This window comes from Puma concolor, chromosome C1, assembly GCF_028749965.1.
Source record: "Puma concolor isolate L17-30 chromosome C1, mPumCon1.1.hap2, whole genome shotgun sequence".
NCBI lineage: Eukaryota > Metazoa > Chordata > Mammalia > Carnivora > Felidae > Puma > Puma concolor.
Genome location: NC_141674.1, coordinates 95,240,196 through 95,482,232, shown reverse-complemented (window position 1 = coordinate 95,482,232; position 242,037 = coordinate 95,240,196). Strand labels below are relative to the sequence as shown.

General features: G+C 40.2%; 5 protein-coding genes, 1 long non-coding RNA gene and 1 other non-coding gene across 19 annotated transcripts; 5 read left to right on the top strand and 2 right to left on the bottom strand.

The window, feature by feature from the left end:
* The first annotated feature begins 30,154 nt into the window (after nt 1-30,154).
* On the top strand, nt 30,155-36,757 carry LOC147578239 (uncharacterized). Its single transcript, XR_015254233.1, has 3 exons — nt 30,155-30,449; nt 30,782-30,843; nt 36,560-36,757. It is a non-coding gene; the product is annotated as an uncharacterized LOC147578239 (long non-coding RNA).
* Nucleotides 36,758-39,330: 2,573 nt separating this feature from the next.
* Nucleotides 39,331-58,915, top strand: DENND2D (DENN domain containing 2D). 6 transcript variants are annotated; one of them, XM_086717810.1, is made up of 12 exons: nt 39,331-39,660; nt 44,277-44,452; nt 45,287-45,399; nt 46,104-46,173; nt 46,895-46,972; nt 48,008-48,148; nt 49,207-49,355; nt 53,253-53,430; nt 56,920-56,961; nt 57,351-57,435; nt 57,741-57,980; nt 58,404-58,915. In XM_086717810.1, exons 1-12 carry the CDS (start codon nt 39,603-39,605, stop codon nt 58,478-58,480), a joined length of 1,407 nt encoding a protein of 468 aa, XP_086573936.1. In that variant the 5' UTR covers nt 39,331-39,602; the 3' UTR covers nt 58,481-58,915. The 6 variants fall into 6 exon arrangements, with proteins under 6 accessions (XP_086573936.1, XP_086573935.1, XP_086573934.1 ...); XM_086717809.1 differs by having other exon boundaries at nt 39,332-39,660; nt 57,738-57,980; XM_086717808.1 differs by lacking the exon at nt 39,331-39,660 and adding an exon at nt 42,780-43,674.
* Nucleotides 58,916-61,362: 2,447 nt separating this feature from the next.
* Nucleotides 61,363-98,008, bottom strand: CEPT1 (choline/ethanolamine phosphotransferase 1). 3 transcript variants are annotated; one of them, XM_086717814.1, is made up of 9 exons: nt 97,887-98,008; nt 91,148-91,557; nt 86,072-86,219; nt 83,668-83,809; nt 70,669-70,753; nt 64,042-64,173; nt 63,413-63,571; nt 62,738-62,863; nt 61,363-62,142 (listed from the first exon to the last, which is right to left on the bottom strand). In XM_086717814.1, the coding sequence occupies exons 2-9, from the start codon at nt 91,484-91,486 to the stop codon at nt 62,023-62,025; spliced, it is 1,251 nt and encodes a 416-aa protein (XP_086573940.1). In that variant the 5' UTR covers nt 91,487-91,557; nt 97,887-98,008; the 3' UTR covers nt 61,363-62,022. The 3 variants fall into 3 exon arrangements, with proteins under 3 accessions (XP_086573940.1, XP_086573939.1, XP_025787158.1); XM_086717813.1 differs by lacking the exon at nt 70,669-70,753 and adding an exon at nt 77,563-77,647 and having other exon boundaries at nt 97,852-97,988; XM_025931373.2 differs by having other exon boundaries at nt 97,852-97,988.
* Nucleotides 97,991-124,906, top strand: DRAM2 (DNA damage regulated autophagy modulator 2). 5 transcript variants are annotated; one of them, XR_015254980.1, is made up of 11 exons: nt 97,991-98,128; nt 99,195-99,322; nt 100,461-100,528; nt 104,838-104,979; nt 108,551-108,618; nt 110,099-110,238; nt 117,533-117,710; nt 118,212-118,294; nt 119,991-120,083; nt 120,615-121,264; nt 121,770-124,906. XR_015254980.1 is itself a non-coding variant. In XM_086717815.1 (10 exons), exons 4-10 carry the CDS (start codon nt 104,849-104,851, stop codon nt 120,720-120,722), a joined length of 801 nt encoding a protein of 266 aa, XP_086573941.1. In that variant the 5' UTR covers nt 97,991-98,128; nt 99,195-99,322; nt 100,461-100,528; nt 104,838-104,848; the 3' UTR covers nt 120,723-124,906. The 5 variants fall into 5 exon arrangements, 2 of the variants coding, with proteins under 2 accessions (XP_086573941.1, XP_086573943.1); XR_015254979.1 differs by having other exon boundaries at nt 120,615-121,442; XR_015254981.1 differs by having other exon boundaries at nt 120,615-122,338; nt 122,820-124,906.
* On the top strand, nt 122,777-208,451 carry LOC147578237 (uncharacterized). 2 transcript variants are annotated; one of them, XM_086717819.1, is made up of 7 exons: nt 122,777-122,887; nt 161,844-162,105; nt 162,586-162,760; nt 185,850-185,886; nt 186,494-186,551; nt 206,896-206,964; nt 207,193-208,451. In XM_086717819.1, exons 3-6 carry the CDS (start codon nt 162,660-162,662, stop codon nt 206,937-206,939), a joined length of 240 nt encoding a protein of 79 aa, XP_086573945.1. In that variant the 5' UTR covers nt 122,777-122,887; nt 161,844-162,105; nt 162,586-162,659; the 3' UTR covers nt 206,940-206,964; nt 207,193-208,451. The 2 variants fall into 2 exon arrangements, with proteins under 2 accessions (XP_086573945.1, XP_086573944.1); XM_086717818.1 differs by having other exon boundaries at nt 161,844-162,760.
* On the bottom strand, nt 142,431-144,461 carry LOC112864860 (beta-1,3-galactosyltransferase 6). The gene is given in 6 exon segments (XM_086715179.1): nt 142,431-142,726; nt 142,729-142,986; nt 142,989-143,130; nt 143,132-143,304; nt 143,307-143,382; nt 144,345-144,461. Coding segments are annotated over 6 exon segments (1,062 nt in total).
* Nucleotides 204,191-204,275, top strand: TRNAQ-UUG (transfer RNA glutamine (anticodon UUG)). Its single transcript has one exon. It is a non-coding gene; the product is annotated as a tRNA-Gln (tRNA).
* Nucleotides 208,452-242,037: the final 33,586 nt, after the last annotated feature.

Sequence of the window (242,037 nt, the reverse complement as noted above, 5' to 3'; positions counted from 1 at the left end):
TTGATCCTTGGTCCTTTCATTACTTACTTATTTTTTTAGGTCATTGAAAGCTTGGTAGAGCCACATCTCTGCATTCACAGATAGTGATCTCATTTCACATCACAGCAAAGGCTTAGATCAGTGAGTACAGAGGCAGGGGTTGATACCCCTAGACTTGAAGCCCCCCCCCCCCCAGTCTTGGCAGGTCCTGGGCCCAGTTGATGAAGTGTCAGCTGATAGGCAGAACCCATTACTCAAAAGGTGAGAAACTATTGCAGAAAAAGCTCCCTAGAGAGTCAAACATAGCTTCAGAAACCACAGATTTCCAGATAACTTTCCTGTTTAAGTGTCAAAGGGAGAGAGAAGATCTGTATGAGAACCTTGTGTATTGCAGCAAACCCATAATTAGCAGGCAATTCAGGAAGATAGCTCTTAGAGGTAGCTCTGTCCCTCCAAGAGAATTAATGAACCTTAAAAATCAGAGCCTTAAGCCGGAAATGAAAGCTTATAGCTAGTAAACTTTGATTTAAATGTATTCTAGCTTCTTCCACATCCTAATAATAGCAATTTCTAATGCTTACTCAGCACCTGTTATATACCAAGTGCTACTCTGAGTAATTTACTTAAATTCACTCATTAATCCTCACCAAAACCCTATCAGGTAAGTCCTATTATTACTTCCATTTTATTCATTTGGAAACTGAAACACAGGATAGTGGTAGAAGTCTGTTTAGCAATTAAAGCTGTTGCCCTGAGTAATAATTTCACCCAGGGAGAAATGAACCATCCACTAGCAGTCGGGAGTCCTGGTTTCTGGTTTAGATTCTGCCATGAACTCTCTGTATCTCTAGGACAAGTCATATGACTAATCTCTGTCTTAGTTTACTGGTCTGTGTGATGGGGTATTAATGCCTTTCCTGTCCACTTCTCAGAAAAAAGTTGTTTCAAAGACTCAGTAAGATGGCAGGCTTGAAAACCTGGCAGGCTTCAACAGAGCCAAAGACACCATGTGCATCGCTTCACCATACTATTTTTTATTGTTAACATTCATTTTTAAGGCCACCACCAGTTGGTTTCAGCTTTTGGATTTTCGGGTCAATGATCCCAGTCCTGAAAATGTGATTAGGTAATTTCAAACTCTCTAAAAAATGAATTGCTATTCTTTGTTTGAAGTAGAAAGACAAATGCTGAATTTCCAAATTATGAAGACAAAAAGGAACAATATGGTGGCCCATCCCAAGGATGCATACCTATCTCAGCTGTAAGCACAAGAAGCAGATCTTAAAGAAACATAATAATGAACTAGAGGAAGAGCAGCCTTTGTAAACTAGTGCTTTACTTGTAGTAGGAAACTTTTCCTGTTTTACTCTTTGAGCCTTTTTTTTTTTTTTTTTAATTTTTTTTTTTTTCAACGTTTTTATTTATTTATGGGACAGACAGAGACAGAGCATGAACGGGGGAGGGGCAGAGAGAGAGGGAGACACAGAATCGGAAACAGGCTCCAGGCTCTGAGCCATCAGCCCAGAGCCTGACGCGGGGCTTGAACTCACGGACCGTGAGATCGTGACCTGGCTGAAGTCGGACGCTTAACCGACTGCGCCACCCAGGCGCCCCTCTTTGAGCCTTTTTAATACTGTCTGTAGTCTCCCAACCTACTGAGGCTGATAAAACCTCAAGGTTTCTCCTGGAAACTCACTCCCCTTTGCTTTTACTCACAAGACCATTAAGGTGCCATAACCTTGAGACTTGTGAAGGGGAGTGGGGGTGGGGAGGAGAGAGCGGGGCAGTGGGAAGCCTATCACTTGGGAAGGGACTCTGTCCCTGTACTTTTGCCAAAGGCTATCATCTCAGGCAATTTGTTTAAAAGTTTTTAAAGGGGTAAAAAAAACAAGAGGGAGAGAGTGGCTCATAGGCACAGGGCTGTGGTGGTTCTTGCCAGGGAGGAGGGTGAAGTTGGCCATCTTGCCTCAGTGGTAGAGACTACCTCATCTAACTTGCCTTTTAGACTCTCCTTCTCCTCTCCCAAGACTTAACAGATTCTTCTTTACTGTGATTGCCCCTAAAGTAAATGTTTATCTTGGTAGTGTTCACAAAGCTCAAACCCATTTAAGAACCCATTATTGGCTGGGAAACCACTACTATCTTGATTTCGCTTTATGAGAAAAGATTGGGCTCAAACCCAGGAACCATACCAGTAAGCTCCATAATGGGGTGGCTTACATAATTCAAAATGGTTTATTTACAGTGGACTATAGTCTGTTTGGATAGTGAAGCAACTAATTGACTATTTCACACTTTCTTTGACAGGCAGAAGCATTGGCTAAATTTACATTCATTCATTGTTTGCAGTCATCCATTCATTCATTGTAAGAAGAAAGGTTCCTCTTTAAGCGAAGGGATAGAGGGAAGTAGCCTACTCTGTCTTTTTGCCCCCAAATCTCCTTTCCTCCTATTTATTTGCCTGTTCCTGTTCTTCCTACTTCATCCTAGACTTCTATTGCTGAAGTGGCCCTAGCTTGGTTCCTCTTTGCTCAGGCTCCATCCCACAGACTTGGCTGCCCCCAGCATAACATACCTGGCCACCAGACCCTGAGTTTAAGAGGTGACACTTCCCAGGTGGTTATTTTCCCCTAGGCCAACACTCTTCCTGCTGCCCACATTTTGTAAATGGTTCCAAATTTCTCCTGGTCACTGAAGCTCTCCCCATAGGAGTCTTTTTGACTTATCCCTTTCCTCTCCTCTCCACAACCCATTGGTCACTGAGATATAGTGCTCTTCTCCTTGGTGCCAGAGTGCCTCCTTCTCAGGATGCTCTTCTATTCCACTCTCTACCACCACTGCTCTTAGAGCTTATCATCTGTGGCAGTGTAGTGTGGACTCCCATTTCCTCATTTCCTTTCAAATCTAGTCTGTATATGGCCCCAAGTCCCTAGAGGTGGTGGTGATGGTGGTGGTAGGGACTTTAATGGCTCCCCATTGCCACATAGGGTGAGTCCTTTCTGCTTTATCGGACTCTCCACAATCTAGCCTCAAAGTACCTTTCTTGCCTTGCCTCCTGCTATCTTTTCAGGATAAATCTTGCATATTAAATTATACCATTCTACATGACCCAAACCAGTCTCGTCTCCATGCTCTTGCTGGAGCCATTCCCTCTGTCTAGAAAATAGTATATATTCCTTCTGTACCCAAGTCCCACCACCATCTCCCAAATGCTTTCCACCATGACACCTTTCCCAATCATCACCTCTGGAAGTGATTGTCTTCTTCATCTCTGAATCTCTGGCATTTTGTTTTACCACTCAGATAACTCAGTGCTTATTCTAATGGACCATTTGTAGGGAAGAAGTGTGGAATGAGTGGAAGGGCCATACACGTTGAGGTTCAAAGCCTATTTACTACTACTTGGGTGTGAGAAATTGGGGAAGTTTCTTAATCTCAGCTTCTTAATTTGTAAAAGGGGTATACAAATGTCTACTTTTCAAGGCAGTTCTTAAGCCTTGAACTAAATATATATAAAGAAATAAAGTACATAATAAGCAACCTAAAATGATAACTATAATTATAGAATAGTGCATATGTGCGTTATCTCCCCTCTGCTTATGAACACTAATCAAACCAATGTTGACTCTCATATCACACCTAAGTTCTATTTCCTGTGCAAAATCGGCCCCCAAATAAACATTGAACACCAAATGAATTAATTTTAGTAGGAGTAACCATTGTGAGTATTTTATCTACAAGAGCAGGCTGGTACAAGGGCATCTTTTGGAGCAGGAATATTCTGCCCCAAGTCATACCTTGTAGAAAACTGTCTAGACACGATCTTAGTGCAAGCATTAGGAATTGCTGGATGAATTTCAGTTGAGTTTTGTAGTCTGAGAAGGGCTGCTATAAAACTTGTAGCCATAAAAGTGAGGCACTGATGGGGCACCTGGGTGGCTCAGTCAGTTAAGCGTCCGACTTCAGCTCAGGTCATGATCTCACGGTTTGTGAGTTCGAGCCCCGCATCGAGCTCTGTGCTGACAGCTCAGAGCCTGGAGCCTGCTTTGGATTCTGTGTCTCCCTCTCTCTCTCTGCCCCTCCCCTGCTCATGCTCTGTCTCCCTCTGTCTCAAAAATAAATAAAAACATTAAAAAAAAAAAGTGAGGCACTGAGGCAGTGTGCACATCAGGTACACCCGGAGGAAAGGTAAGTGTGGTTTTTCTTACATTGTGCTCCAGCCCTCCCAGCTCCCCATTGTTCTGTCCTGTGTTTCTCTAGCTGTGTTTCAGAATGTTCCAAGTGTTCCTGTCCCTTACAAATAAAATGAGTGAGCTAGGGAGCACTAGCAGTATAGCATATGCAGAGCTCTGCTGGTGCCTGTGGATGTGGACTCAGCCCTACCTCTGATTTGTTTTTAGTTTCCAATCTGTCAAATGGCATTGAGGTCCTGACCCTCCCAGATCTTAGGGTTCTCAGAGGAGTTCAAGGAAATTCACAATCGTGAACTTTGTGATAGTTTAGTAGTAGAGCTGCTTTCTTTGAAAGTTTTCTCCTCCTGTGTGGGCTCCTGGAAAGCCCTAGGGGGCTATTAGTATTCCTTTGTTCTGGGCTGTCTTTCAATGGTAAAGGCAGAACCCAGCCTATAATTGCAGGGCAGTACTGTTCATACCCCTCAAAGGACTTTAAGAACCAAAATCACAGCAGTAGTAAGGGCAGGGCGAGGGAGGGGGGCAAGAGGCAGATATACCCTTTAACCCAAGTACAGTGTTCAATGGATGAGAAAGTGTCCTCGACTTGGCAGTCAGGACATGTCTAGTGTGATCTCTGCCATTAACATGCTGAAGGCTTTAGGTAAAGTCACTTAATCTCTTTGGCCTCCTATCTCATGTATTTGTAACAAATGATTTCAATGGTACCTTCTAGAAACAGATTAACATACTCTCACTCTGTCTCTCTCCTTCCCATGTGCTGTTATATCAGATGCTAGAATACCTAAACCTTTTAAGGAGAATACAGGGGCGCCTGGGTGGTTCAGTCAGTTAGGCATCCGACATCAGCTCAGGTCATGATCTCACGGTTCATGGGTTCGAGCCCCACGTCAGGCTCTGTGATGACAGCTCAGGGCCTGGAGCCTGCTTCAGATTCTGTGTCTCCCCCTCTCTCTGCTCCTCCCCCATTCATGCTCTGTCTCTCAAATGTAAATAAACGTTAAAAAAAATTAAAAAATAGAATACATGGGGAGATTCTCAAATTCCCTATGTATTCTTTACTAGAATTTATTTGCCTCCAAACTAGTTTGCAATCTGAAGATTTTCCTTCCTTGCTTTCCTTTTCACAATTGCTATTCTTTCCAAAGAGGAGAAAAAACAGAATGTAAAATGTGGGTCAAAAAGGATTGTAGATTTAGTTCTTTCTCTTCAGTGAGGCAGTCAGTCAGCAGAGGTAGAGATGTAGATCTTTGTAAGACCCTGATGGGCAAGACCACACCCTTGAGGTTGAGGAGTGTCATCATCAAGAATGTCAAAGCCAAAATTCAAGACAGGGAAGGCTTCCCACTTAACCAGTGGCATCTGGTTTTTGTGAGTAAACAGTTGGAGAGTGGCCACACTCAGACTGCAACATCCAGAAAAAAATCCACCCTGAACTCAGTGTTTCTCCTGTCAAGTGGCATTATTGAACCTTCCCTCTACCAGCTTTCCCAGAAATACAACTTCAACAAGATGAAATGTCCCAAGTACTTTCCTTGCCTGTACCCCCACACGGTCAAATATTATAAGCCACACCAACAACTTGTACCCACAAGGGTGACCTCCCGCACGAGCTCCATGGCCCTGGGGCCAAAAAAAAAGGCGGGGGGGGGGTGGATTGTAGATTTAAGCCTAAACATACCAGTAATTACAACGAATGTAAATAAACTAAATACTCTACGTATAAATCAAAGATTGATCATCTATTTTCTTATTTTAAAAATGCTTAAGTAATGCTGCTTTTAAGAAGCATACCACAAAGATACGGCAAGGTTAAAGTAGAAGGGTGGAAAAAATATACCATGCAAACATTAACCAAACAAAGTTGATATAGCATACTGCTGTCAGACAAAGCAGACTTTAAGATAAGAAGCATCCTAGAAATAAAGAAGGACATATCATAATAAGTTGATCCAACAAGAATATATAGAAATTTGTAATCTTTATGATATATAAATTGACAGAACTGAAAGTTCACTGTGATAGTGGGAGATTTTAAAGAACCTTTCATAGTAATAGAACAAAGCAGAAAGTTAAGTGTCTCGATCTGAGCACATGATTAATTTTAATTGACATCCATAAAACACTGTATCCAAAGTTGCACAATCACATTCTTTTCAAGTGCACATGAGGGCATGAAGGGGGTCAGAGAGAGCTCTCATCACAGAAAGCACATGCGAAGAAGAAATAGCCTAATGAAGACACAAATTCTGGCAGGTGGGACACATAGGTGTGTGCAGACAGAATGCTGAGAGTGTTACCAAAGGAATGCACATATGGGGAACCATGTAGGAGGTATTAAAAAAAAAGGCATTCTTCCAGTAAAGGTGAGTCACAAATTGGAAGGAAGAAATGAAGGAGGAGCAGTTCCCATCTTCTGTAACCTGGTGGTTACATACTCTACTCACAATAAATGCCATGGGAATACACCTGTATCAAACCTGTCATTCAATAATGTTCATTCACGTATTTAATAATGATTTAATGGTTGCTTACCTTGTATCAGGTACCATGTGGGTGCTGAGCTATATGAATAAACAAGACACAGGGCTCACTGTCATCAGTGCAGACAGAAACATAAGTGGAAAACTATGACCTGGTGAATTAAGTGCTAACAGACAAATTAGTCCAGAGTAACTATTAGAGCCAAATAAAAAGGAGTCCAGCTTGAGAAGTGGGAAGCTATGCATCTGGATATAAGGATCCCCCCCACCTCAAAAATGATCAGAGGTAGGTGAAGAGTCAAAAAAACATTTTTAGAGAACACCGTCTTTAGAATATCCATCATTTGGTATAGAGATACAGTAAAGACAGGGAGAGACGGGGGCAAGGGAAGCCCAACAGAAGTGATAATGCAAAAATTCACCACTGGAAAGAATAAAACGGCTTTGAGATGCTGATGAGATGGAGAGGTGTCTGGGAAAGAAGATGCTTCTCTACATATATAGCACAAGTGACAGATAATAATGGATTATTCTGGAAAATGGGACTATGGGCAAGTGTGGAGCATTGTAAAAATGGCCACAGTGCTTTTGAGCTCTTTGCACCAGGAAGTAGAGATGCTCACCCCACCCTTTGAATGGGAGCTGGCCTTGTTACTCGCTTGCATTAACCGAATGCGGCTGGAGTGACACTGGTGCATTCTGGGCCCAGTCCTGAACAGGCCATGAAACTTTGGCTCTCACAGTCTCAGAATGCCGAGACTGCTACGTGAGTGGGGCCAGCCTGAGGGAAGATGAGGAACATATGGCCAGTCATGCTAACGGCCCTAGCTGACAGCTGGGCAACTCCCGGAAGCCCATCTAGTTGACTGCCAGCCGACCACAGATGTGTGAGTGAGGCCAGCCAAGACCAGTAGAAAAAGTACGCAGCTCAACCTAGCCCAAACTGCTGACCCACAGAGTTGTGAACGAAATTAATGATTGCTGGGCTTTTAAAATTTAAATTTTATTTTTTTTAAGTTGTGGTAGAAAACATAAAATTTACCCTCTTAATCATTTTTAAGTGTTTGGTTTGGTAGCATTTACTATAATCACATTGTCATGTAACAGATCTCTAGAACTTTTTCATCTTGCCCAACTGAAACTCTATACTACCCACTGAACAATTTCCCATCCCCCCTTCCCACAGCCCTTGGCAACTACCATTCCACTCTCTGGTCCATGCTTTTGACCACTCTAGATATTTCATGTAAGTGGAATCATACAGTATTCATATTGCTGTAACCAGCTTATTTCACCCAGCATAATGTCCCCAAGGTTCACCCATGTTGTAGCATGTGAAATTGTGTCTGTCTTAAGGCACTATATTTTGGGGTGGTTAATGATGCAGCCAGAGTTAACCAATATAAAAAGGGTGGTCTCAAAGCTGAGTCATTAAGTCTGGGGTAAGGACTTCCAATCAGGTGAAAATACTGGTTTAGATATTCTCTGGAATAGCAAGAGGAAAGACTTCAGAGCCAAACCACAAGCCATACCGGGAGGCTTAGAGGCCAGGGTAAAGCCCATGAGCTCAATCCTCCTGGCCAGTGTTCCCTAAACTGCCTTTCAGAATGACATCAACAGGTGTTGTGTTCATGATAAAAAGGGTTCTTTGGTTGGTTATGTTGAAGAAATGCTACTTATGAGAAGCACTCTTAGAAAATCACTTATCATTAAGAGTCCTAAGAAACCCTCTATGCTTAATCTGGCATTGCCCAAACATGTCAATTCGTGGAATTTTTCTCCCAGGTTTGTTACATTACCATCCTTCAGAACACACCCAGAAGGGGCTAACTATAGACAGTGTTTCCCAAGTCGTTAAACTTACGGCATCTTTTCATCATGTATATTTATTGATATCTTAGAGTACATAGTTTAATAAACATTGCATCTCTCTTCAGTAGAAATATACTGGGAGCCACATATGTACCATTGAATTTTTAAAAAAAAATTTTTTTGGGAATGTTTATTTATTTTTGAGAGAGACAGAGACAGAGCATGAGCGGGGAGGGGCAGAGAGAGGGGGAGACACAGAATCCGAAGCAGGCTCCAGGCTCTGAACTGTCAGCACAGAGCCCGATGCGGGACTTGAACCCAGGAGCTGTAAGATCATGACCTGAGCCGAAGTCGGACGCTCAACTAACTGAGCCACCCAGGCGCCCCATAACTCTGAATTTTTTAATAGCCACCTTTAGAAAAGTAAAAAGAAACTGGTAAAATTAATTCAATATGTTTTATTGAATCTAATTTATCTGTAATATTATTTCATCATGGACTGCTCTACTCATTTACATAATTTATATATAAGTTATTGAGATGTTTTACTTGTTTTTTTTTCCCTTAGTTTTCAAAATCCGGGGTGTATTTCACACTTAAACACACATCTCAGTTTGGAGTAGCCATGTTTCAAGTGTTGGGACTATCGGCTACCGTATTGGACAGCCCAGCTCTGAAGAGACCAGCAGAGAGCTCAGATCTGTTTTTTCCAGGCTTCCTGTAGGTTTGCTTGGATTAGTTGTAGTTTGGACTTAGGCCCACCCTTTCTTCTGAGGGATGCTATAGAGAGCATCCATATATAAAAGAGGCCTGGTGTTTATTGTAAGGATGTTCATCCTAACATTATACGGTGTTCTCTTTGTAAATATCCTGGGGGAAGTAGATTTCTGCTCCTGGAATCTAACATAGTGGTGTTTTTTTTTTTTTTTAATTGTCTTGTTGGTTTTTTTTTTCTTTATGATTTTCTGGACATTATAAATTGTGTAACTCATTTCCTATTTTTCATTGGCTACCATAAATACAGAATGGCCACATATAGCATTTCCCAAAATGTGTTTAGTCTATTACTAGCTTGCAAAACGCTAGTGTTACTTAGAACACATTTTGCGAAATGCTTCAGCTGATGGAGCAGCCACCTGTCAGATCCAAATGATAACTCTGTTAGGGATGTAAAAAGAAAAAACAGAGTGAAGGAGTGAGGAAATAGAGACAGCGGAACAAGAAGGGAGCAAGTGGCAGTGGGGTGGGCACCCGGTCCCACAGACTTGCCTGCCTCGCATCTGGGCACTTGGAACTTTTGGCCAGGAGATTTTAAAAACCCAGGGCCCCACTTGCCCTTTGTTGCTGGGGATGGTGGTAACTGCCCCTGGTTGCACCGTGGTGGCCCACATGGGCTGGCAGGAAGGGAACCCCAAGAGCTAGGCCAAGTGGCCTTGAGCGTCTTCAGACACCTGGACATCCGGCACCCCAAAGAGGGTATGGGCACTTCACTCGTTTTCCAAGCAGGACCTGACGCTCCCTCCAGCTTACTGGAGGTGCAGTATTTCCCTTGGATTCTGGCCAGCATTTGTCTTGCTTGACAGCTCAATCCACCTTAGGGTTGTTGGATACGCCTACAGAGGATTTGAGACACTCTTCACAACCTGTAGCAATAGATGACCCACCAGTGGGTGGATGAAGGGCGCAGGTAGCTGCGAGAATTGTGAAGTGCAAGAGGTGTTGGTCACGGACACCTCCAGAGCACCGAGTGTCACTTTACCTTTAATTTCCTCTTTCCGGGGACAGAGATGGGGATTTCATCACTGTGCCCTCGCCACCCTGTCGCGCGTTCTGTCCCATTCCGCCTTGCCGGCAGGCCAGCTTCCTGTCGCCACGTCAGCTCTGTAAGCGGAGATTTCGACGCCAAGGCCATCCCCTCAGCCCAGCGCTCCTCCACTCGGACATCCCTCGAGCGTGTGTGGGGTGGCGGGACCCCATCACCTGCGGGAGAAAAGGGGTGGTGGGGGCCGGGACGGGAGGGTGAGGGAGCGCAGAGTGCCAGCAAGTGCGCTCTCCCGGCGCGCCGCTAGGGGCGCTCTGGCTGGGCTCCGGTCCTGCGGGGGACAGAGGGTAGGGGTCGGGGAAGATCGCTGTCGCGGCCCCGCTCAGGGCGGAACATTCTGCGCAGGCGGGAAGGGTGCGGTGGGCTGGCTGCGCGCGGGATGGCACCGAGCGGAGTCGCCACTCGAGGGCGACACTCGATTCTCCCCGCGCCGCCTGCGAGGTCCGTGCCACGCAGAGAGGGCGACCGGTCTGGAGCAGCATGATGGCTCCAGGTTCTGGGTGGGGTGTACTGAAGTCGGAGGAGGGGGTCCTAAATCACAGGGTGGTTCCACCGGACCTACTCCACTCGGCTTTCCCCTCAGTTCTGAGTAAGATCCAGAGACCGGAGCCTGGGCTGGGAATGAGGGGTGGTCTGGGGTATAGTCGGGCCAAAGGAAGGCACAGAGTGTGGGGCAAGGTCGGGCACTCCCTGGCCACACTGCCAGCTTTGAAATGCCTTTTCCTGCTGAATGACTTTAGGCAAGGCTCTCGGCCTCTCTGCGCCACTTTCCTCTCTGTAAAATGCGGATAATCACCATGACTACTTCAGCGGGTCCTTACGAAGATTCAAGGAGTTGATGTTTATTGAGTGCTGTGAGCACAGGGCCTACTTATAGTGTGCCGTGTACGTGTTGGTTAAATAAATAAAGCAGAAGGAAGGGACTTGGAGCTGAGGACTGGGGAATACCAGGGTGATTTCCTTCCTGGCCTAGCCAGGGCAATGAGATAAGGGGTGTGTGGACTCTCAAGATGAAAAGAGTAATCCAAACACATGGACAGATGGCTAAAGTGCAAGCCGCAGGGATCGCAGGAGAATCTGGGGAAACCCTGGGCCAGAGATGCTGGGCTGTGCAATATTTTCAAGTTTTCTTTTTATAACTCACTTACAAAATAGCTGGGTCAGCACTTGGTACAAGTCTGGGGTCTTCTATTTTGCCGACCTAAGAGAACATTCAGTGTATAATGGAATGTCTGGCCAACAATTCTGAATCCCTTCACATAATTCATCATCCACACCCAGACACATCCAAACCCGGACACTTCCAAATCCAGAAATATTTAGTTTTGATGGTTTTGCTATACGAATAAACTTATCAACTATTTCCATTAACACTATTTTCAAAAATATGTTTTTCTAAAAAATAATATATATCTGCACAGTAAATCAAAATTTAAAGACCTGAGTAATTATTCTAGCTATATATTGCAGCCACTGTGGAAAACAGTATGGGGTTTCCTCAAAAAACTAAAAATAGAACTACCCTATGAACCAGTAATCACACTACTAGGCATCTACCCCCAAAATACTAAAACACTAATTCAAAGGGATATATGCACCCCTATTTTATTGCAGCATTATTTGCAATAGCCAAATTATGGAAGGAACCCAAGTGTCCATCAATCCATAGATGAATGGATAAAGAAGATATGGGGTGTGTGTTTGTGTGTGTGTGTGTGTGTGTGTGTGTGTGTGTGTGTGTATTATTTGGAATGGAATCCATTATTGGATTATTGTATGGAATATTACTTGGCAATCAATAAGAATGAAATCTTGCCATTTGCAACAACGTGGATGGAACTAGAGTGTATTATACTAAGTGAAATAAGTCAGAGAAAGACAAATATATGATTTCACACATATGTGCAATTTAAAAAACAAAACAAAATAGCAAAGGTAAAGAAAAGAGGGAGAGAGAGACAAACCAAGAAATAGACTCTGAACTATGGAGAACAAACTGATGGTTACCAGAGGGGAGGTTGATGGGGGGTTGGGTGAAATAGGGGTGAAATAGGGTTGGGTGGCTCAGTTGGTTGAGCGTCCAACTTCGGCTCAGGGCATGATCTCGCAGTTTGTGAGTTCAAGCCCCGCGTCGGGCTCTGTGCGGACAGCTCAGAACCTGGAGCCTGCTTCAGATTCTATGTCTCCCCCTCTCCCTCTGCCCCTCCCCCACTCACACTCTGTCTCTCTCTCCTTCAAAAATAAATAAATGTTAAAAAAGTTATTTTTAATTAAAAAAAAACAACAAAAACAAAAATCTGAGTAATTATTCTTGTGACACATTGACAAACTTCATTCAGTTTCTTATCCATATTTTTAGCATGGCATCACAGGCATTTTTCTGAAGAATGGCGTTTTCAATATTGTGTTATTGTTTTTAATTTTTTTTCATAATATTTCCTGAAATCTTTTTTGAAGTTGCTCTTCATAGTTCATTATTTTAAGATGCCGATACCATTTGTGTTAGTTTGGTAGGGCTGCCATAACGATATATCACAGATATGGCTTAAACAACAGAATTTTATCGTCTCACAGTTCTGGAGGCTAAAAGTCCAAGGTCAAGGTGACCGCCGGATTGGTTTCTTCTGAGGCCTCACCGTGCCTTGTAGACAGCTGCCTTTTCCCTGTGTCTTCACATGGTCTTCCCTGTTTGTGTGTCTCAGTCCTGATCTTCTCCTCTTATAAGGACACCAGTCATGCTGGACTGGGGTGCACCCCAGTTATCTCATGCCACCAGTCACCTCTTTAAAGGCCCCATCTCCACATAGTCACATCCTGAGGCACTTCAACATATGAATTTTAGAGGGACACAATTCAGCCCACAACACAGCTTCTACTGATTTTTGTTTGTAGGCCAGAAAATTTTTAATTGGGAACAACTCTCTCCAGATGTTCAGAGGAAAGTCTGCTCAATGGGGGGTATCTTCAATTGTAATTTTTTTTCTATTCAAGTGTTTAAATATTTCAACTCAAATATTTTCACAGGTGCTATTTTCTTTTTACCTCCATCCAGGGAAACTTTTTTGAAACAAATATATATCGTTTCAAGTTTATTTATTTATTTTGAGAGAGAGAATGCATGCGCTTAGCCGAGGAGGGACAGAGAGAGAGAGAGAGAGAGAGAGAGAGAGAGAGAGAAGCCCAAGCAGGCTCTGCATCATCAGTGCATCAGTACATTAGTACATAGCCGAATGTGAGGTTCAAATGCAAGAACGACGAGATCGTGACATGAGCCAAAATCAAGAGTTCGACACTTTACTGACTGAGCCACCAGGTGCCCCTAAGCAAATATGTTTTTAAGACAAAACTCTTAAGTTATCTCTATGACTCTTTTGAACAATTCCCCAAATTTAGATGCTGCAAGATCATAGGCCTTTTCATTCAGTTCCTTAATAATCTAATATAGTAATAAATGTATCTAATTAAAAATAGTGGCTAAAAAAATAGGAGCTCCATCAAAAGATTGAAATATTTCAATTTTTAGAATTTCACAATTGTATGTTGTGAAGCATTTGAGTATCTATTTGAATTGTTCAATGCCTTTTTCAGGGGGAAAAATCTTTTTTTTTCAAATCACCTTACTAAAACCTCAGAAGCTCAAGTGTTTTGGAGCCTCACCCATTGAATACTCTGACAAAATATTTATAACTGATTTGGAATAAAACGCAACCAAAATTTAGAGGGTTTGTGTTTTTTTTTTTTTAAGTTCAGCATCACTGTGGAACACTTCAAAGCCACTGAGAAGTAATTCTTCAATGGTCCAAACATTTCTAAAATCCAAGAGACAAAAGGCAGCAAAGAGAGAAAGCAAGTATTGCCACCCTGATGGACATTTTTCTTGTATTTCAACATCAGTGTTGTAAAAAAAACAAACAAACAAAACAGCCATAGATCAAATAAAAATGTTTGAAAATTTGACAACTTTTATTTTGCATGATAGGATATCATGGGTTTTTTTGGACACATCAATGAGTGATTTGTGGCCTACGCCCAATCCCCAGGGTGTTTCTGTTTTGTATGTTTTTTTTTTTAATTTAGAAAGAATATTGTTTTTACATCATGCTGTGCTCCATTAATACTTGACTTTATTATTATCACAAAAAAATTTTATTTTCTTTCTTTTTTTTTTAACATTTATCTATTTTTGAGAGACAGAGTGTGAGCAGGGGAGGGGCAGAGAGAGAAGGAGACACAGAATTAGAAGCAGGCTCCAGGTTCTGAGCTGTCAGCACAGAGCCTGACGCAGGGCTGGAACCCACGAACCGTGAGATCATGACCTGAGCCGAAGTCAGATGCTCAATCGACTGAGCCACCCAGCTGCCCCAAAAAACATTCATTTTCAATGTTGAGCTTTAAACTGAATTTACAATAGCCTTTACAATAACGTCAGATGATTTATCTTTGACAAAATGAACCCTCAAAAGCTTTACTTTTATTTCATGAACTGGGTGAAAAAAATTCAACCATTATTACAAGTAACTTACGTGATTTTTTATTTGAAGCATCTGATGATTTTGATATGAATTTGACATTATTTAATAACTTGTGGGTTTGTTCTGCAAATAGAGCTCCTCTTTTACACATGTATAAACAAAAAACATGGAGTAGAACAAAAGAAATTAATTTGGCACATCTATCATTAGACCTACCTAAATGAAAATTTATGCTTTATGGGGTAATACAAAAAAACACCTTTGACAATTACCTTTATTAAGTCATGGTCTTGAGGTCAAATCCTCTTAGAGTAACTAGTACTTCTGGGGGCTCCTGGGTGGCTGGTTGGTTAAGCGTCTAACTTTGGCTCAGGTCATGATCTCGCGATTCACAAGTTCGAGCAGGGCATCGGGCTCTGTGCTAACAGCTCAGAGCCTGGAGCCTGCTTCAGATTCTGTATCTCCCTCTCTGCTCCTCCCCCACTTGCGCTCACGCTCTTTCTTTTTCTCTCTCTCTCACTCTCTCTCTCTAAAAATAAACATTGAAAAAAATTTTTTTAAAAATTAGTACTTGTCAGGTAGATGCCGATCCTCGTTCAGCAGATTGGTGTCTTTTGGGTCTTATGCAATATCAAACAGCACCAGGGGGGAGAGCAAATGTCAGCTAACATCTTACGCAAGTTATACATTTGTCTGGACTTTCTTGGAAAATGGAAATCAAGTACTCAGTTTGTCCTTATATAGGCACTTTAAATTTATTTTTCTTAGATCATTGCGGACAAAAGCATTTACTTACAAAATAAAAAAGTATTATCCAATGATAAAATAACTAAGTGGCTATGGATTTATGCCACACCATAACTGACAAAGCCCGTAGCAAGAGCTTTCAGACTACTTGACAAGCTCAGTGGTAAGACTGCTTGGCTTCTGTCTCCCTATTCATATCCCACACACTCTTAACCTACAATTTCCCACATTTGCCACTGATCCCTCCACTGGCGGGGCCACCGAGGACCGTGTACATCTCTCGGGCTATGTTTGGTTCAGGCCATCGCACAAGTGGCTGGTCACCAGGACCTCCGCAACCAATCCTGGAGACCAGACAGCTGTCTCTAGCCACTTCCACCTAAGCAACTGCCAATTTACCAGCAAACATCCTGCCAGTGGTCATGGCAAGAAGCTATCATTAAGCTTTGTCAGAAAGGGCCAGGAAAGGAAAACTTGCTTATCGCTAGTGAGCATTTATTTATTTATTTTTATTTATTTATTTTTTTATTTATATATGAAATTTATTGTCAGATTGGTTTCCATACAACACCCAGTGCTCATCCCAAAAGGTGCCCTCCTCAATACCCATCACCCACCCTCTCCTCCCTCCCACCCACTAGTGAGCATTTAGATGTAACCATGTGTTCAAGTGCCTGCCGTCTGTCCGGGTTTTGTCAAAAGAGCATAACAGCAGAACCCTCCACCCCATGTCCATGGGAGCTGGTTAGTGGGGAAGCACTTCCTCTCTAGTGAGCTGCATTCTTCCTCAGCTTCTTCAGCTTGGTAACCAGCTTGAGGACAGGTAGTGGCCATGCTGTCCCCAGGACGCTGGGAGCAAGACCTCGCACCCTTGCTGTAATGTGCCTTTTCTTTGAACCTTCTTGGTGCCTTCCCCAAGGGAACTGCAGGCTACATTTGGGTGTGGTGTGACAATAAAGACAGTAATGAGGTAATTTTTTTTTAAGTGAGCTAATTTTGGAATCAGTGCTGACGGTCTTTGTTCCCGTGGAGTGCTCAGACTATCCTGATATTGCGCTCGGTCCTCAAATAACCAGTATGGCTCGTGTGGGGTTGTTGAGCCCTGGAGTTGAGACATGAGTAAACTTGCTGATGGAAGAGTTCCTGAAGGAACCTCCTGGGGGGCTGTTCCACACCTTGGTGGTTCCTTCCAGGAAGGAGCAGACCCGGGGGAGGCACAGGAGGGACAGTCCTGACTCAGATGTTCCCTGCTCTGCTTGGGCACCTTTCCCTCGTCCCTCCCCTTTTTTTCTCCGCACCCCACCAATCCTGCTGGAAGTAAGAGTTCATGGTTCCAGTTTCACCCCCAGCTCCCCTGCTTTACTCCAGTCTGGTTGCACAGTGAAGAGGTCACTGGCAGGACACTGTAATTTCATTTGACCTTTACGTGATATTCAGAGAAGTTAAGTCATTTGTCTAAGATCACCTAGCTGGTAAGGTGAAAGAGCCAGGATTCAAACCAAACTTCTCTTTCCCATGATGTCTTCCAGCAGGCACCCAGGTCCTGAGAGCTTGACCTTAAAATCTGCCCATTGGATTCCCAACTGGGCCAAAGGGTCAATTAACCCATCCAATAAGCTGATCAGGCATTCCTGGGTTCTGCCGCTTACTAGTCTGTGGGCTAGGGAAGGCATTTAGCTTCTCTCTGGTTCAGTTTCCTCCACTTTAAAATGTTTTTTTTTTTTAACTGCAGTGTTCTTAACTTCATAGTGTTTGTTGTGAGGGTTACATAAATAACAAGTGAAAAGTATCCGGCATAATGCTTGACACACAGTTGTCACCCAGTAAATATGCTAAGCATTTAACTGGCACAAGATCCATTTTAGGTTAAATTGGTGGCTAGCTCATAGGATGGTGTGAGGCAAACTCCTGGGGACAGTGTCCACGATGAATCCCTCGTGGATGGCACCTCCCGGGACACATAGAATACAGTGCTGAGGATCCGGTAAGAAAATGATGCAGAAAAAAATGACAGCAACTGCCTGTCCTGGGAAGAATGAGGCTAATAGCTCATCAGAATCAGCTGATAGCTGATAAATACTCTTATTATCCCCATTTTGCTGATGAGAAAAGTGGGGCACAGAGAAGGTAGATAGCTTGCCCCAGGTTGCGCAGCCAGGAAGTCAGTGGCAAAGCCAAGAGGTGAACCCAGGCCGTCTGATTCCAGATTGTGCTCTTCTGCTTCTGGAGAACGTGATGATGACCAGAAGAATGAAAACACTGAACCAGTTAGAAAATCAGAGAGGTGCCCCGGTAACGTCTACCTTGTGGTAAGAAAATCTGAGCACTGGGGCAGTGTTTAGGGGTGTCTGGGCACTAAGTTCCCCCACCCCAGCAATGCTTGTCACCCTGTTCCTCAGTATGCACATCTGGTGTTTTCTCAGTCATAAGGGAATATTCAAAGTCCCTTAGAAAGAAATCCCCTAGCATCCAGCTCTCACTCCCCTTTGGATCACATGGCCGTCACCAAGCCTCTCCTCCACAGAAATTCTGCTGCTGCCACCACTTAGAAACATGACCTTAGGTTCCCTGGGTCCCCGTTAGCTCCTTCTGCAAATTAGGCCTGTATGACCGCCTTCGGGCTCTGCGAGGATTAAATCGGTTTGTGGAAGTGTTGTTCAGAGTTTAGGTTAAAAATCATTTTCCTCAAAAACAGAACAAAAGCAAATCATTTTTCTAGAAAGAAAGGATTAGAAGTGAGGGAATCAGGGGGAAATTTATGGTGATATTAAGGTGTCTGAACCCAGAAGGAGCCTTAGACCCAAACAGCCTTAGTCCCTGCTTTGGGCACCGTGCTTTAGAGGAAGAATTGCAAACTTTTCTATAAAGGGCCAGATATTTTAGGCTTTGCGGGCCATACCCTCTGTCTGTGGTAACTTCCCAACCCCCAAGTTCCCCACCACTAAGGAAGGAAAGCAGCCATAGGCAATATGTAAACAAATTGGGAGTAGCTGTGTTCCAAAAAAATTGTAATTACAAAAACAGGCAGTGGGCTGGATTTGACCTGGGGGGCCATAGCTGCCTATCCCTCTGCTTTTGGTGGGTCCACTCTGGTCCTCCAGCAGCTGTACCCCCACCATGAAACAAAGACTCCTCTAAGGGCAGGCACATCCACCTGGAATTCACATCTCTCCTCTTCTACACCGTGACCCAGATACTCAGGATTCCTGCCCAAATAGCCTGGTTCCCACTTTCAGGGTCTGAATAGGCCTTTTCCTTGGTCCCATCATCCTGAGTGTGGACTCCAAAGCTGGCATACACATGTCTGGCCCAGAGGATCTTGTGTGTGTGTGTGTGTGTGTGTGTGTGTGTGTTGGGGGGTGGGCGTGGGGTACAGACGAAGCATGGGTGCAAAGACTGAGGTGCCCCCAAGTATGTGTGTGAAGCCTCTGCTCTGTGGGAGGCTGAAAGGGAGAAGTGGGGCGTGGCCTGTGGGCTGAGAGCCGAGGACACATGCTGCCCCAAGCTGGTGCAGAATTCTCAGGAGCCTGAGAATCCTGAATTCAAGCCTGATCTTCTAGGTTGTTGTGAAATCCTGTTTGTTAATGTAGGAGTATAAATCAGCTTTTTAACAGTTAGCACTTTTAAATATTTAAACACACGATACACAAGCCTCCATTTGTACCCCAGCTCTGGGCCCCACAAATAGTAGGGACAGGATAGCCTTACACCACAGGGTCAAGATTGCACAAATGAGGCCACACTTGCTGGAACAAAATGATTTTTTTCTTCCTCGTGCCTCAGGGAACGAGCCAGCAGCTACAGGAGAGCAAAGCCAGGCCCAGTCCAAGGTCTGAGAGGAAGTGAAGGGAAGGCCTAGAGAGGGAGATTTGGAGGGCCCCGTGTAGCCTCCAAGAATCCTACACAAGAATTCCTGGAGAAGAAGCATGTGGTAAGGTCACCCTGCCTACTGTGGTATAAGTTAAGTCTGGAAACAAAAAGATATTTCAAAGCCCAAGTTAGTAACGTAAGGCCTGAATGGAGTCACTAAACCGTAGATGCTCAGAGCTGGAAGGCAGCTGCCCAGCGGTCTAGTCTAGGAGATCTCAAACTACTACTCTGGGTTTCAGTCCTCTCCAGCCCTCTGCTTCTCTGCTCTGACCATTGCGGCTTGGCTGGCAGGTCAGCAACAGCTCCTACCTACACAAGAGGCCATAGGACCCCCGGAACCCAGGGGTGACAAGGGCATCCAAACCACCTGCCTCTAGGGCAATAGGTAGACTTGATATGCAGGAGCATATCAGCAATGACCATGGGAACTCCTGAATGTCTGGACTAAAGTAAGATCAGCTGTGGGTGGAGGGACAGAGCATTAGTAATGATGGAGATTGCATTTCTCATCAGTCCAGCAAGTTAAGGGCATAGGATCAGATTTATTCTGATTCAGAAAATTAAAACAGACTGATGTATTTTTAAGGAAATATTGTAGTGGAGTCAGTGTTTGCTACACATGTAAAGAAAGCCCTTGACGGGGCGCCTGGGTGGCTCAGTCGGTTAAGCAGCCGACTTTGGCTCAGGTCATGATTTCATGGTCCGTGAGTTCAAGCCCCACATCGGGTTCTGTGCTGACAGCTCAGAGCCTGGAGCCTGTTTCAGATTCTGTGTCTCCCTCTCTCTGAACCTCCCTTGTTCATGCTCTGTCTCCCCCTGTCTCAAAAATAAATAAAATGTTAAAAAAAAATTAAAAAAAAAAAAAAAGAAAGCCCTTGACTCAGACTGTGCTCAACAAATGGTAATCAAAATGACTACAGTTATTATTTCAAAAGTCTGTGGGAAACCCATCAAAAGGACAGAACCAGCGTAATCGATAAGAAAACAAGGCAGCAGGTGGCAAAGGAACATACGAATGGGAAAGTCCAAATATGTGAAGACAGTCAGTCTCCCTCAGTCTCCTGTGTCCTGCTCTTCCTAGCTCACTGCCTATTTCCAGCCCATCCTGGATTCTGTTACCTTCAGGGTCATGATAATTGTTTGCAGAACTTCTTCTTTTTTATTTTTTAAGTTATTTATCTTGAGAGAGAGGAGAGCACAAGCAGGAGAGGGCAGAGAGAAAGAAAGAGAGAGAATCCCAAACAGGCTGTGTACCATCGACCGTGAGCCCAGTCCCATGAACCCTGAGATCATAGCCTGAGCCGAAATCAAGTGTCAGATGCCCAACTGACAGAGCCACCCAGGCACCCCTGCAGACTTCCTTCTGAAACAAGTCTCATTCTGGTTCCGAGGTGTGGATTCTATCCCAAGTCAGGTCTTCCACTCCGTTGTTACATTGTCTATTCTGACTCAAACCTGAATTGGAGACATTCCTTACTAGACTTTTGCTCTTTCCCAATCACACAGATATTAGTATGTTCTAAACTCAAAGCCCCACCAAGGAAGAGGAAGAGAATATGGGTGGAGGGGTTGGGGTCTAGAAAGGAAGTGAGACTTTCAATGACTCAGTACCCAACAAGTACTGCAAACTTCATGGAAAATCTACACTTTGCAGCGAACTGCTAGGAGCTTATAAAGGATGCCTCTGATCTGCCTCGAGGAACTTGCACTCTACTTAGGGAGGCAAATATATAAATACAACAAAATATAATACTATAGGGAATGAAAGGCTAAATAGAGCATCAACCTTTAAAATGTGTAAAAGAAACTCAATTCAAAATATATGGAGTATTTGTGCCAGCCACTTCATAAATATAAATATGATTTGGTTCCAGCTTTCTAATACCTTATGTCCTCAGACATACCTTACGTCCTTATGTCCTCAGAACAATAAACAAATTGTTCCTTTTTGCCCCGTACTGGAAATATGGAAAAAAAATATAATTGTAGCAAACGTGCATTGCCACCAAACCCTAAAGGATATGAAAGTATAGAAAGCAAAAAATGAAAGTGACTACTCATTCTCTAAAGAAACCACTGTTAATGGTTTAGCATATAGCATTCCTAGTTTTCTTCCTTCATTCTTCCTCTGTATACACATGCACACGCACACACACACACACACACACACACACACACACAATTTAAGATAAACCATCGTATGTGTCATCAGTTTAGATAGATTGGTTTATATGCCCTTTTAAGTGGCTACACTCTCCCACTGCTTTTAGTTGGCTCTACATTTCACAGTAACAGACAATAATGCCACGAGATGAGCTGGTATAAAAGAACAGACACTTACTATTTCTATACAACTCTTCAAAATGAGCTTCAGTTTTATATTCCCTCCCACAGTGTATGGAGTATGCCTGTTTCCCTCATTCTGACAAAAGTGGGTGTTATCAGTGCTTTATATCTTTTATATTAAACAACAGTGCCTTCTTATTTGAACTTCTATTAAAAGGAAAGGTTGAGGGGCGCCTGGGTGGCGCAGTCGGTTAAGCGTCCGACTTCAGCCAGGTCACGATCTCGCGGTCCGTGAGTTCGAGCCCCGCGTCGGGCTCTGGGCTGATGGCTCAGAGCCTGGAGCCTGTTTCCGATTCTGTGTCTCCCTCTCTCTCTGCCCCTCCCCCGTTCATGCTCTGTCTCTCTCTGTCCCAAAAATAAATGAATGTTGAAAAAAAAAAAAAAAAAAGGAAAGGTTGAGCAATTATTTGTTCATATATTTATTGACCAAAGTATTGCTTCTCCCAGTTCCCCGCCCATCCCTATGGGGTTGTCCTTCTCTCTGCATTATGTAAATTGATCTTTCCTCTCTCATATTTATTTTAAAATTTACTCATTTTTTCTTCATGTTGGGTTTATATTGTCTTTGTGCAATTACAAATGTTTTCATGGAGTTCGATCTGTCAATCTTTGTTTTGTGATTTTTTTTTTTTTGGAGAGGGAGCAAGGGGGCGAGCAAGGGAGGGGCAGAGAGAGAGGGAGAGAGAGAATCTCAAGCAGGCTTCACGCTCAGCGTGGAGCCCAAAGCAGGGATTGATCCCACAGACCATGAGATCATGACCTGAGCCAAAATCGAGTCAGGCACTTAACCGACTGAACCACCCAGGTACCCCTCTGTCAATCTTCATTTATAGCTTCCGATGTAACCCCAGGAAGGAGGACATGGGCAGGAGCTATGGAAGATGTAAGAGGAGGGAGCAAAGGATTGAATCCGAGCAGCACAGCAGTATTAATGGTGAATGGAATGGGGCGGGGTGGGGTTCTGGCAGGGATCAGGCCGGCTTCCTCTGGGCAGTGAGTTTTGACAAGCGAAATATGTCAGTCAAAGACAAATACCACATGATTTCACTTATATGTGGAATTTAAGAAACAAAACAAAAGAGCAAGGGGAAAGAGAGAGAGAGAGAGAGAAACCAAAACACAGACTTAACTATGAGAAACAAACTGATGGTTACCAGAAGGGAGGGGGTGGGTTACTTACGAGGTGGGGATTAAGGAGGGCACTTGTGAGGAGCACAGGGTGATGCATGGAAGTGTTGAATCACTATATTGCACACCTGCAACCAATATTACACTGTTAACTAAGCGGAATTTAAATTAAAACTTTCAAAAAAGAGAGAAAGTGAGTTTTGAGATAGGCTTAGAAAGAGGGTCTGGGCATTGACAAGGTGCAGAAGGAAAGTCAGAAACGTACACTGTAGCCAGTCCTCAGTGAAGTTTCGAGGGCAGAAATGGTCACCCTGGGTACTCATGGGGAACAAGAGTGACTGATGGGCCTTTAGGGGCATCATAGCAACTAAGAATCGCCACATGGGTGGAGATGTGAGGACACCCATTTTTGGTTAATAAGGGAGGATTTAAATGCCAGTCCTGGGTCACCTTGATTTACAGGGGCCTGAGAAGGCAAGATCTAGCTCTGTTTTAAACCCAAGGGGAGACCTGAATCCCTAAAGGTGGGGAAAACTATACTTATTAACCCAAGATTTGGTCAGAAACCATATGCTTTAGTGATTTGTCTGAGGTCAAAATTCAGAAGACCATTCTGCTAAAGGAGGAAATAAAAATGAAATATGTAACGGAGGCACTGCCACTGTCCAGACAGAAACCTGGGTCGAGGCCTGTGCCTCAGAAGCACCCCCTGCCTGGACTGGGGGAGAGCCTGCACCGCAGGAGGCCAGGGGGAGCAGCGCCCTCTGGTGGTGGTTGGCGGGAGGCTCAAGACCTGGTAGACTCCTGGGAGGGTGCTGTCTTCCCCTTCCTCAGTCTTTTCTTGGGATAAGGATTGTCTCAGGAAAGTTGGGTGGATGGGTAGGGAGAGAGGAATGAATCTATAACCTAGCTCAGTGTGGAAATAGGTATGGACCCCAAAGCAGGAGAACACCAGGGAAAGTCAAATGGAAACATGCAGAATATGGTGGAAGAAACACTCTAAGTATGGCCAGATAGATTTTCCTTGCTTGTCCCCACACGCATGCATTCCTAAGGCCTGGCACCTCCCCAGCTTGCTTTGTGGGACCCGGTTCAGGCCTTAACTTGGTTTAAGAGAAAGGGGCTCTTTGTTCACGTGCCTCTAGGCAGAGGAAGGGATGGGCTTTTTCAGCCTATGTCAGCCTGGGAACACATAGGAGGCCTGCGAAGAAAGGCCCATCTACAAGGGAAGAGAGGCCCATCTACAAGGAAAGAGAGGAGACAGCAGGTTCACAGAGACATATTTGCTCCTTGGTGGGAAGAGTACACCAGCAAGGCACCCAAAGAGCTTAAATGGAAAGACCCAGCCCAAAACGAACTAGGGAGGAACCAACAGAAAGAGATGCCCAGATGCACACCTCGTCCAAGAACCCCTTCTGCATGAGAAGTCACTCTCCAACCTGAACTAAAAGTCTCTTGTACATCCTTCTGGACTTTGTGTGTGAGACTGGACTCTTTAGTAAAGTAGTTGCATAATGGACTCTAACCCTCCCCCCCCCCTTCCTTTGGAATGCAAGGTCTAGACTGCTTCTGGCTCCCACCATGTCATCAGGACGTGTGCTTCAGACAAAATAGGATCTCACTAAGTGATCGTTAAGTAAGCAAGTGCATGAATAAATGAATAGGTGGTCCATCTGTGTTCTTCCAGCCAGCCCCTGTACCCAGTAGGTCCATCGCTGGTAGTTCATTGTTGATAAATGGATGAATGAATGAGTGACCTCTTGGGAACCCAGATTTGGTGGTTACTAGACTGGTGGTAGGCTGCAAGATGTTGCATAAAGGCTTGCCGGGGCTGAACCACCTGTGAGAAATTTGCTCAGATACAGGATGTGGGCTGAGAGTTCTTATGTTCCTACTTTCAAGGGTGGGTTTTGGGCACTGAAAGTGCCTCTGCTTTGCTAGTGGGGCCAGTGCGGGGGCTGCCAGAGCTGCAGAACTGAGAGCTGGGGGAGGAAGGAGGAAAGGGAGGATGTAAGCACCAGCCAGAGATGAGAAGGAAGCCACGGTCAGGGGCTCATGCCATAGAAAATGGGGCCAGGACCCTGGAGAGAGCCTGAGATAGTCATTCATCACCTACCCATGGACCTGCCCCAACTCTTTGCAGACAGAGGCTAGAAAAGGTCTTTAAAGAGTGGGAATAATAGGGTTACCTTTCCTATGGGATCGTTTGTGGAGATTAAATGTGACTGTGTGTGTGAAGCATAGTGTCTGGCTCAGAATGTACACTCGATAAATGTCCAGTATTATTTCCCAATACATTCTGGATGCTCACTTCAATTTTCTATCACGCCGATAAAGAAGGGAGGTGGAAAGTTGTGAGGAGCCCAAACCTGTCACATCGGGGTGACCATCCTATGGAATGAGCAGCCACTGCCTAACTTTGAGGCCCTGGCTGCAGGGAACCTGGGCTGGATGGCCCCAGTGGTGGTTCCCTGAGTCACAAGTTGGCTTCGGAACAGAGGTGGAGCCAGAACGTGGGTGCAGATCATTCACCAGGAATCGTCACCTGCAAAAGGCCGGGGAGGAGGCAGGACCGGGCAGGGGGGAAGCAGAGTCCTGAGGCAACCCTGACAAAGCTTTGGCCAGCCTGGCCGGGAGCTCCAGAACAAGTGCTGTCTGCCAGAGCTGGTCTGCCTCATTCAGACTAAAATGCCTGGGCCTTTATACTCCCACCTCGTTCAGTCACCTCGTAAGGGCATGACCTTGGGAAAAAGCACTATCTGCATGGGAACAGACTCTGGGAACCCCAGCAGCAGGAACCTGTCTGCCGAGGCCCCCCTGCAAGTCCCTGGAATGAGTACTTGTGGAGCAAAGAGGCCTTTTGTGACCCTCGGCCCCTTGTCGCCTGACACACTCAGAAGCAGATGTTTTCTACCTCAGTTATTCTTGGATGAATCCCATTTGCCTAAGTGTTGCTGTTCACAACACAGTTTCGCCAGACGTGGTCTCATCCTGTTGCAGGCTGGCGAGAGGGGCCTTGGGGGAAATCTGAGGCAGAAATCAAAGTGGGTGGTGGGGAGAACCAGAAAGCTCATCCCTCTGGCTTGTGATGGAGTGGGTCTCAGTCCTTCTAAATGGTCTGAACCACTGGGGCGTGAAAGACATTTCCCAGCTAGTCTGAGGAAGGGTATTGGAGAGGGTGCTGGCTGAAGAAGTCTGTATTCTAAGGAACTGAGGGGGAGGGAGTGTTCAGAGGCGCTAAGCTGGGGAAAGGTGATACAGCTTGAGCGTGAAGATCAGCCTAAGAGCCCCAAACTCCTGGGCATTATCTTAGCTCCAGCCACAGCTTTGTTTTAGGCAAGTTATTCCCCCACTCTGAGGTTCAATTCCTCGGCCACATGTCAATGAACTCACACTCAACTTGGTGTCCTAGGAACTGACACGGAGGCCGAAATGCACTACACATTGAAGAAGTGTTTACGGCCACTTCCAGGTACGACTGAGTAACCCTCATGCCATAAACTAGAAATCTAGCTTAAATATATGGAACCACGTTTTCAGGCAGTGGGCAACACAGAGTGCGGGACGGTGAACCCTGAGGGAAGGAAAACAAGTGAGGGGAGGCCCCCTGCTACCCTGGACTTCTGCCTTGGGGCAACTCCAGACCACAACGCGAAGCAGGGGAACCTGTAAAGAGGGTGGATCATCTCACTGAGCTGAGAAGGCGAAGACAGGAGTTGGAAGAGGCTGTTTGAAATTGTGCCAGAGAATACCAGAGCTAAGGGAGTGATACAGGAACAGAGCTTCGGAAACCTGTATGGGGTTCCCTTGGATCTTCTGCTGAATGCAAAGCTGTCCCTACACAGCGTGAAACTCCAGAAGAATAGACAAAGAGCAGTTACAAAAACAGACAGACGGACAAACAAGACCACCACCAGAGAGCTGGATACTGAACAAACACCAGAGCTCGCAAAGGGCTGGGAGGTACTTGATATAAGACTGGCCAGGGTGGAAAGTGTTTGTTGAGCAGCTAGGAAATTAAATTGGGATCTCAGAAGGTTCAATGCTCAGTAAAGGGCACATTGGGACTCAAAGACATCTCTAGACCTTCCCGGACAAAGCTTAAACACAAACTGCAAAATGCTCAAGTCAATGTGTAAGTAAATGCGCTGCCCACAAAATCTAGACATTCAACAACATAACAGTTACAATGTTCCGTGTCCAGTGATAATTATTAGATATGCCCCAAAACAAGCAGAAAATGTGACACAGGAGGGGCGGGGGAGGGGGGTGGGGGGGGAATCTGTCAATGGAAACAGTCTCCAAAATGACAGAGATTAACAAACAAGGGCCTTGGGGCAGCTATTGTAACTGTGCTCAAGGATGTAAAGGGAAACATGAATACAATGAAGAGAGAAACCAAGAACAAAAGGAAACTCAAGAGCCACAAAGTGAAATGTTCAAAATGAAAAAGGCACTGGGTGGGCATAAAAGTAGATTCGATTTTGAGGAGGAAAATACCAGTAAACTTCAAAGCAGAGTGATGGAAACCATACAAAATAACAACAAAACAGGAGCTGAGTCACGCAGGCGCCCTGTAGGTCACTTTAAGGATTTTGGCTTCTACTCTGGGTACCTTAGACACCACTGGAGAGTTTTGATGGCAGAGGGATACCATCTGGTATACCTGTCAGTGGAAGCTCTCTGGTCGCTATATTAAGAATAAGCCACAGAGGGAAAAGGCTAGACACAGGTGGTCTGTTCAGTGAATGCTGCTATATTCTGAGTGAGAGATGATGGTGCTTAATCCAGGTTAATATCAGGACAATGAGAAATGGTTGAAATCTGAGATATCGATATCTATATCTATATATAGATATATATAGGTATATAGATACATAGATATAGATATATAGATATATATTTTTTTTAATGTAAGCTTTAAGCCCCATATGGAGCTTGAGCTCATGACCCCAAGATTGAGTGTAGCCTGCTTTCCCAACTGAGCCAGTCAGGTACCCCTGAGATATATTTTGATCATAGAGCAGACAGGGTTTTTTCATGCACTAGATTTAGAATGAAGAGTGATATCAAGTTGTATACACTGAGCCATTACCCATTTCTTGAGAGCAAGAACTATGTATCAGTTAGGATTGCATTTAGGTATGTGTAACCAAAGGCCCAACGACCTAAACAAATGGAGGCTTATTTGTTTCACATGACTGGTGGGACCAAGGTCGGTCAGCTACTTGAGGTTACCATCAGTATCCCAGGCTCTTGCTATCTTTCTGTTAAGCTATACTTTAACAGATTTTATCTTTGCCCTCTTCTTCTGCCTCCTGGTCCCAAGGTGGCTGCTGTACTTCCAGGCATATTATCAGTATTCCAGGAAAGAAAAAATAACAAAGGTACAAAAAGGACCCTGCCAGCTGAGTTTGTCCTTTTTTAACCCAAGAAAGCAAAAGCTTTCCTGGAAGCCACATCCAGCAAACTTCCCCTAATATTTCATTGGGTCATGTCGCCAACCTTAGGAGAATGAGATTACTATGTGTGGTCTAGGCAAATTGCAGTTCATTCTTTATGGCCAGAGTAGGAGGCCTTCTCTCCCTACAGTCAAAAGATTTCTGCTATTAGCTGAACAAATGAGGTTCTACTAGCAGAGTGGATGGGGCATACTTCAGGAAGAATGTTAGAAGAGTGATGGCCGATTTCTACCATCGATTGATTGGTTTTTGTAATTTTGTTTAAAAAAACAACCCTCCCCCAACCCCGTGTTTGGCAGGTATATGTAATAAACACTCCCTGCTACCATGTTGGCATGATGGCGTAGTGGTTTTGAAAGACTTCATAAATAAGCTCCTGAAAGAAAGACTGGAGAGACGTGGAGGGGGAAAGGGTGGGCATGATCGGTCTTAGATTGTTTAAAAAATGGCCTGTGAGGGGAGCAGTGCACTGGAGATTCGTGAAGTCTGCGAAGCAGGTAGGCCAGTCCGGCTGTGGGTTTGGCCATCTCATTCATTGTAGGTTGTGTTGAGATAAAAGGGAAGTGCAGAGGGAAGAACCGGTGGAGCCATGAAGGGAAAGAAATGCATGTTATATTAAAGCTGGGGGCAGGGGCGCCTGGGTGGCGCAGTCGGTTAAGCGTCCGGCTTCAGCCAGGTCACGATCTCGCGGTCCGTGAGTTCGAGCCCCGCGTCAGGCTCTGGGCTGATGGCTCGGAGCCTGGAGCCTGTTTCCGATTCTGTGTCTCCCTCTCTCTCTGCCCCTCCCCCGTTCATGCTCTGTCTCTCTCTGTCCCAAAAATAAATAAAAACGTTGAAAAAAAAAATTAAAAAAAAAAAAAAAAAAAGCTGGGGGCAGAATTCCTTTTAGAGGACTTTTGTTGTTATTGTCAGCAAAAGCACTCGCCTGGCACTCAATTCTGAAAAGCTGGGTCCCAGGATCTGGTTCAGAGAGCAAACCATGACACAAAGAAAGCAAAATTCCTTTTTGAGTTTGGGCTGGTTGCACAAGAGGGGGGGTAAAGGGATCCCGGGGATCTGAAAGGAAAGGGGAAAATTAAGATGGATGGGAGAGAAAGTTCCATAACTGTCAGCCAATGGACATTATACCGTGTCCTTGTTTTACAGGGAAGGCGTCCCATAGCTTTCAAATGAAAGAGCCAGGGTTTAAACACAGAAATTCAAAAGCCTGAAAACAACAACAACAACAACAACAACAACAAAAAACCCCAGAACCAAACAAAAGCCTGGTGCTCCCTCTCTCCACCTGCAGCCCCACCCCAGGCAGCATGGAGGCAGTTAGTTGGTCATTCACAAACCCTCTGATCTCCATCTATGGAAAGACTTTGCGGTGAAGGCCACCTCAGTCGTGAACTCAGATGCTGGGTGCTCTGGCAGGAAGCTCTACTAACTATGACCTTGGGGAACAGGCAGTTTCCTCTGGTTAGTGCTGTGGGTGATGGTTCCACCTCCTTCCCCAAGCAAGCTGGTAAACAGCCTTAGCCCCACCTTCCACCCCCAGGTCTCCAGCAGCCCGGCTTCTGTTACTCGGGCAACTGATAAGCAGGGGGCTGGTGTCTGGGCCCCTATAGAATAAGTACCAATCTGAATATGGTTTCCTTTGGGTTTTGTTCTTCCTTGAATATTACCAAAAGAAAAAATAATGAGGAAGGCAAAAGCAAAACAAAGCGGTTTTTAATTTCACGGCCCCATTCGCCCTGGGAACCTGATGCTCATGATTTCCCATGTCTTCACACCTTGGTTGCTGCTCAGACCTCCCACCTCTCATGTGGTCCATCGGGTGCTGAGTATTATACCTTCGGCTTCCTCTCAGCAGCAAGCACACTAGGGAGTTCTGTTGCGTGCACCACTGTATATGTGATGTAATATTAGTTCACACACTCCACTTATTCAGAGCATTTTCACAACTGGTCTCCCCTGGTCTTCGCAAGAAGCCTCCAGGTTACGTTGGGTGTGGAAAGTCCTCTGAGAGCTGAGATGGCGCCTCTTTCGATCGGAGTTCAGGTTTGCATGGCTTAACCTGCAGCACCCAGCAGCATGTCTGGGACTCAGGAGACGCTCAGCAAAGGACAGCTGCAGAAGAGCGGTTAGAGTGACAGGTAAAGCAAGCTGAGAAGAGAAAAAGTAATGAAGTAGGCTGTGGCCCTTCTCAGCTCTTCATCAGGTCCGGAGAGGGCACCCGCTGAGGCTGAGGCTAACCCTTACCCTTGAGACGGTATCTGATTTCAAGGGTGCAGGCTCCCTCAGGGCACCCACTTTGAATGGCTCTGTTCGGTAGAGTCCGGTTTTGGAACAGGTGTCAATTTGTTACATATAGTTAAACAGACCCATGAGCACCTGTATGAGTGTTTGTGTGCATCCATACACACATCTATGTACATCATCTCTTTAAGTATGATCAAGACTTAAGATGGAATGATTTTCTCTGCAGGAGCCAAAGGGAAGAGAAGAGAGCCATCTCTGAGACCCAGATGGGAGCCCGTGGTTGTGAGGGTAATGCTAGTCCTACCCCCCAGGCTCTCTACCCAACCACCTTTCTCTCTTCCTTCCAGGTCCCTGCCCACTGTGACCTTCCCCCACTCTTCCTCCCTTTCTTCACATGCTTGTCTTTCAAAGCCTTTCATCATTTCCTCACGATGGCCACGACCACAGTTGTTCAACTCCTTCCTGGGCTGGGCAGGGACAGAGGGGGTTGAAACACGGGGTCATGGAAGCCATACCTTGCTGGGCTTTGTTATTTGGGTGAATGTGGTCAGGACAGCTGGGTGTTGGTGTCATTAATCAGTCAGTGAACAAATATTTATCATTTCCATGTTCTAGGGCTATGCTAAGTACTCACTGTTCTTTGTTGTCTCTGCTCATTAAGTGAATAAAGGGGAAACAATAGAAGATGGTTCTTCATCAGATCCCTTCATTGGGCTGAAGACAGGGGTTTGGACAGAACCATCTAGGGCTCTGATCCTGACAGCCACTAACTAGTTGCGACAAGACTTCACCACCACCCCTACACCCCACCCCTGCCCCTGCCAGGGAGGCCAGGGACTGGAAGGCTCTCGTTCTCAAGGTGGGGATTTTCCACTGTGCCAGCAAAGGTGCCAGAGCCTGACAGGGACAGCCTGGGGCATAGGAATGCCTCGGATACAGTCTTTTCCAACTTGACCTTCTATAATTCTAAGTAATTTCTGTCAATAAGTGGCCAGAATATGGTGGTTAATAAGACAAATGGAATTCAAGCAGGCAATAAAAATATTTCACTGCAATTCAGGCAAGGAGAAGAGAGTTTTGATTCAAATTAGTCAATTAAAATTCATGTGGGAGAGGCTTGGCTGGCTCAGTTGGTGGAGCATCTGATTCTTGATCTTAGGGTTGTGAGTTCAAGCCCCACGCTGGGTGTAGAGATTACTTACAAATAAAAAAATCTTTAAAAAAATAAAATTCATGTGGACGGTACCTTGGTAAACGATAGAGGTTACCATTCGAAAAATCAAAACAGTGATAGAAGATGCACAATATTCTGAGAAAGGTATAGGACTAAGACTTTATTACCGTAAGAAGGATTCAACTTATTAATGAAGGGTTCATCTAGAATGTTCTTGGAATTATTGTGCAAGCCTTGTTTCCCCATCCAGAGTCTCAGACCAAGCCCTGATTCTGAAATGTCAGTTACTGCAGTCATGGGACTGAGATGGTTTATAAGTTTCCCTTGGTCGGATGAGAAACACATGTAGTTCAAATTGTACAAAGAAATTGTACAAAGACACAGGGTGACAATAAAGGCATGAATACAGGATCAATACCTTGATAAACTGTGTTCATTCAGGTAGAGTAATTTGTCTTTGTGATGCTGCTTTGGTTGTACTGTGTCACCTTACCACATTTAGCAGGCTGGAATGTTTGATTTACAAGACTTGTCTACCTGTTTGAAATATTTTGCTTATTAGATTTGTAAGTCTTCCCTGCCAGAAGTTGGAAGCATTGGAGAAAATCAGGTATTTAACATTTCTAATTGTAGGTAGAGATGTCTAATAATCTTTGATGATTGACAAAGCCCTCCCTGATCTTTGAGTCCCCTTCTTTCCTCCTACAATGGTGAATGGTGGGTTCATTTCCCTAGCGTGACAGAACTATATGTCTGCCTTATCTCTGGAGGTATCACTTACATCTCCATACTTCCAAGACCTGTGACACTTACTATGATGAGGCTTTGTCCCATATAGGAAACAACAAATGACAAAAACCCTCATACATAGTTGGAATTCCTCAGCAAGGAAGGTAGGGAATTTGGGGAACAATGAGAAGATTGGCCTACTCTAATCACACAGGCTATCTGTCTGAGAGCACTATGGAAGTAGGAACCTGGAGTAGTGTAATCAAGGGGTTAGGACTGTAGTTCAGTTCAACAAATACGTGTTGACCACATGTTAATGTTGTAGTCATACTGCTGGGAATTTATTCATATTTGATTTTTTAAATTTTTTTTAACATTTATTTACTATTATTGGGAGACAGAGAGACAGAGCGTGAGCATGGGAGGGCCAGAGAGAGGAGGAGATACAGAATCTGAAGCAGGCTCCAGACTCTGAGCTGTCAGCACAGAGCCCAACGCAGGGCTTGAACTCACAAACTGTGAGATCATGACCTGAACCAGAGTGGGATGCTCAACCGATTGAGCCACCCAGGCGCCCCTAGAAAGGTTTTGTAAAAAGTAAGTAGACATTGTTAGGTGAAAGAAGTCAATCTTAAAAGTCTACCTACTGCATGATTTCCATTCTATGGAATTCTGGAAAAGGCAAAACTGTGAACACAATAAAAGGATCAGGGGTTTCCAGGGGTTTCACGGGAGGGAAGGAGGGTTGAGTAAGTCGGTGGAGCATAGGCTTGGGAGCGGGGTTTAGGGCAGTGAAACCATTGCATATGATACTGTAATGATGAATACGTGTTACTGTACATTTGCCCAAACCCACAGAAAGTATGGGACAGAGAGTGAACACTGATGCAAACTATAGACCTCACTTAATAATAGTGTATCAATATTGCCTTATCAATTCTAACAAATGTACCACACAAATACAAGGTGTTAATAATAGGGAAAACTGTGAGGGTGAAAGCGAGGGAATATTCTCTGCACTGTACTTTCCTTTCGATTTTCGTGTACCTGACATTGCTCTAAAACTTAGTGTATTACATTTTTTAAGCAAATAGAATTTTCCAAATTCATTTTATCTCCCAGTCCTAGTTCCTGGAGATTATGAGACTGTATTTTACCAGCCAAAATGCAAGTTTCTCCTTCATGTTTCTAGACTGCTATGTGTTTCTTTTTTTTTTTTTTTAATTTTTTTTTTCAACGTTTATTTATTTTTGGGACAGAGAGAGACAGAGCATGAACGGGGGAGGGGCAGAGAGAGAGGGAGACACAGAATCGGAAACAGGCTCCAGGCCCTGAGCCATCAGCCCAGAGCCCGACGCGGGGCTCGAACTCACAGACCGCGAGATCGTGACCTGGCTGAAGTCGGACGCTTAACCGACTGCGCCACCCAGGCGCCCCAAGACTGCTATGTGTTTCTATTCATCCCAGTACCTCTGCATTATATTTTCCCCAGAGGAATGTAAACTCTGTGAGGGCAGGGACCATGCCTAAGTCAGCTTTGGGAGATCCTGTCAGTTTTCTGCTCAGACCTCCCAATGGCTCCCCATTCCAACTGCTTTACATATATTAACTCATTTAATCCTTAGAACAGCAATCCTTAGGAAGTAGGTGCCCTTCTTAATCCCACCAGATAATAAGAAAACAGAATCAGAGAGGTTAAGAAGCTTGGGCAACTGAACAAAGCTGGTAACTGGCAGAGCTGGGATACCAACCCAAGGTAGTCGGACTTCAGAGTTTGCAGAAAAAGTACCAGAAAACTCCCAATTTTTTTATGCTGTAGGTCACACACATTTTTGGGTTTGTGTAATGATTTTAGGGTGCCTCAATTATGTCTTTTTAAAAATGTTTACTTTTTTTTGAGAGAGAGAGAGAGAGCACAAGGAGGGGAGGGGTAGAGAGAGAGGGGGACAGAGGATCTGAAGTGGGCTTTGCCCTGACAGAAGAGAGCCCGATGTGGGGCTCGAACCCACACACTATGATATCATGATCTGAGCTGAAGTCGGACGCTTAACTGAGTCACCCAGGCGCCCCTCAGTTATGTCTTTTTAAAAATGCAGCAATAGAATGGAAGAAAAAAGGAGAACTATCTTGCAAAGAGTAGGAGTGGTATTGTCCTGTGAAACTTCTGTAGTTTTTGTATATTACATGCGTGTGTATTTGTGTTGGAAGCCATGTAAAATGTATTTAGAAAGCTCACTGCCTTAATCTGTCAAGAGAGCCATTACCTCAGGTAGCAAGAGGTGCTCCCGGCTCCTGCCAGCCACACCGGGCTCCTGCCTCCTTACTCTGAGAGCACGTTGGCTTTGTTCTGTGCATGTGCTGGCTTTGCCTCCGCAGCTCTTGCCCTCCTCAAACCCAGTGATGGCCAGAGGCAGAAAAACACCATCCCTTCTAGGGAAACCCATACCAGACATCCCCAGCAGATCACTCCTCAACTAGAACAGATAATGTCCTTACCAGCCAGAGCTGGGTCACATGCCCACTATAAACGAGGCTCAAGAAAGGAGACTGGGGCTACGATGCTCAGGTTCCACCCATGTGATACAACTCTGGCCAAAGGCTGCCAGCAAAGTAAAAGGCAGAATGGGTGTTAAGCAACCTCAGTAGAACCCAGGGGAACAAAACGTTTCAAGTGATTTTCTGTCTCCGTAGAGATGGAAGTTTAGGGCAGACTACCCTTCGACTCATTCATTCATTTATTCACTCAAGTATTTACTGATTACCTAGTGTGTGCCTACACTGTTACCAGGCCCTGGGGACACAGAGTTAGGCAAAAGAGACACAGCTGATGCCTCTTGGGGAAAACTCTAGAAAAGGAAAGTGTAGTTGAGTAGTCTCAAGGTTAATCCAAATATAGAGCACAAACTCCTGTCTCAAAGGGAGAGATTTGAGACCTTCGGCTCCAGAAGCTCTTTGTTGTAATATAAAAGGTCATCTTTGTTTCCATTATTCAGATGTTCTTTACTAATCCTGGTCATTATTGCTTTTTCCTGGCGGATCTATGGGTTACTGTCCTAATCATGTGTCACAGGCGATCAGAAGCCAAGACTCCAAGATGGTTTGAAGGCTAGATAGTTGAGCTTCTGTTCACCTCAAGCCTTGAAGAGGAATTGTACGGGACTACTGATAATGTTATTCTGTACTGGAGAGCCCATCCTTTGGAGATGATTTTGATTTTGTTGTTGTTCTGGTGTCTTGGCACCAAAGGACAAGATCACATCCTGTGTGGGGGTCAGCATTCTCCCCTGTGTGTAATAGACATTGTCATCGTCAATCATTCTAGATATGTGAGTTTGGAGGCAGGGATGGACCCCAGGGTATTTCTATCGCAGCTAGGTCAACTGGCCCCTGCAACAGGGAAGGCAGGCAAGGAAGTGTCCAGGAGAGGACCCGTCTGCAGACCCAAGAGCAGTGATACTTCGCTTTTAAATTCCCTCTTTGGTAATATCCTTCTCGTGTCACTGAGCCTTCAGCATAGTCTTAACAAACCTTATTTCCTGATCTTAGCAATCACCTTATGGAACCAGAGATAGGGTCAATATCAGGTTGGACAGAACGGCACAGGGGAGAGCAGGAGCAGTCTGTCTTGAGGCAAATGGGCATAACTGGGGAAGGAGAAAGTAGTAGTTGGATCCCAATGACAAACTCTAATGACAAGCAACTACCCAGAATTGGTCTGCAGACCTTGTAAACACTCTTTAAGCATTTCTCAGAAATACCTGGAAACAGGAGCCTGGGAAAAGACAGTATTTGTGCCATGAAAAGAGACGGAGTTGAGGCCACAGTGATTTGGGCAATACAGGGATGTGTGAAGTTTGGACATTCGGATTACCAATCTATTCTTTCCAGCGCTCACAACCACCTGCAAGATGATTGTACCATCTTAGAGGAGAGCAAGGCTCAGGGGAATGCCACCCTTAGGCTACAGGGCAAGTAAGCAGGTGGGGTTGGGTCCAACGTCAGTCTATTCCGCCATGCTACCTCCCTGGATAAAACTCACTTGGGAGCTTCCTTCCGAGACCTCCGAGAAAGAAAAGCTCATGTCATTTTCTTCCACTCCAGGGCCAGACTTTGGGAGAATAACCTGAGGAATAGGTGGGGAATGGCAACTACAGGAAGAAAAGAAGAAAAAGAAAACAAACAAACACCTTTCACTTAGAAACTGAGGTCTCTTGTTGTATCGTGTAACTTCCCACTTCCTCATACAAATCAGCATCTCTTTTTTTCTCCTTCAAATAAAGTTCTCTTTTCCCTTTTGAAGCCAGTCTCATACCTAAGCCTTCTCCCTTCCTCTCAGACCTTGATCCACCTGTCACTCTCTCTCTCTCTCTCTCTCTCTCTCTCTCGTACATTATATCTTGTCCCTGCTTCCCATCCCTATGCATATAAATATCTTCTCATCTTTCCCAGTTTAACCCACTGCTTCAAACCCATATGTCCCTCTAACTATGCCACAATTAACTTTCCTACAGTTATCTGTACCTTCTCATTCTCAACTGGCTTATACCTCCATTTATGTCACCCTACTGTCCTGATGAGTATTTTTTTTTTCAACGTTTATTTATTTTTGGGACAGAGAGAGACAGAGCATGAACGGGGGAGGGGCAGAGAGAGAGGGAGACACAGAATCGGAAACAGGCTCCAGGCTCTGAGCCATCAGCCCAGAGCCCGACGCGGGGCTTGAACTCACGGACCGCGAAATCGTGACCTGGCTGAAGTCGGACGCTTAACCGACTGCGCCACCCAGGCACCCCCTGATGAGTATTTTTTAAAGTCTCTTAAAATTGAACTCCGGGCACATGGGTGGCTCAGTCATTGAGCATCTGACTTCAGCTCAGGTCATGATCTCAGAGTTCGTGAGTTCGAGCCCCATGTCGGGTGAGCTTGAGCCCCGAATCAGGTGAACACGAGCCCCCTTTCAGGTAAAAACACGAGTCCCACTTCGGGTGAGCCCCAAATTCTATCTATCTCTTTCTGCCCTTCACTCCCTTGTGCCCTCTCTCTCTCTCTCTCTCTAAGAAAAATGAAACATATAGAAACATATAGAAAAATGCATAGAACTGGACAATACAAAGAATGATCACACGGTGAACACATTTATGTATCTGCCACTATGTTAAGAATGAGGACATTCCAGCACCCAGAAGCCCTATGGTATCCTTCCAGTCATTATTTCCTCCTTCCTCCATAAATCTGCCATCATCCTGGCTTTTCATACTATATATATTAGTTTTGCTTGTTTTTAACTTTATATATTGATGGAACCTTACATTATGTGCTCTTTCATGTCTGGTTCTTTGGCCCAACGTCACATTTGTGTGACTAGCCATGTTGTGTGCCACAGTGGTTTATTGATGTTTTTCACTGCTGCATAGTACTCCATTATAAGAATATGCCACAGTCCATCCATTTCACTTTTTATGGACACTTGAGATTATTTCCAGTGTGAGGCTATTTCAGGTAGGCTTTCCATGAATATTTGTGTATGCCTTTTTAGTTGTACACGTGCACATATTTCTTTGCCTGTTTTTAAAGGGAGGAAATGATTTGGTCTGGACCGCCATAAAATAGGTTGAGAAAATTAAGGCACGACAATATTCAACCGACTGGACACATTGATCATGAACAACTGTTGTACTTACACAGAGATGCATAAGACACCAGCCAAGAGGAGATACTTGGGGAGGAGGTGTCCTTGCGTGTGGGAACACACAGAGAATAGGGAACAGAAACAGACTGTGTAATTAAGTACAAAATTGCATATGCCCAGAGTAGAGGCCAACTTTTAGAACCTCCTGGCAAAGACTAGACAGTTTAATACCAGGGCTGGATTCTCCACTCCTGCTCACCCACCCTGTCTGTGACAGGAGAGGTACCTGGAGGCCATGTGTGGGTGACAGAAAGGAGGTGTAGGTCTGAGGGTCCTTTCTATAGAGCCCAGACATATTTCTGCCAGTGTCTTCTGCCTTGTGCCTCTCACACGTGAAACTGAGGCTAAAACCTCTGTGAATGCAGAAACTTCAGATAGACTCTGCACACGCCCCACCCTTCCCACCCTACAGGTGCAGGTCTGGGAGGAAGAGGAGAGCCAGGCAGGTGGCCCAGAAGCAAGTGGGGCTTATCAGATGCAAATTTTCATGTCTGACAACTAAAGCTTGAAGTCTCTGCATGTTCGTTGGGAATTCAATGAGTACGAGAAGGGCGGAGGAGGAGCTGAAAGGCTCTATGGGGATTTCGGATTAGACCAGGAGTGTGGATAGCTGCAGCTGACATCACCATCACCACCCTCATCATCACCATCACCATCACCATCCCTTACATTTGTATCACATGATAGTCTACAAAGAGCTTTCTGTTCCTTAGCGTTCACATGTCTGTGGGCTGGCGGGGCAGGGTTTACTCCCACTTTGCTGAGCTGCCCAAGCACACTCTGGACGCAAGTCAGGGTCAGATCCCTAAGGGTTCCTCCAGTCCCTCCTCGGGAGCCCGAAGGGCTGTCGTTGGCTCGTTGGTTCTTAGGGAAGTGAAATAGGGAAAAGAGCGAGGGACACGTGCCCTATGGGTGCAAGGACACAGAAAGCATAGGACACAGAAGGAAATGGCCAGAGGCTACAGCAGTTGCGGGGTGGGGAGAGATGGAAGGGTGGAAGGTGTGCCGACTCTGAGATAAGTGGAGCCACCTGGAAAGGGCCCCGGTGCCCACAGGGCACTCCCAGCCGGTGCCGACAAGGTAGGGCGTGACCGCGTCGCACCCGCGCGTTTGGGGACTGCGGGCTCAGGCAAGTCGAGCTTCCCGGGGCGCCCCACGGAGGGTGGGAGCGCGGTGGCACCGCCCCCTCCCGGACGCGCGTCGAGCGCCCTCTGTCACCCCACGCCGCTCCGCCGGGGGCGGTGGGGGGGGGGGTGCCCAGGGCAGAGGCGGCCCGCCCAGGTGCGCCGGGGTTTGGCCCGCCGTCCGGAAGGTGCGCCGCCCGGTCCCGGGCCTGTGCCCTCGACCTCCCCCCGCACCCCCCCGCGTGAAAGCGAAAGTGCCGGGTCCGCGAAGGGCGAGCTCCGGGGGCGGGGCCGGCGCGGACCCGGACGGGCGCCGGGCACTCGCCGGGCCATGGATGGGCTCGGCCACCGCCTCCGAGCCAGCCTGAGACTGAAGCGCCGCCGCGGGGGTTAGTGCGGGGCCGGGGCGCGGGGGCGGGGAAGCCGGGGGCCGGGCCTCGAGGCTGGCGGGGCGGGGGCCGGGGGAGAGGGTAGGGGGGGAGGCTCGAGGGGGGGGCGACTGAGGGCCACTAGGAGCGCAGGCCCGGCGCCAGGTGAGCCGGAGAGGGGGCGCAGGTGGAGGGGACGTGGCGAGGTGGCGCAGGGGTCGGAGATCGGAGGGGCGCCCAGGCCCGCGGGGGCGAGGGGGAGGCGGCGGGCCGAAGGAAGCCGTTGTGGGGCCCCGGGGCCACGTGTCCTCCCAGCCAGGAAGCTTGTGGTGCAACCGCAGTGTGCTTGAGGCGCCCTCCTGGAACCCCAGCCCCGCCCCGCCCCGCCCGCTGCGCTCCTCGGAAACTCCGCTCCCCCGACGTGACCGCCCCCACCTGCGGGCGGCGGGGCCCGGGAGAGTGTGGCCCCCGGCAGACCTGGGAGAGCGCCTGCTCTGCGGGGCCTTAGAGCCTGCGAACCAGACAGGGCACGCCTGCCCTGGCCGCTGACACCCCCACCCCCAGGTGAGGGGGAAAGAATTCCTCCCGTCCAGGGTTGTGGGGACTCCAGTAGAAGTCACTTCCTTTCTTCCTAGCAGGGGCGCTGGGCTTTGCAAGAACACAATTGGGAATTCATTCATGTTTTCATTCATTCAACAAACATTTATTTCGGCTTGCCGGTAGCCAGTCCTGAAGTGTCCTTTAGATACTTTGCCCAGAGGTCGCACCTTCTGAGCAGAAAGGAGTCGGTTGGAAGGTAAATCGGGTCACTCCCAGACAGCCTTCTAACATGGGCAGTTGAAAAGTCCCCTTCCTACGCCAGGCCCCCGAATTGGGCAGATCTGGGGTGAGACACAGGTGCTCCTTCTGCCCTCCCTCCTGCCAACCCCCCCCACCCCCCCTCACTCCCAGACTATTTCAGAGACAGGAATGGGGGCAGGGCTCTGGACGGCAAGGGTTGGCACAGAGTTCGGCCATTCTGACCTCGCTGGTGTCCTCCTTTCTCTGGAGATACTGGCCTGGGCTTTCCTGGACTCCCTCAACCCTCAGAAGGCTGTGTGAATGGCAGAGCTCTGCTTTTGGCAGCCCAGAGGAGACATCCCAATTGTTCCCACCCCAGCCCCCAAAGTGGGCTGATCATGGTGTCTGGGCATCAGGGAGGAGCTGTGAGGTGAGCAGCCGGTGTTCGCTGTCCTGAGCTTGGCCACCTGTCGGGCCAGGAGAGTGTGCTCTCTTCGTCTTCCATACCATCCTTCACCTTTCTGGGGAGTTCCCGCATCTTCTTTTCCCTTTTGCCCTCAGGGCAGTTGTGTGGTAAGAGGTGTGTGTGTGCGTGTGTTTATGTGTGTGCACGTACACGCATGTGTAAATCATCCTGATGGGAAGAAGTGGCGGTGGTGGTGGTCCTGAGTGGAGAGCAGCTGAGCTAGAAAAGGAAGAGCCAGCCTTCTACATCAAAGTTCTAAAAAGTCCCCTTACCTATAGTCCAGCTGGTTTTGTGACTTTAGTCAGGTGGCCGTGGGAGGGGCTTCCTGGTGGAGGAACAAGTGTAACCAGACTCTCGACTTCCCTAGAAGGGGTGGCTCCCTCCTCAACTAAAAAACTCAGGACTGTGATTGCACTCCAGGGCACCAGGGATTAAATGAGATGACCTATATTAATAGGATGAATGTTTTCCTTCTTTTTTTTTTTTTTAATTTTTTTACATTTATTTATTTATTTTTGAGAGACAGAGAGAGACAGGGTGCAAGCGGGGGAGGGGCAGAGAGAGAGGGAGACACAGAATCCGAAGCAGGCTCCAGGCCCTGAGCTGTCAGCACAGAGCCCGACGCGGGGCTCAAACTCACAGACCTCGAGATCATGACCCGAACCAAAGTCGGACACTCAACCGACTGAGCCACCCAGGCGCCCCTAGGATGAATGTTTTCTGTTCAGCTTTTCTCTTCTGTTGATAAACCTCTTTGAAAGGGAGAAGAAAGCAATCCTTTTCTGGATTTCTTGGGCTTCAGCCCAAAAGTCTGGTAATCTCTTTTGTTTGATTTTGTGAGTTTTGCTGTTCTCCTGGCTCTGCTGATAAAGCAGGAGGAAATGGGCTGAAAATGCAACCCAAAGGGTTCAGGGAAAGGCATAATTTCCTGAGGTTCTGGAATGGTCAGTGAAAAGATTTGGGTTCTCAAAGACCTTTGCAAACGGGAGGCAGCCCGCATTTGTGGAATGTTTGGTGTGTACTATATCTAAAAGGCAGGAGCATAGACATGGGACTCTCATAATTCCTACCCACCCCCCCCCATTCTGTTAATAGTCCCTGAATAGCCCCTGACTTGTTCTGTGACTCAGTTTCCCCATCTGTATGAGGAAGATGCTTGTTCCTCAGGTGGTGAGGGTTGTGCAACAAGTCTGTGCAGGTTGTAAGGCGTGGTGACAGTTCTGAGTATTCTGGGTCATTGTCCTCACCATGACAGAATCTGTCACATCCTTCCTTGTGGGTTCTCCCCACGAGTCGTGTCTGGGGCCCCTGAGTCCTGGCTTTTACTAGTCCCACGAAAGCCAATCTGGAGCTCTTAAGAAGAAGGCAGCCATCTCCCCCTTTCAAGCAACCCACTTTCCTCCAGTGGGCTGCTAATTCTTTGCTGGAGTGGCAAACACTGATACCAAACCCTTTTGCTTCCTGGCCCCTTTTAGAGTCAGCTTTCTGACAAAGTCCTCTCTGACCCTGGGCATTTACTCATTCGTAGGTGACTTATTGTTATTTTTCTCTCTTCCCCAGCCTCCTAGCTCTAGATACCACTAGAGCCCAAGGGGCCACCTGCTCTGCTTTTAGCTTGGGCAGAACTATTGACCTGGCTCAATGGGGAAAAAAGCCTGAGCAGGAGTGGGGGTAGGGCAGAGATCACCCAGTTGCTTTCTATTGTCACCGAATGCCCCTCAAGCTGCTGAGGCTACCGGTCCGTCCCCTACTGTAGGCCAGGGAGACTGTCCTGAGTCAGTGCTTCCTATTTGGGAAGTGGGATCCTTTGCTGGAGCCCTGGAACAGTTCCTGTGAGAGAAGTCAGACTTCAGATATGTTGCAGGGGTGGAGCGGGGGTAGGGGGGGTGGGGGGAGGGTGCGGTGAGAGATGCATCGCTGTAGATCATCCTGAAGTATCAGGAACTCTCCAGCTCAGAGATGGATTTGTTCTCTATTTTACCTCCAGGAGAGGAGGCTTTTACGTTCGTATCAATTTCCAGAACTCTCTCATGCTAGAACGGTTTTTTTCCATTTAGAGAATTAATGGACTGGGTCTATTTATCTTAATCAAGGGAGGCAGTGGTATGCTGGCTGTGGGGAATATTTGGTCCTATCCTCTTGCTTGCAGTCCTGAAGTCCTGGAAACTCCTGAATGCAGCATGGGGCCTTGCAGGGGTTTGGGGCGGTAGCGGACCAAGTTGAGATGTGAAAGGTCAGGAGTCAGTGTTACGGGGATATAAGATCCCTGTCCTGGGGCTGGTGAAGTTCCAGTGCCCACAGTCTGATGCTCTTAGGCATTCTTCACTGTCCCGAAGTTGTAAATAAACCCGTTGCACAATCCGCAGCCCAGAATTCACAGCCCTTAGCCCAGAAAGCAGCTGGGCCTTGGAGGTGTTTGCTCACGACCTTTTCTCTCGCCACACCCTGGGGCTCTTGGGAGGAGCTGAGGTCTGAGCTGCAGTGCCAGGATGCTGCCTCTGTTGGTGCGGGCCTTCTGCTGCCTTCCTGGGTCCCGTCACATCCTTCTTGCTCAGCCATTGGGTGCTCAGCATGGAAACTGCCGTCCCCTGTTTGGAAGGCAGCACATGGCTTGGCTTCACGGAGTTGTGGTTGGAGACTGAAGCGGCCCCTCTCTCAGACTCTCTGTAGCCGGTCTGTAGGAGGAAAGGGAAGCACTCCAATGCCCTGCAGGTTCGAGAAGATGGAAGGACAAGTGGTAGGCACGATGCTCAGGCTGTTCCGCAACCGGCTGCCCCGACTCCGAGCAGGTCTGGACTGGATTACCCACTTCCTGTTTTCTAGGGTGACCCTCTTGGATGGGGCTGTTTCTTCCTTGAAATGCTTCTTCCTTTTCTTACATGTGGAATCTTTATAGTTTGACCTCCATCTGGTCCCCCGTGTGACTAGACCAGAATACTTCCCCTACTGGATTTTAGAGCTGGTCATGCCCCCCCATGGGGGGGTTTGTGTGGTCACAGGCACGTGGCTCTGGGACCTGTTCTGCTTTGGATACATGTCCGCTCAGGGCTTACTCTTTCAGGTACTGCCCTGGGCACCTGTGGGTGGGCACAGTCTCTGCCTCTGGGGCATAGGGCCTCCCAAGCGGCTCCCCAGTCCCTTTCTTTGGCGTCCAAATCAGTGGCTTCTGTCCCCCTCTTGGCTCCCTGGGTTTTCAAATCTCCCAGGGCAGTCACGGAAACTGCCCAGTTGGTTCTGACCCTGTTGCAGGCCCTGAGGAGCGGGGAAGGCTCCGGGGACCTTAGCGTTGGCCTGGCGGCCCCGAGGTGCACAACTTGCCGGGAGCCACACAGGCTCCACCTGGGGCATGGGCTGCGGAGATACCAAGTGGGGTCTGGTGTCTTGGTTTCAGGAAGTCGCCAGGACAACCTGAGGGAAGCTGTGAAGGAACCAGAAAGGGCCGCGGAGCACTGTCTGTCCACCTTTGCTGGAGGGCAGCACTTCTTTGAATACCTCTTCGTGGTTTCCCTCAAAAAAAAGAGTTCAGGGCATGACTATGAGCCCACCATCACCTACCAGTTTCCCAAGGTAAGGACTGAAGGAGGGGGCAGGGGGAGCCCGGGTTTGGGTGTTTGAGAGGGGGGCGGTGCCAGGGCTCAGGTCTAGAGCCGCCTTGCGCTCCTCCTCTCCTGTTTCCTTCAGGCCCAGCCCTGTTTCCTGTTATCACCCACAGAATCTAGGTCTGGCTTCTTTGTGAGGACCTGACCTGGGCTCCCTGGCCGGGAGACCAGGCTGGTTCTTCTGCCCCTTTTGGGGCCTCCTAGTTCTTCCAAATTCCATCCTTAGTCATCCTTCTCTGTAGAGAAGCTTACCTTCTGCCAGACCTCCTTGCGGGCATCCCCTCCCTGGGGTGGGTGGGAAGGAGAGGGTGGGGCGGGCACACAGCTGGTGGGCAGGCTCAGCCTGTGGCCACAGCCCAAACACCAGGCTCCTTCATGTCTGCTCCCGCACTGCGGTCAGGGGCGGGCGTAGGGCATCCTCATTGACCCTGCCGGCCCGGCAGCTGAGCTGGCCACCTGTCCTCTCTAATGTGGTGGCTTTCTCACGTGGCCCCTCCAGGAGGCCAGGCAGCCTCTGGGCCTTTCTATACTAAGTGAGGCCCTGGCCCCCTTCCTGCCTATGTGGGTCCTTAGGATACTGATGTCTAACTCAGGCTCGTGTAGACTCAGCCGTGGGGCCGGTCGGACCCTGAATGAAATCCCTGTGCAGAGTGACAGGCAGAGGCACGTTGAGCCCCCATGCCAGCAGGGAAGCTTATTCTCAAACTGCTTTAGAGCCTCAAGAGCAGCCCGCCAGCCCTCAAGCCCTCTCCTCCTGCCCCTGCCCCCACAATTCACTGGGCTCTTCCCCTGTTTCCTATAGCGAGAGAACCTGCTCCGGGGCCAGCAGGAGGAGGAGGAACGGCTGCTCAGTGCCATCCCCTTGTTCTGCTTCCCAGATGGGAATGAGTGGGCACCACTCACTGAGTACCCCAGGTAATTGCCCGGGCCTGGGACAGAGGAACCTGGGACTGGGGGAGAAGGGACAAGTGTGAGCCATGTGGGTCCTGTGGCTCCCTCACTTGGTGTGGATGCCAGTTCTCACCAGCTTCTCTCCTGATGGGGAGGGGCTGTAGTCAATCCATTTATAAACATCTCTCCTGGAGTCCCCCAAGGCCAGGGATCTTAGCCAACTCGGTCAACCGGCCTGTCACCTCTGTCCAGAGAAGGGCGAGGTTCTCTCACCTGTCCTGGGAATGACAGTCGCCATGTTTTGGCTGCTTCTGGAAGAAGCTGGACTCAGCAGAAGGCCTTTGGCTTCAATGAAGGCAATGTGGCAGAGTCCCTTTCAGCTTCAGCCCTGGTTTTTGGCTGCCCGAGTTTGCATTTTGGCTTTACCACCTTTGAGTCGAATGACCTTGGATAAGATCCACCTTTGCGGCCTCAGTTCCTTTGTCTTTCAAGTGGGGATCGTAATTGAACCTACCTCAAAGGGTTGTTTCGACAATTAAACGAGGTGGTGCGTTTAGAGCTGGGAGCCAATAAGCACGTAATAAATTACTGGTGTTATTATTACTTTCAGGATTAATCAGCAGCTCCCCTCTGCCCCCCTGACCCTGCTCAGCATCTCTCTGAGGCTGCCGCCTTCCTGTTTTAGGGTCTAGTGGGCAAATGCAAACTATGTGTGTGCTCTTCTTCAGGGAGACCTTTTCCTTCGTTCTGACCAACGTGGATGGGAGCAGGAAGATTGGATACTGCAGGCGCCTCTTGGTCTGTGCTGCTCAGAACTGCCCCCTCCTCTCTGCAGCCCGCTCGGCTCCACAGCTGGGCTTGCTCAAGCTTCAGCTGCAAAAGCCAAGGCTCCTTGGCAGTGGTGGTTGCGGGGAGCGCACGGCCCAGCACCTGCTGCCATGTTAGTGCCCTCTGCAACCCTGCAGGAACGGGGACACTTGCCCCTCCTTGCCCACCCAGGGGACCTTTGCTGGCCATGCTTTGGTCTCTTCTCTCCCCAAGCTTCTGACATCTCCCTGTGTGGGAGGCTCCTGACTAATCCCCTCTCCACCTTCTGTACCCAGGCCTGGCCGCCTTGGCCCCCAGAGCCTCCCAGAGCATAGACTGGGGCTGGACGATGATTCTTGGGTCTCAAGAGGATTCTCCAAGTCACTTTTACAGTGCTGTCCTCCCTCGCCATTCCCTCATCTCTACAGCACACTTGCTCCCTTTCTCTGCGGGCCCCACATGGTGCTGGTGCTGACGGTGGCAGGGCTTGGCCCCCTCAAGGCCGTCTTCTTTTGACCGTGGTGGCTGTTCTGGCCTCCCTGCTGCCTGTGCCACGAACAGAAGCTCTGCACAGCCAGGGGCTTCTCCGTCTGGCCCGCCTTTCCCCATGAGTCCCCTAGTCCCAGCCACCAGCCGTGTGCCCCGTCAGCCCCAGTTGGGAGAAGCCCTGGGGAGGCTGCGGCACTGAAGGAGCCTGTCTGTCCCTCCCCAGCCCGCCGGCCGTGGCCCTCGCCTTCCCAAGGTTTACTGCATCATCAGCTGCATCGGCTGCTTCGGCCTGTTCTCCAAGGTAGAGGTGGAGCGGGATTCCTTGGGGCCTGTTTGGCCTGTTCAGCCTCCAGGTCGGCCTGGCCGCCTGACCTGTCTGTGCTCCCTGGGCCCTCAGTGGACTTCTTTTCTCACAGCCGGGGTCAATCCTAGGCACACGTGGGGAAATTGAGGCAGAGAGGAGCTTGGGCTCGAGAAAACTGGGACTTTCTCCCCCACAGAGAGCCCACGCTCCCCCTCTGGTCAGGTAAGAAAGCAGCTGGAGCAGGACAGCAGGGAAAGCCCCAGGTTAGGGGGCGGGAGTTTCCCGTTTCCTCATCTGTCAAGGGCGTGCAGTGATGGCTCACCTCCCTGGCTTAGGGCCTGGCACGAGGCTCGAATGAAGCGACATGAGAAACGCAGAACATTGAACAAGTGTGAAGACGGCTGCTCTACAGGGGGGCCCCGAGACTCCCCGTGAGCCCTCTGAGGGGGGAGGTCCCTAGGACTTCTGGAGCTAACTGCAGGGCCTGTGCACCCGAGTCAGGCCTCAGAATGGACAGGCATGTCTTGGTGGCCACGAAAGAGCTTCAATGTGCTCTGCCCCCAGCAGGATCTTCAGAGGGTGAGGGCAGGACGCTGTGAGCCTTTGCTTGGTGGAGTGTTCATCTGGGCTGGGTTCTCGGGGATGCAGTCTGGCCCTGGCCCTGGCGAGTCTCCGGTGGAAGTCGGAGGGCAGAGTAACACCCAAGAGGCCCAGGGTTCTAGGCTCCCACTGCACCCAGCATCCCAGCGTGACGAGACATGGTACCACTGTGTGCGGTGGTTGGCTCTGGGATGACTGCCGGTGGGGGGAAGGCGGTCATGTGGTGCCAGGAAAAGGGAGGAACGGACTGGTAGGGAGAGGGTGAAAGGAAGAAGGCTACGGGCCTCCTGCAGGAGAGAAACAGCAGACCCGGCTCTGCCGGGACCCTAGAAGGTCCACGGGGATTGGCTGGATCAGTGCAGGGCGGGAAGACGCACGCACCGGGGTCTCTGCCACTTCCTGGTGGCATCCCTCTGAGCCGTTTCCTTGCAGATCCTGGATGAGGTGGAGAAGAGGCACCAGATCTCCGTGGCCGTCATTTACCCGTTCATGCAGGGCCTCCGAGAGGCGGCCTTCCCTGCCCCCGGGAAGACTGTCACCCTCAAGAGCTTCATCCCCGACTCGGGCACTGAGGTGGGTTACGGAGTGCGTGAGCCCCAGCTTCGGTGGTACCGCTGTCACAGTCATGCCATTCCCCCCCCCCCCCCCCCCCCCCCCGGTTAACACACCCCCCGGTTAACACACCCAGACTGAGCCAGGCCGGGACTGGGGCCTGACTAGAAGGATTGACAGAGCTGAAAATCAAACCCACGTTTTCTGACCCTCCCAACCTGATGCTCCCAGGGACCTACTTAGTGTTCGGGCCACCAAGACTTGTATTTATAATAAATAAAACATGCAAGCTAAGGTTCCTGGTGCTAGAATGGACTGTGCCCCCAGCCCCAAACGGCCATTTCTCCCCATTACCACCCTTATCTTCCCATGTGTGTGTCCAGTATCACTCCCTCATGGCCTCCCATCTGTCTACTTGTTACCATCCCTCCCCACCCCTGTGTCCCCACCCATGCCACACAGGGATGCTGTCACTGCAGGCACAAGGCTGTCTCTTCCAGTTCTGCCCCCTGGGACTGTGGAAGGTCGGCCTGCCTCTCTGAACCTTGGCTTCCCTATGTAAAAATGAGGGGAGGAGCTAGGCCTTTTCACAGTCTCCATAGAATGCTTGCCCTACACCAGGCCATGCAATTTTCTGGATACAACTTGGTGAATACAATGAATAGGATTCCTGACCTCCTGGAGCTTAAAATCTAGTGGAGGAGACAGACGCTAAATAAGGAAAGACACAAATAAGTATGTAATTTAAAGTGACGAAAGGGGAGAAACCAGATGCTCCATGAGAAAATGATGGAAACACACGTCCGATTAGGCGGGCCTCTGAGCCGGAGGGAGGAGGAGACAAGCAGAAGGGTGACCTGACCTGTGAGGACCCTCAGGCAGGAAGAGCAGAGTGGAAAGGGGGACGGGGTCGGCATGACCCTCAGAGCTAAGGGAAACCACCGAAGTGCTTCCAGCAGGGGAGAGGCGGGATCAGATGTAGCCAGGAGAGTGGAGGGGAGGCAGGTGGAGACCCAGCGTTCCAGGATCTGCGAGTTTTCAATGTGGTGACACCTTCTCTCTCCTTGGTTCCCCTGCAGTTCATCTCCCTGACACGGCCCCTGGACTCCCACCTAGAACACGTGGATTTTAGATCTCTGTTGCGCTGTCTCCGTTTTGAGCAGATCCTTCAGATATTTGCCTCTGCAGTGCTGGAGAGAAGAATCATCTTCCTGGCAGAAGATCTCAGGTGGGTCCAGCCGCTGGGCCGCATCCCCGGGCCGTCTGGCTCCCCTGGGTTGAGGGGACGGACCGGAGGGTTCTCTAAGGGAATCAGGCTGTAGGACCTTGACGCCCACCCTCCTGCCTCCAGGTCTGATTTTGCACTAAGCCTCCTAGAGAAACAGCTGTTGCAATTCCCCTGCTTCTGCCTCCAAACTTGATTGCTGCCTAAGGGTGAAGAAAGATCCAGATTTGGCTCCAGGCAGAGACCAGTCAGGGTGGGTGCAGATGTGATTCTGCTCCTGATGGCTTAGGGAGGGGAAGAAGGCATATATAGGTTTGGAGGTCAAGAGCCCATCATCCCCCCCCCCTTTTTTTTTTAAGTTTATTTATTTATTTGAGGGGGGTGGGGGGGAGTGTGCAAGCAGGGGAGGGGCAGAGAGACGGAGAGAGAGAATCCCAAGCAGGCTCCATGCTGTCAGTACTTAGCCCAACGCGACGCTCAATCCCACAAACTGAGATCATGATGTGAGCCAAAATCGAGAGTCGGACACTCAACCGACTGAGCCACCCAGGCGCCCCAAGCCCATCATCCTTAATGGCAGACACATCTCATCTATCCATTTTTTCACTCATTCAACAAACATTTATTGTGTGTCAGCTGTCTGCCAGATGCCAAACGTCAGGAAGATACAGACAAACAAGACATGGTCTTTGACCCTAGGGGATGTAGGAATCCGTAGTGGTTGAATGCACAGGTGTTGAAATCAGCAGGGCAAGGTTCAAGTCCAAACCATTCTTCTACCTTTAACTGTGTGCTTTCCCTTAGGGTAGTTTCTTGACTTCCTGAAGTCATAGTCTCCTTATCTGTAAAATCACAATAAGGATCGTGCCTACCTCATAAGCTTCTGCCGAGGATCAAATGACACAGTGCACACCTCCCTGCCGGGCATACACGTAGCCTGGAGTGTTATATTAATTTCAGGTGTACAACATATTGATTCGACAGTTCCATACGTTCCTCGGTGCTCCCCAAGATAGGTGTAGTCACGGCCAGTCACCCTGCAACATTATTACAATGTTGTGGACTCTCTTCCCTACACTGTACTTTTCATCTCCGTGACTTGCTTATTTTTATAACCAGAAGTTTGTACCTCTTAACCCCCTTCACTTATTTTGCCCATCCTCCCTCCCACCTCCTCTCTGGCAACCACCAGTTTGTTCCCTGTATTTATGGGTCTGTGTCTGCTTCTGTTTGTTGTATTGTTTTTTAGATTCACGTAGAAGTGAACTCATGCGGTATTCGTCTTTCTCTGTCTGACTTCTGAATTTTTTTTTAATGTTTATTTATTTCTGAGACAGAGAGAGACAGAGCATGAGTGGGGGAGGGGCAGAGAGAGAGGGAGACACAGAATCCAAAGCAGGCTCCAGGCTCTGAGCTGTCAGCACAGAGCCTGACGCGGGGCTCGAACTCACGAACTGTGAGATCATGACCTGAGCCGAAGTCGGTCGCTCAACCGACTGAGCCATCCAGGCGCCCCTGTCTGACTTCTTTCATTTAGCATAGTACAAGGTCTAGGTCCATCCATGTTGGTATGAAATTGCAAGATTTCATTGTTTTCGTATGGCTAATATTCCTTTGTGTATGTGTATATATCAACTCTTTTTTATCCATTCACCGATCGGTGGACACTTAGGTTGTTTTTGTATCTTGGCTCTTATAAAGGAGTGCTGCAGTAAACCTAAGGGTGCATACAGCTTTTCAAATTAGTGTTTTTGTTTTCTTTGGATATACACACAGCAGAATTATTGGGTTCTGTGGTATTTTGGTTTTTAACTTTTGGAGGGACCTCCATACTGTTTTCCACAGTAGCTGCATCACTTTCCATTCCCACCAACAGTGAATGAGGGTTCCCTTTTCTCCACATCCTCTCCACCACTTGCTATCTCTTGTGTTCTTGATACAAGCCGTTCTGATTAGTGTGAGGTTATATCTCATTGTGGTTTCCATTTGCATTTCCCTGACGATTAGTGGTGCCGAGGATCTTCTCTGTGTGTCTTCTTTAGAAAAATGGCTATTCAGGTCATCTGCCCATTTTTTAATCACATGACTGTGATGATTTTTGGTGTTGACTTGTGTGAGTTCGTTATATATTTTAGATATTAACCTTTTATTGGTTATGTCATCCTCAAATCTTCTCCCATTCAGTAGGTTGCCTTTTCATTTCGTTGACGGTTTCCTTTGCTGTGCAAAAGCTAGCTGTTATCCTTCATGATAAGTTCACGGTTGCATATATCCCTGTACATAGTCAAAGAAGGGGACTGTCATGTCTTGGTCTGTGCCTCTTACGGGCCTCAAGTCTGAGAAAGACATGGGGAGACATATGATAGAAGAGGAGGAAAATATCATAAAACAGTAGGAGGCTGACCTTTTATTCATGTCTGGGGAGGGAGAAAGCCAAGGATATTGGACTGACAACCCTGGTTCTATCTTTTAGGGAAGAAGAAAAGGAGGTTAGGTTAGGGGCTCAAATGTTAGGCCAGAGGGTCAGGGGAATGTCATGGGTATTAGGGGAAAGGAAGCGTGTAGGGTTTGAGGTCTCTGGGCTGAACATTCTATAAAACTCAGTGACCGCCAAAAAGGCACTCGTTGTAGGCTAAATCCTTGAGGGAAGTGGTGGCATCTTCTGCTCTGGAAATAGTGTTCCCACTTTCAACCCTGTAGAAAAATACGAAGTTTCTCTTGTGGCTGGAGCTGGGCTTCCTCCTTTTCCCCTGAGATCAGTGTTTGGGAAGTGAAGGTGATTCCAGGTGCCTGCTGGCCTGGGCACGGGCCAGGGCAGGCAGGACTCACCTCTCAGGTGCTCACTTTCTCCAGGGAGGTTGCCCCCCTCCACCACCCCCCCCCACTTCCTTCCCACACTGAGCTTGTCAGACCCCTGAAGCACAGGCAGGGAGGAGACTTCCAGTCAGCCTAAGCCCAGCTAGACCCTCAGGGACTCAATCTTTGTGACTCAGGAAGTGCAAGCTCCATTCCAAGAACTGAAACACGGTTTCTGTATCTGTGTTTTGATTGGCCTCGGGTTGGGTGTTGTTTGGAGAAATGGGGAGCCACGGAGAAGCTGTGGAGAGGAGTGGAGAGGACAGAGAACAGGCCGTGTGTGTGTGTGTGTGTGTGTGTGTGTGTGTGTGTGTGTGTGTGTTGGGGGGTGTGGTGAGGCGTCTGCCTGAGCTGTGACCGAGGCAGGAATCATCCGGGGGAATGCTTCATTGGAAGGGTGGAGGGGCCACCTCTATGGGACTTTCCGGGTAGGAATTGCCGGGCAAAGGTTCCTGGAATCTAGGAATTTCCCAAGCTCGCTCTGGCACCAACCTGTTAACTTTAAATAACCTCCGGTGGCCAGAGGGAGCCGTGAGAGGTAAAGACTACGTATGGGTGAGGGTGGATAGCCACAAGGAGGAAACACGGCTTCGCCTCTCTGCTGTGCCTCACTGTTTACGTTTGTCTCCTTAACTACACTGTGAGTTTGTTCAGCGGGGTCAGCGCCTTGTACTTCCTGGTGTCCACATCCTTAGTGCAGTGGTGAGCGTGTAGAAGGGCTCACTCAGTAAGCTGCTGGAGTGAAGGCATTTCCTCTTCCCCCCTCTCTGGAGCCACTAGTGTTTTTGTGCAGCGGGGAGAGGGGGCACCAACTGGGCGGGAAAAGAAGGGTCAGACAGAGGCCCCATCCTGGATGAGAGAGCCTTGGCCGCTCCTGGCTTCTGTCCCCTGTGCTCCCTCCCCACAGCCATCGGTAGTCCCAAGCTCTGCGACCGGCACGGCTCTAGACTTGCTCCTGCCGTCGGGGGGGGCCATGGGGGGGTGTGTCGTGGCAGAGGCGCAGGGAGACCCCTCTGACTCGTGTTCTCTGTGCCCTGTCCCCAGCACCCTGTCTCAGTGCATCCACGCTGCCGCCGCGCTGCTCTACCCCTTCAGCTGGGCGCACACCTACATCCCCGTTGTCCCCGAGAGCCTTTTGGACACTGTCTGCTGCCCCACTCCCTTCATGGTCGGAGTACAAATGCGCTTTCAGCAGCAGGTTATGGATAGCCCCATGGAAGAGGTATGGTGCAGCAGGAAGAGGGCGTCGCGTGGAGCCGGGCACAACTGGCTTCGCACCTGGGCTCCGCCACTAACAGCTGTGTGACGCGGAGCAAGTTGCTTACCCTCTTTCAGCCTGAGCTTCTTCTCTGCAAAACGGGGACGGCAGTGTTCAAGTGCTAGGGGTTCTGGGGGAAAGAGCCTGCAGGAAAGCTCATAGCCTGGTGCCTAACGCATGGTTGATGCTCAGCACGTGGCTACTTCCTCCTCCCGGAAGATTTCCTTCTGGGCTTAAGGGGCGGCTTATTCAGGGGTCGTCCAGCTGTCCTAGGTCGGTTGGCTCCAAAGGGCAGGCCCTGGAGTGTCCCATCACTCATCTGAATGGACAAGCGCAGCTGGTCTATACCCCACCACACCCCACTAGAATTCATTTGCGTTCCTTGCAAGGGAGCTAATGTAGCCCTCCTGCAAACGATGAGCCTTGATAAATGCAGATTTTTGCGGCAAGAGTTACCTTCTTTTTTTTTTAAGGTTTGTTTATTTATTTATTTATTTAGAGAGAGCGAGCGCATGTGTACATGAGCAGGGGCGGGGCAGGGAGAGCGGATCCCAAGCACCCTCCACACTGTCAGTGCAGAGCCTGACGTGGGGCTTGAACTCAAACTGCAAGATCATGACCAGAACCGAAATCAAGAGGCCGACACTTGACCCACTGAGCCACCCCGATGCCCCACAAGAGTTCTCTCTCTGATTACCTCAGAGCTCACTCGGCTAATGAGGATATAGGTCCAGATCCCCCTTGGTTTTGTCAGCTTCTGGTTTCTTGGCGGTGGCCCGGACATGCCCAGAGGGCTGCGTGGTGAAAACGGGCATTGGTAGCATAAAGCTATCTCCAGTGTTGGAAGAACAACTCAAAACATGCACTCTGCCTGTTCCCAAGATCGCCCGTTACTATAATCTCAGTTATGAGAGTTACTTAGGGATGTCTATACTGGCTAACCATTGACTTCTGTGCAAAGGGCTGACCAAGGGAAGAGGTGAGGTCTAGTAGGAAGCTACTGAAGAGGCGGGAACCAGCCTGAGGGGGAGGATTTCCCCCATTTGTGTAAGAAACAATGGAGGTCCCAAGAACTGAGTTGACTTATTCGAGGCCACACAGGCAATGATGGAACCTAGCACAGATAGAACCAAAGCCCCTCTTATACAATGTGTTGCTGGGAAGTAAAGAAGTCAGCTACTTCCCTTCCTAACTTCCCTGGCCTTCCCAGCCCTCCTCGTAAGTGCTGAGTAGACAGGACTTTTGAAGGAGCCTTTGCCATGTGACTAACTGGGTCAGAGTATTAGCCCCACGTTTAGCAAGGACTTAAAATATCCCAACCCTAGGAGTTATGAAACTTGCTGACACCGCAGTTCCGACTCCTCCCCAACAGCCAGGCAGGACGACACCCCAAGGCCTGCTGTGCAAGAGCCTTGGCCTGTTTTCGTCCTCAGCAGCTGCTCTGCGAAATGGGCGGGGGCCGAGGAAGGGGGAAGGCCAGGGGCCGCTGGGGCTGTGGGGGGGATTCTCTGGCGGCCCACATAAGCTCTCTGGAAGGGATTACTCAACAGACTGTAATATAGCGATTACTAGAAAGATTCTGGGGAACAACTTCACAAAAAAAATTCTTCATGCGTACTCTTAGCTCCCTGAAATGAACCGCCTTCCTTGAATGAAGGCATGTGAGCCTATGTAGTCAAGTGATTTCAGGCCTGGACTAGTTCAACGTTTTCTCCCCTGATAATGGATATTTACAGTGCCTACTCTGTCTTTTGGCACACTTTCCGGTCCCTCTTTCCTTTTATTTGGAAGAACGGAGCATAGAAGGGATCATTCACCATATTGGCAAGATCAAGAGTCCAAACTGCAAAGGGGGGCCCAGCAGGCTTTTAAATGACCAAGCCAGGCTTGTGGATCATGGTAAACTGTTGAGCACGTGCCCTACCTAAAGGGGGCAGCTGCACTCAGTTCCATCTGAACATGGTCCTTTAGAAATATGGACCAACCAGGGGTGCCTGGGTGTCTCTGTCGGTTAAGCGTCTGACTCCAGCTCAGGTCATGATCTCGTGATCTGTGAGTTCAAGCCCCGTGTCAGGCTCTGTGCTGACAGCTCAAGCCTGGAAGCTACTTTGGATTCTGTGTCTCCTTCTCTCTGCCCCTTCCCTGCTCATGCCTCTGTCTCTCTCTCTCTCAAAAGTAAATAAACGTAAAATAAGTTTTAAAAAAAATAAGGAAATGTGGACCAACCAGTGTTAGAGTTCCTGACTTTTCAGGAGTCCTAAAGCCAAGTTTAAGTGATTTTTCCCATTTTGAATATTGGAAACCAACTCAATTGTTTATTAATTTTTTTTTTCAACGTTTATTTATTTTTGGGAGAGAGACAGAGCATGAACAGGGGAGGGGCAGAGAGAGAGGGAGACACAGAATCGGAAACAGGCTCCAGGCTCTGAGCCATCAGCCCAGAGCCCGACGCGGGGCTCGAACTCACGGACCGCGAGATCGTGACCTGGCTGAAGTCGGACGCTTAACCGACTGCGCCACCCAGGCGCCCCCCAACTCAATTGTTGAAACGTACTCTGAGGATCAAAGAAACAGATCAGCAGGTTGGAATCCCACCAGCAGGATGCCAATTTGTAATCTCTAGTCTGGACTGAGGGCCCCTTGGACAGTGAGGGAGCTGGTAGCAGAACTCAAGTGCCAGCCCTGTGAGTGCCTTCCCTGCAGCCTGCAGACACACACACGGTTTCCTCACCACTTCTCCTTCCCTATTCCTGTTGCCCTGGGCTCATTTCCTTCTCTTCCCATTTCCCGTGGGAAGGTCCAGAGCTCCCAGAGAGTTTTTAAACTAGGACGCCAGGAGATCATACAGAAAGTTGTTGCAAGCATCAAAAGATCAAAAGCCATCCACTGCTGTCCTAAATCTGACCAGAGGGCAGGGAGTTGAAGGAGGGTGGTGGAGAAAGGGATGCAGAATGTAGGACCCATCTAGGCTTGGAAATGGGCTCTACTAGTTGTAAGACCTTGGACAACTTTCTTGTTTGTTCCCTCACCTGCAAAATGGGGATAGTGCCTGCCTCTCCAGGACCGTGGGGGAGAATTAACTGAGAGAAAATGTGCAAAGCCCGATCGTGTGTGCTGTGTGCTAAATGTTCCAGATCTAGAAGCCATTCCTGTGATCCGTGTTTCATTAAGAGTGACTGGCTGTGATTTCTCCCATGTTGTATTCCTTCCTACCTTAGCGCTCCTCCCCACCCCCTTCCTACACCCTCATTCCTTTTCCCCAGGAAGGGAACTGGGGTTTCCAAGGAGGGGAAGGGTGAGAAAGGAGGGTGTCACGCAGGAAAGGAGAATTGCAGTTGCCGATCTTGTTGCCATTTGGGCTGACAGGTACGGCCACAGGCACAAATGCAGGCGGTAAGTGCCCCTGTGGTCTCTGATGGGAAGAGGGAAAACCATTCGCTCTCTTTATTTCAGGTCCTATTGGTGAATCTTTGTGAAGGAACCTTCTTAATGTCAGTAAGTATCTGGGCTCTGACGCCCCTGCAGGCCCACCACCTGGTCTATCACACTTGTCTCTCCCGTGCTCCACCTCCTTCCACGTAGCTGAAGTGCATTTGCTGGGGGAGAACCCACGCTAAGACCATTCTATGAGGCGATCGGTGTTGATGCTTCTAAAGCAGGGATGTAAACCCAGTACCCCAGGGATGTAGAGAAGACTTGCTAAGGTTTACACTCAGACTCAAGACCCAGAGGCAGTGTCTGTTGTTTCTCTCTTACATGGCCAATTATTTGGGGGTAGAGTTGGGGTGTAGAATTCACACCCTCCTCACGCTATCTGCCAATACACCTCCTGTGAAGACACCGCCTCCCTGACAGCTTGACATCTGAGCTCTGTTCTGTCCCAGGTTGGTGATGAAAAAGATATCCTACCACCCAAGCTTCAGGATGACATCTTAGAGTCTCTTGGCCAGGGGATCAATGAGTTCGAGAGTAAGTCCTTGGTCCTCCTTATTTGGGTTTCTCCACAGAGCCTGAGGGCAGGATTCCCGACCACCCCTGCCCAGACTAAAATGGACTCACTCAGCAGTCCTGGGCCAGTCCCAGGTGCCTAGATTCTAGGGCCAGTCTGAGTGCAAGATGTCATTCTTCCTAAGCAGGGGTGGAGAACCCGTACCCAATCTCCTATTTTGATCGGTAATTATGAGGCCTACCCTGGCCGCTTCCCTGCGGTGAAAGCCACCTGGAGGCAAGAGTGGGTGGTTCTTCTGAGACGGCCTCTTGTATATCTCCAGCAGCTTCCGAACAGCTCAACGAGCATGTTTCGGGCCCATTTGTGCAGTTCTTTGTCAAGACTGTGGGCCACTATGCTTCCTACATCAAGCGGGAGGCAAACGGGCAAGGCCGCTTCCAAGAACGGGCCTTCTATAAGGCTCTGACCTCCAAGACCAACCGCCGATTTGTGAAGAAGTTTGTGAAGACACAGCTCTTCTCCCTTTTCATCCAGGAAGCTGAGAAGAGCAAGCACCCTCCTGCAGGTATGTAGTGACGGCCCCTATCATTCCAAGCCCAGAGAGGGTCACTGCCTCCAAGTCAGGTGTGGCCCGAGGATGAACGGCATGGTGTCTAGAGGCCCACAAAATAAGATGTAGTCTTGTCAGTGGGGTTGGAACAAAGTAACTTGAAGCCTCAGAAAATGCCTCTGGGCTGCCATTTGGTAGAACTTGCTCTTTGTTTTAATCTGGAGTTAATTTCTACTAACTATTCTATTTGTAGCCCCAGATTGGGGCCAAATTGAATACCTGGATCTCCAGAGGCCTGTGAGAACATGGGAGTCCTGGCGGGAATGTGGGTGTGGTGGCGGAGGAGACAGAGAGGGTATATCTGATCCCCGTCCCTGACCTCATCGTCGTCCACCTGGCCGGATTATTTGCCTCTAACACCAGCTTCTGAACCCACAGGCTACTTCCAACAGAAGATACTTGAATACGAGGAACAGAAGAAACAGAAGAAATCAAGGGAAAAGACTGTGAAATAAGAGCTGTGGTCAAAAGCGGGGGACTGGACTCACGGGTCAGTTTTGGACTTTGGTCCCTGCCAGCACGGTGGGATTGGCAAAGCTCGCGGCCCCCAGAACCCACGGCCTTCTTCTGAGTCCTGGTAACCAGGTCTGGCGTCAAGCTGGTGTCTTGGGTTTGGGATCCCTGGAATCAGCTTTCCCAGGACCGTGGAAGGCTCGGACCTCCGTGCTCACGGAGCTGGGCTCAAAGCTACATTTTCTGTGCAGGTGACACAGCACAGTAGCACAGGTGCTGTGGAGCCTTAGAAGTTGCTGTGAATGCCCTCTTCCAGGAACCACTATGATGAAGTCCTCAACAGGGAAAGTACTTGTGGCCCAAAGGCTCAGTCTCTCCACGTAAAAAAGAGGTCTGTGGACATAGGAAGATAAGAATAAAGATGAAAGTCTTGTTTATGTGTTATCTTTGGCCTCCAGAACTTTGGGGCTGTGTTTGGACTGGGGGTCAGCTGCTCCGTTTCTAACAGGAAGGGTGGGGATACCGGGAGAAGCGGCAACGGCACTGGGACAGGGCGGCAGTTCTTGGGTCTAGTCGGGTGTGCCTTCCAGAATCCGGGAGGAAAGGCTGCTAGCCACGGAAGTATCTGCATTCCAGGGAAACTTGAGGTAGGAAATTTCAGTTCCCAGAAGCCGGTGAAGAGCTCTACATTGCTTCCATAGGCAGGTCTGTCTGCCCATCACAACTGAAGGTTTGGAACCTTCAGTTGTAGACATCCAACTTCCTACTTGGTTATTTTGAGAAACCCAGTTCAACTCTTTTAAAAATTAAAAAAAAAAAATTTTTTTTAACATTTATCTTTGAGAGAGAGACAGAGTGTGAGCTGGGGAGGGGAAGAGAGAGGAGACACAAAATCTGAAGCAGCTTCCAGGCTCTGAGCACAGAGCCTGACGTGGGGCTCGAACCCACGAACTGTGAAATCGTGAGCTGAGCTGAAGTTGGATGCTTGAACAACTGAGCCACCCGGGCATCCCTACACTTTTTTTCTGAGTTTGTTTATTTTTTGAGAGAGACAGCAGGGGAGGGACAGAGAGAATCCCCAGCAGGTTCCATACTGTCAGTGCAGAGCATGATGCAGGGCTCAAACCCATGAACCATGAGATCATGAGCTGAGACGAAATCAAGAGTTGGACGCGTCACTGACTGAGCCCCCCAGGTGCCCCCTTAGACACCAATTTCAACTCTGTAGCTAACGGTGGAGGGATTGCTGCATTGCCGTTTCCCCCTTTCAGAAAAGAGTATTATAATCTTAAGGGTCCAAAGGAGTTGAGTGGTCACCTGGTCCACCTTCCCTCTGTACTTCCAATGACAGCTTCTGTTTCAACACTGAAAGGGATGGGAAACTTTTAGAAGCCTCTTACCTTTCAAAACTCTCATCTTTTGAATGTGTGTGTGTGTGAGCGTGGCCCTCGGAGGCCCCTGAATTCTATACGAAGAACACAAATGTTTTTGGGGGGTGCAGCACAGACACACGCTGCGAGCGGCAGATGTTCCACTGTCCACCCACCGCCTGTAGCGATGCTGCTACTCTTCACGGGTTCTAAGAGTCAGCGCCGTTCCTAAACCTCGCTGTACCTCAGAAGGTTTTAGAACATGGACTGGAGTCCTGGGAAGCTTTTGAAAATACTTTCTGAGGCCTCACCCCAAACTGACTAAAGCATCTCTAGAGATAGGACCTGGGGACCTGTAATTTCTAAAGCTCCTTCAGGTGATTCCGACACCCAACTAGGTATAGGATCAAAGAGGAGGCGGGCCAGCTGAGGTTGACTATAAATGTACCCTTGATCTGATGACGATGTACCTGGAGCTAAGAAAGCACACACGGAGTATCTGAGCATTTTTCAGATTCCCTTTATGGCTGAAAAAGATTTGAGCATCTGGGTTTATAGCTTTAGCCCACAAAAACCTACTATGGTGTGAGGACAGAACACTGGACCAGGATTCAGAAGATACGGAGTCTAGTCCCTATTTGGAAAAGGAACGACTGTGTGACACTGATACACCACTTAGCCTCTCGGCAGACCTCAATTTCCACTGCAGGTAATTACCATCTGCTGTGTCTATTGTACTACTCAAGGAGGGCAGTAGGTGCAACTGTTCCAAATAAGTAGAATTATCCTTCTTCATCCTAACCTTCAAAACTACCCCAGATGCTGGAGGAGTTGCTAGCCAGCAAAAACAATGAGAGATTTCTGTCTACTGCTACAGTCTAGCAAGGAACTTGAAGGTTTCACTGTTGCTCCTACTCAAGATTACATGGGATTAACGGAAGCATTAGAAGTGCAAGAGAGCAGAGTTCCGACTCCCAGCTGAGGCAGAACGGCTATTGTTTACCCATGATTACAAAAACAGGGTATAAATACAAATCAACAGAAATCTATACAAATCAATAAAAAGATACCACTAGTTTCTTTTCTGCTGTCCCCCTCCATTCAAGCATCTGGACTATACATACTGCGGAAACAGATCCGGCTTATAGTCACTGAAGACAGCTGGTTCTCATTTCAAACTGTAGCATACCGAGGAGGCAGAACAGGAGCACAACTTTTCGGTAACTGCCTAGGGAGGCCGAAGCCTCTCTCATTGAAAATTCTGGGGAAGGGTTTGAGATTCCTAAAAGATTTATAATCTGAAGGATGACAAATGCAACGAAAAAAACCTATCAAGAAGGAAAACGAACACAGTTCCATATTTTAAGTTAAACAGAATAGATCGCAGGACACATAACGACAAAGCAGATGACCGAATTTCCTCATTTATTAAAGAACAGAAATAAATTTTGCTTAAAAAAAAATGACATTAAAACTTAGTCTATCTTTCTACTGAATAAAATTGAGAAAAAGGCTGGCTTTCAGGTCATATATTTATTTAAAAAAATAAAATGGATCAACAAAGTTACCACATTATTCTGCATGCTAACAGGAAATCCCAAGCCCATGAGAGATACCATTTCTTGAGCAATAAAAAAAAATTACCTCCTCAACAATGTAAAGATAGGAAACCTTTCAATTCAAATTCAAGGTCTTTATCACTAACTCCATTGCACAAGCTAGTAGGATATATCTGTGCCACAAGCTGAGCTCCTTAGTAAAGAAAGCTTGAGAAGAGACTAAACAAGGATGTCACTAAAAGATGATGATTTGTTAAAATTATAAAGCAACCATGTTTGGGCCTGCAAATATTCTACATGAGAAATCTCCACCACTGGGAATCTGCTCCCCAGGACAATTTTATTCTGAATCCAAGATAATTACAAACACATGGCAATTTTTCCTGCATGCTTCCTTGGGCCAAACCCTGTATGACAACATGTACAATTACAGGATGGGATTGAAATTCCCATTCTCACACAGGATAGTTAAGGAGTGTTACCAGTAACAAAGAAAAGTTATACAACATTGATTATTATAAATTATATTTGTTCTTATCCACCCCATTCTCCTTAATATGTTCTGATTCTTTCCTGCAGAAAACGTGAGTTTCCTATATGACACCAAGTATGTCATTAGTGATGATTAGAATGAGCTGTCGAGACCTTGATTCTGAAGACATGTATGTGCAGGTGAGACGCAATCTGATTGCAAACACTGACACAGTAGCGGATCAAATCAAAGAAGGAGAAGACCTGGAAAGAAAAGAGAGTGTCAGATTCTCAGGACCTGCTTAGGTGATTCCTAAGCTTCCTACATAAGGAGTGGCTTCCTTCTTCCCTTCTTTCCAGACATGTCTTCAATTCCATACAATCTAATACTTCAATTTCCTCATGGATTTTTCCTTTACGCTAAGGATCAACAAACTCTTTCTCAGAGACACAGTAAATATTTTAGGCTTTGTGGACCATACCGTCTTTATCTTAGCTGCTCAACTTTTGCCATTATAGCATGAAAGCAGACACAGACAATACCTTCATGAACGGCCACGGCTGTGTTCCAATAGAACTTTATAAAAACAGGCCTTTGGCCCACAGGATGTAATTTATCAGTTCCTGCTTTACAGTCAGAAATCTGGAATTTTTGAGCCCAGATGTAGGACTAATAAGAATAATGCAAAAAATGGCTCAAAGATGAAGCCACGAAGAACTCTTTACAAAGTCCCATAAATATGGTTTTCTGACATTCCAAATCATTACAATTATAGTATCTATCTTCCAGGACTGACCCACAGGAACAAGAAAACAAGTGGCTTCCAAATCATGAAACAGGACACAGAACGATACTTACCAGGGCAATCCAAAGTACAATATATTCATCGATAAAGCTGTTAAAATATTGGTCCAGAAACAAAAGTGCTGGGCCTATGAATGCTGTGTCATGCAAATGCATTTCACTCTTAGTCATGTGTGCCACCTGAAAACAAAAGAGAACCCGTGATGCAGGCACTCTCATACTAGAGCAACCGTGAGTCATAGTAAATCAGTTTTGCGCTCAAGTTTCAAGTTGTGTTCACAAGTTTCGAGAATTATTTGGCGATACTGAATAAAAAGCTCAACTTCCAAAAACAAAAACCCAGAAAACTGACAAGAATTATGTGTGAGAGCTATACACCACAGGGACAGACCATGTCAACCAAGCACCCCCCCCCCACCCCAGAAGATGCTTTTCATAAACACCCTTAATTCGAGTGTACGGATGGAGACTGAAGAAGGCAGATAAACTAAAGCACCAAATGAAACTGTAGCAGAAAGAAGGGCTGTGGAGGTCCAAGAAGCTTCTGGTAACCTCCAGTTGTAACTTCACAGAAGAGTGAGAACAGTTCCCATGTTGATGTCCAGGGATCTTGACTGGAGGAGAGCAAACTCTAGAGCTGCTCAGGAAGCTGTGGGATGAAAGCTATGGCCATAAACCCAAAATAAGAGGAATTTTAAACACAAAACAAAGAAAAACTTTAGTGCTTACCACAAGCTTATTAGTGATTTTAGCAGATACAAAACCAAACGTCAGTATATAAAGACAGGGATGCTTTTCAAAAAGCTGAACTGCCGATTTCTTATAGATCATTGCAGCTAATGTAATCACTGATCCAATATGGAGAAAAGGAGAAAGGACACTTGTTCCCTGTGCAGAATAAAGAGAAGAGAGGTACGAACTGTCAGATACAACATGGATCTGTTGTAAGGCGGATCAACTCACACTTTTAAGAACCTCACGGTGCCTGACAGCCAGCAGTTTCTGTAACCAAATACTGAACAGCTAGTGAAGAAAGCAGCAGTATGGGTTGGTCAGGCACAATCTGAGGATTTTACTTACGCTGTCAGGCTTATTTTACAAAGCAGATCATACTTCTAAAAATACATTTGTGTATAAAGGCATGCATGTGTGTCTGTGTGTACACGCACAAAAAAAAAATGCACAGAAGCATATACAAGTATGCATGTATAGATAAAAGTGAGTTTGGGATATTACTTTTGTTTAAGACTGAGCAGAAAGTCGAAATTAGCAAATGTTTTATACAATTCAAATGGAAAGGCAACTACAAGACCAAGTCCTAGTATAAACAATTGTGGGGAATGTTAAGATGTACTCACTGCTATCGTTGATCCATTTTTTCCAACACCACCTGTGAAGATTACACGGAAGTAATTTGTACAGGAAAATATGGTCCCTGCTACAGTACAAAGTGCAGGAAAAATTTTCATTTGGATATTCAGCACTGGAATCTTTAATGGGTGGAGAGAAAGAGAACAATTAAAATATATACAAATTGAAATAAGAAAATACAACACGTTTGGTTCATATTCCTATATATCCTCCATATTCCCTCCAGTTTAGCAAATACTTAAATTCATGAACATTTCCCTCTTTCTATTAGAAGCAATATAACAAAGAGACGAGGCTATGTAGAAATTAATCTCATTTCTCACGCCAACCTTTAAAAAAATTACTGATTCAACTTTATTAAATTGTGTCACAAGCTAAGTAAAGTTCACCTAATGTATCCCAGAAGTCTGGCAACAGTGGAACAGGCTGTCTTCTGGACTTTTTATAAATGAAGTGTACTTTGCTTGTTTCTTTGTACATTTTTGGACCTCTGCCTTTAAATCTGTACTTTGTTACTAATTGTTATGAGAGACAAAGTGTGGAGCATAAAAGACTAGAAATATCTGCAGCTAGATTAAAAAAGCATGCAAACTAGAGAATGGAAGACAAAAGCTGTACTCAGAGGAGTTCTCAACTCCAAACTGTTAGGATACAAGCAAACTAGAAAAAGCAGAGGGCAGCCAAGACGACATTCATATGCAGGGCAAAAAGACGTCAAGCACCATCCAAGCAGGTACAATTGTGTATCCAAAATTTTAACAAGAAGCAAATAATTTTCAGAAGAAGCAAATAATATATTTTTATAGCATACTGAAAATACAAAAGCATACTGAAAATGCAGATTAATTTACCTAAAGTGGGGCGGGGGAGAGCGGCTGAGGGCACTGGGATCAAGTATTCAATCTTGCAAGTACAATATCCATCATTTAAAATGAAATACACTTGTGCTAACTTTTTAAAATCATTTAAGATTTTCTGTTTGCACCTCTCATTTAGCTTTTCTGAAGGCTCATATTTTGTCCAATATGGGTTGAAAATAAAGCAACATAAAATGATATATTCTATTAACAGAAACAAATGGGTATAAGTACAAAATTCCAGAAGCCCACAGGGTTTAATAGGCAATGAGTTCTTATAATGAAAACATTTTAACTAGGGCTATTTATACTTTTTAGGGCTACCATTTAAAAACCAAATAGGACATGTCACATTTCCTAATTTTTTTTTTTGTATACATAAAACCCAAGTAAAATTGGTAGAGACAACAATCCTAATGTTTAGATACTGTATTTCTTCAAAACTCTGAAGAACTCAGTTTGTTTATACAACTCTATGACCTCTTGCAAAACTGCAGCTCTGAAAAAAAATTGTAATCAACTGTTCAAATTTCAAGTTGTACTGTGGCAGTGTTTAGTTTTCTAAAATGAAATAGGTCAACTTAAAAGTTAAGCCCAGAACTTTACAGAGCATCCTAAATGGTCTTCTTCCTTCCCTGATTCATTTCTAAACCCTACAGCCCAAATTCAACACTTGTTTACAGTGAAGGAGAAAATCAACACCATGGTTGCTTTGAGCTCTAAGATTTTCCTGCTCTGGTTCAGAAAACTAGGGATATTACAATCTTAATCTGATGCACCTGAATTAAATTTAATACCCTGGCTAGTTTTCTTTTTTCCTCCAGAGACAAAGGCCCTGTATGGCAATGGGGGAAATACTATACTCCCTCAGATTTCAAAGGAGACAAAGCATTCATCCATTACAGCGGCATGCCTGTATTAGGGCCAGGGTATCGAGTAAGTGCCAACTCTGACATAGCAGTCATCTGTGCCACAACTGAACTGAGTATTACCACAACTATAATTAAAATTTGGTGAAAATGCGGTAGGTTCATGGAAACTATTGGCTATTGAAAGAAGAAAGAATAAACTGAAATATTAAAGAAGCCAGGCAATTTAGTAAATGCCTTGAACCACAAAATAAGTAAGCAAGCTACAGACTTAGGAGCAAAGTATCACAAACATTCCTAAGACCCTCTCGGCTTCCATCATATAGGATAGCTATATACACCAAACCCTAAGTTTCTGAGTATAGGATTTTGTTTGCATTGATTTTTTATATTCTCTCTGGAGCCATGCATATTGTAAGTGCTCTATATACACTTGTTGAAGATTAAGATCTTCTCCCTTTCTCTTACCCTCTATGTAGAATTATGTGCATGGGAGAATAAGAAGACATATCTTGCTCCCACATTAAGAAGGAAAAAGAATGTTAGCTACAAGAAAATCTGAGGCAAAGTGAAGGGAGCTGGAAGGAAAGGAATCACAAGCCTTATCAGGCAATCCCTTAAAAATCAGCACCAAATGAAACCACTTATAAAAAGCACCAAAAGCGTTGCCATTTTCACCTCCCACCCAAGATCAAGGAAGGTGGACACAATCTGTCTTTTCCCAATCTTTCCCTTTCTGGCCTTCTCATCTTGGAACTCGCCCAAGGTAGCTAACATGCATTCACTCTACAGAAATACAAGAAAGCTATACTGAAAACATACCTTTATCAGAGCTCTGGGTCATGGTGTCTGCTCTATAGCCAGGGGCAAACCCTCTGCATTTATGCTATCAAATTATGCATCTAAATATCAATCTAATGTAATTCATTTTATTTTAGGTTCGAGATGGAAAAGCAGGTATTAAATCTCAGATTTACCAGATTACAATGGACACGTTCTGATTCAACAGTTTGTATTAATATAGAATATCAGTTACTAAACCGTTAAGACTAGTTTTCTTAGGGGCATAATAAAATGTTCTTATGGGCTTTGTAAATTTCAGCTGAAACACAGTGTCATTTTGAGGTTAGATACTAACCTTCTTCCAAACAATGTGGCAATGCCTATTTAGAAGTACTTTGAAAAGAAGTGATTTCCATCAAACTTTAATATAACAATAATTACAGCATCTACCAAGTATTTAAAGAAAATCACCATGTCTAAATTATTTAAGTCTAAGTACACTTCTTCAGTCTAAGGAATGAGACACAAATAAATTACACTGCATAGTAAGTCTTTATTTAGTTCCGCCTAAGGAATTCTGAAACTTCACCTGTGGTCTCACCACTTGACTTAAATGGATTCCAGAAGGTATCTATCTCATGGTTTCCTACACATTTAATCAACTATTACATTTAAAAGAATCAAACATCAGGGGGTGCCTGGGTGGCTCAGTCTGTTAAACTCTTGATCTTGGCTCAGGTCATGATCTCACGGTTCCTGAGTTCGAGCCTGCATGGGGCTCTGCACTGACAGCATGGAGCCTGCTTGGAATTCTCTCTCCCTCTCTCTCTGCCCATACCCCACTCGTGCTCTCTCTCTTTTCTCCCTCAAAATAAATAAAAACAAACTTAAAAAAGAAAAAAAAAAATGAAACAGCAGTGAAAGTAACCATGAGGGGATTGCATGTGGGTCCCTTTCAAGTGAGGATAATTCTCCTTAAAACAAAAACAAAGAAAAAAACAGTGATAGGATAAAAGATAGTTTCAAGACATTCCAAAAGAATATATTCTTCTGGGAAAAGCAATACAGAAAAATTAACAATATGGATTTTTGTTTTGTTCCTTGCAATGTGTAAACCCATGCACAGACTTTTGTGCATGAAAACAATTTTTCCTTAAAAAAAAAGAAAAAAACCACAAACAACCCAAACCAACAGAACTAATTACAAACTTTGGTAAAAACCCACCTCTCTGAAGGAAAAAAAAAAAAAAAAAAGCAAAAAAGCAGCAAGAAATGGGTAATCCATAAGCTGCAGATATAAATCACTTATCTTTGCAAAACAGCTGATATTCTGAAATCAGCTTTATAAAAACAATTGTATATATTTTTTAAAGCCATAGATTTGCTTCCTAACTATCAATGAAAGCCTTTTAATGAGGATTTGGAAAGCAGTGTCCATTTCGTGCCTTCAACTTCAAGAGAGATGAAAATTTGACGCTCCAAACGGGTACATTTTCTCCATTTTGGCACACAAATTATTAAATGTAATCTTTCCTAAACTAACATAATGCAATTTGAAACAGTATATTCAGCATTGAACCCATAGGGCCAAATAAAAAGAAAAAAAGAAATATAGTGGTCTGAGGTCAATTATGGGACTCTCTACTGGGAATTGCTCAAAGAACACAGAATATTTCTTTTAGCCTCCAAATATCACCAGAGAGGTCAGGCCCTTCCCTTTTACTTTAATGATGGTAACAGCAGGGCCACTAACAAAGGCCTGGGATCTGCATCTCTCCCGCAACCTGGCCTCACTCCTACTGGAGTTAGATTGTTGGGCCTGGGGATTTTACTTCAGTGTCGGATCTGAGAGTTCCTACAGTTACTTTTTAAAACATATAATAAAAGAGGATGATTATATTATCTTAATTATCTATAAAGATAGGGCAAACTATTCGATCCTTTTAAAAGAAAAAAAAAAAAAAACAACAACCATCACTTCTGTTAAGTTCATGTATATAAATCCTAGTGAAAAAGGTAACAAGGATACCTGAAGCAAATTCACCACCAGGCACCACTTAAAAAATATACGCATACAGCCTATAACTTCATTTGCAATAATGCCTTATGTATTTCCATACTGATAAGGATAATATGGTTTATATACCTGACGCTGACTTGTTTTGCAACGATCAAGCCAGAAATCACAATTTTTGGTAACTGGTATGATGAAACTGTATAGGTAATTTATATACATTTAAGATATTCAAAATAATTTTGGAGAAGGGGAAGACTTTGGTATAAAACACAAAGTCTATGAACATAACATAGTCAAGAGACACAAAAAATTTAAGTCAACATACAATTGACCCTTGAACACCACGAGGGTTAGGAGTGCCTACCCACCCAGCCCCGTGCAGTTGAAACTCTGCCTATAATTTCTGATTCCCCCAAAACTGAGCTATTGTTGACCAGAAGGCTTACTGATAAGACAGTTGATTATCACATATTTTGTATATGTATTACATACTATACACTTACAGGAAAGGATGCTAGACAAAACAAAATGATATTAAGAAAATCATAAGGAACAGAAAACACATTTATGGCACTGCACTGTATTTATAAAAAAAAGTGTACAGTTAAGGGACCCTTGCTTTAACAAACCTGTGTAGTCCAGGGGTCAACTGTATATATAACATATATTTATTTTATTTATTATATTTATTTATATATTTTATATATATTTATATATGCTTAACTTGCTGGAAAACAAAAATAATAAAATTCTCTCCCTATATCTATGTATCTCCCTGTATACCTATATCTGAATCTATGGAGCTCAGATTTCACTAAAATATATCTTAGATTTCACTAAAGACCCTATCAGCTTTTGAGACTCGTGTGTAGGAAAGATGTGAATTTGAATGATATTACATACATGACTAGATAGCTTCAGAATTTTCCTGGCAGACTATGGATTATTTTTATTCCTTTATCTCCTCCCTCCTCACAACCCTATCCTCCTGACAAAAGGTATTGAACAGTTTCTGGTAATGAATACTCAGGGAAGTATGTCAATTACACCTCCTCAAATATCTGATTGACCCTCATAAAGTGAATTAGGTATGCGAAAGATCTCGTTCCATAAATTTCCCATATACCTTAAAATTAATCTGATTTTTAAGAATTATGTTTAGGAGTAGTAAATCCTTTGGTGAGATCACACCAAATGAATGGCAAATTCTGAAAGCGTGGTGGTAGTGATCAGCAGTAAACTGGACCAGACAGCACAAACAACTGTGACTCAGATCTGGAAGAAGATCTGGCAATTATAAGAGCAGCTTTCACTGAGGGCTTATTACTTGATACACACGGTTCTAAGTGCTTTATACGTACTACTCATTTAACAAAAAAGAATAACCCTATGAAATAGGTATTATTACTGTTCTCATTTTACAGAGGAGGCAATTAAGCCACAGAGAGCTGAGTAACAGATGACGTTCACACAATACGCAGAGGAGCCCGACTGAACTCAGGCAGTCTGGTTCCTAAGCCTGTGCTCTTGGCTTGCATATTATACCTTTCATGTACCCTGTTTTGACGTTTTGTGAAAAAAAAGAATGTGTGTTTATAGGTCAGGTTGAAAATCAAGGTCCTGGCTTGTTAAAACCATTCTATGGCACCGATTTCAATAAGCATTTATTCTGTTTTAGGGCTAGTTTATTTGCTACCCCAAATTTGTTATTCAGCTTTAAGCATATGACAGAAAACTAGTAGACTCCTATAGCTCAGAAAGAAAAAAAGTCTGATTTGATCTAGTCATTGGTTAACCGGCTATAGTATCCGCTGTCTCCTCAGATGTAAAATGGGATGACGAATAATAATTCAGATGGCCTTCCAAAACAATAGTCCTGGAATGGACCTCAAGTTCCACGTGACTCCAAACAGTAAAATTCACCACGACCCAAAGAGAAGTTTGTGTCCTACCATTGCTGTGGCTTTTCATTTTCAGAAAGAGTAAAATAGTTTTACATATCACTCTTTAACTGGATTATCCTATATTAGAAAACACAAGCAAAAGACAACATGCATTACATGGGATACACAATGTGAACAAAGTTACCATAGATTGCCAAAAAGGTGGTCCTCCAATCACTGCCAGCAAATGCATGATTATTATGAAGATTTGCACTTCAGTCACATCAATTCTGATTAGGTACAAAAAGCCAAAAAAGCAGAATTACTCAAAACAATTTCAAGTTAATTACTTGCGAGCTTAGCAGCATTCCTCTATCATGCACAATAGAAAAAAATCTCAAATATTGAGGAAAGGGGAGAAGGAGGTGTCAAAAATTTGTTATGAGCAAAATCAAATAAAATCCAGAGGCTTTTAATTTAATTTGATGAATTTCACAGAGCAATAAAAACCCCTCCTTTCCATAGGAAATTTCTGACTCACTGAAGTTGGGCTGAAACTATAGCTTAACCTTTCCCACCAAAAAAAGGAAAAAAGAAAAAAGGAGCAGGGGCAGGGCATGTGTGTATTAAATTTCGAGTGTCAAGCAGAGGGGACTGCATTACACTGCTATAGAATATGAAATCTTGAAACCAGGGCTTTGTAGTACCAAATAGAGGAAATGGTGAGTTTTTACTAAAGTAACGTAAATCACTCAGATCTTATAAAACTTACTGCCCTTTAGTTATATTCACATAATGCCTTCCATAGTAGGGGTGTGAAAAAAAAATTTCACCCAGCTCTCAAATTCTTACACTTATTAGGTGAACTACCCTAAGATTTCTGGAAAGAAGAACTGAAAAGCAGCCAAGAATTAGTTTGAGGTTGCTGAAAATGATCTTACAGTCAAGAAAAGACAAACCTGGTACAAAAACAGGGCAGTAGAAATTAGAAGTCTGAAAGTCTGAAAAAAAGAATATGGACAAAAAGATTGAGGAGCAAAGCACAAACTGACATTCTTTTCCTTCTACAGACCAGCACTTTACATAATCTTGAGATTATCATTCCAGATTATTGGATCCAAAATTAAAATTCTCACAATTTATCCTACAGATATACTTGCACAAAGTGTTTGTACAAGGTTATTTATTACAGCATTCTTTATAACAGCAAAGCCCTCAATGAGGGAACAGTTAGAGAAATTAGAGTACTTCCACACAATGGAGTATCTGGTAGCTTTGAAAAAAGAGTGGGTTGCTCCCTACAAAGTGATATGGAAAAATATCATAGATATATTAGGTGAAAAGAAATGTTGCAGAATGTATAAGTGCTATTGTGTGTGTGTGTGTGTGTGTGTGTGTGTGTGTGTAAAAAAGAAGAAAAATAATATTCTCTATTTTTGTCAGTAATTACATAACAAATTTCTGGAAGGATACATTGTAAACTAAGAACAGTGGTACCTGCTGGAGAGGACAGTGTGGGGATGGACCGCTGGGAGAGGAGGATGGGAAGGAGACCATACACTGCATACGTTTTTTTATAATGTTAGTTTTAAACAAAGTGAATAACTTATATTAAGGTAAATTTTTAAAAAAATTAGTCTAAGAAAAACAGATACAAACAACAGCAAGGGGATTCAATTCCCAGAGCAGAATGGAGCCCCCATTTCTGAAACTGACACTTAAAACATATAATGTGAGCTAGATATGCAAGTTTCCATGCCCAACATAAATAACTAAGTTGATACCAGTCTCTCACAACTAAAAAAAACTAAGCTTTGTTTGCTCCAGATTTTTTTTTGAACAGAAGCTTATTGAAGTTGTAAACATATAGTGATGTAGTCATCTTTACATACACATTTATTGGGGAAAAAATGGACCGAATTAGGCTAAAAAGAATCTGTAGAGCTGACCTGATGAATGGTGTTGCCAATAAGGGGAATTACACTCAGTAGCAGATTCAGGAGACTAAGCAGGTGTCAAAGATGATCGAGTCTGTCTTGGGTGGAGGAGGGTAGACATCTTACAACATTTTGCTGGATATATGAAGTAGCCTTTTGGGAGGGGAAGGGCCAGAAGTATAGAATTACAAAATAAAAATGGAGGGAACCTCATGCAATTAATCTTTGTACCCTGGATGAATGTAAAAGAGAATGGGGAACATGAAAGATCTTTATAAAGCTCAGACTGGGATTCCTAGGGAAAGTTTTATGGATTTGCCTGTTTAAAAATTTTAGAAGACAGAATTTCCTAAACCATGCAGATACTGTCATTGTATTTAGATCCACGATGCCTTAATGTTAGAAGGGAAAGCCAGGGAAAACTTACCAGTTATAGGTAGTTAAGAGTTTTTTTTCCTGTTTGCTTATTTGATTTAGAGGAATACTCAGTACTCCCGGATGAGACCCTCCTGCACTGAATCATGGCCTATCCCCACTCCTGGAGGTGTGGCTCTAAGCTTGACTGTCAATGAAGAAGGGTGCAGTAAGAGGCCATCCCTAGAGATAGGAACTAAGGGAACTAAGCGGGACAGGTGGCAGAAGTGATTAACAATGAACAAAAGAGTCAATGAATCTACTTAGACAAGAGTTGCTTATATGGCAGTCCATTTTCCTACCTTTCCACTAAGAAGTCTCCTAGTGGATGAATTTATGGTAATATAAATTCATCATTTACTACTTTTGGCTGAGGAGGAAAGACAGTTATCCAGAAAGGAGAATGTTATAGGAAGGCAGGAATGTAGCATTTCTGTAGTCACTTTCTTATTATTCATTTCAAAATAATAATATGGGTGGGAAATTCCCAAATGTTGGGACTACTACTCAAAAACCAAAAAAGAATCCTCCAGAACTACACTAAAAATAAGCCCTTCAAGATACAAAGAATATGTGGCAAAGGAGCATCCAAAACACCAGAGTGATTTTTTTTTTTTTAAAGACATATGGGAAAACAAATCTCTTATCTACAGCATTAGATTTCCACAGCCTAAAAGTTTCAGAGGGGGGAAATTAGATGAGAATGCACTTAATTTTCTGTAACCATGAAGGTATTTAAATATTCTGACTTGTTTGGCTTTAAATAATTTCCTGTTTCTATTTTAGTATAGGTTGTCAAAGTACAGAAAGAACTTGCCCAATTGCTATGTATAATCTCTTCAAATGACAACAACAAGCCAGCCATAAACAACATTCTAATGGCTGTCACGGAAGAAAAATGCAAAGAAGCAAACCAGCTGTGGAGACTAAGCTCCCCCATTCTTTTGATGGGGAGGCTGTAAGTGTGGCAGTCAAAATAACTGAATATTTGAAATAAATCCCCTGGGCCCATCACTCCTAGCAACATCTTAATGGTCTACTGACTAAGAGGTAAAAAGATCATGGTGTCTTAAATGAATAGGAGTAATTTTAACTTCTAAACAGGGAACAGAAAATCTCTCTAGCTGGGAGTGAGGAACTCCGAGGGTCTCTATCACAACAGAAAGGCAGCCTAGGTCAGTTATTACATCAGAATTAGAGGTTTAAAAAGTGATTAAGGGGTGTAATAATCTCAAACTTCCTAAGTTAACTGACTATGAATAAAATTTCTATTTTAAGTTTCATTTTCATTGTTCAGTTTTGAGAGAGATACTTAACAAATGCATCTGATTTGAATTCCAACAAGACTCAGGAGTAATGGGAATGTGAAGGGATTTAAATGACATTCTGTGAAAGGTGGTAAGCATGTTAATCATCTTTTCCCTAAAATTTTTATGTCTTTCCACTCACTCTAATACGAGTCAATCTATTTTTCTTATATGTGTCACATATGCATTCAAAGATATATATGCAGTTAATGTATAAAAGCAATGTTGTTGTTAAACTCTACACAGCAAATGTAATTGTATTATAATTTGGGTTGGCTGTTGGCTTGGTTAAGAGAATATGCACTAGGGCTAAATTCAAGTGTCAAAGAAACCCAGATTTGTACAATTTGACTTGTGAGCTATTTATTATTTAAAAAGAAGAATTTTGTTTAAAAAGACATCCACTGAGGGTGTCTGGAATCCTATTCAAAGATTAGATTGTTATTAATTACAGATTTGCACTCACTTGTCAATGGATCTGAAGTTGTAGGGAACTTCTGCATGACCAGAACATTTATTATACCAGAAAAATCATGGGTGGGGTGAAGTCTTGGTAGACTGCAACCATGACTGGCCTAGAAACTGACCATACTGCCTTCCAATATTTTACTTTCTACCCTTGATAATGGACAATCTGGGCATGGCAAGCTTAACGTTAGGTAATATTAACCAGACAGCTGAATGGTAACTATGATATTTTAAAACCAAGTGGTACAGGGCACCTGGGTGTTTCAGTCAGTTAAGCATCTGACTCTTAATTTCAGCTCAGGTCATAATCTCACAGTCGTGGGATTGATCCCTGATTTGGGCTCTGTGCGGACAGCATGGAGCCTGCTTGGGATTCTCTCTTTCCCCTCTTCCTTTGCCCCTTCCTGTTCGCACATACACACACACTCTCAAAAAGTGTTACATACAGAGAAAGTCTAAGCATCTATTTTTGAGATAAGCTGAATTATTTAAAACCATATTTATTATCTACCACATGAATGACTAAATGGATCTTTAGATTATCTGAGAAGACTAAAAAACACCACCCGCAACAACAACCCATCCAGTGATTTTCGAGTAAGAAGAAAAATAGCCAAAGGCTAGAATGTAAGTCCTCTGAAAGGAGCTAAAGCTTAGGTCTCACAATTCAGGGGACAGCCTACCCTTATCACCCTTGGAAACAGAAGAATTAGGAGAGTCCTCTCACCTCATTTAGTAATAATCGTGATGAAGTTAAATGAAGGGATCATGGACCTATTCTTCCTCTCAAACTAGCACAATCAATTCTGGAAGAAATCTAGCAACTTCTGGGAGTTACTAACACAGGTCTTAAAATCAATAAAAACAATAGTAGTAACAAACACTTATATGCCAGTCACTAAAGCTAGCACATTACATTTTGATACTCTTAATCTTCACAACTATCTAGGAGGTAGGAACTATTGCCACCATTTTATAGATGTGGAAAGTCAGATAGGTTAATGGACTTTTCCAAGGTTACCGAGATAATAGGTGGCAGAGCCTTGAAAGAAAATGGAAGTGTTGTACCTACATGGTGCTAAAACTCTGATTTTTAGTTTACTAATCAACTGGAGTAAACATCTGTGCTAAGTTTTTACCTTGTTATCACTAAGGTGTCCATGTATGAGGTTTCTTGTATTCTAACACAACTTTCTGTAAAATGGTAATAGCATTCCAAGTTTAGATGCTAATAAATTAAATTGGAAACAAATTATAATGAACTCTTTCTTAAGCTTATTTTCCCCCTGAACTCTGAAAAAATGGAAAAAGAAAAACCCACAAACATCTGACAGTCTCATTGCAATGATCAAACCAGTTAAAGCAACAAATATTAAAAGCAAAAAAAGTCTCTGCAAGTTAGCAACTGGTAAAAGAACAGATTTGCATTAGTTTCTAGAATCATTTTAATAGGAAAGGTTCTATAAATACAGGTACTTTTTTATCATACACAAACAAGGTGAAAGTAAGTAATATAGTCAATATCCTGACTATTAATTTCACTAAGAACACTGGGAGAAAAGACCTTTGGTGAGTACAATTAAAAATAGTAAATGAGCTATCAAAAATTGTCTACCTAGACAACTGCAGTGAGCATAAAGTTTTAGGTCTTTGGAGAAAGAACCAGAAGACAGGTTATGGGTAGAGGGGGACTAAAAATGACACATTCTGAACTATGCACATTATTCTACCCCAGGAAAATAGACCCCACAAATAATTCTGCAAGTACATTGTAAATTCAAATGAAAAAATGGCTTTTGTTTTGATTCTAAATCATGTCTATAGTACTTTTCAGTATTCTCCAAAGTCTAAGCTTCTTTTGAAAAAAAGATGTAAACTATCCCTCACTATTAATCTGTCCCCAAAGATGTCTCTACTGCCACTGAATAAATGGGTTTACAATGCTGCAAGATACCTTTCAGAAAGAACTCTGCTACCAGACTTACTCTATCACATTATTGAAACATTTTGGAGCATGAGGATTCAATATAGGAAACCTAATGCAGCCCCGTATTGCTAGAACAATATGTTAGGTGTCCATATGAACAGTCCCCAAACACTCCATGAACTGCAAAATAAATGGAATTTAAGCTCTACTTTGCTTGTGAATAAACCTTTCATACTAAAGTGTGAAAGATTCTGGACTATTCTACTGGGAAACTATTTCCCAATAAATATTTTTGAACTTTTAAAAGTCATAAAGTCTAAATTATAATTTTAACATGAGAGAAAAAAAAGATGTATTATTTACTCAGCATTAATTAAGGAAATATGTATTTACTAAAAAGAAACCAAACCTGAAAAAGGATATTATTCAACAGATGGCTATAGTAACATGAAAAGCAAAGGATACTTAGTTTTAAAAGCACAATAAGAGAAGAAAACAGTAAACAATACAAATAGGAATAGCTTCTAGCATTAATTTTTTTAAAAACTAAGATTGTTGAAAACAGAAGAATCGGTACTAGATTGCTTAAAGAATATTCTAAAGGAGTTAAGGGAATAAACAGAATCTTTCCTACATTACTATTAAGCATCTTCTCAACTTGCTTATCTAAAGGGAAACTCTGCTTGCTTTATTGTTTTCAAAATATAAATTAAAAAAAAATCTAGTTAATGGTGGAAAGGTATTTGTTTTAAAAATATTACAAAGAGCAAAAATGATATTAGGTACAGTAGGGTAAGTGAGAGAGATAATTGTTTCTAGCATCAAATCACCAGGAATATTATTTTCAAAAAATTTTAATAGGGTGGATTTTTATTGCCCTATATATATTAAAATTATTTGTTTTCTAATAACCTGTTTGTCTGTGAAATACCACCAGAAGACTTTTTATTTTTTTGTATTTTAATTACTCTGTGCATGACAAAGGTGCTGTCTTTATTGAGTTCACGCCACTGTTCATTGGACAGCATGAATATTCTAGCAGTTACCGTGAAGTTCCAGAACCAAGGTCCCAGGGTTCCTGTGAGAAGCTGGCATATTATAATTATGATCTGGGACTCTGTAACATCGAATCTATGCATAAGGAAACAAACATTTCAAAATAACTTTACTCAGAGCTTTTGCCAAAGAGCCCTACAGGTAGCAAAAACATTTAAAAAGTAGCATTACCCTTATAAAGACATCTAAAGATTCAATAACAATTTATACAGTACTATTACTAACCTTATGCAAACATGTATATTTCTTACCCAAACCAAAATAGTAGAAAAGTGTAAAAATTCAAACTATAACACACTGAATACATGACTTGTAAATAGGCAGCTGGAAACACTAGAACTAAAAATGCAGTTAATTCTCAGTTACCCAAGTAGTGAACACTACTTGCCAAATAATCACATTAGCTGTGACATAGGTCCTTTCTCTGCGAGAACCTATCCAGACTTCTCTGTCGAGAGGAGTGCTTCCAGAAGCCCCAGTGTACAGTTATCCAGGTGTTTGAAAAACCACTAATCATCTCATACCCCTTCACTGCCCCACATCTCATCATGCTCCTGCTTCTGCTATTCAGTAAAAAAATGCACGCGCATGTGAAAAGGGCAAGGGGGAAACTATGACTTCTTTGGATATGGTCAGAACAAAATAAAACCGGTCAGCTCCTTGTCCCGTTTCCTGATAATTTCTAGTCTAAAATCTTATCCTTCTTCCTCTTTCTCTTCCCTTAATTCCATACCAGCATTATAACTCTCTACTATATTGGATTAGTTTATTAGTGGTAAAAATAAGTAACATGTCTAATGTGATCACTAAAGGATGTTGGCAAAAGGAGTGGCAGTATAGAACAGACTTCAAATCAAAGCCATGTAATCAAAATTAAGAACCTAGGAATGCTAAATGTGATGGAAACAGGTCTACGATTTTACCCGATGATCTTTAAGTCCAAACTGCAATCTAGGCTTTACATTAATATAAACAGTTGTTTTAAGATCTTATCTCTAACAATTTGATAAAATTAAAATAGGCACAGTCCAAATGAATGACTTACTAACAAAAAATACACAGGGAAACTAGAAACTGAAAGGAAAATCTTTGACAGTTATTAGTTCACCTGGTAAGTCTTAAACTTCTAAAGGTATGAATATCCTATATGGGCATTTAACAGGGAGCTTCCTAATTCTTAATCCATAAAAAGTGGATTATACATTAGCAGTTTATAACATTAACAGTTTTTAGTTACTATGATATCTGCAAATACTTATACTTTAGAGATTTCTTGGGTAAGAATTGAACTGGATTTGCCAGACTACCAGAATACATAGCCTATTAACTTTTTTCATTTAACTAGAAAAGAAAAAGTCAGAAGTTATGTATTTACATAGTTTTAGCTAATGTAAGTGTGAAAAAATGAATTGAAAAATGTACTAAATACTCTACGTGCTATAATTATAAATAGTAAGTACACTGAAAATAGCATCTGTAAAATTAATAGGCTCATAGAAGGAACCTTAGATACCATCAAATCCAAAACTCTGACTTACAAATTAGGAAATGAAAGTTCTGGGCCTTGCTCAAGCTGATACACAGACAATAGTCTGGAGGTAACACTTGAGGCAAGATATACTGATCTAGTTCAATTTATTATAATTTCTTTCTTTTTTTGACTTGTGAAAAGTTTTGTTGTTTTTTTTTTCTGAAATGATAATTTAAGAGTTCTACCTTTCACAGTGTGGAGGATTTCTTTAAGGCCAGTATTTTGCATAAATAGTTTTATTAGAGATTGTCTAGAATTTCTAAGCATTTGATTTATAAAAAATGATTCTACATATACATCTACAAATTATATATTTTAAAATATCTAGATATACACGGTTTAAGCCTTAAGAGAGGAAATGTGAACTCTTCCATTTAGTATAACCCATAAACATTTTAAAGTATATTTTACAAATGTTTACAAATGAACTTCGATTCATAATTCTTATCTTCTTTGGCCGACCCAATTCTTCTGTGAAGTTCTAGCCTCTGAGCCCACTTCCCTCCCCAGTCTTTCAAATCCAAGTTAGTAAAAATCCTAACAGGCTAAGTTGGGTCTAGAAGGGTCCCAGTGAGCAGTACTCATCTCTATCAGACCTCTACTTGCTTGGTCCAGAAACACTGTCAGAACAGGGGTCTGTCTAGATGTGACAGGTACTACTAATATTCTCTGTACAAGGCAGCTTTCAGTTGTGATCAGAGCAAAATGCTGGAAGATTTAGTCATAATATCAGAGATGATGTATCCAAAACACATTGACTTTCTCATAATATCTGACTTTGAATGGAAATTACTTAGTTAAAAATGAATTAACTATGGTGCCTATTTTTGGTCAAGATATGAGCAAATTTAATAGCCACTAAAATTAGTGACACTAGGCGATTAAGAAAAACAAATCAATATCTCTTATTTGACAAATATGCTATATGGTTATTAAACACACAACAACCTAAATTGATTATATATAAAAAAGAAATCCTTATGATTTTTTTTTCATTTGTGCGTAACCACCAAAATAAAACAATTAAAATAAAAATATTTTAAAACAAAATTCCTAAGGTGCCTAAGGGCCGCTTTCATGTTTCTCCAAAAAGGAGTAAGAAAAGTAAGGGATTTAAAAAAATTTCTTTAGTCAGGGATGCCTGGGTGACTCAGTAGGCTAAGCGTCAACTTTGGCTCAGGTCATGATCTCATGGTTCCTAAGTTCAAGCCCTGCATCAGGCTCTGTGCTGACAGCTCAGAGCCTGGAGCCTACTTTAATATCTGTGTCTCCCTCTCTATCTGCCCCTCTCTCTCCCCTCAAGCTCTGTCGGTCTCTCTTTCAAAAAAATAAATAGTAAAAAAAAGTCTTTTTAGTCAAATTACACTTGAAAGGTTATCTTATTCTTTTCTAATTAAACAAAATTTAGACTTTCTCCTCCACACATATAAACTTTACTTCAATATTCAACCTATTATACATCAGCCTATTCTACCTGCTCTTGAAAAGAATGTGAAATCTTAAATGGCATTTTTAAAACTTCTTTAGGAATATCTCTATTATTCCATATGCCCCCATTACATTGGAAAAATATCTCCTTAAATGTGAGTACTCGCAGCACATTTCTTTGAATGTTGAGATCTGCTTTTACTTAAAAAAAAAAAAAAACAAATAGCGTTGCCTTAATATGAATGCAGGATTTCAGAAAATTGTATTTAATTTTCCAAATCAAAACCAATCCCTTGTAATACTAATATGTAATTTAAATTGAGATATTAAATTTAAACTGGCTCCAATATTTGTGTATCTAGTTTCACACCATTACAAAGAAGCACTATAGTCTCAGTGGGACAGTGTCTTCCCACCTAGTCCCTCTGCCTGTTACCCTAAACATTGTTCCTGCATTTTCATCAGTCTAGCTCCGTAGATCCATCTCTCTCTTTTCTCCCCCAAGTATCTTCAATCTCTTCTCTAGCCAATTTCTTCTGTGTAAATTCAAAACCCTCCTTCCTTTGCACCGATGTTCTTTCTTCTAACAGATGCCTTGCTTCTTCCCATCGCAGCCACACATTCTGTACATCACCTGTACCACATGCTTATTTAGTCCCTTCACTTCCCATCCCCTACAATCTGGCTTCTACCCTTCCACTATAGAAAACTACTCCGGATGGCCTCAGATCGCCAAATTTAGTGTACAATTTTCTGTCCTCATTTTGAGTCTTGGCAGCATTCAGCGTTGTTCTCTTTTGAAATCTCTGGCTTTTCATTCTGGTATGCCTCCTTCTCTGGCTGTTCAATAATTTTCATAGGCTTCTTTCTAAGCTTGCTTTCTAAGTTTTCTAAGCTATTTTCATTCTATCTGGATGCCTAAAATCCCTCACATACATGTGCTGATAGAACTCGCCCTTTCACATAGGTTCTTCTGCGTGTAGGGCCTTTCTCTACCCCCCATCCAGCCACCTAAGGAGGGGAACTGGGAGTTACTCCAGTCTCTGCTCGCTCATTCATTCCCCATGTGCAGATAGAGATTAGGTCCTACAGTTTCTACCTCTTCAGCCTCTCTCCAGACTATGACTCTCTCTCTGATAGCACTGTCATCACACTAGTTCAGGTGTGAGCATTCCTCATGTTAATTATGTTGATGACTCCGACAGGACCTCCTTACCTCTGTACTAGCCCGTGCCAATTCACCCTCCGAATGCTGCCAGACTGCTCTTTCCAATTGTCCTTTTGTCATTTTCCTGGTTTCGGTTTTGCAAAGGCTCCCCACAGATTCAGGAAAAAAGCTCCTATTTCTTGGCAGGACATAGAAATCCCCTGATTTTCTGGATCTTCTCCAGCCTTATCTCCTGCCACTCCCCTACAGGCATCTTTGGTCTAACAATATGGAAGTGCTCACAGTTCTCTAAGTGCATATTTTATCAAAGGAATACACCACAAGGGACATTCTAAGACTGGCAAATTGAGAGCTGTGCTAACAAATCGCTCCTAAAAACACTGTTTACTCTTCCCCTACTTCCATGGTTCACTCCCTCTCCTTCCTTCAGTTCCCATACTACATGGTTGGTGCTGCTTTACTTGAAAGGGAAAGAGAATTTATTAGGGCTGATGATAAATAAACTTTCAAAATAAGGGCTTGCAAGTTAACTATGAGATAATAACCACTGAAACAAACTATGTCAAATCCAGATATTACAAGTTCTGCTATTTTTGAAAACAGTCACATCACTAAAAATTAAAACTGAATTAGGGCAAACCAAGTGATCTTGGAAGTCCATTATATTTTGTGGTTTTACCAATGCAGAGTAATACTATGAAAACTTGAGATATAGGCTATAAAAACAATTTGAAAAAAACATCTGCACACAGTATTTTCAATTACTGCTTTTTTTTTTTTGTATCAGAAATCTACAATATTTCCTGAGCACTGATCATTTTTAAACTGATGAACGCACAAGCATACGAGTTTCAATTGGACATGCATGTCTACTATTGTCACCTTAAGATGGGCCTTAAACATGTCTTCTAACCCCTTTATTATAAAATTCTTCCAGGACATGTCTTTTAGTTAACATCCAAAATAATAATTATTGTTACTGTCATAAGTTAAGAACATCTTAAGTTCTGTTTAAATAAGTTTAGCAAAAACAATTTGAACTGAATTTGTAAGGAACAGGTGGATTTCTGTGCATTTGGCTTTTATAAGAGCTAGAAAACTAAGTTTATTAGGGATCTAAAATTTAAATATCCATTAATGATTCACCTTAAAGAGACTAGGTTAAGATGTTCTCCTATCGTTTGCAATCAGAGATTTTATTTGGATATTTCATGAAGTATTCAGAGTCTTTTCTCAAGTTCTTTCTCTTTTACTTCGACACCATGAAAAAAATAAGACTAACTCGAGTCGTGTAAATCGGATCTGTGGCAATTAAACACCAGTTGGTGAATTTCACCCTTTACCTTGTTCCAAGATGAGTTTACTCATTAATATTTATGAAAAAGTACTGATCAACAGGTAGGAACTATATGTTTTGGAGTCTGAAAGGAGCTTGTATTTCACTTTTTAAATTCTTGGGCATTTGTTGGTGGTAGTAACCTATATGGTGTGTTTATGTCAACTGAATTATTAAGAGCTTAGATTTTTATAGACCCACAAATAATATGAAAAGAATAAAATCTAATTAAGCTATGATATTGAGAGATGAGAGTTGCTCTCTGCTCTCATAAACTATCTAATCTTTCCTGAAAATGCATTTTCGTATGTCAAAATAAAACATGGAGTTAAGGTAAATACAGGAAAAATACAGTGAATTTATCTGAGGGAAAGACAAGTGGGTATGAGTGAGGAGGGGCCACTGCTTTTCATATTATTTTAAAAATATTGGTTGGGAGGTCCTAATATTTCCTTCTAAACAGTGTGATGGACGGACAGAGACCATTAGGCAGCTACAATAATGAGAGTTTTAAACTTCTATTTGCTAAACTAATTTAGTGCTTTGATCAATTCCTAATACTGAGATATGTAAAAGCAACATTCTCCATATCTGAAAGAGAAAACAAAAAATCACTGTTAAGTGTTACTTACATTCCAAATCGCAATGTTCCAGAAACATATGTTTGCCAGTGTGCACAATAGAACATGAATGTTCCAGCAAAACAACAAAAAAACATCCAATCAGGGTTTGTCCCCAGCTGCACTGCAATACAAGTTCCAAGAACCACAAAAACTGCAAAAGAAAGATCACGATAATAACTGAACAATCTCAATAACCAACATTAACTGAGCTGGAAATGCTTTTAGATGAAGCAAAAAAAAGAAAAAAAAAAAAAAAAAGACGTGCTATGAATGTACAATCTTGTCTCAGGTACCTATGGTTCCAGGAAAGCAGGATATAATCTTTTACATTATCTTTCACCCCATAATTTCACTTCCATTTTTCACTATACCACTCAGTGGAACCAAAGGTCTTGAAAGCAACTAAAATACTTGAGCATTTTTTGGAGTATCCTCCCAGTTTAGTGATAGTGATGAACAGTAAAAAATTACAGGACAGAGTAAAAAGAAAGACTTCCCCTGTGCCTCAGTTACCTCATTTGTAACATGATAATAAAAACCAGACAAAATAAATCAATATTGTAAAGGATTTCAAACAGTGCCTGAAACATATTAGACATTGCATTAAGTGATTATTGGCGGAGGAAGAAACACTAAAGACCTACATAATTCACAAAAGGACCGATTGTTTTTTACATCCATAGCTATCTTTTCATATGTAGCAGATATAATTAAGGGGGACTTATACAGAAAAACATGTCCTATAAAAGTTTGGAACTCAAAGTACACCACAAAAAAGATTACCACTTAAAAGAAAAAATAGGGGGGTGCCTGGGTGGCTCAATTGGTTGAGTGTCCTACTCTCATTTTTGGCTCAGGTCATGATCTCTCAGTTACGAGATTGAGCCCCACATGGGGCTTCATGCTGAGTGTAGAGCCTGCTTGTGATTCTCTTTCCCTCTCTCTCTGCCCCTTCCCCTGTGGTGTACACACACACACACACACACACACACACACACACACACGCAAGCTCTCCCTCAAAATAAATAAATAAACAGGTAAAAAAAATAGGATACACTTGATTAAATTAAATGCCCGTTAAACCTTTGTATTCAGTAGAAGTCTTGAGTGCTTCTTGAGTCCTTTGAATTATGAGTGCTTAGCTATTCATTCTCCTCTACTTAGGAAGCTGTTGTCAGGACACGCTGAAACAATGACTTTCACAGGAACCTACATCTGCATATCTGAGTTCAGGAGGTAAAGCTACCATGGGTTTTTGTTTCTTTAAAAAATATTTTAAATGCTATGCCAAATGACAAGAAACCAACAGAAAAAACTAAGTAAAAATATGTGTTGTGAGGGCATGGGGTGTTCCTACCAGGAAGACTAGTTAGAAACTGTCATTTAGTTTCTAAATCTCTTTTTTTCCCTCCAAATACTAAAATAGTATTCTTAAAACAGTACAAGATGTATTGCCTATAACCTAATATATAACTCATCTATTGCCAGCACTTTAGTAAATATTTTTCTTTCCAGTCTTTAAAAAAAAATTTTTTTAAAATATTTGAGAGAGAGCAGGTCTATTATGAGTGAGGGAGGAACAGACAGAGGCGGGGAGGGGGAGAGGGAGAGGGAGAGGGAGAGGGGGAGGGGGAGAGGGGGAGGGGGAGAGAGGGAGGGAGAGGGAGGGAGAGGGAGGGAGAGGGAGGGAGAGGGAGGGAGAGGGAGGGAGAGGGAGGGAGGGAGAGGGAGGGAGAGGGAGGGAGAGGGAGGGAGAGGGAGGGAGAGGGAGGGAGAGGGAGGGAGAGGGAGGGAGAGGGAGGGAGAGGGAGGGAGGGAGGGAGGGAGGGAGGGAGAGAGAGAGAGAGAGAGAGAGAGAGAATCCCAAGTGCTGACAGAGTGGAGCCTGATACCGGGCTCGATCCCATGACCCACACGGTCATGATCTGAGCCGAAATCAAGAGTCAGATGCTTAACCGACTGAGCCACCCAGGCACCACTCTTTCCAATCTTTTTATCCAAGCCCATTCACTGCCAGTTATACTGCAAGTCTACAACATAATTTTAAATGTCTACAGAATATCCACATAAATATAAAGACCACAGATTTCCTGGTCTCCCACTATTGTACTCTTGTCTACAATTTATGAGATTTTTGATGATAATTATGCCCTAAGATTTTAAATATCACAGGTGCCAAAAGAATAATATTTAGGCTAAAAGTAATTTAAGTAGAAATTAACTTAATTTCTAAATCTCCCAATACAGCCAATAACGAACAAATATTAATCATATTTATAGTCTTTTGAAAACATTTAAATTTGATATAAATCACTTATTCTGATACCATAACACCATAAACCTTTTATTCTAACATTGTTTATCATATTAATTTTATCACTATTAATCATTAACACTAAAAAATCAACAATACCTGTTGATAGTGAATCACAACCATGATCAAAAAGTTCTCCCAAAGGAGAACTACTATTGGTTCTTCTTGCCTGTTTCCCATCTATAGCGTCCAAAGACTGGTAAATGAAAAGGCCACATGCACACGCAATATATGCCCACAGAGGTGCCTGTGAAACAAAAGACACAAGAATTACTAAAACATATTCATTACTATGTTTCACTGATAATGGTTTACTTGCAGATAGTTTGTCTTCATTCTCCAGAGAAGTGCAACTAGTTGGAAGCTAAGGGAGAGAATGCAAGGGTTACATAATGAAAAACTTTCTGAAACAATCAGAATTGTAAAAGAATCACATTCTTTGCTTTGGAGGGCTGCTCACCGCAGATGCTGGATAACAGCTTTGTAAGGTTATCTAAGAGATTACAGTAGGTAACGTCCATAAGATTCCTCCAAACATTTAGTTAGAATAACTAACATTTAGATGCTGAGTCAATTAATGAATAATCTAGTACAGTTTCTCCCAAATTGGATTTCGAGGATGTTTATAGGTATTGCATGAAGAAAATGAATTCCATGCTTAACACATGTGGGAAACACTGAGTTAAACAATGTTAAACATTTCTTTACTGCAGGACTCCTTCCAGCCCTTAATGTTGCTAATGCACACTGTGAATGTTCGAGAAGGGAGACACAACATACTGCCATTTTCTAAACTCTTTTGAGCACGTAACCTATTTTTCAACACACCTCATCAGTGTTCAATGGAACAACATTAGGGAAATGATGACCTAGCACACGGAGTGCTTAGAACATTATTTTTCAAATATTTATGGTCACATTTTCAAGGAATAATTTCTCTTTTCCCAGGCAGAACCTGAACCACTAATACTGAATTTAAATGCTATGTGTTAAAAAAGGAGAGCTTCTATTCGGTGTGTTCTCTTTAAGAAAGTAGAAGAGTGTTTTATATCACTTTTCACTATTTTCCCATGCCATGAAAAAATTTCTATGATCACAAGGTACTTTCTCAGATATTGGTTATCAAGTTAAACTGAGTATTAAGTGCTCAGAGCAGCAAATTAAAACTATGCAGAGCTGCAAATAATACTCATATTCTTCACTGCAAAGAGGCTGCTCTCAGACATCTATTTAGTTACGAATATTAAAGGTAAGGATCTTTTCTTAAACATTTTCTTAGAGTCTCATATTTTAGAACACTGAAGCTATCAAAAGGACTAGAGTGTAAGCTTCCCCTAGGACAGAGTTACAAACCCTGAAAGCAATCACTGTGGTTACATAACCATACTTGATGCGCAAGTTCACTGAGATTGGTTAACCTCGTGTGACTAAGAAGCCCCACCTTCTAGACTTTGAAGCTACTGCTTTTTGCCCCAACAGGAATCCAGTAACTCTAGAGCTGCACTGTCCTACATCGTAGCCATTAGCCATGTGTGGCTATTTTAGTTTAGATTCATTACAATTAAATAAAACTAAAAACTCAGTTCCCCAGCTACACTAGGCACATTTCAAGTGCTCAACAGCCAGACGTGGCTATGGTTACCATCCTGGACCACGCATTTAGTAAGTCAGATCAAAAGAATTTCATTTAGCAATATAAAACAAAAACAAATGAATATTAAAACTAAAAACTCTTATGGTCATATTTCAAAAAGTTTTAATTAAACCTGATAGAGCTCTTATTGGTAACAACATACAGCTCAGTTCGTTCTAGTTTTCCTGTGTATGAAATAGCTAATACCAATTTCCTTGATCTGTCTTAGGCTGCAAGGGTAACTCAAGCATATGTAACATATATCAAGCTGCAAGATAAATTCCAAATTAACTTATGATAGTAAAATCAAAGCTACTAGCTAAGGAGATTTAAGTACATAGTATCAGAAATAAATCACAAGTATATTTTGGTATACATATAAAAAGGGATGGGGCACCTGGGGGTCTCAGTCGGTTAAACATCTGGCTCTTGATTTTGGCTCGGGTCATGGTCTTGGGGTTGCTGGGTTTGAGTGCGGTGTCGGACTCCACACTGACAGCTTGGAGCCTGCTTGGGATTCTGTCTTTCTCTCTCTCTGCTTCTTGTGTGCACGCATTTGCAAGCTCTCTAAATAAATAGATGAGCTTTTTTCTTTTCTTTTTTTTAAAGGGTTAAGCCTATAGTTCTACCTTAGTAATTTGAAAAATAAGGACTGATTTTCCTTTCCCATCTACTGGAAAGTTTTTTTTTCTAACAAAAAAGGCAAACTCTGCTGAAACCATTACAATAGTGACATTCTTTTTTATTAGAAAGACTAGTATCTGAAACTCTAATGTATTAAAAGAAATCAGTAAAATAAATATATGGAAAGTTCACAATATCTGGAGACACGAAATTTAATGCTCACCCACTGGAATAAGGCCCAAAGGAATTAGAATCATAATGAATGAGAATGTCCCTGGGTAATAAGTTTATGGAACTCTCTGACTCCAAAACAGTGATAAAGAAAAAAATATCCATGCTTTCTATATAGAAGTATTTTATTAGAAGAAATCAGGAATGGGAGGGAAATTGTGGGGAAGAACATATTACATACTTAATCTTTTTGACCAATGAAATAATAATTACTTATGGAGCATTATATGTTATGTACTATAAATGGATAATCTTACTTCTTTCAGTACCACAAAATAAAATTTCAAAGAATAAACTGTGACTTAGAGAATTTATGTAATTTACTGAAGATCACAGAGATAATAAGAGCATATCATGGAAGACAGCCATGACCTATTTTAATGCACTGTGATCTAAAGCTTAACAAGGATTTCTACTGTGCAGCTATAAATGTATCCATGCCTAGCCTTTGTGGGACACTACCTTCCCTTGCAGAGCACCAAACAAACAGCAGCTCAGTCATGTTCTACCTTCATTCCTCCTAGTAGCCATTCTGAAAAGTTCTATTTGATTCAACTAGTTCTCATTCTGGAAGTTTCCTCAAAGATTTAAACTAATTCTAAGATTATTCCAATAATTCCAAATCACTTAAGCACAGAGGCTGAGGAAAAGTATTATAGGGAACATGGTACCTGGTACACGCTGGGGTGTTTAATAAATATTAGTAGCTGAGCTCTACCTTTAAACTTGCTCTCATTCCCTGACCCCTATTGTGGAACTAGCTTAGGATTGTTGGAGGGCTTCCATTAGAATTAACACACACCCCTGTTGTTCTGCTGTAACTCTAAGGATGTGTGAGACCTGAACCAAGTTCCTCTGGAAGTGGCTATCAGGTCCTCAAATAAGTCACAGGTAAAATAGTTCAAAGGACATGTGATAAAGAATCCCAGGACACATTTAAACAATCATACTGGTTTTTAAGTTTCCTGATTGATATGAAGCAAGATAGTTAAGGAAATGATAGAAAATCAGAAATATATTCATACAATCTGTTTGGAACTGTATTTGTACAGGAGAAGAGGAATTAAAATAAAAGTATTCAAGGGTGATTAAGAAATGAACTGGAAGAAGGAAAAAAATGTGTTTTGTAAGTAACTGTGACATTCAGTAGCCATTTACTTTAAGAGAGGTATGTAGGGGCACCTGGGTGGCTCAGTCGGTTAAGCATCTAACTTTGGCTCAGGTCATGATCTCACAGTTCATGAGTTTGAGCCCTGTGTTGGGCTCTGTGCTGACAGCTCAGAGCCTGGAGCTTGCTTCGGATTCTGGTTCTCCCTCTCTCTCTGCCCCTCCCCTGCTCACAGTCTGTCTCTCTCTCTGAAAAATAGGTAAATATTAAAAAAAAAGAGAGAGAAACAAATGAATTGATAAAAAAAAGAAAGGGACAAGGGGTTGGATGGTGATAATTTTATCACAAAGAACGAATAATCTGAAAAGACTACTTAAAAATGATTACTTCAAGCTTAAAAGAAGAGAAGGAATCCTTGTGACCACTATGATTTCATATGGTTCAGAGTCACGTTTGACACCTTTCATTGAGAATCACCTTGTATCTTCTTGGTGTGACTGATCATTCGGAGGGGCACAACAAATGTTGTGCCATCTACTTAACTACTTTAGTTCCCTTTTTATCAAGGAAGTTTCAAAACCAAAGAGATAAACATCAATTTACCTATTCTGATGAAGAGCTTTAGTTTCAGTTTTGGTTTTAAGTAACGGGTACAGAGGGTAAAAAGCGGGACCAGCAGTAGAGAGACTTGTACTGAAGGGCCCAAGCAGAGAGTCCTTGTCAGCAATAACTGCTTCTCTTCTTCAAGGCAGCCATTGCAGGGTACAGGACAGAACAGAACTTCTTTCGCCTTGTTAGAATAATAGAGATATATCTGAGGTCTATCTGTCACATGTATTTATAGGAAGAGAAAAGGGATATTCAAACAATTCTCACTGGAATGGAGACGAAACCACTTTTTAATTTTTTTTTAATGTTTATTTATTTTTGAGAGAGAGAGAAAGAGAGAGAGAGAAACAGAGTTGTGAGTGGAGGAGGGGCAGAGAGAGAGAGAGAGAGGGAGACACAGAATCCAAAGCAGGTTCCAGGCTTTGAGCTGTCAGCATAGAGCCCGATGCAGGGCTCAAACTCATGAACCATGAGATCATGACCCGAGCCGAAGTCGGACGCTTAACAGACTGAGCCCCCCAGGCGCCCCGAGAGGAAACCACTTTTGATAAGACTGATTTACAGCTGTGCCATCTCACTATCAGAACCTTTTTTCTCTGATCATTTTCAACTTTGCTAGGATTTCATTCAGCAATTAAAAAATTAAAAAAAAAACAACCAGCCATTAAAAAAACTTTTTTGTATTGAGATTTACTGATTTTAAAAGGATTACCTTACATGTTAATCTCTGATGACATTAATATACCTACCAGAATCAGACTCCACCCTTTGCTTCTGGTTTTCATAAGCGGAGTATACAAAATAAACTGTAGTTATAAGCTTTATTAATAGTATGTGTGATACAATCTTTTAGAACAGTTGATAAATAATTGTCAAATCATCTTATCTTTAGCAAAAATGACCTAAAATCCCAATTACATTGTTTTGGGTATATAACAAATGCTCAAATCTGTTAAGAAATTCACCTTACCTGCTCTGTGGCTGTGGGACAGTAGAAGACTAATAAAACAGTTGTACAGATGTTTATTGACAATCCAATGATGGTGATGAGATTTGGGGCAATCCAGGAGGGAACTCTTCCAACTAGCCATTCCCAATAGCCCTGCATCAAGGGCTCAAGCAGGGACCGTCCAGCACTCTGATATCTGTGTTCCTCTAGCCGCTTTAGTTGATGTCTTGACAATGGTGGCGTAGGTAACTGAAACAATTTATTTAATACACACCCTGGAGTACTCATATGCCCGAAGCCCATAGGGGACTCCGGGTGAGAATCTCCGCATCGTTTCCTTGTTGACCGATGCCCACTCATGGATCTTGGCTGTCTTTTATTTGAAGAGAATAATTTCTTTTGTTTCACAGCTTTTTGTGGCTGGTCTTTACCTGAAAAAAGAGAAAAAGATGTATCTATCAGCCACTATTTATGTCAATGTCAGTAAAGTTTAAACTGGTAACAGACTAATGCATATCAAACAGGGATCAGAACACCAGGGACCTGTTTTTAGTTCTAATTCTTACCAAATGTGTGAGCCAAAAGAAGTCATATAACTTCACTCTCAGGTGAAAAATATTAAGGGAATTAATAGTAATATAGCTCCCGAAACCTTATAGTTTGTCTGACTGAATTCAATGCTCTCACTTTTTTTTTTTTTCTCACTCTGATTTCAGTAATATAATGGAATAAACCTTAGATATGATCTAGTCATTTCACATGTATGGACACTGAGGTCCAAAGGCATACCCAAAGATAGCTAGCAAATTAGTATTAATATCAGAGGAATGACTTGAATAAAATGGGTTTTAAATCAGATTATTTATTTAATGCTAATAGCTAACATTGAGCACTTACTGCGTACTAATGCTTCAAGCACGTTTCACATATTAACTCATTTAATCCTCACAATAACTCTAGGTCAGGATTATTAATTTTCCCCATTTTTACAGAAAATGAAACTAAGGCACAGGGGCTAATTAACTTGTCCAAGCTCATAGAGCTGGTAAGTGGGGTTCACACAAACACAGGGCTTCTGTCTAAGCTAAACTGAAAGATAAAAAAACTTATTAGTGGAATGGGATATTGAGAGTATTTTAGGCAGGGGTGAAGAGCAGTAACAAACCTAACTTTAAGAGGACAGAATACATGTATTAGCAGAGTGACCTGATGAACTGAGGTAGTAAGAAAAAAAGTATAAGTGTATTAAGTGATGACTGTTCATAAAGGACCTTAAGTTTAATCCCAAAAGTACTTGCACTTGACTTAGAAAAGATTAAAGATAACATAATTATTGTAAATCACTAAGCAACATAAGAAAATGACAAGAATATATTCAAGACTAAAGGGGAGTCATGTATATATGTGTGTATATGCGTATGTATGTGTATATACATACATATATGTGTGTATATATATATATGTATATTTATCAGAACACAGAAAGTGAGAACACTCAAAAGTTAGTATGGTGACCTCAAACATTTGACGAGGGTAGTAAAAATGGAAGTGTGAAAGTCGAATCTGTATGTAACTTCTATTTAGAAGGAAGAATCCTGGGAAGGCACTTAGGAATTAGATATGAAGGCTGGAGGAACAGAAGAAAACATGAATCAACAGTTAGAGACTAGTGGTACTACTGTCAAAAAGGGAAGTGAGGAAAGTAAACCAGTTATTGTGGCTTGAAGGGTGATGGAAGGGGATTTAGGGATGGAGGTAAGAAATACACAGAAGTAACTTTTAAGCAGACATGCTTCAGACAAGATCAAATACCTGGAGTTTGAGCAAGAGATGAAAATTTCAAGTTATCAACTTAAAAGTTAAAGTCTAGTTCTTTTAGAAAGTAGAAAATTTCTCGAATGGATTAAGTGTGAAGAAAAAAGGAAAAGAGTAAGGGACTTTGCAGGAAATTCATGGTTACAAAGCAGAAGAGAGGGAAGCCATAAGAGGATTAAGGGGGGGAAAAGAAAGGAACAATTTCAATAGAACTAAAAGGGTAGTGGCAATGAACCAAGAGAGGTATACTTCAATCTTCTGGTAGAAAGCTATCCAAAATGCAATATGAAATTCCCAGAAATGTTGCACTATGGGAATAAAGAATGTGATACAGGGACTAGGACATCTCAGCAATGGACCCGGTATTAAACATGTGCAAGACTTCTTCCTCCTATTCCCATACATATCAAATTCTACAGTTTCAATGTCACTAATGATCTATAGTGACATCCAAAATCTCAATCATGTATCTCAATAACTGGTTCAGAAAAGTTACTGTAATCATCAACTACTTTAAATAAATTTTCAAAAATCTTAAAAAGAATCGCCAGTGCTAACTAAAGTGCTCTGAAGTATAAAAATACTGAAATAATTTTTTAAACTAAGGCAAACCAAAGATAATATCTTATTATTTCAAAGAATTCTTCCATACACCCAACTGTGTCACAAAGCAATTGATTAATGCCAAACAACTGGTTTGTAATCATTTTAGAGAAAGTGACAGGCCACCAAATACTTAGCCTTATAGTAGTCATATTTTCTGTGGTCAAATGATTCATCTTCACATTTGGAAGCTATAATAAATCAGTTCTTATAGAATTCAACTTAAAATGGGAAGAAAAAGTCTAGTCAACTCAATTTACATTTTATTATTGTGGTGTTCCATTTTCCTATTGTAAAAAAACACACACACACAAACCAAAACAAACAAACAAACAAAAAACAGGTGACATGCTGAAGGCACTAAACAACTACAAGTAACTGATCCTAATGGTTTTAAGTTTGAGCATTTGGCAGGATTATATGATACACTGATACCTCCCTTCTGAGTGTTTTCCCTCTGTGCCCTACATTTTTTTTTTTACCTTTTATTTCTCTCTTTAAAAAAATCTACATTTTGACAAACCTTTCTAGATTTTTACATAGATCTAGCCTTTGCATAATTCATACAAGAAAAAAGGCCAAGGAGTTTTTAAACACTGCGATTTGGCAACATTGTCTCTCTGTGAAGCTATTAGCAACAAGATTGCAAATATAAATTGGATACATGTAGCCCCTGACATACAGACACCTACTTTCACTACATTCAGATAGACACAGAGGTTGTCCTAGCTGACACAAGCCCATCTCTACTCTCCCTTCATCCCATAACATCTGGGACCTAGACGCTACTGCAATTCAAACCATCTCAGGAAAAAAAACAGGAGCTTTTGCATTTCAGCTCATGAAAAGCAAGCATATCTCAAGGGAGTGCAACAGGGTAGGTGACTGTAATAGGAAGATCGAACTTTATATGGAGAGAAAGGGAAAGAGGATGTGGGATGGGAATACGGAAAGGAGAAACAAATACTACTAAATTATTCTAGCCACTTGAAATTTTTACATAGAGTCAGGCCTATGCCACACTAAAGGAACTAAAACAATTAATGTAAGGAGTTAAAAATCACTGCTGGCTAGCCTACCAACCACCAGTCATAAGTTTTTATGAGAAAATGAACTCCAAGTTCCAAATGCATTCAGCCTATATTGGTGCAGTAAACAGGACAGACAACGGGAGTCCCGGTTCCCATGTCCAAATGGAAAATAACTAAAAACAGGTAAATGAGCAAACAGCATTACATACTATGATGAGGGCTATGAGGAAAAGAGTGTGCAGCCAGAAAATAGTTAGGGGTGCACATTTTAGATAAGGTAATTGAAATCTATGAAGAGGTAGCATTTGTATCAAATTCAGAGGAAGAAAAGGAGGTAGCCATTCCAAAAGCAGGAGAAAGAACTGTCCAAAGGAATAAGCCCTGAGTCAAGTCTTGTTCAGGTATCTTTGGGATCACTGTGACAGCAGTAAATCAGATGGAAGAGTGACATACAATAAAGTCTGAAAAGCCAGACAATGCAGAGGTTTGTAGGAAGGAACTGAGGAAGGTTTATAGGTAAGGAACTGAGAATTTATTCTGATGTTTTGAAAGGCCATCAATGAGCTTATAAATTTGTAATTTTGTAGCACAGCTTATTAACTGAGGATATGTTTCATAAATCATAATAGTAAAAGTGAATATTTTAAACTGAAAAACTTCCCATTATCTGGAATCTAGTTTACTATAAATATTGATCACAGGCCTACAGCTATTGTAACCTTTCTACTTGTAATCAGCAAATTCCCCTTCCTGGCCCCAGTGCAATATTCCTTTCATAGCACTTACCACATTTTGAATTTTTTTGTTTGTTGTACTGTTTTTGGTCTTTTCCCCACACTGGTCTATAAGCTCCACGAATGCAGAGACCACACCTGTCGCAACATTCTTTTCCAAGAATCTCATACCATACCTAATACTAAGTGGGTAATTAGGACTTATTTATGGAACAAGGAACAAAAATGATTTATGTAGTATTTAATGAGCACCTAGTTATTCTTGACCCTGAGGAAACAGAAAAACTGAAGTGTGTCATCCATTCCCCCAAGAAGCTCAGGGCATGTGTGCGTGTGTGTGTGTGTGTCTTATAAACAGCTAGGTTACAATGTGCTCTGAACAAACTGTTGTGGGAGTCCAGAGGAGGGGGCACATATGGTCTAACAAAAGATTTTCTCTGTGCAGACATGAATATTTATATGAAAAGCCCAATGAAGGTACAAAAATATAATCAGAGATGTTTAACGAATACCTTTACTAAAATTACACACATTTTGTGGACATACATCTACGGCATAGAACATCTGTGCTTATAGCAGCTGAGGATAATGGCATGCTGCCTACATTATTCCTGGGTTCAGCTTTGGGGAACATCTGACAAGCATCCCACTAAAAAAGGAATCTCCAACTGCTCTGCAGAGCATAAGGTAAGCTTACACAATATCCAACCTGAAGTGTGAAATTCCAGATTTCCCACCCCCCACATCTCAGGGTGCCAAGTTTTGAGCTGCACTGATTCAGCAGTATGTTTATAGTCTTTTCACAGAAATTGGTGACAACACAGCTCTTTCCGACCTTTATGGCACTACTAAAGGAAAACTGTAATGGCCAACACTATTTGGGCGGAAGAGCAAATCATAAAAGGTTAAAAAAAAATAAAAGGAAAACTAATAGGATCACAGGATTACATTCAGCATTATTTAACAAGTGATAACAGAACAAGTTAGCAAAAACAAAAGCCTTTTCAGCAGACTTGGAAGCAAAAACAGTACTGTGTAACACAATTTAGATCTACTGTTTTGCTGAAGCGAAATCTTGCATTCCTTAAAAAAAGGAAATTACTTCCTCCAGAAAAAAAAAAAAAGCAAAGCAAAAGCGTGGCATTTTATAGATTATTTTCATATTCCATCAAAAAAGACAGCACAGCATGACCCTCAAAAGAACATTTAGCCAGCTTTAGCCAAGCACTTTTAGCCAGCTTAAAGAACAGGTCTGTCTACTGCCTCCTAGAAAACAGACTATGCAATAAAATGTAATTTGGGTTATAACAAAGTTTAGAGCTACACATCTCAAACGAATAAATGTTGATAATGTAAATTTCAGGAGAGACTGGGTGTGGGAAAGAGAATAAATTTATGAAACCACAGTGGTAAATATTCAGTAATAATCTATCAACTGGACAAGAAATAAAGGTGCCTTTGTCGGAACAGGTTAATACAAAAGGCAGATTCGTCGAACTTATTTCTCAATTGGAAGCATCGTAGGGACAAGTTGTACAAGGGGCTTTGACTGGTTTTTCCCAGCACAGAATAAGCGGCAAAATAAATGCTTTTAGAACTTGGATAGCTGGAACTTTATGTGAACGCCAATGGTTCTAAAGTAGTAATGCTAAATGTCCTTACGACAGTCTAACTTGTGTTGTGAGTCAATTAAACACAAGCATTGAACACATTCCTACTAGTTCGAGAGTCGAAACGGAATCTTTACTCTCTGGCTACATACAAGACACTAAATTTGACTATCATAATATGGATTCATTAATGAACTAAGAGACTTCAAGAAAAATTACATATCCGATACCAAGGATGCTAAATAGCAAAACGACACAGAAACGCCAAGCACCGAATTGGAGAAAACAGGTTAAACGCGGCTAACTGTAATCCCATTCATCCCAGTGATCCTGGGAACACCGGCAAACACTACCAACCCTCCCGTCCTTCCTCCTTCCAAGAACGCTGCTGAAAGAAACCCTAGCTGGCGATCTCGGAGCTTGTCAATATACGCTGAAATTTCTAGAAAAGTTGCTGATGAAGAAGCGTGGCCCAGCCCGCATTCCAAAAAGAAGGCCACCCCGGCACCGGATGCAACACGCTGGTGGACTTGGCAGCACCTGGGCAGGAGGGTGTGGACCTGACTAGGCAAGGTCGGTTCCACTCGGGCAGCGCCTCCACCCCTCGGCCCGCCCAGCCCCGGCCCGCCGAGGTTCTCCGCATCCCGACTCCCCCTCAGCAGCCCCCGGGCTCCCGCGCTGGCACTTGGCCACCTCAATCTCTCCACCTGCGGCCAAAGGAGCAGGCGCCCCTCGCCTTCCCCACAACCCCGCGCGCGAGGGCAGCCGGCGCGAGGAAGCACTGCGTTCGCCTCGCTCGGGTCCCTACACACCAATATTCCAACGCCCCACCCCAGAGCATGCAGCTCTCTCTCCACCCCGCTCGAGAGTCGTGCCCCCAACACGTCCGTCACACCCGGCCACCTTCCCCAGGCCGAGCCCGGCAGCCTTACCCCGACCCCCGAAAGCACACGGCTAGAAATAAGACCTCCTACTCCAGGCGACTGAGTGACTCTGATCCGCGGCGGCCCGTTCGCGACACTTTCGCGATTGCCGTAAAGGGAGACAGGGTCGGAACGAGCGGCGGCGCGGGCGCGCTCCTCGGGGCGGTAAGCGCGCCCCAGGCCTGGCCTGGCTGCTCGGGAGCGCGCCCCGGAGGCCCGCCCTGTCTTCGTCCGGCGGGACCGCTCCCGACGCGGCGGCCAGCACTAGCCGGCCCAGGCAAGCAAGGTAAGCCGAAAAGGGGATGAGGGCCGGCCCCAGACCGCTGTCGGAGGGTGTGTCAAAGGATGGGATAGGGCGGGTCGGAGAAGTGGAAGCCGCCCAGAGCCCGCCCGCCACCCCCCCCCCCCCCGACCAAGGTGGCCCGCGCACGAGTCGCGTGCCAGCTGGCCCTACGCTGTGCGAAGCGCGGGAGAGGGACCTGGTGGTGGTCGGGGCGCGGACGGGCTCCGGGGGACCGGGGCGGGTGTGTGCACTGGGCTTAGGTCTCCGCGCTTCACCTTTGCTCCCCCATCCTTGGGCGGTCCCCCTCCCACTTCCCTCTCCCTTGCCCCCTATCCGCGAGCCGGGCCAGGCTCCACCTTCCGCATTTTTCCTGGCCCCAGGTGCTAGTCCGAGGGCTTTGCACCTCTGAAGGAGGCAACGGTGTAAATAGTGCCTTGGTTTTGTTTTAAGCGGCTACTGAGAACCTTCGCCCCAGTCCCACAAAAACTGCAGTTTTCACTCCCAGGCTCAGAGTTCTTGGTAGGGTGCTTGGGGGCAGGTTTGAAATTGAGATCTGTGTTGACCTTGTGTTTACCCGAAGCTTGTCCACCACGCGCAGTTCTGTCGCGGGGCGGAGTGAACGGTGTGTGAGCCCGATACGGAAAGGTAAATGGCTGGTCCTTTGTATCCTCACACCGTGCTTTCTTTGCATTAGGATACATTTGAAAAACAGAAAACACACCAGGGAAATTTTTCCAGTTCTTCCAAATTTTAATTTATAAATCAGTACCCAAATGCCTTTCTGTAATTCTTGTGGCATCATCAGATTCTCCCCCCTTTCTCTCCCTATAACATTTGACCCAACGTATAACAAAGTTACTTAATCTTTTAGACTCTATAGGATTTAGCAATTACAAGAATATCACATTTGCTAGAAGGCCAAGTTAGAGTTTAGACAAATAACCGTTTTCTGTTTTGCTTTGGGCCTGATGGTTCCATAGAATTTTTTTTTTTAAGCTTTCTCTCTTTTTTAGGCTTTCTCTCTTCAGTTGGAATATCTAGAATTTACTTTCTTGTTGTTTCTTATCAGTCACCACTTAGAGGACTCAGCAGATGAATAAGGAATTCATCTTATTACCAGCGGCGTTCAAACATTTGTGAAATTTAAGAATTGTAACTGCAGTTCTGATTCGTGGATCTTCAAAGTAGAGAAGGTAGGTGAGAGATGCAACAACATTTTGTTAATCACTCTTACTACTCTATGAAGATTATTCCTGCTTATTTTCAAAGGTTTCCTTAAATCATTAACCATTAAAATTTTAACTTTATTTGCTTGGCACTTAGCCAGCCATACTTCCAGCTTTCCACTGTGAAAATACATGAGCAAAAGTAGTCTTCCTTACCAAGTCAGTGCACTTAAAGTTTTCAGTTGTGATTAGCAAATTGGTAAATCATTTCAAGCCCTGCTTCTCATCTAAACTGTCAGTTTAAACAATGAGAACCCTCAAAGCCTAAGGAGATACAACTCCAAGATGATTCACACGTGCAAAGAATTGAGTGTTGTTCCCCATCCCTGTGGCTAGTTGTACAGAATTGATAAATCAACTCTCATTGTTAAATTGTGTGCTTACTCTGTTCTACTCTAAGGAACAACCCTTTGATATAGCTGCTTTCCAAATCAGAATACTGTAACTCAGAGAAGCTTAGTAACTTTCCTAAATCACACAGCTGGGACTTGATAAAGCTAGGATTTGCACTTGGCTAAATGTCACAACTGATTTCACAACTGTGTTCTTTCCATTGCATCACACAGATTAGTGATTTTTTTTTTTCCTCCTCTCACAACTGTGTGTGTTCTTTCCATTGCATCACACAGACTAATGTTTTATTTTGCTTAATAATAAACTATTGTTCTTTCCTCATTTTTGTCTTTCCTTTTGTAGGAGGAAACTCAGTGTTTTTCCTTTCATTTTATCTTTTTTGAGGTCAGTGAAAGTTGTCTAATGGGAGAAAGGATAGGAAAATTGACATCCTGGATTTAAAATATTACTTAATTTCTGATGGTACAACATCATTATAAAACACACTAGTACACTTATCTTGAGCACTGAGTAATGTATAGAATGGTTGAATCACTGTATCGTATGCCTGAAACTAATATAACACCATATGTTAACTATACTAGATTTAAAATAAAAAAATTAAACATACAATTATCAACTCTTTAAAGAAAAATAAGTTATTAATTCTATAACATAGTGTTCTACCCATGAACAAATATTGATACCTTGACTTGAAATTGTACATGTTTAAAAGAAAGCAGTTTGAAATACCCCTTTACTCTCTTTGTATGTAGATTTCAAGATTTACAAAGGTGCAGGTTTGTGCAGATTTGAAGACGTATCTTATGAACTTGTAAAACAGGTAATTCATCTTTTGCATTCTACAAGAGGAACAACCATTTATGGACCATCTATGACAGTATTTCACTTACATTAATTCATTTAGTTCTTGACTAAACCTCTGTGCAGTGGGCATTATTTTAAACAGTTAATTGTAAAAGATAGCCCTTATTATGTACCAGTAATGTGTTAGTTTCTTGTGCTATGTCAGTGCAATCCCTGTGATAGCTATGTAGCATGGTACAATAGAACTCTCCTATTGATAATGGAAAATGTTCTATGTGTTCACCATCTTCCATGGTAGCCACTAGACACATGTGGCTTTTGAGCACTTGAAATGTGGCTAGTGTGACTGAAAGACTGAATTTTAAGTTTTATTTTAGTCATTTGTAATTTTAATTTAAATAGCCACATTTGGCTGGAGGATTCTGTATTGGAACATAGGGTTACTCTGAGGTTTTAGAATCTGGATAACCTAGAAAAATGGTAATACTGTTTGCTGAAGTAGAAAAGTCGTGAATCCTTTTGGGGTTTAAGATAATTTGGATTTGGCTGTTTGTTCATTCAGAAAATATTTAGTGAGGGGTGCCTGGGTGGCTCAGTCATGAAACTCTTGATTTTGGCTCAGGTCATGATCTCATGGTCCGTGAGATCGAGCCCTGGATTGGGCTCTGCGCTGACAGCTCAGAGTCTGCTTGGGATTCTCTGCCTGTCTCTTTCAAATAAATAAATAAACTTAAAAAAAAAAAAGAAAAGAAAATAGTGAGTGAATGATTACTATGGGCAAGGCCCTCTGCTATGCTTAGGTAGTAGAGTCTCTTATCAAGGATTTTATCCACTTAAAGACACTCTCCTTATCTGTCCTACTGCAGAAGATAATAGCCATGAGAGATGTGCAAATCTAGCGTTCTCTGAAGAAGGAGTGCTTATTTCCAGATGCAAAGAGATAAGGGAAGGTTGTGTGTGGAAGATGGTATTTGAGCTCCATTGTAAAGAATAGGAAGGATGTGGGTGTTCAAAAATGATTAAAGGGAGAGGAGGTTATGCTTCTAGAAATGAGATGGACATGATGTTGTGAAAATTACTTTTGCTAAAACACCTAAATGTTGGATAAATTATATTAGCCTTTAAATGCATAGCAGGCGTGTAGATCAGAAAGGAAAATGCCCAGGGCTAAAAGTCAAAGAGAGAGAGCAGAAACCATAGTAGTAAACTAGCAATGTGTCTTTTGTGGGGAGAGGGCATTTGGCTGATAGCAGAAATGAAGCACAATTAGAGTCAGCTCATAGGCTCCTCTTCTCCCCACCCCCCCCCCACACACTCCCCCCAAAGTAGAGAGGTATAATTCATACCCCTTTAACTTCTCAGGTATACAAATCCAAGAGGCATCATTCACAGGGTAGTTTGTGTAAATGTGTTTCAGGGGATGACCTTTCTCATAAAAAATAAAATGTAAAGATTTCTACTTGCAACTGTACAACTCACGGCCTTGGAGAATCACCTTCCCCCTCATTCAGCCAGGATCCTCAAAAATCCACACTCAATGAAAGGTGGGCTAGGAAATGTATCTCCTTTCTGGCAAAGGAAGATCACAAAGAAATTTTCACCCAGGTCCAGGTGAGGGAGTAAAGCTCCCCCTTGAGAACCTGAAGCTACAGGGTCTGCCATCACTCAGATTCAGGGCTCAATTTACATATCTACATGGTCTGAAAAACCTGGAAGTCAAGAAATTAAAGTTGGCCTAGGTTGGTAATGTGCCAGAGTGTCTGGCAAAAATAGTTATAGACCCTCCCTGGAATGATTCACCCTTTTTTTCTTTTCTTTTTTTAATGTTTGTTTATTTTTGAGAGAGAAAGAGACACACACAGCATGAGCGGAGGAGGGTCAGACACAGAGAGGGAAACACAGTATCTGAAACAGGCTCTAGGCCCTGAGCTGTCAGCACAGAGCCTGACACAGGGCTTGAACTTGGGAATGGCAAGATCATGAGCTGAGCTGAAGTCAGACGCTCAGCCGACTGAGCTGAGCCACCCAGGCGCTTCTGGAATGATTTACCCTTAACCTAAGCCTTTTAGAATTCTCCCAATTAAAATCATCCAAATACAAGTTCATGGTCAAAAACTATAAAACAGGTACAAGGGGTGGTGGAACCAACAAATATGAAATTAGATTCCTCTAAGGATGTTGCATTAGAATTACCCAAAACAAATTAAAATAATGTTCAAAGAGAAGAAAGAAAAATTAAAGACTTTAGAAGCAGTTCAAACTTTCTAGAAATTGAGAATCATTATCCCAGAAACTTATGCCGGGGAAAGCACTATAGGAATGTGGCAAGGAATTGTCATGTTTAAATTGATGAAAAGCATTGATAGAATGTTAAAGACTCAGAAGGGAAAAAAAGAACAGAAAGAAGGAGATTATGATAATTCAGGCAGGAAATTACTCAAACCATGTCTATAATGGTGACTTTGGGGATAAAGGAAAAGAAACTTATTTAGCAAGATTTAAATGTACATATTTAGCAACAAGTCAGATGATCAGAGTAAATGACAAGTGAAAAATGGCTGAGATTTCATTGTTTAGAACCTCAGTCTGAGATGCGGACGCTGAGTGTACTGGAGGGTTGTGTAGATAGGAGTTGTTCTTACATTGTTCATGGGAAATACTCAATTTCTGTCCCTCAAACTATGAGAAGATACCCCTCCAAACATGAAATTATTTTCACATACAGAGGAGTAATTTCTTAGAATTTGAAAGTATTTCTGTATTTATTTTTGAAAAGTAAATGCATTCGGATACATTAATGTCTTAAAATTCATTATGATTACTTAACATTCTCCGTCTGGAGTTGAAGAAAGAAAGTGGTGATGTGTGTTAGGTGTGTATTTAGGTGCTCTTTTTCTTCCCCCTGCCCTTCTGCATGTAATGGTGAACAAAACAGTTGGTTTCTGCTGTCTCAGAATCTAAGGTTTAGTGAAGATAAAACCAAGCAAACTAGGAACAGTTAAGTGAGATAAATGCCCTGGTTGGAGAAGTAAAGGGTACTATTGGAAACAAACTAGGGCCACTCAGCTGAAGCTGGAACATCTGGGACTTGAATATGTATAGGAGTTAACAGGTGGTCGTAGGGCTGGGGGGATGATAGCACTGCGGCCTGCCATTCAGACAGAACAGTGTACATGAAGGTCTATGAGTGTGCAAGAGAGCATGACCCATTTGAACATCTGAAAGAAGTTCGCTATAGCAGTAGAGCATAGTGATTGGTGTTAGAATGGAAGGCCTGTGTTTGAATTCTGTCTCTACTGAGTTCCAGCTCTGTGACCTTGCACAGTTTTCTTTGTCTCTGTAATTCTGTTCTGAGAAGTAAATGAGATCATGTAATTAAGATGCTTAGTAACTTGGTGACACAGAGTAGACACTTGTTTACTTTTGTAATGATGATGAAGATGGTGATAACTAGAACAAGGAACTGGGAACAAATAAGTAGTCAGAGATGAATTATGGAAAGGTAAGTAGAGATCAGACAATACAAAGACCTTGTAGATTGTGTTAAGGAGGAAAGACAATTTATAAGGGCACAGGGAGGCACCGAAAGATTCTTGTAGGAGAATTTGGTGGTCAGATTGGTATTTCAGAATTAGAAGGATCACTCTGGTTATAGGGTGGAGTCTAGATTGATCATGGTCCACACTAGAGAAGGACCATTTAGGAGATTATAACAATAATCTGGTCAAGAAATGATGGTATTTTGGGGCGCCTGGGTGGCGCAGTCGGTTAAGCGTCCGACTTCAGCCAGGTCACGATCTCGCGGTTCGTGAGTTCGAGCCCCGCGTCAGGCTCTGGGCTGATGGCTCGGAGCCTGGAGCCTGTTTCCGATTCTGTGTCTCCCTCTCTCTCTGCCCCTCCCCCGTTCATGCTCTGTCTCTCTCTGTTCCAAAAATAAATAAAAAAATGTTGAAAAAAAATTAAAAAAAAAAAAAAAGAAATGATGGTATTTTGGGTAGAGTAGTGGCAGGGAAGATGGAGAGAAAGGGTAGATTTGAAGGATATTTGAGAGATTGAATAAACATTACTTAGTACTTGATTATGTGTGGAAAGATGGGGGAGAAAGGATGTTTCTGAATATGGCAAGTGGGTGAAACTCGGTTCCATTTACCGAGAAATTGAAAGCAAACAGGTGTTAGGAGATGGTATGGGGGATGATTTCAGAAGTGGGACAGCTCATGGTGATAAGTACAAGATTGTGGGAGTGGATAGCTAAAGAAGAAGAGATGAAATACTTGTGAATAATCTTTTCTAATTTGTTTTTGTTTTTTTTTCTACTTCGGAAGACGTGTTTGAGATGTGGTGGTTTCAGCAAGGTCTCAGTTTCCTTCCTTCTGCCCTAGTAATTTGGACAGCTGCTGCTTTCATATTTTCGTACATTATTGCTATAACACTCCACCATGTTGACCCTGCTTTGCCTTATATCAGGTCAGTGAAATATATCCTTTTATAGGAGACTGTTTCATTCACATTTTAACATTGAAGCCATTTGCAATTGCACCAAAAACCATAAGATACTTAGGAATAAACCTGACCACAGAAGTCAAAGATCTGTACTCTGCTTCATAGAGCACTGATGAAAAATTGAATAGGACACAAAGAAATGGAAAAACATTTTATGCCCATGGATTGGAAGAACAAATATTGATAAAATGTCTATAGTAGCCAAAGCCACATTTAATGCTAACGTTTAAAATTCAGATTTCATGTTTGACATTACAACAACCAAAGGGATATAAAAAGGAAGTTATGTTTGGTTCTTTCCATGTGATAGAAAAATGTGGAGATGGAATTAGATTCACTTAGTGAACTAGTTAGTGAATTACGACGTTCAAGTGTCTTGTTTTCCAAACAAGTACTTGAGGTTGTCTCAGAAGAGAGATGTGGAATTATTCTCCCCTTAAAATTCAAAAATGCTGCAAACAACAGTAATAGTATTAAAATGTAATGGTAATGGCAACTATTTCTTGACCCACTGTGTACAAGGTAATGTTTCAAGCATTCTTCAGGTCTTAAATAATTGAATAGTTACAATTACCCTTTGAAGTAAGAATTATTACCCCCATTTGAGAGAGGAGGAAATGAGGTCCGAGGTTAAGTTATTTGTTCAAGGGCACATGATTCAGTAAGTGATGGAACCAAGGTTCAGTTTGACTGGATAATTTGATTCTACAGGCTCTGCTCATAATCTTTATGACATGTCGTCTAGATCTTTCTACCACATTTAAGTATCAAAATTTATCAGTAATATTTTTGAAATTTCAAAACTAATAACGACGTTAGTGTGGGTACTCAGTTGCATGTGCTATGTCAGTAACTCTCTTTTTTTCCCAATTATAAAGGCAATATATACTTATTCTAACACATTTTAAGCAATACTAGACTGATTATAAAAGTAAAAAATGAAAGCCTGTTTCAGCCCTCTCCAGTTCCTGCCTGTCCAGAGGTAATATAATGGTTTTGTTGATTTCCTTCCATTGTTTGTTTTGTTGCTGTAGTTGTTTCACTTGTTTATCTCCTGAAAAGTAATCTTTCCAACATAGAAAATAGTGAACTTTTAAAGGATAATAAACCAAAAGCCTAAATTTACCTTTTAAAAATATCAAGAAGAGATCAGAATGTTACCATCTACATCTGTTCTCACAGTAGCATGCTGTGGAGTAAAGGATATCAACAAATTGGGTACACTTTGGGAAGATGTACAAAAATCAAAGAATCTTTTGAATTTAAGGTTCCAAGTCTTGGAATAATCTGATGAAGAATCACCACCGTTCACCACTCTGCTAGCAGAATATGTAGCTTAAGGAGCCCGTTCATTCTTTAGTAACTCTTTTGCAAGCATATATCTGTGATTCCTGAGCATCCGTCAGCATTTTTACTTCCCCTTCGAGAACTTGTCTGCTTTCACTTTAAAGAGCTTTTAATCATTTAAGAGGCCATTGGGTTCTTCAGAGTTTCAGTTCTGTGATGGTACTGCATGTGACTTTCTGATAGATAGTACCCTAGACACTTCCTTTTCCATCCCTGTCGTTCTGCCTTTTTATTTTCCTGCTAATGACCTTAGTAATATTACCCTGGGATCTTTCTCCAACATTCTAATATATCTAAACTCAGTAGTACTTAATTTTACTTCTCAGGCTCGTTTCCTTCATCTGAAAAATGATTAAGTTAGACTAGATGCTCTGCAAACTTCCTTTCAGCTCACACACCCTATCTGAAAGGTTTAGTTGTTAATAGTCCCAAAAGACATAACCAAGTGTAAATTTCACTCCAAAGACAATTCCACTGCACATGTGCTTCGGTGGTTCCACTGCACATGTTCTCTTAGCGGTTCAAGTAGTGGACGCTCAGGTAGAATGCACAAGACTAGTACTGGGGCACGAGGAGAAATTATTAGAACTTCTGTATTTTGTTTAAATCTCAATGTTTATATAATACATACATTTTGAAGTTACATGATCAGGTTTTTTTGTTTTTTTTTTTGATAGTGTATGATCAAAATAATTTGATGACCACCGGGTTGGGGCATCATGCTGATGAGGTGATGGACTTGGCTCTTTTCACTTGTGGGCCAGTTTATGTCATTCTGATGCAGAGCCAAGGAAGGAGCACACTTAGCCAGTCGTCTTGGAAATGCATGCTTTTGTTTACTTATGGGATGGTTCAAAACTGTAGCATCACTTGAAATGCAACTATTATGGATTATTATGGATATTTTTTTCTGATTATAAGAATATATATACATTATTTTTGAAATTTTGAAAGGTAGAAGAAACAAACAAAACCACAATCTCCACCTCCTGAAGGTGATCAGAGTAACAAAATCTTTTGTTTCTGAAGATACATTTTAGAGTCAGAAGGAACAATACTTAGAATTGATATTTGATACTTTAGTTTTCCTGAACTTAACCCAACTTAACTCGCCAAACCTTATTGATTCCTTACCAGACACGAGTTTCCATTTCGTTTTTAATCCCATTACATTGTGTTAGTTGAGATCCTTCTTATTTTCAAAAGAGACTTTGAAAGTCTTTGTCTTTTTCATCTTTACTGTAGTTTGAAGGAAGGGAAAGGAGGTAACATTTAATACACATCTCCCCTGCGTCTGCTACTTTGCTAGATCTTCACATGTATGACCACAGTTTCATTTCCTCTTGTTGGTCTGATGAGGCTGGGAGGGAATTAATAGCCCCATTTTGCAGATAAGGAGCAGTCAGAAGGACTGAAAAGAGCATACCCAAGGTGTTGCAGTAAATGGTGGGTGGACTGTTGATCTGGATCTGTGTATTCCACACTGCCCTGAAACACAGGCATGTAAACCGATGCATTGCGATACATTGTACTAAGTGATTTCGATAGAAGTCTGGACAGAATGCTTTGTGAGTCTGCACTCTGCTAGAGGAGTTGGCTAAGGCTATGGAGGGGAGGGGACTCAAAACTGGTCTCGCGTGGAAGCTCCAGGAGGGCAAGGGCTTTGTCTCTTACTAACCACTGTATTCCTGTCCCTAAAATACTGTCTGGCACGTAGGAGGTGCTTGATAAATGTTTTTTTAATTAACAGGAAATGATTAAGTATTAATTGAATTATAGGCAGCATCAACAACAGATGCCAAAAGACAGAGTTGTGAAAGAACCTGCGGTGTTTAGGGAATGAATATTCCGGTGAGACAGATGAACACACCTGCCCAGGATGGAAGTCAGGAACACAGCCCTAACATACCCAGCATGTGCTTTTGTCTGTGTGTTTTTCGAATCATTTTCTGTTGATTTCTGTTATGTGAAAAAGAAATAAGCTAAAGCGATACAAGAAAAAGTGAACCAGGTAGGATATTGTGAGCTCAAACTGTCATGTTCTCATAAAATTATATAAGAGCTGAACTTACAAATGTATAAAAAGACAAAGGATTTGAAGTAATCCCTGCTATTTTTTATTCTTTAGAAAAAATGCACATGTATACCTAGTGTGAGAAATCCACATACCTTCTTTTTTTTCTTTCAGTGACACTGGTACACTGCCTCCAGAAAAATGCTTGTTTGGGGCAATGTTAAATATCGCTGCAGTTTTATGTAAGTGATGGGAATTATTTTAAAAATTGAAATTAATAGCTAAATTAATTTCCTTCTTTAAACACTACTCTGTTCGTTGTTTTACTTTCTGTTTACTGGAGGGATTGTTATCACTAAATTGTTGATCGCAGATATGTTTCTTTTAAAAGAAGAGCAATTTCTAAAAATGCTAAATTACAGAAATCATAGACATATCTATGAGGCTATTTAACTTCTCATCCAAATAGAAGTTGTAAAGTACAACCAAATATTTCTTGAGGCCTTAAGTGGATTTCTTAAGGAACCAGTAGAGGACAGAAAGCTGTAAACACACTGCTCACAACTAACACCAACTAAATTCATTTGGGATAAACAGCTTAGAAGTTTGAGAGCAGCCGTGGAACCACGTTTTGATTTTTGAATGATGTTCTAATGCCAAAAGAATGGAGTTCTACTGGATTTTACATTCCTGTTTATTTTTTTGAACCAAACTTCATTAATGATTTACTAAAATATTTTTTCTCAGGGCGCCTGGGTGGCGCAGTCGGTTAAGCGTCCGACTTCAGCCAGGTCACGATCTCGCGGTCCGGGAGTTCGAGCCCCGTGTCGGGCTCTGGGCTGATGGCTCAGAGCCTGGAGCCTGTTTCCGATTCTGTGTCTCCCTCTCTCTCTGCCCCTCGCCCGTTCATGCTCTGTCTCTCTCTGTCCCAAAAATAAATAAACGTTGAAAAAAAAAATATAAAAAAAAAATATTTTTTCTCTCAGTTTTGACTGTTTTAAATATTTGCATTCTTCCATATGATATTTATTACTTGCTTCAAAAATTGAAGTCAAGGAAATGATTCAGTGCATAGAAATTCTTCTTATGACTAAAGTTTTCAAAAACTTGTCTACAAAAGCATATCTCTGTTTCCTTTTCTACACTTCTGAGATCCTTGATATTTTTGCCATGGAAATTTTGATTTGATTTGACTCTTTCTTGACTAACAAGGATAGTAAAATGGGTTGTTGTGTGGTTTTTCCCCCTGTGTAATTGACTGCTATATCTCATTGAGCCAAATTGTAATAATTTGATGAGAGTGAGGCAAATCATCTTTTAGTGTTTTGTTTTGTTTGCCTGGACTCATTTTATCCATATTTTAGCACTAATTACTTTAGACTTTAATGCTAATCGTATAGAATAGTTTGTGTTTTATATAACACTTATCATTAGACATTTTCAGAAAACATCAAACTTCTCTCTTAAGTTTTATCCTGAATATTTGTAAATGTGAGGCCCACAGGAGGCCAGTGACTTTGAGTCACACAGAGATATTACTAGTTCCATAATGCAACCTTAAAAGTTCTTTGAAATCGACAGCTGATTCTGCTTTTTGTTTTTTCTCTTCTCTCAAATAAAATGTAAAAGGAAAATCTATGATATATGACCTTTGTTAACTGTTGGCAACTTTATTCCCTGGTTATTTATTACTTTGTTGTCATTCGGATTATCTCTTCCCAGGCATTGCTACAATTTATGTTCGTTATAAGCAAGTTCATGCTCTGAATCCTGAAGAGAATCGTATCATCAGAATAAACAAGGCTGGCCTTGTACTTGGATTACTGAGTTGTTTTGGACTTTCTATCGTGGCAAACTTCCAGGTTTGTGCTTTAGCCCAGCATAGGTATTCCTGAAGTACCTAAATTAATACATGTTAAAAAGGAAACCTGAAACATTCAGTTACACACTGTTATTGTTTCTTTGCCTTGACAAAGTAGAATCCCCTACCATTAAATTATTTGGCCTTCTTAGAGATCACTACATATACAATTAGAAAAATTCATTCTCAGTAAACTGCTGAACACCTATAAATTATTCTGACCTTTTAAGGATTCACAGAACTCTTTATTTATAAATTATCCCTTTAAGGGTCCACAGGACTCTTTATTTATTAGACTCCTTATTACTACTTAGTTGGTGATTACTCCAAGACCAGAGAGAATTGATATAAATTATAAGTGACCAAATTATAGACTTAAACTTAAAAAAAATATGCCTGACACCTATTTTGTATTTATATTCTAGTTAAGATGTTCTCATTGATCACCTCTCTTTCTAGGTGTTCAGCCCCTTATATGAGTAAGTAAAGGGAGGATATGGAGCTCTTCCAGCTTTTTCTCAGGGAATTCTCAAAGTGGCAGTCAACCTTCATAAACATTTCCCAACTCTTCACATTCCTTTCTATTGACATTCTTTCAGCCACATCCTGGGCACATTGTGTCTTTTGATTAATCTCTCTACAGTCTTTATAAAGTTTCAGTTTAGACGTTTGATGCCCTATTTATACACACTCATCATACAAATATACTTATAGAGGCATATTCTTGCATCTAGTGTAGTTATTTTTGGTTGATGGATGGCTTTCCTCCCACAATGATTTAAGGCCTTGACACTATCCTTCTTTGAGCTCTGCTGTTCCCTAAGTCCTTAATGTCTTCTGCAACCAGCTGGCTGAAACAGTCAAAGAGAACATGCAAAAACCACACCTGCCTCTTTACATCTTTAACCTTAACTAGAATGAGTCACATCATTCTAGTAACATGTATTTGCTAGACACAGGGGTGCTAGGAAATGAAGTCTTGCTGAGCATCAGTTCCTGGGGCAACTCTAAACCATGGAAGGGACATACAATTTTTGGTGGACAGCTACCTAGTTGTCTTTGCCACAAATAGGGTCCTGCCTTCCCTGATCAGTTTCTTTCTTTCTTTTTTTTATTTATTTTTATTTTTTAAAACATTTATTTATTTTTAAGAAAGAGAGACAGAGTGCAAACAAGGGAGGGGCAGAGAGAGAGGGAGACACAGATTCCAAAGTAGGCTCTGGGCTCTGAACTGTCAGCACAGAGCCCACTGCAGGGCTTGAACCCATGAACTGCAAGATCATGACCTGAGCCGAAGTTGGATGTTTAACCGCCCAAACCGTTCAGCAACCCGCCCCCCTGTCCATCAATTTCTAAAGCTCAGTGTTTAAAAATATGTTTTGGAAATTTTTAGTGTATGGATAGTGATTCTTTGCTCTGCTTGTCCCTTGATCAATTTAACAATATTTGTCACCCCCATGTGGGAAAATGAATCCCAACCTGACTTCCACACTTAATATGTTACTTCTATTAGTAACTAAAATTTGTTTATGCAATCCAGTAAATTCCCGTGACAGTTCCTGATTGCACTCACACACACTGCCTTTCTACCTTTATCTCATTCACCTACAAAAACAGTTGATATACTTTTTTGTTGTTGTTTTCAGCTTTCATTCTAATTCACTTCATCACCTGAGCCTTATAATTTTGAATCAAATTCCTTTTTCTCTCTTGGTCACATTTCTTTTCATGCAGCTTTGGACCTATTGAATTTCTTCTACATCCTTCCTTGATGGCTTCATTGCTGGGCCCTGTTTATAAGCAGACTCTGTAATAGTACCCAGATATCCTTCCTTCCTTTCTCACATAAACTGTTACTGCTTATTTTAAGTGGCGAGTGCATTGCCCCCTCTTCCCACTTCTCTCTTGCAAAAACAAACTCTAGCTGATTGATACAGGAAAAAAAGGTCCACAAACCAGATGTTTACAGTTCTAGAGCTTGACTTGGAAGAGACTCTAGCGCTGTGTTTTAAAGTAGGGACTTACTGGTCTTACCTCTTAAACATGTCTTGAAAGCATCTGCTTCTGTCCATTTTCATCTCCACTTCTCTCCCTACCATCTCCTTCTCAGCCAGTTCAGATTTCATTCTCTCTCATCTGGACTACTGCCATAGTTGCCTGAATACTTCCTCTGCACTCACTCTTGCAAGCCTTTCATTTAATATTGCTCCGGTATAATCTTTTGGACTTATATATACATCCTACTCTGTTTCTCTGTACCCCTGCGTAGAGCTGTACAGCTCCAAAGTTTCATGCAAAGACATAGAATCAAGAGAGAAAAAGGAGTTTGGCAAACTGCCTGCCAAGCTGCTTAATTAAGTCAAAGGTCTTACATGATCTGGGTGCTGTCTACCTCTTTAACCTCGTTCTGCATCATTCCCCTTCTTCTTTTTTTTTTTTTTTTTAATTTTTTAATGTTTTATTTAGTTTTGAGACAGAGAGAGACAGAGCATGAGCAGGGGAGGGGCAGAGAGAGAGGGAGACACAGAATCTGAAATAGGTTCCAGGCTCTGAGCTGTCAGCACAGAACCTGACACGGGGCTCGAATTCACAAACCGCGAGATCATGACCTGAGCTGAAGTCGGACGCTCAACCGACTGAGCCACCCAGGCGCCCCTGCATCGTTCGCCTTCTTAATGTCTTCCCTTGTACATAACACTGGACTTTCTTTGTTCTTTAAATAAGTTATTTCACTCCATTTCATGTTTCCTTTGTTGGACATTTCACAACCCCAAGCCTAAACAGATCGAGGTGTCTTAAAGATCTCAGTGCACGCTGTAGTTCCCCAGGGAAATCTGGGAATAGACTTGCTTCTGTGTAGTTTGAGTTTTCTTTATTTGTATTCTTTGTGTTCTCTAAGCTCTGGAAACAAATTTCTCACAGTACTTCTTATAGTCTAATTTTATATCTATGGTTTTTAAAAATTTTTAGTTGATCTAGTTCTCCATTAATTGTGAGCACCATGGGTTTGTTCACCGTTGTGTATATTGCATATTTAGCACCTAACATAGTACTTACCACCAACATGTTCTCATTGTTTAGTAACTTCGTGAGAGGCTAAGGGACTAAGCAGGATGGCTAAAAATTCTCTTGTGATTATTGTGGCCATCTATATATTTTTATTATTTTATTTTAATGTTTATTTATTTTTGAGAGAGAGACAGAGTGCAAGCTGGGGGGACAAAGAGAGAGGGAGACACAGAATCTGAAGGAGGCTCCAGGCTCTGAGCTGTCAGCACAGAGCCTGATGTGGGGCTTGAACCCACAAACCGTGAGATCATGACCTGAGTCAAAGTCAGACGACCAACCGGGGCGCCTGGGTGGCTCAGTCGGTTAAGCGTCCAACTTCAGCTCAGGTCACGATCTCGCGGTCCGTGAGTTCGAGCCCCGCGTCAGGCTCTGGGCTGATGGCCCAGAGCCTGGAGCCTGCTTCCGATTCTGTGTCTCCCTCTCTCTGCCCCTCCCCCGTTCATGCTCTGTCTCTGTCTCAAAAATAAATAAACGTTAAAAAAAAAAAAAATTTTTTAAAAGTCAGACGACCAACCAACTGAGCCACCCAGGTGCCCCTTTTGTGGCCGTCCAAATAAATTTGATAATTTATTATCAAATTGGTTTCCATACAACACCCAGTGCTCATCCCAAAAGATGCCCTCTTCAATGCCCATCACCCACCCTCCTCTCCCTCCCACCCCCCATCAACCCTCAGTTTGTTCTCAGTTTTTAAGAGTCTCCTATGCTTTGGCTCTCTCCCACTCTAACCTCTTTTTTTTCTTTTTTTCTTCCCCTCCCCCATGGGTTTCTGTTAAGTTTCTCAGGATCCACATAAGAGTGAAACCATATGGTATCTTTCTCTGTATGGCTTATTTCACTTAGCATAACACTCTCCAGTTCCATCCACATTGCTACAAAGGGCCATATTTCATTCTTTCTCATTGGCATGTAGTACTCCATTGGGTATATAAACCACAATTTCTTTATCCATTCATCAGTTGATGGACATTTAGGCTCTTTCCATAATTTGGCTATTGTTGAGAGTGCTGCTATAAACATTGGAGTACAAGTGCCCCTATGCATCAGCACTCCTGTATCCCTTAGGTAAATTCCTAGCAGTGCTACTGCTGGGTCATAGGGTAGGTCTATTTTTAATTTTCTGAGGAACCTCCACACTGTTTTCCAGAGCAGCTGCACCAGTTTGCATTCCCACCAACAGTACAAAAGGGTTCCTGTTTCTCCACATCCTCTGCAGCATCTATAGTCTCCTGATTTCTTCATTTTGGCCACTCTGACTGGCGTGAGGTGATATCTGAGTGTGGGTGGCCGTCCATATTTAAAGAGATTTAATGAGATTTGAAAACTCTGACTAAAAAGATACAAATTTAATTTCTTTTAAAACAACTGTGTATGATAATCAGCAAAACAAACACATGTGTCCTCAATGCCTACTTAGAGGAATTTTTCCCCTCCTAGGAAATTTACCCTCAAGGAAACTTGGAAGGGTCAAGTAAGCAGAAATCTATGTTAATTTCATAAGGCTGCCATAATAAAATACCATACATCAAGTGGCTTAAGATAACAGAAATTTATTCTCTCAAAGTTTAGGAAGCCAGAAGTCTGAAACCAAGATGTTAGTAGGGATGGTTCCCTTTTGGACACAGGCTATTCCATGCCTCTTTCTTAGTTTCTGGTGGAAACCAGTAACCCTTGGTATGCGTGGCTCATGGCATAACTCTATAATATATGCCTCTGTTGTCACATGGCATTCTCTCTTCCTGTAAAATTTATCCTCAAGGATACCTGGGAGAGAGGATAAGGATAAGTAAGCAGAATATTAGTTCCTAAGTTTCATTAACTGCTTTTAGGTAAAGTTTACAGATATAATCAATATGTAATTTATAACTTCTTTATCAGACATTGGCTCCTGACCACACATAATCTCTGTAATTTTTCTTGTCTTTGTCAAAAGCTAAGTTTTCGTCTTTGATAAAGGATATATTTTTAAAGAGGATAAATGTGTCAAAGACTTTATTTAACTTATTAATTCATGAGAGAAATACTAGGAATTACAAATCAGCTCAAAAGAGAAGTCAAAGTACCATACATTTATTGTCAGATAAGGAATGTAAAATAAATTTATGATGCAAAACTGGCCATTATTCACAGGGTAATAATAGCATTCAAAAGGACACAGTTTGCATTTATGCAGATGTGGATTATTTGTATTACTATCAGTGTTCTATAAGTTAACTTCTGTCTCTGTACATAACTTTCTTTTCCAGGTACAGAACACTTTAATCTAGCTTATGCAAGAAATAGGTCTATCATTGCCCTTTCTAGTAAAATGAGTATAAAAGGTATAAATACCCTCTTTTCCATAAGTGTGAGTTTCTGTGACTTTCGATCAAGTTTCAATGCATTTGTGCAAAAGCATTACATAAAATATGCCCAAAGAACAATGGTTATAATAAATATGAATAGAATTTCTTCTGTTCTCTTCCTTTGCTCTTCTTCCCTGTGAACAAATATAGAACTATCTACACCTCAAAGGATGGTTTATTTCATTTTCAAAAGCCGTATGCAAAATATTTACCTATGAATTCTAAGCTACACATAGCTTTATCATTACAGAAATTTTCTGTGAAAAGTAGCCTAATCCAAGCCAAAACTCACATTTGTGTAGAACCAGTCCCAGAGGCTCTAGCATTCCATAGGAAGAATGCTGTCTGACCTATTTCAAGATCTTTTGCTGTTTCTCTGGTCTCAAAAATATGACAAAATTTAATGTACAAGCTGAAGCATTGCCAGTTAAAATCAGTTTTATATGCCTTTATTATAACTATAAAAATATAGTAATGTTCTCCATTTTTTATTTTTACTTTTTAAGTCACAGGGTTTTATTGATGGGACTGTGTACTCGTCCCAGATGGTCATCAATCAGGTTCTGTCTCTAGCTTCATCACGATATGAGAATATTTTTAAGGGGAAAAGTTCACTCATATTCCTTCTCATAGCCCTAAAATAGTTAATTTCATTTTTGTCTATATTTTTCCAGCCTTTATCCATACATACAGATAAATTCCCATATGAAGATAAGAAGATAGTACCATTTTGTTTTATTTTTATTATTTTTTGTATTGTTTTACAGGTGCCGAAGGGTTTTTTTTCTGTTACCCAAAGTGGAAATGACAATGCATTTTTTTCCCTTCTCAGTACTCATAACTCATTGCCAGTTATAACACCGCAAACTGGATCAAAGTAGCCTTTTCTCACCAAAAGAAAACCAATGGCGTTGCCAAAAACGTTATCTTTTACTTCTTTATACTGGAAACTTCCTGTAGCTTCAACTAAGAAAGTTGGGTTCTGTATTTGTGAATTAGCACAGTTGAGTGAAAGGAGGGGCCCAAGCCCTACCTCTCCCCTCTCGCTACCCCGTGATGCCCTCCGTGCCAGATGCTGTGCAGTGCCTTCCCAACCACATGAAATACAGACAGTGCCAGCTTCGAGAATTAGAGGGGCTCAACTGAAGATGTTTGTAGGATTTTTGGAGAGCCACTCTTGTCACTTTTAAGCAGAGGGTATATGTAGTAAAAAGTAAAATGTAAATGGATACCGGTAAGAGTGAGGTAAAGGGGGAAAAATTATAATTTATGATAATCCCTTGTATACTTTGTCAAAACCAATCAACTAGAGCCAAGGTGGGGTGTTTAAATTTTTTGAGACTTTAAATTGCTTTTGGATTTAAATTGGGTTTAAGTTGAAACTCCCTCCCTCCAGCTTTCCAACCTGCTAATCTCCCTTTGTTGTGCATTACTCTTTTTCTATAATCCTTATCACCATCTAACATACTATGAATTTTACTTGCTTCTAAAGTTTATTATTTATTGTTTTTGCTTCTTCACTTGAATATAAACTCTGAGGGCCAGATGCTTGCCTGTTTTGTTCACTGATATATCTGAGTACTTAGAACAGTGCTTGACACACAAGAGGCACCCAAAGAAACATGGTATTCAATGAGTAAATGAACAACTACTGTCATATTTTCAGTAGTGGCATATGAATAATTTGGTTTACCGTAGTCCTCTGGCTTATGCTGAGTAGTCTAAGAGAGAATTACTTCAAGAAGTAATTTTGTAGAATTCTCAGTATTTTTGCACTCAGTGAATGTTCTATTGAAATTGCTGGCTTGTGCTTTTAAATATTGTGTTGGTAATGTGTTTTGAGTTTACCTTATTTACTTATTTCTTCTTTCCACCTCTTAGAAAACAGACTTTTTTCCTGTACACATATGTGGAGCTGTGCTCACCTTTGGTATGGGCTCGTTATATATGTTGGTTCAGACCATCCTTTCCTACCAAATGCAGCCCAAAATTCATGGCAAACAAGTCTTCTGGATTAGACTATTGCTGGTTATCTGGTGTGGAGTAAGTGCATTTAGCAGTATCCTTTGCTGTAAAACGTGGCTCCACTTGGAAGGGAATTGAATAACAGAATTTAAGTGAACACTGTTGGCATATTGTAAGCAGGTCTTTTGTGGGTGAGATTCTTGGGTTAGTAAATTAAAAGACTTGAAATGTGAAATTCAAATTTTACATAGGACCTCAGTAATTGAACTAGGAAGAAAGCTGATGTTTAGCCTGATCATACTCACTTCAGACATCTGAAGGATGAGTTTATGTCCTTGAGAACAATTATGGAGGATAGTACTGATTTACTGAGCAAAGGGGAGTTGACTCTGCAGACCATTTCATAGTAATCCTCCAGGCACATTTTAATTTTCACTACTGCTATGTGACATCTAGTCTTTAAGAAAATGGGTTTGGACCTTGGAAACAAATGTATGAGTAATCCTTTGGGACCTTTAAAGTTATTTTTATTTTGAATCTAATTTAAATGCACAGGTCTTGTCCGAGATTCTCCTTGACTTACTTTTTTTTATAGTGCTGACTTCCTCATCATTGTTGCACAGTGGCAATTATGGCAAAGATGTAGACCAGAAACTCCATTGGAACCCCGAGGACAAAGTAAGAGCTTGGAATCTACAAAACTTAGTTTTATATTAAAGATGACTATTTTGGTTGGTTTTGATGTATTCTTTTGTGTCATCACCAAAAATGAAACTTTTTCAGTAGAATAGTCAATTCTGTTAAATTAGGATTATTTACTATGTATGATTGAGTTTGTGTAGAATTACCTGTGTTATTCTCTCACGTCTGACCAGTGAACATTTTCAAGACATGAAGAGAATCATGATGGCAAAGAGTTTTCTCAGAAATTGTCTTTCCTAAATATGGATGTAGTGTACAACATACCCAACTGAGATCTTTTATTATTAGAATTCGTGTTTTCTGAATTATTATCTGGAAGTTTATTATTATGGGCTCTACATTTGGGTTCCAGTATACTGGATATCTGAATGGAGATAGCATCTTTGATCCTGAGAAAAAAAGTGGAGGGACATATACTAAATAGATGATAAAATAGGTTTATCTGTTTTCACAAACCTCTCAGTGGCATTTCAAGTTATTTTTAAAGAATTAGCCCTGGATAGGACATGTTTATAAGAATGAAAGAATGGAGTAATTTATTAGATTCTTTCAGTTATTTTTTTAAAATATTTTTTAATGTTTATTTACTTTTGAGAGAGAGACAGAGACAAAGCATAAGTGGGAGAGGAGCAGAGAGAGAGGGAGACACAGAATCCAACTAGGCTCCAGGCTCCGAGCTGCCAGCGCAGAGCTCAACGTGGGGCTCGAACTCACGGACCGTGAGATCATGACCTGAGCTAAAGCTGGATGCTTAACTGATTGAGCCACCCAGGTGCCCCATTCTCAGTTATTTTTTTTATTGTATATATTTTTTTATTTTAGAGAGAGATATATGAGCAGAGGAGAGGGACAGAAGGAGGGAGAAAGAGAATCTCAAGCAGTCTCAATGCTCAGTGCAGACCCTGACCTAGGGCTTGATCTCATGACCCTAGGATCATGACTTAAGCCAAACTCAAGAGTTGGATCCTCAACCAGTTGAGCCACCTAGGGGCCCCTGGATTCTCTTAGCTATAATCCATATATTATTTAATGCTCTAAAAATGACACCACGTTTACCATGAGCATTTTTTACCTAAACATTTTTAGTGACATTTAATGAATCTTAGGGTTGTGGGAAAGGCAGTAACTTCCTGATCATAGAGTAGAAGTTCTCCTGTCTTAGTTCTCAGATGGAAATTTTATTTGCTCTGGATGAAATTTACAGTAGGTAAATCATTTAGGAGGAACTTTCTAATGTCTGTCTTTAATTCTCGAGCTAGGTTCAATAAATTAAGGATTGGGTTTTTTTCCACAGAAAGTTCAGATATGGAATTATTTATAAAAGATAAATGGAATTAAGCTTTTAAACAAATCCGAATTTAGATAGTTTATATTTACAGAAGAATTGTGAAAATAGTACAGAGGGTTCTGTGTTATCAATGTATTCTATACCTTCCCCTTTTATTAACATCTTTAATTAATATAGCATGTTTGTTATAGTTAAACTCAAATGGACACATTTTTAACAAAAGTCTATAGTGTATTAAAATGTCCTTAGTATTTACCTGATGCCCTTTAATTTTCATAAGACAGATTGGATTATAAATTTTATGGGTTTTTTATTTGAGAGAAATTATAGATTATTTGGATGAAATTTCACAGAACTGTTCTTTTTTTTCCATTGTCACTCAAGGGTTATGTGCTTCACATGATCACCACTGCAGCAGAATGGTCTTTGTCATTCTCCTTCTTTGGTTTTTTCTTGACTTACATCCGTGATTTTCAGGTAAGAAAACACAGCGTTAGATTTATGCAGTCAAACTTCCTGCAGGTGGAATAAGAGAAGTTTCTATAGGCAAGTCTCCAGCCTTTTTGAAAATTAACTTCATAAGCAGCAATGCCAGAAGAGGAGCGACTCAGGGAAATTGTTTCTGTGTTTGGAGAAGTAGTGTATTGTTAGTAAGGTATTCAACCTTGAAAATAGGGCTGTAGAACAAGTAAATTTGCAGAAACTTTCACAGCATTTTCATCAACTCCGCCTACGTTTCCTGATTCCTCCGCCTACTGATTCCTTTTAGAAACCAAAGAAAAATGAAGAACTTCTGAGTAGAGAAGCTTGGTTTTCCCAACTCTGTTGGTACTACAGTTGATACCGTTGTCAGTATAGCATCTGTCCCACTCTTGTTACTCATTAGAATTGATTTACATCCCCAATCCCATAAATGTTCTTCAGAGCATATTGAAGATGTGATGTTGAAGACTTTGAAGATGTCTTTAAGGAACAAACGTCTATATATAATTTTCTTTTCTGTTACAGAAAATTTCTTTACAAGTGGAAGCCAATTTACATGGATTAACCCTCTATGACACTGCTCCTTGCCCTGTTAACAATGAACGAACACGGCTACTTTCCAGAGATTTATGATGAAGGGATAAAACATTTCTGTGATGATTATGATTCTCAGGGATTGGGGAAAATGTTCATGAAAGTTACTTACTCTGCTCTGAAATTTTCAACCAGTTAATCAAGGCTGACAGTGACTTTGATGAACACTGATAAACAAGAGACATAAATAAAGCCGTTTGATAAGTTATTTTAAAGGATATCATCAAGAAGAGCATGGGAAAACATTTATGCCCCTACTTGTTTTTAATCCCAGAAAATAAAACCAAAGGACTACAACATTGTAGATTTTTTTCCTACTTATGAGAAACAACCAGAAGTGTACCAAGCAGTCTACAAAATCCAGCCTTTCATATTTTCTAAATCATCGTAAAGCGTGTTTTGTTTGGAGCACTTTTATAAGAGACATTTTCCAGGACCCCGGATACTCAGCATTGCTCAGCAGCTCCTTTAGAATTGGGTTTTGAAGTAATAGTTTTACCATATCACTACATTTCTTACAGTCTTTATAAAAATTTTTTTTTCTGGAATCCACTTATTAAGGGGAGCAGACCTGAATCCATGTAAGCACTTTCATTGCTTAGGCTTTGCACAAGTGATTCTGCAGGTGTTGATTTAATTCCTGCCATAAGGCCAAATACTATGCCAACTAGTCTGTCACACATCCTTGCAAGAGGTTCATGAAGCTTAGTCTCTGAAATGGGATTTTAATCACTTCATGCATGAGAGAAGTAGCTATAGGTAAGTTTACTTCAGTTGTGATCTACACAAAACAAGGGCTAGTGTTCATACATAAGGCTGAAAGGTTGTGAGTAATAGCAGATATAATTAATAGAAGTTACCACAAACTGCTGTCAAGAGCTTCTTAGATTTTCATTTATATAGAAATTATAATTATTTGTGAAAGTAGTCTTGAATGAGCAAATACTAACCCTTTTAAACAAGGTGTGATCTTTGTAGGAAGGACAAAATCAATCCAAAGGGGGGAGGGGGGAGAAAACTAGGTACAAAATAGTTGTGATATTTGTATCCACAAAAACAACTTTCTCTCTCTCTCTGTCATGCAAGTGATTGGATAGCTTCTACTTGGATCCATATCTGTGCAGATAAAGAATGGTTTACAGATCCCAGAGAAAATTCAAAAGAAGAAAATGATCATCCAGAAGGTTCCCAGTGACTGGTTCTCAAAAGAATCTTTGAAGAAGATTAACAGGGTTTATCATTTTAGAAGAAATGATCCCATGGCCAAAATAAAAGATGGTGACAAGTTTAACGTATAAGAGGGAGCACTTTAAAAGAAAATGGTTATCTGGTGGAATTAGAAATCTCAATTAGGAATAATTTTCTAGATATAAGACTGTGTAAATAATACTGCTGAAGACTTCTGGGCTAATAAGACAGAAAGTGGAATAAAATACTATTTACATAGGTCACACAGTAGTGACCTTGGGAGATACTTCAATAAATACCGATGCATTGAAATTTGACATCACTAGAAAAATATTTGGATACAAGCCATGAAAAATTTCTTTCATGCCTCTGAAAATCATAGTGCAACCACACCTGAGAAACACTGGTGGGTCCTGACTCCTGTACATCAAGGAAGCTGAAATTCAAGTTGTGAAGGACCACATATGGTGAGAGGGGGATTGATAGAATCAAAGTTTATAAATTACATGTGGGGAGGATGACACAGGAAGAACTTGGACTTACAGGTCTGTACTAGAATATTAGGTTTAGAAATATGCACTAACACGTTAAATTCTTATAAAACAAAAAGTTACTTCAATAGTATTTTAATCCCATTATGTAACTTTTACTCTTAAACATAACAGAGGGTGAAAATGTTAATTCAAAAAGGGATTATAAATAGATTTTTGAATGTGTGTTTATCCCTCACTTACACTGAAGTAATGGAAGAGAACCACACCCTCCCTTAAAATATGACTTGCCTCCAATGTCAGTACAGAAGCTTGTATAAACAGATAAGGCATTCCTCTTCAATTCATCAATGTTCCTGTATTGAATATTTAGCTTTAAGGATAGAAGGTTTTTAAGCTGACAAAATTAACAGATTCAATGAACTGAATGTATTTCTTTTTTGTTCTGGATACACAGCAAAACTGCATTTCCCAGCCTCCCTTTCAATTAAGAATTGCATGAGACTGAATATTAGCCACTGAAATGTAAGTGAAATGGATGTATTTGTTGTTTTCATATTAAGATTCTGAAAAAGGGGAATGCCCGTCCCCTTTTTTTTTCTCTTTCCATTCAATGGATATTATTGATGATAAGATTTTAGGAGATGGCAGAATCACATGGTAAAAGGAACCTGAACTAGTCCACTTCTAACTTTAGATTTTAGAAAAACAAGATCTTCTATAATTTAGGAGCTCCATTTTTATCCATCCCAGTTACTGAGATTATATTTTGCCGGAATAGTGTCATATGTTGTAAGTGCTCAGTGGATTTATGAAAGAGAAAGAACTTCTCTTATCTCTTCTGCCTTGTCCTGTATAGACTCACTGTGAAACGAAGTTCAGTAAACATTGGCTTATCTTTATAAATCCGTGATTTATGTCTTGCTTCTTTTCAATCAGCCAGATTGCTAGTTTTAGAAAGAATGTACTCACTTACTAGGAAGATAAGAACATAGAACAGAACTAAAACAGGAAAAATCTTTCTGAGGCATTGTGAGTGTAAGCAACTGTATCCTCCAAAAGGCATGGTAATTTGAGAGAGAGTTCACCTTCTCAGGAAGCCTGAGTAGAATACAAAGAGAAAACCTCAAATTCTAACTTATGCCTTTGGAATGTAGTGCAAAGAGAAACTCCACATGTTTGGAAGCTGGCGATTTAGCTGAAAAACACAAAGGTTCTACTAAGTTCTCACCAATTCTCAGATCCCAATTCCTGCTGAAAGGAAATCTTCATTTAAAATATTTGAAGCAAGTGGTAAAACTAAACTAAATCAGCACAGCTCATCTCCACATCAACCACAGATTAGATTGATGCAGCTTCCCAGTCTAAGAGCCTGACAAAGAATAGGCACACCCTTTTGTGGAGGTAATTATTATTTATTTTCATACCTACTGTTCTTTTGTAGAAAATATCCAGCATGCAGCAAGAAATTATAAGACCTTCAAGGAGCAGAGACATTTGATTTGATTCAGAGAGAAGTCAATAGAAGTGAACTCAGAGATTGCCCAGATATTGTAGTTATCAGAAGTAGATTAACTATGATAAATTGCTGAAGGAGGTAGTAAAAAGGGTGGAAAACATGCATGAAAAGATGGGGAATTTCAGCAAATACATGTAAACTATGGGAAACAAAAAGAAAATTCTAGAATTGAATATGATATAACTACATAGGAAATGATTTGATAAACTTGGAAGACAGGACAATTGAAAATAAAAAACTGAAAATCAAAGAGAAAAGGGAGTGAAAATAAAAAGGACAGAGTATTTGAGTTTTGAAGGCAAAATCAAATGGCCTTGCATCTTGTAATTGAGTTTCACAAGGTGAAGAAAAAGAGAATGGCATGGAAGAAATGTTTGAAGAGATATTGACAGAGAACATATCCACAACTGATGAAAATTAACACAAAATCAACAAAAAAGTGAGACTTTGGAAATGATTAAAATTGATAAACACCTAGCAGGATTAATATGCTGAGCTGAATAGTATTCTCTCGAAAGCCATGTCCATCCAGAACTTTAGAATGTGACCTTATTTGGAAGTAGGGTTATTGTAGATATACTTAGTTATGACATCATACTATATCATATTAAATCCAATGATTTAGTGTCCTTATAAGAAGACCATAAAGAGACACAGAAACAGAAGGCCAAGTGAAGATAAGGCAGGGATTGGACTAATGCATCCTGAAGCCAAAGATTGCTAGCCACCAGAAACTAGTAAGAGGTGAGGAGCAATCCTCTCCTACAGCCTTTAAAAGGCTCCTCGATTTTCAAAGGAAAATGTGACAGAGTACATTTCTATTATTTTCAAGCCACTCAGTTTATGGTTATTTGTTATAATAGCTTAGGAAACAAAAAAAACTGATCAAGTAAAAGAGAAAACAGGTTAGTAATATCAAGAATGAAAAGTGAGACATCAATACAGAACATGTTGACATTAAAGATAATAAGAGCATGTAATGGACAACTTTATACCAATAAATTCAACAACTAAGATGAAATGGACATATGCCTTTTACTTTTGTTGTTGATTTTTATTTTTTATTTAAATTCAAGTTAGTTAACATACAGTGTAGTCTTGGCTTCAGGAATAGAATCCAGTGACTTACATATGACACCCAGTGCTCATCCCAAAAAGTGACTTCTTAATGTTCATCACCCATTTAACCCATGCCTCCACCCACCCCCCTCCAGCAATTCTTTCGTTTAGCATAATACCCTCTAGTTCCATCCACATTGTTGCAAATGGCAAGATTTCATTCTTTTCCATTGTCAAGTAGTATTCCATTGTATCTGTGTATATACCACATCTCCTTATCCATTCATCAACCGATGGACATTTGGGCTCTTTCCATAATTTGGCTGTTGATAGCATTGCTGTAAACATTGGGGTGTGTGTGCCCCTTTGAATCAGCATTTTGTTTTTTTATCCTTTGGATAAATTCCTAGTAGTGCCATTGCTAGGTCAGAGAGTAGTTCTATTTTTAATTGTTTGAGGAACCTCCATAGTGTTTTCCAAAGTGGCTGTACCAGTTTGCATTCCCACCAGCAGTGCAAAAGGATTCCCCTTTCTCTGCATCCTCACCAACATCTGTTGTTTCCTGAGTTGATAATTTGAGCCATTCTGAAAGGTGTGAAGTGGTATCTCATTGTGGTTTTGATTTGTATTTCCCTGATGATGAAGGGTCTTTTCATGTGTCTGTTTGCCATCTGAATGTCTTTGGAAAAGTGTCTATTCATGTCTTCTGCCAATTTCTTCCCTGGATTATTTGTTATTGGGGTGTTAAGTTTGGTAAGTTCTTTATAGATTTTGGATGTTAACCACTTTATCCAATATATCATTTGTGAATATTTTCTCTCATTTTGTCGGTTGCCTTTAAGTTTTGTTGATTGTTTCCTTTGCTATGCAGAAGCTTTTTATCATGATGAGGTCCCAATAGTTTGTTGTTGCTTCTATTTCCCTTGCTTCTGGAGACGTGTCAAGTAAGAAGTTGCTACGGCCTAAGTCAAAGAGGTTGTTGCCTGTTTTCTCCTCAAGGATTTTGGTGGTTTCCTGTCTCACATTTAGGTCTTTCATCCATTTTGAGTTTATTTTTGTGTATGGTGTAAGAAAGTGGTTCAGGTTCATTTTTCTGCATGTCGCTGTCCAGTTTTCCTAGCACCACTTGCTGAAGACACTGTCTTTATTCCATTGGATAGTCTTTCCTGCTTTGTCAAAGATTAGTTGGCCATATACTTGTGGGTCCATTTCCGGGTCTCTATTCTGTTCCATTGATCTGAGTGTCTGTTTTTGTGCCAGTATCATACTGTCCTGAGTATTCCAGCTTTGTAATACAGCTTGAAGTCTGGGATTGTGATACCTCCGGCTTTGGTTTTGTTTTTCAGGATTGCTTTTGGCTATTCTTTTCTGGTTCCATACAGATTTTAGGATTGTTTGTTCTAGTTCTGTGAAGAATGATGGTGTTATTTTGATAGGGATTGCATTGAATATGTAGATTGCTTTGAGTAGTATTGACATTTTAATAATATTTGTTCTTCCTATCCAGGAGCATGGAATATTTTTCCTTTTTTGTGTGTCTTCAGTTTTTTTCATAAACTTTCTGTAGTTTTCAGTGTATAGATTTTTCACCTCTTTGGTTAGATTTATTCCTAGGTATTTTATGGTTTTTGGTGCAATTGTAAATGGGATCGATTCCTTGATTTCTCTTTCTATTGTGTCATTATTGATGTATAGGAATGCAACCGATTTCTGTGCATTGATTTTATATCCTACAACTTTGCTGAATTCATGGATCAGTTATGGCAGTTTTTTGGTAGAATCTTTTGGGTTTTCCATATAGTGTATCATGTCATCTGTGAAGAGTGAAAGTTTGAACTCCTCCTGGCTGATTTGATGTATTTTATTTCTTTGTGTTGTCTGATTGCTGAGGATAAGACTTCCAATACTATGTTGAATACCAGTTGTGAGAGTGGACATCCCTATCTTGTTCCTGACCCTAGGTAGAAAGCTCTCAGTTTTTCCCCATTGAACATGATTGTAGTGTTGGGTCTTTCATATATGGCTTTTATGATCTTGAGGTATGATCCTTCTACCCCTACTTTCTTAAGGGCTTTTTATCAAGAAAGGATGCTGTATTTTGTCAAATGCTTTCTCTGCATGTAATGGGAGGATCATGTGGTTCTTGTCCTTTCTTTTATTGATGTGATGTATCACATTGATTGTTTTCTGGATATTGAACCATCCCTGCATCCCAGGTATAAATCCCACTTGGTCATGGTGAATAATTTTTTTAAAGTAATGTTGGATTTGGTTGGCTAATATCTTGTTGAGGATTCTTGCATCCATGTTCATCAGGGAAATTGGTCTATAGTTCTCCTTTTTCATGGGGTCTTTGTCTGGTTTTGGAATCAAGGTAATGCTGGCTTCATAGAGTTTGGAAGTTTTCCTTCCATTTCTATTTTTTGGAACAACTTCAAGAGAATAGGTATTAACTCTTCCTTAAATGTTTGATAGAATTCCCCTGGAAAGCCATCTGGCCTTGGACTCTTGTTTTTTGGGAGATTTTTGATTACTAATTTGATTTCTTTACTTGTTATGGGTCTGTTCATTATTTCTATTTCTTCCTGTTTCAGGTTTGGTAGTTTCTATGTTTCTAGGAATTTGTCCATTTCTTCCAGATTGCCCATTTTATTGATGTGTAATGCTCATAATATTCTCTTATTATTTGTATCTGCTGTGTTGGTTGTGCTCTCACCTCTTTAATTCTTGATTTTATTTATTTCAGTCCTTTCCTTTTTCTTTTTGATCAAACTGGCAAGGGTTTATCGATTTTGTTAATTCTTTCAGGGAAGCAGCTTCTGGTTTCATTGATCTGTTCTACTGTTTTTGTTTGTTTGGTTGGTTGGTTGGTGGGTTGGTTTTGATAGCATTGATTTCTGCTCTAATCTTTATTTAATTTCCTGTCTTTTGCTGGTTTTTGGTTTATTTGCTGTTCTTTTCCAGCTCCTTAAGGTGTAAGGTTAGGTTGTGTATCTGAGACCTTTCTTCCTTCTTTAGGAAGACCTGGATTGCTATATACTTCTCTCTGCTGAGTCCCAGAGGTTTGGGGCTGTGGTGTTATCATTTTCATTGGCTTCCAGGTGCTTTCGAATTTCCTCTTTAACTTCTTGGTTATCCCATTAATTCTTTAGTAGGATGGTCTTTAGTCTCCAAGTATTTGTTATCTTTCCACATTTTTTTCTTGTGGTTGATTTTGAGTTTCATAGCGTTGTGGTCTGAAAATATGCACAGTATGATCTCAGTCTTTTTGTACTTGTTTAGGGCTGTTTTGTGTCCCAGTATGTGATCTATTCTGGAGAATGTTCCATGTGCACTGGAGAAGAAGGTGTATTCCTTCTGCTTTAGGATGCAACTGCTTTAGGATGCAATTTTCTGAATGTATCTGTTAAGTCCATCTGGTCCAGTGTGTCATTCAAAGCTATTGTTTCCTTGTTGATTTTCTGTTTAGGTGGCCTGTCCATTGCTCTAAGTGAGGTGTTGAAGTCCCTACAATTGTGGTATTATTATCAATGAGTTTCTTTATGTTTGTGATTAATTGATTTATATATTTGGGTGCTGCTGCCACATTTGGAGCGTAAGTGTTTACAATTGTTAGGTCGTCTTGGTGGATAGACCCCTTAAGTATGATATAATGCCCTTCTTCATTTCTTGTTACAGTCCTTATTTTAAAGTCTAGATTGTCTGATATAAGTATGGCTACTCCAGCTTTCTTTTGTTGACCATTAGCATGATAGATGGTTCTCCATCCCCTTACTTTCAATCTGAAGGTGTCTTTAGGTCTAAAGTGGGTCTCTTGTAAACAACATATAGATGGATCTTGTTTTCTTATCCATTCTGTTACCTTATGTCTATTTATTGGAGCATTTAGTCCATTGACATTTAGAGTGAATACTGAAAGATAATGAACTTTTTTCCATTGTGTTGCTTGTAGAGTTGGAGTTTCTGGTAGTGTTCCCTAGTCCTTTCTAGTCTTTGTGCTTTTGGTCTTTTTTGTTTTGTTTTGTCTTTTCTCCCTTCAGAGAGTCCCCCTTAAAATTTCTTGCAGGGCTGGTTTAGTGGTCACGAACTCCTTTAAGTTTTGTCTGTCTGGGAAACTTTTTCTCTCTCCTTCTATTTTGAATGACAGCCTTGCTGGAGAAAGAATTCTTCACTGCATATTTTTTTTCTGATTCAGCACACTGAATATATCCTGCCACTCCTTTCTGGCTTGCCAAGTTTCTGTGGATAGGTTTCTGCAAACCTGATCTGTGTTCCCTTGTAGGTTAAGGACTTTTTTTCCCTTGCTACTTTCATGATTCTCTCTTTGCCTATTTTGTGAATTTGAGTATGATATGCCTTGTTGATGGTCAGTTTTGTTGAATCTAATGGGAGTCCTCTGTGTTTTCTGGATTTTGAGGTCTGTGTCTTTCCCCAGGTTAGGAAAGTTTTCTGCTATGATTTACTCACATAACCCTTCTACCCCTTTTTCTCTCTCTTCATCTTTTTGGGACCCGTATGATTTTGATGTTACTTTTTAATGAGTCGCTGATATTTCTAATTCTTAAATCATGCTCTTTTGCCTTAGTCTCCCTCTTTTTTTCTGCTTCATTATTCTCCACAAGCTTGTCCTCCATATTGTTGATTTACTGCTCTGCCTCATCCATCTTTGCTGCCGTGGCCTCCATTCATGATTGCAGCTCAGTTATAGCATTTTTTTTATTTCTTCCCTGACTAGCTTTTTCTTCTTTTATATCCTCAGAAAGAGATTCTAATCTATTTTTGACCCCAGCTATTATTCTTATTATCATGAGTCTAAATTCTGGTTCAGACATCTTGCTTGTATCTGTGTTGATAAGTCCTTGGCTGTTGTTTTTTCCTGCTCTTTCTTTGGCATGTATTCCTTCATTTCATCATTTTGAAGGAAGAAAGGGAATTAATAAGGGAAAAAATTTAAAATTAAGAAATTAAAAACAACACAGACACAGAAACAAAAATCAAATAAATGTTGCTAGGTCATATGTCTTTTGGTCTGGTTGTTGAAAAGAGCTTGATGGATTAGAGAAGAAAGGAAAAAAATAGAGACAAAGGAAAAAAATGGAAAATGTTTGCAAATTTAAACAATAAATACAAAGAAATAGAACAAAATGAAATTATGGAGGTAAAATAGAATTTGAAATATTTTCAAAAAAGTGGAAATATAGTAGAATAAAATTAAAGAAAAATATTTTTAATAAAAATAAATTTTTCTTTTTCTGTATTCAAGCAAAAGAAAAGAAAAAGAAAACAAATTGAATAGCTGGACCAGTGAAAAGTGAAATTACATGTTTCCTCTAGAAGTCAAACTATGAAGCACTTTATAAAAGTCCTTAAACTAAGCAGGCAGAGGGGTGTTCCTGAAGAGCCAGGTTGTCCCTGTTGGGCAGGGCTTAGTGTAACAGCTCCATTCTCCACTAGATGGTGCTGCTTAGCTTACTGGGTTGGATTGTTGTAGTGCTTGTAAGTGTGTATGCACATGTGTGGGAGGGATGAAAATGGCGTCACCCAGCTACCCAGTCTCTAGTATCCAAACTCTGTTTCCCCAATCAGCAATAGCACACCTGTCCTTTGTCTTTGGCTTTGGCTTCCATCCACTCTCTGCTTTTACACTATGACCAAGCTGTCAGGTTGCCAGGCAGCACCTCCCTCCTGAGTTTTATCTCAGATGCAGCTGTGTTTCCCGACCCCTCGCTTCTGAGGGACTGCGGATTTGACCTGTTATGACCCTCTACGGGATGGTTTCACCCAGCAATGGCCAGGTGCCATCCTCCCCAGGGATGTTCATGGGACCATGCTGTTGCGGCTGTCCAGAGACTGCAGCTGGGTCCAGCCCGCCCCAGAAAAATTTCATGCAATCATGTAGCAGCAGTATTTCAGGGATTATGGAAAATCACAACACACATCTGGCACCAAGCTTCACCCTTAACGACCTTGTTCCAGCACCAGCAAATGTGATTGCTCCCCAGACTCCATTACGACCTTTGCCTGTGGGGTGGCCACACAGCCTGTACCAGATGTCCTCCCAGAAGGGGAACCACCTCTCTCCGTGTCACGAGGACCCCCTGGACCTCACTCTGCTCCTGGAGATTTGCCTTTCCCACCAGAGTACCACCAGGTATCTAGCTGTGGAGTTCAGACTGCACTCCCCCTGTTTATAGAGTCTTAATGGAATTTAAACCCTCTCCTTTCTCCCTTCTCCCTTTTTAGTTCATTCCCTGTGGCTGTTTCCACTTTTCCACTTTCTCTCTACCTCTTTTGTGTGTGTGGGTGCTTTTCCCGTACTCTCCCCCCGACTGCATCCTCTTTCTGCAAGCAGAAACACTCCCTGCCCTCCACGGCTTCTCTCCCCCAGTTCACCTTTTTGTGCTGCGTACCTGCTGGGTTCTGTGATTCAGGTTGTGCAGGTTGTTGTGTTACTCCTCAAATCAGTTTTCTAGGTGTGCAGGATGGTATAGTGTTTATCTGGCTGCATTTCAGGGACACGAGATGCCAAAAACATTCCATGCTGTTCCACTATCTTGGCTCCTCCCCTGCCCATTTCTTTACTGGATTATTTACTCTTTGGGTGTTGAATTTGCCAAGTTCTTTATAGATATTAGATACTGCCCTTTATCAGATATGTCCTTTGCAAATATCATCTCCCATTCTATAGGCTGCCTTTTAGTTTTGCTGATTGTTTCCTGTGCTGTAAGGAAGTTTTTTTATCTTGATGAAGTTGGAATAGTTCATGTTTGATTTTGTTTCCCTTGCCTCTGGAGGCATGTCTAGTAAGAAGTTGCTGTGGCTGAGGTCAAGGTGGTTGCTACCTGTGTTCTCCTCTAGAATTCTGATGGTTTCTTGGCTTACATTTAGGTGTTTCTCCATTTTGAGTTTATTTTTGTGTATGTTGTAAGAAAGTGGCCCCATTTCATTGTTTTGCCTGTTGCTGTCCAGTTTTTCCAGCACCACTTGTTGAAAAGACATTTTCCCGTTGCATATTCTTTCCTACTTTGCCAAAGATTAATTGTCCCATATAGTTGTGGGTTCAATTCTGGTTTTCTATTCTGTTCTTTTGGTCTAGGTGTCTGTTTTTATGCCAGTGCCATGCTGTCTTGATGACTACAGCTTTGTAATATAACTTGATGTCTGGAATTGTGATACCTCCAGTTTTCTTTTTTTCAAGATGGCTTTGGCTATTTGGGGTCTGCTGTGGTTCCATACGAATTTAGGGTTGTTTGTTCTAGCTCAGCAAAGAATGATGGTGGTACTTTGATAGGAATTGCATTAAATTTGGGTAATTTAGACATCTTAACAATATTTTTCTGCCAATCCATGAGCATGGAATGTTTTCACATTTCTTTGTATCCTTTTCAGTTTCTTTCATAAGTGTTTTCAGACTCCAAATTTTTTACCTGTGCGGTTAGGTTTATTTCTAGGTATCTTATGTTTTTGGTGCAGCCGTAAGTGGGATCAATTCTTGATTTCTCTTTCTGCTGCCTCATTATTGTTGTGTAGAAATGCAACACATTTCTGTATGTTGATTTTATATCCTGTGACTTTATTGAATTTGTATATCAGTTCTGGCAGTTTTCTTTTGGAATCTCTTGGCTTTTCTTCATAGAGTCTCATCTCATCTGCAAATAGTGCAAGTTTATTTCTTCCTTGCTAATTTGGGTGCCTTTTATTTCTTTTTGTTGTATGACTGTTGAGGCTAGTACGTCCAGTACTATGTTAAATAACAGTGGTGAGAGTGGACCCCTGTCTTGTTCCTTAGTCTAGAAGGAAAGCTCTCAGTTTTTCCCCATTTAGGATGATATTAGCTGTGGGTTTTTCATATATGGCCCTATGATGGTGAGGTATGTTCCCCTTACCCTGCTTTGTTGAGGGTTTTAATAATGCATGGATGTTGCACTTTGTCAAATGTCTTTTCTGCATCTATTGAAATGATCATGTTCTTATCCTTTTCTTAATCAATCACTTTGATTGATTTGCAAATATTGAGCTACCCCTGCAGCCCAGGAATAAATCCCACTTTATAGTGATAAATATTTTAATGTATTGTTGGATTCAATTTTCTAGTATCTTGTTGAGAATTTTTGCATCCATGCTTATCATAGATATTGGCCTGTAATTTGCCTTTTTAGTGGGGTCTTTGGTTTTGGAACCAAGGTAACGCTAGCTCGATATAATGAGTTTGGAAGATTTCCTTCTATATAGATGTATATATTTTTTTTAATTTTATTATTATTTTTTTTTTTTGGAAGAGTTTGAGAAGAGTAGGTATTAACTCTATTTTAAATGTCTGGTAGAATTCCCCCTGGGAAGGCATCTGCCTTGGACTTTTGTTTGTTGAGCGATTTTTGATTACTGATTCAATTTCTTTGCTGGTTACAGGTCTGATCAAATTTTCTGTTTCTTCCTGTTTCAGTTTTGGTAGTTTGTATGTTTCTAGGAATTTGTCCATTTCTTCCAGATTGCCCAGTTTGTTGGCATATAATTTTTCAGAGTATTATAATTGTTTATATTTTTCTGGTGTTGGTTGTGATCTCTCCTCTTTCACTGATGATTTTATCTATTTGGGTCCTTTCTCTTTTCTTTTTGGAGTCTGGCTAAGGGTTTGTGAATTTGTTAATTCTTTCAAATAGTCAGCTCTTACTTCCATTGATCTGTTCTACTGTTTGTTTTTTGTTTGTTTCTATACCATTTATTTCTGCTCTTATCTTTATTATTTTCCTTCTTCTTCTGGCTGTAGGCTTCATTTGCTGTTTATTTTTTTTATTTTTTTTATTTTTTTAATTTTTTTTTAACGTTTATTTATTTTTGAGACAGAGAGAGAGAGACACAGCATGAACGGGGGAGGGGCAGAGAGAGAGGGAGACACAGAATCGGAAACAGGCTCCAGGCTCTGAGCCATCAGCCCAGAGCCCGACGCGGGGCTCGAACTCACGGACCGCGAGATCGTGACCTGAGCCGAAGTCGGACGCTCAACTGACTGAGCCACCCAGGCGCCCCCATTTGCTGTTTATTTTTTAGCTCCTTTAGGTGTAAGGTTAGGTTTTGTATTTGGGACCTTTCTTGCTTCTTGAGATAGGCCTGAATTACCATATATTTCCCCTTACAACTGCCTTTGCTATATCCCAAAGTTTTTAGATTATCATGTTTTCATTTTCTTTTGCTTCCATATATATATTTTTTATTTCTTTAATTTCTGGCCAACCCATTCTTTCTTTAGTAGGAATTTCTTTAACCTTTATGTACTTGAGGACTTTCTAAATTTTTTCTTGCAGTTGACTTCAGGTTTCATAGCATTGTGATCTAAAAATATGCATAATATTCTCTCAATCTTTTTACACTTGCTGAGGACTTATATGTGACCCAGTATATGGTCTATTCTAGATAATGTTCCATGCGCATTCGAGAAGAGTGTGTATTCTGTTGCTTATCTGTTAAGTCCATCTGGTCCAGCGTGTCATTCAAAGACCTTGTTTCCTTACTGATATTTTGCTTACATGATCTGTCCATTGTTGTAAGGGTGGTGTTAAAGTCCCCTACTAACATTGTATTATTTTCAATAGTTTATTTACATTTGTTATTAATTGATTTCTATATTTGGGGTTCCATGTTGGGGACAGAAGTATTTACAAATGTTAATGCTTCTTGATGGATAGACCCCTTAAATATGCTATAATGCCCCCCCTTTTTTTTATCTCTTTACAATCTTTGTTTTAAAATCTAATTTGTTTCTTGTAAGTATGGCTACTTTGGTTTTTTTGACATCCGTTAGCATCATAGATGGTTTTCCATCCCCTCACTTTCAATCTTCAGGGGTCTTTGGGTCTAAAATGACTCACTTGTAGGCAATATATAGATGGATCTTGTTTTGTTTGTTTGTTTGTTTGTTTTTATCTGTTCTGATGCCCTGTGTCTTTTGATTGGATCATTTAGTCCATTTACATTCGGAGTCACTATGGAAAGATACAAATTTAGTGCCATTGTTTTACCTGTAGAGTTGGTGTTTCTGGTGATGTTCTCTGGTCCTTTCTAGTGTTTGTTGCTTTGGTCTTTTTTTTTCTCCACTGAGTCCTCCTTAAAATTTTGTGCAGGGCTTTTAAGTGGTCATGAACCTTTTAGCTTTTGTCTGGGAAATTCTTTATCTCTCTTTCTATATTGAATGACACCCATGCTGGATAAAGAATTCTTGGCCACATATTTTTCCCATTCAGCACGTTGAGTATTTCCTGCAGCTTGTTTCTGGCCTGCTATGTTTCTGTGGACAGATCTGTTGCAAAACTAATTTGTCTTCCCTTGTAGGCTAAGGACTTTTTTTACCCTTTTGCTGCTTTCAGGGTTCTTTCCTTGCCTGTATATTTTGTGAATTTGACTATGATATGCCTTGGCAATGATCAGCCTTTGTTGAATGTAATGGGAATTCTCTGTGCTTCTTGGATTTTGATGTCTGTTTTCTTCCAAGATTAGGAAAGTTTTCAGGTATAATTTGGTCAAGGGTACCTGGTTGACTCAGTCAGTTAAGTGTCCAACTTTGGCTCAGGTCATGATCTCACAGTTCATGAGTTTGAGCCCTGCGTCAGGCCCTGTCCTGACAGCTCAGAGCTTGGAGTCTGTTTCAGATTCTTTATCTCACTCTCTCTATTTCTCTCTCTGCTCCTCCCCCACTCGTGCTCTGTCTCTGTCTGTCTTAAAAAAATAAACATTAAATTTTTTTTTTTTAATTTGGCCAAATAAACCTTCTGCCCTCTTTCTTTCTCTCTCTTCATCTTCTGGCATCCTATGATACAAATGTTAATGTTATTGCATTTTAATAAGTCACTGAGTTCCTTAAGGCTGCCTTCATGGTCCATGACCTTTCTTTCTCTCTTCATTTCATCTGTGCTATTTTCCATGATTTTATCTTCTGTATCACTGATATGCTGCTTTGCCTCTGCTGTCCTTGATTTTATGGCCTCCATTTGTGATTTCATCTTAGTTATAGTATTTTTAATTTCAGCTGGACTAGATTTTAGTTCTTTTATCTTTGCAGTAAGGGATTCTCTAGTGTCTTCTGTGCTTTTTTCAGGCCCAACTAATAATCTTATAATTGTTTTAAATTCTAGTTCAGACCTCTTACTTATATCTGCATTGATTAAATCCCTGGCCATTATTTCTTCCTGTTCCTTTTAAGTGAATATCTTTTAGATGAATTCCTCCATCTTGTCATTTTGGAGACAGAGGGAAACAAAAGCAAAATAAAACACAATAAAACCTAAAAATTGAATTAAATTAAAAATAAAGTACACAAAGGAAGCTAGATCCTACGTGTGTTTTAGTCTGCTTGTTATGAGAAGCTTGATAGAAAAAAGGTAGAAAGAAAGAAAAGGAATGGATTACATTACAATTTTTAAATACATATATAAAATTAACAAATATGTAAAAAATTTTTAAAAACTTAAAAATTGCTTTCTCTATCAGCAAAACAAAATAGTGAAACAAATACAAAAAACAAACAAAGGAAGCAAGATCCTTTTTCCCCTAGAGGTGAAGCTTTGTAGCAGTTTATGATCAGTAGACTAAATCACTATGGATGAGGGGTTTGTGCTGGTCTTCTGGGGGAGGAACCTGCTACTCTGATTCTCAGGTGCAATTGCTGTAGTGGAGACGTGCCTGCAGGGAACAGGAAGGTAGTGCTTGGTGTAGTGGCTTCTGTCTGCTTGGTGGTGCTGTTTAGCTCACTGAGATAGTTCAAGCTGGTGGATAAGGGGAAGACATTCTTTACCCTGTTCTCTCTTGGGAGCAGGAAATGCAGCCATCCCTGTTCGGTGAGCCATCAGAGACACTCAAACAGTGACCCCACCTGTGTCCCTGGTTTCCATCAGATCTCCACCTTCATCTTGTCTCTGAGCTGTCAGCCTGCCAAATGCCACAGCACTCCTGTTTTTTAACTCAGGCGTGGCTGTGTTTCAAAACCCCATGCTACAGAGACCCTTGTACAGAGACCCTTGTAGAAGACCCATACTGGTCTTCTGGGGGGAGGGTAATACTGCATTGTGGCTAGTGCCATCTTGTCATAGAAGACCGTAGAAGACCATCACCCAACCGTGCATTTTATCAGAGTTTATGGTAAATCACAACACATAGCTGGTGCCAGGGATTGCTGCTCTCAGTCTCCATCTTTGTTCCTATTATGGTGAGCAGGATAGCTTGATGATGCCCACAGGGCCCTGTGTCTGTGGAGAGGCTATATCATTCTCCAAAATGCACTCCAAACAGGAGAATCACTTCTCACCGTGTGACCCTGGGGACCCTCAGGCTTTCTGCTACTGGGGCTCAACACTGCTCTCCCACCAGAACACTGCTCAGCTCCCCACGCATAAACCACAATTTCATAGACCTCCAAAACTTTGGAATCTGCACTCTGTTGTTTATAGAAGACTGGCAGTGTTGTATTTTTCCTTGTCAAAGGTTTTGGGGAGTAGTTTTCTTGTATAGTCCTCTGTGCATGTTTTCATTTTTTTTTTTCTGTGCTTTCTCTCTCCTCCTTCTCTCTCCTTATTCCCAACACAGTCAGGGCTCCCTCCCCTGGGGTTTGACTGCAGCCCTTTTCTCCCATGAACTCTACCCAGGTCCTACCTTCTACGGGTAGTTTTTCTGGTTTGTAGAAATGCAGCTTTGTTCTCTAAGATTTCCAATTGATTTCTTGGGTGTTCAGGATGATTCAATATTAATCTAGCTGTTGAAGTGAAGAGATGAACTTAGGGTCACCCTGCTCCTCTGCCATCTTACCTTCCTGCAAAATTACTGTTTCTTTAAAAGGTGAGTTTTCCAGGGCACCTGGGTGGCTCGGTTGAATGTCCAACTCTTGATTTTGGCTTGGGTCATGATCCTAGGGTTGTGGGATCCAGCCCTGCATTGGGTGAGCATGCTCTCTCTCTTAAAAAAAAAAAAAAAAAAAAAGGCTTTTCCAAACTATTTTTGCAAATGTTGTATTCCTTGTCATGTGTGACCATGATGTCTCTGTTCTACTATCTACATGTTTAGCCAGTGCCCTGACAGAGTTCTCCTTAAATACTTGGACCCAAAAGGAAAATACAAGTGTTTTGTCCCTTTAAATTCTTTCTTCAGACAGTAGAAATCACTTCTGTCTGAGTTTAAAATGGTCACTCTCTGTGCTATTTCTTAAATGAATAACCAAACCAATCAGATCAAAATGTAAACCTAGGGGCGCCTGGGTGGCGCAGTCAGTTAAGCGTCCGACTTCAGCCAGGTCACGATCTCGCGGTCCGTGAGTTCGAGCCCCGCATCAGGCTCTGGGCTGGTGGCTCAGAGCCTGGAGCCTGTTTCCGATTCTGTGTCTCCCTCTCTCTCTGCTCCTCCCCCGTTCATGCTCTGTCTCTCTCTGTCCCAAAAATAAATAAACGTTGAAAAAAAAATTTAAAAAAAAAAAAATGTAAACCTAGATTTTGGAGGACAAAGCTCATCTGGAACTAACAAGCCACAGCAGGATATGGAACAGAATCTCAATTTCTAGCTTCTGCATGGCTGGGGCTTAGGGCTGATAACTACTATGCCAAGCATTTAAATTTACCAATATTTAAATGCCAAGCATTTAAATTTACCAGCCTCTTTCTTCCTCAGGGACTCCACTGATCACTTCAAATTTTCAACTAGAGTAGGTTTCCAAAATAGTGATTTTTGACAGTTTTTATCATTTCAGTATTGGTTTTGCTGGAGGGATGGATTCTTGGAGCTTCTTACTGCACCATTTACCATTTTGTGACTCTTTGTTTTCTACATTTCTGTGTCTTTATTTTTTTCTCCATTTCTGTGTTACTGGCTTCTTATGTATTAAATAGGTATTGTTGGGCACCTGGGTGGCTCATGATCTCGCAGTTCGTGAGTTCAAGCCCCATGTCAGGCTCTGTGCTGACAGCTCAGAGCCTGGAGCCTGCTTCAGATTCTGTGTCTCCCTCTCTCTGCCCCTCCCCACTCGTGCTCTGTCTCTCTCTCTCCCTCAAAATAAATAAACATAAAAAAATTTTAAGAATAGATATTGTTTATTCTACTGGTTTAACTCCTATGTATTTTTGTGTCACTTTTTACTTACTTCCTTAGTGATCACTCTGGGATTATAAGTACTTTTTAACTTAAATCATTTTAGTTCACATTAGTACCAACTTAATTTCAATTGTATACAAACATATTGCTCCAGTATGGCTATGTTATCTCCCCATGCATTTGTGGTACCATTTTCATATACATTATGTCTTTATAAGGTCTTCAATTTTAAGCCCTTCAACACAATTTTGTAATTACTCTTCTATGCAGTTATGAATAGAAGATTCAACTGCATACATGTCTGACCTGTTAGAGACAGATTGTCAGTTTTTTGTTTGTTTGTTTGTTTGTTTTGGTCTGGGATGATCTTAATTTCACCTTCATTTTTGAAAGATAGTTTTTATGGACTTAGAATTATTGGTTGATGGTCTTTTCTTTGATTTTGAATAAGTCATTCCATTGCTCATGGGTCTTCATGATGTCTGCTGAGAAGTCAGTGGTTAATCTAAATGTGGATCCCTTAGGAGTAATTGTTTTCTACTACATTCTTTTAATTTAATTTAATTTTAATTCCAGTATAATTAACATACAGTGTTATATTAGTTTCAGGTGTACAATATAGTCATTCAACAATTCCATGCATCACACAATATTCTCATAATGACAAGTGCACTCCTTAATCTGCATCACCTATTTTACCCATCCCTCTGGTAACCATCAGTTTGTTCTCTATAGCTGGGAGTCTGTTTCTTGATTTGCCTCTCTCTCTCTTTCCCCCTTTGCTCCTTTTTGTTTGTTTCTTAAGTCCCATATATGAGTGAAATCATATAGTATTTGTCTGTCTCTGACGGACTTCTTTTGCTTAGCATGATACTCTTTAGGTCCCTCCACGTTGTTGGAAATGGCAAGATTTCGTTGTTTTTTATGGCTGAATGATATACCGATGTGTATATAAACTACATCTTCTTTATTCATTCATCTGTAGATGGACACTTGGACTGTTTCTGTAATTGAGCTGTTGTGAATAATGCTGCTATATACACAAGAGCACATGTATCCCTTTGAATTAAGGTTTTTGTATTTTGGGGGTAAATACCCAGTAAGGTGATTACTGGATCATAGGATAGTGCTATTTTTAACTTTTTGAGGAAACTCCAACCTGTTTTCCACAGTGGTACGCAAGTTTGCATTCGCACCAACAGTGCAAAGGGATTCCTTTTTCTCCATAGCCTCATCAACACATGTTTCTTGTGTTGTTGATTTTAGCCATTCTGACAGGTGTGAGGTCTCACTTTAGTTTTGATTAGCATTTCCATGATGATGAGTGATGTTTTCATGTGTCTGTTTGCCATCTGGATGTCTTCTTTGGAGAAATGTCTGTTCATTTCTTGTTCACATTTTTAATTAGATTATTATTATTATTATTATTTTTTTTTTTTTTTTTTTTTTTTTTACTGCTTTCAATGTATATATAAGTCTGGCTTTTGACAGTTTGACTTTGATGTGACTATGTGTGGATCTCTTTTTGTTTATTGTAATTGAAATTCATTGCTTCTTGGATAAGTAGATTACTATTTTGCTTTAAATTTGGGAACTAATTGGTCTCGAAATAGTTTTGAAATGTGCCCCTTTCTCCTTTCCTTCTGGGACTCCTTTACTGTACATCTGGTGCACTTGATGGTGTTTCAGTGGACTCTGACATTTTGGGTTTCTTTCTTCTTCTTTTTCTTTCTTCTTTCTTCTTCTCTTCTCCTCCCTTCTCCTTCTTCTCCTCCCTCCTCCTCCTTCTTCTCCCTCCTCCTCCTCCATCCTCCCCCTCTGTCCTCCCCCTCCCTTCTCCCTTCTTCTTCTCCCTTCTTCTTCTTCTCCTCCCTTCTTCTCCCCTCTTGTCCCCTCTTCTCTTCCCTCCTCCCTCTTCTGTTTCATCCCTCAGATTAGATCATCTCAATTGACCTGTCTTCAAGCTTACTGCTATTTTTCCCTGCCAGTTCCAATTATTTGTTGACCTTATTTAGTGGCTTTTTAATTTCAGTTATTGAAGTTTCTGTCCAGAAGTTTTATTTGGTTTCTTCATTGAAAGTTTTTTATATGGTGAGATGTTATTCTCATGCTTTAAAAAAATTTTTTAAACATGTTTTTTCATTTGCTAAGCATATTTATAACAGTTATTTTAAAGTTTTTACATGTAATTCCAACATTTGAGCTCCTTGGGGACAGTATCTAGTGACTGTTTTGTTTTGTGTGGACTGTACTTTCTTACTTCTTTGCATGATTCATAATTTTTGTTAAAAACTAGTTATTTCATTTTTTGACAGTTTTAAAATTCTTCCACATTTAAATACGCATGCAGCAATGGCTCTACAACGCAAGTTGTAACAATGGATTAATCCACAAATTCCACGTTCTGAAGAAAAATTTGCCCTTAAATAATTTTAAAAATACTGAGACCCACACATTCCCAACTTAAAACCTCATCTACACAAATTTACATTATTTATAAATAAGTCACAGGCTAGCCCTGAATTACATTTGTCACAAATTCACTCTAGAGCAACACAGAGCAAAATACCATTGAAGCTAAGTAACATAACACAAAGTTAAATTTTAAACTTACACATGACAAAAGATACCAACGTGACATATTAAAGAAGGTAACCTAACGCAGGAAATCTATAGCAATTTTGATAAATGCCATTGGAGTGCAACGCAGAGCTAAGCTGCAACATGTAAGGGTCCAAGGGTCATTTCCCTGCAGCCACAGCTCTTGGTGCAGGGATTTCCTAGGTGGATGGTCAACACAGGATGTAGGAAATGACACAGTCCCCACCCCTGAACAAGTCCAGATTCTTTCTTTGGGGTCAGGGTCTGCAAGCGCCTGTCAGCTCCAGCCTCTGGCTGCTTGCCCCTACCTTGGGAGAGAACAGCAAGCGGACAGGCTGAGGTGGGGCTGCAAGCCCCTGCTGTCTGCCATCACACCCCAAACCGGACATCTTCCCAGTCTAGGCCAACACTGCCTGAAATCCAGTGACAAGCATTTGTACCTGGACATCATGTGTTGTCCTGGCAAGTACCATGGGTCTCCCAGACCCCGAACAAGATGCTCTTTGAGTGAGGCCCCATGGTGGCCACTGGGGTGTATAGCCCAGGGTGCCTACCAGAGTTGGGATCCAGGAGCTGCCCACTGCTGCTTGGCTTCTGCCTGAAAACCCCATTTGGCGCTGAATAAACCAGGTCTCCTGGGCGCTGGACTCATTTTGAACCACTAGCCAGAACCTGCCAGCTTTGTCCATGCGAGGCCAGCGGGAGGCCACTCATCATCTGCCCCACCGGCCCCTGAATGACTGGCTGTGCCGGCCACCTCCCAAAGCATCTGTCCTGGCTCCCAACAGTGCTGTTGTGACTGTGGCAGGTCAGCTAGGCTGCAGCTCAGGGGAGGCCCTCCTTCCTCTGACAGCATTGTGGGGGAGGCGCCCGCCAGTCGAAGACGTAGGAAAGGCGCAGCTGCATGTCCTGCTTGCACAGGTGGTCCTCTCCCACCAGGGCCTTGCGCTTTTTCAGCATGTCCTCCAGGTTCAGCTTGCGTGTCACTGGGTACAGGTCACTACAGCCGCTGGACTTGGACTCGGTGTGGAAGCAGGGGTCGTACTCGTGCCGGACACCCATTGATGCCGGCCAGGTGCCCAGGGACACCTCCTCGCTGTGCCACGTGTGCAAGTGCTCAAGCTGCGGCACAGGTAGTGCACCAGGTCCGCTGAGAGCGCAGAGCCACTGCTCGGCGTGTACGGCAGGTAGTAGTCACAGAGCTGTCAGATGGCTTTGTGCCAGTGGCCCTGAGGCTTGGCACTGCCGCGGCCTAAAAGGAAGCCCCAGTTGAGATGGTGACCGTCCCTGGGGTCACGTGTGCACAGCTCTGCCAGCAGCTCGCCCTGCCCCGCAAACGCGTCAGCATCCGCCTTTAGCATGAATGCAAAAGCCACATGCCCTCCAGCCAGACCAGCGTGGCCGGTACCTTGGCCATGAGGTTCTCGCACACGTGGTGCAGCCGGGGGAGCAGCAGGTCACCGTGCTGTGCCTGCTCGCGTGCCAGGGCTAGCCGCTCCTCGGCGCCCAGGCTGCCTGTGCCCACTGGCAGAATGTGCCCGCATGTCACCCTGGCTGCTGGGCCGTGCGGCCGCCTCCTTTGTGTGGTGCACCACACAGTGCCGTGCGGCTGCCCACGGCGCACGGGCCAACGGTACCGCCAGGAAGGTGGTGGCCCGTGCTGACCCAGCGGGAGGAGGGCTGCGGCCTCTGGCAGGCTAGGGCCAAGAGCCGCACAGCAGGCCAGGTAGAGAAGTCCGGCACTGCAGAGCACCAGGCCACCCAGGCCCAACACTGTCTAGTGCCACCAGGTGTGGTATAGTAGCTTCAGGACACTCCCCCGGGACATACCAGAGGCCCTGACCCTGCGGCACAGGCAGAATCCGCTGACAGTGGAGGCTGAGGGCCAGGGCAAAAACTAGTTATTTTACATAATATAATATAGGGACTCTAGAAATCAGCCCTCCCCTCTCCTCCCCCCTCACCCCCCACTTCCAAAAGCTTGTTAGTTTGCTGTTTGATTACTTATCTGGATCAATACAATGCATTCCCTATTCTGTCTACTGTGGAGCCGGAGCCGACAATATTTTTGGTCAACTTCATAGTCAACCAGTGATTGGCAGAAACTTCAAAGCAGTGCCGGGGCACCTGGGTGGCTCAGTTGGTTAAGCGTCTGACTTTGGCTCAGGTCATGATCTTGCGGTTTGTGAGTTGGAGCCCGGCGTCAAGCTTTGTGCTGACAGCTCAGAGCCTGGAGCCTGCTTCGGATTCTGTGTCTCCCTCTCTCGCTGCCCTGCTTGTGCTCTTGCTCTCTCTCAAAAATAAAAATAAACATTAAAAAAAATTAAAAAAAAAAAAACAACTTCAAAACAATGCCTTAAAGCAATGAATCGTCCCCATTTGAAAACAGGCTCTGTAGGGGCGCCTGGGTGGCGCAGTCGGTTAAGCGTCCGACTTCAGCCAGGTCACGATCTCGCGGTCCGTGAGTTCGAGCCCCGCGTCGGGCTCTGGGCTGATGGCTCAGAGCCTGGAGCCTGTTTCTGATTCTGTGTCTCCCTCTCTCTCTGCCCCTCCCCCGTTCATGCTCTGTCTCTCTCTGTCCCAAAAAAAAAAAATAAATAAATGTTAAAAAAAAAAATTAAAAAAAAAAAAAAGAAAACAGGCTCTGTGTACATGTTGCAGCATGCCCTCGGTGCTCTGGTGGTTTATAGTTCTTTCTTAGCTTTCATTTCCTGCTTGTGAGAGATTAGGGTCTTTTACATTGTCTTCCTGAGCTTCCATGCCTGCTTGCATGTGTATTCTGCCCTCTAGACCTCTATGTGTAACCATTTGTGCACATCGATTCCCTGGATTTTCCGATATAATTTTCTTGGCCATCTTTCTAGCCCTTCCTAGTTTTTCTGCCTGAGGCAGCTGCAATTTGACACAATCGCTGTTATTTATTTTTGACTAACAGCCAGATGTTTCCTCACTGTGTGAACTCTAAGTCAGTTCAAAGCTGGTGAATGGGCATTTCCAGGAAGCTTCCAGACAGGTCAAACAGTGACAGTTCTCTGGTAGTGGGCTTTTTTGGAAACTTCCCAAACAATTGTCCCTTCAGTACCTACTACACTGGGGTTTCTTTCCTTTTCCCTTTCCTTTCCTTTCCTTTCCTTTCCTTTCCTTTCTTTCTTTTTCTCCCCTCCCCCTCCCCCTCCCCTTCTCTTTAGTTGCTCTTGCTCTTAGGCCTCTAAGTTTTAAGACTACCACTGATCTGTGGAGGTGACTAGGAAAGAGCATCCTCAGAGCTCACAGTTCTTACTGAGATTCACTTGTTGTTCTTGAAGAAATGCTCTCCAGCTTCTTGAAGCCTTGGGTGATTTCCAAAGTTTAGAAAAAGTTGACGTTGACCATTTGCCACTGTTCTCTCCCCCCATCCCCCCCACCCCCGCCCCACCACACCCCTCTCAGAGTGGATATTCAGAAGTCCTTACTTGACTGTTCCTAAAGTGTTCTCCAAGACACTTTTGAGGAACAAGTTTAGAGTTTGAAAAAGTGGGCTGAAAATACACAGATTCTTGCCAGGTGAGCCAATTATTTAAAATAAATCTCTTTCTCAGGAATCTAGTTTTGGAAGCAGGAGGTGAGAAAATGAGTCTTACTTACAAAAACCTATGAAAATAATGCATCTGGTCTATGTATTTTTAACATGGGTTCTAAAAAATTCAATGAAAAAGAAGAGTTTTTTTAAATCAAATAGTGCTGAAACAACTGAATAACAAAATAGAAACAAACTGCCACTTAATCTAATACTTCACACAAAATATTTACTTTATATAGACATCCATTTAAGAATGCTAAAACTATAAAATTTATAAAAGTATGAGTAATTTTAGCAGTATTGGGGGTAGACATAGTTTTATATATATGTAACATAAAAGGCTTGAGTTATTACAGTGGATAAGTTAGAGTTATCATAATTAAAATTTTCTGCTTCAGACACTCTGATGATTGATTTCCTGTGTCCAGCTTGGCTAAGCTATGGTACCCAGTTGTTCGGTCAAACACTAATCCAGATGTTGCTGTGAAGGTACTGTTTTAGATGTGATTAACTTAAAAAAAATTTTTTTTTAATGTTTTTGTTTATTTTTGAGAGAGAGAGAGAGAGAGAGAAAGAGAGAGAGAGCGAGCGGGGGAGGGGCAGAGAGTGATGCAGGGCTCAAACTCATGAACCATGAGATCATGACCTGAGCCAAAGTTGGACGCTCAACTGACTGAGCCACCCAGGCGCCCCTAGAAGTGATTAACTTTTGTAATCAGTTGGCTCTCAGTAAAGCAGATTATCCTCCATAATGTGGGTTAGCCACATCCAATCAGTTGAAGGTCTTATGAACAAAAACTGAAGTTTCTCAAGAAGAATGAATTCTACTTCAAGAACATAACAATTCTGAGTGAATTTTCAGTCTTTTGCTCTGCAATGGAGATTTTGGACTCAATACTGCAACATCAAATTCTACCTTAATTTCCTATTTGCTGGCCTCCCCTATAGATTTCCAACTTGCCAGCCCACACAATCATGTGAGACAATTTTTTCAACGTTTATTTTATTTTTGGGACAGAGAGAGACAGAGCATGAATGGGGGAGGGGCAGAGAGAGAGGGAGACACAGAATCGGAAACAGGCTCCAGGCTCCGAGCCATCAGCCCAGAGCCCGACGCGGGGCTCGAACTCACGGACCGCGAGATCGTGACCTGGCTGATGTCGGACGCTTAACCGACTGCGCCACCCAGGCGCCCCATGTGAGACAATTTTTTAAAAACTCTTTAACACCTCCCACCCCACACACACATAGGCGTCTCTGGGGAGCCCTATGCACACCCTAAGAAAATGGAAAACTAGAGAGTGGGGAAAAACATTTTAAATATATATCTTACAAAGGGTTTATATCCAAAATATATAAAGTACTCTTTTAATCCAGTGATATAAAGATCCATAAAGAAGGGGAACAGATTTAAACAAATACTTTGTAACATGAGATCAAGAAATGGTCAATGAGCATATCAAATTATAATGAACATTATTTTTCATTAGAGAAGTGCATATTGAAATATCAATATAATTATACTACACACCAACTAGAATTACTAAAATTATATAACTGACAATTATAAATATTGCTAAATATGGAGCACTTAGAATTTTCACATGTTTCTGGTTAATGTAAAATTTATAACCACTCAAATATTTTTGATGGTTTTTTATAAACTCAAATTTACAATTATGATATGAGTCCCCTGGATATTTACCCACGGTAAATGAAAACTTTTGTCCACAAAAGACTTATATTGGTATTTCATAGCAGCTGTATTAATAATAATTATAAACTGGTAATAATGTGAATGTCTGTCAACAGGTAAATGAATGAACACATTGTGATATATCTGCACAATGGAATGCTAATCAGTAAAAGGAAACAAATTTCTGATATATGTAAATATATAGATGAAGTTCTAAACGTGTTTAGACACAAAAGAGAACGTATGTTAATACAGTTCCACTCATATGAAATTTTAGAAAAGGGAAAAAGCAAATTGTAATTTGTAACTATAGAAGACAAATCCATTTGGGACTTGGGTGTTAGGGGATTGACTGCAAAAAGAATTTTGAGGAATGATGGAATACCTTTACTTCCTAATTCTGGTAGTGTTTACATTGCTGTACATAGTTTTCAAAACTCATGTAACTCTACACTTATAATGAACACATTTACGTGAACTATATTTCAATAAGGTTTATACTAAAAATCATAAATCTGTTAAAAGGCATCGAAGATTTGCATAGGTACTGGCAAATTTGGAAGCCAAACTTTAAAAAGAAGGAATGCTCAAAGAAGCGAGCCTGTCATCGATGCTGCTTTTAGCTCAAATTATAGGAATTGCCAATTCTTTCTTTCTTTCTTTCTTTCTTTCTTTCTTTCTTTCTTTCTTTCTTTCTTTCTTTCTTTTTATTTATATATGAAATTTATTGTCAAATTGGTTTCCATACAACACCCAGTGCTCATCCCAAAAGGTGCCCTCCTCAATACCCATCACCCACCCTCTCCTCCCTCCCACCCCCCATCAACCCTCACTTTGCTCTCAGTTCTCAACAGTCTCTTATGCTTTGGCTCTCTCCCACTCTAACCTCTTTTTTTTTTTTCCTTCCCCTCCCCCATGGGTTCCTGTCAAGTTTCTCAGGATCCACATAAGAGTGAAACCATATGGTATCTGTCTTTCTCTGTATGGCTTATTTCACTTAGCATCACACTCTCCAGTTCCATCCACGTTGCTACAAAAGGCCATATTTCATTTTTTCTCATTGCCACGTAGTATTCCATAGTGTATATAAACCACAATTTCTTTATCCATTCATCAGTTGATGGACATTTAGGCTCTTTCCATAATTTGGCTATTGTTGAGAGTGCTGCTATGAACATTGGGGTACAAGTGCCCCTATGCATCAGTACTCCTGTGTCCCTTGGATAAATTCCTAACAGTGCTATTGCTGGGTCATAGGGTAGGTCTATTTTTAATTTTCTGAGGAACCTCCACACTGCTTTCCAGAGCGGCTGCACCAATTTGCATTCCCACCAACAGTGCAAGAGGGTTCCCGTTTCTCCACATCCTCTCCAGCATCTATAGTCTCCTGATTTGTTCATTTTGGCCACTCTGACTGGCGTGAGGTGATACCTGAGTGTGGTTTTGATTTGTATTTCCCTGATAAGGAGCGACGCTGAACATCTTTTCATGTGCCTGTTGGCCATCCGGATGTCTTCTTTAGAGAAGTGTCTATTCATGTTTTCTGCCCATTTCTTCACTGGGTTATTTGCTTTTCGGGTGTGGAGTTTGGTGAGCTCTTTATAGATTTTGGATACTAGCCCTTTGTCCGATATGTCATTTGCAAATATCTTTTCCCATTCCGTTGGTTGCCTTTTAGTTTTGTTGGTTGTTTCCTTTGCTGTGCAGAAGCTTTTTATCTTCATAAGGTCCCAGTAATTCACTTTTGCTTTTAATTCCCTTGCCTTTGGGGATGTGTCGAGTAAGAGGTTGCTACGGCTGAGGTCAGAGAGGTCTTTTCCTGCTTTCTCCTCTAAGGTTTTGATGGTTTCCTGTCTCACATTCAGGTCCTTTATCCATTTTGAGTTTATTTTTGTGAATGGTGTGAGAAAGTGGTCTAGTTTCAACCTTCTGCATGTTGCTGTCCAGTTCTCCCAGCACCATTTGTTAAAGAGACTGTCTTTTTTCCATTGGATGTGCTTTCCTGCTTTGTCAAAGATGAGTTGGCCATACGTTTGTGGGTCTAGTTCTGGGGTTTCTATTCTATTCCATTGGTCTATGTGTCTGTTTTTGTGCCAATACCATGCCGTCTTGATGATGACAGCTTTGTAGTAGAGGCTAAAGTCTGGGATTGTGATGCCTCCTGCTTTGGTCTTCTTCTTCAAAATTACTTTGGCTATTCGGGGCCTTTTGTGATTCCATATGAATTTTAGGATTGCTTGTTCTAGTTTCGAGAAGAATGCTGGTGCAATTTTGATTGGGATTGCATTGAATGTGTAGATAGCTTTGGGTAGTATTGACATTTTGACAATATTTATTCTTCCAATCCATGAGCAGGGAATGTCTTTCCATTTCTTTAAATCTTCTTCAATTACCTTCATAAGCTTTCTATAGTTTTCAGCATACAGATCCTTTACATCTTTGGTTAGATTTATTCCTAGGTATTTTATGCTTCTTGGTGCAATTGTGAATGGGATCAGTTTCTTTACTTGTCTTTCTGTTGCTTCATTGTTAGTGTATAAGAATGCAACTGATTTCTGTACATTGATTTTGTATTCTGCAACTTTGCTGAATTCATGTATCAGTTCTAGTAGACTTTTGGTGGAGTCTGTCGGATTTTCCATGTATAATATCATGTCATCTGCAAAAAGCGAAAGCTTGACTTCATCTTTGCCAATTTGGATGCCTTTGATTTCCTTTTGTTGTCTGATTGCTGATGCTAGAACTTCCAGCACTATGTTAAACAACAGCGGTGAGAGTGGGCATCCCTGTCGTGTTCCTGATCTCAGGGAAAAAGCTCTCAGTTTTTCCCCGTTGAGGATGATGTTAGCTGTGGGCTTTTCATAAATGGCTTTTATGATCTTTAAGTATGTTCCTTCTATCCCGACTTTCTCAAGGGTTTTTATTAAGAAAGGGTGCTGGATTTTGTCAAAGGCCTTTTCTGCATCGATTGACAGGATCATATGGTTTTTCTCTTTTTTTTTGTTAATGTGATGTATCACGTTGATTGATTTGCGAATGTTGAACCAGCCCTGCATCCCAGGAATGAATCCCACTTGATCATGGTGAATAATTCCTTTTATATGCCGTTGAATTTGATTTGCTAGTATCTTATTGAGAATTTTTGCATCCATATTCATCAGGGATATTGGCCTGTAGTTCTCTTTTTTTACTGGGTCTCTGTCTGGTTTAGGAATCAAAGTAATACTGGCTTCATAGAATGAGTCTGGAAGTTTTCCTTCCCTTTCTATTTCTTGGAATAGCTTGAGAAGGATAGGTATTATCTCTGCTTTAAACGTCTGGTAGAACTCCCCTGGGAAGCCGTCTGGTCCTGGACTCTTATTTGTTGGGAGATTTTTGATAACCGATTCAATTTCTTCGCTGGTTATGGGTCTGTTCAAGCTTTCTATTTCCTCCTGATTGAGTTTTGGAAGAGTGTGGGTGTTCAGGAATTTGTCCATTTCTTCCAGGTTGTCCAATTTGTTGGCATATAATTTTTCATAGTATTCCCTGATAATTGTTTGTATCTCTGAGGGATTGGTTGTAATAATTCCATTTTCATTCATGATTTTATCTATTTGGGTCATCTCCCTTTTCTTTTTGAGAAGCCTGGCTAGAGGTTTGTCAATTTTGTTTATTTTTTCAAAAAACCAACTCTTGGTTTCGTTGATCTGCTCTACAGTTTTTTTAGATTCTATATTGTTTATTTCTGCTCTGATCTTTATTATTTCTCTTCTTCTGCTGGGTTTAGGCTGCCTTTGCTGTTCTGCTTCTAGTTCCTTTAGGTGTGCTGTTAGATTTTGTATTTGGGATTTTTCTTGTTTCTTGAGATAGGCCTGGATTGCAATGTATTTTCCTCTCAGGACTGCCTTCGCTGCGTCCCAAAGCGTTTGGATTGTTGTATTTTCATTTTCGTTTGTTTCCATATATTTTTTAATTTCTTCTCTAATTGCCTGGTTGACCCACTCATTCGTTAGTAGGGTGTTCTTTAACCTCCATGCTTTTGGAGGTTTTCCAGACGTTTTTCTGTGGTTGATTTCAAGCTTCATAGCATTGTGGTCTGAAAGTATGCATAGGAATTGCCAATTCTTAAAGGAGGTGCTGACGTGGTACAAAACCAAGCATCACTTTCTGTGGAGTCAATAGTAGTACACTGACAAATACTGCAGTAATTGCCCTAGGAAGGAGGTGAGACCTTGGGCAATAACCCACTTTCAGTCAGGACTCTGAAAGGCGTGAGGCTGAGGTACATGTAGAATTTCCATTGTACAGTTTGAAGCCAAGCTTCAGATCATATATTCCTTAGATGAGTCCGCCTACTGTGGGATCTCCAGCTCCTTTAGCCTATCTTCCTAAGAGAAGCATGAGCAAATCCGATCTGGAGAAAGGTCCCATCACCCAGAGTCTCTAATTATATCTACAGTTTTTCACATTAAATATCACAGTACGGGGCGCCTGGGTGCTCAGTCAGTTAAGTGTCCGACTCCAGCTCAGGTCATGATCTCACGGCTCATGAGTTCGAGCCCTGTGACGGGCTTTGTGCTGACAGCTCAGAGCCTGGAGCCTGCTTCAGATTCTGGGTCTCCCTCTCTCTCTGTCCCCATCCCCCACTTGTACTCTCTGTCTCTCAAAAACATTTAAAAAAAGTGAAATACCACATTAATATATCTGACAACCAGATGAGTATATGGGCAGGTGAGGGGGGATGACAAAATACCAAGAACTTACTTTAGATAACCAAGAAAGCCAAATAATGGACTTCACAGACATGGACTTTAAAACCATACAGATGGATTTGTTAGGCCAAAACACATAATAGCTGAAAATAATATTCACTTAATAGATAAGATGTAAAGGAAAAGAGAGTAAAAAATTTGTCAAAAGAAAATATTACAGTGATGCCATAGAGAAGCAAAAAGATGGATGTCAGAAGAAGGACCATAAGAGATACGTGGACTACATAGTGAAAAAGACTGATTGGAGTGAAAAACAGGGTGGAGAGAGAATGGGGCTGAACAGTACTTAAAGAGATGTGGCTGAAGGATGCTAGAAGATTGAAGAAAGATCAACCTGCAAATTAAAAAAAAAAGTTTTATGAACATAAATTTATGAAGGTAAATTAAAACATACGTAAGTATATTACAGCAAAGCTAGTAAAAATTAATGACAAGGAGAAAGTCTTCAAAACATCCAAAGAGAAGAAACATTGTGTTTAAAGGGGGAACATGGGACACCACCTGGGTGACTCAGTCGGTTAAGTGTCTGACTCTTTATTTCAGCTCAGGTCATGATCTTTCAGTTTGTGAGATCGAGCACCATATAGGGCTCTGTGCTGAATGTGGAGCCTGCTTGGAATTCTCTTTCTCCCTCTCTCTCTCTGCCCCTCCCTGACTCGCATGCACACGTGTCTCTTCCTTTCTCTCTCTCTCTCAAAATAAATAAACATTAAAAAGGGGGGGAACATAACATTTACAAGTGACTTGCTAACAGAGATGATGGAAATCAGAATGCAATGGAATAATGTATTCAAAGAACTAAAAGAAAATAATTGCCAACTTAAACCTGTGTATCAAGTCAATCTATCAAGATTAAGTAAAAATAGCAACATTTTTGGACCTATAAGGCCAAGAAATTTCACCATTAGGTCTTCACTAAAGAAAATATTAAAGGGGGTTGTTTGTGCAAAGTTAAGATTCCAGAGGCAGTATTAGAAATTAAAGAATAAACAGGAACAGAATGGATATATAAATGGGTAAGTCTAAATTACTGTTGATTGTACAAAATCATCATCATCATTATCAATCACACCTTCCTAGGCCTAAAATATATGCAGAAGCAAAATATATGAAAAAATACACAAATCAAAATAAATGGAATAAAAATTTTTGAATTTCCCTTAATTGCTCAGGAAATGTACAGATTTTGGTTTAAAAATTTTTTTAATGTTTATTGATTTTTGAGAGAGAGAGAGACAGAGCATGAGTAGGGGAGGAGCAGAGAGAGGGGGAGACACAGAACCTGAAGCAGGCTCCAGGCTCTGAGCTGTCAGCACAGAGTCCAACGCAGGGCTCGAACTCACGAACTGTGCGATCATGACCTGAGCCAAAGTCGGATGCTTAAGTGACTGAGCCACCCAGGCACCCCCCAGATTTTGATTTTAGTAAGGGGTACATGCTGGAATCTGTAGGGAACCCCTAAGACATTAGTATGAGAATGTGTAAGAGATAATAAAAGGAAAAATGGAATAATAAAAATTAAGCCAAAACAAAGCAAGAGGATTGAAAAAGTAATAGTGCAAGTGAGATAAATGTGACTGTATCTCTATTTCATGGATTTAAGTCAAATGTATCAATAATTATAATAAATATTAACTATAAATTCTCTAAAAGGCAAACACTGCTACAGCTCAATAACAGAATAGCAAATAATGTGATAAAAATGTGCAGAGAACTTCTTAAATTTATTTATTTAAATATAGGAGGGGCGCCTGGGTGGCGCAGTCGGTTAAGCGTCTGACTTCAGCCAGGTCACGATCTCGCGGTCCGTGAGTTCGAGCCCCGCGTCAGGCTCTGGGCTGATGGCTCGGAGCCTGGAGCCTGTTTCCGATTCTGTGTCTCCCTCTCTCTCTGCCCCTCCCCCGTTCATGCTCTGTCTCTCTCTGTCCCAAAAATAAATTTAAAAAAACGTTGAAAAAAAAATTAAATATAGTTGAATGTAACATGGTATGAATTTAAAGTTTACAATGCATTGATTAGATACAGTTGTATATTGCAATATGTTTAACATCTTAGCATTAGCTAATACTTCCATCATATCACATAACTATCATTTCTTTATTGTAAAAACAATTAAGGTCTAGTCTCTTAGCGCTTTTGAAGTTTATAATACAATATTGTTGATTATAACCGCTCTACTATACATTAGATCTCCAGAATGTGTTTATCTACTAGTTTCAAGTTTGTACCCTTAAACATCCCAGTTCTCCTACTCCTCAATCCCTGCTAACCTCAATTCTATGCTCTGTACAAGTTTAGCTTTTTAAGATTCCATATACAAGTGATATAATGTGGTGTTTCTCTTTATCTCTCTAACTTACCTCACTTAGCGTAATGCCCTCAAAGTCCATCCATGTTGTTGCAAACGGCAGGATTTCCTTCTTTCTCCTGGCTGAATAGTATTCCATTGTATGTGTACACATACACATACACACATACACATCTATATCTTCTTCATTTACCCACTGAGGGACACTTAGGGTGTTTCCATATGTAAAAATGCTGTAGTAAATACTGCAATGAATATGGAATTGCAGGTATCTTTTTGAAATCCTGATTTCATTTCCTTTGGATGTATACCCAGAAGTGGGATTGCTGGATCATATGATCACTCTATTTTTTGTATTTTGAACTTCCATACTGGTTTCCATAGTATCTGTACAAATTTACATTCTCACCAATAGTGCACTAGGTAGGGTTCCTTTCCCACACATTTTCACCAACAGTTGTTATTTTTTATCTTCTAGATGATAGTATTCTAACAGGTGTGAGGTAGTATTTTATTGTGGTTTTGACTTAGATTTTCCTGATGATTAGTAATGGTGAACACTTTTCATGTACTTGTTATCTATTTGTATATCTTCTTTGGAAAAATACCTATTGAGTTACTTTGCCCATTTAAAATTTTTTTTTACATTTTTTTATTTTTCAGAGAGAGACAGTGCAAGTGCGGGAGGGGCAGAGAGAGAGAGGGAGACACAGAATCTGAAGCAGGCTCTAGGCTCTGAGCTGTCAGCACAGAGACTGATGTGGGGCTCGAACTCACGGACTGTGAGATCAGGACCTGAGCTGAAGCCGGACACTTAGGCAACTGAGCCACCTAGGCACCCCTACTTTGACCATTTTTAATTTGATTTTCTTTTGTTATTGGCTTGCGTGAGCTTTTGGATATTTTAGATATTATCCCATATGCAATATATGGCTTGAAAATATTTTTTCTCCTTTTCTGTAGGTTGACTTTTCATTTTGCTGATTTTTTCTTATGCTGTGCAGAATTTTTTTTGTTTCATGTAGCTTCACTTGTTTATTTTTGCTTTTCTTGATTATGTTTCTGATGTCATATACAAAAATAATCATTGCTAAGACCAATGCCAAGTGAATTCTTCTCTGTGTTTTCTTGTAGAAGATTTGCAATGTCAGGTCTTATGTTTATGTTTTAATTTATGTTGAGTTATTTTTAATGAATGCTGTAAGATCGCAGTCTGATTTCATTTTTTTGCACGTGATGATCCACTTTTTGCATCACCATTTGTTGAAGAGGCTTTCATTTCCCCATTGAGTGTTCTTGGACCATTGTCAAATATTAGTTGACCATATCTGCAGGGGTTTATTTCTGGGCTCTCTTCCATTGGTCTAAGTGTCTATTCTTATGTCAGTACCATACTATTTTAATTACTAGAGCTTTGTATTATAGTGTGAAATCATGAAGTGTGATGTCTCCAGCTTTGTTTGTTCCCCCCAGAATTGCTTTGAATATTTGGGGTCTTCTCTGGTTTCACACAAATTTTAGAATTATTTTTTTCTCTTTCTGTGAAAATTGCCTTTATGATTTTGATAGGGATTACATGGAATTTATAAATATACTTAGTGGCATGATATTTTAACAATATTAATTCTCCTGACCATGAACATGGGATATCTTTCCATTTATTGTGTCTTCTTGAACTTATTTCATCAAAGTCTTGTAGTTTTCATTGTGCTGAATGTCCACTTCCTTGGTTAAATTATTAAGTATTTTACTGTTTTTCATGATACTGTGAATAGGATAGTTTTATTCCTTTTTTCATATATTTCATTGTTAGAGTATACAAACACAACTGATTTCTCTATGTTGATTTTATATCTTGCAACTTTCCTGAGCTTGATTGGTTCTACAGGTTTTGGGTTAAGTCTTTACTATTTTCTACATATAAGACCATATCACCTACAAATAATGACAGTTTTACTTCTTCCTTTCTAATTTGGATGCTTTTTATTTCTTTTTTAAAAAATAATTTATTTTTTAATTTACATCTGCGTTAGCATATAGTGCAACAATGATTTCAGGAGTAGATTTCTTTTTTTTTTTTTAAGTTTATTTATTTTTGACAGAGACATAGTGTGAGCATGAACTGGGGAGGGGGCAGAGAGAGGGAGACACAGAATCTGAAGCAAGCTTCAGGTTCCAAGCTGTCAGCACAGAGCCTGACACGGGGCTTGAACTGATGAACCGCGAGATCATGACCTGGGCCGAAGTTGGACGTTCAACCGACTGAGCCACCCAGGTGCCCCTCAGGAGTAGATTTCTTAATTCCCCTGACCCATTTAGTCCATCCCCCCTCCCACAACCCCTCCAGTAACCCTCTATTCTCCATATTTAGGAGTCTCTTATGTTTTGTCCCCCTCCCTGTTTTTATATTATTTTTACTTCCCTTCCCTTATGTTCATCTGTTTTTTATCTTTAAGTCCTCATATGAGTGAAGTCATATCATATTTGTCTTTCTCTGACTAATTTTGCTTAGCATAATAGTCTCTAGTTCCATCCACGTAGTTGCAAATGGCAAGATTTCATTCTTGTTGATTGCCGAGTAATACTCCATTGTGTGTGTGTGTGTGTGTGTGTGTGTGTGTGTGTGTGTGTGTATACCACATCTTCTTAATCCATTCATCCATAGATGGACATTTGGACTCCTTCCATACTTTGGCTATTGTCAATAGTGCTGCTATAAACATTGGAGTGCATGTGCCCCTTTGAAACAGCATACCTATATCCCTTGGATAAATACCTAGTAGTGCAATTGCTGGGTTGTAGGGTAGTTCTCTTTTTAAGTTTTTGAGAAACCTCCATACTGTTTTCCAGAGTGGCTGCATTAGTTTTCATTCCCACCAGCGGTGCAAAAGAGATCCTCTTTCTCCACATCCTCACCAACATCTGTTGTTGCCTAAGTTGTTAACTTTAGCCATTCTGACAGATGTGAGGTGGTATCTCATTGTGGTTTTGATTTGTATTTCCCTGATGAGTGATGTTGAGCATTTTTTCATGTGTCAGTTGGCCATCTGGATGTCTTCTTTGGAGACACTTCTTTGGAGAAGTGTCTATTCATGGCCATTTCTTCACTGGATTATTTGTTTTTGGGTGTTGAGTTTGATAAGTTCTTTATAGATTTTGGATACTAAGCCTTTATCTGATATGTCATTTGCAAATATCTTCTCCCATTCCATCAGTTGCCTTACAGTTTTGCTGATTGTTTCCTTCACCGTGCAGAAGCTTTTTATTTTGATGAGGTCCCACTAGTTCATTTTTATTTTTGTTTCCCTTGCCTCCAGACACGTGTTGAGTAAGAAGTTGCTATGGCCAAGGTCGAAGAGATTTTTGCCTGCTTTCTCCTCGAGGATTTTGATGGCTTCCTGTCTTACGTTTAGGTCTTTCATCCATTTTGAGTTTATTTTTGTGTATGGTGTAAGAAAGTGGTTCAGGTTCATTTTTCTGCATGTCGCTGTCCAGTTTTCCCAGCACCACTTGCTGAAGACACTGTCTTTATTCCATTGGATAGTCTTTCCTGCTTTGTCAAAGATTAGTTGGCCATACATTTGTGGGTCGATTTCTGGGTTCTCTATTCTGTTCCATTGATCTGAGTGTCTGTTTTTGTGCCAGTACTATACTATCTTGATAGATGAGAGCTTTGTAATACAGCTTGAAGTCCAGGATTGTGATGCTTCCAGCTTTGTTTTTGTTTTTCAAAATTGCTTTGGCTATTTGGTGTCTTTTCTGGTTTCATACAAATTTTAGAATTGTTTGTTGTGGCTCTGTGAAGAATGATGGTGTTATTTTGATAGCTATTTCATTGAATATGTAGATTGCTTTTGGTAGTATTGACATTTTAACAATATTTGTTCTTCCTATCCAGGAGCATGGAATATTTTTCCATTTTGTTTGTCTGTCTTCTTCAATTTCTTTCATAAACCTTCTATAGTTTTAAGTTTATAGATTTTTCACCTCTTCAGTTAGATTTATTCCTAGGTATTTTATTGTTTTTGGTGCAATTGTAAGTGGGATTGATTCCTTGATTTCTCTTTCTGGTCTTCATTGTTGGATGTATAAGAATGCAACTGATTTCTGTGCATTGATTTTATATCCTGCAACTTTACTGAATTCATGGATTAGTTCTAGCAATTTTTGGTGGAATCTTTTGGGTTTTCCATGTAGATTATCATGTCATCTACAAAGAGTGAAAGTTTGACCTCCTACTGGCCAATTTGGATGGCTTTTATTTCTTTGTGTTGTCTGATTGCAGAGGCTAAGACTTCTAGTACTATGTTGAATAACAGTGGCAAGACTGGGCATCCCTGTCTTCTTCCTGACCTTATGGAGAAAGCTCTCACTTTTTCCCCATTGAGGATGATATTAGCATTGGGTCTTTCATGCATAGCTTTTGTGATCTCAGGTATGATCTTTCTATCCCTACTTTCTTGAGGGTTTTTGTCAAGAGAGGATGCTGTATTTTGTCAAATGCTTTCTTTGCATCTATTGGGAGGATCATGTGGTTCTTGTCCTTTCTTTTATTGATGTGATGTACCACATTGATCGTTTTGTGGATATTGAGCCAGGCCTGCATCCCAAGTATAAATCCCACTTGGTCATGGTGAATAATTTTTTTAATGTATTATTGGATCTGGTTGGCTAATATATTGTTGAGGATTCTTGCATCCATGTTCATCAGGGAAATTGGTCTATAGTTCTCCTTTTTCATAGGGTCTTTGGTTTTGGAATCAAGGTAATGTTGGCTTCATAGAAAGAGTTTGGAAGTTTTCCTTCCATTTCTATTTTTTGGAACAGCTTCAAGAGAAAGATGTTAACTCTTCCTTAAACGTTTGATAGAATTCCCCTGGAAAGCCATTTGGCCAAGGACTCTTGTTTTTTGGGAGATTTTTGATTACTAATTCAATTTCTTTACTTGTTATGGGTCTGTTAAATATTTCTATTTCTTCCTGTTTCAGGTTTGGTAGTTTCTGTTTCTAGGAATTTGTCCATTTCTTCCAGATTTCCCATTTTATCAGTGTGTAATGCTCATAATATTCTCTTATTATAATTTGTATTTCTGCTGTGTTGGTTGTGATCTCTCCTCTTTCATTCTTGATTTTATTTATTTCGGTCCTTTCCTTTTTCTTTTTGATCAAACTGGCGAGGGTGTATCAATTTTGTTAATTCTTTGAAAGAAGCAGCTTCTGGTTTCATTGATCTGTTGTTGGGTTTTTTTTTGTTTTTTTTGTTTTTTGTTTTTTTTGTTTTTTTGTGTGTGTTTTTTGTTTGTTTCAATAGCATTGATTTCTGCTCTAATCTTTATTATTTCCTTTCTTTTGCTGGTTTTTGGTTTATTTGCTGTTCTTTTCCAGCTTCTTAAGGTGTAAGGTTAGGTTGTGTATCTGAGACCTTTCTTCCTTCTTTAGGAAGACTTGGATTGCTATATACTTCCCTCTTATGACCGTCTTTGCTGAGTCCCAGAGGTTTGGGGCTGTGGTGTTATCGTTTTCATTGGCTTCCAGGTGCTTTCGAATTTCCTCTTTAACTTCTTGGTTATCCCATTCATTCTTCAGTAGGATGGCCTTTAGTCTCCAAGTATTTGTTATCTTCCCACATTTTTTCTTGTGGTTGATTTTGAGTTTCATAGCGTTGTGGTCTGAAAATATGCACGGTATGATCTCAGTCTTTTTGTACTTGTTTAGGGCTGTTTTGTGTCCCAGTATGTGATCTATTCTGGAGAATGTTCCATGTGCACTGGATAAGTAGGTGTATTCCACTGCTTTAGGATGCAATTTTCTGAATATATCTGTTAAGTCTATCTGGTCCAGTGTGTCATTCAAAGCTATTGTTTCCTTGTTGATTTTCTGTTTAGGTGGCCTGTCCATTGCTCTAAGTGGGGTGTTGAAGTCCCTACAACTGTGGTATTATTATCAGTGAGTTTCTTTATGTTTGTAATTAATTGATTTATATATTTGGGTGCTGCCACATTTGGAGTGTAAGTGTTTACAATTGTTAGATCTTCTTGGTGGATAGACCACTTAAGTATGATATAATGCCCTTCTTCATTTCTTGTTACAGTCCTTATTTTAAAAAAAATTTTTTTTTTCAACGTTTATTTATTTTTGGGACAGAGAGAGACAGAGCATGAACGGGCGAGGGGCACAGAGAGAGGGAGACACAGAATCGGAAACAGGCTCCAGGCTCCGAGCCATCAGCCCAGAGCCCGACGCGGGGCTCAAACTCACGGACCGCGAGATTGTGACCTGGCTGAAGTCGGACGCTTAACCGACTGCGCCACCCAGGCGCCCCCAGTCCTTATTTTAAAGTCTAGATTGTCTGATATAAGTATGGCTACTCCAGCTTTCTTTTGTTGACCATTAGCATGATAGATGGTTCTCCATCCCCTTACTTTCAATCTGAAGGCGTCTTTAGGTCTAAAGTGGGTGTCTTGTAAACAGCATATAGATGGATCTTATTTTCTTATCCATTCTGTTACCTTATGTCTATTTATTGGAGCATTTAGTCCATTAACATTTAGAGTGAATACTGAAAGATATGAACTTTTTTCCATTGTGTTGCCTGTAGAGTTGGAGTTTCTGGTAGTGTTCCCTAGTCCTTTCTAGTCTTTGTGCTTTTGGTCTTTTTTGTTTTGTTTTGTCTTTTCTCCCTTCAGAGAGTCCCCCTTAAAATTTCTTGCAGGGCTGGTTTAGTGGTCACGAACTCCTTTAAGTTTTGTCTGTCTGGGAAACTTTTTCTCTCTCCTTCTATTTTGAATGACAGCCTTGCTGGAGAAAGAATTCTTCACTGCATATTTTTTCTGATTCAGCACACTGAATATATCCTGCCACTCCTTTCTGGCTTGCCAAGTTTCTGTGGATAGGTTTCTGCAAACCTGATCTGTGTTCCCTTGTAGGTTAAGGACTTTTTTTCCCTTGCTACTTTCATGATTCTCTCCTTGCCTGACTATTTTGTGAATTTGAGTATGATATGCCTTGTTGATGGTCAGTTTTGTTGAATCTAATGGGAGTCCTCTGTGTTTTCTGGATTTTGAGGTCTGTGTCTTTCCCCAGGTTAGGAAAGTTTTCTGCTATGATGTACTCACATAACCCTTCTACCCCTTTTTCTCTCTCTTCATCTTTTTGGGACCCATATGATTTTGATGTTACTTTTTAATGAGTCACTGATTTTTCTAATTCTTAAATCATGCTCTTTTGCCTTAGTCTCCCTCTTTTTTTCTGCTTCATTATTCTCCTAGAGGACAAGTTTGTTCTTTATATTGCTGATTTACTGCTCTGCCGCATCCATCTTTGCCTCCGTGGCATCCATTCGAGATTGCAGCTCAGTTATCCATTTTTTAAATTTCTTCCTGACTAGCTTTTTCTTCTTTTATATCCTCAGAAAGGGATTCTAATCTGTTTTCAACCTCAGCTAGTATTCTTATTATTGTGATTCTAAATTCTAGATCAGACATCTTGCTTGTGTCTGTTGATTAAGTCCCTGGCTGTCATATCTTTCTGCTCTTTCTTTTGGGGTGAGTTCCTTCATTTCATCATTTTGAAGGAAAAGGAATTAGTGAGATAAAAAAATTAAAATTATAAAATAAAAACAACACACACAAAAATCCAATAAATGATGCTAGATCCTAGGTGTGTTTTGGTCTAGTTGTTGAAAAGGGCTTGATAGATTAGTGAAAAAAGGGAAAGATAAAAAAAAAGAAAAAAGAAAAAAGGAAAATGTTTGAAAATTTGAAAGAAATGAATACAATGAAATAGAATTAAATGACATGATGGAAGTAAAATACAATTTGAAAAGTTTACAAAACAGTAAAAAATATAGTAGAAAAAAATTAAAGAAATTTTTTTATAAAAATTGAAAATAAAAATAATTTTTTTCTCTTTCTGTATTCAAGCAAAAGAAAAGAAAAAGAAAACAAATTGAATAGATGGACCAGCAAAGACTGAAATACAATTGAAATTACATCAGTTTCCCCTAGAAGCAAACTATGAAGCACTTTATAGTCCATAAACTAAGCAGGCGGAGAAACTTGTGTGGTGGAGAAACTTGTGTTCCTGAAGAATGAGGTTGGCCCAGCTGGGCGGGGCTTAGTGTAACAGCTCCGTTCTCCACTAGATGGCACTTCTAGCCTACTGCAGTGGATTGTTGTGTCGCATGTAAGTATGTTTGCGCATGTGTGGGAGGGGTGAGAATGGTGTCACCCAGCTACCCAGTCTCTAGTATCAGAAATCTGTTCTCCCTGATCAGCAATCCCGCACACATCCTTTGTCTCCAGCTTCCATCCACACTCCACTTTTAGACTGTCTGTGACCAAGCCGCCAGGTTACTAGGCGGCATCTCCCTCCTGAGTTTTATCTCAAATGCGGCTGTTTCCCGACCCCTCACTTCTCAGGGACTGCGTCTTTGACCCACTCAGACCTTCTTGGGGAGGGTCTCACCGAGAAATGGCTGGGTGCTGGCCCACCCCCAGGGATGTTTGGGAGACCGCGTCGCTGCTGATGCCCAGAGACCACGGCTGGGTGCCAGCCTGCCCCAGAAAAAGTTCACACGATCACGTAGCAGCAGCATTTCGGGGATTATGAAAAATCACAACACATATCTGGCACCAGGCTTCATCCTTAAGGACCTTGTTCCAGCACCAGTGAATGTGGTGGTTCTCTGGGGTCTGCTGGAACCTTTGCCTGTGGGGTGTTTGCATAGCCTCTACCAGATGTCCTCCCAGCAGGGGAACTGCCTCTCCTCTGTGGCCCAAGGACCTCCCGACCTCACTCTGCTCCTGGGGATTCGCCCTTCCTACCAGAACACCATCAGGTATCAAGCTACAGAGTTTCAGACTCTGAGGTCCCCCTGTTTAGAGTCTTAATGGAATTTAAACCCTCTTCTTTCTCCTTTCTCTTTTTTTTTCCTTCACTTCCTTGTATGCTTTTCTTTTCTCTCCAGCTGCTTTCAGGCGGTTGGGGGTGGGATGCTTTCCTGTACTGTCCCTACCAACCCCCCATCTCCATCCTCTCTCCACAAGCAAAAACAGCTTCTTGCCCTCTGTGGCTTCTCTCCCCTGGTTCACCTCTCTGCCCCACGTACCTGCTGAGTTCTGTGATTCAGGTTGTGCAGATTGTTGTGTTAATCCTCAAATCAGTTTTCTAGGTGTGCAAGATGGTTTAGTGTTGATCTGGCTGTATTTCAGGGATGAGAGACGCAAAAAAAATATGCCATGCTGTTCTGCCAACTTGGCCCCTCTCAGAAAGCCACTTTTTGTTTCTTTATCTTCCTAATATCTCTATCTGTGGCTTCCAGTACTGTGTAGAATAAGAGTGGTGAGGGTGATCTTAGAGGAAAACCTCTCATTATTTCACCATTGAGTTTTATGTTAGCTGTGACACTGTCATATATAATCCTTGTTTTGTTCAGGTATGTTCCTTTATACTCAGTTGACTGAGGGTTTTTTAGCATGAAATGATGTATTTTGTCAAGTGCTTTTTTTTGGATCTATTCATATGATCATAGATTTTATTTTTTCATATTACTAATATGATATATCACATTTATTGATTGTGTTTGCTGCATCCCAGGGATAATCCTGCTTGGGAACGTTGTATGATATTTTTAATGTGTTTTTGAATTCAGTTTCCTGATATTTTGTTTATAATTTTTACACCTATATTCATCAGGGATGTTGGCCTTTAGTTTTCTTCTACTGGCATTTGTATGTGGGTAATGCTAACCTTGTAAAATGAGTTTGGAAATATAACTTCATTTTCAATTTCTTGGAAGAATTTGAGCAAAATTGGCATTAATTCTTTAAATACTTGGTAGAATGCACTAGTGAAACCATTTCATACTGATATTTTCCTTGTTGAGAGGTTTTTGACTAATGATTCAATCACTGTTCTAGTTTGGGTCTGTTTAGACATTCTATTTCTTCATGATCTACCTGTGGTCGGTTATGTTTCTAGGAATTTATCCATTTCTTTTAGATTATCCAGTGCTTTGAGATAAATAGCTTTTTCTTTCTTTCTTTCTTTCTTTCTTTCTTTCTTTCTTTCTTTCTTTCTTTCTTTCTTTCTGTTTTTTAGTTTCAGGTATAGAATTTAGTGATTCATCGCTTACATACAATACCCAGTGCCCATCACAACCAGTGCCCTCCTTAATACCCATCACCCATTTAACCCATCCCCCCACCCACCTCTCCTCCAGCAACCCTCAGCTTATTCTCTATAGTTAAGAGTCTGTCTTATGGCTTGCCTCTCTCTTCCACCCCACCAATGTTAATTTGTTTCATTTCTTAAATTCCACATATGAGTAGAATCATATGGTATTTGTATTTCTTTGACTGACTTATTTCACCTAGCATAATAGTTTCCAGCTCCATCCATGCCATTGCAAATGGCAAGATTTGATTCTTTTTGATGGCTGAGTAATATTCCTATATATATATATATACATATATATATATGTATATATATATATATATATATATATATATATATATATATATATACATATATATATATATTTATGCCACAAGTTCTTTATCTATTCACCATTCAATAGACATTAGGGCTCTTTCCATACTTTGGCTATTGTTAATAATGCTGCTATAAACTGTGGAGTGTGTGTATCCCTTCAAATCAGTATTTTTGTGTCCTTGGGGTAAATACCTCGTAGTGCAATTGCTGGATGGTAGGGTAGTTCTATTTTTAAGTTTTTGAGGAAACGTCCTACTGTTTTCCAGAGTGGCTTCACCAGTTTGCATTCCCACAAACAGTGTAAGAGGGTTCCCCTTTCTCTGCATCATCACCGACATCTGTTTTTCCATGAGTTGTTAATTTTAGCCATTCTGAAAAGTGATCTTTTTATTTGTGTCATTAGTTCTCACATTTCTTTCATTTCCAGTTTTATTTATTTGAGTGAGTTTCCCCTCTGTTTTCTTAGACTAGTGAAGGGTTTGTCAGTTTTATCTTTTCAAAAAGTCAACTCTTAGTTTTTTAAAAATCATTTTGCTATTTTCTATTTCTTTGACTTTTTCTCTAACCTTTGTTATTTTCTTCCTTCTGCTAACTTTGGACTTGGTTTATTACTATTTTTCTAGTTCCTTGAATTGTAAAGTTAGGTTGTTGATTTGAGTTTTTTTAAATGTATTCATTAATCACTATGAATTTCCTTCTTGGTCCTGATTCTTCTACATCCTCTCTGGGGAGTCCACCATAGTGATGGCTGCTGGTTACCTCAATGGAAAATAGCTGCTGGTGTCTTCTGAGGAGTAGACTGTCAGGATCCACACTAACAAACATTTTAGAGTCCTCAACTTTGAACAGTATAGGAGCCTGGGGTTGTTTTGAGGGCTACTGAATTCCTAGGCAGTAAAGCCTGGAAGAGTCCTCTGCAGAACAAGCCAATGGAAAATGTGATGGCACCAACCACGTAGCTAATACTGATAACCCCACCCTTTTACTTTGTTCCTAATCATCTCCAGATATCTTAACTAACACAATCTTCCCAGTGACCCTTTCTGTGTGGTTTATCTTAATTTTTTGCTCCACTGTGTTGCTATAGAATCTTAATGATACTTTTGAGCTCTCTAAGGCCTATTTTCATTTATGGATAACTATTTAAATGTTATGCTTTGTGGGGGGATGAAGATTGATGTATCCTATTCTGTGTCTAGCTGACATTATTCATGTTCATTATACTCAACAGTGGAAAGTTGAAAACTTTCATCAAAATAAGGAACCAGGTAAGAATGTCTTATCTTGCTGCTTCTACTCAGCATAGTATTGGAAGTACTAACCAGAACAATTAAGCTAGAAAACAAAATGAATCAAAATTTGAAAAGAGGAAGCAAAATTGTCTTTGTTTGCAGATGATGTGATCTTATATGTGGAATACCCTAGAGACTCCACCAAAAAATTTTTAGAACTACAACCAGACTCAGTAATGTTACACAATACAAAATCAACATGCAAAAATTATGTGATTCTGTATACTAACAATGAACTATCTGAAAGAGAAATTAAGAAAGCAATTCCAGGGGTGCCCGAGTAGCTCAGTTTGTTAAGTGTCTGACTCTTGATCTCAGCTCAGGTCTTAATCTTGATGTCGTGAGCTCAAGCCCCACATTGGGTTCCATGCCAGGCATGGAGCCTACTTGAAAAAGAAAAAAAGGAAATAATTTCATTTACAGTAGCACCCAAAACAGTAAAATGTTTAAGAATAAATTTAACAGAGAAAAGCTTGAACATTAAAACTCTAAGAAATTAAAGACACAAATAAATGGAAAGATAGCCCATGATCATGATTGAAAGAATTAATATTGTTAAAATATTCTCTCTATCCAAAATGATGTACAGAATCAATTCAATCTCTATAAAAATTACAATGGCATTTTTCACAGAAGTAGACAAAACAATTCCAGAATTCACATGGAGCCACAAAATACCCCAAATAACTAAAGGAATCTTGAGAAAAAAGAAGAACGACATAACACTTCTTGATTTCAAGCTATACTACAAAGTTATAGGATCATAACAGTATGGTACTGGCATGAAAACAGACACACAGACCAACAGAACAAAAAAGTAATCCAGAATTGAACCTACATATATAGTCTACTAATCTTTGGCAAGATTGTCAAGAATACACAATGGAGAAAGGATAGACTCTTCAATAAATAGAGTTAGAAGAACTGGTTATCCACATATGAAAGAGTTATCAACAGTCTACTTATCCTAACTGATAAGGAGTTAATATCAAAAATATAAAAATAACTCATAAAATTCAATAGCAAAAGAAAAAAATCTCATTAAAAATTGGGCAAAGGACCTAAATAGAAATTTTTCCAATGAAGATATACAGATAACCACAAATACACAAAAAGATGCTCAATATGACCAGGGAAATCTTGGGTGAAACCACAATGAAATACATCTCACATCTGTTAGAATAGCTATTAACAACAACAGCAACAAAACAGTTAGTAAGGATGTGGAGAAAAGAGAGCCTTGTATACTGCTGATGGAAATATAAGTTGGTATAGCCATTATGAATAACAGTATGAAATGGAGGTTCATTAAAAAATTAAAACTACCATATAATTCACCAATCCCATTTCTGAGAATATATCTGAAAGAAAAAAAAAATCAAGCAAATTTACTATTCTTTTTCTAATTTCCTGTAGAGGAAGCTTAAGTTACTGTTTTTTAGATCTTAAAATATGCATTCCATGCTATAATTTCTTTCTAAACACTGCTGCTATAGACTGAATATTTGAGTCTTGCTCCCCCACCCCAAATTCACAAATTGAAACCTAATCCTGACATAAGAGTATTTGGAGGTGGGGCACTTGGGAAGTGAGGTTATTAGGGAAGAGCCCTCATAAGTGTGATTAGAATCTTTATAAAAGAGACTGTAGAGGGGCACCTGGGTGGCTCAGTCGGTTGAGCGTCCGACTTCGGCTCAGGTCATGATCTCACGGTCTGTGAGTTCAAGCCCCGTGTCGGGCTCGGTGCTGACAGCTCAGAGCCTGGAACCCATTTCAGATTCTGTGTCTCCCTCTCTCTGACCCCCCCGTTCATGCTCTGTCTCTCTCTGTCTCAAAAATAAATAAAACATTAAAAAATATAAAAAAAAGAGACTGTAGAGATTTTCCTTCCCTCTTTTGATATGTGAGAACATAGCAAAAAATCTATGAACCAAGAATTAGACTCTCATAAGACACTAAATCTGCCAGCGGCTTTATCTTGGATTTCTCAGCCCCCAGAACTATGAGAAATAAATGTTTCTTGTTTATAAACCACCCAATCTGTGGTATTTTGTCATAGCAGCCCAAACAGACTAAAACAACGGCCTTTGCTGAGTTCCACAAATTCTGATAAGTTGTATTTTCATTCAGTTTCAAAACATTTAAAAAATTTTTGAGCTTTCTTCCTTGACCCATGTGTTATTTAATCTTTACGTATATTGGGATTTTCTGGCTATTTTCCTGTTGTTGATACATAGTTTAATTATGTTGCGGTCTGAGAGCATACATTGTATATTTTCATTCTTTTTAATTTCTTAAGGTGTATTTTGTTTCAAAGAATGTGGTCTATCTTAGTAAATATTCCATGTGAACTCGAAAAGTCTGTGTATTCTACCTCTTTTTGATTAGTAGTCTATTGATGTCAATTATATCGAGTTGCTTCATGGTGCTGTTGATTTTAACTATGTCCGTACCAATTTTCTTCCTGCTAGATATGTCCATTTCTGATACTCAGTGTTGAGGTTTCCAACTATATTAGTGAATTCGTTTATTTATCCTTGCAATTTTGATTTCCTATATTTTGATGCTCTGTTGATAGGCACATGCATGTTTTGTATTGTTATGTTTTCTTGGACAATTGAACCATGTCTCATTATGTAACACTGCTCTTCATACCTGATAATTATTCTTGCTCTGAATTCTGCTCTGTCTGAAATTAATATAGCTACTCCAGCTTTCTTTTTTTTTTAAGTTTGTTTGTTTGTTTGTTTGTTTGTTTATTTATTTATTTATTTATTTATTTATTTATTTATTTATTTTGAGAGAGAGAGTACAAGCAGGGGAGGACCAGAGAGAGGGAGAGAGAGCAAATCCTAAGCAGGCTCCAAACTGACAACATGGAGCCCGATGTGGTTCCCCAACCCACGAATCGTGAGATCTTGACCTGAGCTGAAATCAAGAATTGGACGCTTAACCAACTGAGCCACCCAGGTACCCCCTAACTTTCTTTTGATTAGTGTTATCATGGTTATCTTATTTGTTCTTTTACCTTTAACCTACATGTATCCTTGTATTTAAAGTGGGTTACACATAGATAACATGGGTAGGTTTTATTTTTTACATACTCTGATGTAAAAATTCCAGAAATAGCAAAAGTAAAACAACTGGATCATAGTAATTAGTAAGAGTTTATTATAAACACAAAAACAGTTCACAAACTGGGAGCTCTGAAACCAACAGTAGAAAGAGGCTCAGAGGAATATTATTATAAGATAGCTTATATTGTAAGAATGCAGAGGTTGCATCTTTACAATAAGTTGATTACAGTATTAGAGTTTTCCTACTAATAAGGGACTGCCAGTTTGGGGGAATAGCTTGTTTCATTTATGATTTTAAGAGGCATAAGAATGGCTCAAGTTTGACTTGCGTTGCAGAATTGGCTGTATTAAGTTTTCCTTATGTGGTTTAATTGGGTTTTTCTGCTCAGGAAATTTTCATCTCGTTTCCATTCTCTATTTGATTTTAACATCTCTATCTTCTAAATGATGTATATAGGACATTGATGTTTAAAGTTATTGTTATATAGTTCAGTTAATATCTATCATATTTGTTACTGTTATCTATTCCTTGCCATGAATGTTTGTTCAACTTTTTGTGTTCTGCTCTTTTGCTGACCATTGCATTTTTAATTGAACATTTGATATCATCCCACTTTATGTCCTCTCTTACTATATCAGTAATAGGTTGTTTTTTTTAACCTTTTTGAGTTATTATCCTAGAGTTTAAGTGTACATTTACAGCCAATGCAAGTCCATTTTTTAATAAATCTATATCACAACACAGATAATGCAGGTAGCTTATGACAACAAAATATTCCTAATTCTTTTCCATTTTTTTTTCATCGTTACTGCCACTCATTTTACTTATATATAAGCTATAATCATCAAATACATTGTTGATGGTATTTTGAGTAAACCATTATCTGTTAATTAAGAAGAAAAAAATTAGGGGCACCTGCATGGCTCAGTTGGTTAAGTATCTGACTTTGGCTCAGGTCATGATCTCATGGTTTTTGAGTTCAAGTCCCACACTGGGGTCTCTGCTGGTAGTATGAAGCCTGCTTTGGATTCTCTCTGTCTCTTTCTTTCTCTCTCCCCGCCCCCCACCTTGGACAGAGAGATCGGGACAATCTCCTGTTTACACTCTCCATTTCTCTCAAAAATAAGCATTGAAAAAATTTTTTTGAATTAGAGTTTTTATTTTACTTTCACGTATTCCTTCTCTAATGCTCTTTATTTATGTAGATCTCAGTTTCTGACCTGTATTATTTTCTTCACTCTGAGAAAGTTCTTTTACATTTCTTTTTTTCCTTTTTAAAATTTTATTTTAATTCCAATAGAGTTAACATACATTGTCATATTAGTTTCAGGTATGCAGTATAGTGATTCAGTAATTCCATACATCACCCAGTGCTCATAACCCAAGTGCACTCCTTAATTCTCATCACCTTTTTCACCCATTCACATATTCACTTCCCCTTTGGTAACCATCAGTTCTCTTTAGTTAAGAGTCTGTTTCTTGGGTTCTCTCTCTCTCTCTCTCTCTTCTCCCTTGCTTGCTTGTTTTGTTTCTTAACTTCCACATATGAATGAAATCATATGGTATTTGTCTTTCTCTGACTGACTTATTTCCCTTAGCATTATAATCTCTCATTCATGTCATTGTAATTGGCAAGATTTCATTCTTTTAATTGCTGAATAATATTCCATACACACACACATGCCACCTCTTCTTTATGCATTCATCAGTTGATGGACATTTGGGCTGTTTCCACGATTTGGCTATTGTGGATAATGCTGCTATAAATATCAAGGTGCATGTATCCATTTGAATTAGTATTTTTGTATCCTTTGGGTAAATACTTCCATTTTTAACATTTGGGAAACCTCTACACCATTTTCCAGACTGCACCAGTTTGCGTCCCTGGCAATAGTGCAAGACAGTTCTCCTTTCTCTACATCCTTGTCAACAACTGTTGTTTCCTGTGTTATTAATTTTAGCCATTTTGACAAGTATGGGGTGGTATCTCATTGTAGTTTTAATTTGCATTTCCCTGATGGTGAATGATGTTGACCATCTTTTTATGTGTCTATTGGCCATCTGTACATCTTCTTTGGGAAATTTCCTATTCATGTCTTCTGCCCATTTTTTTAACTGGGTCATTTAATTTTTTGGTGTTGAATTTGATAAGTTCTTTATATATTTTGAATACTAACCATATGCATGTTATGATCTTATTCATTTGTGTTTGCTGAGGCCTGTTTTCTGAATATGTGATGTGTTCTGGAGACTCTCCAATGTGTACTTGAAAAGGATGTGTATTCTGCTGTTTTAAGATGGGATGTTCTGAATATATCTGTTAATTCCATCTGGTCCAGTGTGTCATTCAAAGCCATTGTTTCCTTGATTTTCTGCTTAGATCTGTCCATTGATGTAAGTGGGGTGTTAAAGCTTCTAGTAGTATTGCATTATTATCAATAAGTTACTTTATATTTGCTCTTAATTTTTTTTATATATTTGGTGCTTTCATGTTGGATGCATAAATTTTTACAATTGTTAGATCTTCTGGTTGGATTGTATCCTTTATGATTATATTGTGCCCTTTTCTCTTTTTACAGTGTTTGTTTTAAAGTCTAGTTTATCTGATATAAGTATTGCTACTCCAGATGTCTTTTGACATCAGTTTGCATTTTAAATGTTTATCCATCCTCTCACTTTAGTCTGCAGATATCTTTAGGTCTAAAATGAATGTCTTGGAAGCAGCCTGTAGACGGATTTTTTTTTAATCATTCGGACACCCTGTATCTTTTGATTGGAACATTTAGTCCATTTACATTGAAAGTAATTATTGATGGGTAGTATTTATTGCCGTTTTATTGTTTTGTCATTGTTTCTGGATATTATCTCTGTTCCTTTCTTGTGGTTGTCACTTTTGTCCTTTTCTTTCCAAAGAAAAAAGAGACCAAAAAAAGTTACAAACAGAGAGGGAGGCAAACCATAAGAGACTCCTAAATACAGAGAACGAACTGAGGGTTGATTGGGGGGATGGGGAAAATGAATGATGGGCATTGAGGAAGGTACTTGTTGGGATGATCACTGGGTGTTGTGTGTAAGTGTTGAATCACAGGAATCTACTCCTGAAGCCAAGAGCACACGGTATACACTGTATGTTAGCTAACTTGACAATAAAGTATATAAAAATAAAATATATATATATCTATATCTGGCAACACTGGTTAGTTGTCATGAACATCTTTAGTTTTTGTCTGTGAAACTCTTTTATCTCTCCTATTCTGAACGACAGCTTTGCTGGATACAGTATTATTGGCTGCAGATTTTTCCTATTCAGCACTTTGAATATATTATACTCCTCCCTTATGGCTTGCCATGTTTCTGTTGAGAAATCTCCAGCTAGTCTTATGGGTTTTCCCTTGTAAGTTAAGGACTTATTTTGTCTTGTTTGTTTTAAGGTCCTTTCTTTTTCACCATATTTTCCAAATTTATTTACAATATATCTTGGTATGGGACTGCTTTTGTTGACTTTGATGGTAATTCTCTGTGTCTCCTGGATCTGGATGTCTGTTTCCTTCCCCAGATTAGAGAAATTTTCACCTATAATTTCCTTAAATAAACCTGCCCCATTTTCTCTTTCTTCTTCTAGGACTCCTATAAAATGAACATTATTACATACAATAAGGTCACTGAAATCTCTAAATCTATTCTCATGTTGCAAAATTCTTCTCTCTCATTTTTTTAATGCTGATTTTTGAGAGATAGAGAAAGAGAGAGAGAGAGAGACAGTGTGAGTGGGAGAGGGGCAGAGAGAGAGAGACACAGAACCCAAGCAGTTTCTAGGCTCTAAGCTGTCAGCACAGAGCCCAATGTGGGGCTCAAACTCACAGACCACAAGATCATGACCTGAGCTGAAGTTGGATGCTTAACTGACTGAGCCATCCAGGCGCCCCTATCTCTCTTTTGTTAAGCTTCATTTCTTTCCATTATTTTGTCTTCTGGGTCACTAATCCGTTCCTCTGCTTCTTCTAGCCTGCTATTCATTGCATTAAGCCTGTCTCCATCTCATTTATTGAGCTCTTCATTTCTGATTGATTCTTTTTTCTCTTTCATCTCTGTGGTAAGGGTCCCACTATTGTCTTCTTTTCTCAAACCCAGCAAATATCCTTATGATTATTGCTTTAAATTCTCCATCAGGCATGTTTCTTATATCTGTTTAGGTTATATCTCTGGCCATGGCCATAACTTGTTCTTTCATTTGGGATATATTTCTCCATCTTTGCATTTTGTCCAACTCTCTGCCTTCTTCTCTGTGTTAGAAAATCTAGTTATTCAAATACACAACCTAACCTGATACCTAAAAGAGCTGGAAAAAGAACAGCAAATAAAGCCCTAAACCAGCAGAAGAAGGGAAATAACAAAGATTAGAGCAGAAATTAGTGATATTGAAATTAAAAACAAAAACAAAAACAGTAGAACAGATCAATGAAACCAGGATCTGGTTCTTTGAAGGAATAAACAGAATTGATAAACCCCTAGCCAGACTGATTGAAAAGAAAACGGAAAGTACCCAAATAAATAAAATCACAAGTGAAAGAGGAGAGATCACAACCAATGCCACAGCAATACAAACAATACTAAGAGAATAACATAAGCAATTATGTACCAACAAATTGGGCAATCTGGAAGAAATGGACAAATTCCTAGAAACATAAACTACCAAAACTGAAACAGGAAAAAATAGAAAATTTGAACAAACCCACAACCAGTAAAGAAATTGAATCAATAATAAAAAAAAATCTCCCAACAAACAAGAGTCCAGGGCTGGATGGCATTCCAGGGGAATTCTACCAAACATTTAAAGAAGAGTTAATACCTATTCTTTTGAAGCTGTTCCAAAAAATAGAAATGGAAGGAAAATTTCCAAACTTTCTATGAGGCTAGCATTACCTTGATTCCAAAATGAGACAAAGACCCCACTAAAAAGGAGAGCTACAGACCAATTTCCCTGATGAACATGGATGCAAAAATTCTCAACAAGATACTAGCCAACCGAATAAAAAAATACATTAAAAGAATTTTCACCAAAATCAAGTGGGATTTATTTCTGGGATGCAGGGCTGGTTCAATATCCATAAATCAATCAATGTGATATATCACATTAATAAAAGAAATGATTAGAACTACATGATCTCAGTAGATTCAGAGAAAACATTTTACAAATGCTAAATTGATAAAGACCCTCAAGAAAGTAGAGATAGAAGGATTAGACCTCCATATCATAAAATCCAGATATGAAAGACCCACTGCTACTATCATCCTTAATGGGGGAAACCGAGAGCTTTCCCCCTAAGAGCAGGAACACAACAAGGATGTCCACTCTCACCACGGTTGTTCAACACAGTATTGGAAGTCCTGGCCTCAGCAATTAGACAACACAAAGAAATAAAAGGCATCCAAATCAGAAAGGAGGAAACAATCAGAAAAACTAAAAGGCAACCAAGAGAATGGGAGAAAATTTTGCAAATAACAAACACTCTTTGCAGATGACATGATACTGTATGTGGAAAACCTAAAAGACCACACACACACATAAAAATTCTAGAACTGATCCATGAATTCAACAAAGTTGCAGGATACAAAATCAATGTTCAGAAATTGGCTGCATTTCTATACACTAGTAATGAAGCAGCAGAAAGAGAAATCAAGGACTTGGTTCCATTTACAATTTCACCAAACCATAAAATACCTAGGAATAAATCTAACCAAAGAGGTGAAAAGTCTATACACTGAAAACTATAGAAAGTTTGTGAAAGAAATTGAAGACACACACACACACACACAAAACTGGAAAAACATTCCATGCTCATGGATTGAAAGAACAAACATTGTTAAAATGTTGATACTACCCAAAGCAATCTACATCTTTAATGCAATCCCTATCAAAATAAAACCAGAATTCTTCACAGAGGTAAAACAAACAGTCCTAAAATTCGTATGGAACCAGAAAAGACCCTGAATAGCCAAAGCAATCTTGAAAAAGAAAACCAAAGCTGGAGGCATCACAGTTCTGGACTTCAAGCTGTCTTACAAAGCTGAAATAATCAAACCACTATGAAACTAGCACAAAAACAGACACATAGATCAATAGAACAGAATAGAGAACCCAGAAGTGGACCCTCAAATGTATGGACAACTAATCTTTGACAAAGCAGGAAAGAATATCCAATGGAAAAAAGACAGTGTCTTCAGCATATGGTGTTGGGAAAACTGGACAGTGACATGGAGAAGAATGAACCTGGACCACTTTCTTACACCACACACAAAAATAAACTCAAAATGGATGAACGACCTAAACATAAGACAGGAAGCCATCAAAATCCTAGAGGAGAATATAGGTAACAACCTCTTTGACTTTGCCACAGCAACTTTTTACTTAACATGTCTCCAGAGGCAAGGGAAACCAAAGCAAAAATGAACTATTGGGACCTCATCAAGATAAAAGTCTACTGCACAGAAAAGGAAACAATCAGAAAAACTAAAAGGCAACCAAGAGAATGGGAGAAAAATTTGCAAATAACATATCAGATAAAAGTTTAGAATCCAAAATCTGTAAAGAATTTATCAAACTCAACACCCAAAAAAACAAATAATCCAGTGAAGAAATGGGCAAAGGACATGAACAGACACTTTTCCAAAGAAGACATCTAGATGGTTAACATACACTCATCATCAGGGAAATTCAAATCAAAATCACAATGAGATACCACCTCCCACCTGTCAGAATGGCTAAAGGAAACAACTCAGGCAGTAACAGATGTTGGTGAGGGTGCAGAGAAAGAGGAACACTTTTGCACTGCTGGTGGGAATGCAAATTGGTGTAGTCACTCTGGAAAACAGTATGGAGGTTCCTCAAAAATTTAAAGATAGAACTACCCTATGATCCAGCAATTGCACTGCCAGGTATTTATCCAAAGGGTACAGGAGTACTGTTTCGAAGGGGCACATGCACCCCATTGTTTAAACAGCACTATTGACAATAGCCAAAGTATGGAAAGAACCCAAATGTCCATAAACTGATGAATGGATAAAGATGTGATATGTGTGTGTGTGTGTATATGTATATATGTATATATGTATATACATATATACATATACACACACAATGTACATGTATACATATATACACACACAATGTACATACATACATGTATACACACACATACATATATGTATACATATATTTATATGTGTATACATATGTGTGTGTACATGTATGTGTGTATGGCATGCATGTATATGTGTGTGTGTGTGTGTGTGTGTGTGTATAATGAAATATTACTCAGTGATCCAAAAGAATGAAATCCTGCCATTTGCAAACACTTGGATGGAACCACAGTGTATTACGCTAAGCAAAATAAGTTAGAGAAAGACAAATGTCATATGACTTCACTCATATGTGGAATTTAAGATACAAAACAAGTGAACATAAGGGAATGGAAGCAAAATTAATATAAAAACAGGGAGAGAGATAAACCATAAAAGACTCTTAAATACAGAGAACAAACTGAGGGTTCCTGGAGGGGTGTTGGGTGGGGGGATGGTCTAGCTAAGTGGACAAGGGGCATTAAGGAGGACACTTGTTGGGATGAACACTGGGTGTTATACATAAGTGATGAATCACTAAATTCTATTCCTGAAATCATGATTACACTGTATGCTAACTAACTTGGACTTAAATTTTTAAAAAAGGAAGAAAAGAAAATCCAGTTATGTCTCCTGCTCCTGAGAGTAATAGCCTTATAAAGTGGTTATGTAGCACATAGGGCCTGGTGCTCCAGGGGGTGTCTCCAGAGTGTGTTGCACGCACTCTGGTATTGTGTTATTATCTGCTGTGGGCAGTGTTTGGACCCTGTCCTGAATGTGGTGAGTCTCAAGTAGATGTGCCCTAGTCTGCTTGTGAAATGAGACTTGACACCATCTTTACCAAAACTGAGCCCTGTAGAACTCTCTGGTCAGGTGACATGGTATGGGGAGGGGTTTGTGCTGGTACTCTGGGGGAAGTGCCCACAGCACTGAGACTGAGGCAAGCTTAACTGAGAAGGGCAGTCCCACCAGAGTGCAGTGAGGTGGGGCCTGGTATATGCAAGTTAGGCACCCAGTGTTGGTGTCATGCTGCTTCCTGCAAGTGGCTCTGTGTCTATGCTGAGGGGTGGAGGGTGGAGGATGGTGCCAGACAGCTCCTTTTTTCCTGGAGAGGTATCTCAGGAACACATTTTGAGAAGAGTGAATAGTCTCATGCCTGTGTGCCCCAGGCATTCTTCAGCTAGCAGTCTCCAGTCTGTCCCCAGGTTGTTTGCCTGCCTTCTCTCCAGGAGCAGTACAGTGCCTTCCAGCTCTATCCCAACCAGGCCCACTGTCCTTTAAAACTGCAGGCTTTAAACCCTGCTTGTTGCAGAAACTCTCAAAATTCAGCCTCTCTCACTTTCCAAGCAATAGCTTTGGGGAAGCATTCTCCTTGTGTGTTCTCCTGTGTACTCCTCTCTCGCTTTCTCACTTTTCTCAACTACCACACTCCCTCCCCTCCATAGCTGTGATCCATTTCTCCCCTAAACCATGTCTCCAACCTTCCTATGTTCCTTGAGGTGCTTCATTCCCCTTAGTTGTGCAGTTCTGTCAGTCTTCATGTCGATTTCTGGGGTGCTTAGGGTGATTTGATAGTTATCTAGTTGTGTTTATGGGATGAGGTGAGCCTAGGGTTCTCCTCCCTGCCCCCACCATCTTCCTCTCCAACATTATGTTTTTTATATATTTTGGATACTAGCCCTTTATTGGCTATTTCATTTGTAAATATTTTCTCCCATTCTGTACGTTACCTTTTAGTTCTGTTGATTGTTTTCTTCATTGTGCAGAGGCCTTTTATTTTGATGTAGTCCCAGTAGAGTTTTTAAAAATTATTATTATTATTGTTATTATTATTATTATTATTATTATTTTGTTTTGCTTTAGATTTTGCTTTTATTTCCCTTGCCTCAGGAGACATTTATAGAAACATTTTGCTACAGCTCATGTCAGAGATTACTGCCTGTGCTCTCTTCTAGGATTTTTTATGATTTTAAGCCTCACTTTTAGGTCTTTATTCCACTTGGGGTTTATTTTTGTGCATGATATAAGAAAGTGATCCAGTGTCATTCCTTTGCATGTAGCTCACTAGTTTTCCCAAAACCATTTGTTGAGGAAGCTTTTTCCCATTTGATATTCTTTCCTGTTTTGCCAAAGATTAATTGACCAAATAATCATGGCTTTATTTCTGGGCTTTCTATTCTGTTCTTTTGATCTATGTGTCTATTTTTGTGCCAGTACTATACTGTTTTGATCACCACAGTTTTGTAGTATAAATTGAAGTCTGGAATTTTGGTACCTCTAGCTTTTCTTTTCTTTTTCAAAATTGCTTTGACTCTTCAGGGTCTTTTGTGGCTCCAAACAAATTTACAGTTTTTTAATTCTACTTCTGTGAAATATGCTGTTGGTATTTTGATAGGGATCGCATTAGCTGTGTAGATTATTTTGGGTGGTGTGGACATTTTAACATTTTTTTTTCTTCAATCCATGAGATGGAATGTCTTTCCATTTCTTTATGTCATCTTCAATTTCTTTTATCATTGTTTCATACTGTTAACGAGCACAGTTCTTTCACCTCTTTGGTTAGATTTATTCCTCAGTATCTTATTACTTTTGGTGCAATTGTAAATGGGATTGTTTTTATTATTTTCTCTTTCTGCTGCTTCATTATTAGTGTCTATAAATGCAACGGATTTCTGCACATTGATTTTGTATCCTGTGATTTTACTGAATATATTTACCTGTTCTAGTAAGTTTTTGTTGGAGTCTCTAGGGTTTTCTATATAGAGTTATCTGCAAATATTGGTTTTATGTTATATGTTATATATTATCTGCAAATAATGGAAGTGTTACTTCTTTACCTATTTGGATACCTTTATTTCTTTTTGTTGTCTAGTTGCTATGGCTAGGACTTTAAATACTATGTTGAATAAAAGTGGTGAGAGTGGACATCCTTGTCTTCTTCCTGACCTTAGGGATAAAGCTCTAGGTTTTTCCTCACTGAGTATGATGGTTGTGTTTTTTTCATATATGACTTTTACGATGTTGAGGCATCTTTCCTCTAAACCTACTTCATTGAAGGTTATTATCATGAATGGATGTTGTACTTCATCAAATACTTTTTCTGCATCTATTGAAATGATCATATGGTTTTTATCCTTTCTTTTATTGATGTGATATAGCATTTTGATTGATTTGTGAATATTGAACTACCCTTGCATACTGGGAATAAATTCCACTTGATTGTGGTAAATGATTTTTTAAATGCATTTTTGGATTCTGTTTGGTAGTATTTTATGAGGAATTTTATATCTGTGTTCATCAAAGATATTGGCCTATAGTTCTCTTTTTTAGTGGAGTCTTTATCTGATTTTTGTATTAGGGTAATGCTAGCTTCATAAAATGAATTTATAAGTTTTCCTTCCTTTTCTATTTTTGTAATATTTTGAGAAAAATAGGTATTAACTCTTCTTTAAATGTTTGGTAGAATTCACCTGTGAAGCCATCTGGTCCTGGACTTTTGTTCTTTCTTAGTTTTTTCTTTTTTCTTTTTCTTTTTCTTTTTTTTCTTTTTCTTTTTTTTTTTTTTTTTTTTTTTACTGATTCAATCTCCTTGCTGGTAGTCTATTCACATTTTCTTTCTTCCTGCTTCAGTTATGGTAGGTATACGTTCCTAGGAATTTATCCCTATGATAAGTTTCTTCTAATTTGTCCAATATGTTGGCATATAGTTTTTCATAATACTCTCTTACAATTATTTGTGTTTCTCTGGTGTTTGTTGTTATTTCTCCTCTTTCATTTGTAATTTATTTATTTGAGTCCTTTCTATTTTCTTTTTGATGAGTCTGGCTAGAAGTTTATGAATATTGTTTATCTTTTCAAAGAACCAGCTTCTGCAACTTCTGGTTTCATTTATCTGTTCTACTGTGTTGTTGTTGTTGTTGTTGTTGTTGTTGTTGTTGTTGTTGTTGTTTTAGTTTATATAACAATTATTTCTGCTCTAATCTTTATTATTTCCTCCCTTCTGCTGGTTTTAGGTTTTGTTTTTTCATCTTTTTCTAGCTCTGTTAGGTGTCAGGGTTGGTTGTTTATTTGAGATTTTCCACGTTTTTTGAGGTAGGCTTTTATTGGTATAAACTTCCCTCTTAGAAACACTTTTTTTTTTTGCATCTGAAATGTCTTGGGCCATTGTGTTTTCATTTTCATTTGTTTCCATACACCTTTTGGTTTCTTCTTTGATTTCTTGGTTAACCCATTTATTGTTTTGAAGCATGTTATTTAATCTCTATGTATTTGTGGTCTTTCCAAATTTTTTCTTGTGGTTGATTTCTAGTATCATAGTATTGTAGTCACAAAAGATTCATGGTATGACTTCACTATTGTTGAATTTTTTTAGTCTTATTTTCTAGACTAATATGTGAACTATTCTGGAGAATGTTCCATGTACAGTTGAAAAGAATGTGTATTCTGCCATTTTAGGATGGAATGTTCTGAATATATCTGTTAAGTCCACTGGTTCAGTATGTTATTCAAAGTCATTCTTGTTGATTTTCTGTTTGGATGATCTATTGATGTAAGTGGAGTGTTAATGTCCACTACTATTATTGTGTTACTATCAACTAGTTTCTTTATGCTTGTTATTAACTATTTTATGTATTTGGGTTTTCCCATGTTGTGTGCATAAGTATTTACAATTGTAATATCTTCTTTCTTGGACTGTCTACTTTATGATTACATAGTGTCCTCATTTGTCTTGTTATAGTCTTTATTTTAAAGTCTCTTATATCTGATATAAATATTGCTACCCCAGGTCTCTTACCATATACATTTGAATGAGAAATATTTCTCTGTCCTCTCACTTTCTTTTTTTTTAATTTAAATTTAAATTCTTATTTATTTTTATTTAAATCCAAGCTAGTTAACATATAGTGTAGTAAAGGTTTCAGGAGTAAAATTTAGTGATTCATCACTTACATATAACACCCGATGCTCATCCCAGAAGTGCCTTCCTTAATGCCAATCCCTCATTTAACCCATCCCCCTACCTGGTACTCCTCCAGCAACCCTCAGTTTGTTCTCTGTATTTAAGAGTCTCTATAGTTTGCCTCTTTATCTGTTTTTATCTTACTTTATTTTTCCTTCCCTTCGCTATGTTCATCTGTTTTCTTAAATTCCACATGTCAGTGAAATCATATGGTATTTATCTTTCTCTGACTAACTTATTTTGCTTAGCATAATACATTCTGGTTCCATCCATCTTGCTGCAAATGGGAAGATAGCATTCTTTTGGATCACCAAAGAATAATCCATTGTATATATATGCCATATTTTCTTTACCCACTTGTCAGTGGATGGGCATTTGGGATGTGGAATTTGGGTATTGTTGATAGCACAGCTATAAACATTGCAGTGCATGTGCCCCTTCAAATCAGCATCTTTGTATCCTTTGGATAAATACCTAGTAGAGCAATTGCTGGGTCATAGGGTAGCTCTATTTTTAATTATTTTGAGGACCCGCCATACTGTTTTCCAGAATGGCAGCACCAGTTTGCATTCCCACCAGCAGTGCAAAAAGGTTCCCCTTTGTATCTGTTTCCTGAGTTGTTAATTTTAGTCATTCTCACAGGTGGGAGGTGGTATTTCATCGTAGTTTTGATTTGTATTTCCCTGATGATGAGTGATGTTGAACATCTTTTCGTGTATCTGTTAGCCATGAAACATCTGGATGTTTCTTTGGAAAAGTGTTCTTGTCTTTTGCCCATTTCTTCACTGGAATACCTGTCATTTGCAAATATCTTCTCCCATTCTGTTGGTTGCCTTTTAGTTTTGTTGATTGTTTCCTTTTCTGTGCAGAAGTTTTATCTTGAATAGGTCCTAATAGTTCATTTTTGCTTTTGTTTACCTTGCCTCCTGAGACATGTCTAATAAGAAGTTTCTGTGACCAAGGTCAAAGAGTTTGTTGACTGTTTTCTCCTCTACAGTTTTGGTGGTTTCCTGTCTCACATTTAGATCTTTCATCCATTTTCAGTTTGCTTTTGTGTATGATGTAAGAAAGTGGTCCAGGTTCATTCTTCTGCATGTCACTCTCTGATTTTCCCTGCACCATTTGCTGAAGAGACTGTCATTTTTCCATGGGATATTCTTTTCTGCTTTGTTGAAGATTAATTGGCCATACATTTGTGAGTCCATTTATGAGTTCTCTATTCTGTTCCATTGATCTGTGTGTCTGTTTTTGTGCCAGTTGCATAGTGTTGATTATTCCAGCTTTGTAATACAGCTTAAAGTCTGGAATTGTGATGCTTCCAGGTTTGGTTTTCTTTTTCAACATTACTTTGGTTATTCAAGGCCTTTCCTGGTTCCATACAAATATTAGAATTGTTTGTTCTAGCTATGTGAAGAATGCTGGTGTTATTTTGATAGGGATTGCATTGAATGTGTAGATTGCTTTGGGTAGTAGCAACATTTTTACAATATTTGTTCTTCTAATCCATGAGCATGGAATGTTTTTCCATTTCTTTGTGTCTTCTTCAATTTCTTTCATAAATTTCTATAGTTTTCAGCATACAGATCTTTTACCTCTTTGGTTAGGTTTATTCCTAGGTATTTTATGGTTTTTGGTGCAGTTGTAAATGTGATCAATTCCTTTATTTCTCTTTCTGCTGCTTCATTATTAGCGTATAGAAATGCAATCGATTTCTGTACACTGATTTTATATTCTGCCACCTTGCTGAATTCGTGTGTCAGTTCTAGCAGCTTTTGGGTGGAGTCTTTTGGGTTTTCCATGTAGAGTATCATGTCATCTGTGAAAAGTGAAAGTTTGACTTCTTGCCAGTCTGGATGCCGTTTATTTCTTTATTTTGTCTGATTGCTGCAACTAGGACTTCCAACACTATGTTGAACAACAATGGTGAGAATGGACATCTCTGTCTTGTTCCTGACCTTAGGGGGAAAGCTCTCAGTTTTTCCCCATTGAGCATGATTTTAGTGTTGGGTCTTTCATATATGGCTTTTATGATCTTGAGGTATGATCCTTCTATCACTACTTTCTTAAGGGCTTTTTATCAAGAAAGGATGCATTTGTCAAATGCTTTTTCTTTCCTTTTGAGAGTATCATGTCATTCTTAACCTTTCTTTTATTAATGTGATGTATCATGTTGATTGATTTGCAGATATTCAACCACCACTGCAACCCAGAAATAAATCCCACTACATCATGGTGAATAATTCTTTACTGTATTGTTTGACTGAGTTTTCTAGTATCTTGTTGAGAATTTTTGAATCCATGTTCATCAGGAAGTTGGTCTGTAATTGTTTTTACTGGTAATTACTGTTTTACTGTAATTTTACTGTAATTGTCTTTGGTTTTGAAATCAAGGTAATTCTAGCCTTATAGAGTGAGTTTGCAAGTTTTCCTTCCATTTGTATTTTTTTGGAACAGCTTCAAAGGAATAGGTATTAACTTTTCTTTAAATGATTGGTAGATTCCTCTGGCAAGCCATCTGGTCCTGGGACTCTTATATGTTGGGAGATTTTTTTATTACTGATTCAATTTCTTTATTGGTTATGGGTCTGTCCAAATTTTATATTTTTTTCCTGTTTCAATTTTGGTAGTTTATATGTTTCTAGGAATTTGTCCATTTCTCCAGGTTGCCCAATATAGTCACCTAATTGCTCATAATATTCTCTTATTATTGTTTTTATTTCTACAGTGTTGGTTGTGATCTCTACTCTTTCATTTGTGAGTTTATTTATTTGGGTCCTTTCCTTTTTCTTTTTGATAATTCTTGCTATGGGTTTATCATTTTTGTTAATTCTTTCAAAGAACCAGCTTCTGATTTCATTGATCTGTTCTATTTTTTTTTATTTTGATATTATTGATTTCTGCTCTAACCTTTATTATTTCCCTTCTTCTGCTGGTTTTGGGCTTTATTTGTTGTTATTTTTCCAGCTTCTTTAGGTTCCATGTTAAGTTGTGTACTTGAGACATTTCTTCCTTCTTCAGCAAGGCCTGGATTGCTATATACTTCCCTCTTATGATTGCCTTTGCTCCATCCCGGAGGTTTTGGAGTTTCGTGTTTTCATTTTCATTGGCTTCATGTACTTTTTCATTTCCTCTTTAACTTCCTGGTTAGCCCATTAATTCTTTAGTCAGATGTTCTTCAATTTCATAGATTTCAAGGACTTTCCAAATTTTTTCTTGTGGTTGTTTTTGAGTTTCATAATGTTGTGGTCTGAAAATATGCATGGTATGATATAGATCTTTTTTTACTTATTGAGGGCTGGTTTGTGATTTATTCTGGAGAATGTTGCATGTGCACTTGAGTAGAATGTGTATTCTGCTGCGTTAGGATGAAATGTTCTATATATATCTGTTAAGTCTATTTGGACCTGCATGTCATTCAAAGCCATTGTTTCCTTGCTCTGTCCTCTCGCTTTATTTTAAAACATTATTTTATGTTTATTTCTTTTTGAGAGAAAGAGAGAGTCAGAATGTGAGCAGTGGAGGCGCAGAGAGAGAGGGAGACACAGAATCCGAAATAGGCTCCAGGCTCTGAGCTTTCAGCACAGAGCCTGACATGGGGCTCAAACTCACAAACTGCAAGATGAACCTGAGCTGAAGTCAGATACTTAACCAACTGAGCCACACAGGTGCCTTATAGCCTCTCACTTTCAATCACATTAATTTAATGTGAAATTAATCTCTTATAGGCAGCATATAGATGGGTCTTATTTTTTTATCCATTCCATCACCATATGCCTTTAATTTGAGAATTTAGACCATTTACATTCAAAGTAATTATTGACAGGTATGTACTTATTATCATTTTGTTACTTGGTTTATGGTTGTTTTTATAGTTCTTCTCTGTTCCTTTCTTCCCTTGCTGTCTTCTCTTACTATAAGTTGTCTTTTTTATTTTAGTGATATACTTGGATTTCTCTTTTTTTAATATTTATTAATGCATTTTATATGTGGTTACCATTAGGTTTGTATATAATCTAATATGTATACATATATAGAAGTTGGTGGTTCTTATGGTATACATCTAATATGGTATACATATATTAAGTTGGTGGTTGCTTAACTTTGTGCCTGTTCTTTACTCCTCTCTCTCTCCCTCATTTTGGGTATAGGTGTCAGCTTCTACAACCTGTTATTTTGTGAGTCCCTTTACTGATTTTTACAGATACATTATTTTTACTGCTTTTTTTTTTTTTTTTTTTTTTTTTTTTTTTTGCTTCCCACTTTTTCATACTCTTGCTCATGGAATTTCTTTTCCACTCAAAGAGTCCCCTTTAACATTCCTTGTAGGATTAATTTAATCATCATGAATTCCTTTAACTTTTGTTTGTATGGTACACTCTATCTCTCCTTCTATTCTGAATTATTACCTTGCTGGATAGAGTATTCGTAGCTGCAAACTTTTTCCTTTTAGCACTTAAAATATATCATGCCACAGACTTCTGGCCTGCAGACTATCTGCTGAAAAATCAGCTGATCTCCTGGTGGGGTTTCCCTTGTATGTAACTTTTTTTTTTCTCTCTCTTGCTGCTTTTAAAATTCTCTTTATTGGTACCTTTTGCTGCTGTAATTATTATGTGTCTTTGTGTAAACCTCCTCGAGTTGATTTCGTGGGGTGTATCTCTGTGCCTCCTGGACCTGCATTTCTGTTTCTTTTCCCAGATTTGGGAACTTATTATTACTCAAATTAATTTTCTTCCCGCATTTCTCTCTCCTTCTGGTACCCCTATGATGTGAATGTTATTACACTTGATTGTGTCACTGTGTTCCCTAAGTCCATTCTCATTTTGCATATTTTTTTCTCTCACTTGCTCTGTTTAATTACTTTCTATTACTCTGCCCTCCAGGTCATTGATATGTTCTGCTTTCTTTAGTCTTCTATTTACTCCATCAAATATATATATTGTGTTCTTCTTTTCTGATTGGTTCTTTTTCATCTCCTTTTTAAGATTCTTACTGATGTCCTCCACTATTTTCTCAAGCCAGGTGAGTATTTATGATCATTACTTTAAAGTCTCTGTCAGGCATACTATTTATCTCCATTTCCCTTAGTGTCTTGCTGTAATTTTGTCCCATTCTTTCACTGGGGACATATTCCTCTGTGTCCTCATTTTCTTTAACGCTGTGTCTGTTCCTGTATGTTAGGAAATCCAGTTATGTCTCCTGCTCTTGAAAACAGTGCCCTTATGAAGAAGAGATTCTGTAGTGCTCTGCATTGAAGTGTCCTTTGTTCAGTGGAGTCTGGCACTTTGTGGGTGTCTCCTATGTGTGTTGTGTGCCCCCGTACTATTGTGGCTTAGCTGCTTTTTCTTTCAGTACAGTCGTCAGCAGTTCTCTTTGCTTGTTCTGGGCAGTGTCTGGTCCCTGTAGTGTTAGTGGGCCAATTTGGGGCTGCCTTGGACTTGAGTTGAGTCAGACGGGCATTTGTCAGATAATGCAGTAGCACCAAATTGCCAACGTGCTTTCCTTGTGTTGTAACCTGAGAAGTTTTCATTGGAGGGCACAGAATGAAGTCAGACCAACTGTCTACCCTGTGTCCTTTGCCATGATCAAAGTCTAACTAGTGTGTGTGGTTATCTTTCTCTCTCCCCAGGGCAGGAATCACTTTGGAGTGGTGCCAGCCTCTGTTGGGGCTGTTTATACACTGCCAGGTATAGTATGACTTTGGGATGTCTCCAGCCAAGAGTGTATTGGAGGAGGTAGATAGTAACATTGTGGAGGGGTGTGGCATGCCGTGTTAGCAGGGTTTGTGATCCAGTCCTCTGTGAGAGGGGAGCTCAGTGCAGGGACTGCGGCAGGCCTGGGTTTAGTGGGAAGATCTGCCAAAGCGTGAGGAGGTGTATCTAGCAGGACACTTGGTGTTATCAATTTTGGTAACAAGTGTCAGCACCACACTGGTTTCTACAGGTAGTTGTGTGTTTATGTTGGGGTGTGGGGGTGAGAAATGGCACCTGCCAGCTCCTTTGTTCCTGGAGGAGTCTCCCAATGATCTTTGTCCCCCTAGGATATGCTCTGCGTTTAGTAAGCTACTCTCCCTTCCATATGTCCCAGGCACTTTTCAAACTTCTGCTTCTTTGCTATACTCTGGGGGGTGCTTCTTGTGCTGTCTCCTTAGGGGCAGGGATTCAATTTCCTCTTGTTCTCTCAGCTCTCCTAGAGCTGAGACCACTGATTTTTTAAATTATGGTTTTAAGTCCCACTGGTTGTTAAAAGTCATGAAATTTGGCCATTCTGGTTTTCAAAGCCAAATTTTATGGAGATTCATCTTCCCCGTGTGGGTTCCCTGGTGTGACAGTCTGTTTCCCTTCCCTGACTGCACCTGTGTGTGCCTCTTTCCTGCAGATAGTCCCACTGGTCTGTTTAACTCCCCCCTGGGTCTCTGTCCTTCCTACACTCAATGTTGCCTCTTCTTTACATTTAGTTGTGGAGTTTGTTCTGCCAGTCTTCAGGTCGTTTTCTGGGTTATTTACACTTGTGTTATCTAGTTGTATCTGTGGGATGAGGATTGTATCTTAGGGTCTTTCTATTTCACCATCTTTCCAGTTGAACTAGTCCCGTTCATTGTTGAAAGTGTGTCACTGAAGTCTCCAACTATTATTGTTTGCACGTATTCTCCCTTTCTTTCTTTTCTTTTTTTTCTTTATATATTTTCATATTCTGTTATTGGGTATATGTATGTTTATATTTTAAAATTATCTTCCTGACAAATTGACCTAATTATAATTATAATATTTTCTTCTTAATAATTTTTGTTTTGTTTTAAGGTCTATTTTATATTTACATTTGTATTCCAGATTTCCTGTGGTTGCCTAATATGTCTTTTTCATCCTTTCTACTTTCACTCTATTTGTGTCTTTGTATCTAAAATGTTTTTCCTTCAACAACATATAGTTGGCTCATGTTTATTTATCCTATTTTATTTTATTTAGCTTTTAAATTTTTATTTAAATTCTAGATAGTTAACATAGAGTGCAATATTGGTTTCAGGAGTAGAATTCAGTGATTGGTCTCTTACATACAGTACCCAGTGCTCATCACAACAGTTGCCTTCCTTATACCTGTCACCTGTCATCTAGCCTATCCCACACCCTCCTGCCTCCATCTACCCTCAGTTTGTTCTCTATCATTAAGAGTCTCTTATGGTTTGTTTCCCTGTCTCTCTTTTCTTTTTCCTTTCTTCCCAACCTTGCCTTATGTTTATATGCTTTTTTCTTAAATTCCACATATGAGAGGGGCGCCTGGGTGGCGCAGTCGGTTAAGCATCCGACTTCAGCCAGGTCACGATCTCGCGGTCCGGAGTTCGAGCCCCGCGTCGGGCTCTGGGCTGATGGCTCAGAGCCTGGAGCCTGTTTCCGATTCTGTGTCTCCCTCTCTCTCTCTGCCCCTCCCTCGTTCATGCTCTGTCTCTCTCTGTCCCAAAAATAAATAATCGTTGAAAAAAAAAATTAAAAAAAAAAATTCCACATATGAGAGACATCATACGGTATTTGTCTTTCTCTGACTGACTTATTTTGCTTAGCATAATACACTGTAACTCCATCCGCGTCATTGCAGATGGCAAGATTTCATTCTTTTTGATGACTGAGTAATATTCCATTCTCTGTGTATGTGTGTGTGTGTATGATATATATATACCTATATATGTATATGTATATATATAGTAAGACATATATACATACATATATCTCATATTCATTCATTAGCCTAAGGGCATTTGCTCTCTGTTTAGTTAGGCTATTGTTGATATTGTTGCTATAAACATTGGTGTGCATTTACCCTTTTGAATCTGTATTTTTGTATCCTCTGGTTAAATACCTAATCAATCGCTTGATTGTAGGCTAGTTCTATTTTTAACTTTTTGAGAACCCTCCATACTGTTTTTCAGAGTAGCTGCACCAGTTTGCATTGCCACCAGCATTACAAGAGGGTTCCTCTTTCTCTGCTTCCTTGCCAACACTTGTTGTTTCTTGTATTGTTAATTTTACCCATTCTGACAGGTGTGAGGTGGTATCTCATCATGGTTTTGATTTGTATTTCCCTGATGATCTTGATTTATGATCTTGAGGTGTGTTCCCAAAAAGCAAAAGAAAGAACAGGAAGAAATGATGTCCAGGAATTTAATCAGCACAGGTATGAGTAAGAGGTCTAAACTAGAACTTAAACCCATGCTTATAAGAATAGTACCTGGGGTTGAAAAAGGAATAGAGAACACTAAAGAATCCCATTCTTTTATCCCTGAGATAAAAGAAAACCTAGTCACACACACAAAAAAAATGCTATAAATGAGATACAATCTTGAATGGATGCCATTACAGTGAGGATGGACAATGCAGAGCAGTGAGCAGTGATACAGAAGATAAAATTATGGAAAATAATGAAGCTGAAAAGAAGACAGAAACAAAGGCAAAAGATCATAATACAAGACTTAGAGAATTCAATGACTTATTAAGAGGAAGAACATTCATATCATAGGAGTCCCAGAAGATTAAGGGAGAAAAACAGGAAGAAGGTTTCTGTGAGAAAATTATAGCTGAAAATGTCCCTAATCTGGGAAAGGACACAGACATCAAAATCCAAAAAGCACAGAGAACTCCCATTTAATACAACAAAAGTTGAACACCATCAAGGCAGATCATAGTCAAATTCACACAATAAACTGACAAGGAAAGAATCATGAAAGGAGCAAGGGGGAAAAAAGTTCTCATCCTACAAAGGAAGACAGATCAGGTCACAGAAGATCTGTCCACAGAAGCATGGCAGCCCAGAAAGGAGTGGCATGAAATATTCAACGTGATGAATGAGAAAAGGATCAAGTCAAGATTTCTTTAGTAAGGCTGTCATTCAGAATAGAAGGAGAGAGAAAGAGTTTCCCAGGGCACCTTGGAGGCTGTCAGTTGAGCATCCGACTTCAGTTCAGGTCATGATCTCATGGCTCCTTGTGAGTTCAAGCTGTGCATTAGGCTCTGTGCTGACAGCTCAGAGCCTGGAGACTGCTTCAGATTCTGTGTGTGCATCTCTGTCTCAAAAACATGAATAAACAGGGGTGCCTGGGTGGCGCAGTCGGTTAAGCGTCCGACTTCAGCCAGGTCATGATCTCGCGGTCCATGAGTTCGAGCCCCGCATCAGGCTCTGGGCTGATGGCTCGGAGCCTGGAGCCGGTTTCCGATTCTGTGTCTCCCTCTCTCTCTGCCCCTCCCCCGTTCATGCTGTGTCTCTCTCTGTCCCAAAAATAAATAAAAACGTTGAAAAAAAAATTAAAAAAAAAAACATGAATAAACAATAAAAAAAAAAAGAGTTTCCAAGGCAAACAAAAATTAAAGGAGTTCATGACCATGAAACTTGCCTGAAAGAAACTTTTAAGGGGGACTCTTGGAGTGGGGGGAAAATACCAAAAGCAACAAAGACTAGAAGGGAACAGAGAGCATCACCAGAAACACCTACTTTATAGGTAACACAATGGTAGTAAACTCATATCTTTCAATAATCACTCTGGATGTTAAGGGACTAAATGCTCCAATCAAAAGATAGAAGGTATGAGAATAGATTAAAAAACCAAGATCCATCTATATGCTGCCTTCAAGAGTCTCATTTTAGACCTAAAGACACCTGCAGATGGAATGTGAGGGAGTGGATAATCATCTGTCATGCTGACAGATGTCAAAAGAAAGCTGGAGTACCCATACTTACATCAGAAAAACTGTACTTTAAAACAAAGACTGTAACAAAAGTGGCACCTGGTTGGCTCAGTCAATTAAGTGTCTGACTCTTGGTTTAGGCTCAGGTCATGATCTCACAGTTTCGTGAGTTTGAGCCCTGCATTGGGCTCCATGCTGACAGTGCAGAGCCTGCTTAAGATTCTTTCTCTCTCTGCCCTTCCCCCACCCATGCTTTCTCTGTATCTCTCAAAATAAATAAATAAACTTAAAAAAAAAACTAGCAAGAGATGAAGGAGGGCATTATATCGTAATTTAGGGGCCTACCCATCAAGATCTAACAATTGTACATATTTATACCACAAAATTGGAACACCCGAATATATATATACACCAATTGAATATGTGTGTGTGTGTGTGTGTGTGTGTGTGTGTGTATATATATATATATATATATATATATATATATATATATATAATTTATATGTATGTGTATATCCCAAAATTGGGACACCCGAATATATATATATATATATATATATATATATATATATATATATATATCACAAACATAAAGAAACTCATTGAAAATAATTCAATAATAGTAGGGGACTTTGACACCTCATGTACAGCAATGGACAGATCATCTAAGCAGAAAATCAACAAGGAAACAATGGCTTTGAATAACATACTGGGTTGGATGGACTTAACCATGGGATGGATATATTCAGAACATTTCATCCTAAAGCAGCAGAATTCACATTTTTTTGAGTGCATATGGAACATTTTCCAGATCACATAATGGGTCACAAATCAGCTTTCAATAACTACAAAACGATTGAGATCATACCATGCGTATTTTCAGACCAGAACACTATGAAACTTGGAGTCAACCACAAGAAAAAATGAGGGAAGATCAGAAATACATGGAGGTTAAAGAAATTCCTACTAAATAATGAATGGGTTATCCAAGAAATTAAAGAAGAAATTGGTAAGTACATGAAAGGGAATGAAAATGAAATATGAGAGTCCAATATTTTTTGAATGCAGCAAAGGCAGTCCTAAGAAGGAAGTATATTGCAATACAAGCTTAGCTCAAGAAGCAAGAAAAGTCTTAAATACACAACCTATCTTTACAACTAAAGGAACAAGAAAAGGAACAGCAAATAAAGCCTAAAGCCAGTAGAAGAAGGGAAATAACAAAGATTAGACCAGCAATAAACAATATAGAAACAAACAAAAATAACCTAGTAGAACAGATCAATGAAACTAAGAGCTTGTTGTTTAAAAGAATAAAATTGAAAATTCCTACCCAGACTTATCAAAAAGAAAAAAGACCCAAATAAATAAAATCACAAATGAGAGAGAAGAAATAATGTCACAAAAATACAAACAATTATAAGAGAATATTATGAAAAATTATATGCCAACAAGCTGGAAAATCTAGAAAAAATGGACAAATTCCTAGAAATATGCAAATTACCAAAACTGAAACAGAAGGAAATAGAAAATTTGAACAGACCCATAACCAGCAAAGAAATTGAATCAGTAACAAAAAATCCACCAGCAAACAAAAGTTCATGACCAGATGGCTTCGTAGGGGAATTCTACCAAATGTTTAAAGAAGAGTTAATACCTATTTTTCTCAAACTGTTCCAAAAAAATAGAAATGGAAGGAAATTTTCCAAACTCATTCTATGAGGCCAGCATTGTCTTGATTCCAAAACCACGTGGAGACTTTACTGAAAAAGAGAACTGGGGCGCCTGGGTGGCTCAGTTGGTTAGGTGTCCGACTTCAGCTCAGGTCATGATCTTACAGTCTGTGAGTTTGAGCCCCGCATCTGACTCTCTGCTGACAGCTGAGATCCTGGAGCCTGCTTTAGATTCTGTGTCTCCCTCCATCTCTGCCCCTCCCCTGCTTATGCTCTGTCTCTCTCTGTCTCAAAAATAAATAAAAAAACATTAAAAAAAAAAAACCTGCAGGGGCACCTGGGTGGCTCAGTTGGTTAGGTGTCTGACTTCGGCTCAGGTCATGATCTTGCGGTTCCCTATTTAACAGTAAATAAAATGTAACATAGTCTAGTTTGTAACTTACATCTAACACCCAGTGCTCATCACAACAAACGCCCTACTTAATGCCCATTGCCCATTTAGCCCATCCACCCACCCACCTCCCCACCAGCAACCCTCAATTTGTCCTCTATATTCAAGACTCTCTTGTTTGCCTCCCTCTCTGTTTTTATCTTATTTTATTTTTCCTTCCCACCCCCTAAGTTCATCTGTTTTGTTTCTTAATCCACATATGGGTGAAACCATATGATATTTGTCTTTCTTTGATTGACTTATTTCGCTTAGCATAATTCACTCTAGTTCCAACAACATTGTTGCATATGACAAGATACAATTCTTTTTGATTGCTGAGTAATATTTCATTGTGTGTGTGTGTGTGTGTGTGTGTGTGTGTGTGTGTGTGTGTGTGTGTATGTGTATGTGTACACACACACATACCACATCTTCTTTATATATTCATCAGTTGATGGACATTTGGGCCCTTTCTGTAATTTGGTTATTGTTTATAGCACTGCTATAAACATTGGTGTGCCTGTGCCCCTTTGAATCAGCATTTTTGTATCCTTGGATAAATACCTAGCAGTGCAATTGCTTGGTTGTAGGGTAGTTCTGACTTTTTGGAGGAATTTCCATATTGTTTCCAAAGGTGGCTGCGCCAGTTTGCATTCCCACCACCAGTGCAAAAGTGTTCCCCTTTCTCCACGTCCTCATGAACATCTGTTTCCTGAGTTGTTAATTTTAGCCATTCTGACAGGTGTGAAGTGGTACCTCATTGTGGTTTTGATTTGTATTTACCTGACGATGAGTGATATTGAACATCTTTTTATGTATCTGTTAGCCACCTGGATGACTTCTTTGGAAAGGTGTCTATACATGTCTCTGCCCATTTCTTTGCTGGAATATTTATTTTTTGGGGTGTTGAGTTTTATAATTTCTTTATATATTTTGGATACTAACCCTTTATCATATATGGCTTTTATAAATATCTTCTCCCATTCTGATGGTTGACTTTTAGTTTTGTTGATTATTTCCATTGCTGTGCAGAAGCTTTTTATTTTGATGAGGTCCCAATAGTTCCTTTTTGCTTTTGTTTCCCTTGCCTCCAGAAACATGCCTGGTAAGAAGTCATTATAGCCAAGGTCAAAGAGGTGGTTGCCTGTTTTCTCCTCTATGATTTTGATGGTTTCCTGTCTCACATTTAAATCTTTCATCCGTTGTGAGTTTGTTTTTTGTATGGTGTAAGAAAGTGGTCCAGGTTCATTCTTCTACATGTCGCTGTCCAATTTTCCCTGCACCATTTGCTGAAGAGACTGTCATTTTTCCATCGGATGTTCTTTTCTGCTTTGTTGAAGATTAATTGGCTATAGGTTTGTGGGTCCATTTCTGGGATCCCTATTCTGTTCCATTGATCTGTGTGTCTGTTTTTGTGCCAGTTCCATAGTGTTTTGATGATTCCAGCTCTGTAATACAACTCGAAGTCCAGAATTGTGATGCCTTCAGTTTTTCTTTTTCAAGGTTTCTTTGGCCATTCAGTGTCTTCTTTGGTTCCATACAAATATTAGAATTGTTTGTTCTAGATCTGTGAAGAATGCTGGTGTTATTTTCATTGGGATTGCATTGAATGTGTAGATTGCTGTGGCTACTATAGATATTTTAACAATATTTGTTCTTCCAACCCATGAACATGTGGCGTTTTTTCATTTCTTTGTGTCTTCTTCAATTTCTTTTATAAGCATTCTATATTTTTCCACATACAGATCTTTTGGTTAGGTTTATTCCTAAGTATCTTATGTGTTTGGGTACAATTGTAAATGGGATTGATTCTTTCATTTATCTTTCTGCTTCTTCATTATTGGTGTATAGAAATGCAGCTGATTTCTGTACATTGATTTTATATCCTGTAACTTTGCTGAATTTCTGTATCAGTTCTCGCAACTTTTTGGTGGAGTCTTTTGGGTTTTCTACATAGAGTATCTCCTTATCTCTCCTATTCTGGATGGCAGCCTTGCTGGGTAAGGAACTTTTGGCTGGAACTTTTGAATTCTCCTGAATTCAGCAAGGATGGACTACCATCTCCAGGGACAAAGGGGCAGGCTGGCACCATTTATCTTCCCCACCCCTCAGCATAAACCAACTTCAGTCAACAGCACAAAGCCAACACTGGCTGCCTCACTTGCTTATACCAAGTCTTGCCCTCCCTGTGCTCTGCTGGTACTGCGTTGCTCAGCCAAGTGTGCCTTAGGACCAGCATAGAAGGCCTCTCCCCCAGAAGACCAGCACAAACCCCTGCATGCACCACATCTACTACCATTGAGTTCTGCAAAGCTTCAGTTCTAGTGTAAATACCACTGGGTCTCTTTTAGCAAGCAGACTAGAGCACGTATAGTTAAAACTCGGCATGATCTGGCCAAAGTACAAACACTCCACACTGTTGGCAAGGAGAAACTCTGCAGAAGACTGACCTGGTGGATAGAGCAGCTGAAACCAGCAGCAGAGTACTTGCAGCACACACCAGAGACACTCCCCAAAGTGCCAGGCACTGGACATTATATGACCTCTTCTTCATAAGACCATTACTCTCAAGAGCAGGAAACATAACAGGCTTTTCTAACATATAGAAGACAGATGCCTAGATGAAATGCCTAGATGGAGGAATTCATCCCAAAAGAAAGAACAAGAAAAGGTCACAGCCAGGGATTGGATCAAAAAAGATATAATTAATATGCCTGATCCAGAATTTAAAGCAACAATTATAAGGATACTAGCTGAGCTTGAGAAAAGCATAGGAGACATGAGGGAGACCCTTACCACAGGGATAAAAGAGCTAAAAACCAATCAGGCCAAAATGAAAAATGTAGTAACCAAGATTTGAAATGAAGCAGATTAATGGCCACAAGGAAGGAAAAGCAGAGGAACAAGTAAGTGATATAGAGCATAGAATTATGGGCACAAATGAAGATGAACAAAAGAGCAAAGAAAAATCTTGGGTCATGAAAGAAGAGAGACAACTCAGTGACTCCATCAAACATACTAACATTCATATTATAGGAGTCCCAGAAGAAGAAAGGAAAGAGGGGCAAAAGGTTTATTTGGGGAAATTTATCTGAAAACTTCCCTAATCTGGGGAAGGAAATGGATATCCAAATCCAGGAAACAGATAACTCCCATTAAAATAAACAAAAACAGGCAAACACCAAGACATATTGTAGTAAAATTTGCAAAATAGATGAAGAAAAAATCCTAAAATCAGAAAAACTGAAGAAGTCCCTAAATTACAAGGGAACACCAATAAGGTTAGCAGCAGATGTCTCCACAGAAACTTGGCAAGCCAGAGGGTAGTGGCATAGTATGTTCAACATGCCAAATGGGAAAAAATCTGCAGCCAAGAATACTCTATCCAGCAAGACTATCATTTAGAATAGAAGGCGAGACAGAGTTTCCCAGACAAGTAAAAACGAAAGGAGTTCATGACTAGTAAACCAGTCTGGCAAGAAATGTTAAAGGGACTCTCTGAGCGGGACAGAAAGACCAAAATCGACAAAGATGAGAAAGGAACAGAGAAAACCTCTAAAAACCATGGCAAAGCAAGTAATAAAATGATACTAAATATGTATCAATAATTACTCTGAATATAAATGGACTAAACAATAAAAAGGCATAGGGTGTCAGAATGATAAAAAGAAAAAACAGATTCATCTATGCACTGCCTCTAAGATATTTATTTCAGACCTAAAGAGACCTGAAGATTGAAAGTGATGGGTAGAGAAACATTTATCATGGAAATGGACATCAAAAGAAAGCCAGAGTAGCAATACTTATATCAGACAGCATAGATTTTAAACCAAAGACTGTAACAGAGATGAAGAATGGCACTATATCATAATAAAGGGGACTATCCAACAAGATCTAATAATCATAAACATTTATGCCAACTTGGAAACAACCAAATGTATGAAACAATTAACAACAAACAAAGTAACTCTGATAATATTACAATAATAGTAGGGGACTTCAACACCACACTTAGTGCAATGGATAGATTAAGCAGAAAAACAACAGGGAAACAATGGATTTGAATGACACACTGTACCGGATAGACTTAACAGATATATTCAGAACATTTCATCCTAAAGCAGCAGAATACACATTCTTTTCAAAGCACATGGAACTTTCTTCAGAATAGATCACATACTAAGGTAACAAATAAGGCCTCCACAAATACAAAAAGATTGATATCATACCATGCATATTTTCTGACTACAACACTGTGAAATTAAGTTAACCACAAGAAAAAAAAATTGGAAAGACCACAAATACACGGAGGTTAAAGAACATCCAACTAAAGAATGAATGGGTCAACCAGGAAATCAGAGAAGAAATTTTAAAAAATACATAGAAACAAATGAAAGGAAAACACGACAGCCCAAAACATTTGGAATGCAGCAAAAGTGGTCTTAAGGGAGAAGTATATAGCAATACAAGCCTATCTCAAGAAGCAAGAATGTCTCAAATAAGCATGTAAACTTACACCTAAAGGAGCTGGAAAAAGAACAAATGAAACCTAAAGCAGCAGAGGAAAGGAAATAATAAAGATTAGAGAAAAATGATATAGAAGTGAAAATACAGTAGAACAGATCTAGGAATCCAGGAGCTGGTTCTTTGAAAAAAAATAATAAAATTGATAACCCCCTAACCAGATTTAACAAAAAGAAAAGTACCCAAATAAAATCACAAATGAGGGGAGAAATAACAAACTCACAGAAATACAAACAATGAGAATATTATGAAAAATTAAATGCCAACAAACTTGGCAATCTGCAAGAATTGGACAAATTCCTAGAAACTCCCAAAATACCAAAACTGAAACAGAAAGAAATAGAAAATTTGAACAGACTCATAACCAGCAAAGAAATTGAATCAGTAATAAAAAATCTCTGAATGAACAAAAGTTCAAGGCCAGATGACTTCCCAGGGGAATTTTACCAGACACTTAAAGAAGAGTTAATACCTATTCCCCTTGAAACTGTTTGAAAAAATAGAAATGTAAGAAAACTGCTAAACTCATCTATGAAGCCAGCATTACCTTGATTCCAAAACCAGACAAAGACCCCACTTAAAAGCAGAATTACAGGCCAATATCCTGTTAGCCATTTCTATGTCGTCTTCTCAAAAATGTCTTTTCAGGTCATTTGACCATTTGAGTGTTGGTTTCAGCTATTGAGTTGTATGAGTTCTTTGCCTATCATGGATATTAGCCCTTTAACAGATATATAATTTGCAGTTATTTTCTCTCATTGCATGGATTGCCTTTTCATTTTTGTGATTGTTTCCTTTGTTGTGCAGAAGCATTTTAGCTTGATATAATCCCAGTTGTTAATTTTTGCTTTTATTGCTTTACTTTTGATGTCATGTTCAAAAACTCATTGCCAAGACTATTTTCAAGGAGTTTTCTCCTATATTCTAGGAGTTTTGTGGTTTCAAGTCTTATGTTTAAGTTTATAATCTACTTTGAGTTAATTTTTGTAAGTGCTTTAAAATATTGATCTAATTTTATTCTTCCACATGTGGTTTTCCAGTTTTCCAAAACCATTTCTTGAATAGACTATCCTTTCCCAGTTGCATATTCTAAGCTTCCTTATCAAATACTAGTTGATTGTGTATGTACATATATAAGAGGGTTTATTTCTGTGCTATTTTGTTTCATTTGTCTATGTGCTATTTTTTTGCCAGTACTATACTGTTTTGATTACTATAGCTTTTACCATAGTTTCAAATGATGAAGTGTACTGACTAGCTTTTCTTTTCTTTCTTGGGATTGTTTTGACCCTTCAGGGTCTTCTGTGATTCCCCTACAAATTTTAGAATTGTTTTTTCTATTTTTGTAAAAAATGCCATTAGACTTTTGGTAGGAATTGCATTGAATCTAGATAGCTGTAGGTAATATGGACATTTAAACAATATTGACTCTTTTTGTCCATGAACATAGACTATCTTTCCATTTATTTGTGTTGTCTTCAATTTCCTTTATCAATGTCCTATAGTTTTCTGCACATAGATGTTTTACCTCCTTGTTTAAATTTATTCCTAAATAATTTATTGTTGTTGATGCTGTGGTAAATGATATTGCTTTCTTAATTTATTTTTCAGACATTTTGTTGTTAGTGTATAGAAACTCAAGTTATTTCTCTAGGTTAATTTTGTACCCTGCTACATTATTGAATTTATTTGTTCTAAAAGTGTTTTGGTGGAAAGCAGGAGGCATCACAATCCCAGACTTTAGCCTCTACTACAAAGCTGTAATCATCAAGACGGGATGGTATTGGCACAAAAACAGACACATAGACCAATGGAAGAGATTAGAAACCCCAGAACTAGACCCACAAACGTATGGCCAACTAATCTTTGTCAAAGCAGGAAAGAACATCCAATGGAAAAAAGAAAGTCTCTTTAACAAATGGTGCTGGGAGAACTGGACAGCAACATGCAGAAGGTTGAAACTAGACCACTTTCTCACACCATTCACAACAATAAACTCAAAATGGATAAACGACCTGAAATGTGAGACAGGAAACCATCAAAACCCTAGAGAAGAAAGCAGGAAAAGACCTCTCTGACCTCAGTCGTCGCAATTTCTTACTTGACACATCCCCAAAGGCAAGGGAATTAAAAGCAAAAATGAACTACTGGGACCTCATGAAGATAAAAAGCGTCTGCACTGCAAAGGAAACAACCAACAAAACTGAAAGGCAACCAACAGAATGGGAAAAGATATTTGCAAATGACATATTGGACAAAGGGCTAGTATCCAAAATCTATAAAGAGATCACCAAACTCCACACCTGAAAAACAAATAACCCAGTGAAGAAATGGGCAGAAGACATGAATAGACACTTCTCTAAAGAAGACATCCAGATGGCCAACAGGCACATGAAAAGATGCTCAACGTCGCTCCTCATCAGGGAAATACAAATCAAAACCACACTCAGATATCACTTCATGCCAGTCAGAGTGGCCAAAATGAACAAATCAGGAGACTATAGATGCTGGAGAGGATGTGGAGAAACAGGAACCCTCTTGCACTGTTGGTGGGAATGCATATTGGTGCAGCCACTCTGGAAAACAGTGTGGAGGTTCCTCAAAAAATTAAAAATAGACCTACCCTATGACCCAGCAGTAGTACTGCTAGGAATTTACCCAAGGGATACAGGAGTACTGATGCATAGGGGCACTTGTACCCCAATGTTTATAGCAGCACTCTCAACAATAGCCAAATTATGGAAAGAGCCTAAATGTCCATCAACTGATGAATGGATAAAGAAATTGTGGTTTATATACACAATGGAGTACTATGTGGCAATGAGAAAGAATGAAATATGGCCCTTTGTAGCAACGTGGATGGAACTGGAGAGTGTGATGCTAAGTGAAATAAGCCATACAGAGAAAGACAGATACCATATGTTTTCACTTTTATGTGGATCCTAAGAAACTTAACAGAAACCCATGGGGGAGGAGAAGGAAAAAAAAAAAAGAGGTTAGAGTGGGAGAGAGCCAAAGCATAAGAGACTCTTAAAAACTGAGAACAAACTGAGGGTTGATGGGGGGTGGGAGGGAGGGGGTGGGTGGGTGATGGGTATGGAGGAGGGCACCTTTTGGGATGAGCACTGGCTGTTGTATGGAAACCAATTTGACAATAAATTTCAAAAAAAATAAAAGTGTTTTGGTAGTCTTTAGGATTTTCCACATATAAGATCATATCATCTGCAAACAAAGACAGGTGCACTTCTTTATGATTTGTATGCCTTTTATTTCTCCTCCTCCTCCTTCCCCCTCCTCTTCCCCCTCCTCCTCCTTCCCCTCCTCTTCCCCTCCTTTCCCTCCTCTTCCCTCTGCTCCCCCTCTTCCTTCTCCTCTTCTTCCTGATTACTGCTCTGGCTAGAACTTCAAGTGCTATGTTAAATAGGGGTGATGAGAGTAGGTGTCCTTGTCTTGTTCCTGATCTTAGAAGAAAAGCTTTCAACCTTACACTGTTGAGTATAATGTTAGCTGTGGGTTTGTCATATATAGTTGTCCTTATAAGGTATTTTCCTTCTGTACCTAATTTGCTTAGGATTTTTATCATCAACTGATGTTGTATTTTGTCAAATACTTTTTCTGCATCTACTAAGGTAATCATATGATTTTTATCTTCCATTTATATTGTATATTAGATTAATTGATTTACATTTGTTGAGCCACCCTTGAAACCCAGTAATAAATCCCACCTGATCATGGTGTGGGAATATTTAGATGTGCTGTTGAAATCAATGTGATAATATTTTGTTGATAATTTTCTCATTGATGTTCATCAAGGATATTGATCTGTAAGGGATTTTTATATTATTGTAGTGTCTTTATCTGCCTTTGGTTTCAGAGTAGTATTAGCCTTGTAAAATAAATTTGGGAGTGTCTTCTCTTTTTCAAGTTTTGGAAAAGTTTGAGAAGGGTCAGTGTTAATTCTTTGAATAGTTGGTAGACTTCACAAGGGAAGCCATCTGGTCTTGGGTTTTACTTTGTTGGGTTGTTTTTTATTACTGATTCAATATTCTAACTCATTATTTGTCAGTTTATATTTCCTATTTCCTCATGATTCTGGTAGGTTTATGTTTCTAGAAATTCATTCATTTCTTGTAGTTTGTCCAATTTGTTAATATATAATTGTTCATAATAGTCTATTATCAACCTTTGTATTTCTGTGGTATTTATTATAACAACTCTTTCATTTGTAATTTTATTTATTTGAGTCCTCTATTTTTCTTGCCAAGTCTAGTTAAAGGTTTTTTAGTTTTGTTTATCTTTTAAAAGAAACAACCCTTTGTTTTATATTTTCTTTTCTCTATTTCATTTATTTCTGCTCTGAGCTTTGTTATTTTCTTCCTTCTTCTAATTTTGGGCTTAGTTTGTTCTTTTTCTAGTTCCTTGCAGTATAAAGTTAGATTGTTTGAGATCTTTTTTTAAATGTAGGCATTTATTGTTATAATTTTCCCTCTTACAACTGCTTTTGCTGCATGCCTTAAGTTTTGTTATGTTTTATTTTCTTTTTCCTTTGCCTCAAGATATTGTTTGGTTTTACTTTTGATTGCTTTGATCTGTTGTTCAGGAGCATATTGTTTAATTTCTACATATTTGCGATTTTTTTAGGTTGTGGTCAGAAGAGACACTCAATCTTTTTAAATTTTCTGAAACTTGTGTTTTGACCTAACACATGATCCTAACACATGATCTACTCTTGAGAATATTCTTTGTGCACTTAATGCTCTGTCTAAATCTGTTAGGTCCAGTTCATCTAAAGTATAGGTCAAATCTAACACTTCCTTATTGATATTCTGTCTGGATGACCTATCCATTGTTGAAAGTGAAGTATTGAAGTCCTCTACTATTCTCATGTTATTGTTTATTTCTCTTCCGATGTAAGTTGTTACTTAATATATTTAGATTCTCTGATGTTGGGCGCATGTATATGTACAATCAATATAATCTCTTGGTGAATTGACATCTTTATCATTATATAATGAGATACCTTGTCACCTATTACAGATTCTCATTTAAAATCTATTTTGTCTGATAGAAGTATAACTATGGCTGCTCTGTTTTGGTTTGCATTTGTATAGAATACTTTTTTCCAATCCTTCATTATGAGCCTATTGTGTCCTTAAAATTAAGTGAGTCTCTTGTTTTCAGGATACTGTTGGGTATTGTTTTTTAAATCCACTGAGCTACTCTTTAACTTTGATTGGAGAAGTTAACCCATTTACACTTACAGTAATTTTTGATAGTGAAGCTCTTTCTAATACCAACTTACTGTTTTCTGGCTGTCTGTAGTTCTTTTGTTCCTATCATCCTGTCTCATTTTCTTTCTATTTGCACTGATGATTTTTCATAGTGGTATCCTTTTTTTTAAGTTTATTTATTTATCTTGAGAGAGAGAGTGTGTGCACAGGGAAGGGGCAGAGAGGGAGACAATCTGCACTGTCAGCACAGAGCCCAACATGGAGCTTGATCCCACAAACTATGAAATCATGACCTGAGCCAAAATCAGGAGTTAGGTGCTTACCCCACTGAGCCACCGAGCACCCCCATAGTGGTATGCTTTGATTCCCTTCTCTTTATCTTGTATCTATAATAGATTTTTTTCCTGTGTGGTTACCTGAGTCTTACATAAACATTTATAGTTATAACAGTTTAAGTTGATAGCAAGTTAACTTCAATCACATACAAAAACTCTACCCTTCTCTCCTTCTCCCAGTGTTTTTGTTTTTGATATCACAGTTTGCATCTTCTTATATTGTGTATCCATTAAAAATTGTAGCTATAGCTGTTTCAGTACTTTTGTACTTTAGTGAAGTGTACTAGAGTTAAGTGATTAACATATCGTCATATTATAGCATTGGAGTATTCCCATTTTGACTATATACTTACCCTCATCAGTGTGTTTTATAGTTTCATGTTTTTATGTTACTGATAGCTTCCGATCATTTCAGGTTAAAGGACTTCTTTCAGCATTTCCTGAAATGTGGATCTGGTGGTGATAACTCCTTTAACTTTTGTTTTCTGGATAGTCTTTATTTTCTTTTATTTCTGATATCTTTCCTAAATAAAATATTCTTGGTTGGCAGTTTTTTTTAATTAATTAATTATCAGTTTAAATATATCCTCCCATTCTCTTCTGGCCTGTATGATTTCTGCTGAGAATTCCACTAGTAGCTTTATGGGAGTTCTCTTGTAAGTGACAATCTTTTCTCTTGCTACCTTCAATATTCTCTTTGTCTTTGATTTTTTTAAAGTTTATTTGTTTTTTGTTTTTGTTTTGAGAGAGACAGAGACAGCATGATTGAGGGAGAGGCAGAGAAAAATGTAGAGAAAGAATCCCAACTAGGCTCCTCACTGCCAGCACAGAGCCTGATGTAGGGCTCAAACTCATGAAACTGTGAGATCACGATCTGAGCTCAAATCAAGAATCAGACGCTTAACCAAATAAGCCACACAGGTGCCCCTCTTTGATTTTTGACAGTTGTATTATAATGTGTGTTGGAGAAGATCTCTTTGATTGAATTTGGGAACCTATAAGCTTCATGAATTTGAATGGCCAAATTTCTCACCACTTTTGGGAAATTCTCAGCTCTTATTTAAATAAGCCTTTTGCTCATTTCTTCCACTCTTCCCCTTCTGAGACTCCAATAATGCAGTTTCCCTTAACAACATCCATAAGTCCCATAGGCTTTCTTCACTTCTTTTCACTTTTTAAACTGTTTTTGCTTCTGACTGGATAGTTTCAAATGTTTTCTAGTTCACTGATTCTTCTGTTTGGTCCAGTTTGCTGTTGAAGCTCTCTATTAAACTCTTTAGTTCAGTCTTTGTATTCTTCACTTCTAGAATTCTGTTTGGTTCTTTTTTTATGTTCTCTTTTTGCTTTTTATTGTTTGTTTTCTATCTCATTTTGCTCTTTTATTGTTTTCCTGATATAGTTAAGTTGTATATCTATGTTCTTTTGTAGCCCTCTGATCATCTTTAAAAAAATTATTTTGAGGGGCGCCTGGGTGGCTCAGTCGGTTGAGCGTCTGACTTTGGCTCAGGTCATGATCTCATGGTTTGTGGGTTCGAGCCCCACATCAGGCTCTGTGCTGACAGCTTAGAACCTGGAGCCGGCTTCAAATTCTGTGTCTCCCTCTCTTTCTGCTCCTCCCCCGCTCATGCTCTGTCCCTCTCTCCTTCAAAGATTAAAAAAAAAATTAAAATAATTATTTTGAATTGTTTGTCAGGCAATTTATGTATTTCTATTTCTTTGGGGTCAGTTACTAGAAGTTGACTGTGTTCTTTTAGGGATGGTGTGTTTCCCTGACTTTTGTAATGCCTTTATCTTTACATATCTTTACATACCTCCACATATTTGAAGAAGCATTCACCTCTACCATACTTTAGGGACTGACTTCAGTAAAGAAAGACCTTCACCTGTGGGTGGGGGCACAATAGAGAGTGCTGTAGGTAGTGACCCCAGGTAGTGATAGAGGGTGCCACATGCAGAAGTGTGTGCTGGCTCCTAGACTGGGGTAGATGTGATGTCTCATTGACTCAGGCTGCTGGAATCCACAACATCAACAAATACGTGGTTCTTCATAAGTTCTGTGGGGGGGTCTGCAGTAGCTACAAGTGTTGCTTGTATCCTTAGTGTTGCCTCCTGATCTAGCTGCTATAGGCCATAGCAGGTGGGGGTTATAGTTGGAGTTGTCTTATGCACACACTCAGCTGTGTAGTGGCAGGAGTAGTTGCAGACATACATGAATTGGCAAGGTGTTGGGCAAGGAGCAAGGGCTGAGGTCAACTTCAGTCACACTTGCAGCTATGGGGGCTCTGGCTGTGGGTGTGCACTTCTGTGGCTACTGGGTCTTGCCACAGGTGTGCATGTGGCAGTGGAAGTTGGTAATTGGAGTCAAGTTGGATTAGTGCAGGTGCACAGCTGCATGGGTTAGCTGTATTTGAGCACAGCAATACAGGCCAGTGACAGGAGATGGGACCAGTCTGGGTCCACAAACAGCTATGTAGGCCGTGGCTGTTGGCATTTGCTCCTGTGGATCCAGGGTCTTGCCATGGGTATGCACATGGCAATATAGTCTGGTGATGGCAGTCAGGCGAGTGACATGTATAGCTGTATAGTTGCACAACTGGAAGGGCTAGTCTCAAATGTGCCCATGGTGGTAGGGTCAGCTGTCATGGTCTAGGCTGACATCTTGCCATCACAGAGACTATGGGCTACCAGTGTGGTTCATGGGATCTAGTGGGAATGGGGGAAGGGATCCAAGAGGGATTTGGGCAGCTAGAATTTGCAAATGCAAAAATCTATGGGGTGAAAACTCTGAGTCAAAAATGGTGGGGGTGTTTGAGGTAGCTGTGCTAGACATTGGTTTCTTCAGCAACACAACCTGCTGAGGTCCTTTGCCGAGCAGGCCACTGGGAACCCTTTGTGGCTCATACTAGTAGCCTCTGCCCATTCCCATACATATTGGGAATTTTGGTAAACCATTTTTTCCCTATGAGCCTCAGCCTTATAAGTTTCATGTCTTGCCAACACACAACAGAGGCTACATTTCCTTAGCAGGGATCTATTCAAAATGATATAGAAGTGGAGAAACAGTAACCCTCTTGCACAGTTGGTGGGAATGCAAACTGGTGTGGCTGCTCTGGAAAACAGTGTGGAGGTTCCTCAAAAAATTAAAAATAGAACTACCCTAGAACTCAGAAATAGCACTACTAGGAATTTATCCAAAGGATACAGGAGTGCTGATTCATATGGGCACATTAACCCCAATGTTTATAGCAGTGCTTTCAACAATAACTAAATTGTGAAAAGAGCCCAAATGTCCATCAACTAATGAATGGATAAAGAAGATGTGGTATATGTATACAAGGGAATACTATTCGGTGATCAAAAAGAATGAAATCTTGCCATTTGCAATAATGTGGATGGAACTAGAATGTATTATGCTAAGTGAAATAAGTCAAAGAAAGACAAATATATGATTTCACTCATATGTGGAACTTGAGAAATTTAACAGAAGACCATGGGGGAAGGGAAGGGGAAAAATAGTTACAAACAGAGAGGGAGGCAAACCGTGAGGAACTCTAAATGCAAAGAACAAACTGAGGGTTGATGGGGGGACACAGGGTGGGGGAGGAATGGTTGATGGGTATTGAGGAAAGCACTTGTTGGGAGGAGCACTGGGTGTTGTATGTGAGTGATGAATCACAGGAATCTACCCCCAGAGCCAAGAGCACACTGTATACACTGTATGTTAGCTAATTTGACAATAAATTATATTAAAAAACAAACAAAAACCCAAAATGATATAGGAATAGTGAAACAGCTGTCAATACACTTCTTCTGCAGGAGGAAAGTTAGCCGTAGTTCTTGCAGCAGTCCACACAACCATACAGGAGCTAGTTTCTCTGTCTCCCCAGGTATCAGCTCATGTGTGAAAAAATAAGACTCACATTGAGTTAAGAATCATCCTGGTTTTCAAAACTCATGCCCCTCCAAAGCATATACCTCCTGTTAGAGATGTCACTTTTTTGCTCCAGATAGTGAAAAATTGTTTTTCTCTTTTTTTTCCCTTAATAAGTCTTGCTAGAAGAGTCATTGTTTTATTAAACTTCTGGCTTTGTCTATTTTCTCTATTATGTGTCTGTTTTCTGTTCACTGATTGTTGCTCTTTATCATTGCCTTTCTTCTATTTTTCTTTAGATTTAATTGGCTTTCTTTCTCCTTTTCTGAATGTGGAATTGTAGACTTCACTTTCTTCTCTTAAAACAGGTATGTTTAAAGCTTTACATTTTCCTCCTAAACTATGCTTAAATGTGTCTCCCAAATTTCGAAATTGTTTTTATTATTAAACTTAAAATAGTTTCTACTTTCACTGTGAGTTCTTCTTTGAACTAGTGGTCATTTGCAATATGTTGCTTAATTTTGAAATGTTTATACTTTTTATTTTTTTTAAGTTTGAATTAAATTCCAGTTGACTAACATACAGTGTAATATTAGTTTCAGGTGTACAATATGGTGATGCTGCACTTCCATACAACACCCAGTCCTCAACATAAGTGTGCACCTTAATCCCCATCACCTATTTCACCCATCCCTACACCACCTCCCCACTGGTAACCATCATTTTGTTGTCTATAGTTAAGAGTCTGTTTCTTGGGTTTTTTTTTCGCTCTCTCTCCCCACCTTTACTCTTTTGTCTCTTAAATTTCATATATGTGTGACACCATATGGTATTTGTCTCTCTCTGACTTTCACTTAGTATAATAGTCTCTCACTCCATCCATGTCACTGCAAATGGGAAAATGTCATTCTTTTTTACAGTTGAGTAATATTCCACTGTGTATATAGACAACAACTTCTTTATCCATTCATCAGTTCCTGAACACTCGGGCTGTTTCCATAATTTGACTCTTGGAAATAATGTTGCTGTAAGCATTGAAGTTCATGTATCCCTTTGAATTAGTATTTTTGTGTGCTTTTATATTTCCTTAAGCAGTCCACTATATTTTTTTCAAGTTTTTATTTAAATTCTAGTTAGTTAACATAGAGTGTTATATTAGTTTCAGGAGTAGAATTAAAAAGTTGTCTCATTGTCATTGATTTGTAGCTTAATTTCACACACAGACAGGCTGGAAACATATCAACAAAATCAGCCGGTGTATGTTCATATATAATGACTCTCTCTCTACTGGAATGTGACTAATGTCCTATGCTGTCATCTACTGACAACTGATGGGAATGCAAGCATATTTTTTTATTATTGGAGTAAAATTTGTAAAGAACATAAGTTTCAGGTGTACAGCATTAAAATTCAATACCTGTATACACTACAAAGTGATCACCACAAAAAGTCTAGTTACCATCTATTACCATAAATATACCCCCTTTACCCATTTTGCCCACCCTCAACACAGTTCCCCTCTGGTAATCATCAAGCAGTTCTCTGTATCTGAGTTTGTTTTTATATTATTTGTCTTTTATTTGGGTTTTTTTTAGACTCCATACATTAATGAAATCATGTGGTATTTGTCCTCCATCTGACTTATTTCACTTAGTTTAATACCCTCAAGGCCCATCCGTTTATACAGAATGAACTTCTTATGCTGCCATTCTGAACCCCTCTCCCTGGAGTGCAAACATTTCTTAAATGATTTCAAGTAATCAACTTTTTAAAAAACTTAAGCCAAGAGACTATGAACAAAACTTTTTTGAGTGACTAAGACTGCTTTCAGACTGAATAAAACCCCTAATATGCTGATGGTATATGAAAAAAATTCTTTTACTGAAAAGAGTGAAAAACTATTATTTTTGTTATCTGATGTAAACTTACACTTGATCCCTAGGCTACAAAGATCTATGGGAACTTTAAAAACTAATTGGCTGGTTCTGCCCTGCAGCCAGGCTGCAGGCCTGTGAGGCTCCTCACTGCCGCAGGTAAGATTTACTTGAGATTTATGTAAGTAGGGGGCTCCTGTTCTGATGTAGGTGGAGTGGTTGAGCTGGAGACTTGAGAGCATGGCTCCCAACGAGGCTGTCTGCTGCCCAAGAAGAGTCGTGGTGGGAGCTGGTGTGTGAAATCCAACATGGTGGAGAAGTAGGGGGACTTGAAGTTCCCTCGTCCCTCAAACACAGCAGTCTAGAGGCCAGAGGACTTTGACTTCCAAGAGTCTGGGCTGCAGAGTGACAGAGATGTCTCCAGGGGCCGATGGGGACAACCTGGTAGGCTATATGTGCATGATTGTGAACTCAGAAAGATAAAATGGGTGGTGTAAGCACAGAGGGGAGGGATCCCCCTTCTGCAGAGAGGCAAAGGGAAGAGAAAGAGAGGCTGTGGAAGTGCAGGACTGTGTTTATACAAGAGAAAAACCATGGACAGGGGGTCAGAAAAACAACGGAGAAAAATCCAATCTCTAACTGTGGGGCTTTCTCTGGACTGGGGCTGGCTGTCCAGTTTGCACACCTGGGGAGGAGGGGAGCCTGCCCCGGGCTCAGTACCTGGTTCAGAAGTGCAGTTTACAGTGGGAGAAAGCAACCCCCTCCCTTGAGTGCTGTGGGAAGAAGGTATATAACCATTCAAAGGACAAAGGACCATGCCTGTGCCCACCAGTAAGGGGCCATTTATTGGCAGGGTGGAGTGGCACTTCCCTGGAATCGGGGTGCGTGGAGCAGGGTCCTTTAGAACATCTGGGTTTGAATCCCAGATGAGCTCCAGGGAGGTGCGGGAGACTGTGGAGCCAAAGAACAAAACAAAAAACAAACAAACAAACAAACAAACAAACAAAAAATGGGCCTATTTGTGCTTGCACAGCACTGGAGGGCTGCCTGAACAGAGTTCAGGACAGAGTTCAGGATTGGGTTTGGGACACCCAATCTGGGGAGGAGAGACTGGGTGTCACCATTTTTCTCCCCATCATCAACAAAGTGGTGCTTCAGGGAATGGACAGCAGACCCACGGTGGAGGCAGGACCTGCCTACACCAAACCACTCCCTTCAGCACCTGTTAAGTGGATAGCTACCTGATGCTGACCAACCAGACAGCCCCTCCTCCAGACCAGCACTGCCACCGGTTCCAAGGCCCCAAGTGTTTTTGCATTTTCTAATTTAATTTGGGTATATATATATATATTTTTTTCTTACTTTTATCCTTTGTATTTCTTCCCTCCTCCAGTCTGGTTATTCTGGTTGTTGGTTTGTTTAAGCAGACATATTTAATCTATTCTCTTTATACCTATTCTATATCTCCTTCTTTCCTTTCCCCTCTCTCTCTCTGGATTAAGCCATATGGTTTCTCCGCCTAGTCAATTTTCTTTTCCTTTCTTTTTCCCTACCCTTGTCATTTCTCTCTTTGTATGGGATGAAGCCTCTTCCACCAACACTTCACTCCCTCCCCCATTTTTTTTTGGTTTGTTTACGCGGTTTTTTTGTTTTTAATTTTTTTTCCAGGGCTACTTCAACGAAAAAATCAAAGCACACCTGGTAGAGGGCCCAAAACATCACTACGAATAGGGAGAAAAAGCAACCAGAGTTCAAACAAGAGAGAGCACATAACACATTCCAAAAACATCTCCTGAAGGGCCAGGTCCTTGACAGTGTATGACCCCTCTTTAATATAGTAGTGCTCGCACATAACAAGCTTTTAAAACACATAAGGGACAGAAAACTAACCAAAATGATGAAACAGAAGAATTCTCCTCAAAAGAAATTCCAAGAAGAAATGACAGCTAAAGAATTGATCAAAACAGATATAAACAATATATCTGTTCAAGAATTTAGAATAATAGTCATAAGATTAATCACTGGGCTTGAAAAAAACATAGAAGACAACAGAGAATCTATTCCTGCAGAGATCAAGAAACCATGAATTAAAAAATGTTGTAAATGAGGTGCAAAACAAACTAGATGTGGTGGCAGCAAGGATTGAAGAGGCAGAGGGGGATAATAAGTGAAATAGAAGATAAAACTATGGAAAAAGGTGAAGCTGGGAAAAGAGACAAAAAAATTCTAGAGCATGAGGAGAGACTTAGAGAACTAAGTGATTCAATGAAACATAATAATATCTGTATCATAGGAGTCCCAGAAGAAGAAGGAGAGAAAGGGGTGGAAGGTGTACTTGAACAAATCATAGCTGAGAACTTCCCCAATCTGGGGAAAGAAACAGACATTGAAATCCAGGAGGCAGAGAGAACTCCCTTCAGACATAACAAGAATCGATTTTCTGCATGGCATGTCATAGTGAAACTGACAAAATACAAAGGTAAAGAGAGAATTCTGAAAGCAGCTAGGGACAAATGGGCCTTAACCTACATGGGTAGACACATAAGGGTAGTAGCAGACCTGTCTTCTGAAACTCAGCAGGCCAGAAGGGAGTGGCAGGAAATATTCAATATGCTGAATAGGAAAATATGCAGCCAAGAATCCTTTATCCATCAAGCCTGTCATTCAGAATAGAAGGAGAGATAAAGGTTTTTCCAGACAAACAAAAACTGAAGGAGTTCATCACCACTAAATCAGCCCTACAAGAGATCCTAAGGGGGACTCTGTGAGTGGAATGTTGCAAAGACCACAAAGGGACAGAGACATCACTACAAGCATGAAACCTACAGATAACACAATGAAACTAAATCCATATCTTTCAATAATAACGCTGAATGTAAATGGACTAAATGTTCCAATCAAAAGACTTAGGGTATCAGAATGGATTAAAAAACAAGACCCATCTATTTGCTGTCTACAAGAGACCCATTTTAGACCTGAGAACACCTTTACACTGAAAGTTAGGGGATGGAGAATCACCTATAATGCTACTGGAAGTCAAAAGAAAGCTGGAGTAGCCATACTTATATCAGACAAACTAGATTTTAAAGTAAAGACTGTAACAAAAGATGAAGAAGGACATTATATCATAATTATGGGGTCTATCCATCAAGAACTAAACGATAAATGATTATGCATCCAATTTGAAAGCCCCCAAATATATAAAACAATTACAAACATAAGCAATCTTATTGATAAGAACACAGTAATTTCAGGTGACTTTAATACTTCACTTACAACAATGGACAGATCATCTAGGCAGAAATATTAATAAACAATGGCCCTGAATGGACCAGATGTAGTTGACAGATATATGCAGAACTTTTCATCCAAAAGCAGCAAAATACACATTCTTCTAGAGTGCACATGGAACATTCTCCAACATAGATCACATACTGGGTCACAAAACAGCCCTCAATAAATATAAAAGAACTGAGATCATACCACGCACATTTTCAGATCACAATGCTATGAAACTTGAAATCAACCACACAAAAATACTTGGAAAACCTCCAAATGCATGGAGGTTAAAGAAGATCCTACTAAAGCATGAATGGGTCAACCAGGCAATTAAATAAGAAATTAAAAAGTATATGGAAAAATATGAAAATGAAAGCATGACAGTCCAAACCCCTTGGAATGCAGCAAAGGCAGTTCTAAGAAGAAAATACATTGCAACCCAGGCCTATCTCAAAAACAAGAAAAATCCCAAATATAAACTCTAATAGCACACCTAAAGGAACTAGAAGCAGAGCAGCAAAGGAGCCCCAAGAACAGCAGAAGAAGAGAAATAATAAGGATTAGAGCAAAAATAAACAATATAGAATCCTCCCCACCAAAAAAACACAAAAAACAAACAAACAAAAACAGTAGTACAGATCATTGAAACTAAGAGCTGTTTTTTAAAAAAAAATCAACAAAATTGATAAACACCTGGCCAGACTTCTCAAAAAGAAAAGAAAGAGTACCCAAATAGATAAATCACAAATGAAAATGGATTTATTACAACCAATCCCTCAGAAATACAAGCAATTATCAGGGAATGCTGTGAAAAATTATATGCAAACAAACTGGACAACCTGGAAGAAATGGACAAATTCCTGGACACCCACACACTACCAAAACTCAAACGGGAAGAAGTAGAAAGTTTGAACAAACCCATAACTAGTGAAGAAATTGAATCAGTTGTCAAAAAATCTCCCAACAAATAAGAGTCCTGGGCCAGATGGCTTCCCAGGGAAGTTCTACCAGACATTTATAACAGAGTTAATACCTACCCTTCTCAAGCTTCTCTTCCAAAAAATAGAAACAGAAGGAAAGCTACCGGACTCATTCTATGAATCCAGCATTGCCTTGATTCCCAAACTAGACAGAGACCCCACAAAAAAGAGAATTACAGGCCAATATCCCTGATGAACATGGATGCAAAACTTTTCAACAAGATACTAGCATATTCACCATGATCAAGTGGGATTCATTCCTGGGCTGCAGGGCTAGTTCAATATTTGCAAATCAATCAATGTAATACATCATATTAATAAAAGAAAGGATAAGAACCATATCCTGTCAATAGATGCAAAAAAAAAAAAGCATTTGATAAAATACAGCTTCCTTAATAAAAACCCTCAAGAAAGTCAGGATAAAGGAACATACCTAAACATCATAAAAACCATTTATGAAAAGCTCACAGCTAATATCATCCTTCATGGGAAAAACTGAGAGCTTTCCCCTGAGATCAGGAATACTGTAGGGATGTCCACTCTCACCACTATTGTTTAACATAGTGTTGGAAGTCCTAGCATCAGCAATCTGACAACAAAATGAAATAACAGGAATCCAAATTGGCAAAGAATAAGTCAAATTTTCACTTTTTGCAGACGACATGATACTCTGCATGGAAAACCCAAAGACTCCACCAAAAAGCTGGTAGAACCGATACATGAATTCAGCAAATTTGCAGGATACAAAATCAATGTACAGAAATTGGTTGCCTTTCTATACACCAATAATGAAGCAACAGAAAGAGAAATAAAGAAACTGATCCCATTCACAATTGCACCAAGAACCATAAAATACCTACGAATAAAGCTAACCAAAGATGTAAAAGATCTGTATGCTGAAAACTATAGAAAACTTATGAAGGAAATTGAAGAAGACACAAAGAAATGAAAAAACATTCCATTCTCATGGATTGGAAGAGTAAATATTGTTAAAATGTCAATACTACCCAAAGCAGTCTACACATTCAGTGCAATCCAAATCACAATTGCACTAGCATTCTTCTTAAGGCTGAAAAAACAATTCTAAAATTTGTATGGAACCACAAAAGACCCCGAATAGCCAAACTGATGTTGAAAAAGAAAACCAAAGTGGCAGGTATCACGATCCCAGACTTTAGCCTCTACTACAAAGCTGTAGTCATCAAGACAGTGTGGTATTGGCACAAAAGCAGACACAAAGACCAGAGAATCCAGAATTGGACCCACAAATGTATAGCCAACTAATCTTTAACAAAGCAGGAAAGAGTATCCAATGCAAAAAACACAGCCTCTTTAACAAATGGTGCTGGGAGAACTGGACAGCAACATGCAGAAGAATGAAACTAGACCACTTTCTTACACCATACACAAAAATAAACTCAAAATGGATGAAAGACCTAAAGGTGAGACAGGAAACCATAAAAACCCTAGGGGAGAAAACAGGCAACAACCTCTTTGACCTCAACCGCAGCGATTTCTTGCTCGACACATCTCCAAAGGCAAGGGAATTAAAAGCAAAAATGAACTATTGGGACCTGATCAAAATAAAAAGCTTCTGCATTGCAAAGTAAACAATCAATAATACTAAAAAGTAACCAACAGAATGGGAAAAGATATTTGCAGGTGACATATCAGATAAAGGGTTAGTATGCAAAATTTTCAACACCTGAAAAACAAATAATCTAGTGAAGAAATGGGCAGAAGACATGAATAGACACTTTTCCAAAGAAGACATCCAGATGGCCAATAGACACATGAAAAGATGCTCAGCGTCGCTCCTCATCAGGGAAATACAAATCAAAACCACACTGAGATACCAGTCAGAGTGGCCAAAATGAACCAATCAGGAAACAACAGATGCTGGCAAGGATGTGGAAAAATGGGAACCCTCTTGCACTGCTGGTGGGAATGCAAACTGGTGCAGCCACTCTGGAGAAGTGTGGGGATTCCTCAAAAAATTAAAAATAGGACTATCCTACGATCCAGCAATAGCACTACTTGGAATTTATCCAAAGGATAGAGAAGTGCTGATTCATAGGGGCACATTAACTCCAATGTTTATGGCAGCACTTTCAGCAATAGCCAAATTATGGAAAGAGCCTAAATGTCCATCAACTGATGAATAGATAAAGAAGATGTGGCTTATATATACAATGGAATACTACTTGGCAATGAGAAAGAATGAAATCCTGCCATTTGCAGCAAGGTGGATGGAACTGGAGGACATTATGCTAAGTGAAGTAAGTCAGTCAGTCAGAGAGACAAATATCATGTTTTCACTCATATGGAACTCGTGAAACTTAACAGAAGACCATGGGGGAAGGAAGGGGAAAAAATAGTTACAAACAGGGAGTGAGGCAAACCATATGATACTCTTAAATACAAAGAACAAACTGAAGGTTGATGGGAGAGGTAGGGGAGAGGGGAAAATGGGTTGTGGGCATTGAGGAGGGTACTTGTTGGGATGAGCTCTGGGTGTTGTATGCAAGCAATGTATCATGGGAATCTACCCACAAAACCTAGAGCACACTGTACACACTGTATGTTAGTCAATAAAGCATATTAAAAATAAATAAAGAAAAAATAAGAAAACGAGAAAAATATATAAAAATAAATTAAATATAAATAAAATAAAAATATAAATAAAAAACAAATAAAAATAAAGAAATAAATCAACAAACATTAAAAAATGAAATAAAAAATAAAAATAAAAAATAATTGGCTGGGGGCACCTGGGTGGCTGCTTGAGCATCAACTTCAGTTCACATCAGGATCTCAAGGTTCATGAGTTGGAGCCCCTCATTGGATTTGCTGCTGTCAAGTGTGGAGCCTGCTTCAGATTCTCTATCTCCCTCTTTCTCTGCCCCTCCCCAGCTCATGCTCTCTCTCTCTCAAAAAAAGAAATAAACCTTTTTTTAAAAAAAACTAATTGGGATAATGGGGGCTTCAAACAATCCCAGATCCAGAGCACAACATGTTGTTTTTCAACTTTTGTCTATTTATTAGCAAGAAAACTGTTGACATCCAGTGTCATAATCGATGCCCTCTAACCTGTGTACTTTTGAGGACAGTGACCCTCAACAGCTCTGCCTTGAGAAGTGAAACAAAATTATTTATGAACTATACTACACATAGTGTTACAAATGACAGTAAAGTGCACACAATCAGTTTTTAAAAATATGAATTAGAGAAGATTAAAAATTATCTAATCTTTTATTCATTCATGTAAAAACATTTTTTAAAAAGGGAAGTACAAAGAGTGTGCAACAATGGAAGATATGCCTGGAAAGTTCTGCTTTGGTGATAGTACATCTCAGAAAAACACTCATCTAGGACATGGCCAGTTTTCAGGTGAGAACGTGAATGAATGGATTTCAATCAGAATAAAATGGTTGATATGTGTTTGTGACACAAAGTTTTCATTTAAATTAAGAACAAGAATGCATGCTGAGGATCACAATGGATGGACCATATTATAGAGTTTCTGATATTTTTCCTCCAGATCTACTTCCTACTCTTTCCCTGGGTCTGACTTAGAGATTGACTATTATAGACTGGATGTTTGTGTCTCCCCAACAATTCGTATGTTGAAATCCTAGCCACTAATATGATGGTACTAGGAAGTGAGACCTTTGGGTGGTGATTATGTTTTGAGAGTGGAGGCCTTGTGAGTGGAATCAGTGTCCTTATAAAGGAGACTGCAAAGTGCTCCCTCACCCCTTCTGCCATGACACAGCATGAAGACAGCCATCTATGAACCAGGAAATGGCTCATACCAGACATCAAATCTGCTGGTGCCTTGATCTTGGATTTCCCAGCCTCCAGAACTGTGAGAAGTCAGTTTCTAGGTTTATGTGCCACACAGTCCATGGTATTTTGTAGTGGCAACATGAACAAACTAGACAATGCCCTTATAAAATAGGCTGTAGAGAGCTCTCTTATTCCTTCCACCATGTGAGAATGCAGCGTGAAGACAGCCATCTATGAAACAGGAAGCAGCTCTCACCATACGTCAAATCTGCTAGTGCCTTGATCTTGGACTTCTCAGCCTCCAGACTATGAGAAATAAATTTCTGTTGTTTATAACCCCCCCACCCCCCCAAAAAAACCTAATTGGCTAAAGAAAAGTCCAACTGGTTGGGACACCTGGGTGGCTCAGTCAGTTAAGCATCAGCTTCAGCTCAGGTCATGATCTCACAGTTTGTGAGTTCGAGCCCCGTGTCAGGCTCTGTGCTGACAGCTTAGAGCCTGGAGCCTGCTTCAGATTCTGCATCCCCCTCTCTCCCTGACCCTCCCCCATTCACACTCTGTCTCTCTCTCAAGAATAAACATTAAAAAAAATTTTTTTTAAATAAAAGTCAATCTGGTTAAGGGATATAAGGAACATTAAGAAGTCTCATTGAATGATAAAAGTTATATTGATTATACAATATAATAGTTTATCTTTTCCTATTTTAAAAGTGTTAAGAAAAAGTCTTGGAAGGCAGAAAATCAGTAAAGAGTCAAATTCTCCCTGCATGAGAATTTTACCTTCAGTTAGTTGTCTAGCTCTGAAAATAAATAAAAGAGGTATGTATCAACTATGTTATTAAGCAACATTTACCAAGGTTAAAATGAACATTGGTAAATTGAATCTGGACTTGGAGAGCTATAAATACCTCATGAGAAGCCATATGCTCTGGATTTCCTTAGTGTGGGACTCATAACTGGACAACTTCCTTGTGAGAATCCTGGAAGATATGGATTTGCATCAAACTTCCAAGGATCATGAGTCTTTTAAACCAGAGAAGCTTCTACATTTCACCCATTAATGTTAATTTCCATTTCCTTGAAACTGAGCTTTTACTTGGAGAATCAGAGAAAATAGCACCAAAGTGACTGTTTAAACTACTGTAGGGACTCCTGCAAAACTTACTTCCACAAAACAACACATGGCAAGCTCTGGTGCCTGTCTCAGAGCCTCTAAATATACCTAAATGTAGTCTATGATAGTTTTGTAAGACCAAATGCTTAGTTGAACCTAAAAAAAAAAGTTGGGAGGTGACATTAGTATGATGATGGACTTGGAGATTCCAATAATTGTGTCTTTCAGAAAAAGGACAGATGACCACTAAAAAAATAGTTCTGAAAGCTCTGGACTACAATGCAGTAGTAGCAGGAAACCCTGTGGAGCACAAAAACTGAGGATGGCTGATAGAAAAGAATAGGAAAGATTGTACTTGCATCATCCTATTCACAAGTCCAAAGCAGCTCAGCACCAAGCAGGATCCCCTTAGAGGAATTCACTTCATGGGGAAAAGGGAAATAGAGGGAGTCCAGAAATCTCCATCATTGCTTGGAACATCTCCAGCCTTGCTACCAAGAACCCCACAGACTTTACCAACACTGAACACAGTTGTTGTAGCTGCCCAGGGTTCCTGTTGCTGCATCTCCTCCCTAGGGCTAGAGCTGCTGCCGTGCTGTGCCCCATCCCTTGTGTTCTGAGTCAGGGCTTTGGCCCACCATTACCAGTGCTGCACTGTCACTGCTCTGTGCCCCACCCGCTAGGGTCTAAGTTGTGGACGTTGCTACACTATTGCTACTCTACACTCTGCTCCCTAAGGCCTGAGTGATGATTATGACCTTCCACTATGAGGGCTGCACTGCCTCTGCATCCTGCCCCCTAAGCCCAGGCCATGACTGCACCTTTCATCCCTGGGCCCATGCTCTGCTGCATTCTACCTCCCTTCCCCTGGGGCCCAAGTCATTACAGCAAGCCCCAGATACTCGGAGATCATTTCCATGAATAATCTGCACATGCCTCTGCCTCAAACACCCATACCATCACAACAGCAAGTGTAACTGTATCCCATGCCTTAGGTAACATAGTAGTATGCACGTTCCTGAGCACAAGACCCCAGCTTGACTGCTGCTCTGGGTGCCATTGTTCTAGACCCAATTCCAGGAGGATATTCTGGGCTAGAATCTCCTCCTATGGACAAAAAGAAGAGAACGCCAGCAGCTTTGCCACCAAGTATCACAGCATCCCTAGTTGCCACCGCCACTGAAGACACCCACAGCTTTGGTCACTGAAAACCTTCAGTCTTCACTGACATGACTAATGGTAATGGAGCTGCATAAATACTATACCACTCTACTTTTCCCAGAATCAGGTATACTGCACTCACCAACAACTGCCTTACAACCGCCTGCCAGTGAAAGTATTTCCCCACTGAAGAGGTGATTTCTCCCACAAATGTACAGACATCAACACAAGGCCACTAGAAACTTGAAAAAGTAAAGAAATATGATACCACCAAAGCAACAAAATAATTACCAGTAACTGACCCAAAAGAAATGGAGGTCTACAAGTTACCTGACAAGGAATTCAAAATAATTATTTTCATAAAGGTCAGGGATTTTCAAGTGAACACAAATAGCTCAAAAAACTTATGAAATCAATACATGGATAAAATGAGAAGTTTAGCAAAGAGATAGAAATAATTTTTCAAAGAACCAAAGAAATATACTGGAGCTAAAGAATACAATGAATGCAATGAAAAATGTATTAGAGAGCTTTTGTAATATACTTGATTCAAACAGAAGAATCTGTGAACTTGAAGATGGACCTCTTTAGTATCTAGTCAAAGAAAAAAGAATAAAAAGAAAGAAGAAAGCATATGGGATTGTGAGACACCATCATAAGAACAAATATACTCATTATGGGGATCCTAGGAAACAGAGAGAAAAGGGGGCAGAAGAGTTAACTCACAAACTACCAAAACTGAAACAGGAAGAAATAAAAAATTTGAACAGACCCATAACCAGCAAAGAAATTGAATCAGTAATCAAAACTCGCCCAGCAAACTAGAGTCGTGGGTTAGATGGCTTCTCAAGGGAATTCTACCAGACATTTAAAGAAGAGTTAATATCTATTCTTCTCAAACTTTTCCAATAGAAGGAAAACTTTCAAATTCATTCTATGAGGCCTATGTATCACCCTGATACAAAAATCAGATAAAGACACTACAAAAAAAACCAAGAACTACAATATCTCTGATGAATGTAAGTGCAAAAATCATCAACAAAATACTACCAAACAGAATCCAGCAATACATGTAAAAAGCCATTCACCATTTTCAAGTGGGATTTATTCTTGGGTTGCAAGCATGGTAAAATATTCTCAAATCAATCAGTGTGATACATCACATCAATAAGAGAAAGGATAAAAACCATATGATCGTTTCAATAGACACAGAAAAAGCACTTGATATAGTACAACATCCATTCTTGATAAAAGCCCTCAACAAACTAGGTTTGGAGGGAACACACCTCAACATACCATAGGTCATATATGAGAAACAGCTAATATAAGCCTCAATGGGGAAAAACTAGGAAACTTTCCCCTGCAGTCAAGAAGAAGACAAGGGTGCCCTCTCTCAGCATTACTATTTAACATAATACTGGAAATTTTAGACTCAGGAATCAGACAACAAAAAGAAATAATGAGCATACAAATCAGCAAGAAAGAAGTCAAACTTCTACTGTTTGCAGATGACATGATACTGTATGTAGAAAACCCGAAAGACTACATGAAAAAATTGCTAGAAGTAATACATGAATTAAGTAGTCACAGGATATAAAATCAATGTGTAGAACTCTTGCATTTCTATACACCAATAACGAAGCAGCAGAAAAAAAAATAAAGGAATCAATCCCATTTACAATTGCACCAAAACCAGCAAGAAACCTAGGGATAAACCTAACTAAAGAGGTAAAAAGATCTGTACTTTGAAAACTATAGAACACTTATGAAAGATAATGAAGAGGACACAAAGAAATGGAAAAGCATTCTATGCTCATAGATTGGAAGAACAAACATTGTTCAAATATCTATAGTACCCAAAGAAATCTACACATTTCATGCAATAGCAATTAAAATAACACCAGAATTCTTCACAGAGTTAGATCAAAGAATCCTAAAATTTGTATGGAACCACAAAAGACCCCAAACAGGCAAAGCAATCCTGAAAAAAAAATAAAACTGGAGGCATCACAATTCCAAATTTCAAGCTATATTACAAAGCTGTAGTCATCAAAATAGTTTGGTACTGACACAAAAACAGATACATAGATCAATGGAACAGAATAGAAAACCCAGAAATGGACCCACAACTATGTGGTCAACTCACCTTCGATGAAACAGGAAAGAATATGTAATGGAAAAAAGACAGTCTGTTCAACAAATGTTGTTGTGAAAACTGGACTGCAATATGGAGAAGAATGAAACTGGACTACTTTCTTATACCATACACAAAATTAATTCAAAATCAATGAAAGACCTAAAGGTGGGAAACCAACAAAATCCTGGAGGAGATCACTAGCAGTAACCTCTTTGACCTCAGTCAGGGCAACTTCTTACTAGACATTTCTCTGGAGGCAAGGGAAACAAAAGCAAACATGAACTTTGGGACTTGATCAAGATAAGATCTTCTGCACAGCAAAGGAAACAATCAACAAAACTAAAAGGTAACCTTAAAAATGGGAGAAGAGGGGCGCCTGGGTGGCGCAGTCGGTTAAGCGTCCGACTTCAGCCAGGTCACGATCTCGCGATCCGTGAGTTCGAGCCCCACGTCAGGCTCTGGGCTGATGGCTCAGAGCCTGGAGCCTGTTTCCGATTCTGTGTCTCCCTCTCTCTCTGCCCCTCCCCCGTTCATGCTCTGTCTCTCTCTGTCCCAAAAATAAATAAACGTTGAAAAAAAAATTTAAAAAAAAATGGGAGAAGATATTTGCAAATGACATATCAGATAACGGGTTAGTATCCACAATATGTAAAGAACTTATCAAGCTTAACATATAAAAAACAAACAACCTATTAAGAAATGGCAGAAGACATGAAGAGAGGGGTGCCTGGGTGGTGCAGTTGGTTAAGTGTCTGACTCTTGATCTCTGCTCAGGTCATGATCTCATGGTTTGTGAGTTCAAGCCCTGCATTGGGATCTGTGCTAATGGTACGGAGCCTGACTGGGATTCTGTCTCTCCTTCTGTCTGCCCCTTGCCCGCTTGCGTTTTCTCTGTCTCTTTCTCTCAAATAAGCAAAAAACTTTATATATATAAAAAGATATGAATAGACACTTTTCCAAAGAAGATGGTTAACAGATGTATGGAAAGATGCTTGACATCATTCATCATTAGGGAAATACAAATCAAAACCACGATGAGATACCACCTCACACCTATCAGAATGGTTAAAATTAACAACACAAGAAACGGGGGAGAAAGGGGAGTCCTCTTGCACTGCTGCTGCCAGTGCAAACTAGTGCAGCCACTCTGGAAAACAATATGGAGGGTTCTCAAAAAACTAAAAATAGAACTACTCTACAATCCAGCAATTGCAGTATTAGATATTCAACCAAAGGATACAAAAATACATATTTGAAGGGACGCATGCATCCCAATGTTTATAGCAGCATTATCAACAATAACCAAACTCTGGAGAGAGCCTGAATGTCCATCAACTGATGAATGAATAAAGGAGATGTGGTGTGGTGTGGTGTGTGTGTGTGTGTGTGTGTGTGTGTGTGTGTGTGTGTGTGTGTGTGTGATGGAGTATTAGTCATCAAAAAGAATGAAATCTTGCCATTTTCAATGATATGGATGGAGCTAGAATATATCATGCTAAATGAAACAAGTCAATCATAAAGAAAATATCATATGATTTCACTCATATGTGGAATTTAAGAAACAAACAAACATATGGGAGTGTGGGGGAAAGAGAAGAAAGGGACACAAGACACAAGAGACTCAATGATAGAGAAAAACTGAAAGTTGATAGAGGGAGGTGAGTAGGATGGACTAGATTGGTTATGGGTATTAATGAGGGCACTTGTGGTGAGCACTGGGTGTTGTGTGTAAGTGATGAATCACTGAATTCTATTTCTGAAACCAATGCTGCACTGTGTATTAACTAACTAAAAGTTTAAAAAAATTAATGGCTTAAAACTTCCCAAATCTGGGAAGATACATTGACATTCAAGTACATAAATTTCAAAGATCCTCAGACATACTCAAGATACATTATAATCAACGATAAAGTGAGAATTTGGAAAGCAGCAAGAGAAAAAATTCATCACTTACAAGAGAACCCCCATAAGGCTATCAGCAGATTTTGCAGCAGAAATCTTGTAGGCCAGGAAACATTGGGATGATATATTCAAAGTGTTGGGGAAAAAAGCCATCCAAGAATACTTCAGCTAACAAGGTTGTCCCTCAGAAATAAAAAAGAGATAGAGTTTCTTAGCAAAATGAAAGCTAAGGGAGTTTATTACCACCAAGAAAACTTGCCCAAAATTAGTAGAAGGAAAGAGATAAAGGTTAGAATAGAAATAAAGAAAATAGATTACAAAGAAAATAGAAGAGATCAACAAAATCGAGTTGGTTTTCTGACAAGATAACAAAACTGACAATCCTTTAGCTATGCTAAGGGAAAAAGAGAAATGACTCAAATAAAATTATAAAAAAAAAAAAAGACACAACTGATACGATAGCAATCCAAAGGATCTTAAGGGATACTGTGAACAAGTATATGCCAACAAATTAGATAACCTAGAAGAAATAGATAAATTCATAAAAATATACAACTTACCAAGGTTGAATAATGAAAATATAGAAAATCTGAACAGACCAATAAGAAGTTAAGTATTTTAAATCAGTAATCAAAAATCTCCCAATAAGGAAAAAATCCAGGACCAGATGCCCTCAGTGGTGAATTCTATAAAATATTTAAGAACGAATTAATGCCAACACTTCTGAAATTTTTCCAAAACTTGGAAGAGGATGGAACACTTCTAAATTCATTTTATGAGGCAAACATTACCTGATACCAAAGCTAGATAATTACAGAAGAAAATAAATTTACAGGCCAATATTTTTGGTGAACTTTGATATAAAAATCCTTAACATATTTGGGCTCTTTCCATAGTTTCGCTATTGTTAGTAATGCTACTATAAACATCAGGGTACATGTACCCCTTTGAATCTGTCAGATTTTTGTGTCCTTCAGGTAAATACCTAGTAGTACAATTTCTGGATCATAGGGTAGTTTATTTTTAACTATTTAAGGGAATTCCACACCATGTGGATGTAGCCAGAGTGTATTATTCTAAGCAAAGTAAGTCAGGCAGAGAAAGACAAATACCATATAGTTTCACTCATACGTGGAATTTAAGAAACAAAACAGATGAACATATAGGAAAGGGGGAGAGGGGGTAAAGGGACAGATGGAAACAAACTACAGGAGACTCTTTATGATAGAGAACAAACTCAGGGTTGATGAAAGGAGGTGGGTGGAAGATGGGTTAAATGCGTGATGGGTATTAAGGAGGGCACTTGTTCAGTTGCATACTGAGTATTATATGTAAGTGATGAATCACTAAATTCTACTGAAAACAATATTATATGTTAACTAGCTAGAATTTAAATAAAATTTTGAAAAATATCCTTAACACAATACTAGCAAACCAAATTCAAATGTGCATGAAAGGGATCCTACGTTAAAATAAAGTGGGATTTCTCCCTGGAATGCAAGGATGATTCAATAGAAGCAAATCAATCAAAGTGATATACTACACTAACAGAATGAAGTATAAAAATATATGATCATTTCAGTAGATACAGAAAAATCATTTTATGAAATTTAACATATACTTTCATGATAAATGTTTTCAATGGATTATGGATAGAAGGAATGTACCTCAACATGATAAAGGCCATATAAGAAAAACCCACAGTGAATATAAATCTCAACTGTAAAGCTAATAACTTTTCCTCTAAGATTAGGAACAAGGCAAGGATTCCCATTCTCACCATTTATTTTCAACATAGTACTGGAAGTTCTAGCCAGAATAATAAGGCAAGAAAAGGAAATAAAAGCCATCCAAGTCAGACAGCAAGAAGCAAACCTGTTTCTATTTGCAAATGACATGACCTTATGTATGGCAAATCCTAAAGACCCCACCCAAAAGACTATTAGAACTAATCAACAAATTTAGTAAGGTTACAGGATACAAAGTCAACATATAAAATCAGTTATATTTCTATACACTAACAACGAACTAACTGAAAGGCAAATTAAGAAAGCAATGCCATTTACAGTAGCATCAAAAACAACAAAATACTTAAGAATAAATTCAGTCAAGGAGGTGAAAGATCTCTACACTGAAAACTGCAGAACATTGTGGAAAGAAATTGAAGACCATATTAATCCCCTTTAGTGTTCCAGATATCCTTGATTCTGACCAAGGGACTCCTTTTACTTTCCATGATCTCCAGACCTGGGCATTAGAACAGGGTATTAAAACATCTTATTGGACTTTTATTTGTTACTAAAATTGCCATCTGGGAAATGAACCTCTTGCAGGCTTTACTCCTCCAAGCCCCCATTGTCCTCAACTCTGCACTCAGGGGGATCCATACCGCTCACACTAATTTTATACAAGTTGCCCCTGCTTGTTGTCAAAGCCAATCTGGCTTATTTCATTGTGTGGGACACTTATGTCCTAATAACTCCTGTCAAAGTTTCCTCATTTAAATGTAAGGAATTTTAGTTTTCTTCTAACCCCTTTGGCTTCAAAGCCCAATCAGGAATAGATTTTTAAATATGATCCTTTAACCACTGAAAGCCCATTAGGATGCCCTAAATATTTAATTCAGACACAGGAGTACCTACACAAGCTAATGCCAAAGACTGAGACCTTGCTGCTGGTACTCAGGATATAAAGGATGGCTCCTTACCTCCCATTCCACTGACTCTTCATAAAAAGTGGAAATTATAGACCAAGAGTTGATCCATGGAGTTAGCTTCACCTCAGACAACTGCCTCTGCTCTGTATTTGGATTCTGTTTTGGACACTTCCCCTTTAAACAGCTCCCACACTCAGTACCCATGCTCCTGCTACACACAGCTAGTCCCAGTGAACTGCAACATTGTATTGCTCCCTATGAATATGAACTCTTCAAGTCCCTATTTTCCGAGATTGCTAATTGTTTAACCCTGGATCCTGCTTTGCTGAAACCTGCCTGTTAAACTGAGTTCAAATCCCATGATTGTAGAGCAGCTCGAGAATGCATTAAGGCTCTAGATTACAAAGTATTGTAAATTAAATACCACCCTGTAGGGAATATTTCCTAGTACACTTCTCTGCTGTGCCTAACCACTCATCCCCCAGATTCGCCACTCCTATGTGTCCTTCTAAAGATTTCGCATGATTTCTGTCCTTCCAACACTGACCATGGCAGGAATATCACACAGCCCAGCACTCATATAGCTGGCACACAAGAGCATACATTCACACATACCACTCCCATGAACACCTGCACTTCCTGTGTCCTCTCTCTTATATCACAACAACCATCAAACTTCCCTGGTGACAGACCAGGACCTCTGACTCATACGAATGGGCCACCGAAGTTTCAGCTATGACTCTAGCTCTTTGAAACTGTTGGGCCTCCCAACAAGTCCCACTAGACATGGGGCCCCACCTCAAAATCCTCCCTGACAACTCCGTGCTAGACCAAGTTCTATCGTGGCTTCAGAGGAAAGCCCCATTTGCTTAAATATACCACTTACCTTCATTCTTAACTGTACTCACATGGGACAGCTACAGATTATACTCAAGTCATTCTCACAGGCTTAGAGCTTACACGCAGAAATCAACTGCACTTGGCCAATTCCCCATGCTGAGGATTTTACTCTCTTATCCTCATGGTATATGACAGTCTAAATAATGGTACATTCAAGTTCTACTGTAGCTCAAACTCACAGGCACAGCAACTTATGTATTTTTTTCTTTGCCAACTCCTTGTTTTTCCTAATGAAACCATATCCCAGAGTGAAGTGGTTACATGGGGGATTCCCATAGTTCTTTATCCACTGATTATTTCCCTATTCTGTCAACCCAAGGACACCAGGCAAAATGCACAATATTTATTCCTGTCTTAATAGGACTTACCATAGCTACAGGAATTGCGAGAGTTGGAGATTGTCAAATGCAATCAAATCATAACTGTCAAACAGAAACTTTCAGTGGACCTTCCAGGTCATATGCAAAGGCTGACCAAAACATTGTCCTTTATACAACTCGTCCGTGAATCTCTAGACCAAATGGTAATGGATGACAGACTGGCTATTGTCTATTTACTAGCCAGGGAAGGAGGAGTTTGTGCCATCCAGGATACCTCCTTCTGCATGCACATGAATAACTCTGGACAAGTATAGGCCAAGCTATGAGGAATGGCCAAGAGGTAAAAGTCTTTTATAATGTAAAGGCTTTTATATTATAAAATATAATATAACTATATTATTATATAATTATGATTACAATATATAATTATATAATATATATGTGTGTGTGTATATATATATACACACACACATATATATAATACAGATACATAATATAATACAGATATATAATACAGATTTCCTTAATCCAGAGGTGCCTGGCTTTTCCTGCAAAATTGGGTGCCCCATGGTGAAGTGAGTATAAAACCTTCATAATATGCCTAGTAAGGGTCTTTCTAGTTGTCACCTTTATCAAAATCTGCCTTCAGAGGCTAAGTCAAGTGTTCCGTTCACTTTTAACATCACCAAAGCCCAGATGGCAAGTATTAGCCATCCGAATTAGTGTTGCTAATGATATTGAGGTGGCACAGAGTCAATTGGATTGCAAATTTTAACCTTTATATTTTCCTACTGCCACAACATCCCAACAAACAGGCTATGAGCCTCTTGCCCAGGAGGCACAGAGGAGAAGGTCAGGTAAAGACAGAAGCAAAGATTGAAGTTGTGCTAACACAAGCCAAGAAATTTTTTTTTTCCCAATGTTTATTTATTTTGACAGAGAGAGCATGTGTGCACAAGTTGGGGAGGGGCAGAGAGAGAGAGGGAGAGAGAATCCCAAGCAGGCTCCATGCTGTCAGCACAGAGTCTGACACGGCTTAATCTTGTGAACCATGAAATTGTGACCTGAGCCAAAATCAAGAGTCGGATACTCAACCAACTGAGACATCCAGGTCCCCCAAGCTAAGGAATTTCTGAAGCCCCTAAAAGCTAGAAGAGGCAAAGAAATATTCTCCCCTACAATCTTTGGAAGCAATGGGCCTGAAAATCAGGAAAGAGCTTAATTTAGGACTTTTAGCCCCCAGAACTGTGAGGGAATAATTTTTCTTGTTTTAAGAGACCAAGTTTATGACAATTTATATATATATATATGTATGTATATACACACACACACACACAATATTTACTTATTTATTTTTGAGAGAGAGAGAGAGAGAGAGAGATCCAGGCAGGGATGGGCAGAGAATGGGAGAAAGAATCCCAAGTTCACTGTGTGCTATCAGCACAGAGCCCACTGCCAGGCTTGAATTCATGAACCTTGAGATTATGACCTGAGCCAAAACCAAAAGTTGAATGTAACCAACTGAGCCACCCAAGTGCCCCATGGCAATTTCTTATAGCAGCCACAGGAAATAGATACAGTTACTAAGAGAGTTGGGCTAATATTACCACTATGATTGTAGATTTTGGGGGTATTTTCTTTATAGTTGTCAGTCTGTGCTTTATACAATTCAAACTTATAGATTTTATTTGTATGTGTGGAATTATATGGGGATAGCTGTATGCAGAACTCATTGAATCTACACCCCACATAAACTGTCCTTCAAGTGACATGTTGTTTCAGTAAGGCATGTTTTGGTAAGATATGACATTCCCCTATGCTTCTACACATATGTTTAGAAACATTTATATCTTAATGAGAGAAGATGTTAGCTGAAGGATGCAAAAAAAATAGATTTATGATAGAAAGGTAGAATTATAGAAGATTAACCTTTATTTATGAATAAATATGACTCATCTCTAGGTATTCTATTCTGCCTTAAAAACCTATCTTTTATATTAATATAGCTATAACATCTTGCATTTCCTTAATTTTTTGTGACCTATGTTTTCCCATTTTTTAATTTAAAAAATTTATTCATTAATATATTAAAAATAATAAACCTATTGCATGTTAACACACATAACATTATTTTTTATGAACATTAGGCATACCCCCCCCCAAAAAAAAAACCATAACAAGAAAGGGGCCATCGTTAGGGAAACATACAATTCTTTTTTCTTTCTATATCCCTGTATTTGAAGTGAATATCTTTGAAGCAGGAGCTATTCATAAACTTTTTATCTTTTAATAAGAAAATTGAGTCCACTTACATTTAATGAATTAATTTTATATATCCTGGTTTGTATCTTCCATCGTACTATTTTTTAAAAATTTGGAAAACAAGCTTATTGTTCTTTTCTATCTTTCTTTTGCATCTTAGAAGGAGAGAAGAGAATGAGGCAGAAAAATTAGTTCAAGGAACAATGACTGGGTTGGATCATATCTGGGTCATAAGACAAGTCTCAAAGCATTACCATGAATCACATAAAGATCTTCTTCCATTCCAAAGGTTGCTTTTTGGTTTTGTTGATTTTTTTCCTTCACTGTGCTGAAGCTTTTTATCTCGATGAAGTCTCAATAGTTTATTTTTGCTTTTGTTTCCCTTGCCTCAGGAGACATATCTAGTAAGAAGTGGCTACAGGGGCGCCTGGGTGGCGCAGTCGGTTAAGTGTCCGACTTCAGCCAGGTCACGATCTCGCGGTCCGGGAGTTCGAGCCCCGCGTCAGGCTCTGGGCTGATGGCTCGGAGCCTGGAGCCTGTTTCCGATTCTGTGTCTCCCTCTCTCTCTGCCCCTCCCCCGTTCATGTTCTGTCTCTCTCTGTCCCAAAAATAAATAAACGTTGAAAAAAAAATTTTAAAAAAAAGAAGTGGCTACAGTTGATGTCAAAGAGATTACTGCCTGTGCTCTCCTCTAGGATTTTGATGGTTTCGTGTCTCACATTTAGGTCTTTCATCCATGTTGAATTTATTTTTGTGTATGGTGTTAGAAAGTGGTCTAATTTCATTCTTTTGCATGTTGCTGTCTAGTGTTCCCAACACCATTTGTTGAACAGACTGTCTTTTTTCCCATTACATATTCTTCCCTGCTTTGTAAAGGATTAGTTGACCATATAGTTGTGGGTTCATTTCTGAGGTTTCTATTCTGTTCCATTGATTTATGTGTTTGTTTTCATGCCAGTACCAAACAGTCTTGATAACTACAGCTTTGCAATATAACTCGAGGTCCAGAATTGTGATGCCTCCAGCTTTGCTTTTCTTTTTCCAGATTACTTTGGCTATTTAGCATCTTTTGTGATTTCATACAAATTTTAACATTGTTTGTTCTAGCTCAGTGAAAAATGATGATGGTATTTTTATAGGGATTGCATTAAATTTGTAGATTGCTTTGGGTAGTATAGACATTTTAACAGTATTTGTTCTTCCAATCCATGAGCATGGAATATTTTTCCATTTCTTTGTGTCCACTTCAATTTTTTTCATAAGTACTTTACAGTTTTCAGACTGCAGATCTTTTACCTCTTTGCTTAGGTTTATTCCTAGATATCTTATTGTTTTGGTGCAATTGTAAATGGGATCAATTCCTCAACTTCTTCTGTTGCTTCATTATTGGTGTATAGAAATGCAACAGGTTTCTACACATTGATTTTGTATCCTGCAACTTTGCTGAATTTGTGTATCAGTTCTAGCAAGTTTTTGCTGGAGTCTTTTGGCCTTTCTGTATAGAGTATCATTTTGCAATGGGAGAAGATTTTTGCATATTACATATCTGATAAAGGGTTAGTATCCAAAATCTATAAAGAACTTTTCAAACTCAACACTCCAAAAAACAAATAATCCATTTAAAAATGGGCAGAAGACATGAATAGACACTTTTCCAAAGATGACATCCAGATGGGCAACAGACAAATGGAAACATACTCAATATCACTTATCATTAGGGAAATACAAATCCAAACTACAATGAGATATCATCTTACACCTGTCAGAATGGCTAAAATTAACAACACAAGATGTGGGGGATAAGCTTAGGAATCTCCTGGGCTTACACCAAAGGGTTAACAAGGCATAAAGAAATACAAAGTCATAAAATGCTCACACCCAAGTTTGGGTAAACCAGATTGGCACTCCAAGGATAGCGGGGTGCAAAGAAACCCCGAGAATAGGGAGGCACAAAGATGCCAGGAATAGGGAGGTGCAAAGGCACCCCAAAATAGGGAGGGGGTACAGAGCCCCCCAAAATAGAGAGAGGCAAAGGCCTGAAATAGAAACAGCGCAAAGGTGCCCAATACATGGGAATAACAAGATTAGATATTCAGGGTGAAAGCACCCCAAATTTAGTACTATAGCAGAAAGCTGCTTTCATAGGAAAATAGGCCAGGTTGGGTAAATTGGTGAATTGGACTATGGACCGCTGTGCTGCAGGCTAAGCAGCCCAGAACAGAGATGGTTAACAAAAGAAAAGGTATCTTGTTAACCCTGAGGTTTTTTCCCCTATCTGTCTCATCCCCTAGGCTAGCAAAGATAAACAGGCACAGTACCTCCTGTCTGCTGTTAACAACCATTTACCCATCTGCCCAGTGCCCGGATTTTGTTTTATATTGACCCAAATCCCAAACACTGTATATCTTCAAAACTCCCCTTTTCCCTCACATCCACAAGTTAATGTTCACAGCTTCTTTGTCTCTTTGTACACGCCCATCATGTTTGTAAGCCTTCTGATCTGAATAAAAACGGGGCAAGGACCCTTATTCGGGGCTCTTGTCTTTTTCCCAGACATTAGCCATCTCTCGCTTTAATCCTGTGTCCATTCTTTTGCTGGCCAAAAGAGAACTTTAGACTTAGAGTCTATGACAAGAAAACAACAGGTGTTGGTGAGGATGCAGAGAAAGGGGGGCCCTCTTACACTGTTGGTGGGAATGACAACTGGTGTAGCCACTCTGAAAATAATATGGAGGTTCCCCAAAAGTTAAAAATAGAATTACTCTATGACCCAGCAATTACACTGCTAGGTATTTATCAAAAGGATACAAAAATACTGATTTGAAGAGATACATGCACCTCAATGTTTATAGCAGCATTATCAACAATAGCTAAAATATGGAAAGGGCCCAAATGTACATTGATGAATAGATAAAGAAGATGTGGTATACAAACACGAACACACACACACACACACACACACACACACACACACAGAAGCATATTACTCAGTCATAACACAGAATGAAATCTTGCCATTTGCAATGACATGGATGGAGTTAGAAATCATTATGCTAAGTGAAGTTAGAAGTTAGTCATAGAAAGACAAATACCACATGATATCATTCATATGTATAATTTAAGAAACAAAACATGTGAACATGGGGGGGAAAAAGAGAGGCAAACCAGAAAACAGACTTCTAACTATAGAGAACAAACTAAAGGTTACTGGAGGGAAGGTGGGTGGGGGTGGATTAAATGGGTGATGAGTATTAAGGAGGGCACTTTTATGATGAGCAGTAGGTGTTGTATGTAAGTAATAAATCACTAAATTCTAGACCTGAAACTAATATTACACTGTATGTTAACTAACTGGAAATTATGTAAAAACTTAAAAAAAAACTAAATAATGAAGAGAAGGCTCTCTAACCACAACAGAATTAAAATAGAAATGAATAACAATATTATATTCAGAAGATTCTTTAGTATTGGAAATGAAGCCACTTAATTCTAGAGTCAAACTAGAAACAATAAGGGAAATTAGAAAATATTTATAACTGAACAATAATGAAAATGTAACACATTAAAATTTGTAGGATACAACTAATGTATTCCTAAGAGGAAAACATATGACCTTATATCCTGTATTAGAAGGAAGAAAAATTCAAAAGCAATGATCTAAACCTCCAGTGAAATAAACTAGAAAAGGAAGAACATATTAAATCCAAAGAATTACAAGGAAACTATAAAGATAGGAGTGAGCAACAATGAAGTGAAAAACAAACAGTAACAATGAACAAACCCAAAGCTGTTTCCTTGAAAAAATTAATAAATTAGTAAAAACCCTAACCAGGCTAATTTAAAAATATTACAGTAGCATGAATGTCACTACATGTCTTACAGATATTAAAGGAGAAATTTATGCCAATATATTTTAAAGCTAACTAGAAATGACTAATTACTTTGAAAACTCAGCTTACCAAAACTAACACAAGAAATAGAAAATGTAAATACACATCCTTTTTTTAAGTTTATTTATTTATTCTGAGAGAGAGCACATGCAAGTGGGGGAGGGGCAGACAGAGAGAGTCCCAGGCAGGCCCTGCACTTTAAGCACAGTGCCCAGTGCAGGGCTTGAACTCACAAACTGTGAGATCATGACGTGAGCTGAAACCAACAGTTGGATGCTTAACTGACTGAGCTACCCAAGCACCCCCAAATACACTTATTCTATTAAAATTTGAATTTATAAGTTAAAACTTTCCCAGAAATAAATCTCCAAGTTCAGAGGGTTTCCCTGGTGAATTTTAACAAAATTTTAAGGGATAAACTATAATGATATTATACAAAATTTCAAAAAATAGCAAAAGGATCCATTTAAATTTGGTTTATGAGATTAAAATAATCCTGATAACAAATCTGACAAATTATAAGAAACATATATAGGCTGCCAATCATGAGCATAGAAATTTGTTTAATATTAGTTCATCTATTTCAGCAATATACAAATAAGAGTAATCCTTGACAATCAATGGTGGTTTATCCCGGAATTCAAGGTTGGTTCAACATTCAAAAATTATATAATAATAAAATTATATAAGTTTTTACCCAGATTAAGTGAAACTATTGAGCAAAATTTCAACATACATTTATTACTTTTAAAAAAATCTAACACACTATAAATAAATGGAATTTCTTCAATATGATAAAAGACGTCTACTAAAAACCTAAAATTAACATTAATTAATCTTCAACAAAGCAGGAAAGAATATCCAACAGAGACAGACAGTCTGTTCCACAAATGATGTTGGGAAAACTGGACAGAAACATGCAAAAGAATGAAACTGGACCACTTTCTTACATCATATACATAAATAATTCAAAATGGATGAAAGACCTAAATGTAAGACAGGAAACCTAGAGGAGAACACAGGCAGCAATCTCTTTGAACTTGGCCACAGCAACTTCTTAGTAGACATGTCTCCAGAGGCAAGGGAAACAAAAGCAAAAATGAACTATTGGGACCTCATCAAGATAAAAAGCTTCTGCACAGGAAGCTTCTACACAAGATAAAAAGCAGACCAACAATCAACAAAACTAAAAGGCAACTGACAGAATGAGAGAAGAAATTTTGCAAATGACATATCAGATAAAGAGTCAGTGTTCAAAATCTGTAAAGAACTTATCAAACTCAACACCCAAAAAACAAACAATCCAGTTAAGAAATGGGCAGAAGACAGGAATAGACACTTTTCCAAAGAAGACATCAGATGGCTAACAGACACATGAAAAGATGTTCAACATCACTCATCATCAGAGAAATACAAATCAAAACCACAATGAGATACCACCTCACATTTGTCATAATAGCTAAGATTAACAATTCAGAAAACAACAGATTTCAGCGAGGATGTGGAGAAAGGGGAACACTTTTGCACTGTTGGTTTGAATGCAAATTGGTGCAGCCAGTCTGGAAAACAATATGGAAGTTCCTCAAAAAATGAAAAATAGAACTACCCTATGACCCAGTAAGTGCACTACTAGGTATTTATCTACAAGATACAAAAATGTTGATTCAAAGGGGGACATGAACTCCAATGTTTAAAGCAGTGCTATCAACAATAGCCAAGTTATGGAAAGAGCCCAAATGTCCACCAATTGATGAATGGATAAAGAAGATGTGGTATATATACAATGGAATATTACTCAGTGATCAAAAAAAAAAAATAAACCCTTGCCATTTAGAACAATGTGGATGGAACTACAGTGTATTATTCTAAGTGAAATAAGTCAGTCACAGAAAGGTAACATATGATTTCATTCATATGTGGAATTTGAGAACCACAACAAATGAACATAGGGGAAGAGAAGGAAAAATAAAATAAAAACAGAGAGGGAGGTAAACCATAAGAGACATTTAAATACAGAGAACAAACTGAGAATTGCTGGAGAGGAGTTGGGTGGGGGTATGAGCTAAATGGGCATTAAGGAGGGCACTTTTTTGGATGATCACTGGGTGTTTTATGCAAGTAATGAATCACTAAATTTTACTCCTGAAACCAATAGTACATTATATTATGTTAACTAACTTGAATAAAAAAAAACCCACCATACTTAATGGTGAAATATTATACATTTTTACCTGAAGTGGAGAATAAGACAGACATATCTGCTCTTATCAGTTTTATTTAACATTTTACTAGCAGTTCTAGCCAATTTAATATGGCAAGTAAATAAAAAGAAAGTGGATAACAGATTGGAAAGGAAGATGCAAAACTATCTTTATTCAAAAACAATGTGATTATTTACATAGACCATTCTAAGGAAAATATAAAAATGCTACTAGAAACAATATGTGACCTGAGAAGGGTTTTGGGATATGAAGTTAATATTTTTAAAAAATCAATCGTGTTTTTGTTTACTGGTGTACTAGTCTGCTAGAGCTTCTATAACAAAATACCTCAGACTGAGTGGCCATTGTAACTTCAATACCCCATTTTCAATAATAAATAAAACAACTAGATGGAACATTGGCAAGGAAATAGAAGACTTGAAAAACACTATAAATCAAGTAATCTTAACAGAAATCTATGGAACACTCACCCAATTATTTTCTTTTTTTTTATTTATATATGAAATTTATTGTCAAATTGGTTTCTATACAACACCCAGTGCTCATCCCAAAAGGTGCCCTCCTCAATACCCATCACCCACCCTCTCCTCCCTCCCACCCCCCATCAACCCTTAGTTTGTTCTCAGTTCTCAACAGTCTCTTATGCTTTGGCTCTCTCCCACTCTAACCTCTTTTTTTTTTTCCTTCCCCTCCCCCATGGGTTCCTGTTAAGTTTCTCAGGATCCACATAAGAGTGAAACCATATGGTATCTGTCTTTCTCTGTATGGCTTATTTCACTTAGCATCACACTCTCCAGTTCCATCCACGTTGCTACAAAAGGCCATATTTCATTTTTTCTCATTGCCCCAGCAATAGCACTGCTAGGAATTTATCCAAGGGACACAGGAGTACTGATGCATAGGGGCACTTGTACCCCAATGTTCATAGCAGCACTCTCAACAATAGCCAAATTATGGAAAGAGCCTAAATGTCCATCAACTGATGAATGGATCACCCAATTATTTTCAAGTCCACATGGAACATTCTCCAGATAGACCATGTACTACACCATAAAACAAACACCAATACATTTAAAAGAATAAAAATAATGCAAGTATACACTTCAACACAATGGAGTATAAGTTGAAATCAGTAATGAGAAAAAAATTGGGAAACTGACTCATTTGTGGAAATTAAACAACATACTTGTATATAATGAATGGATCAAAGAAGAATGAAAAGAGACATGAGAACATACTTTGAGATGAATGAAAATGAAGATACATGTTATCAAAACTTGAGTTGCATGCAAAGTGGTGCTTAAATGCAAATATATGGCTGTAAATGTCTATTTAAAAAAGAAGAAATATCTCAAGTCAATAACCTAACTTTCCACCTTAAGTCACTTGATAAAGAGGAACAAACTAAACATAAATACAGCACAAAGAAGAAAATAAGTTTAGGGAGAATTAGTAAATTTTTTTAGAGATTAACAAAATTTTTTTAGAGATTAACAAAATTAACACGTCTCTACTTAGATTGACCAAGATAAAATGAGAGAAACCAAAATTATTAGACTTGGAAAGGACATTACCTACCAACATTACAAAACAAATAGAATTGTAAAGGAATAATATCAAGAAAACATTAACACATTAGGTAACTTAGATAAAATGGACACATTTAAAATAACACAGCTACAAAAACCAGGACAAGGAGAAATAGACCATTGAATAAACCTATAACAAATGAGAGATTAAATTAATAATAATTACTACTACTAACAATAAATACTAGCAAAGAAAACACAGGCCCAGATGGCTTCACCACTGAATTCTTTGAAACATTTAAATAATTTCTAGAATTCCTCACAAACTTTTCCAAAATACAGAAGGACAAATAGTTTAAATTTATATAATAAGTCCAATACTAACTACCATAATATCAAAATCAGACACAGACATCACACACAAAAAAGAAAACTACAGACCAGTATCTCTTAAATATATAAAAGCAAAAATCCACAGCCAAAAAAAAGCAAACCAAATCCAATAGCATATAAAATGATTTACACAAAATACCATATGGGATTTATCCCACTATGTAAGTTTGGTTTAATATTTGAAAATAAATTAATGTAATACATCAGCCAATAGGATAAAAAAAGATAATATGATTATCTGAATGGATGCAAAAAAGCATTGGAAAAAATACAACACCTCTTCATGATAAAAAATAGTCAAACTAGAGATAGAAGGGAACTCCCATAACCTGATAAAGGGCATATACCAAGAAACCAAACCAAACAAACAAAGCTAACATTATAGCCAATGGTGAAATTGGATGACATCTCCCTACGATCAGGTTGAAGATAAGGATGTTTGTTCTTGCCCCTTCTAATCAACATTGTTCTGGAGTTACTATCCAAGAAATTGGACAATAAAAAGAAATAAGAGTCTTCCAGATGGGAAAGGATGAAATACAACTATCTCTATTCATAGAAAACATAATTTATACATAGAGAATTGTAAATAATTCACTAAAAACTATTAGAGCTAATGAATGAATTCAGCAAGGTGGATGAATATACAAGATCAATATACAAAATCAATTCCATTTCTATTCACTTGCAATGATCAATCCAGAAATACCTGTGGGAAACAGTTCAGGGCTGACACAGGCTGCCTAACTTGTTCACACCATGTCTCACACCCCTGCACTCTGGCGGACTGCCCATCACAGTCAAGCATGCCTCAGTTCCAGGTCAATGGGCCCCTTCCCCAAAAGACCAGCACAAACCCTTGCTCACACTGTGTCTCCTGACCATAGAGTTCTGCAGGCTTCAGTTCTAGTGGAAGTGGTATCAGGTCTCACTTAACAAGCAGACCAGAGCACACATAATTAAAACTTTCCACGTGCTAGTCAAAGACCAAACACTGCCCACTACAGGTAAGGAGAACCTCTGCAGAAGACTGGCCTGAGGATAGAGCAGCCAAAACACAACAGCAGAGCACACACAGCACCAACAGAGACAACTGCTAAAGAGCCAGGCCCTGAACACTATATGACCTCTTCTTCATAAAGCCATTACTCCCAGAGGCAGGAAACATAGAGGCTTTTCTAACACAGAGAAAAAGGCAGAGACTTACAAAGAATGCCTAGATGGAGGAATTAATTCCAAATGAAAGAATAAGGTAAGGTCACTACCAGAGATCTAAGTAAAGTAAGTAACACGCCTGATGGAGAGTTTAAAGCAACAATCATACGGATACTTGCTAGGCTTGAGAAAAGAATGAAGACATCAGGAAGACCCTTACCACAGAGATAAAGAGTTTTTTAAAAAGTATCAGTCAGAAATAAAGAATGCAATAACAGAGATTGGAAACAGGCTTGATGCACTTAATAGTTAGCTAGAAGAAGCAGAGAAATGAATAGGTGATATAGAAGACAAATAATAGAAAATATAGAAGCTGAAATAAAGAAAGAAGAATTATGTAACATGAGGATACATGTTGGGAACTCAATGACTCCATCAAACATAACATTCATATAATAGGAGTCTCAAGAAGAAGAGAGTGAAAGGGGCAGAAAACTTATTTGAGGAAATAATAGCTGAAAAACTTCTGTAATCTGGCAAAAGAAACAAACATCCAAATCCAGGAAGCACAGAGAACTCCCATCAAAATCAATGAAAGCAGGGGTGCCTCCATGACTTATTAGGTAGAGCATCATACCCCTGATCTCAAGGTCATGAGTTCAGACCTCACATTGGGTGTGGAGTCTACCTAAAAGAAAATCAACAAAAGCAGGCCAATGCCAAGACATATTGTAATTAATTTTGCAAAATATAGTGATAAAGAAAAAACCTTAAAAGCAGCAAGATTAAAGAAGTCCTTGATTTACAAGAGAAACCCATAAGGCTAACTGGAGATTTCTCAACAGAAACTTGGCAAGCTAGAAAAGAGTGGCATGATATGTTCAATGTGCTGAATGGGAAAGATCTGCAGCCAAGAATACTCTCTCTAGAAAGGCTATGATTCAGAATAGAAAGCAAGATAAAGAGTTTCCCAGAAAAACAAAAGCTAAATGAGTTTGTGACCACTAAACCAGCCCTGCAAGAAATATTCAAGGGGACTCTTTGAGTGGGACAGAAAGACCAAAAGTGACAAAGACTAGAAAGGAACAGAGAAAATCTTTAGAAACAATGTCAAAACGGGTAATAAACTGACACTAAATACATATGTATCAATAATTACTCTGAATATAAATGGACTAATTCTCCAATCAAAAAACATAGGGTGTCAGAATGGATAAAAACAACAAGACACGTCTATATGCTTCCTCCAAAAGATTCAGTTTAGACCTAAAGTGTCCTGCAGATTGAAAGGGAGGGCATGGAGAAATATTTATCATGCAAAGAAATATCAAAAGAAAGCCAGAGTAGCAATACTTATATCAGGCAACATAGATTTTAAGCCAAAGACTGTAACAAGAGATGGAGAATGGCACTATATCATAATAAAGGGTACTATCCAACAGGAATATCCAACAATTGTAAATACTTATTCCCCAACTTTGAAGCATGAAAATATATAAAATAATTAACACCAAGCATAAAGGTACTCCTTGATAATAATACAATAATAGTAGGGGACTTTAATACCCCATTTACATCAACAAACAGATCATCTAAACAGAAAATCAACAAAGAATCAATGGCTTTGAATGACTCACTGGGCCAGATGGAGTTACCAGATATATTCCACCCTAAAACAGCAGAATATACATTCTTTTCAAGTGCTCATGGATCATTCTCCAGAATATATCACATATTTAGGTCACAAATCAGGCTTCAACAAATACAAAAAGATTGAGATAGATCATACCATGTATACTTTCTGACCACAACGATATGAAACTTGAAGTCAATCACAAGAAAAAATTTAGAAGGGCCACAAATACATGGAAGTTAAATAACATGCAACTAAACAATCAATGTGTCAACCAGGAAATCAAAGAGGAAATTTTTAAAAAACAAGGAAACAAATAAAAAGGAAAACATGGCAGTCCAAAACCTTTGGGATGTAGCAAAAACAGTCATAAGAGGGAAGAATATAGCAATAAAGACCTATTTCAAGAAGCAAGAAATATCTCAGATAAACAACCTAACTTTACACCTAAATGAGAAAAAGAACAACAAACAAGTCTAAAGCCAGCAGAAGAAGGGAAATAATAAAAAAATAAATGATATAGAAGCTATAAAAACAGAAGAACAGATCAAAGAAACCAGTAGCTGGTTCTTTGAAAAAATAATAAAATTGATAAACTCCTAGCCAAAGTTATGAAAAAGAAAAGAGAAAGGACCCAATTAAATAAAATCACAAATGAGAGAGGAGAAATAACAACCAACAACATGGAAATACAAAAAATTACAAGAGAATTTTATGAGAAACAGTACGTCAACAAATTGGACAACCCAGAAGAAATGGATCAATTCCTAGAAGCACATAAACTGCCAAAACTGAAACACCAAGAAATAGAAAATGTAAACAGACTGATATCCAGTAGAGAAATGGAATCGGTAAACAAAAATCTCCCAACAAACAAGAGTCCAAGACCAGGTGGCTTCATAGGTAAATTCTACTAATCATTTAAAGAAAAGATAATATCTATTCTTTCCAAATTATTCTTGAAAGTAGAAATTGAGGGAGAAATTCTAAATTCATTCTATGAGGCCAGCATTACCATGATCCCAAACCCAGAGAAAGATTCCACTAAAAAAAAAGAACTACAGTCAATATCTTTGATGAACATGGATGCAATAATTCTCAATAAAATATGTACAAACCAGGTCCAACAATACACTAAAAGAATCATTTACCCTAGAGTGGAATTTATTCCTGGGCTGCAAGTATGGTTCAATATTCACAAATCAATGTGATACACCCCACTAATAATAATAATAAAACATAAGAACCATATGATTATTTCAACAGATACAGAAAAAGCATTTGGCAAAGTACAACATCATTCATGGTAAAAAAAAAAAAAAGTCCTCAACAAAATGAGGTTACAGGGAAGATACCTCAACAAAATGAAGGCCATATATGAAAAATCCACAGCTAATATCCTCAGTAGGGAAAAACTGAGAACTTTTCTTCTATGGTAGGGAACAATACAGAGATGTCCACTTATTCAATATAAGACTAGAAGTCCTAGACACAGCAATCAGGCACCAAAATAAATAAATAAATAAATAAATAAATAAATAAATAAATAAATAAATAAATAAATAAAAGGCATCCAAATAAGCAAGGAAGAAATTAAATTTAACTATTTGCAGATGACATGATATTCTATATAGAAAGCCCAAAAGACTTCATCAACAAACAGCTAGAACTGATACATGAATTCGGTGGAATTACAGGATACAAAATCAACACACAGAAATCTGTCTCATTTCTATACATCAATAATGAAGCAGCAAAAGAGAATCAAGGAATCGATCCCATTTACAACTGCAACAAAACCAATAAGATACCTAGGAATAAACTTAACCAAAGAGGTGAAAGGCCTATACTCTGAAAACTATAAAACATTGATAAAAGAAATTAAAATGACACAAAGAAATGGAAAAACATTCTTTCTCATGGATCAGAAGAGCAAATATTTTTTAAATGTCTACATCACCCAAAGCACACGTTTCTTGCTATCCCTATCAAAATACCACCAGCATATTTTACAGAGCTAGAACAAACAATCCTAAAATTTGTATGGAACCACAAAAGACCCCAAAGAGTCAAAGCAATTTTGAAAAAGAAAATCAAAGCTGGAAGCATCAGAATTCTGGACTTTAAGTTATATTACAAAGCTGTAGTAATCGAGACAGTATGCTACTGGCACAAAAACAAACACATATATCAATGGCACATAATAGAAAACCCGGAAATGAACCCACAAGTATTTGGTCAGTTA

Bases quoted from the DNA above. Each gene is read 5' to 3' on its own strand.
- DRAM2 (XM_086717815.1), top strand. From the start codon at position 104,849: ATGTGGTGGTTTCAGCAAGGTCTCAGTTTCCTTCCTTCTGCCCTAGTA. The intron at 104,980-108,550 runs GTCAGTGAAATA...TTTTTCTTTCAG, and splicing joins CCTGCTTTGCCTTATATCAG to TGACACTGGTACACTGCCTC. The intron at 118,295-119,990 runs GTAAGAGCTTGG...TTGTCACTCAAG, and splicing joins ATTGGAACCCCGAGGACAAA to GGTTATGTGCTTCACATGAT.
- LOC147578237 (XM_086717818.1), top strand. From the start codon at position 162,528: ATGAAAAATCACAACACATATCTGGCACCAGGCTTCATCCTTAAGGAC. The intron at 162,761-185,849 runs GTATCAAGCTAC...CTCCTTTTTAAG, and splicing joins TCCTACCAGAACACCATCAG to ATTCTTACTGATGTCCTCCA. The intron at 185,887-186,493 runs GTGAGTATTTAT...CTCTCTCCCCAG, and splicing joins CCACTATTTTCTCAAGCCAG to GGCAGGAATCACTTTGGAGT.
- CEPT1 (XM_086717814.1), bottom strand. From the start codon at position 91,486: ATGAGTGGGCATCGGTCAACAAGGAAACGATGCGGAGATTCTCACCCG. The intron at 63,572-64,041 runs GTGAGTACATCT...TATTCTGCACAG, and splicing joins AAAATGGATCAACGATAGCA to GGAACAAGTGTCCTTTCTCC. The intron at 62,864-63,412 runs GTAAGCACTAAA...TTTTGTTTTCAG, and splicing joins AAATCACTAATAAGCTTGTG to GTGGCACACATGACTAAGAG.
- DENND2D (XM_086717806.1), top strand. From the start codon at position 43,191: ATGCTCTTAGGCATTCTTCACTGTCCCGAAGTTGTAAATAAACCCGTT. The intron at 49,356-53,252 runs GTGGGTCCAGCC...CCCTGTCCCCAG, and splicing joins TTCCTGGCAGAAGATCTCAG to CACCCTGTCTCAGTGCATCC. The intron at 57,436-57,737 runs GTAAGTCCTTGG...GTATATCTCCAG, and splicing joins GGGGATCAATGAGTTCGAGA to CAGCTTCCGAACAGCTCAAC.